Source organism: Schistocerca gregaria, chromosome 2, assembly GCF_023897955.1.
Source record: "Schistocerca gregaria isolate iqSchGreg1 chromosome 2, iqSchGreg1.2, whole genome shotgun sequence".
NCBI lineage: Eukaryota > Metazoa > Arthropoda > Insecta > Orthoptera > Acrididae > Schistocerca > Schistocerca gregaria.
The window spans coordinates 144,487,130-144,775,487 of record NC_064921.1 but is presented as its reverse complement, the minus strand read 5'-3'; the positions used below and the strand labels follow the sequence as shown (position 1 = coordinate 144,775,487).

Genomic DNA, 288,358 nt, shown 5'->3' with positions numbered 1-288,358 from the left:
ATTTTATATTTATTCACCTGACCAGAGGCCTCCTCGTAATGTCACCGAACTTCACTAATCCCCACCATACCCAAATTCAACCCATCCATTTCCCTTTTTAAATTTTCTAACCAACCTGGCCGATTAAGGGATCTAACATTCCACACTCCGCCCCGTAGAATGTCAGTTTTGTTTCTCCAGATGACGAAATCCAGCTGAGTAGACTCCGCCTGTAAATCGGAGAGTGGGACTAATTTAGCTCTAATATTTTATATAAGAGGACTCCATCATCATTTAACCACACAGTAGAGCTGCTTGCCCTAGGGAAAAATTACGGCTGTAGTTTCCCCTTGCTTTCAGCCGTTTGCATTACCAGCACAACAAGGCCATTTTGATTGATGTTATAAAGCCACATGAGTCAATCTTCCAGACTGTTACCGTGCAACTACTGAAAAGGATGGGAATTTTATTTAATTTCTATAATAATGAGTCAGATCACCAGCAAGTGCGATCTTTTTACAGTTGTCAACACCTTTCACCCACACTGAGACAGATTCAGATTCATTTATTTTACGACGATTCCTGGTCCTGAGAACCAAAGGCATAGTCTATATGTAGTACTATGAACCCTTATCTCTGTTGTAAACTCCACAAATGTCCGATAAGCGATGACATTACGTGAATTTAAATTATCTAGCCCATTAATATTTGTTCATATGGGCGAAAATGTCGTTCGAAAGGGTTGTAGCTGGTTGCCTATCTGCCGCGCCAGGCCGTCTTTAGTTTTAACAAGACGGCCACTGCAGTAAAATGAAAACTTCTGGCCAACGGCCTTTCGCTTCTGCTGCCACTGCGCCGCAGTCCGGAAGTTGTGGTTTGATAACTGGCAGCTATGTAAGTAATGAATCTGTACGGTTGCATTTCGGTTGCATCTACGGTATGGGTATCTGTATCGCCGAGGCACGCAAGTCACTCCGCTGACTGCAACATCCATAGTTCATGGGAAGGGGGGGGGGGGGGGGGAGGAAGCATTGGGGGCAGTGTTTGTACATATGTGTGGCAAAGTGGGCACTGCTGTAACAACATTTGATTAGTGACTGCCATTGTCAATTTATATAATCGACAAAAAGTATCACTTTAGGATTGTATTTAACTAGGACGTCTTAGCTCTAAAAATATGACAGCATGTAATGAGTGTTATACACTGCACTGCATTTTAGTAAAGAAAATTTTCGGTCTTGATGTAGGTTTTTTATCCACACCCGTTTTAAATGAACAGATCACGTACCCCCCCCCCCCCCCCCCCCCCTGCCAGACAACGTCAAAGAATAACACAACTTAGTGATCTGTACTACTGTTACACTTTTTCCTTCAATAGTTTTGCTCTTTGTGCTCGTCCATAGCTTTTTAATCATCAGGTTTACCGCCTATGCAGTAAAGTGTTGACTGCATGGATGAACAGCAAACACGACCAAAAATAAAAAAGCACTGAATAAGAAACAAACGCTATATCACAATTTTCCACCATCTACCGTAATTTACAGAAGGCAGTCCGTACGAAAAGTCGGTCACAGTACCTTGCAGGGCGGATTTAGCGAACCGGCGAAAATTGGTTGAGGGCCGTGCAGTAAACAGGTTGGCCAACCCCGCGCGCTAATTGTGCTACAGCAGTAATGAGGCCTAACCGGCCGGAGAAGACTTGGCCGCCGTCGCTACGGCCGTGCGTACCTTACTGGGGCGTTGGATGTGCGGCTGCTTCATTGCTTGCGAACTTCTGATACTCTGCCGGGTCGTCTGGATAGGTTACAAGGCAGTGGATTTTGAGAAGTTCCTCGGTAGAGAACTACAAGTAACAAATAAAAGAAGTGCTTATCTACACAGGGGTTTGAAGGTCACTTTTTTCTAAGCGATGACACAATCCGAGGACACTGCACTCAGCAAAACACAAACACTTTAACTAAAGAAGAGGGTCCGTTTGCTTGTTTGTAATTTATACAAATCCACAGTTTTATTCCGATCTTGATGGAATTTTGTCCATTTTACCTTCAAAACAAGAAGATCACTGTCTACATAATAAAAATGGTTCAAATGGCTCTGAGCACTATGGGACTTAACATCTGAGGTCATCAGACCCCTAGAACTTAGAACTACTTAAACCTAACTAACCTAAGGACATCACACACATCGATGCCCGAGGCAGGATTCGAACCTGCGACCGCAGAGTCGCGTGGTTCCCGACTGTAGCGCCTAGAACCGCTCGGCCACCCCAGTCGGCGTCTACATAATATTTCATAATATAACTTAAAACATATATGTATGTAACATATAAAGATGAAATGTTATTACAAAAAATCTCTAAAAGTTCTTGGCTGGTTTACTTAACATTTCGAAACAATGCAGGATTAATAATAAATTAAGTGCCTAACAAACAAAATATATCGTGGTAAACTAACTGTAATTTCTAAAGCGAGAATAAATTGCAGCACCAATGCCCGTCTTGGAGATAGTCCCATAAGACGTCACTAAATCGCGGGACGAGCGAAATCTCGAGAATTTGACAGAACATGACTGCGAACTCTTATTTATTGATTAGTTACCGTTGTTACACTTGCAATAGAACAAGGCTGGCTATGAAGGTATTCATTCCCCGCATTCCACTGGTACCCAGTTATTTAGATATGCCCTTCGATATAAGCGATTGTAATTTCCCATGCATTTTGAATTCGCTATGTGTAGGCAAGTAACTTTATTTAGCAGATATTAAACATCGTGAAGAATTGCTGCTGGTATTATATCACCTGAACGAAACACCAAATTTTCATTTTCGTACGATCTATGTTTCTGGTTGTAAGCTCATTTTCCAGTACCCAACTGATTCCAAAGAAAGTAAACAAGCAAAGATAAATACTTGTCGCCGGCCGAGGTGACCGATCAGTTCTAGGCACTACAGTCTGGAACCGTGAGACCGCCTCGGGTATGAATGTGTGTGATGTCCTTAGGTTAGTTAGGTTTAAGTAGTTCTAAGTTCTAGGGGACTGATGACCTTAGAAGTTAAGTCCCATAGTGCTCAGAACCATTTGAACCATAAATAATTGTCAGTTCCTTAACCCATCGTACCTTGAATTAAACAGTGACAGTTATCTCTGTTGACAATTTTATTTATGAAACACTTACATCTGAATAAAGCCAGAAGGGTTCCAAAATTGGTAGCAGCACCATTCCCAGGAGGTTAGAGTATTATCTAAAATGAATGACTAACTGAATTGAGGTTGCTCGTTCAGTCGTAAATATGGAAGCATAATCTACTTTTTAATTTCTAGTATTTATTTTGGTCAAAGAAATAAAAAAAAACAGTTGTGTATATCCCCACGTTTAGTAGTGAACCGTCGAAAGATTAAGGAGCTGAAATGTGTTTATGTTCGCTTGGTTGCTAGCTTTGGAATTACAAAAATGGACTTATGGTCCGAAAAGTGGAACGCAAGCAAATAAAGTTTTGTGAAAACAGACAAAGAAGTGTTTCTTTTGTTTTATATAGATTTTTCTTTTTTATTTCCACCTAATGATGTCCCAGAAATATTGAATCGACGAATTATACGGTCGAGTACATATTCTGACATGTCTCGTTCCTAAAAACAATAGATGAAGGGACTATAGATGGAAGGAATCACAGATGCAGACCTAGATACGACTGTATATGTCAGACTGTTGCCGTTGTGTGACATGCCAGTCATGCTGAAATGAAGAGGATATACATGTAAAACTTAGCGATGATGGCTGATATTTTCATCATCTGGTTATTATTTACTCCACTCATGGCTGTCTGAACTCTCAGAATTCGTTCTTTTTCTTCTCTTAATGCCCTAACATATTTCGGCACCTTTGTGCTATCGTAAGGGGGTACTTGTATTCAAGTCGTATTTTCCAGAATGTCGGGTTCTACAGGAATAAGACTCGAATGAGTGTATCTCCTGATAGTGCCTCAATCTCTTAGGTCATTTACGAATAAAAGAAATTGTTTACATAACAGGTGGAGCTGAATTCTCACATTTTAGCCTGAAAACACGGTTGCTGTCGGAGCTTCAAAACCAAACGATGATTATCTGACTGTTTGCTTCAATTTCTGCAGGCATTCTTTTCTTACATATTATTCTCTGTAACCGGAATCTCTCTTCTACTGATAGATAAAAATATGTTTCCCGTAACTTCTTTTTATAGTACAGTGTCAGCTGTCAGAACCATGACGTTAAAACTCCATTACTTGTCATAAACGTATACGCTACACAAGAGTATTGAGGAAGGCATTTCATACTGTTGTTAGCCGCCCTATTACTGTTTTGCAAACATTTCATACAGACAGCAGAAACGCTTTACTGACATGGTGAAATACTTGTACCCAACACCGTGGAGCAAGATGCTACACGTACGTACCCTATTTTTTGGAACAGATTTTCTGATGCTAGTCACTGCAGACTTCACAAGCGTTCAAAAGACGTATCTCTTTCACGTGAAGAAAAAAGAAGTTGTAATTCTACGTCGCGTCAATATCGACATCAACAGGTACGAACTATTAGCTCACATGAAAAGGACAAGGAACGGAATAGTCCGTGGAGTAATTTAAACGACACATTACCCATTAGCTGAAGGAACTCGTAAAACTGAATAAATATTGAAGTACGGGAGATTTGAGCCCTGTTTCTCCTGTATGTGAAACCCATATTGTAACAACGTCAATTCACTCTGTTCTTTATGTAAGACGCTAAGTCAAGTTTCATCTTCAAACCTCTGCACCATTTTTCCAGATATACCATCCCGATATTAGATCTTCACGTTGGAGCATTAACATCCTGTCGAACCAGTCGTCAAAACGTCCTGCCAGCTTAACCCTATCCACCCTGGATGAGCGTTCCTTGATGGATCGTTTCTTTTGGTCACTTTCACAGTGTCATCAGGCATTAGGATTAATGTACGAGTACACTGAGGTGATAAAAGTCATGGGATAGCAATGTGCACATATACAGATGACGGCAGTATCGCGTACACTAGGTATAAAACGGCAGTGCATTGGTGGAATTGTCATTTGTAGTCAGGTGATTCCTGTGATAAAGTTGCCGACGTGATAATGGGCGCACGACGGGAATTAACAGACTTTGAACGCCGAATAATAGTTGGAGCTAGACATATTGAAACGTCCCCTTAGAAGAATTGAAAAATGACAGTGCTGGGAAACCTCTTCCGTTACTTGATTTTCAAACAGCTGAGCAAAACTAAATGTACTCAGACATTTATCTCTTTACTTGTTCTGATCAACACTAAACTCACATACAATATTTTTAGGGCAACGCAATCTGACTTTCAATAATACCCGCAAAAGAATGGCCCTGACTAACAATAACTTATACGTTTCATGAATCACTTACCTCACAAAAATCTTCGTTACTCGAACTACTGCGATACAGCGAGCTAAATAAAAGACTCTAACTACTGAAGGCACTAGCTACGGATAGGCATAATCAGCAAATGACAGATTTTGATAGAGGACAAACCATGTATTTACCTTAGTAAAGTCATCATATATATATATTTATCAATTCATGACATCTATCTTTACAAATTTCCTTTTTCTGGCGGACAGACGCCCAGGTCGTCCCCTTATAGCAGCCTCACAAAACTCTCGCATCTCTCTTTCCACATCCACCACTGTTGGCGACTCATTGCCAACTGCGCAACGCTACGCGCTGTTCCCACCCAACTGCCCAACACTACAATATCGAATATTCCCGAATATTCCAACAATGCCAACCAGCCACAGACTAGACACAGCACAGCAGTGATTTTCATACAGAGCGCTACGTGGCGTTACCAACATAAAATCCTAAACAGAACACTTACAACATGGGATATTCCATTTGGGAAATCGTTGGAGAATTCATTATTCCAAGACGCACAGTGTCAAGAATGTGCCGAGAATACCAAATTTCAGGCACTACGTCTCACCTCGGAAAACGCAGTGGCCGACGGCATTCGCGAAACGACCGAGAGCAGCGGCGTTTGTGTGGAAGTGTCAGTGCTAACAGACAAGCAAGACTGCGCGAAATAAGAGCAGAAAACAATGTGGGACATACGACGACCGTATCGGTTAACACATTGCGGCGAAATTTGGCGTTAATGGGCTGTGGTACCAGTCGACCGATGCGAGAGCCTTTGCTAACAATACGACGACGCCGGCAGCGCCTCTTCTGGGCTAGTGACAGTATCGGTTTGACCCTACACAACTGGAAAACTGTAGCCTGGTCAAATAAGACTCGATTACAGTTGGTAAGAAGTAATGGTAGAGTTCGAGTCTGGTGCAGACCCCATGAAGCCATCGGTCCAAGTTGTCAACAAAGCACTGTGCAAGCTGGTGGTGACTTGAAAAAGCTGTGGGCTGCGTTTACATGGAATGGACTGTTTCCTCTGGTTAAACTGAACCGATCATTGACTGGAAATGGTTATGTTCGGCTACTTCGAGACCATCTGTAGCCATTCATCGACTTCATGTTCCCAGACAGAGATGGAATTTTTGCGGATGACACTACTCTGTGTACCCGGGCCACAATTGTTGGCGACTGGTTTAAAGAACATCATGGACAGTTTTAGCGATTGATTTGGCCACTTGAACATTCCGACATGAATCCCAACAGCATTTATCGGACATAATCTACAGGTCAGTTCGTGCACAAAATCCTGCACCGGGAACGCTTTCCCAATTATGGACAGCTGTAGAAGCAGCGTTGCCCAACATTTCCGCAGGGGGCTTTCAACGATTTGTTGAGTCCATGCCGCGTCGAGCTCTTGCACAACGCCGCGCGAAAGAAGTTCCGACACGTTATTAGGGGCATCCTACGACTTTTGTCACCTCAGTGTATACTGCGCATTGTGTTCCTTGGAGCGTAGCCATTCTTCGTATTTCATATGAACTTTTCAAATTCCCGGAACAAGTACCATTACCTTTCATCCTTTCAGTCTTTTATCGTGATCCGTAGCTTGAATGGCGTGTTCAGGTACAGCTGCCCATGCAGCTTCAACACGATACCACAGTTCATCATGAGTAGTGACTGGCGTATTGTGACGAGTCCGTTGCTCGGCCACCATTGACCAGACGTTTTCAATTGGTAAGAGACCTGGAGAATGTGCTGGCCAGGGCAGCAGTCGATCATTTTCTGTATCCAGAAAGGCCCGTACAGGACCTGCAACATGCGGTCGTGCATTATCCTGCTGAAATGTAGGGTTTCGCAGGGATCGAATGAAGTATAGAGCCACGGGCCGTAACACATCTGAAACGTAATGTCCACTGTTCAAAGTGCCGTCAGTGCGAACAAGAAGTGACTGAGACGTGTAACCAATGGCACCCCATAGCATCACGCCGGGTGATACGCCAGTATGGCGATGACGAATACACGCTTCCAATGTGCGTTCACCGCGATGTCGCCCAACACGGATACGACCATCATGATGCTGTAAACAGAACCTGTATTCATCCGCAAAAATGACGTTTTGCCATTCGTGCACCCAGGTTCGTCGTTGAGTACACCAGCGCAGGCACTCCTGTCTGTGATGCAACATCAAGGGTAACCGCAGCCATTGTCTCCGAGCTGATAGTCCATGCTGCTGCAAACGTCGTCGAACTATTCGTGCAGATGGTTGTTGTCTTGCATACGTCCCCATCTGTTGACTCAGGAATCGAGAGGTGGCTGCATTACAGGCATGCGGATAAGATGCCTGTCATCTCGACTGCTAGTGATACGAGGCCGTTGGGACCATCACGGCGTTCCATATTACCCTACTGAACCCAGTGGTTCCATATTCTGCTAACAGTCATTGGATCTTGACCAACGCGAGCAGCAATGTCGCGATACGATAAACCGCAATCACGATAGGCTGCATTCCGTCGTTTATCAAAGTCTGAAACGTGATGGTACGCATTTCTCCTCCTAACACGAGACATCACAACAACGTTTCACCAGGCAACACCGGTCAACTGCTGTTTGTGTATGAGAAATCGGTTGGAAACTTTCCTCATGTCAGCACGTTGTAGGTGTCGCCACCGGCGCCAACCTTGTGTGAATGCTCTGAGAAGCTAATCATTTGCATATCACAGCATCTTCTGCCTGTCGGTTAAATTTCGCGTCTGTAGCACGTCATCTTCGTGGTGTAGCAATTTTAATGGCTAGTAGTGTACATTTAATCTAGTACATTAGCAAGGAAGCTATTGCTTTTAAGAAAAGCTGCTACTTCCTGACTTTTACTATATATCTGTTGTTTATTTGCTATTTCTAGCTTAATATTTACTTGATGAGAATTGCATTTTCATAATAAAATATATTTCATATCTATAAATATTGAGCCCTGTAAATATTCTTCACGGGACAGATGGCCGTTGGCGTACATGACCCCGCAGAATTGTCGGGTGAGGCCAGGCTCGAGGAGAGAGCGTTATGGTCCTGGGGAACGTTTTCGTGGCGTTCCCTCGTCATTCTGGAAGGCACAAGGGATCTATCCTTGGCAACCATGCCCACCCCTGCCTGCACTTTGGTTTTTCTTTGGCACGATGGTATTTACCAGCACCACAATCCAACGTGTCGCACAGCCCCTATTGTATGTGAGCGTTGCGGAGAGCACCAGGATAAATTTACCCTACACCCCTGGTCACCAACCTCCGCAGATTTCAACTCAATCGGTAATGTGTGGGACCATCTCGATCTTGCTTTAGGCGGCATGGGTCCTCAAACGAGGAACCTAACACAGCAGGCCACGGCACGGGAGTCGGGATGGCTTTACATCCCTGTCAGTACCTTCCAGGATCTTATTGACTATCTTCCTAAGCGTCCACGATGCAGAAGATGGTTATTCGGGCTTTTGATAGGTTGCCATGTTGATGTGACTGGACCGTGTAGCACATTATCACTTGTCGCGTAGGGCCCGGTATTTCAAGAATAGTTTATACTGATAACTTGACAATATTACAAAAACGTGTTAACTGCAAAGCCTAACGCAGCTTCGGGTTCCACACTCAATACGTTTTCCAACTTTTTTTGTTGTACGTCACTGCGAATTTTAAAAAGAGTCAAATCACAGTATGTCTTCTAATGAATTCTACAATGAAGCAAAATGAAGCATACTGGCCTGTTCAAAAAAACGTAGTTGACTGAAAATCTCGGCTGACTTCGGCCACGAATCATTCAGTCAAAATACTTCTCCTTGTGCCTACTACCTGGTGCCGGAAACTTTGACACGATATATCTATGAAATATCAATGGTGGACACATTACATGGAATATCTACCACATAATCAATCTCATCTATCATTTCGTACGTCTACTGTTTCAGTACCTTTGGTGTTTGGACTTTTAATTAGAGAACACCTGACATCATGTATCAACCTTTCATAATTGCTAGACCCTTTTTCAGTTTTCGAGGTGCAATATTGATACTTGCACCTGCTACGACACCAACTGTGCATTGGAGTTTTGACACAGGTCTCTCATCAACAGCTCGTACAGTGCCCGAGACACAGCTGAGAACGCCGCGTCTGCCGTAGCACCTTATCGCCCTCCCGTAAAGCAGCCAGACACGCTAGCGAAACCTACAGACTCACACTTACCGATACGTTACGCAAGGCAGACTTCGCGGCCCGTGCTACCGATCTCAGAAGGATACTGCTGCACAACTGGGCGGCTTTTACCACCTGTCGTGATCGATTCGCAACAACACGGGATGCGACACGCTAACAGTCGGGGCAGGTGTAGGGCCTTCGTTAAATAAGTCAGTTCGCCAGCACTCTCTGTGCTCTGATGTGCAATGTTAGTGGTACTGTGGCATTCGATTGATTACGGCACGAAGGAGTCGTTCTCTGTGTAGTTATCAGCACACAATCTAGGTGGATCAGTAGCATCCATAATAGTTAATAAACAAAGTAAAATACTAACCAATCACTGCTTCTGTTTTTTAATGCTCATAGAAAACTTTTGCACGTGACGCACTGGTGCCAATTCATGTGTGTTGCCTTCAGCTATGTCAGTAAAGTAAGCACACTGATGTAACACCTCTTCGACAGCCTTGTGATTTCTGTATATATAGCCTTAAAGTCAAACAGTGTCTCATATGAAATTGTTAGGAATATAAATCTCAGAACATCTCCATCTACATTGATTACGCACAAGCCACCACTTGATCTTTGCAGCAGCATACATAACGTATCAATTCCATTTTAGGCTTTAACAATTCAGTTCATAAATATTTTGTTAGAAAAAACTAGCGTCAGTAACATTTTGGGGCAGAAGTTCTTTGATTTTAAGTCATGATACTTCTTCTCCACATCATGTATTACATATTTGCCTGCTATGCTGTCAATCTCTTCCTCGAAATACGAAAACACGAACGCTACTGACTTACATTTAATTTTAAACGACAGAAATAAAAACGTAAATTTAAGGCATCAGATGGATTTACGCAATGGTATAAAATAGCCGCAGTGCATACTTTCTCTGCAAAAGATTACAGTCTTCGTGTTTTTGGATGCTAGGGATATTAAATTATAAACGTATACAGGGTTTGAGAGGCGATGGTATGGACCAAACCAAGATAAGATGTCCAGTAAACATGGGCTTGAAAACGCCTACGTCAGGAGCTTGGTACTGTGAAACAAACCGCTTCTACTGAACAAGTACTCGTAGCTCTTTAGGTAGGCACTTTAGAATTTCATTTTTATCAGAGTTTTTTCCTTGCTTTGGTCTATACTCGAAATACGGAAAGCAAAGAGCTAGCAACAGAAGAGATGTTTCACAATAACGGATATGAACAAGTTCTCATAGCTCTTACACTATGCGTTTTAAAGCCCATGTTTACTGGACGTTTTTCTGTTGTTTGGTCTATAGCGCCACCTCTCAAAATATTGAACACCTTTCTTTAACATCCTATGTATTTAATAAGGAAGGAAAGAAAATTGAAATACGGTGAATGGATACCACTTGCCTGAATACAACACCCACTGTTTGCAGGGTAAGACCTAATTAAAAAACAATGGAAAGGAGAACTTCTTTCTTAATAGTTACGAGGACATGGTTAATTTCAGTGTGTAATGTGTCGCACATTTGGCGGAACATCAGGTCTGAAGGATGCAATTGTTACTTTATTGGGCTTGTAGGTACTTGCCATGTCTGTAGTGACCTCTGAGCAGTTCTTTTCTCGCTCCAGACACTTCTTCCTCGTATTTCCAAAACGCAAGTCCTAGATATTTATTGCTGCACCTGCCCTCTAATGTTTACAGCCTACCTTCGAATCAAGAATGTCTTGAGTAATACGACAAACACTAAAATTAATATTCTTGCTGTAGGGAAGCAGCTTAAATCATTTAATAAAAGCAAGTCTTCGGGTCCAGACTGTATACCAATTAGGTTCCTTCCAGAGTATGCTGATATAATAGTCTACAGATAACAATCATATAAAACCGCTCACCCAACGAAATATATGCACATAAAGACTAGAAAGTTACGCAGGTCACATTAATAGTCAAGAAAGGAAACGAATAATCCGCTGAATTAGAGATCCATATCACTGACGTCGATTTGCAGTAGGACTTTGGAATCTATACTGTTTTCATACACAATTTGTTGACGCAAAGCCAAAATGTATTAAGAAAATATCGTTCTTGTGAAACATAAATAGCTCTTTATTCACACGAAGTAATGCGTGCTGTTGACAGGAGATCTCAAATTGATTCCATATTTCCAGAATTCCAGGATGTTTTTGTCACCGTTCCTAACAATCGACATCTAATCAAACTGCGTGCCTATGGAGTTGAGCGACTGGAGCTACTGGATACGTGGTTTTCTGTTGAAAACTACAGTTTGTAGTAACTGAAGGAAAGCCATCGTGTAAAACGGAAGAAATACATCTGACGTTCCCCAAGGAAGTGTTACAGGCTGTCTGCTGTTCGTAAGCTACGTAAATAATTCAGGGCAAAATCTGAGCAGTCCTCTTACATTGTTTGCAGATGGTGCTGTCATTTATCGTGAAGTAAAGTCATCAGGAGATCAAAATTATTTGCAAATCTGTAGGGTACCAAAAGTGGTCACTGATTCTAAATAACGGAAAGTGTGATGACATTCACGTGAGTACTAAAAAGAATCCGTTGGAAAAATGAAATGATCGTGTGGCACTGTTGGCCAGGACGACCCATGCGGGGAAGTTCGGTCGCCGGGTTGCAGGTCCTATTTCAGGTGACTTATGTGTCGATGATGATGATGAAAGGATGAGGAGGACAGCACAACATCCAGTTCACAAGCGGAGGAAATCTCCAACCTGACCCGGAATGGAACTCGGGACTGCTGCATGGTAGGCAAACACGTTACCACTCAGCTAAGCAGGCGGACAAGAAGTCCGTTAAATTTCAGTTACACAATCAATCATACAAATGCAAAGGCTGTTAATTTAACTAAATGTGTAAGGATTACGATTTCCGATGAGTCGCGAAATCGTAAGCACTATGATTATCCAAAATATTTTATTTGCAACAATGAGCTACACCTTCCAGCTACCTCTCTACACTCTCACTGCTCCGACTTAGACATTTGTTGTGACGTTCTACCAACTTTCCAATACCATCGTCATAGAAGGCAGCCACCAGTTCTTTCCGCCGCCAATTCTCTACGTTGCTCTACAGCTCGTTGTCTGTGCCATAATGTTATCCTCATAGTCAACTGTTCATCCGGAGCAGTGATGAAACTCACAGAGAGCCAATTACGGGCTGTATTGTGGATGATCAAACCATTGAAAACGCTGCAGGAGCATCTTCATTGCCCCTAAAGAGTACGGCTGAGAAATGTCACGAAGAAGGAAATGCGTGACAGTTACGTGGGGCTGCATGAAATCAGGCGAAGCCCTCATACCTGGTGGGAGATACTATTTATCTAGGCATGTTAACGAGCTCACTGCACACTGAGAACAAACGATCTACGTGACGCGATATACGGTCATACTAGATGCACTGCCCAACACATCTGTGCAAAGCTTCACTGGACTTTCACTGTGGTTTCCATTTCGCGCCTGATTGGACTTTGCTTTCCGAATAGTCCTCGTACGATCCACTTAAAAAGGGAAGATCACATACACAATTGTGTTGGAAAGAGGAACCAAAGACTGAGTGTAATTGGCGGAACACTTAGAATATGCAGCAGATTTACTACATCCATTATCCACACTACGCTTGGTCGTCCTTTTCTGGAGTAATACTGCGAGTTGTTGGAATCCTCGCCTGATTAGATTGACGGAGGGCATCGAAAGAAGTCAAAGTAGAGCAGATCGTTTTGTATTATAGCGAAACAGGACAGAGAGTGTCACAGATAAGAAACCCAAATTGGCGTGGCAATCATTAAAACAAAGGCATTTTATGTTGCGGCGAGATCTTTCCACGAAATTTCAGTCCCCAACGTTCTTCTCCTAACGCAAAAATGTTTTGTTGACACCAACCTACATATGGAGAACGGTAGAGAAATAGTCTGAAAGTGGTTTAACAAATCCTTTATCAGGGGCAAAGGTGCACTGCAGAGTTATCACGTAGATGTAGACGTACTTTATGATTTCATTAGTTGATTAAAAATTTGGAATCGTTTTTTGTTCAAGCAAAGTATCTTGCGAGTTATCGATGCACATTTATCAATATTTCAATTAATTAATTTGATCAAACAAATTACCTGTACTGACATTATTTGATCTTGTATTTCGACTGAGGACCTCGATAGCTTCAAAACGGTTTTTTAAGAAAATATCAAAAAATAAGCTGTGGCGAGCCATCTTATCACCCTCATTGGGATTATTCCATGGCAGCTGTCTCCCACAAAATCTGTTAAGTCACTGCGAATAAGTGGGTTTCTGACTTCCAATAAATGTTAGTAATATTGGGCATACTTTGTAAATATCAAAGCCCTTAGCGAAAACGTGCATCACAGAAGTAAAAATACTGATACCAAAAGAGATGGATAATTTATTATAACAAAGAGTGTCTGTTACGTTACGTCAGAACCAAATGTTTTTAAGTGAAAATTGAGATTATGATGAATAAAGTACCCTACGTCAGCAGCAATGGATTAGATGTAGATCTAGTGTTTGCAGTCGATCTGCAATTGACAAAAACAGCGTCGAATTCTGCATAATTACAATGCAACGCCACCCTTCTGATTTTCTCTTTCGAATAGCCACCACAGTTTTGTGTTTGCATACGATAAAGGTAAACAGCACACGATCAGACGCAGCACATGCTATCGGAGGGGTAGGCGGAGATGGCGCTTCTATTTGGAATCCCTGAAGGCCAGTTTTAGCTCCTCTTGGTATTCCCCTCTAGGACCACTTGAAATGTCTAGTTATTGATACGCCAACATGAACTCCACCTCAGGACGCTGTGCGCTGTCTCAGCAGTGAGGAAGAATTAATTCCTCGACCTGATTTTGTATCATTTGTATCAAGCAATAGGTACCTCTTCCGCTCATGCATTCTTATTCAAATCATTATACTCTCCGGCTGAACGCCTAAACACTTTCGATGTTTGCTGACAACGAGCCCTATTGCGACACAATATAAATTGAAACAGTCGGTGGATGAAAGTACAGGGTGTTACAAAAAGAATATACATATTACGAAGTATTATATTGTCCAAATTATCGATCGCTGGGCCACGGTTCAGTTATTGAAGCAGTGAACACATTGCCTAGTTGGTATTCGTTGCTGCTATATGTCAGTTGTCTTCTCTTAACTTCGTCTTAGTCACATGTTGCAAAACGGCTCTTCCGCAGCAATAACCATTATGTGTTCTGGCGTTTGCGAGATATAATTCCGTGTTTAGAGTGCAATGACTTTACCGTTGAGATACCAAACTAATCCTCCTAACGGATGGAATATTTGCAGATCGTATAGACATTTGGGAGACGCAGGATGTGTATGTAAAAGAGAGAAACCTGGCCGCTCTTGTGTTTCCGACGAAAATGTCGTACGAATTCAAACCACTTTCCAACGTAGTCCTACGAAATCAACTCGTCGAAGCAGTCAGAGGTTTCAACCGCGTAGAAAAATAATTTGGCTCTTTTTGAGTCTGTCGGTTATGAAACCATCCGAGCCGCAGCTGTTACAGGATCTAAGTCATGACGACGAACGCAAACGTGTGGCGTTTTCTGAGGAGCTTCAAAATGCCCTCGACTATGATAACACTTCCGCACAACGTATCGTGTTCAGTGATGAAGCGACTTTCCACCTACTGGAAGAGCAATGTAACACAGTGCTCGAATTCGGAGCCTACAGAACCCACATGTACACATTGAACATGTAGGAGATTCACTCAGAGTCAATGTGTTTTGTGCGACATCTCACTCATCTGTTTATGGCCCCTTTTCCTTTGATGAAAACGCGGTTAACAGACAGCAGTATGTTACAAAACTGGTTGTTTCCGCGACTGAACGAGAACTACTTCATTTCTTAACAAGATGGGGCGCTCTCTCACTGGAGTCGTAAGTGCGTGAATATCTGAATGAAATTCTACAGAGCCGTTGGATTGGTCGTCAAGGAGCTGGCGACTTAGCATGTCGCAGCTGGGCTCCACGATCACCGGATTTGACGCCCTGTGACTTCTTCCTGTGGGATTAATGTGCCAACACGACCACAGAACCTAAAAGATTGGAGCACCTGATACGTACTGCCATAACGTCAGTGACTATCAGCATGCATGCATGCATGAAAAGAATTCGAGTATCGATGTGATACTGTTCGTTCTGCTAGTGGAGGACATATTGAATATCTCTAATCTAAACTTGAGAGTTTCGTAAATATGTGTCTCAAGTTCCATGGTTGTTTGTCTTACATGCTTTCATATACGTGTGTTATTTTTGAAACATTCTGTACTAGTCCACTATTTCTCCATGAGTAGTGTCATTCCTTTGGCTATTATGTTTTCAATGTGGGTAAGAAGTAGCTACATTAGTACAGCTAGAAGGAACTCTCTTACTGTATGAACTGCTTTGTCTTACTGTACTTGTATTATTATCTTCGAATTTAACCAACATGTAACGTGCAGTAACTTTAAATTATGCTCTCGTCGGTTAGCAGTTTCTTCCGTCAATCCTTTCAATTTCACAGCCACTAAGTTTCGAGGGGTCGCGTTTCAGAATTGCGAAACTCTTGGCAAGAACTTAGCACGTAGTTCCATCTGACACATTAACTAAGGCAAAGATTGCAAACACATGGAATGATGCTGCCCGCCGTGTGTGACGTCACCGACCTTTACGGCGTAATTACTCCCGGGCAAGTATATCCCGCTGACGGATAACACAGGACAACCTTGAAAATGTGTAACATAATGCCAACGGCACGTTATGCTATTTTGACAGAATTAGTTTTGAAGACTGTTGATGAAATTTGTCTGTCACCTGAGGATGTCTTTCTAGAACGAATCTGGCTGTGGCATAATAAACGTACCTGAAATACGTCTCTGGTGTTTTTTTTTTTTTTTTTTAACAGTTACTTTATACAGTCGCGGAACACAAAATAATCAAGATTAATTAATATCACTGTAAATCAAAATACGTTGTCCAGTCACATTAATGTGACCTACGCCTATATTCGACATCAACATACAACAACCATTCACAGAAGGTAGATGGCATTACTAGCAGTGGAGTACATAATACCTGTCGGAGGACACGGAAAACAATGCAGTTCTGGTTGTAACGCGGAAACGTAGTGACTTATTTGACGTCCAAATGGAACGATAATTGGCTTTCGGGCCACGGGTGAAAGCATTTCTGAAACGTCTAAGACTGTAAGCCGTTCACGTTGTAAGTAGACTGTTTAGGTTTTCTTATTGGTAACGCCACGTAGCGCTCTGTATGAAAATCACTGGCTGTGCTGTGTGCAGTCTGTGGCTAGTTTGCATTGTTGTCTGCCATTGTACTGTTGGGCAGCTGGATGTTAACAGCGCGTAGCGTTGCTCAGTTGGAGGTGAGCCGCCAGCAGTGGTGGATGTGGGGAGAGAAATGGCGGAGTTTTGAAATTTGTAAGACTGGATGTCATGAAGTGCTACATATATTATGACTTTTGAACACTAGTGAGATAAATACATTGTTTGTTATCTATCAAAATCTTTCATTTGCTAACTATGCCTATCAGTAGTTAGTGCCTTCAGTAGTTTGAATCTTTTATTTCGCGGGCAGTAGTGGCGCTCGCTGTACTGCAGTAGTTCGAGTAACGAAGATTTTTGGTGAGGTAAGTGATCTGTGAAAGGTAAAGGTTAATGTTAGTCAGGGCCGTTCTTTTGTAGGGATTTTTGAAAGTCAGATTGCGTTGCGCTAAAAAACATTGTGTGTCAGTTTAAGCACACTCTTGTATAAATTTTTCTAAGGAGACGTTTCAACGTGCTGCTGAAGTTAAAGTATACCGTGCATAGTGAATTGGCTCAATCCAAAACTGGCGCTGTAGCAACTGTGGTGTACCACAGGCCGCAGAGCCGCGGTGGCCGTGCGGTTCTAGGCGCTGCAGTCCGGAACCGCGGGGCTGCTACGGTCGCAGGTTCGAATCCTGCCTCGGGCATGGGTGTGTTTGATGTCCTTAGGTTAGTTAGGTTTAAGTAGTTCTAAGTTCTAGGGGACTTATGACCTAAGATGTTGAGTCCCATAGTGCTCAGAGCCATTTGAACTATTTTTGAACAGGCCGCAGATGACAGTGGTGAATGACGGCTACCAAGATGTGTACAGAATATCAGACGTACAACAGGTGAGCCAGTGGTCTACCAACAGTGTTTGCTTAACAATCGTCCACGAACGTTGCTAAGAATATCTCTCCGCAGTAGGAGCCCATTGATGCACTCATGCTGATCATCAACGACGAAGGCTGGAATTGGCACTCCAGTACTGTTACGGTGTAAAGCCAGTGTCGGCACACCAGCCGGGAACGACAGAGAAGAGACGGCTGTGAGAAAAGGTCAACCAATTGCATGCTGACTAACCTCCCTCCAGGACGACAACACAACGGCAGCAGTCCCTAGGTGAAGAGAACATAAGCCCCGTGCACGACTGGTGGTGGCCCAGTTTGATAGCAGCTTCAATGTTAGCCACTTCGTTAGGAGACGCATCTTAGTCTCTATCGTTAGTACTCTCTATGTAGCACAGACTTGTGTTTGTATATTCTGAAGAAGACTAAAAACTACTCTGAGCACTATGGGAATCAACATCTGAGGTTATCAGTCCCCTATAACTTAGAACCACTTAAACCTAACTAACCTAAGGACATCACACATATCCATGCCCGAGGCAGTATTCGAACCTGCGACCATAGAGGTCTCACGGTTACAGACTGAAGCGCCTAGACCCGCTCAGCCACACCGGGCGGCTCTGAAGAAGACTGATTATTTTGTTTGTCACCCATTGACTGCGACACATCTGACAAAAAGTATTTGTAATTGTCTTATTGTAATAAAATTCATTAATACGAGTTGTTTAATTATTTGTCTAGCAAACCGAGTATGCAGGATTCCTAGACACAACAAATATCGCAAATGGACGTCCACTGAGTGGTGACAGGTGGCCTTTCCGGATGAATCACTCTTTATGCTCTATCGGACAGTTGCCCTTTGACGTGTACAGCCCTGGAACAATCACTGGCAGAGTCCAGGCCGGAGGAGGGAGCTTTATGGTCTGGGGCATGTTTTCGTGGAATTCTCTGAGTGATCTCGTCATTCTGAAAGACACAGTGGATCAACACAAGTATGCAGTTATCCCCGAGGACCATGTTCACAGCCGGCTGGGGTGGCGGAGCGGTTTTAGGCGCTACAGTCTGGAACCACGAGGCCGCTACGGTCGCAGGTTCGAATCCTGCCTCGGGCATGGATGTGTGTGATGTCCTTAGGTTAGTGAGGTTTAAGTAGTTCTAAGTTCTAGGGGACTGATGACCTCAGAAGTTAAGTCCCATAGTGCTCAGAGCCATTTGAACCATTTTGAACCATGTTCACCCCTACACACAGTTTGTTTTCTTCAGCACGATGGCATCTACCAGAAAGATAATTCTGCTGGTCACACAGCTTGGATGTACGTGCGTAGTTCAAAGAGCACCAGGATGAGATTACTGTACTCCCCTGGCCATCAAACTTCCTGGATTTAAACCCAATCGACAGTCTGTTGGATCACTTCGATGTGGCTGTTCGCTCCATGGATCCTCAACAGAGAAATCTAACACAGCTGACCACGGCACTGGCGTCGGCTTAGCTACACACCACTGTCCGTACATTCAAGAACCTCACTGACTCCCTTCCTGCGCATCTCGCAGCGGTTCCCGCTGAAGAAGGTGGTTATTCAGACTTTCGACAGGTGTGACAGGACATTGTACTTTGTTCTGTACTTAAAATATGAAATAATTCATTACACTAGAGAGATTTTCAATATACTGGCTTAACTGGTTTCTGAGGGAGTGGTAGTAGTTATTTAACGAACTTTGTTCTCAGTCAATGTTTCCCCACTTCAGATAGCTTAACGTATCTAAGCAGAAATAAAGAACTGCAGAAACTGCACTCGCTCTACTGATCTGAAGACGCCAATTTTTGTAATGTTTTGCCACGCAATATCAGATAGGTTTTCTTATTTCACCCGTTTTCGCAACTGAAAGCAGGGCAAATAATTAGCGTTTTTGATTAACCTTAATCGCAATGGAGGCCAAGCGAATATTTCTGCCGTAATATTGCGCACGATGCAGATAACGAGAACATAAAGCACGCGAGATTGCTCTGCTCCAAGAACAGTTTTCTATCCATGTAATAAAGAAAGCGGTGGTGCCTCCCCAGCCTCTCACCCGCCCCCCACACCATGATGCCCAGAGTTGGTCCAGTATGAAAGATGGAAGATTTGGTTTCAGTGTTCCTTCGGCGGCGAGGTCGTTCGATACGGAGCACTAGGTCTGACTGGGTAAGACTGCAAAACAAAATTGGCTGTTTCGGGAATTTACGAGTTCAGTGTAGGAAAGTAACGGGGAACATAAATCGGGATGGGCGGGCGTTTGAATCTTCGTCCTCCTATATACATTTGGTTATCTGAGATGTCGCAGTCTGGATGCAGTACACGCTTAAACACTCACAAAAATGACGTCACTATTCTGATCCCTGTAATTAGACAGTTTGTACGTACCGTGTGGTTATATTTAAAGTGCAGCCACTCACGGAGATCCAGCGTTGGCTGTAATTATAATCGCCGGCCGCTGTGACCGAGCGGTTCTAGGCGCTTTCGTCCGTAACCGCGCTGCTGCTAGGGTTGCAGGTTCGAATCCTGCCTCGGGCATGGATGTGTGTGAAGTCCTTAGGTTAGTTAGGTTTAAGTAGTTCTAAGATCTAGGGGACTGATGACCTCAGATGTTAAGTCCCATAGTGCTTAAAGCCATTTGAACCATTTTTGTCATTATAATACTGCACCGAAACTTGGCAAATATTCTGAAGCACAACGGATTTACGCTGGAAAATAGTTAGTTCCAATTTTGGTGACCGGGAGCAAATCCGGCACAGTATACTGTTTTTATGACGGTATGACGTCCACACTCTTATCTGACAAGCCATGAAGTGTGTAAACAGTGTGGTTATAAGGAAGAGAGACCGTGCGCTGTTAACGAAACTGTTTTATGTGAACCGTAGCAGTTACAGTGAACCATGGAGAGAGTATCACCGAGTAAAAGGTCTGAGAAGAGGCCTGATGTCATTAAATGGTGTAAAGAAGTTGACAATGAAATTCGAAAACACGGGTGAGTTTGGTTTGGCATCTCAAAGAGGAGTGCTTTCTGTCCCGGAGGAAGTTACTGACGAGGGTGCTCTTGCTGTAACTGACCACGGAGCATGTTCCCTGGGTAGTGTTAGAGCTCGTGCAGTCTCATGAGAACTGTCTATTCCATGGTCAGCATTATGGAAAGTTTTATGGCCTATTTTTCACTGGTACCCATGCAAGATCCGTACAGTGCAGCAACTGAGACCTCTTGATCCGCAACAACGTTTTGAATTTGCCTTCGGTTTCTGAGAAGGATCGAAGTTGATGACATAGGGCCGGGCAGTATTCTGTTGGGTGACATTTTACGTAACAGTGTCAGTGAATTCACAGACTGCCGAATTTGGGATTGTGTTAAATTGCGTGATGGGCGTGAAGAGCCACTTCATTCGTCGGTTTGTGACTACGTGGTGTGGATTCGCAAGCATCTTTATTCTCGGTCCGTTCGTCTTTGAAGAGAATATACCCAGATGTACAGTAACTTGCTCTCTGGAATAGCGCAACTGTATGAGAACCGTTGTTTTCATGCGAGATGGGGCACCACAGCATGTCACTCGCCCACTGAAAGATTTGCATAATGCAGTCACCCACCAATGTGTTATCTTCATAGGTTTTCCAGATGCGGGGCCTGCAAGCTCATCTGATCTGAATGCATGTGACTTTTCGCTCTACCTGATCTGAAGGCCAGTATACAGGAACACGTTGCTCACACTCACCGGAACTGCTGCGGGCAACTGTTGAAGACGTCGATTTATGGATGCTACAGCTCGTCGAAGTGTCCGGTGTTCATAGTGAACGAGGTGTAACCGGCAGCTGGTGATAAAATCAACATCGTGCCTCTCCCACTTGTTTGACTTTTCTACCTACGTCCCATTCCTAATCCATGAAATACGGAAACATTTCTGTATGTCTTCCTTAGATTCACAGTGAAATATTTGCACCTGGTGACCAAAATTGTAACTAATTTTTCCCACTGTAAAACAGTTCCGTATTGACGCAATAGCTTCTCTATCAAGTTTCGTTGCCGTAAGATACTGTCCAACTGGACCTCTCTGACGAGTTGCACTTTATGACCCCTTCTCGCTAGCACAGGCCGAAGGATATTAGATGATGGAAGGAGCAAGGAAATGAAAAGCAGACTAGCACAGGAAGAAAGGGCATTCCTGGCCGAAAGTCTACTAGCATCAAACATAGGCCTTCATTTGAGGAAGAAATTTAAGAACGTATGCTTGGATCACAGCATTATATGGTAATGAAACAGTGATTGTGAGAAAACAGTAACAGATATAAGAATTTATAATCATCTAGTATGAGAGGGTAGACACATTTTCTATTCTCTTTGCCATCACTTGTTAGCATTCGAGGTCCACTACTTTACAAATGATACACTTGTACTTTTCAGCGAGCCCGTGCGCTCTACACTGAAAAATACCCAAATCGCACATTACTATCTGTTGAGCTATACAGCAAACTTTTCCATCTTGTTAGGGACACTCCGCTTCTCTAGCTCCACAAAAGATAAATGGTGGTAAGTCTTTATCCAGCACACAACTGAGAGTCAAGAGCATATCTACATCTACATCCATACTACACAAGCCACCTGGCGGCGTGTGGCGGAGGGTACTTTGAGTACCTCTGTCGGCTCTCCCTTCTATTCCAGTCTCGTATTGTTCGTGGAAAGAAAGATTGTCGGTATGCCTCTGTGTGAGCTCTAATCTCTCTGTTTTTATCCTCATTGTGTCTTCGCGAGATATCCGTAGGAGGGAGCAATATGCTGCTTGACTCCTCGGTGAAGGTATGTTCTCGAAACTTCAACAAAAGCCCGTACCGAGCTACTGAGCGTCTCTCCTGCAGAGTCTTCCACTGGAGTTTATCTATCATCTCGCGATTACTAAATGATCCTGTAACGAAGCGCACTGCTCTCCGTTGGATCTTCTCTATCTCTTCTATCAACCGTATCTGGTACGGATCCCACACTGGTGAGCAATATTCAAGCGGTGGGCGAACAAGTCCACTGTAACCTACTTCCTTTGTTTTCGGACTGCATTTCCTTAGGATTCTTCCAATGAATCTCAGTCTAGCATCTGCTTTACCGACCATTAATTTTATATGGTCATTCCATTTTCAATCACTCCTAATACCTACTCCCAGCTAATTTATGGAATTAAATGCTTCCAGTTGTTCACCTGGTATATTGTAGCTAAATCATAAAGGGTCTTTCTTTCTTTGTATTCGCAGCACATTACACTTGTCTACATTGAGACTCAATTGCCATTCCCTGCACCATGCGTCAATTCGTTGCAGATGCTCCTGCATTTCATTACAATTTTCCATTGATAGAACCTCTCGATACCCCACAGCATCATCCGCAGAAAGCCTCAGTGAACTTCCGATGTTATCCACAAGGTAATTTACAAGGTCATTTATGCATATTGTGAATAGCAGCGGTCCTACGACACTTCCCTGCGGCACACCTGAAATCACTCTTAATTCAGAAGACTTCTCTCCATTGAGAATGACATGCTGCATTCTGTTATCTAGGAACTCTCCAATCCAATCACACAATTGGTCTGATAGTCCATATGCTCTTACTTTGTTCATTAAACGACTGTGGGGAACTGGTGTGCAAAGCTTAAGAATGAAAGTAACTTTCGCATTATGTGTTACTACCAAATAGCTTAGTTCAATTAAAGAACTGTTACATTATAATACCCAAGATGAATGAAAGAAACTGGAAGAAATACGCAGTTGGTCCATGTATTAAGGCATGGAGAGGCACAATGTCGCATCGACGTAATCTTTGAACTCGGTATACTGACTAGTCATTTTTTAAAAATGAAATTGCAGTATCGCAGAGAACAGACACGCGTAGGACCTCGGGGAACGAGAAGATATTCGCTGAGTGGACTGGCCTAATCGTTGCCTCGACTTAAATCCCTCGACCACGTGAGAGTTGCGTTGGGAAGACGTATTGCAGCTCGGCCACATGCACCGTCGACCATCCACCAGATGTTAACCGCGCTGTGTGAGGAATAGAAAGCCATACCACAAGAACTCCTTATCAGCATGGGAGCACGTTGCAGGGGGTGTATTGCTGTCCGGGTGGTCACACAGCCTATTAAGAAAGAACAAAGACCCGCCTTTCTCAATGTCCAGGGGAGCATCATAAATTAACGTCATTTCAGTGTAACTTTTGTCTTTAAATAAATGTAGAGGCTTATATCACTAGGGGTAAGATAGATACTGCCTAGAGTAAAATTAAAGAGACCTATGGAGAAAAGAGAGCCACTTTGCATGAACATCAAAAGCTCATATGGAAACCCAGTTCTAAGCAAAGAAGGGAAAGCAGAAGGGTGGAAGGAGTATATAGAGGATCTATACAAGGGCGATGTTCTTGAGGGCAATATTATGGAAATGGAAGAGGATCTAGATGAGGATGAAATGGGAGACATGATACCGCTTGAAGAGTTTGACAGAGCACTGAAAGACCTAAGTCGAAACAAGGCCCCGGGAGTAGACAATATTCCATTAGAGCTACTGACAGCCTTGGGAGAGCCAGCCCTGACAAAACTCTACCATCTGGTGAGCAAGATGTATGAGACAGGCGAAATACCCTCAGACTTCAAGAAGAATGTAATAATTCCAATCCCAAAGAAAGCAGGTGTTGACAGATGTGAAAATTACTCAACTATCAGTTTAATAAGTCACGGCTGCAAAATACTAACGCGAATTCTTTACAGACGAATGGAAAAACTGGTAGAAGCCGAACTCGGGGTAGATCAATTTGGATTCCGTAGAAAACCTGGAACACGCGAGGCAATACTGACCCTACGACTTACCTTAGAAAATAGATTAAGGAAAGGCAAACCTTTGTTTCTAGCATTTGCAGCCTTAGAAAAAGCTTTTGACAATATTGACTGGAATACTCTCTTTCGAAAAATACAGGGGTAAAATACACGGAGCGAGAGGCTATTTACAGTTTGTACAGAGGCCAGATGGCAGTTGTAAGAGTCGAGGAGCATGAAAGGGAAGCAGTGTTTGGGAAGGGAGTGAGACAGGGTTGTGGCCTGTCCCCGATGTTAATCAATCTGTGTATTGAGCAAGTAGTAAAGGAAACAAAAGAAAAATTCAGAGTAGGAATTAATATCCATGGAGAAGAAATAAAAACTTTGTGGTTCGCCGATGTTAATCAATCTGTGTATTGAGCAAGTAGTAAAGGAAACAAAAGAAAAATTCAGAGTATGAATTAATATCCATAGAGAAGAAATAAAAACTTTGTGGTTGACCGATGACATAATTATATCAGAGACAGCAAAGGATCTGGAAGAGCAGCTGAACGGAATGGACAGTGTCTTGAAAGGAGAGTATAAGATGAACATGAACAAAAGCAAAAGAAGGATAATGGAATGTAGTCGATTTAAATCGGATGATGCTGCGGGAATTAAATTAGGAAATGAGACGCTTAAAGCAGTAAATGAGTTTTGCTATTTGGGGAGCAAAATAAATGATGATGGTCGAAGTAGAGGGGATATAAAATGTAGACTGGCAATGGCAAGGAAAGCGCTTCTGAAGAAGAGAAATTTGTTAACATTGAGTATAGATTTATGTGTCAGGAAGTCGTTTCTGAAAGTATTTGTATGGAGTGTAGCCATGTATGGAAATGAAACGTGGACGATAAATAGTTTACACAAGAAGAGAATTGTAGCTTTCAAAATGTGGTGCTATAGAAGAATGCTGAAGATTAAATGGGTAGATCACATAACTAATGAGGAGGTATTGAATAGAATTGGGAAGAAGAGGAGTTTATGGCACAACTTGACTAGAAGAATGGATCGGGTGGTAGGATATATTCTGAGGCATCAAGGGATCACGAATTTAATATTGGAGGGCAGCGTGGGGGGGGGGGGGGGGAGGTTGTAAAAATCGTAGAGGGAGACCAAGAGGTGAATACACTAAACAGATTCAGAAGGATGTAGGTTGCTGTAAGTACTGGGAGATGAAGAAGCTTGAACAGGATAGAGTAGAATGGAGAGCGGCATCAAACCAGTCTCTGAACTGAAGACCACAAAAACAGCAAATGAAAGTGTCATTTCTGTTAATGCCATTGTGTCTTTCTTTGACTCACCTTGTACACTATACTATACCATACCATTCTGAGGCAGTTCTGTCTATGTATGGTTCAAGTTTCATCGATCTATATTACTTGGCACTGACACACCACACGAATGCTACTTTCGTCCTTAAGTTTTGTACACCAGGAACTCTCGAAGAACGGCGCCCTTGGGAACATCTAAGTAATCAGACTTCCTGCGATCCGTACGTGAATTGCATGCGAGAAAGCCCTAACTACTGGTGCAATGGGAAGTATGCCATTTACGTCACAGTAATTTGCAGAGCATGGGCGGTTCTATGCGGTCGCGCATTTTCATCCATAATAACAAAGTCAGATCTCAATATAGATGATACCTTTATTCAAAGACAATAATTACACTGAAGTTATCGCGATTCATAATGGTTCCCTGGACATTACAAAAGATTCTCAATGGAGTGTGAGGCAGAGAGCAGCGTTTCCCTAAAAGTACTTGGAACTTTGGTAAAAGAGCTTGTGGAACATCCCCGAAGGTACATACAGGCTGGCCAGTGACCCACACCCATAGTTGTTAATTCCATGCAAGTACTCGATCTGCGGCTGCCTCACCTCACTTTCTCGTAATACTCTACTGTGAGAGTTAACCTATAAGAGCTAGTCATACTGGCGTCACGTCTTTCCCAAAAGAATGTTCATATGTATTTACAAAACTTTGTAATTAACGAATGTATGTATGGAGCACCGATAAGAGAATTCTGTGATATGTATATGATAATATCATAATACCAATTTGTAAAACGTTTATGTAGTAAAATTGCAATTGTGAAATTGGCGGTGAGCTTTCCAACTTGTTGAATTGCGATTAATAAAGATATTCCATTCTGTTTTTGATTTGCGATAAGTACGTGAAAATTGTAAGTCAAAAATCGAGATACAATAAATTTTATTGCGTCAACTGACAGCTACAATCTCATCCTGATTCACCACATCTTACATAGGAAACAAAAATTAAAATTTATACCCCTTCTCTATGCCCAACTACTGCCCCTCTCTACAGCTTTCCTACTATGTGAAGAACATAACAGCCCAGACTCTTTTCAACAGCAAGGATAGACCCAGTTAGTAGTCAGGAGTGGGGGTATACAACAAAATTACTTGTTCTGATGGTGATAAATTTTATATTGGTCAGTCAGCCAGAAACATAGCAAGAAGGTTGGCTGAACATGAACATAGCTGGTGGGTGTAGAATTCTCACTCCACATTCGCTTAGCATGTACAGAGTGAGGGTCACAACTATCACCCACAGTCCCATGTTCTTCACTTAGCAAACAAACGCCAAAGACTCAATCCGCTGATAACCCTGTAAATCGATATAGATCTAGCCCACACCCTGATATAATCTTAAATGACAAAACACAGCTTAATATTTTCCGTCTTAACTTCACACAATCCTCTCGGTTTTCCATTACATCCCACACTGTCTGTTCCTTCTTAGTCCTCCACTTCCCTGTCTTTGTTGATTTCCTTTATTGTATTCGGGTTACCTATGTACTCCATATATTCTGTACTTACAAATGTTAATTTTTCTCTTTACTTGGCTTCCCTTTCCATACTTAACACCCCTTTAAGTAGCCTTGTCGAGTACTAATTTTATTTTACTGGGTTTGTTTATCAATGTAAACTGTTATATATAGGCACGGTTTTCCAGTTTAGCACAATTTTTTTTTCGTGTTTGCTCCCTTTATATTTATCTGTTGTTTTGCCTTTTACCTTTGAAATTGCATTACCACAACACTGGCAAACATGTCATTAGTGTGTGTTTGTGCCTCAATCTAGATGTGCAACGTCTTTCCAGTGATTAAAAATATCGTAACTTCTTTGGCGATGTTGCCTAGTTAATGTCTGATGATGGTCTTGCAAGCCGAGAACCGGTTAACGCAATAAATCAGTCCTGTAGAACACAAGCAATATAGTGCTTTTCATTAACCAAAACTCGAGAGTTTCTCTTATTTCCTTCCCACACATGGCTCCCGGGAACAGAAGTCTGTATAAGACGTCTTTACATCTCAGGACTACACATCTGTTTCTGTACATATTGTCTAAAATTATACGCATTTTGTTTTCTTCAGAAAGCGCCTCGGATCAGTCTTAGTTAGCCGGGAGTTATACAACGGCAGTTAAGTGACGGACGTTTCTAATGTGTTAATGAAGCTCCAACAGCGCACTAATTAGCAACGAGAATGTGATAAGCGATGCACAACACGCACTCCCTTCTTTTACAGCTATGTTGTCAGACGATATCAGAATCAGAGTCTCTAACCTAGATAAACAACCCACTTCTATCGGCAGATTGCAGGATCCATTACCGTAATGGACAGTGCGTTCTACCCCAGCTGAAAACGCGTGACAGTGACGAATCGAGAGGGCATGGGTAGTAAATTTTGAATCGTCATCCATCTCTCTTCCGGCTCTCTCTCATGGCGCTCCTTGTCTGATAAGGACTGATAGGATTCTTCAAGAGTTCGTGTTGTTTTCTGCGAAGTTTCTTTCTGCTCTTGTGCACCACTGTTAGATTAGCGATGACACTACCGTACTTCAGTGAAGTAATGAGTGTACGGGAAACAGTTGTGTACACACGACAATGTAAGATTTTTCAGTTCATTTTCATTGCAGCCAATCATATTTTCCTTAAGGACTTGTCTCACAAGGCGATGACAGTGGCAAGACGTACATTCATGTAAAGTGCAGCGTACCTCAGTTTACTACACAGACCGTTACTTCCTAAATAGACCTTAAGTTTCGAATGACGCAGTGCTGAATCCTACACAAGACGAACTGCTTACCTCTTTTCCTAATAGCAAAGTATTTCGCTGTTTGCAGCACCCACGACTTACTTCAATTACGCTCGGATCGGCCCTCGAATGTGAGTGACTTTCTTTCAAGAGCAAGGATCTAAAGAGAAGGAGATAGGTAATAGGCTCTTGAAATAGTGAAGTGGTATTAAAAGGCAGGTAACCCTTTTAGAATCCCCAAGTATTAATCCGTCTTGAAAGCCAACAAGTCAAATTCGAACGGCGTTAGTAGCATACAGCAGTTATATTGAGGCTGTGTCAAACATAAAAATAGAAAGTTATTGATGGTGGGTTGTTCGATTAGGTAACACATTACACTTTAGTGACAGCAGCTTACGAGAGAGGGCTTCTGTGGCAGAACCTCAAATTAATGTTAAAATTTAGCCTCAACCACCTTTTACAATGCAAAACGACTTCACGCCTTACGAAAGAACAAGACCTGTCATCAGAGTTATAAAAGTGATAAAAATAATATCTTTATAAGTAAAATGTAAATTTTAGTTTGTTCACAATTGCGTATGACCGAAAGTTCTTCACCTATTGCTTTGAAGTTTTGGCACAATGTTGCATGCGAATGCGCGCGTGTTTTTATATAGCTATTATTTTAATACATATAATATATAAAGGGGAAAATATTACAAAGAATCTGGAAATGTTCTCCACCTATTTACTTCAAATTTTTAAACAATACTTTTATGAACATTCCGAAGTACGTAAGCTATATATTTTATCATATATATGTAAATATATATGTAATATATATGTAATATATAAATGGGAACATTGTAAAAAAATTTCAAAAAGTACTCGACCGATTTACTTCCGATTTTTACACGTTACTATAATCAACTTTTGGAAACATAAAGGCTAAATATATTTTTAATGTATGTTATAACTGTATGGACAGAGAAATAGAGGGCGGGAGGAGATGGAGAAAGAGGAGGGAGAAGAAGATGAACGAGAGAGAGAGAGAGAGAGAGAGAATAGGAAGAGATGGACAGAGATAGAAGAGAAAAGGAGATTGAAAAAAAGAGGAGTAGGAGGAGGAGATGGATAGAGACAGGAGAAAGAAGGAGAATAAAACGTATATTCAATTTCCATACATATTAAAAATGTGTGCTTTCTCTCTTATTTCTTTTGCACTCAACCAGACTAAGCCACAGCAAACCGTGGTCAGAACAGCTAGTTATAAAATAAATCGGCGTATGCAGTATCATAACAACAGCTATTACTCCAGGAAACACACACCCGGTAACAAACAAACATGTAGCGTATGTAAATAACATTTTGTTATGCGGATATAGTTAAGGATGCCGCTTGCAGTATGTGCCATACTATTCCACTAACAAGGAAGCCACCTTACGTTGCGTTTCAAACGACAGGTACGGCGACCTGGTCTAGAATTCCATGTTACAGTAGTGAAGAAGGTTAGGAGGTTCGCGAAAGCAAAGCAACTGACACAGCCTTGGGCTGTTAAGCTTTACTTCCAGCTATTCCGGTACTTGTTGAGTCTCATTAATCTCAACCTAGAAGCACGGCATCTGTCGCAATGTCTGCAGCTCCTGAAACGGACATACTTTACGCAGCGAATTTAGACCATGATGTGAATCACGGCCTAATGGCGCTCTGATTAGCACTGCGGTCGCAGTGGAGACAAAACACTAACGTGTGCTCTCTGTCGCACCAAAGACACCACAGTTTTGGCCACTATAACTAATGCGGATACAGTCTGTTAAGTAAGATAGTGATTGGCATTACACACATGATGGTAAAAGATATCATCTTAGTTCTTTCACAGTCCCCTAGACGGAAATTTTGTCCTTCGTGCAATGTCCATAAGGCATTAGTTTACTTTGAATTCTTGACTGAATTTTACACGTATTTACTGGTGATTTACACGTATTTACTGAAGATTTAAACGCACAGAAGATGTTAACAATTTATCAAAGATATTTGATACCGACTGCCAAACGGTGGTTCATCGGTAAAAATGAAGTTTGGATACTGCAGGAGGACAATGATCCGAAGCACAGCAGCAGGCTTTACAATGACTAGAAAAAGGAGAAAGGTGTGCAGGTACTGTATTGGTTCTGACAGTCACCTGACGCTAATTCTTTTGAAAAAGTATGGTAAAGTATGGTTTCCAATCAAAACGAAGTTGCAAGGAGAAAAGACTGTCACATTGAAACAGCTATCAATTCAGATGTGACGTATTTGGAGATCTCTTCCACGTGAACATGCGGAAAAGTTGGTTTCATACACGCCTCGGAGGTGCCAAGCAGTTATCGGCGCTGCGGGTGGTAGTACGTATTGTTAATTGTAAAAGAATTTTTATTTTGTTCATGTATGGTGTATGTATATGTTTTAGTTTGTTGTCAAATAAATTTTTCTACTTATTAACCTGACTACGGATCTTACTTAACAGACTGAGTTCTTTCCACTGCGTAATAATTATAATTTGGCGTGGCTCAGTGGCCTTCTGCAAGTCGTCGAATTGCACGCTGTTTCGTGTGCTTGCCTGGCTCTAACCTGCCCAGCTATCCTACCGTGCAAAAGGGCTCTACAGCTAAACGTGGAGTCGGAACGACGTGGAATTTCTGGATAATCTCCACAGACATTGAAAAATGAATGTTAGAGCAACTAAAGACAAAAATGAGTTGTCTGATCGGGACTGAATCCGTGACCTTTGGCTTTGCAGACATGCGTTTCATTGCCAGACCACGAGGTCCAACAGTGAAAACGTCCTTCACCTCGTGTGTTTCACATATTGAGGGAATACATTTGACACAGTAGGTCAAACTCCTACGAAGAACACATTTTTCATTATCTCATTGCACCACACAATCCTTGCGCACCTGCTGTGTTATGAGCTGTTTACCGTAGATAATAGAGCGAACATTAGGCAAAGTCCGACTGAAAGACGGGAACGGAATTCAATAGAAGGCGAATTATAGCTTTGAGTGAAGAGATAGTAAAGGCACCAAAAGTTCAAATAAGTAAAAAAACATAACTAATTGATTTCCTTGGATGACACACGAAATACTGAAGTTAATTGACTAAAGGGGAAAATAAAAATGCAACAATTGAAGCTGGCGAAAAGAACTATAGACGTCTAAAAGCAGAGACTGAAAATACAAAATGGCTAAGCAGGAATGATTCGAGGACGATGTAGCGTTGTAGAAGCATGCATGATTAGGAGAAAAATAGCTGCCACCGATAGGAAAACTAAAAAGAAATTTGGAGGAAAAACAAGCAGCTGTGTGAGTAACAAGAGCTCGAATGGAAAGCCAGTACAAAGCAAAGGCGGGAAAACTGAAAGGTGGAAGGAATGTATAGGGGGGTTTATACAACGGAAATGAAGGCACTGATATAGAAAGGGAGGAGGAAGTAAATGAAGAAGAGGTAGGAAATATGATACTAAGAGAATAATTTGACAGATCACTGAAAGACCTAAGCAGAAGACCCCTGGATCAGGCCACATTCCCACATCCTTGACACAGCTAGATATGTCATCTATTCCACCTGGTGAGCGAAATACAGTTATGAGACAAGTAAAATACAGATATCTAGATGAATATTATAACAATCCAAAAGAACATGGGTGTGAAAACTACTGAACCATCATTTTAGAAAGTAATGGTTGCAAACAATAAGATGAATTATTCACAGAAGAATGAAATAACTGGTAGAAGCCACCCTCCGGGAAGATCAGTCTGGATACCGGAGAAATGCAGAAACACGGCAGGAAATACTGACTATGACATATCTTAGGTTGAAGAAAGAGAAATATATGTTTTTGACATTTGTAAATTTATTGAAAACTTTCTACTACGTTGACTGGACTTAACTCTTTATAGTTTTGAAGGTAGCTGGGATAAAATAGGGGGAGCGAAAGGTCATTTACAACGAGTACAGAAATCACATTGCAGTTATAAGAGTCGAAGGGCTTGCAAGGCAAGCAGTATTTTTCAATCCGTACGTTGAGCAAGTAGCAAAGACAACCGGCAAGAAATTTGGAAAAGGAATTAAAGTTCATGTAGTACTCACAAAAAATTTGAAGTTTGTTGATGACATTGTAATTCTGTTAGAAACACCCAAGGATTTGGAAGAGCAGTTGATCGAAATAGATAGTGTCTTGAAAAGAAATTATCAGATGAACATTAAAAAAAACAAAACAAAGATAAAGGAATGTAGTCGAATTAAATCAGGCAAGGCTGAGAAAACTAGATTAGCAAATGAAACACTACAAGCAGTAGACAAATTCTAAAAAAAATGGAATTTATTATCTAACATAAATTTAGAAAGTCTTTTCTGGAGGCATTTGAAGTGTAGACTTGTACGGAAGTGAAACGTTGATGATAAGCAGTTCGACATGAAGAGAGTAGCAGCTTTTGAAATGTGGAGTGAAGTGCGTTAGTGGCAACATCGGACAGGAATGCGAATGGAGCATTCGATTGAGTTCAGTGATATATGTCAAAATCAATTTTACTACACAAGTAATCAACCATGAACACAAGCCACCAAAGACAACATATGATTCTTCTCATATACGAAATGAGGGGGAGGGATTTCTCTTGATAATCTTAGTAACATTTACTTCACTTTCCGCAAAATATTGATTGGAGCTCCATCGGCCGTTTTATCAACAACTACCTGCAAAAAGTGAGAAAGATAAAGATATCAGGCCACGCGCCTTAGAACAAATATAACATATAAAAAAATTATTAACCATTACGCTACGTCCTGTCCAGTTCAGGGATTTATCATAACAGACAAGATATGATACATAGAAACTATGATCGTCATATATTGACTTTAAATGAACAAACACAATACGTGAGAAACAAATGCCTTCCAGGCACGCGGATGAAGTCGCTATTATCACGGTCCTCGACAGCAGAATCATGTTGGTGGTATGATTTATTATCACTACACACAGCTCCAGGGCTTCGCGTTATACCATATTAATGAAATCTTTAGGACAACAAGCCTTCTTGCCTCCTATTATTCGATCGACATGTCGGCCTATTTTCAAAAAGAATTTTTCTGTAAGACCTTGGATCCAATGAGGCCTCAGAGCAAAATGTCTGGTAATAGAAATAAGCTCTGTTAATACAACAATCTCTGTTAACAAAAAATGTAATGAGCTATTTTCTTAAAATAATTGAATTATATTGTTTAATAGATCACTAATAATATTAAGCAAGAATATAATTTATAGCTCGGGAAAGTAATTTGAGTCATAGGGAATATATCATATTGTAATAAAGTCCACAACACGTTTACCACTGTCCAGCGACAACCACGGCGTCAAGCAAACAATACACAAACGCACAGTTATCGTAACATTTCAGACAGCTGTAGAACTTTTACGTACAAACCTAAACCATTCAATAATTAATTTCACTGGATAATGGAGATAAGAAAGTCTTATATTTAGCATTTGTCCTTGTGCAGCATTATACTATTGCTATTACTGTTACTTTTATTTTTGGTTTCAGGTTCGTCACCAACATTCCGACAGTGCAAGAGGTGGCTCATACATGCAGTCAATCACTGAATGGCGAAGAACGCGATCATGGAATGGCGATATGGTCCAAATAACGGTGAATCAGGTCAATATTAGGGTTTCAGAAAAACAGAAACAATATCGTGAGAATGATAAAGAAACAATAGCTTTTTGGTAGTCCTGAATTGACCATAACGGCCACTGTTGAACACGATGGTACCTGGAACTGTGCTTATTCATTTTACAGAATGAATTGGAAACCAGTTGCTTCTGAAAGTGCTCAGTTTTGAAAATCTCTCAAATGAAGATAAAAAACCGTTCTCCATTACTGACGTATGAAAGCTTACACTGTCTTCTGTCGGGAAAGGCTGTCTATTGAATAATTAAGATATCTGAAGGTGTAGTTTGGCCACATATAGTTTGGCCAGATGAAACCTATCCGAGAACTTACGAAACATCCAGTACTTGTGCCCATATGGATTCCAAAGGGTAAATGAATCACGAGCGGTGATACTGAAACGTCTGCATGATTTATCCCAAAGTCTGTCCCAAGGAAGAGAGAGAGCTGGTAAGAATACTTGGATTATATCTGTATCGTCAGTAGTAACGAACTCCTGGATGCCTGTAACCACAATGTCGATTGAGGGAGACGCAGAACATATATGAAATGCAATGGAAAGCCTATTAGTGCAAGAATCGTGCCTGAGTCTCAGGGAACACCTGATGAAGACGCCGAGTTACGACGTCGAAATATCGTGTTGGGAAGACGCGGACCACCGGCAGTACACCCGATTTTACGAGATGTCAGGAAATTAATTGGTTAATTCAGATTAGAAAGAAGGAAAATATTCTGGCACATAGGTTAAATCTGACGGGGATTGGATTTTGTAAAGAAAGATTTCCTGGACGACAGAGATACGCAGATACCAAATGCTGACAAGGAATAAAAGATGTTTCTGGGTGCAGAATTGTATGTAAATGAAACTTCAGTGGTGAGAAAACGTGAAAGCAGGAACTGGAAGAATTTTGAACGAAGTGCTATGTACATGGATGGAAACAGCACGGAGCTAGGTACAAAATGAAAGACGAGGAATAAGTCTGTTGAAAGTCATTGACAGACGAAAGAACAGGTGAAAGAAACATCTGACAAAACATCCAAATGTACACTCCTGGAAATGGAAAACAGAACACAGTGACACCGGTGTGTCAGACCCAGACCGGACACTGCGAGAGGGCTGTACAAGCAATGATCACACGCACGGCACAGCGGACACACCAGGAACCGCGGTGTTGGCCGTCGAATGGCGCTAGCTGCGCAGCATTTGTGCACCGACGCCGTCAGTGTCAGCCAGTTTGCCGTGGCATACGGAGCTCCATCGCAGTCTTTAACACTGGTAGCATGCCGCGACAGCGTGGACGTGAACCGTATGTGCAGTTGACGGACTTTGAGCGAGGGCGTATAGTGGGCATGCGGGAGGCCGGGTGGACGTACCGCCGAATTGCTCAACACGTGGGGCGTGAGGTCTCCACAGTACATCGATGTTGTCGCCAGTGGTCGGAGGAAGGTGCACGTGCCCGTCGACCTGGGACCGTACCGCAGCGACGCACGGATGCACGCCAAGACCGTAGGATCCTACTCAGTGCCGTAGGGGACCGCACCGCCACTTCCCAGCAAATTAGGGACACTGTTGCACCTGGGGTATCGGCGAGGACCATTCGCAACCGTCTCCATGAAGCTGGGCTACGGTCCCGCACACAGTTAGGCCGTCTTCCGCTCACGCCCCAACATCGTGCAGCCCGCCTCCAGTGGTGTCGCGACAGGCGTGAATGGAGGGACGAATGGAGACGTGTCGTCTTCAGCGATGAGAGTCGCTTCTGCCTTGGTGCCAATGATGGTCGTATGCGTGTTTGGCGCCGTGCAGGTGACCGCCACAATCAGGACTGCATAAGACCGAGGCACACAGGGCCAACACCCGGCGTCATGGTGTGGGGAGCGATCTCCTACACTGGCCGTACACCTCTGGTGATCGTCGAGGGGACACTGAATAGTGCACGGTACATCCAAACCGTCATAGAACCCATCGTTCTACCATTCCTAGACCGGCAAGGGAACTTGCTGTTCCAACAGGACAATGCACGTCCACATGTATCCCGTGCCACCCAACGTGCTCTAGAAGGTGTAAGTCAACTACCCTGGCCAGCAAGATCTCCGGATCTGTCCCCCATTGAGCATGTTTGGGACTGGATGAAGCGTCGTCTCACGCGGTCTGCACGTCCAGCACGAACGCTGGTCCAACTGAGGCGCCAGGTGGAAATGGCATGGCAAACCGTTCCACAGGACTACATCCAGCATCTCTACGATCGTCTCCATGGGAGAATAGCAGCCTGCATTGCTGCGAAAGGTGGATATACACTGTACTAGTGCCGACATTGTGCATGCTCTGTTGCCTGTGTCTATGTGCCTGTGGTTCTGTCAGTGTGATCATGTGATGTATCTGACCCCAGGAATGTGTCAATAAAGTTTCCCCTTCCTGGGACAATGAATTCACGGTGTTCTTATTTCAATTTCCAGGAGTGTAGTTAACTTGAGATTGAAACGAACAGAACAGGGACAAAAATGCTGAAGCACATACAAAGATTTTAATGTAGAAATGAGATTATCATGGATGTTAGATTTACATATACACAGTGACGAAAAGAGCACGACAGAAACAAATGTAAGACGTTATGGAACCAAGAGAAATACTGGCCGATCAAATAAACACTGAAGTGTAGAGTCGATCTAGTGCAGTGGTTCCCAATCTTTCTTAGACCATTACCCTTGAGTGCAATTAGACACTAGCTAATACCCCCACCGACCCCTCCCCCTTTCCCACCCCGCTGCCCTCTGTTCCACTTTATCACCAATTTTAGCACCTAAGTAAACTGTATAATGAAAGACTTTTCTTGGAAAACTTCTGTTTTTAAAGTTATGACAGATGAATGGTAGGTAGTTTGGGGGGACGGGGGGGGGGGGGGCGGAGAGTGTATTAGAATGAATGACAAAAGAATTCGTGATGCATCACTTGATTACTGCACTCCTTACTTCTGAACTATCAGAAATAGGAAGACTTAAGGCTGTTAATGCTTTGTGTCTGACCACTGTCACTAATAACAATAGGAATAATAATAGTAATAATAATAATAATAATAATAATAATGTGTACATTACAATAGCAGTCCTTGTGTAGTTACTGCCGTGTCATACTGTCAATTAATACACTTATCTGTTTCGAACCGAGTAGTGAAACAATTTCTGGACTACTGCAGATGATATCTACAACTTGGAGACGACATTTTCTTGAGATATTTAGCATTTGTTACGTATATGTTTCACTTTTGTCATCAGTGATGTACGGGAAAAATAAAACATATGTGTGTAATGGATGGACTATGTGAGGAGCCTGTAACCTCCATCGGTTTAATGCTACTAATCGAGAAAAAGTACTTTTTGATAACTTAGATAATCAATATCAGAGTACTACAAAACTGTGATGATAGTAATGATCTTTTCAAAATAATTTACTTTCATGACAGAAACAGAATCGAATCGTTTAGTTGTTACCCCTCAGGAAATTTCATTTTACTCCTTCTGCGGTAACCACCCCCAGGTTGGGAACCACTGCTCTAGTGAAACTGTAGAAAATACGACAGGAGAAAAATTGGCTGAGGCGGTTCATCAGTTGCAAGCGTTATTGAATGGACCTTCAGGAAAAAGTGTGATGGAAGATAAGGTACCTGTCTGAGTTAAAAGTGCAACTTATGACTTCGGTTCAAGTGACCATAAACAAAAATGGCAGTGACAGCAGTGATGATTCCTCCGTTAGTACCAATTTCTCGCCTCGGTGACCATACCACGGAGGTCGAAAGTGTGGCTGTGTGACATTCAGCCTCAAAATTTCAGTGCAACGTATTCAACGACCCCATCCTACAAGAAATGGTTACTCGACTCCTGGAGCATGAAACAGTAAGTACTACGTTACTCTTAATTCCATTACATTACTCTTAATTGCATAATGTATCCACTAAAACCACTGACCACATTTGCTCGTCTGCGCCTCCACTGTACACCCACGTGTATACGTACCGCCCACTAGACCGGAAGCTACGTTAGATGTCGGCGTTTGGTTGTCAGTGCAAGTATTTGGCCAGACCGTCACCCTTGGGCGTGGGCGTGCAGGGGCTCGGTGGGAGATGGCCCGCTCGGTGCTAGAAGGTGCTAATAAAACATTAATAACGAACATTTATTGTTCAAAATAAGGGAGGAGCCAGGATACTCTTGAAACTTCCTGGCACATTAAAACTACGTGCCAGACCGAGACTCGAACACGGGAGCTTTGCCTTTCGCGGGCATGTGCTCTAACAACTGAGCTACCCAAGAACGACTCACGCCCCGTCCTCACAGCTTTACTTCTGCCAGTACCTTGTCTCATACCTTCCACACATTACAGAAGCTCTCCTGCGAACCTTGCAGAACTATCACTCCTGAAAGAAAGGATATTGCGGAGACATGGCTTCGGCATAGCCTTGGGGATGTTTCCAGAATGAGATTTTCACTCTGCAACGGAGTGTGCGCTGATATGAAACTTCCTGCCAGATTAAAACTGTGAGTCAGTCCGAGACTCGAACTCGGGACCTTTGCCTTTCGCGGGCAAGTGCTCTACTAACTTAGCTACCGACGCATGACTCACGCTCCGGCCTCACAGTTTTACTTCTGCCAGTACCTCGTCTCCTACCTTCCAAACTTTACAGAAGCTCTCCTGCGAACCTTACAGAAGTAGCCCTCCTAAAAGAAAGGATATTGCGGAGACATGGCTTCGCCACAGCCTGGGGGATGTTCCCAGAATAATATTTTCACTCTGCAGCGGAGTGTGCGCTGCTAAGACACTTCCTGGCAGATTAAAAGTGTGTGCCAGACAGAGACTCGAATTCAGGACCTTTGCCTTTCGCGGGCAAGTGCTCTACCAACTGAGCTGTGAGGACAGGGCGTGAGTCGTTCTTGGGTATCTCAGTTGGTAGAGCACTTGCCCGCGAAAAGCAAAGGTCCCGAGTTCGAGTCTCGGTCTGCCACACAGTTTTAATCTGCCAGGAAGTTTCATATCAGCGCACACTCCGCTGCAGAGTGAAAATCTCATTCAGGATACTCTTGTTGGCATCGTAGACGGCGGCCCAGGAAGTACCCATTAGTTTTAGCACAGAGTGTGCAAAGTCCGGCTGTTTCACATTGCAGCCTCCAACAGTAGTAAGGCCCACAGCACCGAAGTACGCCCACAGGAACGGAAGGCAGGCAGTGGCTACAGCGCGCCCTCCACAGTGTCGATTGTTGACCGCTCCCTCGACCCACCAGAATGCCTGTTGGCTGATGTCATCCCTATACGTATTGACCTGACTGAAAGAACAGCACTGAGGCTTGCAGTGTCCTCCAGGTAGGATGTGCTCGTCCATCAGAGATTGGAGACAGTCTTAATGAGCACAGGACAGACCAACACTCCTCCAGGTTGGAAGGCTGCAGGAGTGATGTTTATATCAGGTTGGCCCTTGTGCTTTACTGCTGTGAAAGGGGCATGATGTCATCTAGAAATAATAACTGGACACGACAAGGCTATTCCTACAACGTAAATCGTGACCAAAACAGACACCACCTGTATGACAACCATTGGCAGAATATTAATAGTTATAGGGAAAGATCACCTCTCCACGGTAATGATTATGACAGAGACAATCAGAGAAACAGACAATGTGAAAACCAAAATAACTATTATTAAAGGAGACAGAATAACTTCAGACGCAACGGTCCATCGCGCAGTTACGACTCATGGAGAAATTCCCCACCACGTGACCGACAAGAAAAAAATTACACCAACTACCGACATGACGACAGACGATTTGACCTTAGCAATAGGCCAGAATTCAGTCAGAACTGGGGGGATTCAATCGGGACAGGGCCCTCTCCACAACGTGAAATTGTAGAAGTTAAGTCTCCTAATCCCAATAACGACGCGCGCCAACAAAGAGACAGTAGACAATGACTAACACGGCTAGCAGCCATAAAACGTACTTACGAAGCTAACGACGTAGCTGCCGTGGCTAGTAATTACGTAAAAATGGAAGACATTATGGATATATTACTCCAGGAACACAACGTAAAACATAACAACATTGCTTATCCTGTAATTCACATTGCAGTAAATGACGTCAAATTTACGGCATTACTTGACTCTGGCAGTCGCATTTCATTAATTAATGAAACAGCTTTTAGCAAATGCAACAAATCGAATGACTGATCCACACTTCCTTTACGTAAGATTAAATTACAACGTGCAGTTTTCGGAAAAAGTGTAGATGTACGCCAATAAACCAACTTAGAATTCTTTTGTCAAAGCCACAGCTTCTCTATGAACTTTCTTGTTGTTGTTGTTGTGGTCTTCAGTCCTGAGACTGGTTTGATGCAGCTCTCCATGCTACTCTATCCTGTGCAAGCTTCTTCATCTCCCAGAACCCACTACAACCCAAACCCTTCTGAATCTGCTTAGTGTAGTCATCTCTTGGTCTCTCTCTACGATTTTTACCCTCTACGCTGCCCTCCAATACTAAATTGGTGATTCTCATGGAACATGTCCTACCAACCGATCCCTTCTTCTGGTCAAGTTGTGCCACAAACTTCTCTTCTCCCCAATCCTATTCAATACTTCCCATTAGTTATGTGATCTACCCATCTAATCTTCAGCATTCTTCTGTAGCACCACATTTCAAAGGTTTCTATTCTCTTCTTGTCCAAACTATTTATCGTCCATATTTCACTTCCATACATGGCTACACTCCATACAAATACTTTCAGAAATTACTTCCTGACACTTAAATCTATACTCGATGTTAACAAATTTCTCTTCTTCAGAAACGCCTTCCTTGCCATTGCCAGTCTACATTTTATATCCTCTCTACTTCGACCATCATCAGTTACTTTGCTCCCCAAATAGCAAAACTCCTTTACTACTTGAAGTGTCTCATTTCCTAATCTAATTCCCTCAGCATCACCCGACTTAATTCAACTACATTCCATTATCTTCGTTTTGCTTTTGTTGATGTTCATCTTATATCCTCCTTTCAAGACACTGTCCATTCCGTTCAACTGCTCTTCCAAGTCCTTTGCTGTCTCTGATAGAATTACAATGTCATCGGCGAACCTTAAAATTTTTATTTCTTCTCCATGGATATTAATACCTACTCCAAATTTTTCTTTTGTTTCCTTTACTGCTTGCTCAATATACAGATTGAATAACATCGGGGAGAGACTACAACCCTTTCTCACTCCCTTCCCAACCACTGCTTCCCCTTCATGTCCCTCGACTCTTATAACTGCCATCTTGTTTCTGTACAAATTGTAAATAGCCTTTCGCTCCCTGTATTTTATCCCTGCCACCTTCAGAATTTGAAAGAGAGTATTCCAGTCAACATTGTCAAAAGCTTTCTCTAAGTCTACAAATGCTAGAAACGTAGGTTTACCCTTCCTTAATCTAGCTTCTAAGATAAGTCGTAGGGTCAGTATTGCCTCACGTGTTCCAACATTTCTACGGAATCCAAATTGATCTTCCCCGAGGTCGGCTTCTACTAGTTTTTCCATTCGTCTGTAAAGAATTCGCGTTAGTATTTTGCAGCTGTGACTTATTAAACTGATAGTTCGGTAATTTTCACATCTGTCAACACCTGCTTTCTTTGGGATTGGAATTATTATATTCTTCTTGAAGTCTGAGGGTATTTCGCCTGTCTCATACATCTTGCTCACCAGGTGGTAGACTTTTGTCAGGACTGGTTCTTCCAAGGCCGTCAGTAGTTCCAATGGAATGTTGTCTACTCCGGGGGCCTTGTTTCGACTCAGGTCTTTCAGTGCTCTGTCAAACTCTACACGCAGTATCGTATCTCCCATTTCATCTTCATCTACATCCTCTTCCATTTCCATAATATTGTCCTCAAGAACAATGCCCTTGTATAGACCCTCTTTATACTCCTTCCACCTTTCTGCTTTCCCTTCTTTGCTTAGAACTGGGTTTCCATCTGAGCTAACCAATAGATTGCGGTCAGAGTCCACATGTGCCAATGGAAATGTCTTACAATTTAAAACCTGGTTCCTAAATCTCTGTCTTACCATTATATAATCTATTTGATACCTTTTAGTACCTCCAGGCTTCTTCCATGTATACAGCCTTCTTTTATGATTCTGGAACCAAGTGTTACCTATGATTAAGTTGTGCTCTGTGCAAAATTCTACCAAGCGGCTTCCTCTTTCATTTCTTTGCCCTAGTCCATAATCACCTACTACGTTTCCTTCTCTCCCTTCTCCTACTACCGAATTCCAGTCACCCATGACTATTAAATTTTCATCTCCCCTCAGTATCTGAATAATTTCTTTTATTTCATCATACATTTCTTCAATTTCTTCGTCATCTGCAGAGCTAGTTGGCATATAAACTTGTACTACTGTAGTAGGTGTGGGCTTCGTATCTACCTTGGCCACAATAATGCGTTCACTATGCTGTTTGTAGTAGCTTACCCGCATTCCTATTTTCCTATTCATTATTAAACCTACTCCTGCATTACCCCTATTTGATTTTGTGTTTATAACCCTGTAGTCACCTGACCAGAAGTCTTGTTCCTCCTGCCACCGAACTTCACTAATTCCCACTATATCTAACTTTAACCTATCCATTTCCCTTTTTAAATTTTCTAACCTAACTGCCCGACTAAGGGATCTGACATTCCACGCTCCGATCCGTAGAACACCAGTTTTCTTTCTCCTGATAACGACATCCTCTTGAATAGTCCCCGCCCGGAGATCCGAATGGGGGACTATTTTACCTCCGGAATATTTTACCCAAGAGAACGCCATCATCATTTAATCATACAGTAAAGCTGCATGCTCTCGGGAAAGATTACGGCCGTAGTTTCCCCTTGCTTTCAGCCGTTCGAAGTACCAGCACAGCAAGGCTGTTTTGGTTAGTGTTACAAGGACGGATCAGTCAATCATCTAGACTGTTGCCCCTGCAACTAATGAAAAGGCTGCTGCCCCTCTTCAGGAACCACACGTTTGTCTGGCCTCTCAACAGATACCCCTCCGTTGTGGTTGCACCTACGGTACGGCTATCTGTATCGCTGAGGCACGCAAGCCTCCCCACCAACGGCAAGTTCCATGGTTCATGAACTTTCTTATTGTTCCATTATTGTCGACGGAAATTATATTGGGAGTAGATTTTTTGAATGAACACAAAGCAATCTTAAACTTTCACGGGGGCTATGTAAGTAGGCTGTTTAGGTTTTTATGTTGGTAACGTCACGTAGCGCTTTGTATGAAAATCACTGGCTGTGCTGTGTGCAGTTTGTGGTTGGTTGGCATTGTTGGAATATTCGCTATTGTAGTGTTGGGCAGTTTGATGGTTCAGCGCGTAGTGTTGCGCAGTTGGAGGTGAGCCGCCAGCAGTGGTGGATATGGGGAGAGAGATGGAAGAATTTTGAGAGTGGACGATCTGGAAGTGTGTCCATCAGAAAGAGTACATTTGAAATACTGGATGTCATGAACTGATATGTTAATATGATGACTTTTGAATATTATTAAGGTAAATACATTGTTTGTTCTCTATCAAAATCTTTCATTTGCTAACTGTACCTATCACTAGTTAGTGCCTTAAGTAGTTAGAATCTTTTATTTAGCTGCAAGTATTAGCGCTCGCTGTATTGCAGTAGTTTGAGTAACGAAGATTTTTGTGAGGTAAGTGATTCATGAAAGGTATAGGTTATTGTTAGTCAGGGCCATTCTATTGTAGGGATTATTGAAAGTCAGATTCCGTTGCGCTGAAAATATTGTGTGTCAGTTTAGTGTTGATCAGAATAAGTAAAGAGCGAAATGTCTGAGTGCGTTCAGTTCTGCTCAGCTGTTTGAAAATCATATAAAGTAAGGGGTTTATCAGCACAGTAATTCATTAATTTTTCTAAGGGGATGTTTCAACTATAATATTATAGTAGACTCGTAAATAATGGCGGGAAATTCATAACAAATAGGAACATTTCTACAGCCATGAATGTATATTAAAAAAGACAGACATAAGACATCACCAAATTATACTGGTATCCTACGTTTAAACAATTTCGCCCACCCAGTTGTGCTGCTAACACCACCACTGGGATATGAGAGGAACAATAACGATATATTTATTATAAACAAGAAAAATTCTGGGAGAGTATCTTCCACGATCTGCTCCGTTCGCGCTATGACACACCTGACCACACACGGCCAGGCCGCTAATACTGCCACTGCTGCTGCTTCTGTCACTGCCTACTGCAGGACACCTGGATAAACAGGTCACCACAGCTAGCAGCAGCAGAAACAAATAGACCTTTCTCTTCGAACTCCGGCACCGTCCATTCCTCTTTTGTTCACCACGCGTGTCACCATCGTGACCAGCCCAAAACAGCTTCTAAAACTAATGTTCATGATCCGAGAATCATATACAACTCTTAACAGATCCACGTCTAATTATAAAATTTACTTGAAAAGTTGTTTCCATCTTAGCAATACACAATCTACATTCCACTTACACTGTGTGATGAAAAGTATCTGCAGACCAACCAGTCGACATTAATATGTGGTGTTCCCACCTCTTGTATCAGAACTTTTTTTTAAATAAAAAACGGATTTACTAGTGGTAGAAGAAAAATTATTGATTAACAAGCATGGTTGGTTAAAGGAGGCAGGGGACAAAACAGCGAGGTCATCGGTCCCATACTCATTACACAATGCAGCGCCAAAGAAACTGGTATAGGCATGCGAATTCAAATATAGAGATATGCAAACAGGCGGAATACGGCGCTGCGGTCCGCAACGCCTGTATAAGACAAGAAGTTACAGAGAAATGAACACCCTTAGCTGCTTACGTCAACGGGGACAGATGAAAATGTGTGCCCCAACGGGGACTCGAACCCGAGATCTCCTGCTAACATGGCAGACGCTCTGTCCATCTGAGCCACAGAGGACACAGAGGATATGGCGACTGCAGGGATTTACCTCTGGCACGCCTCCCTTGAAACCCACATTCTCAGCGTATTGTCCCGCACTACATCCGTAGTGCCCCCGTCCATTATACTCATTACTCGCGGCGCGTTGCCGATTCCCGTAGGAGTTCGGGCACTGTTTGTGCATTCGCACAGAAGAAGAAGATGGTCAAGTGAGCCGTAACTATATACAGAGTGTTACAAAAAGGTACGCTCAAACGTTCAGGAAACATTCCTCACACACAAAGAAAGAAAATATGTTATCTGGACATGTGTCCAGAAACGCTTACTTTCCATGTTAGAGCTCATTTTATTACTTCTCTTCAAATCACATTAATCATGGAATGGAAATACACAGCAACAGAGCGTACCAGCGTGACTTCAAACACTTTGTCACAGGAAATGTTCAAAATGCCCTCCGTTAGCGAGCATACATGCATCCACCCTCCGTCGCATGGAATCCCTGATGCGCTGATGCAGCCCTGGAGAATGGCGTATTGTATCACAGCCGTCCACAATACGAGCACGAAGAGTCTCTACATTTGGTACCGGGGTTGCGTAGACAAGAGCTTTCAAATGCCCCCATAAACGAAAGTCAAGAGGGTTGAGGTCAGCAGAGCGTGGATGCCATGGAATTGGTCCGCCTCTACCAATCCATCGGTCACTGAATATGTTGTTGAGATTGTTGAGAAGAGTGCGAACACTTCGACTGAAATGTACAGGAGCTCCATCGTGCATGAACCACATGTTGTGTCGTACTTGTAAAGGCACATGTTCTAGCAGCACAGGTAGAGTATCCCGTATGAAATCATAACGTGCTCCATTGAGCGTAGGTGGAAGAACATGGGGCCCAATCAAGACATCACCAACAATGCCTGCCCAAACGTTCACACAAAATCTGTGTTGATGTCGTGATTGCACAATTGCGTGCGGATTCTCGTCAGCCCACACGTGTTGATTGTAAAAATGTACAATTTGATCACGTTGGAATGAAACCTCATCCGTAAAGAGAACATTTGCACTGAAATGAGGATTGACAAATTGTTGGATGAACCATTCGCGAAAGTGTACTCGTAGAGGCCAAGCAGCTGCTGATAGTGCCTACACACGCTGTACATGGTACGGAAACAACTGGTTCTCCCGTAGCACTCTCCACACAGTGACGTGGTCAACGTTACCTTGTACAGCAGCAACTTCTCTGACGCTGACATTAGGGTTATCGTCAACTGCACGAAGAATTGCCTCGTCCATTGCAGGTGTACTCGTCATTCTAGGCCTTCCCCAGTCGCGAGTCATAGGTTGGATCGTTCCGTGCTCCATAAGACGCCGATCAGTTTCTTCGAACTTCTTCCTGTCGGGACACCTTCGTTCTGGAAATCTGTCTCGACACAAACTTACCGCGCCACGGCTATTGCCCCGTGCTAATCCATACATCAAATGGGCATCTACCAACTCCACATTTGTAAACACTGCACTGACTGCAAAACCAAGTTCGTGATGAACACTAACCTGTTGATGCTACGTACTGATGTGCTTGATGCTAGTACTGTAGAGCAATAAATCGCATGTCAACACAAGCACCGAAGTCAACATTACCTTCCTTCAATTGGGCCAACTGGCGGTGAATCGAGGAAGTGCAGTACATACTGACGAAACTAAAATGAGCTCTAACATGGGAATTAAGCGTTTCCGGACACATGTCCACATAACATCTTTCCTTTATTTGTGTGTGAGGAATGTTTTCTGAAAGTTTGGCCGTACCTTTTTGTAACACCCTGAAAAAGACAACAAGTGCCTGGCGCAGATGTTGGATTGGTTACTGCTGCTGCAATGGCACGTTATCAAGATTTAAGTGAGTTTGAAAGTAGTGTGTTATAATGGGCGCACGAGCGATGGGACACAGCATCTCCGAGGTAGCGATGAAGTGAGGATTTTCCCCGTACGAACATTTCTCGAGTGTACCGTGAATATCAGGAATCCGGTAAAATATCAAATCTCAGACATCACTGCGGCCGGAAAAACAACCTGCAAGAACGGGACCAACGACGACTAAAGAGAATCGTTCAACGTGAAAGAAGTGCAATCCGTCCGGAAATTACTGCAGATATCAATCCTGGACCATCAACAAGTGTGAGCGTGCCAACCATTCATTGAAATCATCGATATGAGCTTTCGAAGCAGAAGGTCCACTCGTTTACCCTTCATGACTTCACGACACTAAACTGTACGCGTCGCCTGGGCCCGTCAACACCGACATTGGACTGTTGAACACTGGAAACATGTTGCCTGGTCGGACGAGATTCGTTTCAGATTGGATCGAGCGGATGGACGTGTACAGATATGGAGACGACCTCATGAATCCACGGACCCTGCATGTCAGCAGGTGGAGCCTCTGTAATGGTGTGGGTCGTGTGCAGTTGGAGTGAAGTGGACCCCTGATACGTCTAGATACGACCGACAGGTGACGTCATCCTGTCTGATCACCTGCATACATTCTTGTCCGTTGTGCATTCCGACGAACTTGGGCAATTCCAGCAGGACAGTGCGACATCCCACAAGTCTGCTACTCTGTAGCAATTCTGGACATTATTCATGTCTGGGATGCCTTGCAACATGCTGTTCAGAAGAGATCTCCATCCCCTCGTACTCTTAAGGATTTACGGACAGCCATGCGGGATTCATGGTGTCACTTCCCTCCAGCACTACTTCAGACATTAGTCGAGTCCATGCTGCGTCGTCTTGCGGCATTTCTGCATAGTCGCGGCGGCCCTACACGATATTATCAGGTCTACCAGCTTCTTTGGCTCATCAGTGTATATGCACCGCAGGATTTGCAACCATTTGTCTCTTACACACGTCAATCAAATACTTTTTCAAACATATAACGTGCAACACCTGGGCTTATTTTTCATCTCCACAGCAAATGGGATTTTGTGGAAAACAACAACTAGGTCCTTAAGCTAAATGGGTTATTTTATGGAACAAGCCTTTGAGGGAAACTGTGTGATAATCATACTGCTACCATCATAAATATATATTGTGTAGAGGGCATAGGAACAAGATTAGAGAGTTTAGAGTATGTGTATACAACCTCTATTCCATTGCTCAATATGCATACAGGGCAGAAAAATGGCTAAACTCTGTATGAAGCAACACTCTGACGTGTAGAGTGATCTGTGGTATTTGTGTGGGTCTAGATAGGATGAAAAGTGGATTTAATAATTTGAGCTATGCGAGGCTTAACAATATTACACACCAAACAACAAAATACCGTATATTAATATATAGGGGTTTGATGCAGGCATTGTTCATCTCCCATGTCTTATTCAAGTGTGGGATTACATTCATACTGGATTTAGTGTAAGGTAGTATATATTTCATCCCTATATTTTAGAAAGCTAAAAGCAATTTCTTTAATAGGGATCTGCTTAAGACTATTTCTTACATTGCCTCATCTTCTTAATACCTGTGGAGTAACAGAGTTTACGGGAGCAGTAACAGTTTACAGTGATTTTTCTTAAATGCTATAGAATACTACGATGCACAGTGTCCAGTGTCTCACATGCTGATATAAAGTAAACATCCTCTTCGAAGAAAACCCAAATAAATGTTTGTTAGTATTCTTGGCAGCAAATCTATACTAGAAAGTTATATTACTGCTTGTTACTAATTTTTCATATATTCTTACCATTATCAAATGAAACATAAAAACTACAGTCTTCATGATGCATCCCCAATTCCCGTCTTCCTGATATTGATATGCAATTTGCTTATTGTTGTCAACACATTTCTTTCTGTAATTGTTACATTTTAATTTGGAAATCATACAAAATATACTAATCCACAATTGATTCCATAATGGTATATTTCTTCGACAACTGCTGGTATACTCCTTCCACAACTACGAGATTGGCAGGTTCCTAGTACTTCTGCATGACAGCAAAGAACCGCTATATATTATAATCGTTCATTTGCACTCAGTTGTAGACCACATATCACCACCAACGTCAGGGCATTAGACATGGCGATGGTCTTCCCCTCATTAAGTTCCAAAATGCGAACACTATCGTAGCACACAGACATTTATAATCTCATTAATGTATTATGTCACGCAACCTACATGAGTGTTTTGTAGGAACTGAATTGGGATTCCAAGGAAAAAAGCAACACCTTAGAAAGTTCGATGGACTTCCCTCATAAAGTTCCAAAATGCTGACACTGTCGTAGCAATGAATGATTTACAATCTCACTACAGTATCATGACATGTAACCTACATGTGTGTTTTGTAGAAACTTAAATGGGATTCCAAGGAAAAAAGACAACAACTTTCCGAGATGAACCTAGTGCCTATACCGAAAATCAAAGGTGCAACACCCGCATGAAATCTTAAGATGATCATTTTGTAAGACGTACGCGGGAGGAAATACTATACTGCCCAAAACGTACCCCAGTGTATTTTTTGCCAGTTAATCTCTCCGTGATGCACAGCTCCTCTCTTGTAGCGACTGCCACTGTAATCTGCTTAACATCTGCTTTACGAACCAAAACATCAGTCTAGGGACGAAATTTAGAGGTGTATATGAATTAAAGTGTGGCAACTACACTGCATCCTTGTGCAGTAAAGTGATACATACTGCAAACCTCAATGTATTGTCAACATTCTTGATTTCTGCGATCTCATACTTGAATCTTTGACTAACTGGTGAAGTGTCCCCGGACAGTGCCGTCTTAACAAATCGCATGCTTTATGTTCTGGGTCACAGGCCCATATTCGGACTATGTAGCACAGTTCAAAAAAAACATAAACAGTAGAATGCCCTTTCCTTACAATAATCGAAGTAAATTGCACCCACTTTATTATTTACAGAGCACTGCTTCCCTCCCTCTTGCTTACAAAAACAGTTCATGACGTCCTTTCAGTTCTGTTTTTAGCCTATGACCTACTGTTTTGCTGTGAAAGGTCCTACACCCAGGAAATTCAAAATAGTAGCCCTCCCCACCGCCCCACCCATCTTGGCCATACTGGAATAACTTGTTTCAGTTTGCTCACTCTACCCCATCATCCTTGATTGACAGGTTTGAACAAGCTCCAGCTGGTTCACCCTGGACTGATTGGTTTCACCCCACCACTCGAGGCTGACATTGGCTGTCTTGACTGGTAGACATTAACTAGTGTGGGGTGAGTCTGTGTGGCTGTAAATCCTGCAGTTGACCCATCTAGGTACCTATCAAAGCAGTATTACCATTGATAAGTACCTTTTATTTGACTTCTTGGAGGTCAAAATGTATTATTATTATTATTATCGTTAATTCCCCATTGAGGAGAGCGTTAAAACACAATCATTAATCACAATGACAATATGGTACATAAATTGATACATTTCAAATTCATGGCACTTTTTTCTGTCTCTTTCTTTTCTCTTCCCAAAAACCTCTCATAAATTCACTGTGCTTCTTCTTCCTCTCTTCTGTCCACTTCCCTCCTGCTTTCTCCTCTTTTGGTGGTTCATCGAATTTCTGTTTGTTGATTTTTTTCTCTGTATTTTCCTCTGTTTGATATTTCTTCTGTAGAGATGTTAAGATTTTTAAGATTCTTCCATGGTTTCCTTTACCCAGTTAGTTTTCACCTTATTCGTCACCACTATGTTAAAAATCTTCTTGGTCAGCCTATTTTCATTCATCCTATGAATGTGCCCATAGAATTTTGCCCTTCTTTTTCTGATATTGTCTGTAATTGTCTCTGCCTGTTTGTACAATTCCTTTGTTGGTCTCTTTATCCAGATCCCCTGTCTCTGAACTGGCCCATAGATCTTTCTCAGAATTTTCCTCTCTTGCTTTTCCATTTCCTTGATTTTAGTTCTTCCTCTGATTACTGTTGTTTCTGAGGCATACAAGGCCTCAGGTAAGACTACTGTTTTGTAATGTCTTAATTTGGCATTGATGGAAATATTTCTTTTATTGTAATGGTTCCATGTAAGTCTGAATGCTTTTGTAGTTTTGTAGCCCTTTCTTCATTGGCTGTTGAATTCAGTCCTGTTTTCTGTATAATCTCTCCCAGGTATTTGAAACTTTCTACTTGTGTTATTTTTCCGTACTTTGTTATCAATGGGCTTCTGTTTGCAGATTTTGTGTCCACGTACTGTGTTTTTTCATATGATATTTGTAGTCCTGTTCTGGCTGCGATTTCATGCAATATCTCTAGAGCTTCTCTGGCTTCTTTTCTGTCGTTTGTAATGATGGCTATATCGTCGGCAAAGGCCAGACATTTTATGTTGACGGTTCTATTTTTCTCTCTCCCCATTTTTACCCCATTGACTCCTTTGTCCCACGTCCTGAATATTTTCTCTAGAACAGCGTTAAATAAAATGGGTGACAGGCCATCTCCCTGTCTCACTCCTCTCTTGATTTCGAAAGATTCTGAGATCTCACCCATGAACTTCACTTTTGACTTTGTATTTGTTAATGTTTCCTGAATTAGTTTTCTGGTCTTATTGTCTACCGTCATTTCTTCTAGTATATTAAAAAGTGTTTCTCTGTCTATGGAATCGTAAGCCTTCTTGAAATCAACAAATGTTACTGTGGTGTTTCTGGACTTTCTCGTTGTTAATAATGTTCTCAGACACCAGATCTGCTCACTGCATGATCTTCCCTTCCTGAACCCTCCTTGGTATTCTCCGATCTGTGGATCTATCTGAGGTTCTAGGCGATTTAACAGAGCTTTTGATAGAATTTTGTATGCCACCGGCAGTAACGAAATTCCTCTGTAGTTATTAGGGTCTGTTTTGTCTCCTTTCTTGTGGTGGGGGTGTATTAGGGCTGACTTCCATTCTTCTGGTATCTTTTCTGTTTCCCAGATGTTTCTGATTATACTATGAATTTTGGGTGTAATGTTTTCATGGTCTAATTTCCAGATTTCTGCAATCAGTCCATCTTCACCTGGTGCTCTGTTATTTTTCAATGATTTTATTATTTTCACGATTTCTTCATATGTTGGGGGTTCGGAGTCCCGGTTGGGTTCTAGTTTTGTAAACTGTAATCTCTGTTTTGGTTTATCACAGTTAAGTAATGTTTCAAAGTATTTGGCTAATATTTCACAGTTTTTCTTCGGATTTGTCTCCAGTGTTCCATCTTGTCGTTTGAAGCATAAGCTTGGTGGCTAATATCCTGTCATATTTTCTCGGAATACTCTGTAAAAATTTCGTGTGTTGTTTCTGGTGAAGTCTTCTTCTATCTCCTTCAACCTGCTGTTTTCGTAACCTCTTTTTCCTCTTCGTATTATTTTTTAAGTGTTTTTTTGTATCCTGTTGAAGTCCTCCCATTTTTCTTGTGTTTTATGGCTGTTAAATTTCTTCCAGGCTTGTATTCTCTCTTCTATGGCCCTGTCGCATGTCATGTTCCACCATCGGTGTTTCCTTTTTCTCGGTGGCTGCCCCAATTTTATCAGTTCTTTTATTTTTTCTGACAGTTCTGTCCAGTTGTTGCTATTGATTTTCGTAACTTTTTCTATTATTTCTTTCTTGTTTATTTGTAGGTACTCTGGATCCATTGTGAAAGGTCTGTTGGTTCTCTTGATTTGTCTATTGGGTATAAATTTTACTTTAATTTGGAGAAGGTGATGATCAGATTCGAAAACTCCTTTCCTTGTTCTTACGTTCATTATTTCTCTGGTGCTTTTTGTGGATATTGCTACGTAGTCTATCTGAAATTCTCCTAGAGCATGGTTGGGGGATTTCCAACTTGCAAGTTTTCTGTGTGGTTTCTGGAACTGCATTGACATGATTTTCAGATCAAAATTTCTGCAGAAGTTTATCAAGTTCTCTCCATTTTTGTTTGTTCTCATGTGGGCCGTGTGTTTTCCTGTCGTATCTCGGAATTTTCTTTCCTTGCCTAACTGGGCATCACTTTTATGTGATTCTTGGGGATTTTGCTGGTAGTTTCTTCCAGATCTTCCCAGAATTCCTCTATCATCTCTGGGTTCTTCTTGTTATAATTGTTTGTGGGGGCATGTCCATTGATTAATGTATAGGCTTTGTTTCCAGATCTTATCGTGAGTGTCGACATTTTTTCTGATTTTGATGTGAAATCTATTACAGAGTCCAGTATCGATTTATGTACTACAAAACCAGTTCCGAAGAGTTTGAGATTTCTTCCTGGGATGGTTATGGCTGGTTTCCCCTTATATATTCTGTAATTTTCGGAATCAAAGTGGTTCTCATCTGCAAATCGTGTTTCCTGTATTGCCATAACTTTGATGTTGTATTTATCCATGGCGTTTGTTAATTGTTTCAGTTTACCTGGCCTCAGTAGTGTGTTGGTGTTGAGTGTTCCCATGTAAAATACTTTCTTCATCTTGAGGGTTTTTGAGAGGCTCCGATTCTTCTCTTCATGACATGCCTGATCCCCTGGAATCCAATGATCAGGTCTATTACCCAGTCTTACTGACTGGGGCCCAGGGTAGTGGATTCTTTCCCGTTGTTCTGTCATGATTATTGGTTTGTGTTGAAGAATTGGTGGTGAAATCACGAAGGATCTCACATAATTTCGACTGGAGTTTTGAGTTCCAGAAGATTAACTCACAGCCGAGCTCACAGAGCCAACAGACGCTGACCAGAGTACCGGTGGCTGCCACGCAGACGTGTCTGGATTTTGGGGCTTCGCATGTAACCCTATGCAGGGGCCCTCACAGGGTGCTACCATCCGGAGCCAGATGGACCCAGGTTTTTTTTTAACGAGGTGTTACTCCTGTATTATTGTTGGAATAGTGCCAGACTTCGAGTTTGCTGTGTTTGTTGAATGAGAGAGTGCAGAAATGTTCAGTTTGATCAAACAGAGTGGAGGTGCTAGTGTACAAATCTGCCATAAATCAAAAAGTCAACTCACTGCAATACACAGTCCACACTAGGTGGACATCAACACCAGCAGTAGCAGCCTCAATAATGACAGTGTCCGGTGGTACAGCACTGAAACCACTGTATCATGAGGCTACACATAGTGTGTGTTTAAAACAGCAAAATGTTTTACACATACGAAGTCCATTTGAAGCTGTGTATTGTGCCATAGACAGAATATGCCAGTTAAGTGACAATGTAGATAGTGTTCAATAACATGCTGGATTGTGCAATTTGACTTAAGGTTTGTGTGGGCATCAGATTGGGTGATTACATAGCTGCACAAAATTTAACGTGCACAAAAGACAATTATTTGCTGAATATTGCGGTATGCCAAATGATTATGATGAAAGAAGAATAATCATGAATTAATAAGTTTGTACAGTATATATGGCCGTCCCCGTTTGCTGAGTGGTCAGCGCAGCGGGCTCGATTCCCGGCTGGGACAGGAGATTGTCTCCGCTCAGGGTTTGGGTGTTGTGTAGTCCTCAGCATCATTTCATTCCCATCTCCGACGTGCAAGTCGCCAAACGTGGTGTCGAGTGCAATAAGTACTTGCCCTCGGCGGCCGAACTTTCCCTAATGGGGGACTACCGACCCAAAAAGTTACATCATATGTTACATTTTCAATCATGCATGTTACTATACTCCCATGTATTACTTTTAAACATTTATTACAGTGTGAGAGATGCATAAAAGTGCTCTGACTTATAATATGTTTTTATCCATTATAAATAGTTTTCCTGAAAACTTGCCACTGAGAAAACAATGCTACCAGTCACGATTTTCTTTTATTCATGTTTTACACGACGCGTTTCGGGAAATGATTCCCACTGTCAGATGTGTATTTCTTTGTATTATGCTATTTCTTCGTAATGTTTCCTGTGTCTGAAGTTCTGCTTCGTTTTGATGACGTTACAGTTATCTGTATTGCACGTTTTTGACGTCTTCGAAGATACCATTTTCGACTATGTTATGATGATTTGAAAATGGATCTAGGCCCGAAAACAGTCATCGAAATGAATAAAAAGTAAAAATTTGCAACTTTTGACTGGTTTTTCTTTCTACTGATTAACAGACGTTGCTGACTGAAGCTACTCCATTATTCTGGAAGTTCCTATAGAACACTGAAGTTACTAAATTAATGCTACAAGTGTGTTTTATACTCCAAATCTTATTTGCTTTTAATAAATAATGCAGACAGTTTTTAATTTTGGATTCGGCACTGAATTTTTCCATATGCAATTAAAAATCTATAACCGTACTCGCCTATCACAAAAAGAGCACGCATTTTTTTTATGTATAATGCTACTCGGTGGCCTATCTGGAGATCTGCAGAGCGCTTCCAATAGGGAAAACTTTAGCTCTGTGTTTTTCGGGGTTGCATAATTTTGATTCTTGTGAGTGCCGACAAGTAAGACGTTGTTTTACATGATTCGGGCCTCCCGTTCTTACTCATTTACTTTTTAAATTTTATTTCACAGGTCTAGTTTCGTAGGACCAAATTAAGTATCAAGTCTCCAAGGTCATGGTTTTTGTCAGTACATAAAATGACAGCATAAAAGTAACAACAGATAAAATTAAATGTTTATGAACCCAAAAAAAATATGTCATAACTTCATGTAAGCGCAATCAACAATATAACACATAAATCAGCTTAATTTTTCAAGGAACACCACGACTGAATAGAATGAGTTACCCATAAGGAAACTCTTCAGTTTCGATTTGAAAGCGCGTGTATTACTACTAAGATATTTGAACTCTTACGGCAGCTTATTGAAAATGGATGTGGCATTATACTACACACATTTCTGCACAAGAGTCAGGGAAGTGCGATCCAAATGCAGATTATGTTTCTGGCTAGTATTTACAGAGTAAAAGCTGCTAATTCTTGGTAATTAGCTGATATTCTTACTAAGAAACTACAGTAAAGAATGTATGAATTGAGAGCCCAATCTCAGAATACCCAGACTAATGAACAAGTGTTGACAAGAGGTTCGCGAAGTTACACCATTTATTGCCCAAACCGCCCGTTTCTCAGCCAAAAATATCCTTTGAGAATGGCAAAAGTTACCCTTAATACAATACCACGCCTCATAAGCTAATGAAAATAAGCAAAGTAGACTTCTTTTCGTTTCGAAACATCAGTTAGTTTAGATACCGTTCGAACAGTAAAAATGGCAGCATTAAGTCTTTGAACAAAATTCTGAACGTGGGCTTTCCACGACAGTTTCTTATCTATCTGAACACATGAAAATTTGAATCGTTCACTAGTGATATGCCCATTCTGCGAAAGAAGAACGTCGGGTTTTGCTGAAATATGTGTCAGAAACTGTGAAAACTATGTCTTACTATGTTTCAGCGTTACTTTATTTTCTACAATCCGTGAACTTACGTCATGAACTGCACAATTCGAAACATTGTCAATGTTGCACACAACGTCCTTTACAGCCATCAAACAGAAATATTTTAGAATCAACTGTAATACTAGAGGCCATACCATTTATACACATAATGAACAGGAGTGGCCCCAACACTGATCCCTAGGGCACTCCCCATTTTACTGTGCTCCTCTCAGACCCCACATCATAGCCATTCTGAACACTGTGGATAATAACCTTTAGCTATCTGTCGTTGGAGTAAGAAGTGAACCAACTGTGAAATACTCCCCGTATTCCATGATAGTCAAACTTCTGGAGCAAAATTTTGTGATCAACACAATCAAATGTCTTAGTTAAATAAAAGAAGAAGCCAAGAGTTCGAAACCTTTTGTTTAATCTCCACAGTACCTCACAGAGAAAGGAGAATGTAGCACTTTCAGTTGTTAAACCACTTCTAAAATCGAACTCTACATTTGATAGCAAATTATGTGAAATAAAATGATCACCATTATCCTTACATACACAACCTTTTCACTAACTTCAGCAAACACTGATGGCATAGAAATAGCTCTAAAATTGTCTACATTACCCCTTTCTGCCTTTTTAAAAGCGGCTTTACTACTGCGTACTTAAATCGTTCAGGAAAATAACCATTCCTAAAGGATAAATTACAAATATGTCTAAGTACAGAGCTAACATGGGCAGTACAGTACTTTAGTATTCTGCTAGGTAGTCCGTCATATCCATCAGAGTCCTTAGTCTTCAGTAATTTAACTATTGACTCAGTCTCCTCCTTGTCAGTATCACAGAGGAGTATTTCAAGCATCACTCTCGTAAAGGCGTTTTCCAAGAGAGTTATATGATTCCCTGTACAAATTCACCACCAATGATCAGAAAATAATTGTTAAATGCTGTACATATATTTGACTTAACAGTAACAGAAATACTTTTACTACGAACTGACTTTATATCGTCGACCATGTGCTGCTAACCAGACACTTCCCTCACGACTGACCATAGGGTTTTAATTTTATCCTGTGAATTACCTAGTCTATATGCGTACCACATACTGTTTGCCACCCTAATAACATTTTTACGTACCTTACAACACTGTTTGTAACGAGCTACTGTAGCCTGACTGTGACTACTTCCAATATTTTTATATAATTCCCATTTTGTTCTACATTATATCATCATCCCTCTAGTCAGCCACGCAGGCTGCCTTTTACTGCTATTACCCTGTTAAGTTCTAACGGAAATTAATTTTCAAAGAGCATGAGAAATGTGTTAAGGAAAGCATTATATTTGTCAGCTATGTTATCGGTACTATAAACATCCTGCCATTCTTGTTCCTTAACGGAAGTGCTGCAACTCCTCGATTTTATGCACAAACTGAACTCTCGATTAGGTCGCTGGGATTCGTGTCTGATGACCTGAATGGCCAAATCGTTCTTTCGAATTGTCCAGAATGTTCTTCAAATAAATAGCGAACAATTGTGGCCCGGCCCATGACATCGCTGTTTGGGAACGTGATGTCCATGACTGGCAGCAACTCCAAATAGCCGAACGCAACCGTTTCCAGTCAATAATCGGTTCACGTGGACCAGAGGACTCTGTCCATTCCGTATAAACACAGCCCACACCATTATGGAGCCAATATCAGTTTGCACAGTGGCTTGTTGACAACCTGGATTCCTGTCTTCGTAGGGTCTACGCCAAGCTTGAACCCTACCATCAGCTCTTACTAACTCATCTGAGCATGTCATGGTTTTCCAGTCTTGGGTAGAACCGACATGCTAACGAGCCCAGGGGATGTCCTGCATGCGATGTCGTGCTGTTATCAAAGAAACTCGTGTTCGTCATCTGCTGCCACAGCCCATTAACGGCAAATTTCGCCACACTGTTCTAAAATGATACGTTTGTCGTACGTCCCACATTGATTTCTGCTGTTTTTTCATGCACTGTTGCTTGTCTGTTGGCACTGACTACGCAAATTCCGCTGCTCTCTGTCGTTAATTGAAACCCGTCGGCCACTGCGTTGTCTGTGATGAGAGGTAATGTCTGAAATTTGATATTCTCGGCACGCTCTTGACACTGTGGATCTTGGAATATTGAATTCCCTAACGATTTCCGAAACGGTACGCCACATGCGTCTAGCTTCAACTACCACACCACGTTCATAGTTCGTTAAATCCTGTTGTGCGGCCATAATCACGTCGGAAAATTTTTCACATTAATCATCTGAGTACAAACGACAGCTCCGCCAATGCCCTACCCTGTTACACCTTGTGTACGCGATGCTGCCGTCATCTGTATATGTGCATATCGCTATCAAATGCTTCAAATGGCTCTGAGCTCTATGGGACTTAACATCTGAGGTCATCAGTCCCCTAGACGTAGAACTATTTAAACCAAACTAACGTAAGGACATCACATACATCTATGTCCGAGGCAGGATTCGAACCTGCGACCGTAGCAGCCAAATTTCAAACTTGGGCCTTCAAGTGGGTGGGAATTACGGGATTTCGAAAGAGTTATCCTTTAATTCCGTAGTTGTCTTAAGTTTGTCATTAACGCCATTACGCGCGATTTGAAGCGTATGAAAGAGCTTTTAAGTTCATTCATTATAGTTATCAGTAAAATACGGGTAAGAGCATTTTTTTTTCTTGAAAATCTGGAATTTCACACGAATGTAATTTCTGTTTGCATTTGACCATAATAAAGAACGCAATGACTTGACGGTATGGCCGTTTTAGTCTTCTACGTTGGTGTGTAATACTAATGAGGTCTTCTATGTTGTTGTTGTGGTCTTCAGTACTAAATCGGTGATCCCTTGATGCCTCATAATATGTCCTACCAACCGATCCCTTCTTCTGGTCAAGTTGTGCCACAAACTCCTCAGCTTCCCAATCCTATTCAATACTTCCTCATTAGTTACGTGATCTACCCATCTAATCTTCAGCATTCTTCTGTAGCACCACATTTCAAAGGCTTCTATTCTCTTCTTGTCCAAACTATTTATTGTCCATGTTTCACTTCCATACATGGCTACACTCCATAAAAATACTTTCAGGAAAGACGTCCTGACATGTAAATCTATACTCGATGTTAACAAATTTCTCTTCTTCAGAAACGCCTTCCTTGCCATTGCCAGTCTACATTTTATATCCTCTCTACTTCGACCATCATCAGTTACTTTGCTCCCCACATAGCAAAACTCCTTTACTACTTTAAGTGTCTCATTTCCTAATCTAATTCCCTCAGCATCGCCCGATTAAATTCGATTACATTCCATTATCCTCGTTTAGCTTTTGTTGATGTTCATCTTACATCCTCCCTTCAAGACACTGTCCATTCCGTTCAACTGCTCTTCCAAGTCCTTTGCTGTCTCTGACAGAATTACAATGTCATCGGCGATCCTTAAAGTTTTTATTTCTTCTCCATGGATTTTAATACCTACTCCGAATTTTTCTTTTGTTTCCTTTACTGCTTGCTCAATATACAGATTGAATAACGGCGGGGAGAGGCTACCACCCTGTCTCACTCCTTTCGCAAGCACTGCTTCCCTTTCATGTCCCTCGACTCTTATAACTGCCATCTTGTTTCTGTACAAATTGTAAATAGCCTTTAGCTTCCTGTATTTTACCCCTGACACCTTCAGAATTTGAAAGAGATTATTCCAGTCAACATAGTCAAAAGCGTTCTCCAAGTCTACAAATCCTAGAAACGTAGGTTTGCCTTTTCTTAATCTAGCTTCTAAGATAAGTCGTAGGGTCAGTATTGCCTCACGTGTTCCCATATTTCTACGGAATCCAAACTGATCGTCCCCGAGGTCAGCTTCTACCAGTTTTTCCATTCGTCTGTACAGAATTCGCGTTAGTATTTTGCAGCCGTACTTATTAAACTGATAGTTCGGTAATCTTCACATCTGTCAACGCCTGCTTTCTTTGGGATTGGAATTATTATATTCTTCTTGAAGTCTGAGGTATTCCGCCTGTCTCATACATTTTTCTCACCAGATGGTAAAGTTTTGTCAGGACTGGCTCTCCCAAGGCTGTCAGTAGTTCTAATGGAATGTTCTCTACTCCCGGGGCCTTGTTTAGACTTACGTCTTTCAGTGCTCTATCAAATTCTTCACGCAGTATCCTATCTCCCATTTCATCTTCATCTACATCCTCTTCCATTTCCATAATATTGTCCTCAAGTACATCACCCTCGTATAGTCCCTCTATAACTCCTTCCACCTTTCTGCTTTCCCTTCTTTGCTTAGAACTGGGTTTCCATCTGAAACCTTGATATTCATACAAGTGGTTCTCTTTTCTCCAAAGGTCTCTTTAATTTTCCTCTAGGCAGTATCTATCTTACCCGTAGTGAGGTAAGCCTCTACATCCTTACATTTGCCCTCTCGCCATCCCTGCTTAGCCATTTTGCACTTCCTGTCGATCTCATTTTTGAGACGTTTGTATTCCTTTTTACCTGCTTCATTTACTGCATTTTTATATATTCTCATTTCATCAATTAAATTCAGTATTTCTTCTGTCACCCAAGGATTTCTACTAGCCCTCATCTTTTTACCCACTTGATCCTCTGCTGCCTTCACCACTTCATTACTCAAAGCTATCCATTCTTCTTCTACTGTATTTCTTTCCCCCATTCTTGTCAATTGTTCCCTTATGCTCTTCCTGAAACTCTCTACAACCTCTGGTTCTTTCAGTTTATCCAGGTCCCATCTCCTCAAATACGTACCTTTTTGCAGTTTCTTCAGTTTTAATCTACAGTGCATAACCAATAGATTGTGGTCAGAGTCCACATCTGCCCCTGGAAATGTCTTACAATTTAAAACCTGGTTCCTAAATCTCTGTCTTACCATTATATAATCTATCTGATATCTTCTAGTATCTTCAGGTTCTTCCATGTATACAACATGCAGTTTCTTCAGTTTTAATCTACAGTGCATAACCAATAGATTGTGGTCAGAGTCCACATCTGCCTCTGGAAATGTCTTACAATTTAAAACCTGGTTCCTAAATCTCTGTCTTACCATTATATAATCCATCTGATATCTTCTAGTATCTTCAGGTTCTTCCATGTATACAACCTTCTTTCATGATTCTTGAGCCAAGTGTTAGCTATGATTAAGTTATTCTCAGCGCAAAATTCTACCAGGCGGCTTTCTCTTTCATACCACAAAAGAAATCAGACGAAAGAATTGTGGACATGGAACGCATAATTATATAAAGTAATAGCGTACCCGGATAGTCCGATAGCTAAGAAAGGGGTGGTTGAGAATTCAATTCTCGGTCCGGCACGGAATGTGCCATGAAGTTCCAGCTTGTTTAAGTAATGATACCGTCCGTCACCTGTTGTTATTTTGGAAACCACGAAAAACCTGTGTCGGAAGGGCCGAGTGGGTATTGATCCCGGCTCTCCACGAGCACAGCACACTAATACTATGACTGAATCCAAAAACCGCACCGCCTCGCTCGCTTTCGGCTAATTCTCGCAGTTCCACCCTCCGACATTAAAGCGTATCTCTTTGTGTCAGCTTGCTGCTAAATTTATATCATGCAGATATTGAATATCTGCGCAGCCCTTTTTGTATACGGCATGCCACTGTTTGTTCATCATGTAACTCCTCTTACTGGGGATGCAAATATCCAAGCCAGTGAAGCCGTAGAGGGAATTATATCGCTGATTCGTCACGTCTCGTGACGAGATTAATTAAATGAAAATATGGGGCACGATCGGTCACAAATGTACCTTCAGCTACGTCACTGATTCTAGAAATTTTACACAGAAATTAGGGATTACCTGCAAAACTGAGTATCTCCTTCACAGTTCAGCATCGGAACTCGCAATCTATTATAAGTATTTGACTAGAGGCGTATTTGAATTGCTTAGGGGAAAAAGCAAGGCAGCTTTCACAATGCTGGAAAAGCCATAAATCTACCATTTTGGGATACTACTGCCACAAGCGAGCTATCAACAGTATAATACACTACTGGCCATTAAAACTGCTAAACCACGAAGATGACGTGCTACAGACGCGAAATTTAACAGACAGGAAGAAGATGCTGTGATATGAAAATGATAAGCTTTTCAGAGCATTCACACAAGGTTGACACCGGTGGCGACACCTACAATGTGCTGACACGAGGAAAGTTTCCAACCGATTTCTCCTATACAAACAGATTTCTCATACACAAATAGCAGTTGACCGGCGTTGCCTGGTGAAACGCTGTTGCGATGCCTCGTGTAAGGAGGAGAAATGTGCACCATTGCGTTTCCGACTTTGATAAAGGTCGGATTGTAGCCTATCGCGATAGAGGTTTATCGTTTCGCGACATCGCTGCTCGCGTTGGTCTAGATCCAGTGACTGTTAGCAGAATATGGAATCGGTGAGTACAGGAGGGTAATATGGAACGCCGTGCTGGATCACAATGGCCTCGTATACCTAGCAGTTGAGATGACAGGCATATTATCCGCATGGCTGTAACGGATCGTGCAGCCACGTCTCGATCCCTGAGTCAACAGATGGGGACGTTTGCAAGACAACCATCTGCACGAACAGTTCGACGACATTTGTGGACTATTAGCTCGGAGAACATGGCTGCGGTTACCCTTTACGCTGCATCACAGACAGGAGCGCTTGCGATGGTGTACTCAATGACGAACCTGGGTTCACGAATGGCAAAACGTATTTTTTCGAATGGAACCAGGTTCTGTTTACAGCATCATGATGGTCGAATCCGTGTTTGGCGACATCGCGGTGAACGCACGTTGGAAGCGTGTATTCGTCTTCACCATACTGGCATATCACCCGGCGTGATGGTATGGGGTGCCATTGGTTACACGTCTCGGCACCCCTTGTTCGCATTGACGGCACATTGAACAGTGGACTTTACATTTCAGATGTGATACGACCCGTGGCTCGACCCTTCATTCGACCCCTGCGGAACCCTACATTTCAGCAGGATAATGCACGATCGAATGTTGAAGGTCCTGTACGGGCCTTTCTGGATACAGAAAATGTTCTACTGCTGCGCTGGCCAACACATTCTCCAGATCTCCCACCAATTGAAAACGTCTGGTCAATGGTGGCCGAGCAACTGGCTCGTCACAATACGCCAGTCACTACTCTTGATGAACTGTGGTATCGTGTTGGAGCTGCATGGACAGCTGTACCTGTACACGCCATCCAAGCTCTGTTTGACTCAATGCCTAGGCGTATCAAGGCCGTTATTACGGCCAGAGGTGGCTGTTCTGGGTACTGATTTCTCAAGATCTATGCACCCAAATTGCGTGAACAGTGAACATGTAACCACATGTCAGTTCTAGTATAATATATTCGTCCAATGAATACCCGTTTACAATTTGCATTTGTTCTTGGTGTAGCAATTCTTATGGCCAGTAGTGCAATACAAAAATTAAACACGAAAATAACGGTGAGTGGTCGTTCCAGTCTACGGGGAAAATTACTCATTGCATCGAGAGAGAACTAATCAGAAGGAAATAAACAAGCAGTTAATGAGCCACGAGATCAGTAGAAACGGAAAAAGAAGAGGCGGGCAGATGAACGCATTGATTTTCACAGATGCACTTACGAGCACTCGGTGAAAGCTTGTAGAATCGCGACTGCGTCTCGTTACTCCGATCACGGCCATAACGTGCATCTACTTCAGATGTGCCCTGATTCCTAAATTGAGTTTACTCTACTCGTCTGACTTCAAAGCAGTCAAGTCCAGAACATGTTCCAGCTAATATACTGGCTAACTTGCAGGCCCAACTTCCCGAAGTACTAAAAACAACCGACTGCGACTAGAAGGTGCTTCAGACTGGGACTCCGGAAAGAGCGTCTCAGTTTTATTACGTCAGCGGTGGCGTGGCTACCCCTGAAAGAAACCTGACCAAGCGGCAGATCTGACGTGGTGTTTCAGTGACACCACCTTGATGCAAAAGCCTTGCAACTGAGAAAACTCGAAGTTGTGACGTCACTGAGAAGCGTCAAAAAGTCAACAGCTGTCTTGCTTTGCATCAACGAAATGTTGGACATAAAAAAAGCTCATTGTGCTATGTGATAGTTACGAGGCTGGTATTTCAGTAAACAGAAATCATTATGTGTTACTAAGCTGTGTTTCTATGAGTTTAAAGCAACATAATACAAGTTTATTCACTTTCACCTTCATTATGATTATTATGTGCTGCGTACCGAAAGGTAAAGGCAATTACACAGAAGCAAACAAGGTTCATGTGTTCAAATTTCCTGAAGGCGATATAATGAGACAGAGATGGCCCCATTGAATCCCAAGGCAGAATTTGTTACAAATCTTTCACAGGTAAGTTTAACAGGTATCTTTGTTTTGAATGAAATTTACTAATGCATGTTTAATATTATGGTATACAGTTTACCGGAGCACTTGGCTTGGCTACGATATTCCTTTACTTTACGGCTCACTTTTTAGGCGCGTGACAGGCAGTTCAAAGCTAACGTCATTATCTGGGAAGTATCTGCCAGAGACGGAAAAACCATAGCTGCTTCACTTTCATTCCATCTGCTTGATTCAAATGTAGTGTCATGCACTTTTTCTATCTGTCTAGCCTAACAAGCCTGAGCTACAGGACCATCCACAGAGGGACCAAATGAAAAAAGGAGCACGTTGGATGCAGAAGCATTGAGGGAAAGCATCAAGATTGTTGTAGCCAGCCATAACTATTTAAAAAGAACATCACATATCAGCGTCCAGGAAGTCAAAGATAAAGTTAATCTGATATATTTACATAAGAACTGGTTTAAAAAAGTAAAAGAAGAGTATATTATTTTTAATACATCGAGCTGTCTGTGGAGTCCCATTCGTTAGTGTATATTGTGATTCCAGAATGAGATTTTGACTTTGTAACGGATTGTGCGCTGATATCAAACTTCCTGGAAGATTAAAACTGCGTGCCAGAAAGGGACTCAAACTCAGGACCATTGTCTTTCACGTGCAAGTGTTCTACCATCTGAGCTACCCAAACAAGTGCTCTACTAACTTAGCTACCCATGCGTGACTCACGCTCCGGCTTCACAGCGTCAAGTCTGCCAGTACCTCGTCTCCTACCTTCCAAACTTCACAGAAGCTCTTCCGCGAAGCTTGGTAAAGCAGTTGCCCACGAAAGGCAATGGTCCCGAGTACGAGTCTCGGTCTGGCACGCAGTTTTAATCTGCCAGGAAGTTTCATATCAGTGCACACTCCGCTGCGGAGTGAAAATCTCATTCTGGAAACATCCCCCAGGCTGTGGCTAAGCCATGTCTTCGCAATATCCTCTCTTAAAGGAGTGCTAGTTCTGCTACGTTCGCGGAAGAGCTTCTGTGACGTTTGGAAGGTGGGAGACGAGGTACTGGCGGAATTAAAGCTGTGAGGAGGGGTCATGAGTTTTGCTTGGGTAACTCAGATGGTAGAACACTTGCCAGTGGAAGGCAAAGGTCCCGAATTCGAGTCTCGGTGCGGCACACAGTTTTAATCTGCCAGGAAGTTTCATATCAGCGCACACTCGACGGCAAAGCGAAAATTTCTTTCTGGACAGATGAACACTCTGCAAAAGACCACTAAATTCGCATTATCTACCCCATACTGATGCAATTACGATTGTCCACCTATAGATGAGACAGTAGGACGACGACTAAGCTACAATTTGTCGGTGGGAAACTTCGAGTATAATACCAGAAATGACAGAGGCCACATACAGACGAATTTGCCGTTGCAATAACATATTTGCCCTTACAGAAGAAATATAAAATAGACTTGACAGGGATCAACTGAAACAGACCAATTTAATCTAAAGATGCAGAAATTTTATAGGATATGACCATTTCCGAATTTGAAGCAATCCGTAAAATGCAGTTTAAAATAGATAGACAAGAAAAAAGAAACGACTCATCAGACAGGAAGCCCAAAACGTAGATGGTGACATTTAACGAAAGGGAGACGTAACTGATGAATTCAAGGAACAAGCTGAGTCTCTTATAAGGATAAGACGATATAGAAAAAGGCAGAAGATACTTCCGCAAATAACAAAAGCTGCTACATCAAATGGAAAGAAGCAGCTACTACAGAAAATGTATTTCAAGTAAACGATAATAGAGACATGTTAGAACATACAGACTTAGCCAAAACTGTTCGGAAATATCTTCGAGAGGACAGGAGATGATGCAAAGGAAATCTGGTGAAAGAAATCACAGAAGACAATAAGAGAAGGAGGCGAACCGTATTTAAACTAATGTTGCGTAAAAAGCACATCAAAGCCGTTACGAAGACAAATGACACAGTAACCACACTATACAAGCTTTCGAACATTTGTTTTAACATATACACAGTTCAAGAAATGAATGAGAAATACATATAGTTAATAACGAAAATAATTTCATCGCTGAAGGGATACCGGATATCGCATATAAAGCCATTCCGGGTACGAAAAAAGAAAAGACATCACAGAAGAATGCACACACTAAGAAAAAAAGAAAGAAAGAAAGAAGACATGCTCCACAATGGCATTATCCGAATGGGGTGGAAATAGGTAGATGTGATGTACAAGTAAAGACAAAAAAATTATTAGAATTACTGAAAAATTGGATAATTTATTAAAGAGCTTTACAAACGGAGCAAGTGAATAACGTGTGGGGCTGTCTCTGGCACTTTGGCAAGCTGTTATTCGGCTTGGCTTTAATTGACAGAGTACTTGGATGTCCTCCTGAGAAATATCGACCAATTGGAGCATCTAATAGTCAAAATCTAGAGCTGGCTGCAGGGCCCTGCCAATAATGCTCCAAACGTTCTGAGTTGTGGACACATCCGGTGACCATGCTGGCTAAGATACGATTTGGCAGGCGCGAAGGCAAGCAGTGAAACCTCTCTTAGTGAGCGAGTGGCATTAACTTGCTGAAATGCAAGGCCAGGATAGCTTTCCATGAAGGGCAGCCACCGGCCGCTGTGGCCGAGCGGTTCTAGGCGCTTCCGTCCGGAACCACGCTGCTGCTACGGTCGCAGGTTCAAATCCTGCCTCGGGCATGGATGTGTGTGATGTCCTTAGGTTAGTTAGTGGTTAGCATACTGGACTCGCATTCGGGAGGACGAAGGTTCATTCCCGCGTTCGGCCATCCTGATTTAGGTTTTCCGTGATTTCCCTAAACCGCTCCAGGAAAATGCCGGGATGGTTCCTTTGAAAGGGCACGGCCGACTTCCTTCCCCGTCCTTCCCTAATCCGAGGAGACCGATGACCTCGCTGTCTGGTCTCCTTCCCCACAACAACCCAACCCAACCCTCAGGTTAGTTAGCTTTAAGTAGTTCTAAGTCTAGGGGACTGATGACCTCAGATGTTGAGTCCCATAGTGCTTAGAGACATTTGAACCATTTGAAGGGCAACCAAGTGGGGCGCAGAATATTGTCGACGTACCGCTGTGCTGCGAGGGTGCAGCGGATGACAATCACAGGTGTCCTGCTACGAAAAGGAATGGACCGAGCGAAATGCCGCAGTGGTTAGCACACTGGACTCGCATTCGAAAGAACGACGGCTCAAACTCGCGTCCGGCCACATTGATTTAGGTTTTCTGTGATTTTCCTAAATCATTCAAAAGCCGGGATGGTTCTTTTGAAAGGGCATGGCCGATTTCCTTCCCCATCCTTCCCTCATCCGATTGAACCAATTTGAACTCGCTGTTTGGTCCCCTCCCCCACGTCAACCAACCAACCAACCAAAATAAATGGTATTCCAGACTGTCGCTCCTGGTTGTCTGGCCGTATGGAGGGCGCTATTGAGATTGGTATTCCACCGCTGTCCGGGGCGCCTCCAGACACGCCTCCGACCTGGAATTTTATTGTCTGGAGTAGATATGCCTTCAGTGTTGCGTCCCGCTTCCATTTGAGCCCCGCAGACTAGTGAAGATGTGTCCGAAGATGCCCCAGATATCAATGGGATACCATCCAGAGTGACGCCCGGCATATGGACTCACCACCAGGTATGATGGTCTGGGGTGCATTTTCTTTTCATACAGCACCCCTACAACACAGCGGTACGTCGACAACATTCTGCTCCGTGCTTGGTTATCCTTTATGGTAAGCCATTCTGGGCTACATTTCAGCAAGATAATGCCCGCCCGCGCATGGTGAGAATTCCTACTGCTTGTCTTCGTGCTTGCCAATCACTGCGTCGGTCAGCAAGGTCGCCAGATCTCTCCCCAACAGAGCACGTTTGAAGCTCCATGGGCAGGATCCTCAAACCTGCTCGGCGTTTTGACGATCTAACGCACCAGCTGGACCGAATTTGGCACGAAATCCCTCAGTAGGACATCCAACAACTCTGTCAATCAATGCCAACCCGAATAACTGCTTGCATAACGGCCAAAGGTGGGCAAACGCGCCATTGATTTTCTTAATATGTTGAACTCTCCCTCTTGATTAAATTATTCAGTTTTTTCTGAAATTGTAATTATATGTTTTTCCGTACATGTTCAAATGTTTCAAATGGCTCTCAGCTGTATGGGACTTAACATCTGAGGTCATCAGTCCCCTAGAACTTAGAACTACTAACCTAAGGACATCACACACATCCATGCCCGATGCAGGATTCGAGCCTGCGACCGTAGCGGCCACGTGGTTCCAGACTGAAGCGCATAGAACCGCTCCGTCACAGCGGCTGGCTTCCGTATATCTAAATCGCATCAATCGATTTCCGTCCCATTCGGATAATTCCTTCGTGGTGCGTCGTTTCTTTTCCTGTTTTTTTCCTTAGAGTGTATTTCAATATGAATTATGATATCTACAGTGTAAGTCGAAAAGAAAGCTGAGAAATTATTTACAGAATGATGGCGGAAAAAGACAGATCTGCAAAAATTGACACTGGCTGTTATCATTCGAAATCATGGAAAACTTGTGCAAAGTTTTACAAAAGTGAAGTGCAAAAAATGAAAATTTGCCAAGATAAAATTCGAATTCCAAAAAGCATAAAACCTACGAAGGGTTAAAGCACAACCGTGTCGTCTCGGCTACAGCCTCTGCTAGCCTGTCAACTTGATTCATGTAAGAAGGAGTAATAAACACCACTCAACTCTGAACATGCTTTGCAAATGAAAGTAAAGTGTGTCTTATGTAACCCTGTCCTACATTTCTGTTCGCTTGAAACAGAAAAAAATAATGGGTATGTTTCGTTTGTAAAACACATTCTAAACCAAAAGCCGATATTATATTTACGATTTTGTCTGTTCGTCAGCCTCAAGAACTGCAGGTGCTATGCAGGAAGCCCAGAATGTTCGGCTCACTGAACAGAATTTGGCATAAAATTACGATCTGCAGAACGACTATGATCAACAGAATTTTTATTCGTCTTGATCGCACAAATTTTTGAACAGAATTACCGGTTCCTGTTATGCAATAGGCATCTTCATATTGTACAATAGAAGTAAAGGCAGTACATTGCTAAGTAACAAGAAACTAAAAAACAAATGACAGAAGTTATAAAAAAATGTACCTCCCATTATACTGCACTGCAACAAGTCACAACACGTAAAAAAACACGAGTCAAAACTGCCATTCATGCATCAACCAGTTACATGTAGGATGCAACGCAATCCTAGAGATGGTTGATACATACATGACGTTCATTTAAAATTACACGTCTTTATTCGCAGCTGATTATAAGAAGGCAGTTATTTTAATGTAAAAAATGTTTGTTCATATAAAATGTATCCGCCTTCTGACAGATTAAACTGGTCAGAATATAACAAAGTGTTAAAAAAGAACTGATTACAGATATCATTCTAAAATTGAATACATTGTATAGGCTCTAAAATAAGACCAAGAAAGAAAGAAGACGGAATTAACTTCGACAAATACATATTCTCCTGTTTCTCATATTCCAGTTTATATTTACATTAGGATAGTGTGTAATAAAAATAAGTATAAAACGGGAATAGGCGTAAAGTAACCAAAAAATATACGACAGAGTTGAAATAAAATAAAATATCACTATTTATAATAAGACGAGTGGTAGACGGATCAACTCCTACGTGCTTGTCCGCTCCTCTGTTGCACTTCAGAAAGGTATGACTCAAAAACTGGCTCGTAGTAAAGCGTTACGCACTCAGTGAAGTGCGGTAGTAGGTCAAAGTTTGCGTGCCGAACGTTTAGGGCACTTGCCAATGGGCTGCGCTCGTTCGTACGTCGTTCCCCCGCAGCCGAGTGGCGGGCACACTCACAGAGATATTATTTGTGTCGGGGGGTCCAGCGACCTTGGTGCACAGCCCGCGGCTAGACGCCGGCGCCGCACCGATCGCTCCGCTCTGCGAGTCCAGCATCCGCGACTCGGTGACGTCACTGAGGGGCCGCGTCACGTGACCCTCTATGCTGTCACAGCGGAGGGGGAGTAGGGGGCGCTGCGAGGGGGACGGGGGTAGCGGAGGTGCGCGCGCAACCCAGTTGGGTCTGCAGTCAGGCAACGGGCGGCTCGGTGGATCCTGCAGGACACGGCACGCGGGTTCTGGTCGATAGATACATCAAGGCGCAAGATGGTGACGGCAGGGTCGACAGTCGCTTTGGCGGGATTCTTGGTCCTCTGCACGCTTGTCGCAGGTGAGCCGACGTCTCTATCATGAATGGAACACTGTAGTACGATGTGTGCTTCCGCAAGAATGAATGAGTATGTGTGTGTCATAGGAAATGGCAGTTAGCAATGGAACACCTGTCGACAACAATTTTCTGTGAAGTATTACGCTTGTTCGTACTCAGAAGTCTCTTGTTTCTGACATAATATTTCAGCAACCACTTTATACGACACAAATTTGTACTGTCTGTACAAAAGTACATATTAAAAGGATTACCGGAAGTGGGTGCTTCACATTTCAGATCTGCGTTAAATTGTGCGTCCCGTGAAACAAAATACGTAGGTCTAATTCAGCTTCCCGACAAATTAAATCATTGTGCTAGATCATTCACTGTGGAATGTCCTTACATTTACGTCTGTAATCAGCCCGCCTTTGTAGGACTGCAGAAGATCTTCAACTGAAAAAAGAATCACAAAGAAGACAATATGTGCAATAAGTCATTGCTTTCTAGAGAACGTAATGTGAGAAGTTTAACAACGGACGTCCTTCAGATTGGCACATTTAGGTCAGTTAAAATTCCAACAACGTACTTTGTTGTATAAATACAAAATCGAGAATGCGTTTACTGGACGACTACTATGTGAAACATGCACTTGTTAGAAATGCACGTCGCACATTAAATTGTGTTTTTCTTGCTATGGCATTTACGCTACTTTCCTGTCATGAAGATGGGTTCATGGTGTCGCACAACAGTCGTTTCTATTATTGACTGCATGAGTCCTTATTCGAACATTACTTTACTCTAATCTATCTCAGTAAGTTTGTACTATAATAGCTTTAGAAAAGTTAAGTTCTATGTTTGATGTTACTGCAAGACAGGGTATTGGTGACAGTGCTGGAGCGGGAAGCTGCCATTTGATATTCCTATAGAGAACAAAATTTCTTCTTGTATTTCGACTTCAGTAGAAACTTAAATGGCATTTTTCAGTGTTGCATTCCAGGATTCCTCTCCAGCGATGCAGCTACTTAGGCAGGGAAATCGTTAATTTGAGAATATTGCTGGGAGATTAAAAATTTCAACCATTTGTTCGGATCCTGGCAGTGTTTCTTTGAAACAGGCACTCTCATTCACAATGACTCGTACAATCGGTCTTCCCCGCGCAGTACTGCAGGAGAATGAATCGTTAGCGCTTCAGCCCAATTCCGATCGATATGATGAGTTGTTTGAGAGTGTCAACGGCAGATGTAGTTTACGATTACAAACGAAACAGGCGGTTATCACGCCATTCCCTACAGAATTCTTAACTTTGTAAAACACAGCAACATCTCAAGACAACGTTTGTCGTCTTCGACACACGACATAAAACTTCATGTAACTGATTCGTTGTAATCACTGTGCAAGTATGTTTGTAGACATCCCCATTGAAAATTTATTCATCAGATTGGTCTGACAATGATTTGTCTTCCTGTTGTACAACACAGTGCGATCACACGCTGTTCTGAAAGCCCCCCCAGGAGGAAACTGGTTAAGGCCTCGATTGCTTTCCAGTTTAAGGGTTTCCGTGATTACCCTAAATCGCTTACGGTAAATACAGGGATTTTTTTTTGGGGGGGGGGGGGGGGGAGGGCGGCACGGTCGATTTTCTTCTCCAGTCCGAGATTGTATTCTGGTCTCTGAAGACCTAGTTGTCTGCGGGAGTGCACAGCCGTAAACTTTTTTTCCTTTGAAAGACCATTCAAAGAGTACGAGTCATTAAACGAAAATATTCACGGTTTCTTCCAGACCAGTCTTTGCGATCAAATGTTGACGAACTACTTTCCTGGTGCGAAGAGATTGACAGTAAAATGTAGACGGAGAGAAATGTAAAGTTGTGCACTTTGACTACACAGTCAAAAATTAAGGACTACATGTCACATCAAAGTTTGGGAGTAACAGTGCTTAAAGGTTTGAACGGTCGCGTACGCTCAGTTGTAGGTACAGTTAGTGGCATATATCGACTATTTGTTAACATACTAAGAAGACGAAGTCTATAGGGAGAAAAAGGAAGATATGGATTAACGTCAAGTGGATTATGATGTCATTAGAGACGAAGCACAAGCTAGGATTGCGTAGAGAAACCGGCCGTTTCCTTTTCAAAGAAACCATCCCGGCATTTGCCCTCAGTTGTTTATGTAAACCACAGAAAATCTAAATCAGGATAGCCGGTCAGGGATTCGAACCCCCGTCCTCCCAAATGCGCGTCCCGTGTCTCACCACAGCGCAATCTCTCACTGTCTGAAGTTTGTCTTCGCAAGATTCACCGTCTGAAGTTTGTCTTCGCAAGATATTGTTTATAAATCACCTGTACGACCTGTATGCACTAACAGATTATCGATACTGCCATAAATCGAAATAATTAAAAATTACGATTTTAGCTTGACAAACCTTCCACATCACTTAAAATCACCCCGTGTAAAAGTCTCCAAATGCGCGATGTGGATAGTCCTCTACAATGCAGTCCACATTCTTCCACTTCCTTTAGTGGGATAATGTTCAAATGTGTGTGAAATCTTATTGGATTTAACCGCTAAGGTCATCAGTCCCTAAGCTTACACACTACTTAACCTAAATTATCCTAAGGACAAACACACACACACCCATGCCCGAGGGAGGACTCGAACCTCCGCCGGGACCAGCCGCACAGTCCATGACTGCAGCGCCTGAGACCGCTCGGTTAATCCCGCGCGCCTTTAGTGGCATCTGCGTCGATATTGAGATTGGACATGGAATGTGCACAACGAAAAGAAACGTGATTAGTAACAGGTTATGTCATTGAGGGGGAATTTAAATAATCAGGCACTTGAAGAAAGACGTCTATAATCTCACAAAAATCTACTAGGAATAGTCCCGGAACGGATTTTCTCCCTCAAAATCTGTTAACACTATTTACCTCCATACATATCCATTCAGGCATCACGAAGAAACACTAGTAAGAGGTCACACATGGTCCCATAAGCAATCATTCTTCTTGGGGTCTGTCCATCAATGATACAGTAAGAAATCGTAATATACAAGGTGTTAGTGCACATATTTTTATTGGGGGTTGAGGACAGTGTGCTGAACAACATTACATCATTATTTACTTCATCTGCAGACTAATAATTATAGCTATTGGGAGTAGTATGTTTTTAGGTTGTTTAGTACCTACAAGTGCATGTGGCAAGAGCAACCCATTAATGCTTATGTTTTCCTAGGCAACATGTCAGGTGTTGTGTTGTTGAAGTGTGGATGCGAGGATGCGAAACAGTTAGTTTATAGTGACAGATGTAGCCCACTTAGAGATGCAGTTCCGACCGTGTAGAAAACATCAAGTAATAAATTATGTGACGTGTTTGCGGGAAGACTTAAATGCACAGAAAAAAAACAACTAACACAAGTGGATACAATTAAGGTACCAATGATCACGGTATCTGCTGTTTTACCCCTAACTCCCTGTATAAATGTATGGCTATCAGTCTCGATTTGAAGCCACTTCGGTGAGTGGTGTGTCAATTTGGCAAATTATTTAATCAAATGGCTTCCCATCTGGATCGAGTGGGTCTCATTTCAATCTTTGCCACCAGCAAAACTAGGTAAGTGATCACCACGCTTTCTTCTTCCGCATCTAGCGACGTTAGTCAGCGGACGACGAAGGTGGGTAAAGTATTGTCTGCCACGCACATATTACTGATCTGCAGAGTAAGGTAAAGCTGTCAGTTGGAGGGTTCGTTTGATTACCTCATTGCCTGACTAGGTATGGTCCTACTTGGAGTGGTGTCCCCTTGTCTTCTCCGACTTTTAATACACAAATTATTGCCAGAGAAAGATTCGGTAACAGAAAAAAAATCCTAGGATCAGGTGAGAATTCAGAGTCAGACCTTTGGACTCGTAGTCAGACTGTAATCACTATAATTTATCTCGGTACACGGCCCAACATTTTCAGGGCTCTACAATCATGTCTCGATATTCGAGAGTTCGAGGACAAAAAATGAAAAATGAACACGTTCGCAACATTACCTTTAAATTGTAAACTATAAATTCCTATGACAGCTATTATTTAATTTTAACGTTATTTGCGTCACCGCATTTCAGCAGTCTGAAGTCTCTGCCATTACTGTTTGCCCATTGTCTGGGTCTCGCTTACCTACAGTTTTGCTGAGACCAAAATATGCAATTTCAGACACTATGTTCTCGATTGCAGGCGGTCGTGCGGTAGCGTTCTCACTTCCCACGCCCGGATTCCCGGGTTCGATTCCCGGCGGGGTTAGGGATTTTCTCTGCCTCGTGATGACTGGGTGTTGTGTGCTGTCGTTAGGTTAGTTAGGTTTAAGTAGTTCTAAGTTCTAGGGGACTGATGACCATATATGTTAAGTCCCATAGTGCTCAGAGCCAGTTGAACCAGTTCCATTGCAGGCCTGTGTTAGACACCAGGAAATTCCGTTTGATGAAGGCACCTTCTCTTCAACTTTGATAGCCTTCTAGTTAAAACCTTCGTTGCTTCGCCCATCTTGTATAACCTTACTTTCCAAATAGCGAGAGTCTCCAGTTTATTCATTGCATCAGTTCACCCGCCATTATTCTTTAGGTTTTCCTTAAAACAGCTTTTGGCTACTGACATAAATTCATCAATTTACACTGCTCCTTTCACTAATTTCGTCCGCTAAGGGCAGAGTTATTTCATAGACGCTTGTCATAGTGCCATGCACAGACAGTAAGATTTTTTGTGATTGGATTTTTTTGCAAGCCTAAGCAATACAGTCACCTACAAGCAAAACTAATTTTCAGTCACCAACTTTTCCATGTAACATAACTTGCGGAAGACAAAAACCGACTATCAGAAACCGTGTTTCGCCTTCATGTTTAGCCCGATCATATACCTGTTTTCCAAGGAGCGTTTGTTTCACGGGAACTGTGTTTAGGGCTCAGCTGTTTCGACTTTGTAAGTTTTCTCAAGTGAGGTTATTAGTAGCTTCGTAATGTTTTAAAAGACAGAGAACACGGTTTACTCATTGATGATATTGAGATCGTAGGGAGGCGAGAAGATTGTTTAAGAAAAGATGTGAAAATCTTACCCAAGCCACTTAATACATGTACAAATTAAAAAAATATATAAATAAATAAATAACTTTCATTATAGCCATCTAGATCACGAGCTATGTGGAAAAATGTGCAAAGTGGTCAGTGGTGGAAAACATTGTTGTATTCCAACAATGTGGCGACTCTGGATGGCTTGGAAAACTTCCAAACGCGAGACACAGACAGACGTATTCCCGTGCACCGTATCACCAACAATTTTATCATCATCCACTGTCTGTGTGAGCCTTTGGTACAAAAAGAGAGAATGGGGAAAGAAGTTTACAAATTAGCCATCTGTCCGACACGGAGGGTCGTCAACAATTCGATTTCGCCAATTTAGGAAATTTGACACAATATCTATGTCTGTACAAAATTGGCTGGCCGGAGTGGCCGAGCGGTTCTAGGCGCTACAGTCTGGAACCGCGAGACCGCTACGGTCGCAGGTTGGAATCCTGCCTCTGGCATGGATGTGTGTGATGTCCTTAAGTTAGCTACGTTTAAGTAGTTCTAAGCTCTACGGGACTGATGACCTAAGAAGTTAGGTCCCATAGTGCTCAGAAACATTTGAACCATTTGTACAAAATTGTTTTCTCTATACTAACCAACGTTTGAATAAGAACCTAGCAACCTGACAACCCAGTCACAATTCAAATGCGTTATAGCGTTTACATAGAGAGAACCCACAATTCCCTAATCGTTTTGTGGCCGGCCGGAGTGGCCGTGCGGTTCTAGTCGCTACAGTCTGGAACCGCGAGACCGCTACGGTCGCAGGTTCGAATCCTACCTTGGGCATGGATGTGTGTGATGTCCTTAGGTTAGTTAGGTTTAAGTAGTTCTAAGTTCTAGGGGACTGATGACCTCAGAAGTTGAGTCCCATAGTGCTCAGAGCCATTTGAACCATCTTTGAACCTAACCGTTAGTGGAGTGTTTACGTGACGAACCCTGGAACTTGCTCAACAAGAGAGAAAAGCTAGAAATCGTTAACATGTAACCTCAAAACCACATGTGTGTCAACTTCCAACTCAGTCATCTCTGATCATCAACGGTGACTTTAAAGGTTCTTGTTGACGTAGTTAAATATAAAATAAAAACTAAGTTGTACATAAGTAATTTTTTTCAGATCACAGTACTTGATTAGTCAGACATTTGTATGGGATTATTACAGAGAGCATGCTATCACACGACTCATTTCGATATTATTCAGACTCAGTAGAGTCTTTATGTTTGTTGGCAGAGGACTCGGCATTTTCCACAATTGATTTTCGTACAGAACATAATTAGTGCATCCCATTATAACTGTTAACGACGATCCGAACGTGCTAAACAGCTCCTCAGATGTGTGAGCACTTGAAGACAATAGAAAGTTGTCCTGGACGACGAGTGTTCATTGCAGAAAAGGTCAGAAAAGGTTATCGTCAGGAGTGTCTCAGGGAGTTTTAATAAGGCTGCTCTTTTGTGCACTGTATACACACACGATTTGATGGATTGGTTGGGCAGCAGATGCGGCCGTTTGCTGACGATGCTGTAGTTTACGGGGAATTGTCGTCGTTCGGTGGCTGTAGGAGGGTGCATAATGACTTACTAAGAATTATTACTTGATCTCGTTAATGACAGCTTTCTCTAAATGTGGAAAAATGTAATGCCGAAAAGTAGGAAAAATAGTCCTCTATTGTTTGAATACGATTATTAGTGGTGTACTGTATGTCAGAGTCACTTCGATTAAATATCTTGGCGTAACATTGCAAAGCGACATGAAATGGAACGAGCACATAAAGTCGGTTGTAGGGAAGGAGAATGGTCGACGTCGGTTTATTGAGAGAATTCTAGTAAAGTGTAGCTCGACTATAAAGAAGACCGCGTATAGAATACTTGTGCGACCAATTCTTTAGCACTATTCGAGTGTTTGGAATCTCACCAGGTCGCATTAAAGGCAGACGTCGAAGCAATTCATGAGGCGGACTCCTAGATTTGTTACCAGTAGGTCCGATCAACACGCGAGTGTTAAGAAAACGCTTTTGCGCTAGACTGCAGATGCGAATATTAAGGAAATACTCCATGAAGTCAAAGGGAATCCCTGCAGAGAAGGAGACATTCCTTTAACGAAACGCTGTTGAGAAAGCTGTGATAAACGGAATTTGTGGCTGACTGAAGAACGGTCGGACTCCCAAAAACATTACTTCTCGCGGAAGGACCACGAAAACTAGATATGAGGACTCAGGGTTCGTACGGAAGTATACAGATAGTCGTTTTTTCCTCGCTCCATTTGCGTGTGGAAAGGGAAGGTACCCTCCGCTACGCAGCTTATGGTGCCTTGCGGAGTATGTATGTAGGATGTAGACCATAATCCAAATCTCTGTCTTCTCCTGGGTGTTCAGTGCATCTGATAGAACCCACTGTTCTGATCCTAGATGCCGCGCGTGCAGTTTATACTCATCGCATCAGTGGAAGCGCTGCTGACCTTCGCTCTCCCAACTGTCGTTTCCGCGTGCAGAATGTGTTTTGCTTGTTGTGGAACAAAGCAGTGCCTTATCCGCGGCTACGCGTACTGCGAAGCAACTAAACCGGTTCCGATACGCCAAGAGAAAACAGTCGGTAGTCACTGATAAGGAAACACTGCTCACGAGACAGCAACTCTTTAACTGTACTTCGCAGCTGCTAATACGTCATTTGCTCGAACTGGCATTAAGTGTCGAAATTGTAGGTCAGACAGGCTGTTATACTGTATTCACTGCTGCAAAAAGTAGTAATAATGGATTTATGATCTGTTGAAAGAAGGGGGATCCAGTCGTAGAAAGCATTAATTTTGATTGTTTCGTTCTGTCCCACCTTTGCAGGATTTGTCTCTGTCTATGAGTTTTATTTCTTTTTCCACTTTTTATAGTACTACAGATATGCCTCTTCATTCGTTGACTGTACAAACTCTATTCTGTGTGCCTTAGCACTTTAATTGTTTGTAATATACTTGGGGCAGAATGGGCGCAGAAAACCGACCTGAATTCGCTCCATGGTTGACAGACGCACTATGTCAATCGTCAATACGGATGTGTCTCGGTCAGTACTCAGCACAATTAACTGAGGATTTATGTGTTCTGCTTTACCGGCTACTAAAATTTCCGTAGTGGTGCCAGTGTACGACAAGAAAGAAGAACGAAGATTAGGGTATAACGTATGGTCAACAACAACTTCGTTAATGACGAGGACAAAATGGTTCAAATGGCTCTGAGCACTATGGGACTTAACAACTGCGGTCATCAGTCCTCTAGAACTTAGAACTATATAAACCTAACAAACCTAAGGACATCATACACATCCATGCCCGAGGCAGGATTCGAACCTACGACCGTAGCAGTCGCGCGGTTCCGGACTGAAGCGCCTAGAAGCGCTGGGCCACCGCGGCTGGCACACGAGGACAAACTCGGTTTGAGGGCAGGATGGGAAACTAATCGGCCATGCTCTTTTCAAAAGAACCATCTCATCATTTGTCTTACCAATTACGGAAATCACAGAAAACCTTAAGCTGAATGGTTAAATGTGTGACCTAATCGCCGCCCTTTTGAATGAGCGCCTAGTGCACTAACCGTCGCTGCATATTCCTCTGTAAGAGAATATGGTGAAACGTTTCAGGACGACGGTCGTTAATTATTTCCTCCGTAAAAAATCCGTTCCAGTATTCCCTGGAAATAAATAAGACAAAACATAAAAGCAAACAAAACTGGAACTGAATGCAGTTCTACTTTACATGAGCGACGGATTGGGGCAGTCAGGGAAAACACACAGTGATTGATTGCTTCTAGAACGATTGTGATGCTGTCTCTAGGAGTATTTCTATTGTAGAAGTATTATTACATCGTCTGCGCAATAACGAATCGTCTGACGTAGTCAGTAACAAGCAAGGAGTTAGGTTCCTTCTGCCAGAAAGGCGTAAGGAAGCGAGAAGATATACCTTTTTCATACGTAATGAGTCTCACAGACTACAGTTGTGGAATAGATGATGTTCCGAAAAAATGCCCAAAATCCCTGACCGAGTATCGTCTCCGGTTTTGTGCACGTTGATGAAATGCCTTATCTGTACGCAAAAGTTTAAACAACAGCTTCATTCAGAACTTGCTGCTGAACGATCCATTTACGTAGGCCACTATAAGGACTTCCAATTTAGTCAACCGACAGTTTTTCTCTAGACAGGTTCTGCAAATAGGACCTCACTATCTAGCTAGATTTTGAAGGGACAACACGCGCTTTCACATTCTGTATAGCCTGTGAGGAATACTTACGCGTCCATTGTTTAGGGGCCGTTTTGACAGAATTATTTGCTGAATGCTGAAGCGTCACAATAATAGATAAACCAACGCAAGTCTTGTTACCTTCGAGTTGCGATACCATGTCTGCAAATTTAACTATGACATTTGTAATGTTGTACACCTAGCGAATGATTACCGTTACGTCGTCGTGATTAATGAATGTATTCGCATTATATGTTGCCCGTGTACTGCTACGTGCACACTACCATTTTTCTGGATATGCACTTCTCTTTTGTCTGAATGTCTTTATTCATTAATAGTTTGCAGGTTTGTCTCCTTTGAGACAGATTAGGGCGAGAAAGAAAACTTCCAGAAAATCGGAGTAAAATATCTTTCATTCACATTCAGTTGTAGGGCCAAATGATAGGTCCAGGTCTGTTCTATGAAGTTTACTATGCCGATGGAGGAGAAACAGTGCTGCACCCGTAGTCATTTTTTAGATATCCCAGTTACTTCTACGCAGTGGGGGTCGCGAGTGTAAATTCTGGGTGTTCGCAAGTTTTAGATTCAGAAAAATTTGAGAGTGTGAAATTAATAGCATCTGCTGTGTAACACTTGCGCTTATCAACAAGTTTATACAAGTACAACCACTGCCAATAGTAATAACAACTCTATTAATAATAAGACGCATAACTTATCTGACGAAAGAATTGTTTTCTGGAATTTTGTTGTTTTGTACATATTAAGTACAGTTTAGGGCAATAACGAAATAATGTGTAAGCTTTCGCAACTTTCCATTTCGCATTTTTGTGTAAGTGAGAGTTTTCATGATTTTCCAGTTTTTCGGACAAATGTACAAGATCCCTAACAGATATATTAGTTCACGAATTTACTTCCGGGCTGAAAATCAAATCTTCTTACGCTGCACCCACACATCAACTTTGTGCTAACTGTAAACTTCCTTCTTAAATGTGAAATTAGTCGCGCTTGTTTCATTTCGTCACTCAAAGGATCTGTTCTCGGAGGCTCTAGTTCCTTTGAGGCTAACTTTTCCTGACAATTTTATTTTCTGTTCCGAGAATGAGATTTTCATTCTGCAGCGGAGCGTGCGCTGATGTGAAACTTCCTGGCAGATTAAAGCTGCGTGCCGGACCGAGACTCGAACTCGCAACTTTTGCCTTTCGCGGGCAAGTGCTCTACCGACTGGGCTACCCAGCCACGACTGACCCGTCCTCACAGCATTACTTTTCTGTTAACTTTTGAAATAGATACAACGTAGTTCATGTTTACACTGCACACGAAAGCCGATTCCCGCACAGTCAACTATCAACTCCAAACACAATGTGCTGTTTATGGAAATGATTAAACTCAAGTAGTAATGTCTACCTACTGGTCACTTGACTAGAATACTAATGAGGCGCTGAAATCCATAAGGGCCTAAAGCACATAGAGAAACCAGTGATACAGCTTTTCGTGAATTTTTTATATACAATGTGAGCCTACAGCACAGATAAATCTAACTCATTATAAGCTCAACAGATTTCAGAAGCATGAATAAATGCTACAGTCTCACAATCGACAGAGATGTGATTAAAGTCCTTATGATTCTCAGCGCCTCTAATGGATTACTGTACGATAACATTCATAACGTAATATTCAATAACTTTTTCAGAAATGCACAAAATAGATTTACTGTCACTACAACTTTAAAGTATACTGACGTCCGAACTAATTTTACTGCAATGTACAGTGAGTAAATTAGCATATCTGAGAAGTGTGCTCTCATCTATATATCAGGATTTATGCCGAGCGAACGGGGATAAAAGTCTGCCGCAGTGTGCTACCACCTGGCGACACTGACGTAAATTTCTAGTGGAGTGGCAAGGACTAGCTGTGCACATCCTGAACTGTGCACATTGTTTATCAGATCTGTATGTATTTGGCCCGTAAGGCAATTACGCCACGCATGTTGCGCATGTGCAAATGCTCCTTCAAACGTGCACAACTGAAGATGTGCTTGCGATAGTGAAGCCAAGTTTCACGGAGTCTAGCGGAGTAGTAGCGCAGTAGATTTAAGTGCTGTTACTTTCAAATCATAGCATCTACGTTGCGTTTAACAGCATTCACAGAAAAATAAACAAAAAATCCGCAGGTGTCGAAAGGGGGGTGTTCACATGCTCTTGTGCTATTACGCAGCAGCCACCACTACCTCTACAGAAAAATAACACTTATTAAAAATTGTTGTAATATTATATTCCGCCTTGTGATAAAAATGCAGCATCCCTTCGAACTATAAAACACTCATTCCAGTATTTCAGCACAAAAAGATGACCACACAGCAAAATATTCATATCTGCGAGTTGTATCAGCTGTCGGAAACTGTGTTTCAGTAACGTTTATCTAGTATTAATTGTGTGCACAGTAAGACTCTGGCAACCAGCCAGTACTAGCATAAACAACGCCGAAAGAAAATATTGAGCACTATGTACCGGAAAGCGTAGTGTTTAAAATGCTCATCCATGCCCAAGTGGGATTCGAATCTGTAACATTCAGTTAGACCAGTGGTTCCTGACCTGTGGCTAATAACACAGCAGTAACTACATAATAGCTACTATACTGCTGTACAGAGTATTATTATTATTATTATTATTATTAGAATCACTAGACACAAAGCATTAACATCCTGAAGCCTTCCAATTTCTGCCAGTTCAGAAGTAAGGAGTGCAGCAGTCAAGTGATTTATAAACAGTAAAAATAGTGCACACTAACTTCGTTGATTTTAAATGGGGTTGCAGTGTGTAGGTCAAGCAAGTGCCAGAATGGAGAGAAGTAATGCAAGGCAGGTATGTTTTGTAACGAGTGTCTACGCTCACTGTGGATAGTTAGCTTTCTTTTCTGAGAAAGAATTGTAGGTATCGTTTGTGAAGCACCACGAATTCCCTTGGCAGGCGAGAGATGGAAAAGAAGTGAAGAGGAATATACGTGATGACGATGATACTTGGTTTGTGGGGTGCTCAACTACGTGATGATCAGCGCCCGTACAAATTCTGAATCTTTTTACTGTCCAGTCTCGCTCTTTCCTAAATGATGAAATGATGAGGAACTCCTTCCCCCTCCACACACGCACACACAAAAACTAAGTATCATTCATCTTTCATCATTTTAAAAATGGAGGTATTCCAAGAAATGTTTTCATTCTGCAGTTTAGTTAGGTGATAAAGTTGGTTATAATATGGGGGGGGGGAGGGGAGGTGGGATACAAACGGCAGTGGAGGAGGAGGCGAGGGTAGTACAGCTAAAGCCTGACTGCACTCAGAGGTAATGATCTAAGAAAGGTTGGGAAACTCTGCGTTTGCGTATCGCCAAATAGAACAAAGGCAAAAAGAACTAGTAATTTCTTCAGAAAGATGTAACTTACTCGAGTTCCACACAAACAAATGTGGCTAAGATGACAAAGAGACTGATGAGTCTCTCCGAAGGCGAGAGAGAGAGAGAGAGAGAGAGAGGGTGCGAGAGAGAAAGAGACCGCACATGAATGATTACCGCGATAGCAAACTTTTCAAGTAAGAGAAGCAGTGCGGGGATGATAATGGGTGTAGTTTCTGCTGACGCTGGGCACTAATGCACCCTGTTGGCACCACATTGTTTCGTAACAGCAGCGGAGGGTGCATTGCTCCCCAGAGAAGGAAGAAAGTGGGGCCGCCTCTCGCCAGTGCGGCATCGCAGCTATTGATTTTCGGTCGCGTAGAGACGCAGACGCTTTTCGGCCTTGACCCACATTTCACCAGTTTCCAGTTTCCGCCCGGTCCATTGTGGGGAGTATGAGCGAATAGTAAATTTTTTTTGGTGGGGGGGGGGGGGGGGAATTAGGGGAGTGAATTTGGCAGCTGAGAGGGGGAAAAATTAAGGGGAATATGCATGATGACTATGATAATGACGATGATATTTGGTTTGTGGAGCGCTCAGCTACATGGTTATCAGAACCCGTATAAATTCCCAATCTTTTCGCTGTCCAGCCTCGCCACTTTCCCACTTGATGTCGAAATGATGAGGACGACACAAACACCCAGTCCCAGGACGGAGATAATCTCCGACTCGACCGGGTATCGAACCAGGGACCCTGTGAGAATATACAGTTGACATTCGTATTCGTTTACTGCGTAGTTGTAGCAAAAAAAAAAAAAAAGAAAAAAAAGAAAAAAAAAGGAAAAGGAAAAGAAACTCGGAAAGTGGTAATTGGATAGCCATTACAAATACACTACTGGCCATTAAAATTGCTACACCAAGAAGAAATGCAGATGATAAACGGGTTTTCATTGGACAAATATATTACACTAGAACTGACATGTGGTAACATTTTCACGCAATTTTGGTGCATAGAGAAATCAGTATCCAGAACAACCACCTATGCCCGTAATAAAGGCCTTGATACGCCTGGGCATTGAGCCAAACAGAGCTTGGATGGCGTGTACAGGTATAACTGCCCATGCAGCTTCAACACGATACCACAGTCCATCAAGAGTAGTGACTGGCGTATTGTGACGAGCCAGTTGCTCGGCCGCCATTGACCAGACGTTTTCAATTGGTGAGAGGTCTGGAGAATGTGCTGGCCAGGGCAGCAGTCGAACATTTTCTGTATCCAGAAAGGCCCGTACAGGACCTGCAACATGCGGTCGTGCATTATCCTGCTGAAATGTAGGGTTTCGCAGGTATCGAATGAAGGGTAAAGCCACGGGTCGTAACACATCGGAAATGTAACGTCCACTGTTCAAAGTGCCGTCAATGCGAACAAGAGGTGACGGAGACGTGTAACCAATGGCACCCCAACTATCACGCCGGGTGATACGACAGTAAGGCGATGACGATTACACGCTTCCAACGTGCGTTCACTGCGATGTCGCCAAATACGGATGCGACCATCATGATGCTGTAAACAGAACCTGGATTCATCCGAAAAAATGACGTTTTGCCATTCTTGCACACAGGTTCGTCATTGAGTAAACCATCGCAGGCGCTCCTGTCTGTGATGGAGCGTCAAGGGTAACCGCAGCCATGGTCTCCGAGCTGATAATCCATGCTGCTGCATACGTCGTCGAACTGTTCGTGCAGATGGTTGTCTTGCAAACGTCCCCATCTGTTGGCTCAGGGATCGAGACGTGGCTTCACGATCCGCTACAGCCATGCGGATAAGATGCCTGTCGTCTCGACTGTTAGTGATACGAGGCAGTTGGGATCCAGCACGGCGTTCCGTATTACCCTCCTGAACCCACCGATTCCATATTCTGCTAAGACTCATTGGGTCTCGACCAACGCGAGCAGCAATGTCGTGATACGATAAACCGCAATCGCGATAGGCCACAATCCGACCTTTATCAAAGTCGGAAACGTGATGGTACGCATTTCTCCTCCTTACACGAGGCACCACAACAACGTTTCACCAGGCAACGCCGGTCAACTGCTGTTTGGGTATGAGAAATCGGTTGGAAACTTTCCTCATGTCAGCACGTTGTACGTGTCGCTACCGGCGCCAACCTTGTGTGAATGCTCTAAAAAGCTAATCATTTGCATATCACAGCATCTTCTTCCTGTCTGTTAAATTTCGCGTCTGTTGCACGTCATCTTCGTGGTGTAGCCATTTTAATGGCCAGTAGTGTACTTCGTTCTATCGTGTTCTATTTGGGCGTGCTGAAAAGTAATGCCTCCGAATTTTTATGTGAAAACCCTTAAAGCGTTTTAAGTAAAATAAACGTTGTTAACATTCTACATCTTTATTCTACATGTTTATTTCTCAACATTATCACACTGGCGGCAAACACGTTTCTGTAAACGAAAGATCAGTTTGTTGATACCATCACTGTAGAATGTTTGCATTGACGGAGCCACAGCCTCACCTATGCTTACACCGCTTCGTCACTATCAAAGTTTAGTTCTCGACGGTGCTCTTTAAGTTTTGGAAATAAATGAAAATCCGATGGTGCCGAGATGGGACTTTATGGAGGATGCTAGATGACAGTGAACCCAAGACCTAGGGTTGTTGCCGATGTCGCTATGCTCGTGTGTGGTCTGGCATTTTCACGCTGCAGAAGAGGGTGCTCCATGAGCGGACGAATTCTTCGAATTCGAAAATCGATTACAGCACTCTCTTTCACGTACGCCTGAATAGCTTCGTTACACACCGCTATGTTATACGCTACAGTTCCGTGTCCTCCAGCGGTAGAGGGCTGCAAATACGCAGACATGCAGGATAACGATGTAGAATGTTAATAACGTTTATTTTATTTTGAAAGTTTTAAGAGTTTTCGCATTTACTGCATCTGTACCCGAGCCATGCTACACTGAGGTGACAAAAGTCACGGAACAGCAATATCACATGTACAGATGGAGAAAGTAGCCCGTACACAATGTATAAAATGGTAATGCATTGACGTAGCTGTCTTTTGTACTCAGGTGATTGATATGAAAAGGTTTCCAAAGTGATTATGGCCGCACGACCTGAAGTCACAGACTTTGAACCTGGAATGGTAGTTGGAGCTAGATGCATGGAACATTCCATTTCGGTAATCGTTAGGTAATTCAATATTCCAAGATGCGCAGGGTCAAGAATGTGCTGAGAATGCCAAATTTCAGGCATCATATCTCAGTAGTGACAGCTCAGTGGCTGAAGGCATCCACTTAACGACCGAGAGCAGCGGCGTTTGTGTAGAGCTGTCAGTGCTAACAGACAAGCAAAACTGCGTGAAATAACCACAGACATCAACGTGGGACGTACGACGAACGTATCCGTTAGGACAGCGTGGCGAAATGTGGCGTTAATTGGCTGTGGCCGGAGACGATAGAGACGACAGCACGACATCACCTGCAGTACTTCTGTCGGGCTCGTAACCATATCGGTTGGACCCAAGACCACTGGATACCGTGGCACGGTCAGATGAGTCCCGATGTCAGTTCAATAAAGCTGATGTTAGGGTTCGAGTGAGGTACAGATCCCACGAAGCCATGGACTCAAGTTGTCAAGAAGGCATTATGCAAGCTGGTGGTGGCTCCATAACGGTGTCGGCTGTATCCACATGGAATGGACTGGGTTCTCTGGTCCAAATGAACTGATCATTGACTGTATGGTTATGTAGCGCCATTTGTATCAATTCATGGACTTCATGTACCCAAACAACGATGAGATTTTCATACAACACAATGCGCCCTGTCAGCGGGTAACAGTTGTTCGCGACTGATTTGAAGATCATTCTCGACAATTTTAGCGAATGTTTTGGCCACCCAGACCACCCGATATTAACCTATCGAACATTTTTGGAACATAATCGAGAGGTCAGTTTGTGCAGAAATCCTACACTAGCAACACTTTCGCATTTAAGGACAGCTTACTGGACAGCATGGCTCAAGATTTCTGCAGAGTGCTTCCAACGACTTGTTGAGTCCATGCCACGTTGAGCTACTGCACTAAGCCGGGCTAAAGGAAGCCCGACACGACATTAGGAGGTCTCCCATGACTTTCAGATACCTCAGTGTATAACGTGTTAATCAGCATTACACAGACAGTTGTGGGCATGTCAGCATAGGCAAACAATACGTAGAATTACAAGGGACAAAAATTAATTGCATTGACATTTTATCAGTTACAACATAAATGTTACTACAAGGGACAATATTGCAAATAAAAGTTGGTAAGACTTTTCCATACTCACACTTATTTCGTGTATTTTGCAACAGTACATCACTATCCCACAACGCGCTTATGATGTTGCCCAAAGGGAACTGTCTTTCAGATGAAGTTTCTGATCAGCTCTCGCCGCCAAAATTTCTTTCAGTATTAGGTCTTCCAAATCTCTTCCTTGAGTACACGTACTTCGTCCGCACCTTCTTAGAGTTAATTCATCTGGCTGCGTTGCCGAGCTGACGAAGTGCCATTCTAAGCCTTAGGTGGCTGTTAGGATATCAAGAGTCACTCTGGTAGATGACGATGATGTTTGGTTTGTGGGGCGCTCAACTGCGTTGTTATCAGCCCCCGTACAAATTCCCAACCTTCGCTCAGTACAGTCTCGCCACATTCAGGAATGGTGACGAAATGATGGCAGGTGAAAATCCCTGATCCCGCCGGGAATCGAACCCGGGAATCAATGCTCGTTGAGCGAAAACGCGACCGCGAGACCACGAGATGCGGACACACCCTGGTTTGAGATGATACAGTTCACATTTGGTGAGCACCAGAATGTACACCAGTATCCTCTTTTTATTCACGGTTTTTCAAATCTCTGCGTTATTCTAAGGAGTAACAGTGCAGATTACTATGAAAGTATCATGCCACTTGCTTCCATGTTGGATAAACTCAGGTGGCTTGTACTTGCACGCCGAATAATCACCAGTTCGAAATCTGATGTTGGAAGGAATTTTCTCTGCATAAGAACCACTCCTAAATAGAAGAAATATTCGATATTCAATTTGTAATGACCAGATTACCCGCCAAATATCTGGGGTAAATACCAGATTTGTCCTTCATGTCTTTTGGGTAAAAGCTTAAGACACTTCAGTAATGCCCAGTCCTAAAGAGCCATTGGGCATAGATGTTCTTTCGATTTTTTGCAAGATTACTATTGTCAATCAACAAAGATACCAAAGTGACTATGTACTCAACTGTTTTATAATTACGTAATCCTACTTAGGACATATTAGTTCTATCTATATGTTTACGTACGACTATAGAGTTTAGAACTTAGGCTTGGCGGCTTAGTGAACATTTTCAACTGGAATAGACTGTATACTAGAGCCATTTTATCCTGATCACTACCATTTACGTCTGATTAACCCGTGTCCATTATGAAAAAATTAAGTCTCCAACATTACCAATGCACGTGCCGCTCTTAGGTGAATATTTTCTGTATATTCCATCAAACTACCGTCGTGAGGATCCCACAGAGATGGGCAGTACTCAGGAGTCGGCTGCATAAGTGTATTGACACTTCTTTTATGGATGATTTACTTTTCTTCAGATTCTTCCAATGAACAGCCTGGCACCTCTTTTTCCAACAGTTTGTTGTATGTGGTCATTTGGCTTTAAATCGCTGTAGCTGGTTAGTTCTGGTAATTACTGTTTCAGCAGTTTTCGGCCAATAGTGTAATTGCTCAATAGTGGATTTCTTCGCTTACGTAAGGCACTATGTCACATTTATTTATGGTCAGGGTCAACTGCCAATCCCTCCACCCTGTCATCGACCATCTGCAGGTCATCCTGCATTTCGCTACTGCCTCCTGGCGTTGCTGTCTTCTTATAGAGAACTGCATCCCTATTATCCACTAGACCATTTATAAAACGAGCGTACATAAAGTTTGCATTCTAAGGCCGTACAGTCCAAAATCGGCATGCCATTCGAGCAGAATCGCATTGAACAATGAGGCAGTCATGACACCAGGTGGAAGACACCTGTTGGGAAAAATACGAGTACCGTGTCCTGCTGCTTGAAGGAAGTCCCAAACTGCCTGCTGTACATCCTCATCCGACAGAAATTGTTGACCCTTTAAGGCACGTTTTCAAGCGATCGGAGGTGTGATAATCACATGGGGATAGATGGGGACTACAGGGGGGAGCTCGAGGTAGCGTTAAGTTCTGCGCTAAGACATTTGCGATATGTGGGCGTGCGTTATCATGAACCATTCCACGACCGAGGTTTTCAACAGGCATGTTGCCTCATACGCATTCTTCCATCTCCTGTCATGTCTACGGGTGAAGAGCACGTTCGCCACGTTTGGGCGCATTTGATAATAACGTCGCCATAGCTGCATATACTGCAGGTACGTCGAAAAGACATGCCTACATGTCGGCGATTATACACCGAAGACCAAAGAAACTGGTACACCTGTCTAATATCGTGTTGGGCCCCCGCAATCACGCAGAAGTGCCGCAGCACGAAGTGGCATGGACTGGAGTAGTGTTTGTAATAGTGCTGGAGGGAATTGACGCCATGAATCCTGCAGGGCTGTCCATAAATTCGTAAGAATACGAGGGGGACGATATCTCTTCTGAACAGTACGTTGCAAGGCATCCCAGATATGCTCAGTAATGTTCATGTGCCCTTGCATTCATGAGGTTTGACGCCATATCCGTAGACGTCCATCTGCTCGATACAATTTGAAACGAAACTCGTCTGACCACACATGTTTCCAGCCATCAATAGTCCAATGTCGGTGTTGACGGGCCCGAGATGTAAAGTCGTTCGAGAAAATCCCCACTTTATCGCGACCTCGGAGATGCTGTGTCCCATCGCTCGTGTGCCGATTATAAGACCACGTTCACATTCACTTGGTAACCTGCTATTGTAGCAGCAGTAACCGACCTAACAACTGCGCCAGCCACTTGTCTTACATAGGCGTTGCCGACCGCAGAGCCGTATTCTGCTTGGTCATATATCTCTGTATTTGAATAAGTATACCTATACCAGTTGCTTTGGCGCTTCGGTGCATAACCACATCGGAGTTGCGCTACGTTGATTGTACGCTGCAGCAGTGATCTCAAACGGAAGCCTTTTCCATTGCCCCTTATATGCACTGTAAACAGTATCGATCCTGTCACATTCCTTTGAAATTATCGACACACTTTGTTTCGTTAGAAGCAATGTGTTGAGTCGTATCTACAGGGAAGTCCCGTATCTAGTCAAAAATCCCGTCATATACTCGGTAAGCTGCAGGACGCGGTGGCCGAGTGCTTCTAGGCGCTTCAGTCCGGAGCCGTACTACTGCTACGGTCGCAGGTTCGAATCCTGCCTCGGGCATGGATGTGTGTGATGTCCTTAGGTTAGTTAGGTTTAAGTAGTTCTAAGTCTAGGGGACTGATGACCTCAGATGTTAAGCCTCATACTGCTTAGAGCCATTTGAACCATTTTGAACTCGGTAACTTCATACCTTGTTAACTGAATGACATTGCGGAGCTGTACGACATACCTTGCTGAAGTGAAGGAACATGTCATCAACCTGAACGCTGATGTCCATGGTGCTATGTGTCTCGTGGACGAACAGAGCGAGCTGAGTTGCGGAAGAACTCTGTTTGCGGAATCTATTTTTATAGAGGAGGTTCTTCAAAAAATGGTTCAAATGGCTCTGAGCACTATTGGACTTAACTTCTGAGGTCATCAGTCCCTTAGAACTTAGAACTACTTAAACCTAACTACCCTAAGGGCATCACACACATCCATGACCGAGGCAGGATTCGAACCTGCGACCGTAGCAGTCGCGCGGTTCCAGGCTGTAGCGCCTAGAACCGTTCGGCCACTCCGGCCGGCAGAGGAGGTTCTCATTTTGCAAAAACTGTCATAGTACGTGAGCATGAAACGTATTCCACACTTCTACAACAGACTGACTTCAGCGATATAAGCCTGAAATTGTGTGCATCTGCCCCAGGATTCTTCTTGAATGCGGAAATGGCTTGCTCTGTTTTTCCATTCGCTAAGTACCCTTCGTTGGTGCAGCGATCTACGAAATACCACTGCTACGAAGTGAGCAAGTAGTCTCTACACAATCTCACATGTATACAGATGCCGTTTACTAATCCTAGCTCACCTCCGACCCTAGACGATTAAGTTACGCCTAAATGCGGGCTCCATAGTGGACGATGCTTTAGTGAAAACTTTGTGTGATATCTTCAACCGTTTATAATTATTGGTGACCTGGTAACCTAGGACAATTAGCGTTAATCTGTTCTGAATTACACTTTTGGCACAGCGTGCCCCGTTGAGAGAGATGCAGCTATTCCTAGAGACCACGCCTAAAATGACACTGTGCGATGTCTTCGCCGCGCCCTAGTCCCAGATAAGAAGACGCAGCTCGACCTTATCGGTGAAATCCTCCGCGTCTGAGCCAGCCAGGTTCCCCCTGGTGCGCCAGCTTCGGTCGCGAACATTCTCCAGAAAGAGCAACCCCGCCCTCCCCCCTACCTCTCCTTGTCGCCTACGTGCTTCTGCATGCTGCTCCCCTCATTAACTGCTGCTGTGGCCAGCAGTCTGCCGGTGCTTGGACTTAACGATCACTGCCATCCCTGCTCTCCTTCTTGTAAGGCACACCGTAAAACATAAGAGAGGCGTTATGGGACTCCGTCGTGTTGACCCGTTTCTGATGACATGATGAGACCTGCGCCCTTCCTGAGTACATTGCTACCCAGCTAATTACATTGTTGTTAATATGCCTTGAAAAAGCAATCTGCCTTCGGATAGAATAATTTTCGTTTTCATCCAGGGATTATTTTTTAACCACACTTTATTGCAGCGCGAAATAATACACTGTTTAGTTACCATCAAATATATTAGCGGTTACCCTCACATCACCGAAGTCAAGCGTTGTCGGAGTTGACTAGCTCTTGGATGGGTGACCGCCCGGTCTGCCTAGCGCTGTTAGCAAGCGGGAATGGACTCAGCCCTTGTGAGACCACCTGAGGAGCTACTTGATAGGGAAGTAACGGCCTCGATCACGAAAACACAACTGCCGGGAGAGCGGTGTGCTTATCTCATGGTCCTCCCTTTCCGTATCCAGTGACGTCTAACGTCTGAGGATGACACGGCGGCCGGTCGGTTCCGTTGGGCCTTTAGTTTACTGGAAGGGCATCTACAGCCAAACTTCTGCATGCTGAATAAAAACCGCTGCAGCTGTTGTAAATCCTTTGTTAGGGGCACGATTGTTTTCGTAATTTTAAATTACATCATCAGGTGAAAATCTGAGTAACAAGAAGAAAGAGACCGTTAATAGCATTACGCAAAGATCACACGACAGTGACAAAAAGTGTCTACAAAACCGAATATATAAGATATGTTGGGGGTGTTACTTTCACAGTCCGATCCCAGCCCTTTGTCTAAAATTTGGGAAATTTCACAAAAAGCGATAGTTATCGATTAAAAAACGCGGCATGAAGCTGGAACCTTTGAACAAATGGATGACAGGGAAGATTATAAAACAATTCAGAAAGAAAGGGGGGAGGGGGTACAAAGTGTATTGTAAACAGTACCCCACCTGGAGCTGCGCCGGGACGTAACGCTGCGCCTGCCATACATGGGGTGATGATCATGTTGATTTTGGTTTGTAGAGTTGTCAACGACATGATTACCAACGCCCGTTAAAATTTCCAATCTTTTCACTGTCCATCCTCGCCACTTCCCCGAATGTTGATGAAATGAAGAGGACAACACAAACACCCCGTCAACGGGCGGAGAAAATCCCCAACCCCGACTGGGAATCGAACCCGGGATCCCATGGTCCAGAAGCAACAACGTTAGCTAATAGACGATGAGCTGCGTACGTATACATGGAGTGTCTGGTTCTTGAAGGAGATGGTTGGAAACCTGGCGTTCAAAAATAAACGCACCAATAAAAATAGCAACTCTCAAGTGAATAACTTATAAAAATAAAACGCTAAAACTTGTTGTTGGCCATTTACAATCATAACATATAGAATTACAAAGATCTTAAAAATTATTACAATTTCTTTAAAATTTCTTCTTTTTATTCAGATGTGCACCTGATGGCGTAATTTAAAATTACGAAACCGATCATACCTTTAGGAAAGGATTTGCAACAGTTGCAGCGGTTTATATTCAACATAAAAATATTGTCATGTAATAATATTAATTTGTTTACGTCAATAGCTGTGCATTGCCGTAGCAGAACGTTTAAGACGTAATTCATAAAATCATAAAAGTATAAATCCGAAAATTGGAGTAGTTCGTGTGTCACGCAGTTTATTTAAGTCTATAACAGCAACATTCAGTGTCTCACAATTTTGGGAAACGTCGTAGTTGGAGAAGTCGGCGGAAGACGGACTAACACTCTACTTACGAAGGATTACAATGTTCTCATTATCTGTTGCGTTTTCGAGTGCATCATTTGTTGGTATCAATAGTTCCACATGTGACACTAGAATGCACTGTGTAATAGTTCAGCAAAATCAAAAAGTGATTTCAGATCAGTCCACCTACTAGCTGAGCAAGAAAAATGGCAATATGTTTTCCATGTCTCCGTAAAGAATACCACAAGCATGCATATAGCAGTTATGTGCCACATGAGCATTAAAATTAGCTTTTAATATTCCATTATCATCATTTTTCACTATTAGCAAAGTTCGCATTGGCGTTATCTGTTGAATATGAAACCAGACTTATAGAAGACAGCCTAGATGACTAAGCGAGTTTTTTTAGAGTTTCATAAGCACTGGACACTAATTCGTCAGCCTCTTCAATTACATTCAAAACCTACAAGGAAATCAAGGTTGAAAATTATATAGCCAGTTAACCCAATCAAGAAACGCCTACTAATAACAATAAATTGTTTCCACCGTATTCCTACGCAGGGCATATGGAACGGAAATTTTTTTGTTTCCTTTTCTTGGAAGCATCAGTGAAAGGAAATTTTTTAACTGTGTGCGTTCGAGGAGGTCCTTCAATATGTCCACGCAAACGACGTTTAAACGCCACAACTGAGGTCTGTTCACGAAACCGTTTTGTGCAGAGATAGTTACCGCTTCCCCTCCCGTCAGCGACAGATAAATTACAACTAATATATTTCGCCGTAAACGAATTGTTATTGACGCCTGATAGCCATGGATATTTCTTTTCCACTCTGTTTAAAACACACAGCTATTTAACTCACTTAATAGGTGAGTTAGACATTATTCGATGTTAATCGTATTCGTGCAACAAACTACTGATGTCGACTGTTTATGATTGATGTCTATTGTCTAGCGGTCCGCCTGCTTAGCTGGGTGGTAACGTGCTATGAAGTGGGCCCCGGTTCGATTCCCGGGCGGGTCGGAGGTTTTCTCCGCCCGTGGACTGGGTGTTGTGTTGTCCTCATCATCGGCCTCAAGTCGCCCAATGTGGCGCCGAATGAAATGTGACTTGCACATGGCGGCCGAACCTGAATGGGACATCCCGGCCAACAATGCCACACACTCTTTCATTTCATTTATTGTCTAGCGTAATTTCCTTTGGTTCGGAGCCGCAGTTAGTATTATCTGATTTAAATAAAGCAACGTTCATTGTTGTTGCAACCTTTCCAACCATAAAAAGTAATTTTTAATACAGTAAAAACTCGATTAACCGTCACTGTTTAAACCGTCAGTTTCTATTAACCGTCACTGCTGTAACAGCATAATAATACTGTAATAACAGAATGCTCTAAGGTGCAGTGACGCGTTCGCTTTGTTTATTTACTCTGTTTTAGTGGGAAGTGAATGTACCCGCCTGCCGTAGAATGGTACATAAAATATGACCTTCAGTTGACGTGCTAACACATCTCCCCCTTTTCTTGTATTTGTCTCACTTGTGAGTCAACAATTATCTAATGAATCAACATCTGTAAAGCAGTTTTGGAGGTCTTACAGTATTAAAGATACCATTTTCAATGTTGCCAGTGCATGGAGTGATTTGTCAGTGTCAAATCTCAAGAACGGTTGGAATATACTTTGGCCGCAACCTAGAGGTGAAGAATCGGAGGAACCTGAGTGTGTGACAGTTGGCGAAATGGTCAATTTGTGCAATAATTTACAAATCAGCACTAATTTGACGCCAGAAGAAGTATCAGAGTGGTTAGAGTGTGGCAAAGTGTACGGGGGTTTTCAAATTTTGAGTGATGAAGAAATTGTTGCCAGCGTAAGTGCCACCAAAGAAGAAGAAGGGGCTGATGAAGACTAGGGTTCAAACCATGAAGTAAAACAAACTATTAGCCATTCAGAGGCCGAAACAATGCTGTCCAAGTGTATAGAAAGGTTTGAAAGTCAAGAAGAGGCTAATGCAACGCAGGCACTACTGCTCCGAAAAATACGAAATATTGCCATGGTGAAAGCTCGAACATCAAAAAGGCAGAAGAAATTGACTATTTCCAAGCTAGATAAACTATTTCACCTGTAAGTTTATAGTACAGTATAGTACTGTACATTACGTATTTTGCAGCTTTTGTAGCTACTGTACGGATGTTTTTATCATGTAATAAATTACAATCGTGTTTAATTTGTTTTGCCTCCGAAATATTATTATATTACTGTGAGAGTGATATGTGTCTATACATAAAATAATTGACTGAGGTTATGTTTTGGAGGAATACAGTGTTTCTGTTATCCGTCTATTCGCTAAACCCTCACGACCACGGTTCCGAAGATGACGGTTAGTCGAGTTTCCACTGTAATACATAAGCCATATTATTTAAATTTTCAATAAATGTATACAGCCAATAGGTTACATCAAGCTCATGAGAATAATTCGATTGACTGCCTATATCTATCCTCTGCCATGCACTTCACGGTGGTTTGCAGAGTATAGATGTAGATGTTGAAGTGGATCTAGATCATTTATTGAACGTCTATTTACAGTTGCTGCTGTCGCCAATGTTTAAGACTGTTCATATTATTTAAGTTATTCTGACAATTGACTTCGGCTACAATTTAAATAAGGTAAATTCAAACTGAATTGCACTGTCCGATAATAAATAAGTAAGTTGATGATGTAACGTACCGTGCTAGCGATAAAGGCGTTATACAACGAATTCACACTTCCATACCTTGACCAGCGACATATAGTTGTGACATTCAAGTAAATTCGAAAAATGAATTACACGAATGAGATAAATTAACGAAAAAATATCAAATACGAGTTGAATTTTTTATTCCTCAAATACGGAAAATCCCGTACAATACGGGACGCCTGGCAGATCAGAATATCTCACTTCGTTCCTCGCTAAAAGCTGTAGCTGAAGTTACTTTATAAGACATATATTTGTTTCCTTTAAGAGACAGCTGTCGTCGCCACTTGGTTAATGAATAAATCGTGCCAACGCTGCGACGTATCTCTTCTGCTTTTTCGCCATTGTCTTGTCGTCCATCGCATACGACTAGCCATCTGCACCATGTGTCATTTCTGGCCGCTCAGAATTAGCGACAGCTGGTGGCGCCCGTTTCCCCTTATATCTCGTGGGTATTTTTAACACTGCAGCAGCTCCGGCACTGCACATGTTGTCTCTCAACGTGATCGGAAGGACTCTACGGTTGGTAACATGTAATTTATACCTGTCAATCAGATGCAATGCGCCTGTCACATTTCAGCGGTAAAATTTGAACTTTAACCTCTTTTAGTCTCAGCGAGAGTGAAGCGCTTCACGGTAACAACGAGCGTTGCTAACAGTAGGAAAGGTCAGAGTCTGCAATGGAATTCAGATGCGGGCCGGCTGGGGTGGCCGAGCGGTTCTAGGCGCTACAGTCTGGAACCGCACGACCGCTACGGTCACAGGTTTGAATCCTGCCTCGGGCACTGATGTGTGTGATGTTCTTAGGTTAGTTAGGTTTAAGTAGTTCGAAGTTCTAGGGAGCTGATGACCACAGCAGTTAAGTCCCATAGTGCTCAGAGCCATTTGAACCGTTTTTTGCAAAACTCACTGCAGAGCTGAATGTTGCAGTCGCGAACCCTATAGTAGCAAAACAACAAGAAGGTGTTCCAGAAACAGGGAATTGTAGGACGAGCTGGAATTACAAACCCATCAGTGATGAAAATGCTCTTAACTGGAAACGGCAGTGCAGAAGCTATAAAAACTGGGTTTCGGAGCAACTGAAGAATGTCATTTGATCGGATAAATTTTGTTGCACACTATTCCTAACTTCTGGTCGAGTTCACGTTCCAAGAGTGAAACGTGAGTGGGGTTCGGTGATAATTTGGGCAGCCGTATCGTGGTATTCTATGGGCCTCGTAGCTGGTCTGCAATTTCTCATTAGTGCCAAAAATTATGCAACTATTTTGGCTGCCAGGTCCACCCCATGGTACAAATTTCGTTCTCCAGTGGGGATGCTGTATTCCAAGAGGACAGTCCCCTGTTCACACAGCGCGCATCGCGCAGCACTGATTTTGTGAGCACGAAGATGAATTGGCGCAACCTCCCTCGCCCCCACAGTTACCAGACATCAATATTTTTGAACCTTTGTGGACTACTTTGGAGAGAAGAGTGCCTGATTACTATCCACGCCCGCCATCTTTACCTGAGAGGGGGACTATTTTGCAAGAAGAATAGTATAAGAGTCCATTGAAAACCATATAGGACCTGCATTTGCCCATTCCGAGCAGACTGGAATCAGTTTTGAATGGTACGGCATTTCTACACCTTGTTATCATGGTCATGTGTTTGTTTTACCAATCCCTTGTTCTGGTATCGCTTCTCCATAGATGTCTTTTCTCGCCTATTCTTATTGCTTGTTCATTTTAGACTTTATTTTTAGCATCCGTCTATAATCGCTACTATTTCTCAAGTGCTTCCTTCCCCGCAATTTACAAAACATTCTCAGCCACGGAAATACATTGAAATTTACTTTAATATTTCGTTCGGAAAGAAAGGTTATTGTTTAATATGCCGTCGACTAAGTGGTTCAAAATGGTTCAAATGGCTCTGAGCACTATGGGACTTAACTGCTGAGTTCATCAGTCCCCTGGAACTTAGAACTACTTAAACCTAACTAACCTAAGGACATCACACACATCCATGCCCAAGGCAGGATTCGAACCTGCGACCGTTGCGGTCACGCGGTTCCAGATTGGAGCACCTAGAACCGCTCGATCACCCCGGCCGGCCGACTAAGTGGTCATTGGAGATGGAGCACAAGCTCCAATTAGGGAAGGTAGGGAAATAAAATTAGCTGTGCTCTTTCAATGGAATCATTTCGTAATTTGGCTTCTGCGATTTAGGAAAATCGCGGAAAATCTGAATTTGTACAGCCGGACTGGGATTGGAACAGGCGCTTTACGATACGCTTTGAGTATTGCAGCTAGTTTAGAGCACAGAAGAATAGAAGTTTTAATTAGAGTGCAGCAAGAGTTTCAATCTCGTCGATGTCGAGAGCCTTAGACAACGTATGTTAACACAGTCGAAGCAGGGATTAAGGAAGGAGGAAATTGTTTGTGTCCACGGGCCTGCAGTTGTTTACGGAAACCACGGAACACGTAAATCAACGAGGCCGAACGCAGAACGCTGCTCCTCCGAAAATCATTGCCCCGTGACTCTCAGTATGAGAAGGTTAATGTAGTAGCGGCGGGTCGGCTTTAAACAGTTTTTCTACACAGGGCATTGTGAAATCGTCGACCCTGAACTAGTCGCCTTGTGCAAGCCGTGTGTATCCAACCGGACTGTTCAATACGCTTTGGAAGTGTTTGTTCTTCCCGTCACTGTTTCTTCTTTGCGCGACTAGTGGAGGGGAGTGGAAATGGGCTGGAGACAGAGGAAGGGCAAGCTAGGCTAAAAATACTTCCACGAGCTCCTAAGCGTCACAGACCTACTATGCCTCAGATGGCGCAATGGATGGTCAGTCATAGGTCGCTATAGCGAGTATACAACTGATATTTCTCGCTCTCCAATATTATTATTTGACCAGAAGGTAGATAACAGACTGCCGAACAACAACAAAAAAGAAGAAACGATCCGGAGATCGTGCTGGCTAAGGAAGTACCACTGCATCACGTAGACAACTCACAGAGGCACGCGCCATATGTGAACGAGCGTTGTCCTGTTGAAAAATGGCACCACGATACTGTCGCAAGAGAAGAGGTATGATACCCGTTAGTTACAATTATGCAGTCAGTTTCCTCAGTCACTAGCAGCTGGAATCTGAAATTGGATACACCATGACACTAGAAGTAACACTACTGTAAGAATTTCACCGCCTTTAGAAGCCGATGACGATAATCAGTGGAGGTGTAGAACCGAGATACATCGCTGAACACAGTGCGACGCCATTCTCTGGCATCCTATGCCTCCCGGTTACAGCAACACTCAAAACACAGCCGTTTGTGTTGTGGTAATAACGGCAGACTACGCATGGGACGGTAATTAACCTTTCCGGCTACTGCTAGTCTCAGGCCGATGGCGCGATTTAACACAGAATGTTAAAAGGAGTCCATTACTTCTGGGATAGCAGGCCCAGATGTGACACCACATCGTCGGCACTCCACTGTTGGCACTACACGCATCAGGTAATGATCTCCAGGAATTAGCCAAACCGAAATACTTCCATCGGATTGCTACACGGTATAACCTGCAATATGGCCAGTGCTAGTTTCCTTCCTGATCCTTGTCCAATTGAGATAGTGTCTCTGACGAGCCTGATATCTACGAGGCGTTAAGCTCTAACCTTCCTTCTTACTTGGTATCTTATCGGGAAACGGTAAGTAGCATAACAACATTTTATCGCTGATATTTAATGCTCAAGACAGAAATTCACGACTTCTGGGGCATGCGGCATCTCCGTGTACACAAGCACCAACACAATTTAATTTATTTATTTGTATAAAAAGCAGTACACGCTTGTGAAGTGGATCTCGCTGTTGATTATGCCCAGTCTTCATGCTTGCTTGCGGAAATCGTAATATTTTTCTTGGAATTACACGCTGAAATTTGCAATGAAATTTTAAAATGTGTGCATTTCTCTGTGGCATTCGTCTAGAAATTATACAAGGGATTTCCTCAGATTACAACGTGCGTCGTGTACGTAATCTAAATCTTTAGATTAAGTGTATATAAGCCTCACCACACATGTAACGGGGAGAGGGTGGGGGAGGGGAGAAATGACCACCTCGAGGTAAAAATCAGCCCCTCCTCCCTCCCAGAAATCAAAAAATTGTTATAGCGCCCCACTCCCCGCAGGAACAAATGCACCCCACAAATTTTATCCCCCCCCCAGAAAAAAAAATTTTAGCTATTACATTCATGCTCTTTTGTTTCGTTTACTATGGCTGGCAGTTGCGCCAACACCTCGAAGCTGAAAGAGCTCACTGCGCTGGGGAAGTAGGGTTAACTCTAAAAATTCTCAAATATGTCAAGGTGTTTTAATTCAAATATCTTTGAAACTGCCAGATAAATCGAAAAGATAGTTCCCTTCTTTTACATCTGTAACACTGCCCAACACATATTTTTATGCTACGATAGGGGCATTTCTCTACCATAATTTTGACATTAGAACGCCACAGCTTGGCAACTGATGTAGATTGTTGTTGACTCAGACGACGACTGAGCCGGTATAGTTTCTTCTACTGTGTTCCGAGCCGTGTTGCTTGTATGGTAGAAATGGATAAGGCTTTCGCAAAACAACAGGACGACCATTAATGACGTGTATTTAGATCTGTTCCCACAAGTTCGAAACATTGAAGCAGCGCGCGTAAAAAAAGCTCACAAAACATGTATTTTTTGCACACAAAATTGGAATGAAAGGAGCTTTTTGAAAGCGTGTTTTCAATTTCATCGTAAGAACGTATTTTTTATTTATTTTATTCACTTTAAACCGTTTCCGCTCATTCACTTCACGTAAGAACGAATTTTTACGTGCCACATTTGCTCTACATTTAGCTTGACTTTACACCATCGCATCTCAATAACGGATAAACATTATTGGATAAAACGATTTGTTTTAACTTTGTTCATATGTCTACCATCTTAGAAAGTTTGAACAGATTCTCACAGGTTTGTAACAGAGAAGAGGCTCGAGTAAAAACCTCCCAGAAAAACTTGTTTTTTTGCGCGCAGCGACGTTTTTTCAAACGGTTACGACTGACCTTGGACGACGGTCCAAAACACTGGTGGACAAAATTTGAACGATTAGACCCGCTCCAGTCCAGAGTTATTTAAGGGTGACTGTTTTTGCACGTAAAATCCGAACGAGAGCCAGTTTTGCACAGACCCCATTTTCCTAGTTCAAACAGGAGCCCCACCCCCTAAACGGCGATTATACGCGCAACATATGCACAGACTTCGCTCTGTAACCAAAGGCAATAGACGTATATATGAGCGACGATGCTGTAACTCATAATACACTACTCGCATTAAAATTGCTACACCACTAATATGACGTGCTACGGACGCGAAATTTAACCGACAGGAAGAAGATGCTGTGATATGCAAACGATTAGCTTTTCAGAGCACTCACACGAGGTTGGCGCCGGTGGGGACACCTACAACGTGCTGACATGAGGAAAGTTTCCAACCGATTTCTCATACACAAACAGCAGTTGACCGGCGTTGCCTGGTGAAACGTTTTTATGATGCCTCGTGTAAGGAGGAGAAATGCGTACCATCACGTTTCCGACTTTGATAAAGGTCGGATTGTAGCCTATCGCGATTGCGGTTTATCGTATCGCGACATTGCTGCTCGTGTTGGTCGAAATCCAATCACTGTTAGCAGAATATGCAATCGGTGAGTTCTGGAGGGTAATACGGAACGCCGTGCTGGACCACAACGGCCTCGTATCACTAGCAGTCGTGATAACAGTCATCTTAACATGGCTGTCACGGATCGTGCAGCCACGGCTCGATCCATGAGTCAACAGATGGGGACGTTTGCAAGACAACCATCTGCACGAACAGTTCGACGACGTTTGCAGCAGCATGGACTATCAGCTCGGACTCTTGATGCCCGAATGGCAAAACGTCATTTTTTCGGATGACTCCAGGTTCTGTTTACAGCATCATGAAGGTCGCATCCGTGTTTGGCGACATTGCGGTGAACGCACATTGGAAGCGTGTATTCATCGGCATACTGGCGTATCACCCTGAGTGATGGTATGGGGTGCCATTAGTTACACATCTTGGTCACCTCTTGTTCGCATTGACGGCACTTTGAACAGTGGACGCTACATTTCAGATGTGTTACGACCCGTGGCTCTACCCTTCATTCGACCCCTACGAAACCCTACATTTCAGCAGTGTAATGCACGACCGAGTGTTGCAGGTCCTGTACGGGCCTTTCTGGATACAGAAAATGTTCGTCTGCTGCCCTTGCCAGCACGTTCTCCAGATCTCTCACCAATTGAAAACGTCTACTCAATGGTGGTCGAGCAACTGGCTCGTCGCAATACGCCAGTCACTACTCTTGATGAACTGTGGTACTGTGTTGAAGCTGCATGGGCAGCTGTACCTGTACACGCCATCCAAACTCTGACTCATTGCCCACGCATATGAAGGCCGTTATTACGGCCAGAGGTGGTTGTTGTGGGTACCGATTTCTCAGGATCTGTGCACCCAAACTGCTTGGAAATGTAATCACATGTCAGTTCTAGTATAATATATTTGTCCAATGGATACCCGTTTATCATCTGCATTTCTTCTTGGTGTAGCAATTTTGATGGCCAGTAATGTAATTGCGAGACACCGAGGAAGCTTCCGCTAATCTGATGTGTCCGTCACTCGAACCATTCTGGATATCGATAATTAAATACACATTACAGAAGCTTTTGTTGGTTTTGCGATGCCGTTTTTAATCAGTTGAACTATGATGCTTCATTACGTACACCAAAGACAGATGACAAATAAAAATACGATCCTCGTGTTATTGACGCTGCGATACAGCTGAAAGACTGCCACAGTACGAAGCGGTTGGCGTTCCCTCTTCTTTTGCGAGTCCAACAGACTGTTCGGCTATGTAGTTTGCCCATTGGCTGGTCGTAAAGCGCCGCCCGGGTTTTATCGCGCTGTTACTTGGCTGCAGTCGCTTTGTGGCTAGCCGCGAGCTGCAGGCGCTCATTGTGGGAGCGATGTGTTTACAAAGGATACGCGCAGTTCTGCGCCTGCCCGAATATTTGGTGTTTGTGTGTGTGCGTGTGTGAGGGGAAAAAACAATCGAATTCTGAGAGACTCTCGGCAGGCTTGAACCGGTCAATGACGGAAAGAAGTGTTCTGAATCATTTTGTTACAAACCACTCAGAGATTCTGCGCCAGAAACTATCGACTGAAGTCGTATAAGGAAAGGTGGGCTGCTGCACTGAATTGCTGTACTGTTCGTTTCTCAGTTACTCCCAAGGAACTCGACGAACTCTACTGCGTTATTGTCGATGGGCCTTGGGCTCAAGATCCGTTTCACATCGCCTGATATACTTTGTGACGCAGTGTAACGCGCGTGACAGCCTGTTACGTAGCTATGAATTCATCATTTGCACGAAAGCATTGGTGTGTTTTTCACTGTCACAGAAAATACAAATACGGACCCATACACGAACACGCATGTTTTGAACATCAGCTTTGAAAACTGAGGCTTCCGTTTCTTCTTTTAAACACTTCAGTGAAAACTAGTACTTTGTCAACATTTCTCGCAGCGACATGCTTCGAGGTAACAACGGTATTAGTGTGAAAAGCATTTAGTTTCGAACATGGTGCGTCATTGCTAACAAAGTCGTTTGATATTATATTGTAATACCAAAATTTCGCGTGTTAGCGAGTGTTTATAGTAGAATTGAGGTTATCGCACAATGATACACATGGCACGGAAAAGTGACGAAAGACGCTACGAAGGTATCTTCAGAGGCGCCAGGAGTCTCAAACTCTATAGTATTATTGATAAAACTGTAATTCTTAGCTGAACTTGACGGAAAAGTGACGAAAGACGCTACGAAGGTATCTTCAGAGGCGCCAGGAGCCTGAAACTCTATAGTATTATTGATAAAACTGTAATTCTTAGCTGAACTTGGAGTGATCAGTAACAAGTGACATGTTGAAACTTCTTTATTTAAATGAGTGTGTCTGTACTTAAACTGCTGAATGACTGAGACCCACAATATCCTGGCGCAATGCAATCCGGCTGCTCAAAAAAAAAAAAAAAAAAAAGATAACCTCACCTCAAATCATTAATACAAAACAATGGCCCTGACTAAAAAGAAATTCTAACAATAACCTGTACATTTCATTAAGCACTTACTTAAAAGTCTTCATACGTGAACTACAGCAATACAGCGAGCGTCAATACTGCCAGCTAAATAAAAGATTCTAATTACTGAAGCCCCTAACTACTAATAGGCATGTGGTTATCAAAGGAAAGATTTTGTTGCAAATCGAATAATGTATTTTTTTTTACCTTAATAATGTGACATCCCGTTCAGACACGAAAATAAATCGTCATTGTCATCTAGTACAAAGGTATACATATAATCATGAATAATATTCAATCTCCAAGTCGAACATGTACAGGTCATTAGCCTATGCTAATGCTTCAGACCTCTACCCTCCATCAATGCTAACTTCTCACATCTAACATCCATCACTGCTGGCTGTTCATCTCCAACTGTACTTCCATCGCTGCTGACGACTAACTTCCAACAACGACCAGCCACAGAGTCTCTTACAAAGAAAACGCAGTCAGAGATCCAATGCAAAGCGCTACACAGCGCTGCCAACACAGAAGCAGCCCACTTACAATGTTAACTCAAACACTTAATTTGCGGCCGTAAAAACTAGTAGGGGACCGAGCTGTTCCTAGGGAATTTCTGGAACACAGGGTTTTTTGGTTGGTACTCCATCTAGTGACTGATTCTTAGAATTACATGAAGGAATGCGCATTAGAAACTCCCATTTTCCACAGTATTTGATGTTGTTAGACACGAAGTGTGTTTTGTGCAGCATTTGCATATAATTCGCGTTCTACACTTTTACGTCCGTTATAATACAGGGTGAGTCACTAACTATTGCCACCTGGACTAACTCTGAAAGTATGATAGTGAGCTGAAAAGTATGTGGGGCAAATGTTGCATGGGACAACGGGGACCATAACACGACGTTGGTTTTTTGTTGTAGGTGGGTTCGCGTCAGAGTTATGAAGGTCAACTTTGTTTTTTTTTACTTTTTTTAGTAGGATGCTATAGTTCGGTACTTGTTTTTTGATAGCTCCTCTCGAAACTAATCCAATGATGTGTAACAGAAAGTTCTTTGAAGGTCAAAAAGGTGGCTTGAACGTCCATTTGCAGAAGATGTTCGAAGTGATGACCATTTGTATCAATGCAGTGCTGCAATCTTCTTATCATGCATTGACTGGTATTCCTTATCACTTCGGCACTTATCGAAGCACATGCTCTGTCACTCCTCTCTCGTATATCATGCAAGTAGCAAATATTCGCCGAATACAGCGTATCCATCTGAGAACGTTTTGCTGACCGTGTTAGGTCGGACTAACAAACGACGTTTATAAAGACATGCAGTGCGATTGGTTACAGAATTGTTCGTCTGGAAATGCTGTCCTCTGTCAAATGTAAAGGTGCGTTTACACTATGCGGGACCTGCCTCGCAAAACAGTTGCTCGAGTCTCTTTCGTGAGATACCTGTTTCGCGTCCTTATCTACAGAGAACGAAACGTTGCACGAAACAGCCACGAAAGTGGTAGACCAAATACCACAAAAGGATAGCAGAATGGTTCTCGCCCGCTGCCGTTTCTCCTTATCATCACCGAGACAGTGGTTTACCTCGAATAACTTCGTATATAATTGACGTTAAACTGCTACAGTTATCTTCAGTTATAGCGACGTGCCGACATTGTAGGAAATAAAATATACATTATCGATCATTCATAAGAATGGCATGATGGCTTAGTTGATTGAATGCAGGTACAGTGCCTTAGTTTACCGATCAAAGCGACGAAGTTTGTACCAACCAAACCATTTGCCCTTCATGCCAGCATTAAGGTTGATGATTGTTTTCTTTCTTTCTTTCTTTGATATTAATAGCATTCATCTCACGCAATCATACATATGAAGATAGTATTCGAGCATACTTCCTCATTTACACATTGTCATCTACTCATTAAGGATTAGAACTGCTTACTGAACAGATATTTGCTCATGGCATTTGAAAACTGTCATACCATCTTATGTGTGCATCCAGCCTTTGTAGCCAGTTGATACGCCCACTCACAGGTGGGCAACTGGCTATAAACATCAGTCTCACGGAAGCTACAGTTTTGACTTGAAGCGCTATGAGCGGTGCTTTCTCGTGTAGAGACGTCCAGCGAGTTTAAATACGTGAATTAGGCCTGTTGCTCACCAAAGGTTGCTCATTCCTGGCGTGACTGAAAGACGAAGCTCGAGATGCTAGGTTGATGCTGTTATGAACACGCGCCGTTTGGAAAATTTACAGCAACTACAAAAATTTACTGATAACCTGGGAATGCAGGATTTCAGTCAGCATTACAACAAACAGCAAAATTAGAAAACAGCTTCATAAGTATTTTGCAATCAGCGTACTGAATAATTCCCCCTTATTAACAGAGGAAGTTCTGCTTGTAAAGGGTGCTGAGTATATATTTATTTTAATTAACAGAAAAGCACTAAAGCAACTCTCTCCAGTTAATGTATCTCCTTCAAATGGTTCAAATGGCTCTGAGCACTATGGGACTTAACTGCTAAGGTCATCAGTCCCCTAGAACTTAGAACTACTTAAACCTAACTAACCTAAGGACATCACACACATCCATGCCCGAGGCAGGATTCGAACCTGCGACCGTAGCGGTCGCGCGTTCCAGACTGTAGCGCCTAGAACCGCTGGGCCACTCCGGCCGGCTGTATCTCCTTGGCACAATAATGTATCTTTTTCTGTCTTTACATGTTTAAAGTTTAAGTTACTTTTGTGCCACCAGGTATGAGTTGGTACGATGTTAAGTAATGGAAGTATTCAACAATTCCTTTCCAGTGGACCCACGGCTTAAAAAAAATGGAAGTATCTTTGAGAAGAAACTTAAAAAATGCTACAAGGTGGGACGAATATGGCATACAGGTCATATGGAGCGCTGTTGACAGACTACAGCTCGTAAGAAAATTCAAATGAAGGGTAACGTCTCCATGAATAAGGTTTTCTTCAGGTTTCGCGAGGTCTGTGGCATGTCGTATGTGGGGCAGTAGAGTTGAGTAGAGATAGAGTGTATACCAGTGGAACATTTGACTTGAGCAGGTAAGCAACACATTGTTCGAGTCCACTGAGTACCGTTTTCTGGATGGTGCCGCGACCAGTCTTCCAGCTCCTCAGTTAAGGAGTCAGTGGAAATAAGAGTATCGAGAAACCTGATGAATAGAGATGGAAGCTTCGATTTTGATAAGGCCAGGAATTGGACACCTGAATTACTAAGATCTGCCGCGCCAGATTGAGATAATGCTAAGTGAACAAACGGATTACTGAAGGCAGCTGCCGACGCCGGAAGCAAACGTGCACATTTAACGACGGTGGCGTGACCGACGCTGTTAATCGAATCTGAGTATAAATAGCGGCTGGAGTGCAATCAATGCATCACAGTCAGGTTAGAGTCGAGGCACTGAGTACGTCTAAAAGTTTCCCTGTCTTAACACCTGTGGGACACTCATTAGATTCACTTGCCCTAGACGAAGTATTGTACTTTTCGTCGAAGTATTTGTAGAAGAAACGAATCGTAACCAGCTAGATAACTAATACTTCTTCTACCTACATCTATTCTCCCCAAGCAGTCTTACGGTGTGTGGCGGAGAGTAATTCAAGTAGCACTATCGTCTCCCCCTCCCTCTTCCCCCCCCCTTTTTTATTTTCCATTGGTTCGAATCTGCCTCGGGCATGGATGTGTGTGATGTCCTTAGGTTAGTTAGGTTTAAGTAGTTCTAGGGGACTGATGACCTGAGAAGTTAAATCCCATAGTGCTCAGAGCCATTTGAACCATTTTTATTTTCCATTCTCGAATGCCGCGTGCGAAAAATAAACTTCCGCATGAGCACACAGTTTCTCTGACGTTCTCGTTGTGATTACGCTAGACGTATGTAGTAAAAAGTAATGTTGTCTGCCTCTTCCCGGGATGTAGTTTCTCTGAATTTCAGCAGGAGACTTCCCCGTGATGCACCGTGCCTCTCTTGTCGAGCATCTCCCCAACGCTTTTGCTTCGACTATCTGATCCCGCGACGAAACGCTCCAATCTTCGTTGGATTTACTCCATGTCTTCCATTTATACAACCTGTATCTGGTCGTATACCGATGAGCAGTACTTAAGTATGAGACGAACAAGTGTTTTAAAAGCCACTTGTTTCATGAATACATCATATTTCTCAAGAGTTTCATAATGAATGTCAGTTTGGCTTCTGCCTTTTCTATAATTTGCTTTATGTGGCCATTCCTTCTCTTAGATACTGTATGGTAGTTGCAGTTTCAGTAATTTATTCACTGATTTTTCAGGAATTCTTCTACATGATTTTTGTAATACCTCACAGGCATCTCATCCGGTCCATATACTTTTCTTTCATTCCGGGATAGAATCACAAAAAGCTCCTTATGTGATCTCTTTGTCTTTGTTTTTCCCCGTGAGTTGAACTAATGTTTTACATTTTTAATGTTGCTATCTGTCAATCCTCAGTTTTTATTAATACTGTATTAATGACTTTTTGGTCTTGTAAAACTAATATTGCCTTTCTTCAGTTGCAAAAAGAGGAGCCTAACCTAAAAATCATTAATATCATAATGTTCTCGGTTTTCCAAGAGGGTGTATTAATCGAAACAGTGAGGCGTTTAGGTGCGTGTCACATCATATTCTGGAAAAATATCGAAGCTTTGTCTGTGTCCTTCTTTATAAATACAGATGACGGGAGAGACACTATTCGAAACGTCGCGAAATTTCGACAAACTGATTGGAAACCAGAGAGCATTATACCCCAAAAGATTTTGCTCGAGCTATTCGCAGTTCATAGTAACTGAAGACAGTAAGTATATTCAAAGACAGGCTGCTCTATACTCCATCCACTTTTTATTTCATGAAGATGTATTGCGGGGATCCTTGACAGATTCAAGGGAGGGAGACAGCATAAAAGACGTCTCACTTCCATAACAGAAGATTTGCGAGTTGAGGAATTGAAGAATGCGCCAAGTTATACATGGTGTCCCAGGAAAAATGGTCGATATTCAGGGATGTGACAGAAACGATCATTCGAAGCAAAAACGGGTGCTAATGTGCACAACAACTAATATGCATACCTCAAGAGCTACGAGCAATTATTCAGTAGAAGAGATAAGTTTCACAATAAGGAAGATGAACAAGTGCTCATAGGTCTTAATGTATGCTCTTTAGAATCCATGTTTACTGGACTTATTTTCTTGTTTTGGTCCATACTACCAACTGCCAAAATGTGGAAAGCAAAGAGCTTGCAGTTCAAGTGATTTGTTTTGCAGTATCAAGATAAAGAAGTTCTCATAGCTCTTCAGGTATGCATTTTAGAAGCCCTGTTTCCTAGACTTTTTTGTTTCGAATGACTGGTCCTGTAATAATCCTAAATACTGACCACTCCACCTGGGACACCGTGTATATCGCGCTGACATGCGGGTTTTCTGTTAAAAACACTACATCTTTATTTGCAAAGATATTAATTGTCTCTTAATGAGAACTGCTACCTTCGTTACACCATTGCTGGTAAATAAGAGTGATAAATTTTTATAGACGTAGCCAAGCATGCTCTATAGTTTACAACATTGTCCTAGGAATACTACAGACTTGTCAGCATCGCTTCGATCAGGAGAGCTTACGACCAAGGGGACGCTGTTCCGAATATAGTCACGAAAAGTTTGTCAGAAATTACCCGTTGCATAAGCAATAACGAGTAGGATCGATGTGCTTGAATAATCCCTGAGTACTCACAGTGGCTGCGTGCCCCAAATACTGTTCCAGGGTTTGGTAATACGTCTGTAAGGCACATCATGTTCGTCCATCAGCCAAAATAAAGTGTGGAGTTTACAAATGGTTACACACCTTGTGACAATATGCTTGTCGAGTCTTAACTGCTGGACGTCCCGAAACCACGCTCTGCAGCAACTTACGACGCACGCGATTCCTCAACACGACATAACTACAGCTCTGTCGAAGAAAAAACAGTTTATGAACGGACCCGCATCTTTTCTCTACACTACTGTATTAATGAAAAGCTTGAAATTATACCACCACCACCACAAATGTTGCATAGGAAAGCTTTAAACTTTCACAACCGCCTGCATTCATCCAACATAATCTGATAACAAATGCCTAAAACCTTGTAGAGTGCTGTGGTACATATCAGTTTCAACAACACGTAGCTCTACGTAACTGACGGAAGGGGACCGAGAGAACGACACTGCTTGCGTGTAACGTATTTTACAATTCTTCAAAACTGATTTCTTAAACAAATTTTAAAAAAGATAATTAAAATTTATGCCGTCCAGCGTTATCTCTAAAGAGAAAATTCAACATTTACCAAATCAGAATATGTAATCCTGAGAAACGTTAATCAAATTTAACAATAATGCACTGTGCGACTCTAAAATCATTTTGAAAACCAAAATCAACTTTGCAGCATTTATATAATACAGAACTACATCACTGCCTTAAAGATGAGAATTTGTCTTTAATGATAGCCACTTTATAAGAAATATTAATGAAATGCGTCATCCGAAAATTAAAGCAAAGAGCTGACACATGAAATGCGCGTGTGTAGGCGCTTTGGCCAACCGACCGACGAAACGTTTTTATCGGACGTTCGGTTGGTTAGGACATGGGCCCGTCAGCGAACCCCCTCCTCCCCACCCCCACCCACCACCCCTCTCCACCAAGCGCAGCACACTTCACTCAACGAAATTTGCCGTGCGTTGCCCGACAAAAATTCGTCTTTTGCCACTGCACGCAGGATTAAATGCTGTTCTAATGAGGCGGATGAAATTTTGATGACAAAGTTTCTGATGTTTGTGCGACACGTCGTGCGAGTATAGCAATAGAGATGCATGAAATGAAGCTCTTGTTTAATTTTTTAACGAATAAAATAAATAAATAATTTTTTAACGCATAATTATCACGTGGCACACAGAGACAGTAAAAGATTATAGTTTCATGAGTGAAAGTCCCCCGATCTTCTGTGTTTCCGGTGGCCGCGCGCTTCTAGGCACTTCAGTCCGGAACCGCGTGACCGCTACGGTCGCAGGTTCGAATCCTGCGTCGGGCATGGATGTGTGTGATGTCCTTAGGTTAGTTAGGTTTAAGTAGTTCTAAGTTCTAGAGGACTGATGACCTCAGATGTTGAGTCCCATAGTGCTCAGAGCCATTTGAAGTATTTTTTTCTTCTGTGTTTCGAGTCTTACGTGTTATTTCCAGAACCGGTACTTAACGGAAATAAAATATAAAAGCCGAAACAGAGACAGATTACATATTAGATTTATCGGAAGTGAAATACAGACAGATTACATTTCAGATTTCACTTCTCTTACGAATCGGCAAGGAAACCTAAAAACTGAAATCTAGGCAGTCGAGAGATTTTTATTCATAAAATATGTACTTCTTCTTGTAGCAAGTGTTAAAAAAATTCAAGCCTACCGCCAAGCCTTTTGTTACGAAGAACAAAGGGTAGAAAACTTTAAAAAAAGTTCTAGCATCTACATCTACATGGCTACTCTTATATTCACAATAAAGTGCCTGGCAGAGGGTTCAATGAACCACCTTCAAGCTGTCTATGTACCGTTGCACTCTCGAACAACACGTGGGAAAAACGAGCACTTAATTTTTTCTGTGCGAGCCCTGAGTTCTCTTATTTTCTCGCGATTATCATTTCTCCCTATGTCGGTGGGTGCCAACAGATTGTTTTCGAAATCGGTGGAGAAAATTGGTGATTGAAATTTTATGAGAAAATCCTGTCGCAACGACAAACGCCTTTGTTTTAATGACTGCCACTCCAATTCACGTATCATGTCTGTGACACTATCTCCCCTATTTCGCTATATTACAAAACGAGCTACCCTTCTTTGAACTTTCTGGATGTCCGTCAGTCCCACCCGATTCGGATCCCACACCGCACAGCAGTACTCCAGAATAAAGCGGACAAGCGTGGTGTGAAGCAGTCTCTTTAGTAGACCTGCTGCATCACCTAAGTGTTCTGCCAATGAATCGCAGTCTTTGGTCTGCCCTACCCACAACATTATCTATGTGATCGTTCCAATCTAGGTTATTTGTAATTGTTACCTCTAAGTATTTAGTTGAATTTACAGCATTCATTTCTTTTGTATCTGTTGCCTTATTTATTGTATGATGTGTGCCACGACCATTTGTAGTCTTTCTTCTTCTAGTCTGAAGTAAGTTTCTTAATACTACATAAGTAAATAAATCAGTGAAGTTTGCACAGCGTTTGTCTTGTTTATTTAGCTTTACCATGATGTACTTTTCAGGCAGCTATAAACCACAATTAAGGTCTCAGGAATAATTTTAAATAATAATTGTGGGGATGTAACTGGAGGGAATGAAGTGCTTGTAATTTCTGATAGTGGTAGGAACCGAATTATAGGTAAGAGCCTCTCCTCACAGCTTACAGGTTATTTAATGAGTGTACTTATTTTCGTCAAATATGATTTGACGACATTCAGCAGCTCCGAAAAGCAAATTTCGAGAATGTTCGGTTCCCAGCTCATTGCGTAACAGAGCGTGCGTGAATTTCTTCCGTTGCATTAAGTATTTCTTTGCCCAAAACTTTCTTTCGGGTTTTTTGGCCTTATTAGTTGCAAAACAGCCAAGGCAAATCCCAGTTTTTATGTCTGTGTAATACCAACCTCAACAAACAGAAGATAACAATCCACAAACAGCAGCAGGAACAAGGCGACGCTGTAATCGCCGAGCGAAGTCGGTCGGGACGTGTGTAGGCTGCAATGAAATTGGTCGGGCGGTCGGTTGGCCGATAAATTGGTGCGTGTACAGCGCCCTTGCGGCTGGTCTCTTAACTGGTGACTGTACTGACAACCGAAATGACCTAATAGATTACTTAGGACAACAATCGAACCGACGTAAACAACAACATACAATGACCGCATCGCCAACTCATTGAAGACCGCAGTTTGAATTCGGTCAGTGCCCCTCCCACCAATCCAGCCACGCTCGGTTGGCGGCCTACTTGCTGGTTGGCTCAAATGGCTCTGAGCACTATGGGACAACTGCTGTGGTCATCAGTCCCCTAGAACTTAGAACTACTTAAACCTCACTAACCTAAGGACATCACACACATCCATGCCCGAGGCATGGTCGCGCGGTTCCAGACTGTAGCGCCTTTAACCGCTCGGTCACTGCGGCCGGCACTTGCTGGTTGCTGTCTTCTCGCGTAACCGTCCATCTCGGGCAAGACGTGGACAACAGCGCCCTCCAGTGTCCTCGCTCGGCAGTGACACCGGAACATTCAAGCTGAACGGTGCAGTTCCGAGCACGGAGTAAATTAAAAGGTGCCGTGCCCGTCACGGCACAGTAGTAACTTTACATGGTGCTGAACCGTTTTGACAAGTGTCAATGCACTCCACTAGGTCTGACGCACTTGTCAACAGTTGACGTTCGAGTAACATTGTTGTGAGTATTTAAGCATTTTCCAACCAGCCAAGGTGGGTGTTCGCACGTACCTTAAAGTATCAACAGCAACTTCATCTCGAGTCTCGAAAAATGCTTAAAAGTATTGTGAATAATCGTCGTCAGCCGCGTTATGACGCGCGAGGTGCAATTCAAATGACAGAAGTCAAAGTCAAATGACACGTGTCTGATGCAACTGACTGCCGCCCAGAAAGGAAGGAAGAGTAGGGATAAGCGTCTCGTCGACGACCCGATATTTACTTTAGGCTCATGGGAAGCTTTAGGGAAAAACTAAATCTTTTTCAGTCTATGGAGAACAGCGCCCTAATGCTATATTTAAGTTAAAATGAACAGTCGAGTTCGCAAAAATATTTTATTGACCTGCTTCAGCTTATGTAAAACCCACCTTCAGAATTTTTTGGCCCACTATGGCTGGTACTCGTGGCTCCCGGTATCACGAGAAAACCTACGAGCCGCCAACATCAGCCATAGGGGGCCAAAAATTCTGAAGATAAAACCGGCCGGAAGAGAATTCGAACCGCCTTTCTCCCGAATAGCACCGCATAGTCTCCATATTGCGATATCTCTTTCCGTTTCATGTCCCAGGAATACACCGTCTGCACTCAAATTCCAAAATCCGAGCAATGGAATTCAAATATACATCGCTACCAGTCTCTTTCTAAACTCCTACTGGCTGCTTGCAACAAAGAGTAAGCAACAAAATAGCTGTTGAAAGATTTGAAGGCCAGAAATTGTCACTCTAAAGTCACTGCAATAAGTGCTGAAACTACATAGCTTATTTTACTCTAATAAATCTCATAAAGTCCGTTTCTTATACTAGTACATCCTCCAGCTATCAGCTCTCCGATCTAGTATAGGACTATCGCTCAACAACGACGCCCACTTAGGCTAAATCACGGAATGCAAAGCTAGAAACGGTGAATCACCTGCCATTATACTAGAGACGCCACGGTAAAATCACACTCGCCTTTGCTAATAACGCAACATTCGCCTACGTAACTCGTAGCAGCCTCCGTGGGACCATGACCGACTCCAAAGTTCCTCTAGTATTATATAGAAAGACGCTCGAAATTGGTAAAACATTTGAGGCCTTTTACTAAATCAACGCTGAGGCTGTTGAATGATTGGCTTGTCACTCGTCCGTGGGCACTCTCAATGGTTTCACTGCCCTCTTCAGCTAAAATCAACTTCATTCGGTGCTACCTCCTGGCAGAAGAAGTTATGACGATAAGAGTTTGCGTGACGTCACGGAAATCCCTTGCTACCCTTGTCAATTCTAGGCTAGGCCCTGAAGTTTCAGCAAATCATTGAAAGCTCTCCTGAATATCATAGCACGCTCGGTTCAGAACAACTTTCGAAAACACTGCCAATGTTCACATTAGTTTCAAGTTCTATGGGGTTTCTCGCATCGCAATTATAGTAAGGAAGGCCGCTCCTTTGCTAGAATAATTACCCTTTCATCAAACAGGCCTTACCGACGTAGAAAAGATACATTACAGCTCTTAGCAGAATAGCCCTCCCGTCTTCGTGATAGAGTACGAGACATGGCCCTGTGCAACCATTTCACCAGAGAGAAATGCTTGCGTGGTCTCTAGAAGCAAAGGTACCGAGCTGATATTTTAGCCACTCCATATGCCCACTACTATTCAGTTATGTGAAAGAATTCAACACTGCAGCAGAGAAAATATTAGTGCATTGCACAACGAGAATTGCCAACCATGATGAACGAATAACAACTGTCTCATATCATACGATTAGGAAGTCGTGAACGGACATGATCACGTCATCAGAAGGGCAAAGAACCAATAATAAATCAAAAAGCTGAAGTATATATGATTGATGCCTAATCTGCTCGCCTGACAGCTTTCTTTCAGAATATGCTACTCTCGACATACTTATCAAGGCTTACATGTTATGAAATCAGTAAAGATACAAGAAGCTGACGACTAGAACATGCTTGTCTCTACCGTTCTGTGTTGGTCCTTCAGCAACAATGTAGTCGCTTGTTCGTAACATCTACTTCTTCACTGCTGCTGCATAACCGGTTCTAGAAGGCATCAAAATAAAGCCACAATGTTCCCTGATCCTTTACTTGCACCAGATCTAAATTATTAAGTCAATGGGATATTCACTGCGTCTAACAATACTGCTGTCAACGTTCACATTTCCTGTTATCACATTTATAGACTGGGATATTAGCGATCCCACAACGTATATTTTCGCAGTATACATGCAGCCCTCTTATTGATGAATATTTTTAAAAAGTTTTTATAGATTATCAGTTTACCTCATCTGTTGCCTATTTCCGTGAAAGTAGGGTGGGCATCTATGTTCTAACCAATTACCAAAATTAATATTACCAAAACTACAAACGTTACTTGTATTATTGTTGTACCCATTGCAGATGCTTTCGCATGTTGGTACCACAATTGCTGTGCCCATACACTTTCTTGGAATCCAACAATAGCAGTAACGATGGCAATATGATACAGCTTCATTCTTGGAAATGGTAGACTTAAGTGACAGCTCCAACTGGAGCTAGCTTGCCAGTGATTTTGCAGCCTCTCTCGGCGACTCTACTGAGATGACACGAAAAATTTATTTTTTCATCTATGTAAAATCGTAAATATGAAACACTAAAAGTGCAATGAAATTACTGAAAAGTTGTACTGTCTATTTGGAAGTTGGAAACAGTTATCCAAGTCTTTCGTCAATAATTGGTAGCTCTTGGTTGCATCACAGCGAAAGAAACTGTTTAAGTGCAAAGATTGCCGCCCCGTTCTCCACTTGGGCAACGTGATGAATCATCGATCTGTGATACTTTTTTGATTAGTGAAGCTATTAAACGTGTGGAATTGCAACGTTGGGTAAAAGTACACAGCCGGCCGGGGTGGCCGAGCGGTTCTAGGCGCTACAGTCTGGAGCCGCGCGACCGCTACAGTCGCAGGTTCGAATCCTGTCTCGGGCATGGAGGTGTGATGTCCTTAGGTTAGTTAGGTTTAAATAGTTCTAAGTTCTAGGGAACTGATGACCTTAGAAATTAAGTCCCATAGTGCTCAGAGCCATTTGAAGCTTTTTTTTTAGGTACAGAACGGCGATTCGTCTGTATTCCTGCAGCAAGTGTACAGATAGTTTAAGAAAGCCCTGACTTTTGTGGAAGACTATGCGCTCGGGCCAGTATTACTGTAAACGAAACAGCCACTGTTTTGGATATTAGTCTTGGTTCAGTACAAAAAATTATACATGATGTGCTACGATTCAATCAAACGTCTGCAGGATGAGTGCCACGTCAGTTTTCTATCGAATCCAGAAATCTTTGCGTCGATGCCTGTGAGGAACTTGCGCAGCGTTTCTGGGTCGAAGATAATGGACTTCTGGGCAGATTTGTTACAAGAGATGAGACCCTGGACGCACTATCACCAACCTGAAACGAAAATATCGAACAACGAATGGCGTCACAGCTTTTTTCTCAAAACTAAAAAAAATCTACATGTAACCATCGGGGCAGGAAGAGTAGTACTCACTCTTTTAGGTTCCGAGGTGATTATTAATCTCCTTTGCTTTGCAATTACATAGAAGTAAACTACGGGGAATCCTCATAGTAGTGTTCTGTTACAACACGACAATGCTCGGTCTCACGTTACCCATTCAATCGTAGCTACATTAGAGAATATGGAACTTGAGTGTCTCGAACATCTCCCTTACTCGAAGTTCTCACCCCGAGTGACTTTCATGTGTTCGGACGGCATAAAGAAGTGGTGAGAGGCAAGCATTTCAAAGGTGACAAAGATGTGAAAACCGCTGTGCACGATTGCCTACATTCACAACTGAAATAGTCCGTCTACCGAGGTGTCCATGCACTTCCGAAACGGTGGAATGCGTGCATTACACGTCGTGGGGACTACGTCGAAAGTGTATTTGCAGTCTTCTGCATTACTCCATTTGCATAATAATGAATTATTAAGGTTTTCTTTTGAATCTCTCAAGCACAAACACATGTTGTTGTTGTTGTGGTCTTCAGTCCAGAAACTGGTTTGATGCAGCTCTCCATGCTACTCTATCCTGTGCAAGCCTCTTCATCTCCAGTACCTACTGCAACCTACAGCCTTCTGAATCTGCTTAGTGTATTCATTTCTTGGTCTCCCTCTACGATTTTTACCCTCCACGCTGCCCTCCAATACTAAATTGGTTCGAGTCCTCCCTCGGTCATGGGTGGGTGTATTTGTCTTTAGGATAATTTACGTAAAGTAGTGTGTAAGCTTAGGGACTGATGACCTTAGCAGTTAAGTCCCATAAGATTTCACATACATTTGAACTAAATTGGTGATCCCTTGATGCCTCAGAACATGTCCTACCAACCGATCCATTCTTCCACTCAAGGTGTGCCACAAATTTCTCCTCTCCCCAATTCTATTCAATACCTCCTCATTAGTTATGTGATCTACCCATCTAATCTTCAGCATTCTTCTGTAGCACCACATTTCATATGCGAAAGGAAATTCCTACAGAGGTTAGATTTCTTGTTAGGTAAAATCTACCCTTCATCAGACTGGCATTGACGAGTTCCGCTCCAATTTAAAAATGACCAGGAGTGGTGGTGTAACTGGGAAGAACGGTGCAGCCCATCACAGGCAGCTTTGTAGCGGCAGTTGGTTGGATAGGCCAAGGGCACACGGTCACAAGTGGGCGCTCCACCCAAGTGACGCAAGGCACGCAACAGCGACATCACCGCCCGTGTTTATGACGCTCTGTCTGTACAAGGAGTGACTCCGTAAAGCACAGTCACATGTGTGAAAGAGCCATGTGTAGCTTTGTCCTTGCCTGAGAGACATCTGTCTTGTCCATCTGCCCAAGGAGTCGTGAAAAGTACGCCCTAATCTTTCTGTGACCTGTCAGAAGCCTTTGATTGTGTGAATTACAGCATTGTCTTAAGTAAATTAGAATATTATGGTGTCATCGGCAGTGCTGCGAAATGGTTGGATCTTACATAACAGGAAACAAATGGCGTCATTGCGAAATACCTCTGGAGTACGCAAACAGTCTTCATCTGACTGGGAGCAAATTTCATGTCTTGTTCCTCGAGGTTCCATCTTGGGTCCATTGCTGTTTCTTGTGCCCATTAACGACCTCTCGTCTGTTACATTGCCAGATGCTAACTTTGTTTTGTTTGCAGATGATACAAAAATTGCAATTAATAGCAAGTCAAGTACACATTTAGAAATCTCAAATTTTCACAGACATTAATAAATATTTTGAATCTAATTCACCGTCATTCAACTTTGTAAAGACCCACTATGTGGAGTTCAGAACCTGTAAGATATTTCTTTCCATCATGTCCACAATAAACGAGGACGTGCAGATAGAAGAGAATGAAAGCGTCAAATTTCTGGGATTATAATTCGATAAAAAATTCAGTTAGGAAGGTCATACCACAGAATTACTAAAGCGCCTAAACAAGTCTCTATTTGCAGTGCTAATGATGTCAGATGTAGGGGATATAAATATAAAAAAACTTGCACACTTTGTTTACTTTCATTATATTATGCCACATGGTGTCATATTTTGGGGTAACTCATCAAACCAAGAGAATGTCAACTTCAAGAATATTGTGTAGAAACCTGTTCAAGGAAATGGATATTCTCACCACTGCTTCTCAGTATATTTTTATTCCTTAATGACATTTGTTGCGAGTAATATGTCTCTGTTTCCAGCCAATAGCGCAGAACATAATATCAATACTAGGAATAAGAACAATCTACCTTGGTCCAAAAAAGGGTCCACTATTCAGGAACACACATTTTCAGTAAATTGCCAGCAAACTTGGTTTCAGGTAAAGCATAGTTTAAACAGAGTTTGAAACACTTTTTGATAGGCAAGTCCTTCTATTTTATGGATGAATATCCTAACACCTTACGTAAAAATGTCTGTTAGATTTCAATTTTGACAGCACATGGTCATAACAGTCAAGATTAGGTATTTTGTGTGCGATAAATTTATTAAAAGTGAATAACTATGTTTCATTGTGACAGTGCATTAATTCTGTACATATTAGCAATTTCAGTTTACTGTAATGTATTCACATAATTTGATAATCTCCTGACAAATGATTTATTTTTTATGTTATACTTTCGGATTTGTTCCACATCCACGAGAATCATCTCATTTTTGGGTCTGTGGGGCGAAAACTGAATCTAATCTCTAATCTAATCTTTCGGGTCGCTGCGTTAAGCACTGTCAGATTTGAGGATGATGCATGTTGGATAATGCTAGACATCACCAAATGATGCCAGTGAAATCTTGAGCCTGTGCTACACGCCAGTTTCGTCCAATTTTATGTGTGCACTCTCTGAAAGGTAACATTTACAAGTCACGAGAACCAAGTGTGATACAGTGATCATGGCTAAAGTGACCGGGATAAGCGACAATGCACCGGCTACAAAATTTTTTTCTTTGTTATTATTTCATCCCCGTGCCCATATGGCCGGCTACAACAATGAGTACGAGATACATAATTCCCCGTAAATGAATTTACATATAGTGACTATAATATCATCAAGAGAAAGTGGCTTGTCGCATTCTTCGGCATCGTTTATAGTAGCGCCATAATGCAAACCGAACTACGAAGGCGTGCTGAGAAGAAATGCCTCTGAAATTTTCATTCCGTTCTCAATATTGACTAAAGTATTACTTGTCATGCGTAGTAGTCGGCCGACTTTCCCTCTTCGCTGCAGAAAGTTGCAATCCTCTGCCGTAGATGACCTCGGCGTAGCTTGGCTGTGCGTAAAGTAAATATGTTGGTATGTGAGAAACAGAGTGCTGTAATCGAGTTTGTAACCGCAGAAGATTTCGTCCACAATCTGAGCACCCTCTCCTATATGACAATGCCAGACCACATGCAAGCACTGCGACATGGGCAACAATCTGACGCCTTGGGTTCATTGTCAGTCCCGATTTGCCCCCCCCCCCCCCCCCCCCCGGTTTTCAGCTGTTTCCAAAACTTAAAGAACACCTTCGAGGGTTTCACTCTGATAGTGATTAAGCGGTGCAAACAGATGTAAGGTCGTGGCTCCGTCAACCGAGTCTAACTATGTATAGTGACGGTGTCAAGAAAATTGGTCTCTCATCGTCGCCAGGTAACTATGTTGAGAAATAAATACTTAGGCATGAAGAAGAAAGATATAGAATGTTAATAAAGTTGTTTTATTTAAAAAGCTTTAAGATTTTCACACAAAAAAATCTGAGGCGTTATTTTTCAGCACGCCCTCGTTTGTTTTCTCTAGATGCTGCTGATAATGTTTAAACATTGACCTTCAGAGCTGTCCTACATCCAACAAATTTGTCATCCAGGGGTAAAAGAAAGGATGTGACCGCTTACCATCATTTTGACGTGGAAGTAATTAGCAACAGACCAAAAATCATCTGGATGAACCAGGATACCCTCCGCTTTTGTGAAGAATTGCTACGGCTTTAGCCCGAAGCAATGTAGAGAAGCTGTGAAAATCTGTACCACGGTAGCCAAATGCGTATTTGAATCCAGTAATCGCGAATATGAGTACAGCGTCTTTCCACAACTCTATCCTCCCTCGGTTCATCCAGTGCTTACTCTGTAGTTGGGCGAAGCATTGTTCTGGTGAGAGAGGAAAACAGCAGTGTACTTCTGGGAATCGTTGGTATAGTGGTCTCCTGCTTGCTAGGATGGTATTGATGATCGCGTGATTAGGTGCAACCAGTTCAAAGTAATGTGCGTTGTTACCTCGCACTTCAAGCCTGGAAAGTGAGTGCGTAAAAAGAAAAAAATGGTTCAAAAAGCTGTGAGCACTATGGGACTTAACATCTTATGTCATCAGTCCCCTAGAACTACTTAAACCTAACTAACCTAAGGACATCACACACATCCATGCCCGAGGCAGGATTCGAACCTCCGACCGTAGCAGTCGCGGCGTAAAAAGAAGTTTCGCAAACAGGCACATCGGTTTGCTAATGACGATGAAAACGATGAAGTGTGACAGTGTACAAGGTAAAGATGTAAGCAAAATGTTAAAGTAAAGTCGATCGTGTGCAAGTTACGAAAAGTATCTATTTCCAGTAACAAGAAGCAAAGTGCACACAAAAAGTGTCCCACTGACGACATGGATAAATGTGTTTGTTTTTAGGCAACAGTCTCGGCGATGTTATGAAGAACACAAAGAAGCACCAGTTGCGAAAGCTTCACTACTTTGGTGCACGTTTCAGGTAGGCGAGGCTATCAACAAAATTCGAAGAAAAAGAAATTTGATTTTGAGAGGTGCCGGAATAAACAACGGGCGAGACGATTAGACAGAAAAAAAAAATGCTAAGAAGTTTTGGTCTATCGAATCATCGAAGTGATCTGTGATTATAATGGCACTGAAACGCAGGATTGCATAGAAAAAGCCGAAAGACTAAATGTCTTTTTCCAAAACTGTTTCACACGGGAAGATCGCACTGTAGTACCTCCTTTAAATCATCATACGAACTACAGAAATAAGTGATCGTGGAATAGAAAAATACTTGAAACCGCTCAGCAAAGGAAAGGGCAACCAACACGATTCTACATAGACTGTGCTGAAGAACTAGCTTGTTTTCTAGCAACACTGTTTCGCATGTCGTGGAGGAGCGATGCTTTCCTAGTGACTGAAAAAAAGACACAAGTCATTCCCGTTTTCAATAAGAGTCATCGAACAGACTCACAAAACTATAGGCCTGCCGGCAAAGGTGACCGATCGGTTCTAGGCGCTACAGTCTGGAACCGAGCGACCGCTACGGTCGCAGGTTCGAATCCTGCCTCGGGCATGGATGTGTGTGATGTCCTTAGGTTAGTTAGGTTTAAGTAGTTCTAAGTTCTAGGGGACTGATGACCTAAGATGTTAAGTCCCATAGTGCTCAGAGCCAACAATAGGCCTACGTCTGTTGTAGAAGTTTGGAACATGTTTTATGCTTGCGTGGTACGACGTTTCTGAAGACAAAAATGTATCTCCATAGAAATCAACATTGGTTACGAAACAATCTTGTGAAATCCAGTTCGCTCTCTTTCTCCATGACAACGGAAAGCAATACATACAGGCGCCCAGGTAGATGCCCTGTTCCCTGACTTCCGGAACGCATTCGATACAGTCCCGCAATGCCCGCCTAATGTAAAAGTTCGATATTATGATATACCAGACCAAACTGTGTCACAGGACTGAAGTGTTTCTAGCAAATAGAGCACAGCATGTCATTCTAAACGGAGAGTGATCGTAAGACATGAAAGTAGCTTCGGTCTTACACCAAGGAAGTGTTCTAGGGCCCTAACTTTCACAATATGTAATGACCTACCACAGAACGTCCGCAGTTCCGTGAGACTTTTCGCGTGTAATGCTGTTACATACACAGACTTTACAAAGCTAGGAAATTGTTGAGAACAGCAGGTAGGCCTGTAGAGGATCGACGCTTGGTGCAGCGAGTGGCAAATGATCCTCAGTATAAACAAATGTAACATATTGCGTATACGAAGACAGAAAGATCCATTACTGTCTGATTACACGATTCCAGAACAACCATTGAAAGCACTTACTTCAATAATCATCTAGGAGAATTCGAACGGAGCAGTGTTATTTTTTACAACACATGGGGGAGAGTCATCGGGAAACTGGAAGACGAAAGAAGTGTGACGAGTGTAGCCCAGGAGTTTGGTATTGCCCACATTGTTTCACGTGCTGCTACCCAAAGGAGGTGATGTGGTCTACCAGGATCAACAACATCAATAGATAGCCGCTACATTGAGCACAACAGGTGTAAGTAGGTTGTTTAGGTTTTTATATTGGTAACGCCACGTAGCGCTCTGTATGAAAATCACTGGCTGTGCTGTGAGCAGTCTGTGGCTGGTTGGCACTGTTGTAATATTCGCTATTGTAGTGTTGGGCAGTTGGCTGTTAACAGCGCATAGCGTTACGCAGTTGGAAGTGAGCCGCCAGCAGTGGTGGATGTGGGGGGAGAAATGGCGGAGTTTTGAGAGCGGATGATCTGGACGTGTGTCTATCAGGAACAGTAAATTTGTAAGACTGGATGTCATGAACTGCTATATATATTATGACTTTTGAACACCATTAAGGTAAATACATTGTTTGTTCTCTATCAAAATCTTTCATTTGCTAACTATGCCTACCAGTAGTTAGTGCCTTCAGTAGCTAGAACCTTTTATTCGGCTGGCTGTATTGCGGCTCGCTATATTGGAGTAGCTCGAGTAACGAAGAACATGGTTGTTTTGGTGGTCCATGTGTTACGATGTGGGGAGGCATAGTGTTACGTGGGTTTACTGGCCTCCAGATCTTTGAACACAGGACACTCACTTGTCAACGTTATTGTGACACTGTACTCCTTCCCCTTGTGAGTCTTTTCAGGGCTACATTCGGCCTGGCTTCATTTTTGTGGATGAAATGAGCAACTGCATCGAGCAGCGCAGATGGGGGAGCTCTTGTAACGAGCTTTCCCATTCCTCCTCTTAAATGCCCTCGAAGAGGTGTGGAATGCTTTGGGGAAACGTATTACAGCACATCCACATGCGCTAACGGCCATCCACTGCGCTGATGGAGGAATGTAACGCCCTACCACAACAATAGTTGCCAACCTTGTGACCAACATTGGAGCACGTTGCAGACCATGCACTGCCGTCTGTGGTGTCACACACCCTGTTAAGAACCATGTTCAAAAATGGATCAAATGGCTCTGAGCACTGTGGGACTTAACATCTGAGGTCATCAGTCCCCTAGAACTTAGAACTACTTAAACCTAACTAACCTAAGGACAACACACACATCCATGCCCGAGACAGGATTCGAACCTGCGACTGTAGCGGTCACGCGGTTCCAGACTGAAGCGCCTAGAACCGCACGGCCACACGGGTCGGCATGAACCATGTCCCGTCTTTTGTAATACCCAGGCGATCATCATAAATCGACGTGAATTATTGTGTTTGAATATAAGTGTCATTTTTGTTTACCTCATCGCGTATCGCTTTTTGTTACCTTCCCTACTGTACTGTACTATAATCAGCAGTTATTTTACGTGTGGTCCGAGTTTCATTGAGCTATATTACTTTGCAGTAACACGCCTTACGAAAGTTACTTTCATCCTTACGTTTTGCACACCGATGTATATCGAAAGAGGAAATAAAACTCTGGAAATATTTACCTCATGAACGTGGTTGTTGAATAGAAATAAATTTTTAGTTTCCGTGCTATTTATTGCAGTTATATGGGACGGAGGATTTTTTATTCGACAGTTCGTCTAGTAAAAACAATTTTCCACCCAGATTAAATGTGTTAAACTTGATTCACCTAGTACGTTTTTCAAACGCTGTGAACTTACATCCTCCAAACGATTACACACAGTGTCATAACGTAGCCTCCTTTTTTAAACTGGCAACGCTGTAGCGTAAAGTAGTCGGTTTTGCCCATCCCCTCTAGAAACACCAGAACAAACACTGTTATAAACAATTGCTTAGAGGGCATCAAATAGCTTTAATAAATCTCCCAGGAAGTTTCATGTCAGCGCACACTCCGCTGTAGGGTGAAAATTAATTCTGGAAACAAACCCCCAGAGGTTGTGGCTAAGCAATGTTTCCGCAAGTTTCTCAGGAGAACTTTCGTGAAGTTGGATGGTAGGAAATAAGATGCTGCAGGAAGTAAAGCTGTGACGAGAGGTCGTGAGTAGTGCTTAGGTAGCTCAATTGGTAGAGTATTTGCCCGGACTGGCACAGTTTTAATCTGCCAGGAAGTTCCAATTTATTAAACGTTATGAACTGCATCGTGGAATACACAGCTGTAGGCTTAATTATTTTTATCTAAAAATCGATTTCGGTCGCGATCTGATCATCCTGGAGTCATAAAATACGAATTTAACTGTACATTTCATAACTGCAAAAATTAATCACTCTTGAAATGCTCCATTGTTGTTTAAAATTGGGCAGTTGTAACAACAGACAGGGCACTATGGTTCCTCCAAGAGTATTGATAGTTTACATCGACAGACAGAGGTAATGATTATCTGTATCAAAAGTTATACGAAGATGCAGCATTTGAAGATTTTGATTAATTACTTCAGTTGAGAAATGCACAGTTAAATACGTCTTTTATGGCTCGACGATGATCAGCCTATGGCCAAAATCGATTTGCAAAATAAAAATAAGCCCATTTCTTTTAACACATTACGGCGTTGCGAACGTTATTTTGATCGTCCCCTCTGCTAATTTCTTTTATTGACTATGTAAATTCGGTTACATTTTAATCAGACATGATTCAGATCATTTATTCCCGGAGTTTTTGGCGTGGTTATTACGGTCATTGACGTAGTTATGCTCTGAATGATCTTTTTTTCTGAATACGGTGTATAGTACATGATACTTCTCTAACAATTCACTCTAATTTCATTGCTTAGAATTCCACTTCCAATTCATACGATATCGTCTGCGGCCTGAAGGTGATTGATACAACGTTGCCTGATCTGCTGTACAGTTAGCCAATACAACTAGTGAGCAACGTCCAAAAGAATTTTGTGCTGTTCTTAATACGGTTAGTATCGACAGCAGTGATGAAAATGAAAGGAAATGTATGTGGATTCTCAGATGTAAACAGACGACAGCTATTCAAATTGTTTCGAGTCTGATTTAAGCCGGATCTTGTGATGTTACGAACAAAACGGAGAGGTGTTTGTCAATTTCCTAGCTGAGCAGCTTAATTTGAATCTTCCGTGGAGTTCTTGAATAATTTCAGGCGAACTCCAGGAGAGATTTTTAAGTACGCTTGTGTGATTTCTTTTCCCATTCATATCGAACAGCGCCAGAGCACTGACTGTAAAGACCTTGACGTTGACGGGGAGTTGTATCCTAACTATGCTTCTTCCCAAGTTTTCTGTCGAGAATACCGTTCTGCTAAGAAAGGGGCATGGATGTTATAGAAAGCCCACTATTGAAAATTCAGCGCTTACCAGTATCTCAAAACATCATTTCTTAATGTACTGTAAAGTTTCTAAGTTCTCAGATAAGGAACCATTTGCGCACTTGCCCGAAAATCATCGGAAATAAGAAAAAGTGAAATCATTGTAGCCGTGCAGTGATTATAAATCGACTCATTGGGGTAGCAGTGGTATTATTCAGTAGTTCGTAGATATCTGCATAATTCGGCAGAACTCGGCATTTTCTGACGGGGGAATGTGTAAACATTGTCGCGTCATTACAAATTATGGCGCAGAGGGAAGCTTTTCACATTTTTGAAAGATATCATCTTCACAAACACCTTATAGCTGCATCAATATTATATTCATTAATTTGTGTACATGTTTCAGGATAAACGTATTACCAAAAGCCCTGTATGAAAACGTGCAGAGTTAACAGTGTTTACATACAGATGTCACCCAAATACTTACTTTGTCGTCTTGTTTTTAGTGTACGACAGTTAAGAAGTAGTTGTAACATAAGGTGTTAATAAACATAAAATTTCATTAGCTAATGGTGTTTGTGAAGATGCTGTTATTGAAAAAATATTCTTTGACTAAAATACATGGTTTACATTCCAATATTTCAGATCCCATAAACGCAGATACAACACTGTAGACGTGGTAAATACGATAACAGTTTCGCTTATGGGTAGTTAATTATGAAGTAGTCCTTTTCTGTTGGATACTGTTAGCGAGGCAAAAGAAGATGATAATGTACGCCGTCACATTGCTAAAATACTGTGTGCGGTTTAATATGATCAGTATTCTTTTTCGAGTCCCAAACAGGACGACACATATCTGCATTCAGTTCTATCGACCGCTACGTATGCTAATGTCCTGGACAAATGACGGTGTCCCTCCAGTAGTTCATGGAGAGCCCACAGTTGGTGATTCGCCTGTCGGATGGCGCTGTTAAGCTGGACGGCTCCCCAGGTGCTACTTGCGAGGAGTGGATTGAGTAAGGACTCAGCAGTCATTTTGCTCCCTTCTGCCTCGTTATCCTTAGCATCAACATAAGCCTCTAACCACATGTCCACTGCGAACAATGATAGTTACACTTTTTATATGTTCAAAAAAATGTTCAAATGTGTGTGAAGTCTTATGGGACTTAACTGCTAAGTTCATCAGTCCCTAAGCTTACACACTACTTAATTTAAATTATCCTAAGGACAAACACACACACCCATACCCGAGGGAGGACTCGAACCTCCGCCGGTACCAGCCGCACAGTCCATGACTGCAGCGCCCAAGGCCGCTCGGCTAATCCCGCGTGGCTTTAATTTGTATTTGTATAATCAACATAATTATTACTATCATCATTATTATTAATATTATTATTTCTGTTATTACACTCAGACATAACTTTGTAATCAGTCGAAAAACATAACAGCCTATTATAGAAATAGAACAGAATAAATAGCTCTAAAGGAAGTAATAAAAGAAATGTCAGTTAAAGGGTTGTCGATTAGCTGGCTGATGGTGCGAAAAGTGGCAGTTGACTTCAAATAATTAATGTGAGGTCAAGAATAGATTTAAAGGTTGCCGATAAACTAAATATCTAGGGATTATAATTACGAACACGTTAAACTGGAAGCATCACACTGAAAATGTTGTGGCATTACACTTAGGTACAACAAATCTACTACAGAGACTGCCTGCAGTACGCTTGTCCGTCCACTTCTGAAGCCTGCCTCTCGGTACGGAAGCCTTACCAGTCATGAGTGACGGAGGGCATAGAAAATGTCCGAACAAAGGCAGCTCGTTTCGTATTATCGGTAAATACCAAAAAACAAGTCACAGATATGATATGCAAGTTGGGGCGAGATCTTCTCATAAAATTTCAAACTTTCTCCTCCGGATTCCAAAATATTTTATTGACTCCCAGCTGGCCGGCCGGTGTGGCCGACCGGTTCTAGGAGCTTCAGTCTGGAACCACGTGACCAATACGGTCGCAGGTTCGAATCCTGCCTCGGGCATGGATGTGTGTGATGTCCTTAGGTTAGTTAGGTTTAAGAAGTTGGGGACTGATGACCTCAGATGTTAAGTCCCATAGTGCTCAGAGCCATTTGAACCATTTGACTCCCGGCTGCATAGGAGAAAGTGACCATTATATTAAAACAATAGAAATCAGAGTTCGCACCGACAGATATAGGTTTTCACGTTTCCGACGTGCTATTGGAGAGTGGAACGACCGAGACATAGTCTGAAAGTGTACCATAAACGTCAGTCAGGCTCGTAAGCGTTAACTGCGGAGTAGTGTTGCAGATGTAGGAGAGGTGTTCAACATGCCAGTGTCGGTTGAAAAAATGCGGAACTTGTTCTGCGACATCGCGAAATATTCCCGCTTCAGCACCTATACTTTCATGAAGTTCCGTTAGGTGGCGGCACTATACGTAGCCTTCAAAATGGCGTCTGTAACGAACTTGCGTTCCAAGCAGAGATCTGTCACTGAGTTTCTTTTGCCGGAAAAGCAGAAGATTGCAGATATTCATAGGTGGTCACAGGATGTACATGGAGATCTGGCAGTGAACTAAAAGCACGGTGAGTCGTTGGGCGAGACGTCTGTCTTCATCGCAACAAGGTTGTGCGACCTCTGCGATCGCTCGAGTGCAGGCCAGCCGCACAAGCTGTGATTCCTACAGTGTTGGAACGAGAAGACACTCTCATTCGAGGTGATCGAGGGATCACAATCAAACACCTCACTGCTCAACTGGACGTCTCTGTCGGCAGTACTTTATTTATTTATTGTTCCGTGGGACCAAATTAAGGAGAAGTCTCCATGGTCATGGAACGAGTCAATACATGAATTTATAACACGATAGTAGAAACAGATAAAATCAAATATAAGAAACATATTCAGGCAACAATTCGTAAGTTTAAATAAACAAAATCAACAATGTAACACGGGAATTCGCTTAATTTTTCAGCTCTTCCAGGAACTCCTCGACAGAATAGGAGTGAACATGGGGAAACTCTTCATTTTAGACTTAAAAGTATTTGGGCTACTGCTAAGATTTTTGAGTTCTTGTGATAGCTTATTGAAAATGGATGCAGCAGAATACTGCACTCCTTTCTGCACAAGAGTCAAGGAAGTGCATTCCACATGCAGATTTGATTTCTGCCTAGTATTATCTGAGTGAAAGCTGCTAACTCTTGGGAATAGGCTAATATTGCTAACAACAAACGACATTAAAGAAAATATATACTGTGAGCGCAATGTCAGAATTCCCAGACTATTGAATAGGGGTCGACAAGAGGTTCTCGAACTTACACCACATATAGCTCATACAGCCCGTTTTTGAGCCAAAACTACCCTTTTTGAATCAGAAGAATTACCCCACAAAAGTAATACCATACGACATAAACGTATGGAAATATACGAAGCAGACTACTTTTCGTATTGAAGTGTCACTTATTTCAGATACTGGTCTAAAGGTAAATAAAGCAGTATTTAGTTTCTGAACAAGATCCTGGACATGGGCTTTCCACAACAGCTTACTATCTATCCGAACGCCTAGGAACTTGAACTGTTCCGTCTCGCTTATTATATGCCCATTCTGTCTGATCAAACTATCGGTTCTTGTTGAATTGTGAGTTAGAAACTGTAAAAACTGAGTCTCACTGTGGTTTAGCATCAAATTCTTTTCCACATTCATCCACCAGTTGGGGTACTCTAAGGTGCGTACCCGCTGGCTTGCCCACCGACTAACAGAACACCATAAACAGCAACGAAGCGCCGTCTGTGTCGGAATTGCTTGAGCGTTACGATGCTGATCGCGACAATGTTTTGTCGAACATCGTCGTAGGCTATAAAACAGGGGAGCATCACTTCGAATCGGAAACAATTCGGCAATCCATGGAGTGGCGGCACTGTTTCTCCGAAGAATAAAGCTCAGAGCCGCACCCTTAGACGGTAGAGTCATGGTGACGGTCTTCTGAGACTCTGAGGGGTTATTCTGTTCGATATCTTCCCTCATGATGCAGCGACCTGTTATGAAGTGTATTGTACTACCGTCAAGAAACTGAAGTGAAGACTTCAGCGATTTCGCGCCACAAAAATGCATATTCCTTCTCCATCACAACGCAAGGCCTCATACATTAATACTCACCCGAGAGGAGCTCAAAAAACTTCGTAGGCCTGTTCGTGCTCATGATGCAGCAAGACGTTGGTTACGCGACGGCCGGTGGAGTGCTACCTTGCGAGCTCACAAACTCTGCTAGTAAGGTGGCGTAAGGCTGTCGAAAAATAGGGTTTTGTAGCCAGAAGGATGTGGAATAATGTGATGTATTGGAATCCTGAATAAAACCCGCCAGGGTAGACGAGAGCGCTAACGCGATGCTTCCTGGGCTCGGGTAGGCGCGCCGGCCCCGGATCGAATCCGCCACAGCGGATTAACGACGACGGCCGGTGTGCCAGCCGGCGTGGGTGTGGTTTTTAGGCGGTTTTCCACATCCTACTAGGTGAATACCGGGCTGGTACCCACGTTCCTCCTCAGTTACACGACTTGCAGTCATTTGAAACACGTTCACACTCTTTCTCGATTTACACTAGACACAGACAGCTGGGGTACACTAATCCCATCCCAGGGGGTATAGGGTGGCGGCAGGAAGGGCATTCGGCCACCCCTTCAACTTAACCATGCTAAATCTGTACTTAACCCTGCTGGCCCTGGGCATAATGCGGGACAAAGGCACTAGCAAAAGAAAGAAAGAAAAGAAAGAATTGGAGTCCTGAATAAAAGCATAATGTCTCCAGAAAATCTGTGTTCCATTGCTTATTGAACGTCTCTCTTTGAGAAAAAGGAAGATTAGTGTTTAATGCCCTGTAGACAACGAGGTCATTACAGACGGTGCACACATTCGGATTGGGAAAGAAAATCGGCTGTATCCTTTCAAAGGAATCGTCGCGGAAAACCTAAATCTGGATGGCGAGACGCGGGTTTGAATCGTCGTTTCCCCGAGTGCAATATGTTAACCATTGCGCCACTTCGCTCGGCATGTAGATATAGATTAGCCCTCTCGCAAAATATCTCACAGCTTATACTGTATTAAATGATTCTCTTGTGGTGACAGAAGCAAACATAAGCAACTGCAAACAGATACAACTCGTCCCGTGGGTTGGGTGGTGTGGGGTGAACACTCTCTGGCCCTGAAAGGAAGCTGAGTTTAGGAGGTGGCGCGTCTAAACTGTGGCAGCAAAACCCTGCCGCTAGCTCAGTAATAATTCAGACGGCGTGCCGGCGGCGACCACAAAGGCAAAGCCCCCGTCGCCCGCCGCACAGCGGCCAGACCACTAGCTGTTCTAGCCCTTCTGCAGGGCTGTGTAGTCAGCAGCTTTCAAACGTTGAAAAAACTGTATGCACGTTGCGTCACTACAAAGGAAAGCTCTTGACATTTATTATTTTGCTTGTCACACTTTCATTGACTTCATAGTCTACAGTGCCCCTCCTTATTTATGTACACATTGCAACGACCCCTTAGAAATTACGCCTATATTCGATGGGGTGGCAACATTGGCCTCAGCGAGGAGTGCAGGAAGAGATGTGGCAGAAAAAGTGACTAGGGAAAAAAATCCGGTAAATGCGAGTAGGAGTCGCGCACTGAGAGTTCCTGTACCAACGTAATTGTGTACGGGGGATATTCGGAAAATAAGGTAGGATCGGGCGCGAAATGCAAACCGTAGTGAAAATCCGATGAAGCTCTGAACAGATGTGTTTGGCAGCGTCTCTAGCACACCTGTCGTCTCCGTCAGGTCGTTCTTGTCAGTTCTGAGCGCACAGTGAGCACGTGAAGATAACTAGAATAACAGTGGCTCCCGCCAAGTAAGGGGCCTGCTGAGAGATTTCGTCTGATTTCATGCAGCCCGCATAGCATAACTGCCATGCGTTACCTTCTTCAGCTCTCGGCCACGTTCTGCAGGAGCAATGAAAATACTCCTGCAGCGTTTCCGAGGGGAAGCCTTTGATCACCCACAACACAGCCCGTAACTGCCTTGTCCTGAGTTTCATCTCTGCTCACATGAACCGCTGGCTTTGAAGACAATATTTTCGCACATACAGCGAACTGTAGACCAGCGTAGACAATTGGCGGAAAGCGCAGGCGGCTCCCATCTATGACGAGGATATTAAAAAGCTGGCACAGCGCTACTACAGATGTTTAAGTCGGAGTGGCGACTGTGTGGAGAAGTAGCTGGAAGGTGTAGCTAACTGTCACAAATAAAACATTTTTGATTTTCACAGTGGTTTCCATTTCGCGACCGATCAGACCTTACTTTCTGAATAGCCTTCGTATGTGGACACTTTTGTTTTGATACGTATTATTCGTAAATTACAAAAAAGTTCACTTCTCGCTTTTTATGTAAATAAATGATGACTTACGTTTCTTTATATTTTTAGTTGGCATCGGTGTTTCCTCTCATATGGTCACACGGAGGTCTCACTACACTACTGTTCTACTTACGAAAAATAAGCATGTTTTGTGTTTCGAAAATTTTTCGAAAAGTGGGAAGGAAGGATCGAGCAGCCTCGTCTATGCTTTGAGAATAACTGACACTAACTGACTATCTCGTAGTCCGATTTAATGCTCACGTAACCGCCTGATTGATTAACGTCAGTGCTAATTAACTCCGAAAAAATATTTCTCAGAACAGGCTACCCTGGAACACCCTTACAAGCTTTTCAGACTACTTCTGACTTCCTTATATGTTGATAAGTCGAAGCCATAAAACTTGTTATGCGAATATTTCACTATAATAAACTTGACGTTTCAGGAATACGGCTCCATGTAGTGATCTGACAGTTGCTAACCTTCGTTTAAGATTCAGGTTTGCAATTGCTGTATGCGTTAATGGATGCGAGATATTCATGTAATAATATTCATTTGTACTTGCTAGGAAAGTAGTGACTGTTTATGACAGAAATTACGACAATAATACCTTGCTTGAGAGCAACATCGTAATAGAATTTTAGTCGATAAACAAGATCGCAGTCATTATAACAAAAATATCTTGAACTATTCTGGAGCAACTCAACAGAACTATTTGTATCAAAACTGAGTATCACTAGAAGACTACTGTGGAAGCGTAATTAATGCAGAGAGAGGGTAGCTTGCAAGATGTTCATTCGACCTATTATTGAGTATTGCTCGTTAGTTTCGGACCCTCAGCAAGTAAGATGGAGGTAAAGAAGTGCAGTGCTTTTCGAAACGGTTTCGTCTGATAAACCATGGCAGCGTGATGAAGATGCTCATCCGAATCCAGTGGCAGGCGCTATAAAGAGAGGCGTTGGGGCGTCACGGGCCAAGAAGAGTCCAGCAATATATAACGTCCTCCCAAATACACTTCGGAAAGGGATCATGATGGTAACATCAGAGAACATACGGAGGCCTCTTCCCTAGAACCATTTGCTCGAATGGAACATAAATGTGAGGTCATGATAGTGATATCCAAAGTATGATGGCCTGCAGTGTCTAGATGTGAATTTAGAAATAAAGAGTGATACGATATTGTGACTATGTACGGGGTGAGATGAAATTTCTTTTGAGACACAGAATATTATTCGGCGATGTGTGCTGAGTGTTAAGAAATATGAGTTTTCAAACTGTTAAGTTCGTTTAGTTTTAAACGAACTTTAAAAGAAGTTATTAGTGAGTTATTCTTTACATAAGAAAATAGCTAACGTGTGAAACACCAACTGTGAATAAGGAACCAAATCGGGAAACGTTAATTCTCTGGTGTTGCAGACAGAACAGATTAATACGCTGAAGTAACAGAACGAAGGCGTTCAGATAACGACAGGAATTTTTGAAACTATCATCGAATATTGTCTTATCGACAACGAGAATCGACATTTAGAGTACTAATTACTGTACAGTTAGAGCAGTGGTGTCATCTGTACACCTGTAATTACAGTAGCGTGTTGTTATATGCCATAAATAAAATGATATCGTACCTCCCATGGAAGGACGCAGCACACAGCACAGTCACAGAGCTGTGAGTAGATAACTCAGTGGGTTATCTCTAGGTGACCTCTGCATGGGCTTTATTTGCAGTTACTTAGTTCTCTAACTCGTGACAGTACCGCAACCCAGACAAGTAAAACATTTACAAAACATTTACTGTGAAGATTCTGAAACAATGAACGATCAATAAAAATCAAATGCCAGTAGAATTCGAAAATGTTGAATGAATACAATTATCAGCGCTCTGGTACCATTTTTTTTCCTTGTGAGCCGGAACTAAGAGCAGTACAGAAGAAAGAAAACTGGTGTTATCTCTGCTTTCGACGTTTCTTGAACACTCAGCTATAAATACTTAACTTAAGAAGTGAGCAAAGTACTCTAGCTTGAGGCTCACCCCATGTCGTAATGCCCCTGGTAAATCGAAGATAATTAAGTGTGTCATGACAGAGTAGGATGGCTTCTTGCTTTCTCGTGCACGAATAGCAGGTCTCCTAATGTACCATTTTTCCCTCCATGCTTGTTATTTCAGTTTAACCCTGAAGAGTCTCAGGTGCGGGCTCACAGAGCACTACTGTTTATTGTTGCTCTGTTGTTAAAGCACAGTAGTGGGGTAGGAGATTACAGCATTGTCTAGTTGTTCTTTCCCGAAGATTCCGTCGCTTCCTTTCTCACTAGCCACTTGAATGTGACGTGGACCTATACCATTACCGCCCCTTTCATGCCAGCGCTCTCTCAGACCGCACCTGGGACTTTGTGTCACGGGTTCAGTAGCCAGGTCTTCTTCTACTATTCATGTTACGGACCCTGACTTTGAGAATACTGTTCTAAAATGGTCTGAGGACCGTTTGGGAAATGTTGTATCCCAGACAGTGACAACGAAATTTAAAGTCAACGTAATTCAGAACAGAAACAGTGCAAAAGCGAAGAAGAGCTTGTTCTGCCACCTGTGAAGTCCTTAAACGAAACAAGTGATCGTTGAGATGAAGACAGATGAGCAGAGACTGAATGTTTAGCGAAAGGTTCTGCTATAAATAAATTTGGTCGAAACAAATATGGGGTGGCCGAGCGGTTCTAGGCGCTACAGTCCAACTGAAGGATGCACTCCGCTAGAAGCAGTACGTGGATGATGGGAAAGTTATTGATGCAGCAGGAAGTTGGTTCCGACATCGACCAGTACAGTGTTATCTTGCGGGTATGAAGACTCTACAAGTAAGGTGGCGTAACACCGCCACATTAAACGTAGAGGTGCGAGATCCGGTCTGTAGGGTTGATGAGGAAGGAAAGTCCAATGACTTGTTATGTATTTCACCGTTATTGTCTGTGCTTCAGAAAACACTTGATAATGGCACTATGAAGCCGAAATCATGATCGTGTAAGTGTAAATGTAACACTGCAAATAAACAACAGTCTAATGGCCGTGCTGACTTTAAAGAAAGTTCAATGAAGTTTTGTGAGATCCTCTCGGGTGCGCAGACTTCTGTGAGGTCTTGCGTTGTCAAGGAGAAGTTCGTTTACATTTTTGTGACGACGAATACGCTGACGTTGTTGTTCCAGTTTCCTGAGGGTAGCACGGTGAAAATCAGAGTGATCGTTCCACCATGGTGGAGGACAAAAAACAGAATAATGCCCTTAAGAGTACCAGAAGAGGGTCGCCGTGACTTTACAGGCTGGGGTCGCAACCTTGTACGTTTTCTTCCGAGGAGAAGTGGTGTGACATCACTCTATGGATGGCCATTTTGTTTCCAGTTCGAGGTGATGAACCCATGTGTCATCGCCGTTGACGATGTTCGGCAAAATATTGGCAGGATGAGCCTCACAACGCGCAAGCAATTCTGAATAGTTGATCCATCGTTACTCTTTATGGACGTCTGTTAGGTGGCGAGAAACCCAGTGTGCAAACCGCTTTCGAGCACCTCAACTGGTGGAGTAGTGTGTCAACACTGCCAACAGAGACGTCGAGATGAGCACCGAGATGTTTGACTGAGATCCGTCGATAACATCTGTTGAGAGTATCTGCGTGTTCCAACTATGCAGGAGTCACACAGCTGTGTGCGGGCGGCCAGCACGCGGGACATAGGACAGGTTTGCACTACCTTGTTGCGATGGCGACAGACGACTCGCCCAAAGACACACCTTGCATGTGTTCACTGCCAGGTCTTGGAAGACATTCTGCAAACCCCTACGAATATCGGCTCTCTGTTTGTAAAGCACCGGCGTTGCAGACGCAAACTTGAAGGTTACGTATAGCGCCGCCACCTATCGAAACTTCATGAAACCATAGATAGTGAAGCGGGGGAATATTCCATGACGTGGCACAACAAACTCCGCATTTCTTCAACCGAAATTGGGTGACAAAAAAGTGTTGCTTCACTTCTGAGGATGACACGGCGGTCGGATGGTCCCGGTAGGCCACTCGTGGCCTGAAGACGGAGTGCTTTTTTTTCACTTATTGAACGCTCCTCGTACTTGTCACGTACATGTCCAAGTGTCCTCAAATTTTTAACTGTCAACAACGCTCACATAATTGTGGAGTACCCAGTATGTTGTAACTATGTCAAAAAATTCAACAATCACATTTATCAGGCAGTGCAAAATTCGTCATTTACTTGCTAAAAACAAACGCTCAACAAAACGCCTAATTCTTAATAATTGTAGTGGAGTTTATTTATTAATTTATTTTTTAAAGCGTCAAGTCTTCTGGGAAACATTTTAAGAAGTTTTCGCATAGATTGACTGCTTCATCAGCCACAAATACAAAAGGAAGAGGCGTACTAAACTGGTTTCGCTAGGACAAATTTAATGTCGGTGCGTAATTATTTTCTCTATAGATCAGCTGCTTTGAATTTCCTTCATAACTGTAGTCTGCCACATCTATGTATCTGAACAGTAATTGCTATCTGCCACAGCTACAACGACTAGGTGGCCAAAAGAACAATCCCTGATCACAATATCTGTTTTCAGAAATGCCAGTGTTCACAATAGATAAACCGTTTTCGAGTCAAGAAACTGACATCCACAATATCCAAAAAATATACAGGGCTATCGATTCAGTTCCTATCGCAGGAGGATTAAATCTCCCTTTGTTTACTTGTCACTTAGTATGGGATAGAAATGTCTTATGGTAAAAATTTCACTGCCATTAATAAATGGTTTAAAACTAATTCCCTGTTATTAAACTTTGGAAAGATCCACTATATGCAAGAGATTTCCTTCCAACGTCATCAGTACAACAACTCTTGTCAGACTACTACCACTTCTTTGAGCACACGGACAAAATACAGTGAAGAGAATGCAGTGTGGTGTTCACCGGAAACGAAGCGACCAGCTGATAACGTAGACGTAGAGCTGTTGAGAAGGTGACTTGGCTGACCGCACAGACCTGCGCGCCGCAGATAGCGTTATCTGACCTCAGCCAGGACACAGCACGACCGTTCCGAACAGCTCATCAACCTGGCATCGCGTCTCTACACAACTTGTGGCTGACGTCATCAAAACTTAGCAGTACATACTTCACTCATTAATGCTGAAAGTTGCTTGTTTAAATTTACTCTACTGGCAATTAAAATTGCTACACCACGAAGATGACGTGCTACAGACGCGAAATTTAACCGACAGGAAGAAGATGCTGTGATATGCAAATGATTAGCTTTTCAGAGCATTCACACAAGGTTGGCGCCGGTGGCGACACCTAGAACGTGCTGGCATGAGGAAAGTTTCCAACCGATTTCTCACACAAATAACAGTTGACCGGCGTTGCCTGGTGAAACTTCGTTGTGATGCCTCGTGTAAGGAGGAGAAATGCGTACCATCACGTTTCCGACTTTGATAAAGGTCGGATTGCAGCCTATCGCGATTGCAGTTTATCGTATCGCGACATTGCTGCTCACGATGATCGAGATCCAATGACTGTTAGCAAAATATGGAATCGGTGGGTTCAGGAGGGTAATACGGAACGTCGTGCAGGATCCCAACGGCCTCGAATCACTAGCAGTGAGATGGCAGGCACCTTATCCGCATGTCTGTAACGGATCGTGCAGCCACGTCTCGATCACTGAGTCAACAGATGGGGAAGTTTGCAAGACAACAACCATCTGCATGAACGGTTCGAAGACGTTTGCAGGAGCATGTGCTATCAGCGGCTGCGGTTACCCTTACGCTGCATCACAGACAGGAGCGCCTGCGATGGTTTACTCAACGACGAACCTGTGTGCAAGAGTGGCAAAACGTCATTTTTTCGGATGAATCCAGGTTCCGTTTACTGCATCATGATGGTCGCATTCGTGTTTGGCGACATCGCGGTGAACGCACATTGGAAGCCTGTATTTGTCATCGTCATACTGGCGTATCACCCGACGTGATGGTATGGGGTGCAATTGGTTACACGTCTCGGTCACCTCTTGTCCGCATTGACGGCTTGACGGCACTTTGAACAGTGGACGTTACATTCCAGATGTGTTACGACCCGCGGCTCTACCCTTCTTTCGACCCCTGCGAAACCCTACATTTCAGCAGGATAATGCACGACCGCATGTTGCAGGTCTTGTACGGGCCTTTCTGGACACAGAAAATGTTCGACTGCTGCCCTGGCCAGCACAGTCTCCAGGTCTCTCACCAACTGCAAACGTCTGGTCAATGGTGGCCGAGCAACTGGCTCGTCACAATACGCCAGTCGCTTCTCTTGATGAACTGTAGTATCGTGTTAAATCTGCATGGGCATCTGTACCTGTACACGCCATCCAAGCTCTATTTGACTCAATGTCCAGGCGTACTGCCTGAGGTGGTTGTTCTGGGTACTGATTTCTGAGGATCTATGCACCCAAATTGCGTGAAAATGTAATCATATGTCAGTTCTGGCTCTGAGCAGTATGGGACTTAACATCTATGGTCATCAGTCCCCTAAAACTTAGAACTGCTTAAACCTATCCAACCTAAGGACATCACACACATCCATGGCCGAGACTGGATTCGAACCTGCGACCGTAGCAGTCGCTCGGCTCCGGACTAAGCTCCTAGAGCCACTAGACCACTATGTCAGTTCTAGTATAATATATTTATCCAATGAATACCCGATTATCATCTGCATTTCTTCTTGGTGTAGCAATTCTAATGGCCAGTAGTGTAAGTGTAACTCTTCAAAATAAAAGTGTCTTTTGATGACTAGTTTGTACATCGAAGTTAGCGTATGGTTAATTTCGACCATAACATCCTCCGTGTATGGACCTAAACTGAGAATTCTACGCAGTGGATGCACATACAACAACATCTGTATAAAACAGATAATGAAGTGAAGTCTTTGTAGCCTGCATACAACGGTCATGGCTTACGTGACAGCGACACATTCGATGTGACTTGGCCCGCCCAACGGCACCAGTGGCGTGACTCACATGAAATTCCCAGCAGACGTTGTTGTAGATGTCGATCGATATCCCAATTCCATTACGTCGTACTGTGACCTCAATCAGCTGAGCATCCACAGTTTTACGACATGAATCAAAATCCTGTTTCAAAACTATGTTCGTCGGATACAGAGCAAAATAGCGGACGAAACTACAACCAGTCGCTTTACAATCTTTAGACAGCTTTTACTACCCATTATCTAGTTTTCGAGCCAATGCAGGTTCACCGTGATGTGCTGCGGTATTTGTAGGAATTTTAAGTTGGCTGCTTGGTCGCAAGTTGTTCTTGTGATCTCATACAGCCGGCCGCGGTGGCCGAGAGGTTCTAGGTCCTTCAGTCCGGTACCGCGCGACTGCTACGGTCACAAGTTCGAATCCTACCTCGGGCATGGATGTGTGTGATACCCTTAGGTTAGTAAGGTTTAAGTAGATCTAAGTTCTAGGAGAATGATAACCTGACATGTTAAGTCCCATAGTGCTCAGAGCCATTTTTTGTGATCTCATACAGCAGCATGTTGTGACCTTGGCGCTTAAGAAGGATCTTTTAGATACCACCATCGAAACACCGCATTTGGATGTACCTGCTTTAACGAATATAGCGTATGAATGCTTTGTGTCCGTTTTGGTATATAATGACCTTTTTTTTAGTGCCATACCTATAACCTGCTGTACATTACGATGCCTCCACTGTCGCAACGCCTAATTGCACATCGTATACAACATGCATTAAGATGAGCCTAAAGTCGCTCGAAAACTAGCGAATGGCAAAGTAAACGACTTAAAAACATTATAAAGCAACTGATTGCAATTTCAATTGTTCAAATGTGTGTGAATTCCTAAAGGACCAAACTTCTGTGGTCATCGATCCCTAGACTTACACACTACTTAAACTAATTTATGCTAAGAACAACACACACACCCATGCCCGAGGGAGGACTCGAACCTTTTGTGGGAGGGGCCGCGCAGTCCGTTACATGGCGCCTCAAACCACGCGGCCTCTCCCCGCAGCTGTTGCATTATCCACGCAAATTAACTGCTATATAATCACAGTTGCAGTATTCAGTTTCCGTGCTGCAGAAAATAAATTTACACAGTAGAAGTCTTCACGGTGTTACCTATCTTTGAGATGTTTTGCTGTTTCTCGCAATAACGCCACAGCATGCGATATTTAGAAAGCACTGAAGAAAACACGTTTTTATCACGCTGATTGTTTTACGTACCACCTCAAAGGCTACACGAAAGTAGGTCAGTCTGCTATCGCAAATATGATCTCAATCTCTTAGCTGTTTCGCCAAAGAGATGAGGACAGTCTGCTGCTATCGGCAGTCAGTATCCTTGACATCCAAGGTGCTTCGCAAAGACAGTAGAACTCTCAGTCTTGTGGACTGCCGAGCTGCCGGCCTATTGATGCGCCGAAAACATCCACCTCGTAACTACTGCACTGCTTGCATCGCAGCTGTGGATTTACTGAGTTTTCGAACATAAGCCTACCGGATAAAAAATTATTCACTCCCAGGAGTCAGCACTGTAATACTGTGTAATGGTCTCCGTTCAGCAAGGAAGGGAGTCCGTAAGTTTCTTCACTTGCTTGTCATCGCTGGCACATGCAGCTGAAGCCATCCACTGATGATTAGATCCCACAGAGTTACCAAACTGCAGAAGTGTTGATTTAAGATCAATAGGTGTAGTGGTCCAGTCGAGGTCCGATGAGGTGCGTAAGTAGGGCTTACCTCAGCCCATCAGCTGTACACTTTTGTGATTATTCTGTACCGTTTCCGGTTGTCGCTCGTCGTTGGTGCTCATTCCGAAGCGGGACTCACCACTGAAGACAGTGCCGTGCCAGTCAATGAGATTATAGGCCGAAGATGTTTCTGCAGAAGGCACGGGAAGCAGTGAGATACCAATCTGACTTTCGTCCTCCGTACTACCCGACAACTACTGGTGATGGTCTGGGATGCCATGTCATTTCACAGCAGGACCCCTCCGCTTGTCCTCCGTGGCGCCCATACAGCGGAGAGGTGAGTCGACGATATTCTACGCCCCGTTTTGTTGCCCTTCATAAAAGCAAGTCTTCTGGTCCAGACTGTATACCAATTAGGTTCCTTTCGGAGTATGCTGATGCATTAGCTCCACTCTCAACAATTATATACAACCATTCGCTCGACGAAAGATCCGTACTCAAAGACTGGACAGTTGGGGTTGGGTTGTTTGGGGGAAGAGACCAAACTGCGAGGTCATCGGTCTCATCGGATTAGGGAAGGACGAGAAAGGAAGCCGGCCGTGCCCTTTCAAAGGAACCATCCCAGCATTTGCTTGGAGCGATTTTAGGGAAATCACGGAAACCCTAAATCAGGATTGCCGGACGCGGGAATGAACCGTCGTCCTCCCGAATGCGGGTCCAGTGTGCTAGGCTGGACAGTTGGACAGGTCACACCAATATTCAAGAAAGGTAGTAGGAGTAATCCACTAACAGGCCCATATCGTTAACGTCGATATGCAGCAGGATGTTAGAACATATATTGTGTTCGAACATTATGAATTACCTCGAAGAAAACGGTCTATTGATACACAGTCAGCATGGGTTTAGAAAACATCGTTCCTGTGAAACACAACTAGCTCTTTATTCACGTGAAGTGTTGAGTGCTATTGACAAGGGATTTCAGATCGATTCGGTATTTCTGGATTTCCGGAAGGCTTTTGACACAGTACCACACAAGCGGCTCGTAGTGAAATTGGGTGCTCATGGAATATCGTCTCAGTTACGTGACTGGATTTGTGATTTCCTGTCAGAGAGGTCGCAGTTCGTAGTAACTGACGGAAAGTCATCTAGTAAAAAGAAGTGATTTCTGACGTTCCCCAAAGTAGTGTTATAGGCCCTTGCTGTTCCTACTCTATACAAACGATTTTGGAGATAACGTGAGCAGCCGTCTTCGGTTGTTTGCGGATGACGCTGTCGTTTATCGACTAATAAAGTCACCAGAAGACCAAAACAAACTGCAAAACGATTTAGAAAAGATATCTGAATGGTGCGATCACCACGATAAAATAAGGGAAATCAGAGCTCGTGCGGAAAGATATAGGTGTTCATTCTTTCCACGCGCTATATGAGATTGGAGTAATAGGGAATTGTGAAGGTGGTTCGATGAACCTCTGCCGGGGACTTAAATGTGATTTGCAGAGTATCCATGTAGATGTAGATGTAGATGTAGATGGGGAGCCATCCTGGGCTTGCACTTCAGCAAGATAATGCCAGCCCGCACACAGCGAAAGTTTATACAACTTGCCTTCGTGCTTGTCAAATCCTACCTTGCTCACCAATGTCGCCGGACCTCTTCCCAGTGGACAAAATATGGACCATTATGGCCAAGGCCCTCCAACCAGTTCGGGATTTTGAAGATATAAGACTACAATTGGAAAGAATTTGGAATGGTATCCCTCCGGAGGTCATCCAATAATACTGTCCATAAATTTCAAGACGAATAACTGTCTGCTTAATGGCCAGAGGTTGATTAGCACGTTACTGACTTGGTCAGTTTCTGAAGCGCTTCCTCTTGGATAGATCATCCAATTTTTCTGAAATTGTAGTGATTTGTTTGCAGTGCATGTACGTCACATCTACCCAGTTCCTAGTCCTTCTAATAATTCTTTCCTGCTGAGTCTTTTCTCTTAGAATGTATTATCAGCAAACACTTACGTTACATACTTCACTTCGTGAATGTTATGTGACATAATAAAATAGCGCGGAGGTTTTAATCTTTTCTTACAAGTGGACTTGTGCAGTTGTGTTGTATGCCTGCGTTAGCCCGGCAGTCGAAAACAATTTTCCTTACAAACGTGAACATGTTCACAGCGATGGTTTCACTTACTGTCGTTTCTCAGTTGTAGTGTGTTGTCGCAAGTTCCTGAAACACTATCGCTAAGAAAGACGCATTACACCTTTGTTTTACAGGATTGTGGAGGCTCAAACAAATTTCATATTTCTTTTATTACTCGTAATTAGCGTCTTCAGCCCCTCTTGTACATTTAACCTGGCGCCTTAGAGATTCAGTTTGCTGATACTATTTCGTCGCGCCTAATAAATGAGTTGCACATAATGATAATAATAGTGATGATGATAATGAAAACAGCTATTGGAATAAGCACAATTATTACAACAGTATCAGTCGGTTATAATTACATTCCTCATAAGGTAACGTTCCTCTCAACATGGAATAATGGTAAACAAAAATAAAACAAAAAAACATACCAAAGGTTTATGAGCAACACGGAAAGAATAAAATCTTAAGTAGATGTTAATTGGTCTACGGAAGAGCAAGAAATTAATGGGAAAAGTAAGCAGAACATAGTGAGAGGAAAAGTTATCGTGACCCAAGATAAAGAGAGAAAGCAAACAAGGAAGAGGGAAGATGGGATAACATTCACGATATGATAGAGGTACTGATTTTCTGACTGACAGGAGGAAGAGAATGGGATGTAACGATAGGGAAGATGTCTGCTTCCAGAGATTAGTTGTTGCAAAATACAAGCTATTGAACTATCTTCCGTCAGTTTAGTCTTGCTAAAGTGCTGTACACATAGTAAATTTGCGCGGAAAGCAGCATCTTGAACAAACAGAGAATGCCGTTCAAATGTTCAAATAAACGACACCAATTTGAGTAACGTAAAAGTTCAGAGCTAAATACTCTATCTTTATCTAACGATCTAGCTATTTTGAGTATCCAGTATAAGTATCCTCGAGATTCGGAAGTACTTATTGCCTCACTGGTAGTAAGTGTTCAGTTAGCAGAATATTTCAGAAAAAAATCTTGCTTGCATAATAACATCCGATAATTCCAAGATACATGTTGAAACCTTACGGAAATTATATTTTTGTTGGCAGTGGAATGAAATGTTAAAATGTCATAATAACCCGCGTGCTTGTATAGTTCCTTGTTGCTACCTTCTCAGTGGATGGCCTTTAGACGAGTCCGAGACGGATTGCGTGTGATCCCAGTGGCTGGCTGCTTCATTGCTGTCTTCCGTTAATTTAAATGCCGCGGCCTCGTAACTGGGATCTGTAATGGCCCGCCACAGTCATCCGCAGCTGCCTTTCGCACTCTTTTCCTTACCAGACACGAGCGCTGCCGAACAATAAGCGCCGTCGCCGGGGTTCTGCTTCTGTGCAAGCTCTTCTCTAAATCAGCAACTTCTCTGCTTTCAAAGAGAGGGAGCCCAGACTCTCAAACAATGCAGACGTCTTCGCACTGAAAAGCCTTTTCAAAAGACGTCGTTTTCTTTCCGTTCGTCAAAGAGGCTGGCTGGAAGATGACGCACAAGGTTAACGCACGAGACAACTTCGAAAACAGCTGATCACATCCACTCAATGAAGTCCCTCATTTCTGTTATTTTATTCCCTTCGGTTGTTCAGACTCATTAGTCTTCCGACTTGGTCTTTCATCTCCTATTCCTTGCCAACGTCTTCGGGTCTGTGTAATCGAGTGTTTTCATTTTAGAATATTTGTTACAGTCTACAGTTTCCTTCTACTACTGCCTCCACTACCAAATTAATTAGTGGTTTACTTGCATGTCTTTTCACATATTGGTACAAGGGTCACCCGAAAGAAATACACTTTATTTTCAAGCATCCGGTTTTCACTGAGATGGTACATCTCCTGATATCATGCAGGGCCTCCGTTTACCCAGCGTAGTCCAGCATCTCGACGTGGCATCTCAACGCTGGAAGTCTGCTGCAGATATATTGAGCCACGCTGCCTCTATAATAGTAGTAGTAGAAGTAGTAGCTTTTCTGCCTTACGACAGGTCTTGTCATGGGTTAGCCTCTTCCACTTTTGTTTGTCCATAGCCAGTCTTTTCATTTCTGAATATTTGTCTCCTTGGATATTGTCCAGCATTTGATATCTTCTTTTTCCTTTTCCCCCTTTTTTCCTCCACCATTCCTTCCACGCTTTCCTACAATAAACAGTCCCTCTTCAAAGAATGTCCAGTCGAGTTCCGTTTTCTCTTTCTAATGACTTTGAGCATATTTCTATCTTCTCCAACTCTTCTTAATACTTCTTCATTCCTTACTCGGTCTTCCCATTTTACTTTTTCCATTCTTCTCCATATCCACAACTCTAGTGCCTCCAATCTTCTTTCATCTTCCTTCCTCATTGTCCTGGTCTCCGCACCAAACAGTGCAACGCTCGAGATGCAAGAATTGGCAATTCTTTTCCCCAGATCTTCGTTCAGTGGTCCGCAAAGTAATTTCTGTTTCCTCTTGAATCCTTCTTTTGCCATTGTAAATCTTTTCCCAATTTCTGTTGAGCAATACATATCATCCATTATTACACTTTCCAAGTAATTGAAGTTATTCACTTGTTCTATTTCCTCTCCCCCTATTTTCATATGGCATTTTCTCCCCTTTCCTCCAATTACCATGCTTTTCGTTTTCTTCTTGTAAAATTTCATTCCATATTCTTCTAATTTAGTTCAAAAATGGTTCAAATGGCTCTGAGCACTATCGGACTCAACTGCTGTGGTCATCAGTCCCCTAGAACTTAGAACTACTTAAACCTAACTAACCTAAGGACATCACACACATCCATGCCCGAGGCAGGATTCGCACCTGCGACCGTAGCAGTCGCACGGTTCCGGACTGCGCTCCTAGAACCGCGAGACCACCGCGGCCGGCTCTAATTTAGTGCTTAGATCATCTAACATTTGTTCCATCTGCCTCTATAGCCATAGATAATTCCCAAAGTTTTGCTGTTGCAGGTGTTTGTGTACGCATTCACCTCTCCCTTAGCTCCCATAAATGTTTGAAGCGATTCACGTCGGGTGATATGGGTGGCCAAATCATTCGCTCGAACTGTCCAGAATGTTCTTCAAAGCAGTCGTGAACAATTGTGGCCCGGAGACGTAGCACATAAACCTTCCATTACTGTTTGCATGAAGTCCGTGAATTGCTGCAAATGGTCTCCACGTAGCTGAACACTACCATTTCAAGTCAATGATCGGTTCATTTGGACCAGACGAGCCAATCCATTCCATGTTATCACAAACCACTACATTATAGAGCCACAACCAGCGTGCACTAAGTCTTGTTGACAACTTGGGTTCATGGCTTCGTGGGGACTGCGCCACACTCGAAACCTACCATCAGCTCTTGCCAGCTCATATTGGGACTCATCTGGCTAGGCCACGGTTTTCCAGTCGTCTAGCGTCCCATCTGCAAATGGTCTCCACGTAGCTGAACACTACCATTTCAAGTCAATGATCGGTTCATTTGGACCAGACGAGCCAATCCACTCCGTGTTATCACAAACCACTACATTATAGAGCCACAACCAGCGTGCACTAAGTCTTGTTGACAACTTGGGTTCATGGCTTCGTGGGGACTGCGCCACACTCGAAACCTACCATCAGCTCTTGCCAGCTCATATCGGGACTCATCTGGCCAGGCCACGGTTTTCCAGTCGTCTAGCATCCCACCAACATGGTCACGAGCCCAGGAGAGGAGCTGCAGGCGATATCGTGCTGTTGGCAGTCACTTGCTTCGGTCGTCTGCTGCCACAGCCCACTAGCCCATTAACGCCAAATTTCGCCACACTGTCGTAACGGATACGTTCATCATACATCCTACTCTGACTTCTGCGGTCATTTCAAGCAGTGTTGCTTGTCTGTTATCACTGACGACTCTGCGCAAACGACGCTACTCTCGGTGGTTAAGTGAAGACCGTCGGCTACTGCGTTGTCAGTGGCGAGAGGTAATTACTGAAATTTGGTATTCTCGGAACCCTCTTGGCGCTGTGGATATCGGACTACTGAATTCCCTAATGGCTTTCTAAATTGGATGTCCCATTCGTCTAGCACCATTCCGCGTTCAAAGGCTGTTGGAAACCTTTTCACGTGATTCACCTGAGTGCAAATAACAGCTCCGCCAGTGCACCGCCCTCTTATACCTTGTGTATGCGATACTGCCGCCATCTGTATGTAAGCATATCGCTCACCTCAATGTAATTTCTGGTATACTCCAGTGCCTTTTGCACATATTGGTACGTGGATGACTCGAAAAACATCCTGTTTATTTTCCATATCTTTGACATTTTTGTGGTATGTTGATACATTCTTGAGAGACGAAATGAACTTTCTCTAGATAATTTCCGTCCCTTTCAACTGCCTCACTCCACAATGGATTTGATGCCTATATACCTGCACGGTAACACACAAGACCAAAACGTTTGGGCCACTGGTTATCAACCTTCACAAGGGAGTCGCCACATCCAAATCTCGTTCTGCGAAGAAGTTCCTTTAGTCCTTCTGAATCAAAAAATACAATAGCCATGACTGCGTAGTATGGCTCTTTTTCTTCCTCGGCAAGTTTGCATGACGGCATTTCATAAATTGCCAACTTATAGTAATGTGAGTACTGTAATCTCAAAAACTGGTAAATATGATTTTTCTTTGCACATTGTTCAACAGATAATAAATGAAACCCACTGGAGATGAGAAACTTCGTCGAAACATGTATGGGTAGTAAAACAAGAAATATTACATTTGCTCAAGGCAGAACCAGACCTTCTTGTTACATATTAGGAAGCAAACGCGGATCACGGTTTTTTTTTTTTTTTTCAGTCTTCGTTTAAGCCTAGCCTTCACCTACCAAAGATATGAGGAGTCGCCCGAGGTAACACGTGTTTCGGATTCCACGTTAAGCAGCATCCAATAGAAAGAGTTGCTCCTTGTCTGTCAGCCACAAGGAATTATTATTATTGTTATTAACTGTGTACCTAATTAAGTTTGGAAGTAACTCTCAGAGTGCGAGCCCCACTCGCCGGTGTCAAGATGCGACCCACAACGATCCTTTGGTGCGTCAATATCTTACTCTCATAGCAGAATTTTCATCCAGTCTCTTCAATTATTTGTTCGATATATTGCAGTCTCTGTCTCGCTGCACTGCTTTAAACCTCTACAGCTTCATTATTATGCAAGTGTTGCCCTACTGTCTTTAACAGACGTTCTTGTTGGTGTTCCCCACATGTTGGTTTCCTCATTTGCTATCTTGCCAGTAAACAATAGATTCTTTGAAGCATCGAACTTCGGTGAATAAAACAACTGCAGTGTGAATACTTCACAAATAAATAAACGCATTAAATATTTGATGTTAAGCATGTAAGCGAGAACAATATAAAAGGTTTGAAATTACGTATAAAATTTGTTGGAAGTCATGAAGTGCTCCCATTATCAAATTGTGGATGCGGATAATCTGTGTAAATCGCACTCCGTATTAAGCAAAACTAATTTTTGACGCATCACAATGTTTGTGACTCGATATCTCCTGAATTACGTGTCGTATAATGATAAAATTTTGTAGGTACATTCAGTGGTATATGTAGAAACTGTTTGCAAAACGTGTTGCAAATAGACTTTAGTAGTAAATAAGTAATAAATTAAAACCTCATTCCTGATACGGCAGTTTTACTGCAATAACTGGTAAGTGTCCTAAGCGATGTACTTCTTGTTGTATACGACTTAGTACACAGTGGTAAGGAGCGGTGGGCTACATAGCGATGTGGCAGCTGACATCGTACAAAAACTGGAAGCAGCAGAAATGCTTAGTGAGCCAGTTAACATCTCAATCAGGAGATTTACTTAACTTGTATTTCTCCAAGTGTACGAACATTCGTTACAAGTAATGCGACAATAAAAAAAGTCCAACTATCACCATGTCTACAAGGAAAAGGCCGTCTTTACTAAAGCACGAACGATCAAGACGCAGCCAGGCTCCGAAAGCAAGAGGGCTGGGTCGCTGCCCCCACCCATCCTATGTTGCAGCGGCAGAGGCCGCTTGTGTTACGCACCCACTGTAGGTTTGGCTCATTGGGCACGCACTAAGGGGTATGAGCAGGAAAAAGTATCTAAAAGGTTTGAAATTAAGTGTAAAATTTGTTGCAAGTTACTAAGTGTTCCCTTTCTCAAATACTGGATAAATATATTCTTCTTATTTGCGGCTGGTGAGTTATGCTGCCTCAAAACATATACACAGTTTAAACGTTTTCAGGATGTGTTACACGTTTAATATAAAATTATACCTCTTACTGAGTAGATTACGACAGCATTTCCGATTTTTAAATTCGTTAATAATTGTATGAAGTACTTACTGAAAGTGAAATTTTTGGTGCCTCTGGAAGCCGTTACGTAGGCAACCTGCAACTGAGAATATGTACCATGAGCCATGAACCATGAACTTTGTCAACTGTTCAGTAATATAGATCAACCCACCCAATTCCCAATATCCTTCTATGACACACGTCTCAAACGCTTCGATTCTCTTCTTCTCCGTTTTTCTGTCAGTCCATAATTGACTTCAAATAAGTAATGTACTCAAAATGTAAGAACATTCTCAGAAATCTTTTCCTGAAATTAACGACGATGTTTGATACTAATACCAGTGCTGGTCTGCCTTTTATGCTGCTTCTAGCTTCGTGTGTCATCTGTTACTTTGCTTTAGTGATAGTACAATTCCTTAACTTCGCCTGCTTCTTGGTCACCAACTTTGATGGTGAATTTATCGTTAATCAATTTCTATTATTCCTCGTAATTTTCGTCTTTCTTCGGTTAACTCTCAGTCTATATTCTGTGCTCAGTAAACATGTGGTGTCAAACTGGCATTGTAGGGCGGAACCTGGGGTAGCATGTGTACAGATTTTGTTATTAATTGATAACATACACACATTTATGTGTTGTGAGCTGTAGATTAGCTCCAGTGAGGACGCGGTAAGTTAGCAGCCAGCCTCGAGTACTAATCGTTGAAAGTTGTATGAAACGTCTCCTTAGAAAAATTAATAAATGACTGTGCTGGCAAACCTCTTACATTATTTGATTTTCAAACAGCTGAACAGAACTGAACGTACTCGAACATTTCGCTCTTTACCTATTCTGATCAACACTAAACTGACACACAATATTTTTTGGCGCAACGCAATCTGACTTACAATAATACCTACAAGAGAATGGCCCTGACTAAATTAACCTATACGTTTCACAAATCACTCACTTCACAAAAATCTTCGTTACTGCTGCAATACAGCGAGCGCCAATACTGCCAGCTAAATAAAAGATTCTAACTACTGAAGGCACTAACTACTGATTTACATAGTCAGCAAAAGAAAGATTTTGATAGAGAACAAACAATGTATTTACCTTAATAGTGATCAAAACCCATAATATATATATATATCAGTCCATGATATCCAATATTACAGATTTACTCTTTCTGATGGACACACGTCCAGATCGTCCGCTCTCAAAATTCCGCCATCTCTCTCCCCACATCCATCACTGCTGGCGGCTCACCTCCAACTGCGCAACGCTACGCGCCAACTGCCCAACGCTACAATAGCGATTATTGCAACAATGCCGACCAGCCTCAGACTGCCCACGGCACAGTCAGTGATTTTCGTGTAGAGCGCTGCGTGAAGGTGGCGTTGCCAATATAAGAACCTAAACAGCCTACTTACTGTTGGTACCATTCGGTAAACTTCGTGTCGACTGTTCACTGTTTCAGACTGCGGCTACTATCGCTGCCACCATCAGCGATCCCAAAGTTGTTTTGTTTTTCTTTATTGGATTTCGATTCCCCCCGCCCCAGAGGGGGGCCGGGCAGGCAGCAGCACAATACGCCGCTCTGCAGCCTACAGAAAAGTTAAAAAATAGAATCAGGAGATATGAATAACAAACAAACGCAGGCGATAAAACGGTGACTGTTAAAAACTGAAACATGGAGATAAAGATACGGAGAAAATGTAAAAACAAAACGGTCGGCGATGCTGATTAAAACACATAGTAAATAGACAGGCAGCCCGCCCGGTTGGCCGTGCGGTCTAACGCACGGCTTTCCGGGCGGGAAGGAGCGCCGGTCCCCGGCACGAATCCGCCCGGCGGATTTGTGTCGAGGTCCGGTGAACTGGATAGTCTGTGGATGGTTTTTAGGCGGTTTTCCATCTGCCTCGGCAAATGCGGGCTGGTTCCCCATATTCCGCCTCAGCTACAATATGCCGGCGATTGCTGCGCAAACAAGTTCTCCACGTACGCGTACACCACCATTACTCAACCACGCAAACATAGGGGTTACACTGGTCTGGTGTGAGGCGTTCCCAGGCGGGGAGTCTACCGGGGGCCGAACCGCACAATAACCCTGGGTTCGGTGTGGGGCGGCGGAGGGGAGAAGAGAACTGCGGTAGTCGTCGTGGGGTTGCAGACCACTGCGGCTACGGCAGGGACGGAGCCTCTCCGTCGTTTCTAGGTCTCCGGTTAACGTAACATAAATAGACAGGCACAATTTAAGAAAACACGGCGTCATTGTGGTGTCTGTTCGCACGAGATAAAAAAAACACAACTAGCGACAGTATGGTGGCTGTTCGCAACACTGCAAAAGTTGTGACACTCACAACGTTTGAATGCGACACAACTTCCGAAAGACGAAAACCAAATTTCAAAAACCGTTTTTCTCTGACATGGTTACATGTTAAGGTTTGAAGCGGATTTGCTAGCCCAGTTAAATATGGCTCCTGGAAAACAGCTGTTCCAGTTTCTGATTTAGTCGGCACAGTCACTATTTCTCTTCAATTAGACGAAGTGTAAACAGATTCAGTCTAATATTTCCACTTATCTTTCGCTGTGCAAAAAGCCACTCCGTCGATATTAGCCAACAGTTTTTAAAAACAAGGCGAATGGTGAGAGCCCAAGCGCGTTCCAAAACCTGTTGCGTTTACATGGGAGCGAAAATTAATTGCGGGGTTGGAAAACCGGCAACTAGAAGCGGATTTCCAGACTCCATTTTGGAGTGTTTACATGGCCATCCAGAACCTGTCTTGGGAAACTAAATCCGATTCTGGGAGCGAGGTAACTGTAATTGCCTCATGAGTTGTTGTTTTTTGTTGTGTTTTCTGTGTGAGCGAATGATTACCTCATTACATTTAAACTCATTCTGCAGTATGAGACACGATCACAAATGTTTGCTAAATGTTTGCTAAATGCGGATTTCCAGACTCCATTTTGGAGTGTTTACATGGCCATCCAGAACCTGTCTTGGGAAACTAAATCCGATTCTGGGAGCGAGGTAACTGTAATTGCCTCATGAGTTGTTGTTTTTTTTGTGTTTTCTGTGTGAGCGAATGATTACCTCATTACATTTAAACTCATTCTGCAGTATGAGACACGATCACAAATGTTTGCTAAATGTATTCGTGTCATTTTTAATTTCATATTGCTTGCTACATATACGTACGGCACTTGAAGATGACCAACTCTATAACGTGATATCACGAATCTATCTTAGGTCCGTGTTAAAATTTATAATATAGCTTCTGATTAGTACGAATCGCGCACGCCCATTTGTCAACATTGGTAGACATATACACTACTGGCCATTAAAATTGCTACACCGCGAAGATGACGTGCTACAGACGCGAAATTTAACCGACAGGAAGAAGATGCTGTGTTACGCAAATGATTATCTTTTCAGAGCATTCAGACAAGAAGGCTGGCGGTGGTGGCGACACCTACAACGTGCTGACAATCGATTTCTCATACACAAACAGCAGTTGACCGGCGTTGCCTGGTGAAACGTTGTTGTGATGCCTCGGGTAAGGAGGAGAAATGCGTACCATCACGTTTCCGACTTTGATAAAGGTCGGATTGAAGCCTATCGCGATTGCGGTCTCCGTGCTGATAGTCCATGTTGCTGCAAACGTCGTCGAACTGTTCGTGCAGATGGTTGTTGTGTTGCAAACGTCCCCAAGTGTTGACTCACGGATCGAGACATGGCTGCACGATCCGTTACAGCCATGCGTATAAGATGCCTGTCATCTCGACTGCTAGTGATACGAGGCCGTTGGGACCCAGCACGGCGTTCCGTATTACCCTCCTGAATCCACCGATTCCATATTCTGGTAACAGTCATTGATCTCGACCAACGCGAGCAGCAATGTCGCGAATAAGATAAACCGTAATCGCGATAGGCAACAATCCGACCTTTATCCAAATCGGAAACGTGATGGTACGCATTTCTCCTCCTTACACGAGGCATCACAACGACGTTTCAGCAGGCAACGCCGGTCAACTGCTGTTTGTATGTAAGAAACGGTTTGAAACTTTCCTCGTGTCAGCACGTTGTAGGTATCGCCACCGGCGCCAACCATGTGTGAATGCTCTGAAAAGCTAATCATTTGCGTATCACAGCATCTTCTTGCTGTCAGTTAAATTTCGCGTCTGTAGCACGTCATCTTCGTGGTAATTTTAATGGCCAGTAGTGTATATCCATCATTGTGTCTTCGATATACAGATTGAACAGTTTATTGCTGCTTGTTTGGTACGGATTTTGTCACTGCGTCAATTCGCTTTATGACGAGAAGGATGATTCTTCCCGGTAACCTCGTGGGCATCCTGGTAAGTGTTTCGATTAGCGACGCCAGCGGCGTTAAAACCGAGCAGCGTGTCGCTGAGACCTCCACCCGTACTCGGTGTATAGCCTGTTGACAGCGCCGGCGAGGCCGCTTCAGAAAGGCTGCTGCATCGACCGCCGGCTTGGTAAACAGGCTCTCGTCACCAGAGTTCCGTGAGGCGCCTGGAGACTCGCGCCATTATTGCTCGCTGTTTGTCGCGGCTTCTGCAGACGCAGCTGGCGAGCGCTAGCACTCCTGCTCACGAGTTGCGTCACTATGACGCTGCCAACAGCCGTCGCACATCCCAACACAGGCAGCGGGCGTCTTCCTGCTACACGCCGGCTCGTCTTTCCTGGAAACTGTTACGTTGCGCCGCTGGAACAAGCATCTACATCTATGCAGGGTCGTGCACGATTGCTATTAGAGACTTCTTGCGGTTACAAAAAAAGTATTGATGTAGTCCATGTATTTTAGTTACATATTATTCATATGTACACTCAGTTCTTAGCTATGGAATTCTTTTTGGGGAACAAATACACAAAATACGAATACAATTTTCAAACTCCAGAAAAGAGCCATAAGAATAATAACCAAAATTACTAGTCGAGCTCATTGTAAAGATCTGTTCAGAACACTGGGGATTTTAACTGCTCCATGTGAATACATTTACCAGTCAGTTGTACACATAAAAAATAACATTGGTAATTACTACATAAACAGCTCTGTCCATGACCATGCAGTAAGAGATAGACTCAACTTACAATTACTAAGAAAAAATAAACAATAAACTCAAAACAGCATTTTCTACCAAGGAATAAAACTGTACAATAAATTACCAAAAGAGAGTAAAGAAATTGCCAAAATCCACTTATTTAAAAAAGGCGGCTAAAAAGTATCTGTTATGCAATACATTTTATACATTCAAGGATTACTGAGCTAAAACAGAGTAGGGGTTTGATAAAAAATGTTATACAAAAAAAATCGCTCTGAGCACTATGGGACGCAAATGCTGAGGTCATTAGTCCCCTAGAACTTAGAACTAGTTAAATCTAACTAACCTAAGGCCATCACACACATCCATACTCGAGGCAGGATTCGAACCTGCGACCGTAGCGGTCTCGCGGTTCCAGACTGCAGTGCCTAGAACCCCTTGGCCACTTTGGCCGGCAAATGTTATACAAATAAATAATAATAATAATGATTATAAAATATCCAACATTCCACAGGGGTAACACGTTCACTTTATGTTTTTTTTTTTCCTTTCTAGACTACTTACCCCCAAGCTATGCATAACACAATGCTAAAATCTCTTCTTGTTTCTGAGCTCAACATCTCACTCATTATGGAGGGATGCTGACTCAGTTTTTCAGGATAGCAGATGGTAAGTTGCGGTACAGAAAATGGCCCAGAGATTCCCAGTATGTGTGTGTGTGTGTATGTGTGTCTGTGTGTGTGTGTGTGTGTGTGTGTGTGTGTGTGTGTGTGTGTGTGTGTGTGTGTGTGTGTGTAGTGGGTGAAGTGATATGAAACAATGTGTGTATTGTGTGGAGTGACTGATAGTGAGATATTAGTGAACAATGTGGCATTACATTATTTAATAAGTAAATCTAAGGAGTAAATGTAATGATTGTCTCTAACTAGTAGTCTGTTTATACATGTGTGTACGAATTAGCTTATTTTAAACTGATCTAAATTTGTAAATACTTTTACATGTCCTGTAGCCTTGTAAAAAGAGATCTACGGATGAATAAAGCTACTACTACTGCTACTAAATGTTCCTTTTCAATATACAATAAGTTTGAAGATGATATCACTTTGAAATCTCCCGCTTCACGGTACGCTCACAAAATGAGAACAGGACCGGCCCTGTCGCGTATGTCACAGCACGTGATACTACAGTTTGTAAGACATCTGAGGGTAAAAACACCTAAATACACTGATAAGCCAAAACATTGTGACCACCTGCTTAATAGCTTGATTGTTCGTCTTAGGAAGGAAATACATCAATGATTCTGCGTATCAGGGATCTGACAGCTTGTTAGTTGGTTTGTGGAGGTATGTGGCATTAGATGTCTACGCAAAAGTCATGTAATTCGTGTAAATAACCAGCCGCTGATTTGCGTACGCGTTGATGGCGCCCGTTAGCGACCCAAAGGGGCTCCATAGAATTTACATCAGGAAAAATTGGTAGCCGAAACATCAACGTTATTTCACTATGATGTTCCTCAAGCCACTGTACCACGGTTTCGGCTCAAAGACACACAGCTGTGTGGCTGTATTAAAGAGTTTTTAGCAAACAGAACACAGCATGTTGTTCTCAATGGAGAGATGTCTACAGACGTTAATGTAACCTCTGGGCGTGTCACAGGGGAGTGTTATGGGACCATTGCTTTTCACAATATATATAAATGACCTAGTAGATAGTGTCGGAAGTTCCATGCGGCTTCTCGGATGATGCTGTAGTATACCGAGAAGTTGCAGCATTAGAAAATTGCAGCGAAATGCAGGAAGATCTGCAGCGGATAGGCACTTGGTGCAGGGAGTGACAATTGACCCTTAACATAGACAAATGTAATGTATTGCGAATACATAGAAAGAAGGATCCTTTATTGTATGATAGCGGAACAAACACTGGTAGCAGTTACTTATCTAAAATATCCGGGAGTATGCGTACGGAATGATTTGAAGTGGAATGATGGTATAAAATTAATTTTTGGTAAGGCGGGTACCAGGTTGAGATTTATTGGGAGAGTCCTTAGAAAATATAGTCCATCAACAAAGGAGGTGGCTTACAAAACACTCGTTCCACCTATACTTGAGTATTGCTCATCAGTGTGGGATCCGTACCAGCTCGGGTTGACAGAGGAGGTAGAGAAGATCCAAAGACGAGCGGCGCGTTTCGTCGCAGGCTTACTTAGTAAGCGTGATAGCGTTACGGGTATGTTTAGCAAACTCAAGTGGCACACTCTGCAAGAGAGGTGCTCTGCATCGCTGTGTAGCTTGCTGTCTAGGTTTCGAGAGGGTGCGTTTCTGGATGAGGTATCGAATATATTGCTTCCCCCTACTTATACCTCCCGAGGAGATCACGAATGTAAAATTAGAGAGATTCGAGCGCGCACAGAAGCTTTCCGGCAGTCGTTCTTCCCGCGAAACATACGCGACTGGAACAGAAAAGGGAAGTAATGACAGAGGCACGTAAAGTGCCCTCCGCCACACACCGTTGGGTGGCTTGTGTAGTATAAATGTAGATGTAGATGTAGATATTATACTGCTGAAAGATTACATCCCCGTCGGGGAAGACATTAAGCATGAAGGAACGCATGCGGGTTCGTAGCTGTCAGCGTGTCTTCGAGTACTACCACAGGTTCCATGCAAGTGCAGCAGGATGTCTCCCATTGCATAATACTGCTCCCACCAGCCTGCGCCCGTGGCGCGCTACACGTTTCGAGCAGTCGTTCACATCGATGACGGCGTTTGTGGAGACATCGCGCAGCAAAAATCTGATTTACCCAAAAAGAACCGACACGTTTCCATTGATCGACGGTCGAATCCCGATGGTCCCGTGCCCACTGCAATCGTAACTGGCGGTGTCGTTGGGTCAACTTGTGAACGCGTCTGCTGCGGAGCGCCATGTTCAACAATGTATGTTAAAGGGGGTCCTCCGAAGCACCGGTGCGTGCGGCAACCTTGTGCTCTTTCAGCAGAGATGCCACAGATCACCATCTATCTTACTTTACAGAACAGACAGGCCTCCGAAGCCCGCATTATGCGAACAGTCATGGGCGTCCAACCATTTAGCGCCTAGTCGTAGTTTCACTGTCCTCCTACATCTTTCTGTAGATGTTCACGACAACAGCGCATCGACATTCGGCCAGCTTCACCGTTTTCGAGATATTCGCTCACACACTCTGCCTAATGATAATCTGCCCTTTTTCAAAGTCACTTATCTCAGTGGATTTCCCCACTTGCAGCACATGTCTTCGCTGGGGTGGTCTCCCGTCCTCGTCTGCTTGGTTTACATACTTTCGTTACCGCGCCACACGCCCGCATCGCCAACAGTCGGCATCCATCGTCACGGTGGTGAGTGGTCATAAAGTTTTGGATGATCAGTGTTTACTGGTACTTCTAGCACACGGCACAAGTCACATGAAACACAGGGACAAGGGTTGGATGTTTACCACGCACTTAAACCCTACGTACCTGGTTTCGTCCGTATTTTTACTCCATCCACTGCTAGCTAAAGATTTGGTCCTATAATGGTAATTAGTTGTGGCAGGTTGGGGAGACACACACTGGTGTACAGGTTTAACTGGCAAGGTCCAAATATATTCTGATTATCAAACATTTTTTGTTTTGGGCTGAACTCTTCAAAACGAATACATCAAACAATCGATGTAATAATTCATTAGCATATCTACCACATAGTCCGTTGTATGTCTATTGTCGAAAAATTATCACTGGGTACAGCACACGAAGTCCACTTTTCAACATGCTTTTATAAGCTTAGATGAATGACTCACTTCTTGCAACTGGCATTCATCCGTTAGAGTGACGAAATTAGTTCCAGAATGAGATTTTCACTCTATAGCGGAGTGTGCGCTGATATGAAACTTCCTGGCAGATTAAAATAGTGTGCCGGATCGAGACTCGAACTCAGGACGTTTGCCTTTCGTCGTTATGGTACTGGCAGAAGTAAAGCTGTGAGGACGGGGCGTGAGTCGTGGTTGGGTAGCTCAGATGGTAGAGCACTTGCCCGCGAAAGGCAAAGGTCCCGAGCTCGAGTCTCGATCCGGCACACAGTTTTAATCTGCCAGGGAGTTTCGACGAAATTAGTTGTTCTCACCAACATACGCACGACTGATCGGTACGCGGCTCTATGATGATGTGGCTGTACGATATCCGGACGATGAGTACTTACGCGGAGTATTCGGACAAAAGGTTTCAGCCGATCACGAACTGCTAACCACAGTGAAAATCCGATGAAGCTTTGCACGTATGTGTTGGGCAGTGTCTCTAGTATGCCCGTCGATCGCGTCATGTCGCTCTTTTCAGTTCTGAGCGCACAGTGACCACGTAAAGATGCCTGGAACAATAGTGTCTCCCGCGAAGTGTGAGGGCCTGAAGAGAGATTTCGCCTGATGACATGCAGCCCACATAACGTAACTGTCATACTGTTCCTTCTTCGAGACAATTCTCGGCTGCACTCTGCAGGGGCAATAAAGCTGTTCCTGCAGTGTTTTCGATAGGACGTGTTCGACCGCCCACAATACAGTCCGTAACTGGCTCCCGCTGAGTTTCATCTCTGTTCACATGAACTGCTGACTATGAAGACAACGTTTTGGCACAGACAACCATCTGTATGTAGGTCAGCGTAGAGAATTTGCGGAAAGCACAGGCGGCTGCTTTCTATGACGAGGGAATTACACTCCTGGAAATGGAAAAAAGAACACATTGACACCGGTGTGTCAGACCCACCATACTTGCTCCGGACACTGCGAGAGGGCTGTACAAGCAATGATCACACGCACGGCACAGTGGACACACCAGGAACCGCCGTGTTGGCCGTCGAATGGCGCTAGCTGCGCAGCATTTGTGCACCGCCGCCGTCAGTGTCAGCCAGTTTGCCGTGGCATACGGAGCTCCATCGCAGTCTTTACACTGGTAGCATGCCGCGACAGTGTGGACGTGAACCGTATGTGCAGTTGACGGACTTTGAGCGAGGGCGTATAGTGGGCATGCGGGAGGCTGGGTGGACGTACCGCCGAATTGCTCAACACGTGGGGCGTGAGGTCTCCACAGTACATCGATGTTGTCGCCAGTGGTCGGCGGAAGGTGCACGTGCCCGTCGACCTGGGACCGGACCGCAGCGACGCACGGATGCACGCCAAGACCGTAGGATCCTACGCAGTGCCGTAGGGGACCGCACCGCCACTTCCCAGCAAATTAGGGACACTGTTGCTCCTGGTGTTTCGGCGAGGACCATTCGCAACCGTCTCCATGAAGCTGGGCTACGGTCCCTCACACCGTTAGGCCGTCTTCCGCTCATGCCCCAACATCGTGCAGCCCGCCTCCAGTGGTGTCGCGACAGGCGTGAATGGAGGGACGAATGGAGACGTGTCGTCTTCAGCGATGAGAGTAGCTTCTGCCTTGGTGCCAATGATGGTCGTATGCGTGTTTGGCACCGTGCAGGTGAGCGCCACAATCAGGACTGCATACGACCGAGGCACACAGGGCCAACACCCGGCATCATGGTGTGGGGAGCGATCTCCTACACTGGCCGTACACCTCTGGTGATCGTTAAGGGGACACTGAATAGTGCACGGTACACCCAAACCGTCATCGAACCCATCGTTCTACCATTCCTAGACCGGCAAGGGAACTTGCTGTTCCAACAGGACAATGCATGTCCGTATGTATCCCGTGCCACCCAACGTGCTCTAGAAGGTGTAAGTCAACTACCCTGGCCAGCAAGATCTCCGGATCTGTGCCCCATTGAGCATGTTTGGGACTGGATGAAGCGGTGTCTCACGCGGTCTGCACGTCCAGCACGAACGCTGGTCCAACTGAGGCGCCAGGTGGAAATGGCATGGCAAGCCGTTCCACAGGACTACATCCAGCATCTCTACGATCGTCTCCATGGGAGAATAGCAGCGTGCATTGCTGCGAAAGGTGGATATACACTGTACTAGTGCCGACATTGTGCATGCTCTGTTGCCTGTGTCTAAGTGCCTGTGGTTCTGTCAGTGTGATCATGTGATGTATCTGACCCCAGGAATGTGTCAATAAAGTTTCCCCTTCCTGGAACAATGAATTCACGGTGTTCTTATTTCAATTTCCAGGAGTGTAGAAAGTGGGTACAACGCTACGACAGATGTCTATGTCGAAGCGGTAATTAGGTAGGGAAGTGGCTGGAAGGTGTGGCTAACTGTTGCAAATAAAACGTTTTTGAGTTTCACAATGTTTTCTATTTCGCGACCGATCGGAACTTAACTTTCCGGGTAGCCCTCGTATTTATCTCTCCGTTTCACCTGGATAACTGTTCTGTATACGTTACTTGCTCATAATCCTTCGGAAGTAACTGGACTGTTGTTTTCCTGGCACGACACACGATTTCGGAATCATCATTCTCAAGTAAGCCACAAATTCGAACCATCCACACTCATACGAAATATACAAGACGCTTGGTATGAATAATAATTAATTCGTCAACGAACTGTAAAAAGCGTTCTGCAGCCGCGACACCAACACTGTATGATGCACACACCACGGAAGCTTAGCCACGATACTACAATTGGGCTCCGTACTTTGCCAGAGAGGTGACTACTGATATCCGCAAGTGGGACAGGCAGAGATATTACAGTACACTTACACAGTCATACGAGTGCCAGCGACTGTCTCTGGCGGGAAGCCTGTTTCTATTTCACACCAATTTAATACTTCATAATCAGTTTAACACTTCGTAGCTGCGCCTTTAAACACAGTGAAGCTCTCGATAACACATGGCAAAGTTAAGGGCTTATAGTAGGTGCGTTTTCTTTCAAAGATTTCCCGCAAGACCTCGGACGTAGCCGGGCTTTCGCCATATATGTCGCGGAAGGCAACTAGTGTGACGTCACAAGTTCGCTGCTGGTCCCGAATTTCTCGCGGGCCCCATAGAAGAGGGCGACCTTGTCCTTCCCTGTTCTAACATCGACATCACAGACAGTTTTTTTCGATTCCAGTAACGGCTGTGAATAACTAGTTCGTTCGCAGTTAGGATGGTTGACTGTTGTGCGCCGGTCTCTCGACGTTGAAGACGGCGACGTGTGCATGAAATATTGCCCATGCTATGGGCTCCGGCAGAGCACACAGATGAGAGCCCCAATTCTCCGATACGTCCGTACCGTAAAGCGGGACATTCGATAGAGATCCAACTTGCAACCTTATTTTACATCTAAACGCTACATTTCCGGACATTTCCTTATCAAAACTTCATCTAATATGTCCCCTCTACAATATTCAGAAGTCAGAATAGGAATTGTGTAAATTGGAGTGGAGAGAAAGTAAAGGGAAGGGAAGAAACTAATGATATCAGTTGCATCGGGACTTTATGAGGAAACAGTGACGGTGAGTGATATTATGTGCCGGACTGGGACTCGAACCCGGCACCTCCTGCTTACTCAGCAGCTGCGTTAGCCAGTGTGCAACCCGCGCATAGTGTTTATCATTAATGCTGGGACTACTTTGGCAGGTTCTCCAGCTGATCCATACTCCCACGTAGTGCCACCTATCCGCAGTCCCCATGCATGTCCTTCATACTCGCTAATTTTAGAAGGAAGAACAGACACCACGCACTCATATAACCGAGTTGCCTCGTTGGACAATTAACCTACAGCCTTCACTGCAGATGCACATTTACATTCGATCTCCAGCGGGAATCTACAATTAGCGAGCGTGGAGGACACGGACGGGTATTGCGGATTGAATCCCCTAGGTGGGAATGTGGGTCAGCCGGGGAACGAACAGAGATAGTACGCGCATTTACAAAAAAAAAAATTGTCTCCGGCTGACGCAGTGGTTGACGCAACTGGCTAGTAACCATGAGATCCTGGGCTCAAGTCCTGGTTCACCACAAATTTTCACTCGTCGCCGCTGATTCCGCATAAACGTTCAGGATGAGTTTACCATAATCCTCTGGCTACCCAATTTCTTACGTGTAACCGGATCCTTCTGTGTTGCGGTGATTGCACATTACAAACTTTTTCAATGCTGTGAAAATATTTTTTTTTTACAGAAAAACAGGTAAATGTAAATGTCTTGTGACTAGGGCCTCCCGTCAGGCAGATCGTTCGCCAGGTGCAAGTCTTTCGATTTGGTGCCACTTCGGCGACTTGGGCGTCGATGAGGATGAAATAATGATGATTAGGACAGCACAACACCCAGTCCCTGAGCAGAGAAAATCTCCGACCCAGCCGGGAAGCGAACCCGGGGCCTTAGGATTGACATTCTGTCGCACTGACCACTCAGCTACTGGGGTGGATAGACAAAAAGGTAACTGAGGTAACAAAATGAATAAATCATAATTCCGTTAGCACACTGTAACGACCCAAGTGCCCCTTATATCAAAGTACGCGAGTTCGGGTTCACTCTGTGCGTGTCTCGGAACGAAATAATATATTTTCGGAAACGCTTTTGAGAAAGTGTAGAAAACATGACTTTGTAATGCACTGCACAACAATTCTACTGCCTCCAGCTTTCACTTTCTGTGGACCATGAAAGGACGAATTGAGGGGGACTTGGAACACGTACAGAGTAGGCAGATAAACCGGCTACATCTGTTGTCTATCACCGCAGTACGAGCATTTGTTGACTACCTCGAATACCCTGTAGCCACGTTTTACATAACGACGGCAATGAAATCTCTTTTTCCAGAGTAAAATTTTCACTCTGCATTGGAGTCTGTGCTAATAGGAAACTTCCTGGCTGATTAAATGTGTGTGCCGGACCGAGACTCGAACTCGGTATCTTTGTCACTAGTCTTCGAAAGGCAAAGGTCCCGAATTCTAGTCTCGATCCTGGCACACAATTTTAATCTGCCAATAGGTTTACTATCAGCGCACACACCGCTGCATAGTGAAAATTTCATTCTGGAGGCGTTCCCCAGGTTGTGGCTAAGCAATGTCTCCGCAATACTCTTTCTTCCAACAGTGCTAGTCCAGCAAGTTTCGCAGAAGGCTTCTGCGAAGTTTGGAAAGTAGGAGACGAAAAACTGGCGGAAGTAAAGCTGTGAGGACGGGTCGTGCTTGGGTAGTTCACTTGAGAGCGCTTGCCTGCGAAAAGGGGAGGACCCGAGTTCGAGTCTCGGTTCGACACGCAGTTTTAATCTGCCAGGAAGTTTCAAATCTGTGTTGTAGCCAGCCTTTAATTGCAGTGCAGTTTACAATATTTGTTAAAATATTACCTTAAACTGTCTTCGGCTACGAAGCACAGTGCTCTGTGCTCACGTATTATGTGGCGAAAGAAATTAAATAATTAATTTATTCATCCTTTAATTGCACAATATGTTCAAAGTACCTACCCTGTACTTTACGGCATTAATTATGCAATTACAATAATAACTGTCAGACTCGTTCAAAGTAGCACGTCTCTGCTTAATTTCTCTAGTCATAGCTGATACACGGACAAGCATTTCCTTGCTTTTCTCTTTAGTGTTCGCATACTTGAACTTTCCACGAGAACAGTGCCTTGTGAGTCATGAGTCACGAGGCAAGAGGTAAGGTGTAGGTTTTCCTGCAACGATGATACTACTTAAGTATGCTGTTTTATCACAAGATGCTATGGCTAGAACTTCGGAATCGCCAATAAAAGTTTGGTTAGACATGACTATCAATGAAGACTCCTTTACATTTATGATCTCACAACGCATTTAAGCACATTTAAACTTCCATCATCAAATGAATGCGTAGGTCATTGAATGAAAACGGCAATTTGCAATTTCTTACACGATTTTGCGCAGTAGCTGAGGTCACCAGTGCTCATAGGTTGCTCCCACAAAGCCATCGTAAGCACATGCATCAGCTAAAAAGCTATGCACAGAAATAACTGTCACAATATATTCAAGCTGGTTTGGAAGTTCAGTATTTTTAAGACGATTGACAACCTTATGAAATGCATAGCATGCAGCTGTCTGTATGTCCTGTATTACCTCTACCGCGTTCCGTTCATAACCATCACTGCAGTATAAAACTTCATATGCTATTTACGTAGTATCATTGCCATTTTCATGTGACATCACAGGATACGTAAATAGTACTGAACTTTTATACGGTGATGATAGTTATTAACTTAAAACCGTAACGCTAATGAATGATTTAGAAACAGCTAAATGTTATGCGTTTCATAAAAAGGTTTGCATGAGTGAATGCACCGAAACGAATTGTGAAGTTTTGGATTTAAACTGAGTTATTGCAGAGAGTCTTTGGTGTTTAAAATTTTTACGTATTGTTTATTTTTCAGTCAAAGATTCATATTTTTATAGTACGAATAGTTTCGATGTCGCCGGTTCATCTTCATATATTACGTAGTTGCATCAGCAACCTATCGTGTCTGTGTCGGAGCTACACATCAAAATACAGTATTCCGATATGTAGTTCCGATACAGATGCGACAGACTGTGACGCAAGTACGTAGATCTGCAGATGAAGCAGAAGGGTAGAAACGAGCCACATTGTAAAAATATGCATCTGAGACTGCAAAATAAACGCTGAATAAAATTTTTAAATGTCTGTACAGTTGCTGACTTCTCTTGCCTCCAATATATCGGCTAAGCGAGTGTTACGTGTTTCCAACGGCGGAAAATTTTCGCAATCTTTGCAGATTTTCGCCGTACAACAGGTTAATGACGTTTTGCTTCTCGTTTGTGTGACGTCACTAGTGCAGTGCACCATCTTTAACGAAGCTACGGGACGTTAAGCCCTGACATTCCTTCAAGCATAAACTAGCGATAAAGTCAGTTTTCGAAAAGATGAGCTGAAATTACCTCATGAACGGAGTCGAAAGTGTTCTGATTCAGAAAATTATCGTAATGGAACGGTGGAAACCCATCAAACTATGTCAGGCTGCATATCCAGAATTTTCCCTTCTCTCTATCCAGGTCGGTGGGGCACTTTTTATCGTAGCATCTGGTTTGACTGCTGTCAAGCTCACTTAAGTGACACAAAACACAGGCAAAAGAAGTCCCCTCTATTAATCTGATATGAAACTGCCCTCCTGTTTCGTAACTGTTTCATAGTTTGGAACATGCGACATTCTGAAGGTTACTGCTTGACATTGTGTCTTTGTTACACGTGGCACATACAATACTTAGCGTTCCTCTCGGTAGAGAATAATCCTAGATAACTTCACGAGTGTGTGCAAACAACTAACCAGTTTGATGCAGAGTTACAACGCAAATAATTCACGGGCTTCGGCGCGCAACAGAGTGCTTATATCTCTCTGTTCACAGCGCACTAACGCGGGGAAACATTCATTCCGTTATAAATAGAGTGACATTTTACCAATGACATTGTCCAACACAGAACTACAATGGGAACCTACGCAACTGTATGAAGGGCGTATCTGCATATTGTCACTGCAAGCGTTGGTGGAGTCGTACAAACGTTTTTGCACAAGGTAACTGCCTCCCAGAATAAGGCACAACATACAGTTGACTTGCTGCGTGCGCACTGCAATCTGCTGCGCCGTACATGTACTGCATATTAGCCATTTCAGGCATGCATACGTTGTTATGATGGAAGTTAAGTCAGCATTACACGATACACCAATCGTATCCTGCGCCCCGAGCGTACAGCTCTGAAACTGCCAGCTTATTCATTAGCCCTATTATATGAGGGCGTTACGTATATACGATTTACATAACATGTTAGTCTGCAACCAAAACCCTAAGGGTACATGTTCGGAACAACAGGCTTGTTTACGTCGTTGAGAGTGAAAGCCAATATTTTTTTTATAGCTGTAATTTTTTCATATTGAAATTGCTGACAGGTCTAGATTAGTATTTATTAAACAGTTATTGTTATCTTGTGCAGCTTGTATGAAATCATGTCATGATTGTAAAGGATTATGGATTTATGTCATGGTGGTACAAAGAGAGGATTAGCTATGTTTACCTTTCGCAGTACTGTAGACACGGAGGGCGCAATTATCCATGCAGCATTTGCCGTGACAGTGTCCGCCCTAGTCGTTAGGAGAAGGGCAGAACGACGACATAATGCCAGGACGTCTACCCCCTGTTAATGACAGAGTTGACTCCCGAAGATCCACAAGAACTTAGGAACTTTGTCAAAATGCATATGCCTAATCGATCGTACATGGTGGGATTCGCGTAACTGACACAGTCGTGAGGGAAGCTATTTCACATTAGTGCTTCCGCAAAGATGCAGAACGGTTTTGCAGTCCTCATTGGTGGCGTCCGGCACAACTGCTCTGACTCTTTGGGTATTCTCTAAACACTGTCCTTCCTAGCAGACCGAAATAACACAAAATATGCAATCAAATGAAACCCGTGCGATACTTTCACCAATGAAGGTGATTATCGAAAGTACAATTACCTACAGATTAACGTAAAACATATGAACTCTGTATGAAACATTTGTAGACATTCCTTACTATGTTACAAAGTGTCTAGAGGATCATATAGACACCTTCACGTGTTGTATGCCTCAGTAAGCTCGCGTGTACTTTCTTTGTTTCATTCCATTCCTACAATAAGAAGCTTTCATTAGATACATAGCTTTTCTTGACAACGAAACAAAAAAGAAAAGTTTGATTTGATTTATTACAGTATTTATAAAAAATTACTCACTGAAAAATGTGTAGAAAACCTCGTCCAATGGCCAAAACAGTCCTCAAAAGTTCACGTATTTCTCGTTTGCTGACCAGAAATGAAAAACAATAACAAGCAATGGGCAGTAACATTTCTAGTATCGTGGAAGATATATTTCTCAATCATCTGAAAAGTAAGTTCTTTAAAGACAACAATAGATTCAAAAGTAAAGAGATACGTTGATGATACACTGCTGCTATTTGCTAGAGCAAAAGAGGAGATTGAAGGACTACTAACATTATTAAGTTCTTTCCACAAAAACGCAAAATTCACAACAGAGGAAAACCATAAATTTCCTGGATCTCAAAATTACCAACCACTAACAAAAACATAAATTCAGCATACACAGAAAACACACATAAACAGACATAATACTGGACAACTCACCATGCTATTCCCACCACATACAAATATGCTGCATTTAGCTCCATGTTACAAAGAGTACACTCTCTTGACTTAGAAGAAAACAGCCTCAGGAATGAGCTAGATACAATAAAAACCAATGCCATAAATAACGGCTACACAGCTAAAACTATTGGCAATTTAGACAAATACACAAAAGTCAGACAGCAAATGGCCACAGTGCGAAAGAAGAAACGACCATAAAATAAAAACAAAAATTGAGCAGCAGTGGAGTGTACATAGTATCATGCCCCAGTTGTCCTGCCTTTTATATAGAGAAAACGGGCAAAAACTTCAAAACACGTTTTCAAGAACACACAAACGCGGTCAGGCTCAGCCATTTAGAAAAATCAGTTATTGCAGAACATACGTTGGAAAGTAAACATATTATCGTCTACAAATGAAACCAATGGCAAGACCCTAAATCTGTTAGAACAGCTGGAGGTATACATCCATAAAATCATAAAACCAGGATCTATGTTAAATGAACAGACAGATTTTTCCAGCAACAGCTATTTCAGTAATTTTAAAGACCTATCCCAAAGTTATTCCCTGCATATGTCAATTGTTTAATAATAAGATCTCTGGCGCTACGAATAAATTCAACTTTGATCACGCCATGTACAACAACTGTGAAGTGTTTACAAAAATATGTGTGCAAATTTGCCTCTTGAGTGAAATGATATGCATGAACAGGCTGGAAGAACCAATGTACGTTGGCGTTAAAAAGTTAAAATTGCTTTTCTTGGATTGCGTGGTAAGTTTACACTATTCATTTTTTTCGTTGTTTCGCACCTATTTTCCGCATATGACTTACGATATTCATAACCTGCCATCAGAGCTTTTCATGACAGGAACATGCATTTCACCTCATTCAAAGACCAGAATGATTCCTATTTTTCCCTTACAGAAAAACCGTCTGCTAAAATTGCAGCTTCAACAATTGTGTCGCTAGATGGCTGGCCAGCCACACTTGATTTGTACACGTTAGGTGTATCATGTAATACCGGCTTTACCCTGAATCAGCAAATAACAATCAGACCAAAAGGAATAAAATTTCATGACCTCCTATGAACAGGAAAATGAGTACAAATGATCTTAATTATACAACCCGTAGTCACTATAGAAAATTTCTTTCATACCCCCCTAACGAGGGATTTTCGGACCAATGTTCATATGAAATTTTGTCATGTCTTGATGTCGAGAATATATTTCTAAAGTTTCTGACACATACTTTTCTACACTCTGTGTATGCGCGCTTCATAGGACTCGAAAAAATGGCTTATTGGAGCACCGAGTGCCATAGCTACGTCGTCAGACAGTTCTATCTTCTACCTCAGCCCAGACTATGAATACAGATGAATACGCTGATAACCTCGACGTCCAGAGTCTACTGAAACATAACACAACCTCAAACCACGTAATAATTTATTTGATATGGGTCATAAGGTAAATAATAAATGAATGTAGCCCGAGAGCTATGAATTCAAACGCTGCAGATGAAATAAGTTGTGATACTGAGGACAGAATGCCGCCTTTCACTAGAAATGAAAACAGCGTCGGATATTGTACTTAGGACAACAAACACTTCGTTTCATTATTGCATTTAATTCCACTCATCTCATGTACAATTCGAATTGTTTATTTTTTTAGTATTGTCTGATCCTGAAAAACCTTCCTCCATTGCCAAATTGACGGTTCCTTGGAGCCACAGGTTGTGTCCTAACAACAGATCCTTTATTTTACTCAAGTTTTGTCTTAAAATTCATGCCTCTCCAGTTCTATTCACAACTCGTCATTAGGTGCCCGATCTACCCATCTAATCTTCAGCATTCTTCTGTGGCGACACATTTCACAAGCTTGTATTCTCCTTTTGTCTGCACCATTCATTGTTCACATTTCAGTTCAATACAAGGCTACGCTCCAGCCATAAACGTTCAGGAAGGACTTCCTAAAGTTTAAATTTATATTCGATGCTAACAAAATTTCCTTTTTGAGAAACGTATTTTTTTCTATTGCCGGTCTGCATTTTTTCCCCTTTTTACTTATCCATCCTCAATTATTTCGCTGCCTAAATAGCAAAAATCATCTACAAATTTTAGTGTCTCAGTTCTCAATGTAGTTCCCTCAGTATCGCTTGACCTGATTCGAATCTATTCATTACTCTTGTTTTACTTTTGTTGACGTTCTTCATGCAACCTCTTTACAAGATACCACCCATTCCGTTCTACTGAAATGCCGTCTATCACCGAATTGCTATGTCATGGGCACACCTTATAGTTTTTATTTCTTCCTCCCTGAAATTTAATTCTCTTTCAACATTTTTCGCTTGTTTTCTTTACTGTTTGTCCACAGTACAGACAGAATAACATCGAGGTAGGCTACAGTCCTGTCTCACCCTCTTCTCAATTGTAGGCCGGTACAAGTTGCAGATGATCTGTCTCCCCGCTACTTTCAAAATTTCAAAGAGTGTATTCCAGTGAAAATTATCTTAAGTTTTCTCTAAATCCACAAATGCTATGAATGTATATTTTTGCCTTTCTTCAGTCTATCTTCTGAACCGTCGGGTCAGTATTACCTCGAGGGTATCTACATTTCTCCAAAATCCAAGTTAGTCTTCACCGAGATCGGATTCTACCAATTTTTCCATTCTTCTGTAAATAACTCATGACATTATTTTGCAAAATTGGCTTATGAAACTGATTGTTCAATAATATTCAAACCTGCAGTCTTTAGAATTAGAATTGTTGCATTCTTCTTGAATCCTGTGGGTATTTTGCTTATCTCATATATCTTGCATGTATACCAGATGGAACAGTTTTCTTATTACTATCTCTCCCAAGGATTACAGTAATTCAGGAAAAAATATTGTCCACTCCATCCTCCATGTTTCCATGTAGTTCTTCAGTGTCTTCTCAAATTCTTTTTGCAGTATCGTATCTCCCATACCATCTTCATCTGCTTCCTCTTCATTTTGCATTTTTTTTTCTATTTCGTTTCTTTTGTACAGCCCTTCTATACATTGCTTACACCTTCATTTGTCCCTTCTTAGTTTAGTACTGGATTGCCATCTGAGCTATTAATATCCATATAGTTGCTTCTCCTTCCTCCAAAGGTGTCTTTTAGTTTTCCTATAGGCATTATCCATCTTTCCCTTAGTTATACATCCTTCTACAGCTTTTTATTTCTCCTCTAGCCATTCCTGCTTTCTGTTTTTCACTTCTCGTCAATCTCATTTTTTAGACGTCTGTATTCACTCTTGCCTGCTTGACTTGATACGTTTTTATATTTTTTCCTTTCTCCAATTAAAACACAATAGAGCATTATAACCAATATTCCTGTTGTTTCGTGCTTTACTTCACTTTACAAGGCAATAATTCACAAATATTGCCGTTATTGGTTTAAATGGCTCTGAGCACCATGGGACCTAACTTCTGAGGTCATCAGTCCCCTAGAACTTAGAACTACTTAAACCTAACTAGCCTAAGGACATCACACACATCCATGCCCGAGGCAGGATTCGAACCTGCGACCGTAGTGGTCGCGCGGTTCCGGACTGAAGCGCCTAGAACCGCTCGGCCACCGTGGCCGGCTTGCCGTTATTACCGAGATTTGTGCCCATCCCTGATTGTGGTTTTCATTCTTACGTTAGTAATAATTTATTAATCTTTTCCAAATATCACTTTATTTCGACTGATATCATTTTCTGTGTTACTGGTGGCGTAGCAAGTTTTTCACTAAGAAAATGAGGTTCCAGTTTTTCGCTCGTCGATAAGCCTTAGGCAATAGCTTAGGAAGTATCAAAAATAACTACCAAGAAGTCTTGAAACAATGCCGTCAGACCGGATGAAGGAAAATACAATCTGTAAAAATTCAGTTCTTGACGTACCACAGAAAAATCATTTTATATGATGCTATAGAGTTAAGTAGACCTGCTGATAAATTCCTCAATATCTTCTACAGAAAGTGCTCCAAGCAGCAACAAGAATTATGATCACATTGTGTTAAGATACCTTGGCCGATGTCTATTGCGATAAATGGGCAGGTGGAAGAATAGTTTCAAGCTCTGCAAGTTCACTCGATCCCGTTTCTCTTCTTTTTACATTTTTATTCGTGTGGGCGCCTAAAACAGTTAGCTTGTACAACGGACATTCAAATGAGTGGACGCTTTTTCAACGTGTCATGGAAACTAGCAAGACCAGTAAACACCCTCTGGTGGTCGTTTAAAAGGCGCCAAGCCAATGGTCCTGAATAAACAGAAACTAGAAGTGATTTTTAGTATTTTCAACAAGTTGATAACATTATAACAATTTTTATGACTTGAAAATTTCAACCATATCGTCTAATGTACAAACAGATCCGCTAATGTGCAATTCTAGATTTTTCTACATTAATCTCGTAACGTCACTTTGCAGGCAGTTTATGTTTTTCTTGTTATGTTGTGAGAAAAGTCTGTCTGTAATTCCTTGACATATCATACATGTATCTGCACTCTGAAGCTGTCTCAGGAAAAATTTCTCACCTATCACTGAAGGAAGCCAGCCTTTCTTAGAATCTGCTTAGCCATCCTTGATTTCAAACAAACTTCACGCTGGCAGAAAGAAATATGTCACTGATGCAGGTGTGAGCTTCCACTGGAATTCTTACATTTTATTACTTGACTATTTGGATTTCTTCGCAGCTCAGTGTTCGTTCAGCTACGCGAAAATCAATGCCAATTCACTGCGAAGTCTGACGTCATAATATGGAAACACCAGAACGTTTCACTTGTGTTGCACATGCTTCTAAGTCTTCCACGTTCTATTTAAATTATAAAAGCTATTTTCCAGGGACTTTAGCCGGTCTGTTTACAGGACCTCCTCAAGGCAGAAGGACGTCGATAAGTGGAGTCTTCCTGTCCGCGAAGCGACTATAAGTGGCCCCTTCCTGTGCTAGAGGGCAGTTCTGAAGATTTTTAGCATTCGCGTCAGTAGTTATGGGTTTCATATGAAAGAATTTCAGCCTATCTCTCCGACACAGGGAAACAAGTGGACACGAAATTCAACTGCAGTTACTCCTTGTATCCTTTCATGCAACATGTTTCAAAACCGAAAATGTCATTTTAAACACTTATGCTAGTAACTGAGACAAGATAAATATGTAGCATTGATGGCAAGCAGATGCGTCAGAGCTGTTGAGCACTGAAAACACGTTTCTTCTTTACAAGTTTTCTAAGTTTCATTCGTCACGTTTTATACACTACTGGCCATTAAAACTGCTGCACCACGAAGATGACGTGCTACAGATACGGAAATTTAACCGACGGGAAGAAGATGCCGTGATACGCAAATGATTAGCTTTTAAGAGCATTCACACAAGATTGGCGCCGGTGGCGACACCTAAAAGTTTCCAATCAATTTCTCATACACAAACAGCAGTTGACCGGCGTTGCCTGGTGAAACGTGTAACGGAACCTCTTAAAGCTTTACTTTACCGAAATATGCGATACCCTCCAAATTCAGCCAGTTTAACGAGTATTTATAGAAAAGTTATTGCGTATGTTAAAATGATTTCATAACATGTCTCCATAAACAGTCAACCCATTAAATTATACTGAATAACTGACCCACACAAAAGTTAATATCACTTGATCATTGATACAGCAAATGTCATCCTACAAAAACACTAAGTTCATCTTAAATAATTAATATGAAGTACGAAAAATAGTGGCCAATATACGTATTTTGGATCTCCTTAAACAAAAATCACCCAGTGAAACCTATTTGTTCACTAAGACCTTTTTCACTCAGTATTCACGTATACACTCCTATTTTAGACGAAAACCATTTTAATTCTTAATAATTCATGTTATTTACTTATTTATGCAAATTACAGAAGTCAAATGACAAACTTCTAAAAAAGAGCCTTTTTGTAATGAAGAATTATTCTGTCAAGTCAACAAATCTGTCATTTTAATAACCTGTTAAATTATGTCACTCGATATAAATTAATAACTTTTCTGCACAAATTATGATAACAGACTAACATGTGACTTATAAACTATATCTCTTCTTAGTCGTTCTTTGACAAGGTTATAAATACAAGCAGCAAGAAGGACCGGGGGCGCAGTCTGAATGTCACTTTAGTAAAGCTAAAGTATTTTGTTATTGTTCGAGGTGGATAAACATTGCAAAGAACATGTAAAAGAAGTGCTACTTTGTGTTGTGTCGTTGTCTTTGGTGGACCGTGGAATTAAGATGGCCACCAGAGTAATAAATATTTGTAGTTTAAATACTTGTTAGTTTCGCTCATTATTTATCATCAAAAGCACATCAAAGACACGGGATCTCATCTTTTTACCCCTAGACAACCAGTTTAGAGCCAGCATTAGCATCGACACACAGCAGCGATCCAGCAACAAGCAGCAATTACCACAATGCATTTTAATGGCGCCAACCTAACATCAAGTGCTAACAAGCTCCGTAAATGGGAGTGAAATAGTGAGGATATAGCAATATCTACGACTAGGCGACCATTATAAACGTTGTTGTGATGCCTCGTGTAAGGAGAAGAAATGCGTACCATCACGTTTTCGACTTTGATAAAGGGAGGATTGCAGCCTATCGCGATTGCGGTTCATCGTATCGCGACATTGCTGCTCGCGTTGGTCGAGATCCAATGACTGTTAGCAGAATATGGAATCTGTGGGTTCAGGAGGGTAATACGGAACGCCGTACTGGATCCCAATGGCCTCGGTTTACTAGCAGTCGAGATGACAGGCATCTTATCCGCATGGCTATAACGGATCGTGCAGCCACGTCTCGATCCATGAGTCAACAGATGCGGACGTTTGCAAGACAACAACCATCTGCACGAACAGTTCGACGACGTTTGCAGCAGCATGGACTATGAGCTCGGAGACCAAGGCTTCGGTTACCCTTGACGCTGCAATACAGACAGGAGCGCCTGCGATGGTGTACTCGACGACGAACCTGGGTGCACGAATGGCAAAACGTCATTTTTTCGGATGAATCCAGGTTCTGTTTACAGCATCATGATGGTCGCATCCGTGTTTGGCGACATTGCGGTGAACGCACATTGGAAACGTGTATTTGTCATCGCCATAATGGCGTATCATCTCGGCGTGATATTATGGGGTAGCATTGGTTACACGTCTCGGTCACCTCTTCTTCGCATTGACAGTACTTTGAATAGTGGACGTTACGTTTCAGATGTGTTACGACCCGTGGCTCTACCCTTCATTCGATCCCTGCGAAACCCTACATTTCAGCAGGATAATGCACGACCGCATGTTGCAGATCCTGTATGGGCATTTCTGGATACAGAAAATGTCCGACTGCAGCCCTGGCCATCACATTCTCCACATCTCTCACCAACTGAAAACGTGCGGTCAATGGTGTCCGAGCAACTGGCAATGAACAGCTGTACCTGTACACGCCATCCAAGCTCTGTTTGACTCAATGCCCAGGCGTATCAAGGCCGTTATTACGGCCAGAGGTGTTTGTTCTGGGTACTGATTTCTCAGGATCTATGCAACCAAATTGAGCGAAAATGTAATCACATGTCAGTTCTAGCATAATACATTTGTCCAATGAATACTCGTTTATCATCTGCATTTCTTCTTGGTGTAGCAATTTTAATGGCCAGTAGTGTACATAAAAACATCGAGTTTGCACTTATGTTGATGATATTATCGTAGAGAAATGATTCGACGACTGTTCTCAACTCATGATTTCACGATTAAAATTAATAACCTTCCTGTAGTACTTATGACTAGGCATTTAATTTGTGTTTTCGGTCTTTGTTATAAGATAGCTGAAAAATCAGAAACTGAATTTTTTTGGTAGAATGTTTGACCGGAGCGAAAACAAGACTCCGAGCAAACTACACAATGGGTTTTTGTCTGAATTTTCATATCCAAAAAAAGAGCGAGGGAAGCACAAACGGAATATCAAACTGACCAGGGTGGGGTATAGTTTTGCAAAAAAACATTGATTGAAGCTAATCAGCGCAATTAAGCAAAACTCAGTTATTTGAGGGAAAATTCAAATATTTTACGAGCAGCGGCTACGTAAATGAAGCATCAAACAGTTCATCTCTTAAAAGCATAGCTATTTTGCATGTAAACGGTTACTGATTCCTATGATATTTAATTGTCGAAAGAGCTTCCTTCGAATCAAGTACTGATTTTAAGATATTTCGATGACATAGGATACTAGAAAGGGAAATGAAATGCAAAAAAGTTTATCTCTTCAAGTCCAAACTGTTTCGCTCGTAAAAAGGTGCGTGGTTGTGACTTTTAACTTTGATGTGCGGTTGCATCTGTTTGGAGCCGTCAGATGCGTCCCCGAGTGGAAAAGTGTGTTGACCCGAGGGCAACCATTCACAGCCGTCACTGGGTCGATGTCTGCGATAGTTGGATCCTGTGGCTGTTTTTATTGAGGCATTTATCAGCGCGTCGCAACCAAGTCAGCTGGCTCACACTCGAGCAGTTTGCGTCGTAGTAGTCTTCGTAACAGTAAACACAACAGAAGTCTGATGAAAAGTGCAGTACATCATAGAAAATGCGTGATTACATAATCTGTTTTGAGATAAATACACACATGGTGGTAGGGACACTTACTGTCCTTGCTTTTACAGTGCAGCTGAGGTGAAGACATCAGTTTGGGATGATATGCATGAGCAAGGTGAAAAGTGTTCGGTCTGTAAGTGAAAAACTACCGTTTATTGAGAATTTCCTGATCGCTGGGCGCTCTACTTCTCTACTGGTAGGAGTCATTAGTAATTTGAACATTTTGGGGCATTAGTATTTCATGTTCTGCAACTGCCAATGCTGCAAATCTATCAACAGTACTGTTACATTGCTGCAACTCTTTTGTGTCGTTTTACGTTCAGCGAAATTTGGTGTTGTCAAACTATTGTGTCAGTTACCTACGCTTCCTCAGATAAAATGTGTTCGAAAATATGTCATATCAGGAAATAACTAATGATGTCACCAAGTACTGACTGAGACGTGTTGTACGTGCACTGCTTGAGGTAGGCAGAACCTGATTAGTCCTCACTGCACCCCACCCTTCCCCCCTCCCTCCACCACCTCTTAGCAATCTGTCTGCTGGGCAGAACTTCCTTTCTCCTCTACCTACCCCTCACAAGAGAAGTGATATAAATAAACTTTTTATGTCAGAAATCCATTTATTTACCTGTTTTAGCTCATTGCAGCTTGTCTTCAAATTTCTTAGTTTTCACTTTCGTCAAGGAACCTGTGAAGGCTGGTGCATCATTTAATATTCTTCTTTTGCAAGCAGGCATATTCCCACATTTTTTCATCCATGTGGTCCAGAAGAGTTATATAATGTCTTATTTAGATTCGTAATCGAAATAAGGCATTTCACACACACACACGTTTATCGAAATATTGCAACTCTTTTGTGACCTCGTTTTGGAGTTGTGGAAATTATACCTGAGGCAAACAATGTAGACGTCTTGGACAGTTTTAACGTCAAAGGATTCGCCTTTAAACTGGGAATTACACTGCAGAGCAATCAGCTACATCTGTACAAGTACAGGGGCGCTTTCAACTGAAACGGCAAACAGTCTTGAAAGAGCTCGTAAAAAGATGTATGATTGGCAGTATCTTCAAATAACTGGCAACTCGCATCAGTTAACATTAGGCAGGAATCAAAATGGTTCAAATGGCTCTGAGCACTATGGGACTTAACTGCTGAGGTCATCAGTCCCCTGGAACTTAGAACTACTTAACCTAACCAACCTAAGGACATCACACAAATCCATGCCCGAGGCAGGATTTGAACCTGCGACCGTAGCGGTCGCGCGGTTCCAGACTGTAGCGTCTAGAACCGCTCGGCCACTCCGGCCGGCAGGAAGGAATCCAATTTCCATTTGGTTCGCACCTTCTTGACCTTTGTGCAGAAAGGCGTGCAGTAGTCTGCTGCATCCATTTTCAATAAGCTGCCACAAGAATTCAAAAATTTTAGCAGTAATCAAGGCGGTTTTAAATCTAAACTGAAGAGTTTCCTCATGAGTCACGCACCTGAAAATTTGAGCTAAATCCTGTGTTACATTGTTCACTGCGTTTATATAAACTTATAGCTTTCTGTCTTTTTAGAGTTCGTAAACATTTCATTTTATCTATTACTTTTTTGTTGAAATTTTATATGCTGACACGTTCCATGACCAAGAAGATTTGCTCCTCACTTTGGTCCTACGGAGTTAGACGTGTAAAATAAAAAAAAAGGAATCATCACTTCGCCAGCTCGTTACCGTGTCATAACTTTGGAGTTGCTGAGGTTGCAGGCATCTGAAACAGAACAGTCGAAACGAAACGTTCCAAATGGTGCCGACTTCTAACGATCAATACTTGGTGATCATTGGGCAACTTATCACGCCCTTACTAGAGCTAGTGTACTGGGCACTCGTAACATACCAATTAATAATACGATCAGTCTTATGCGGCCCATGGTGCCGTCCCACAATAACAGTATTGGCTCTTGAAGAAAAAAAGTTTCACAACTACTGTTCTAGGTGGTATTTCTCTCTGCTGTGTTTATTTATCCGTGGTCAGACATCAGATGACGTGAAATCGTAGTACGGACCTCAGTAAAACGATGGCTCCGAGCACTGTATTAAAATAACTGCTAGCAACAGATGAGCAATTGTTACAGTAACTGCTTCTTCTCAGTAACCGGTTATTTGTATAACATACGTTACTTTTTGCCACCTCTGACATGTTGATCTTCGAGCCCCAGGGTCTCCACGTCAATTGCTTCGCGTTTCTTCGCGGAAAGATGGTCTGTCACTTCGTTTTCATCGTTCAGACTTGTATCGCCGCACTGGAAGCGTCTGCGCTACCTTTCCACTATGTCATGTGTTGATGCCCTGTTTCCCACACTTCTTTCAACTCAGAATCGTCTGTTGCAGCGTTGATCTCCTTGAAATGCAGAAAACGAGTAACTTGATTAGCGGGCCGCGCTGCTGTGGTGTGATCCGGTACTTTGTCACAGGGATTTGCAATGTGTTAGGAGGTATGCGAGAAAAGTAATGACATTGATTTTCTGTCTAACAAAGCTTTTTTTTTATCAAACATCAATACTGCCCGCTTCAATGTGGTTCCCTTCTCCAGCTGTGCACCGGTGGAGTTGTTGCTCCCAACCTTGGTAACCGCGTTGAAAGGCTTCAGTTGGTAGGGCCTACAACATTTCGGTCACATTCTTTTGAGTATTTTCCAGAGTCCTAAAATAACGCCTTTTTAAGACTTTTCCAATTTCGGGGAAAGAAGAAAGATACAAGGGCTCACTGCAGGAATGCCTTTTGAGTTCAAAATTTTCTTGATGAAAGTGGCGGAGTGACATGGGGCGTTATGATAATACAGTGTCAACTTGTCTGCCATGTCTGGTCTCAATCGATTCACCCTTCTGCTGTACGTTTCAAGGACGTCTTTATAAATCACTTGGTTAGCAGTTTGTCCTAGACGCACAGGTTCCTTATGCACGATACCTCTACCGTCAAAAAAGCAAATCAGCTTTGTTTTGATATTTGATTTGCTTCTTAGAGCTTTTTCTGTCGAGAAGATGTCTAAGGGTGCCACTCCTTACTTTGCCGCTTGGCCCTAGGATCGTATTCGACGTACGCGTTTCCTTGGCTGACTTTCTGCTTTATTGTGAAGTTTTTCGACACCATTTCGGCACAAATCTTTTGCATGTGCAAAACTTTGGTCAAAATTTGATTTACGGTGATGGCGTTTAACAGGTCACCTATCATCCTTATGGTTAAAACGAAGGTCTGGTCCCACAAGAGCAGGCACATAGACACTTTCGTCTGTTTTTTAAATCGAAAACCTTCCTGAGCGAGGTTATTAGTTTTCCAAAAACGATTCGTGCCAGCGAAATACTTGTACCCTTGATAAGGAAGGCTCCCCACACGCCAGTTCAACTTTTCAAAGGTCACACTCCCGGAATCACCTATCTCAACACAAAACTTGGTTTCATAACGTTGCTCTAAATTCCGCTGTCCTATTTTCGTAACACACAACAAAGACACAGCTTCTGTGATGGCGCTCTCAAAAGTCCCGTGATGGCTGTACGAAACCGAAAATCGGACTTAGCATCTGGAAGGGATGAACACACTTGGTCTACACGAGCAGAACAACACGGCTTTGCCAGATCGCTCGCAGTGTTGTCAGTCTCCTTACTTTTCTCACACACCTCGTACCTGCAAACAAACAAAAATTAATTACCAACGAACTAAAACGGATGTCTTACGACGTCCGCCCCGAGCATATGCAACGAACATAAGCGAAGAAAAAGAAGAAGAAGAATAAAAAAGCGTGTTCGGTCAGAGCGTTAGCTACCCTTTCTAATAAAAAAAACTGAGCGAACAGATGAACCAACAAACTGAACGGGTGTCATCGGACGTCCGTCCTGAACAAATTCAGCGAACAATAAAGAACAACTTTTTTTAAAGACGCTATTAAAATACACTCGATACTTCTTGATGCGTGGAAGGAAATAATGAAAAGGTATGGATTAAAAAATAAATAAAGATAAGAGTGAAGTAATGGTATTTGGAAGAGAGGAAGGAATCATCAGAAATGTTACCTTGAATGGAGAACACCTCAAAGTAGTAGGAAGTTCTACTTATTTCGGGAGTGAATTGTCTAGGGATGGAAGAATAAGGAACGAAATTAATAGGTTACAGAAGGGAGGCAATTTCTACCAAACAATAATACACCTGATTTGGAATAATGAAGTTTCAGAAAGAGCAAAACTCCTTATGTATAAGAATTATTACATCTCTGTTGTCACCTGTGGTGGTGAAACATGGACAATAACAGAAATGGACTGGAGCAGACTGCAAGCAGGGGTAATGAAATTTCTCCGAGCAGTTAAGGGGAAAACAAGAATGGACAGAGTAAGGAATGTAGAGATTAGAAAGCACCTGAAACAAGGAAGTATGGGAGAAGAAATTGAAAGAAAGAGATTAAGATGGTATGGGCATGTTAAGAGGATGCATGGGCAGAGACTGCCCAGAATTATGGAAGAACTAAGGATGGATGGGAAAAGACCTAGAGGGCGCCCAAGAACACGATGGAAAATGGGAGTGAGAATATCTGTAGAAAGGTGAAGTGTGACCTGGCAACAAGTGGAGGAAGAAAAGTGGTGGGAGGACCGAGCCAAGTGGAGAGGACTCATCAGCACCCAGACCCGGCAGTATATTGAGCGGGATTCGGGTATAGATAGATAGATAGATAGATAGATAGACTGCATAACCAATTAGCAGCGCCGATTTTTAAGGAAATACTGCTTCCAAACTATCGTCTGAAAGGGAGCCTTTTCAAAATGTTAACTAGGTTTGTTTTCCACAGAAAACGTCAAAAGACCTTGCGTATGCCGAAACATAGCATTTATTCAATGGAGTTGGTGCCGTTTAACTTCATGTTTTCCATGCTTTTACGAAAAATACCATCCTGCAACTTGTGCTCGTAGTGTCGAAAGCGACGATTAACTGTGCATCTTTCGAAAGCCGTCTGTGCCGGTCAAAACTTGTAGGTAACAAGTCGTTTCGGGCTCCTTCCAGCTATAAAGGATTTCTCAAATCACGGACAAGCATACATTTTCAGTATGACTTTATGCATTCGGTCGTGTACTAGTCGATAGTTATGAATGTTACATTATTTGTGATAATAAAAATTGGTAGACTGCCAAATAACATTGTAAATTTAATAAAATATCATCCGATTACTCGTACCTTCCCCATTATATCAGCTGTAATATAAATAATAAAGAAAATGGCTGTGTTGAAAATAAAAAAAAAAACTGACGAACACAGCTCGATCCAGCGATCCAGCGGCTTGAACGCCAAACACTTTTTTTTAATAAAACATTTTGTTCTATATTGTTCGTTGAATTTTGTTCAGGGCGGACATCCAATTACACCCATTTGTCGATGATCCGTTCGCTCAGGTTTTTTATTATAAAGAGTAGCTAACGCTCTAACCGAACATGCTGAGCTACCGTGCCGGCACCACTCGACTGCGGCCGCTTAATGGTTAAATGACCACGCACAGATATATATATTCGACGACCGAAATTATCTTGAGATTTTCTCAATAATGCTTGGGAAGTAGGCTACTGCTTACACATTTTGTTGTCCTCATGGAGTAGTACGATTGTACGAAGTTGGCAGTAAATCGGCTTTCGAAACGCCGTGGCCTCTCCTTGTAAGGCAGCTGCTGTGTGGAGCTCAGCTCCAGCCTCCGGCCTCCGGCCTCGCGTGGTCCTGCGGCGGGCGGTGGCCGCGTATTGATCGGCTGAGCGCGGCGCGGCGCTGGCCGAGTTCCCAGCACTGACCTCAGCTTCACACCCGCACCTTCCGATAGCTCCCTCCTCACGCGCCGGCAGCATTCCCTCTGCAAACCACCAGCGCAAGGAGTGTTTCTGGTCGGGGAAGAGACCGTTTCCCGAAACTCACCTTACCTGGCGTACAGAATCAGGTCCCCGTCTAGCTGTGCAATGCGGCAGACATTCTGTTAACGTACGTCTCTGGCGTTTATAGTATTCAGTAACTTCTGTTTCCATATACACCGATCAGCCAAAACATTATGTCCACTGCTCAGCGCGACGTTGGATGCCGCCTGGTGGCATTGCGAGCACGCGACGAGTAACGAAAGTACGAAAGCCGAGAAGACACGAGCGGGGGATCATCCTAGTGAAGATTTGGCCTGCAAATAGCGAAATCCGTTGAGATAAGCGACTTTGACAAAAGGCAGATTCATATTACACAGGGCCTGTGAACGAATCTCTCGAAAACGGCGAAACTGGCCGAATGTTCGCGTGCTACTGTCGTGAGCATCTGCGGAAAGCGGTAGAAGAGCAGTGAAACTACACTACTGGCCATTAAAATTGCTACACCACGAAGATGACGTGCTACACACGCGAAATTTAACCGACAGGAAGAAGATGCTGTGATACGCAAATGATTAGCTTTTCAGAGAATTCACACAAGGTTGGTGCCGGTGGCGACACCTACAACGTGCTGACATGAGGAAAATTTCCAACCGATTTCTCATACACAAACACCAGTTGACCGGCGTTGCCTGGTGAAACGTTGTCGTGATGCCTCGTGTAAGGAGCAGCAATGCGTACCATCACATTTCCGACTTTGATAAAGGTCGGAATGTAGTCAATGGCGATTGCGGTTTATCGTATCGCGACACTGCTTCTCGCGTTGGTCGAGATCCAATGGCTGTTAGCAGAATATGGAATCGGTGGGTTCAGGAGGGCAATGCGGAACACCGTGCTGGATCCCAACGGCCTCGTATCACTAGCAGTCGAGATGACAGGCACCTTATCCTCATGGCTGTAACGCATCTTGCAGCTACGTCTCGATCCTTGAGTCAACAGATATGGACGTTTGCAAGGCAACAACAATCTGTGCGAACAGCTCGACGGCGTATGCAGCAGCATGGACTATCAGCTCGGAGATCATGGCTGCGGTTACCCTTGACGCTGCATCACAGACAGGACCGCCTGCGATGGTGTACTCAACGACGAACCTGGGTGCACGAATGGCAAAACGCCATTTTTTCGGATGAATCCAGGTTCCGTTTACAGCATCATGATGGTCGCATCCGTGTTCGGAGAAATCGCGGTGAACGCACATTGGAAGCGTGTATTCGTCATCACCATACTGGCGTATCACCCGGGGTGATGGTATGGGGTGCCATTGGTTACACATCTCGGTCACCTCTTGTTCGCATTGACGGCACTCTGAACAGTGGACGTTACATTTCAGATGTGTTACGACCTGTGGCTCTACCCTTCATTCGATCCCTACGAAACCCTACATTTCAGCAGGACAATGCACGATCGCATGTTGCAGATCCTGTACGGGCCTTTCTGGATACAGAGAATGTTCGACTGCTGCCCTGGCCAGCACATTCTCCAGATCTCTCACCAACTGGAAACTTCTTGTCAATGGTGGCCGAGCAACTGGCTCGACACAATACGCCAGTCGCTACTCTTGATGAAGTGTGGTATCGTCTTGAAGCTGCATGGTCATCTGTACCTGTACACGCCATCCAAGCTCCGTTCGACGCAATGGCCTGGCGTATCAAGGCCGTTATTACGGCCATAGGTGGTTGTTCTGGGTACTGATTTCTCAGGATCTATGCAGCGAAATTGCGTGAAAATGTAATCACATGTCTGTTCTAGTATAATATATTTGTCCAATGAATACCAATTTATCATCTGCATTTCTTCTTCGTGTAGTAATTTTAATGGCCAGTAGTGCACCACTAGGCAGTAAATGGTTGGACGTCCACAACTCTTCGCAGCACGTGGGGTTCTGAGACCTGTCTACTGTGTGAAGTAGAATAGATGGTGATCTGTGGCATTTCTGCCGAAAAAGCACGATACTGGTGCACGCATAAATGTTTCAGAGCAAGCCGTTCATCGTACATTGTCGAACATTGAGCTCTGCAGTAGACCCCCTCGCCCTCCCCTCCCCCCTACGTGTTCAAATGTTGACGCAACGACATCGTCAGCTATGACTGCAATGGGCACGGGAACAAAGGGATTCGACCGTCGATCAGTGGAAACGTAGCGGGTCTTATGTCAATCCTACCGCAATCACATTAAATCAGTAACAGCTCTATGAAAACTCTATGTTTCTATAATAATTTTCTCTTCCTTTCTACACATACAAACTAATGTCCCGTGGAGCGCTTTACGTTTGTACACTCCTGGAAATGGAAAAAAGAACACATTGACACCGGTGTGTCAGACCCACCATACTTGCTCCGGACACTGCGAGAGGGCTGTACAAGCAATGATGACACGCGCAGCACAGCGGACACACCAGGAACCGCGGTGTTGGTCGTCGAATGGCGCTAGCTGCACAGCATTTGTGCACCGCCGCCGTCAGTGTCAGCCAGTTTGCCGTGGCATACGGAGCTCCATCGCAGTCTTTAACACTGGTAGCATGCCGCGACAGCGTGGACGTGAACCGTATGTGCAGTTGACGGACTTTGAGCGAGGGCGTATAGTGGGCATGCGGGAGGCCGGGTGGACGTACCGCCGAATTGCTCAACACGTGGGGCGTGAGGTCTCCACAGTACATCGATGTTGTCGCCAGTGGTCGGCGGAAGGTGCACGTGCCCGTCGACCTGGGACCGGACCGCAGCGACGCACGGATGCACGCCAAGACCGTAGGATCCTACGCAGTGCCTTAGGGGACCGCACCGCCACTTCCCAGCAAATTAGGGACACTGTTGCTCCTGGGGTATCGGCGAAGACCATACGCAACCGTCTCCATGAAGCTGGGCTACGGTCCCGCACACCGTTAGGCCGTCTTCCGCTCACGCCCCAACATCGTGCAGCCCGCCTCCAGTGGTGTCGCGACAGGCGTGAATGGAGAGACGAATGGAGACGTGTCGTCTTCAGCGATGAGAGTCGCTTCTGCCTTGGTGCCAATGATGGTCGTATGCGTGTTTGGCGCCGTGCAGGTGAGCGCCACAATCAGGACTGCATACGACCGAGGCACACAGGGCCAACACCCGGCATCATGGTGTGGGGAGCGATCTCCTACACTGGCCGTACACCTCTGGTGATCGTCGAGGGGACACTGAATAGTGCACGGTACATCCAAACCGTCATCGAACCCATCGTTCTACCATTCCTAGACCGGCAAGGGAACTTGCTGTTCCAACAGGACAATGCACGTCCGCATGTATCCCGTGCCACCCAACGTGCTCTAGAAGGTGTAAGTCAACTACCCTGGCCAGCAACATCTCCGGATCTGTCCCCCATTGAGCATGTTTGGGACTGGATGAAGCGTCGTCTCATGCGGTCTGCACCACCAGCACGAACGCTGGTCCAACTGAGGCGCCAGGTGGAAATGGCATGGCAAGCCGTTTCGCAGGACTACATCCAGCATCTCTACGATCGTCTCCATGGGAGAATAGCAGCCTCCATTGCTGCGAAAGGTGGATATACACTGTACTAGTGCCGACATTGTGCATGCTCTGTTGCCTGTGTCTATGTGCCTGTTGTTCTGTCAGTGTGATCATGTGATGTATCTGACCCCAGGAATGTGTCAATAAAGTTTCCCCTTCCTGGGACAATGAATTCACGGTGTTCTTATTTCAATTTCCAGGAGTGTATGTTCGAGGTAATCTCAGGAACTATTGTGTAGTTCTTCAGTTCATCTGTTGAGTTGGAGAAGAAAAAGAAGAAGATAATTACGTAAGCGTACAACAGAGATTTTATTTTATCGTTATTTGTATCTCCACACCCTCTCATGAAATAAGGGTGGTGACTCGTTCGTCAAATGACGACATTAAGCTCGTCCAAACCCTCGGCGCATTTGAAGAGAAGTTCTTGACTAAATACCAGGCTTCACCTTCTCATGCTTCTCGAGAACATTAAGATACTCGACTTGAAATCGGTAAGAGTCGAAGTTAAATCTGTGCCTGACGATGCAGATCTAGGTTTCCCTGAATTGATTAATTCCCAGATGTATCCTTTGAAAAATAGGGTCGTACTCTACCATTGTGCCATTCTAATCAATGTCTGACCTGCTGCTCCTTCCTTTAACGACTTCAGGGACGACGGCTTGCTGAAATGTAATCTTACTTACTTCTTTGAATAGCTGCACCTCACACTAATCTCAAGTATCTCACTTCTGCACAACCCAGATACATTTACGACACATCATACTGTCTTCGAGAAGCGAGTTGCAAATGTGCATGGGGGGGGGGGGGGGGGGGGAAGCCGAATTACGCCGCTGAACAGCCTCTCAATGTTTTCCACCCAGTGATGCCATGGAACTCTGTCTTTTTTGACTGTGTGATAATTATCAGCAGATGGTAGTCCCGAACATAACAAGTCAGTGAGAGTTTTGTCGGGAAGACAATGAAGTAAAGCGGTACCAAAAGATCTGGTAAATTGTGATATTGGACGTCGCCTTAAAAAAAAAGAGAGAGAGAGAGAGAGAGAGAGAGAGAGAGAGAAAGAAAGAAAGACACTGTGGGCACTAAAAGCCAACAAGATGCTAGAACATGCGCACAGAAAGTGGCTGTCCAGCAGTTAATATGTGTGCAGTGTAGGGAATGGAGGATGGTCAGTCGCACCTAGTAAATTACAACGCAACACACACGCGTGAAGTCGTGTCCTGCGAGAGCACTACCGTTGGGGATTGAAACCAGTGGATGGGAGGGATGAGGAGAGAGGCACAGAACAAAAGATACGCTATAGCGATTAATATTCAGTACCTCACAGTACAGCGTCACAAAATACTGCCGAAGAACTAACAACTCGACGCATCGACCCCTCAAAACTTATGGCCACATTACACCACAAGTCCAAATCCTTGCCAGTATTAAACTACTTGCGTTTTTGTCAACATAGTACTATAGCTGAAACAGTATCCTTCCCATAAACTGCTGAAACTAAGACCGGTGCATCAGTAGAGAAATTTCAAAGTTGTGTTCGTGCACAATTTAACGTCTACGTCTTTGTTACGTAAATCGTTGTCCGATTTGTAGCAGAGAGTGCAAAGTGTACCAAAATATTCCCACCCTGTTGTGCTTCATTGTTTTATGGTGCTTGAGAAGAGCGGCTACCGGTACGTCCACACACAATCCCGAAACTGTCAAAGTCATTACTATTTTGGAGAGGTACTTGCAGCCCAACAAAACAGAAACTATTTCATATCAGTTTGTCGTCCATCTACCAGGAGCACTGGAACCAATTTTACACTAATATTAATTGCAGTGGTTTAGAAGACTGGCCACCACAAGAAACTTGTTTACTCTGACAGTTTAGTGTGTGGACGGGCTGAGCGTTTAATTAAACGCAGCAGCAGTTTTGTCTCCACAAACTATCCAGAGAGCAAGTTATCTGAATTATGTTACACAAGGCTCTTTTTAATAAAACTGTCTGAATTCGTTTGTAAGCTTCTCATTGATCTCCTTTCATATGACATATACCTGTCATGTGAATTACGGTGGTAAGTACTCGTGCGTGTTTTCTTTTTGTTGTTACGACTGGTTATACAAATGAGAGCAGCGTACAGAATAAAACTACCAACAGATTTCACGGTTTAACTGCTACCGTCGACCAAGAGCTGGTGATTAGACACTGACGTTGCTATTAACCTCTCTTTGCCGGCCAAATTCAGATGACGAAAACGTCTTCCAACTTAAAGATTCGAAAACGCTAAATCCGAGGCGAGATCCAGTGTAACAGCGTATGCTAGCGAAGCCGTAAACGAAGACGAGAAGTAGTATTGATACACTCTAACAAAAAGTAACGCAGCTCGAAGGAATTATCCGAATGGGAAGGAAATCGGGAGATTCGATGTACATGTACAGACAAACAAATAATTACAATTACAGAAAATTGAATTATTTGTTCTGTAAACAGAGCTTCACTAATTGAGCATGTCAATAACGCGTTGGACGATCTCTGGCATTTATGCCATCAGTTATTCGGCTTGGTATTGATTGACAGAGTTGTTGGATGTCCTCCTGAGGGACATCGTGCCAAATTCTGTCCAATTGGCGCGTTAGATCGTCAAAATCCCGAGCTTGTTGAAGAGTGCTGCCCATAATGCTCCGAACCTTCTCAGTTGGAGAGAGATCCGGCGTAATTTCTGGCCAAGATACCTTTTGGCAAGCACGAAAATGATGAAATGTAAGCCCAAGATTGTTTACGACGAAGCGCAACAAAACAGGACATAGATTATCGTCGACGTACCGCTGTGCTGTATGGGTGCCGCGGATGGCAACCAATGGGTGTGTGTGAAATCTTGTGGGACTTAACTGCTAAGGTCATCAGTCCCTAAGCTTACACACTACTTAACCTAAATTATCCTAAGGACAAACACACACACACACACACCCGTGCCCAAGGAAGGAATCGGACCTCCGCCGGGACCAGCCGCACAGTCTTTGACTGCAGCGTCCCAGACCGCTCGGCTAATCCCGCGCGACGACAACCGACGGGGTCCTATTATGAAAAGACAAGGCACTCAAGACCACGTCTCCTGGTTGTGGGGCCGTATGGCGGGCGACAGTCAGGTTGGTATCTCACCACTATCTGGGATGAGTCCAAACACGTCTTCGCAGGCCACTGGGGCTCAAGGAGAGGTGGAGATTTGATTTTTAAAAAATGTGTGTGAAATCTTATGCGACTTAACTGCTAAGGTCATCAGTCCCTAATCTTACACACTACTTAACCTGAACTATGCTAAGGACAAACACACAGACCCATGCCCAAGGGAGGACGCGAACCTCAGCCGGGGACCAGCCGCACAGTCCATGACTGCAGCGCCTCAGACCGCTCCGCTAATCCCGCGCGGCGAGATTTGATAAGATGGTAGAGGTCCATGTTGGGGAAGATAAACGGATACAGAAAGTTAGATGGAGTGTATGTCGTCCGAGGGCTTAGAGGGGATGGGTATCCATGCAATATTTTGCATAGCAGAGAATTGGTCGAATCAGGATTTTGTGGGTGTGGAGAATAGTGGAGAGATGCAAACACCATGTTCGCCCTATTAATAGTTTCAGTCTACTGTGCAATAGTTTCGCTATATTGCTGACTGTTTTGTGTCACTAAGGAACCTCATCCGAGAAGGAACTACGTTTCTCTGAATTCTTTATGTTTTCATTGTTATTCTTCATCTTTCATGTTCGGTACTTCAATGCATTACATAGAACGTTTTCTGTTTGCAGTGGAGTCCCTGGAATGTTACGAGTGCAACAGCCACACGGACAGCAATTGCGCGAAGGACGTGCCTCCTGACACTCTGAAGAAGGACTGCTCCACGCACATAGAAGGCGCCAAGTACAAGCTCTGCCGCAAGATCGTTCAGTACATTGACTTCGAAGTGAACGGCAGTAAGTTTATTCAGATGTGCTCGATTATAACTATTATTTATTGGCTATCTCATTTCAAATTACACTGATAATTATAATGGTTTAAACAACTAGGAAACGGTATGTTAACTACAAGGATAAGTAAATATCAGCACTTTCGTGCTAATCACCTTAAGGTTGGCAATATGCATTCCACCCGCTCGATGGCAACGTTTTCTTCGCTTGTGGCAGGTTACAGCCTTATTATATCAGTTCCCTTTGCGCACCTGCAAACTAAACAGGTCTGCGCTATTCTCCATTTGTACCAAAGAAGAACAGAGTTCTGTATTCAGTTTTCTGTGGTCTGAAGGGGTACCAGAAGCTAAATCCATAAAGACTTTCAGTACAATACGCGACATTGCCTTACCATAGTGAAGTACACTATGTGATCAAAAGTATCCGGACACCTGGCTGAAAATGACTTACAACTTTGTGGCATCCTCCATCGGTAATGCTGGAATTCAACATGGTGTTCAAAATGGTTCAAATGGCTCCGAGCACTATGGGACTTAACTTCTGCGGTCATCAGTCCCCTAGAACTTAGAACAACTTAAACCTAGCGGTCGCGCGGTTCCAGACTGTAGCGCCTAGAACCGCTCGGCCACTCCGGCCGGCTCAACATGGTGTTGGCCCACCCTTAGCCTTGATGACCGCTTCCACTGTCGCAGCCATACGCTCAATCAGGTGCTGGAAGGTTTCTTGGGGAATGACAGCCCATTCTTCACGGAGTACTGAGGAGAGGTATCGATGTCGGTCGGTGAGGCCTGGCACGAAGTCGGTATTCCAAAACATTCAGGTCAGGACTCTGTGCGGGTCAGTCCATTACAGGGATGTTACTGTCATCTATCCACCCCGCCACAGGCCGTGCTTTATGAACATATGATCGAACGTGTTGAAAGATGCAATCGCCATCCCCGAATTGCTCTTCAACAGTGGGAAGCAAGAAGGTGCTGTGACAGTGCCATGCAAAACAACAAGGAGTGCAAGCCCCATCAATGAAAAACACGACCACACCATAACACCACCGCCTCCGAATTTTACTGTTGCCACTGCACACGCTGGCAGATGACGTTCACCGGGCATTCACCATACCCACACCTTCTCACCTCCCGCCTAACTGTCATAGTACTTGCAGTGGATCCTGTTGCAGTTTGGAATTCTTGTGTTCCTGTGTTCAATTCTCGCACCTGTCAGCTCTTGCAGTCTTCGGAATTGTGTTGATGATATTCTTCCGAAAGTTAGATGGTATGTCGCCAGCCTCATGCATTTTACACACCAGTGTGAATGGTCGTTTTGTTGCCACTTTCCCCAATGATCTTAGAAATTCTGATGGAATGCTATATATTCCTTTTGCCTTATATGATTTTAAGTCCTCCGAAGCTCCCTTAAATCCTGATTCTAATACTGGATCCGCCACCTCTTCTAAATTGACTCCTTTTTCTTCTTCTATCACATCAGGATGCCCTAACGCTTCAAAATGTATATTCTAAGGAGTCTGAATAGTGTGGGCAGCAATATGTGAATTTATATCGACAACAGCGTTTGTTTCTAATTGCAGGCTTCTACCCGTTTTAAGACATATCAGTGGAACGTTGACTGTTGATCAGTCTCCGTGGCAATGTTCCAGAATTTGCCCTTGTGCTTCCCAAAAAACTGTGAGCTTCACTTTTCCTGCAGAGGTTTGATTCTTGAATTCCTAATGGCTGGAGATCCATTCCATTGCTCCCTCTGCCGTTTGATCTCTGGTTCAAAATGATGGACTCAAGTTTCAGCTCCAGTGAGGATTCGCTCAAAAAACTTTTCATCTTCAGTAGCATCGCAGTTCAGTGGCTGTTGAAGATACTTACACAATGACACTTGCATTCACCATTTTGTTGATTTAGAACCCATTTTTGCACGGGCTCTGCGAAAGATGAGCCTGTTATGAATATTGTCACATGCAATAGCGTGACTAACATGTCACCTCAAAAAATGGTTCAAATGGCTCTGAGCACTATGGGACTTAACAGCTGTGGTCATCAGTCCCCTAGAACTTAGAACTACTTAAACCTAACTAACCTAAGGACATCACACACATCCATGCCCGAGGCAGGATTCGAACCTGCGACCGTAGCAGTCGCGCGGTTCCAGACTGCGCGCCTAGAACCGCGAGACCACCGCGGCCGGCCATGTCACTTCATCAACAGACTCTCTTCAGTTGTTTAAAATTTGCAAACCTCACAATAAGGCATCAGTAGGGGATGTGACCGGACGTCCTATTATTTCCTTGTCCTCCATGTCTGTTGGGTCACTTTTGAATTGTTCAGTTCACTGGTAAATACACTATGTTATCAAAAGTACCTGGAAACCCCCAAAAACATATGTTTTTCATATTAGGTGCATTGTGCTGCCACCTACTGCTACGTACTCTATATAAGCGACCTCAGTAATCACTAGACATCGTGAGAGAGCAGAGTGGGGCACTCCGCGGAACTCACGGATTTTTAACGAGGTCAGGTGATTGAGTGTCATTTGTGTCATACGTCTTTACGCTAGATTTCCACACTCCTAAACATCCCTTGGTCCACTGTTTCCGATGTGATAGTGTAATGGAAACGTGGACACGTACAACACAAAAGCGTACAGGCCGACTTCGTCTGCTGACTGACAGAGACCGCCAACTGTTGAAGACGGTCGTAATGTGTAATGGGCAGACATCTATCCAAACACAGTCAGCGTAATAGCTCATGCATCCAAGTGGATGGCAAGAGTAATATACAGAAGGCTAGGAAACAAAACTGATGAAGCATTAGATTACAATCAGTTTGGCTTTAGGAAAGGCAATTCTGACGATGCGGTTGATAATGGAGGCAAGACTAAAGAAATATGAAGACACTTTCATAGGATTTCTCGGCCTGCAAAAAGCGTTCGACAACGTAAAATAGTGCAAGATGTTCAAAATTCTGAGGAAAAATAGCATGAACTATAGGGAGGAACGGGTAATATACAGTACATACGAACCAAGAGGGAATAATAAGAGCAGACGACCAAGGACGAAGTGCTCGGATTAAAAAGGGTGTAAGACAGGAATGTAGTCTTTCGCCCCTGCTGTTAAATATTTATACCGGAGAAGCAATAATGGAAATAAGAGAGCAATTAGGTGAAAGAATACCAATGATACGACTCGCTGACAACATTGCTATCCTGAGTGAAAGTGAAGAAGAATTACATGATATGCTGAATGGTATGAAGAATCTAATGAGTACAGAATATGGATTAAGAGCAAATCGAAGAAAGACGAAAGTAATAAGAAGTAGCAGAAATGAGAACAGCGAAGAACTTAACATGGGGATTGATAGTCACGAAGTACACTCCTGGAAATTGAAATAAGAACACCGTGAATTCATTGTCCCAGGAAGGGGAAACTTTATTGACACATTCCCGGGGTCAGATACATCACATGATCACACTGACAGAACCACAGGCACATAGACACAGGCAACAGAGCATGCACAATGTCGGCACTAGTACAGTGTATATCCACCTTTCGCAGCAATGCACGCTGCTATTCTCCCATGGAGACGATCGTAGAGATGCTGGATGTAGTCCTGTGGAACGGCTTGCCATGCCATTTCCACCTGGCGCCTCAGTTGGACCAGCGTTCGTGCTGGACGTGCAGGCCGCATGAGACGACGCTTCATCCAGCCCCAAACATGCTCAATGGGGGACACATCCGGAGATCTTGCTGGCCAGGGTAGTTGAATTACACCTTCTAGAGAACGTTGGGTGGCACGGGATACATGCGGACGTGCATTTTCCTGTTGGAACAGAAAGTTCCCTTGCCGGTCTAGGAATGGTAGAACGATGGGTTCGATGACGGTTTGGATGTACCGTGCACTATTCAGTGTCCCCTCGACGATCACCAGAGGTGTACGGCCAGTGTAGGAGATCGCTCCCCACACCATGATGCGGGGTGTTGGCCCTGTGTGCCTCGGTCGTATGCAGTCCTGATTGTGGCGCTCACCTGCACAGGGCCAAACACGCATACGACCATCATTGGCACCAAGGCAGAAGCGACTCTCATCGCTGAAGACGACACGTCTCCATTCGTCCCTCCATTCGCGCCTGTCGCGACACCACTGGAGGCGGGCTGCACGATGTTGGGGCGTGAGCGGAAGACGGCCTAACGGTGTGCGGGACCGTAGCCCAGCTTCATGGAGACGGTTGCGAATGGTCCTCGCCGATACCCCAGGAGTAACAGTGTCCCTACTTTGCTGGGAAGTGGCGGTGCGCTCCCCTACGGCACTGCGTAGGATCCTACGGTCTTGGCGTGCATCCGTGCGTCGCTGCGGTCCGGTCCCAGGTCGACGGGCACGTGCACCTTCCGCCGACCACTGGCGACAACATCGATGTACTGTGGAGACCTCACGCCCCACGTGTTGAGCAATTCGGCGGTACGTCCACCCGGCCTCCCGCATGCCCACTATGCGCCCTCGCTCAAAGTCCGTCAACTGCACATATGGTTCACGTCCACGCTGTCGCGGCATGCTACCAGTGTTAAAGACTGCGATGGAGCTCCGTATGCCACGGCAAACTGTCTGACACTGACGGCGGCGGTGCACAAATGCTGCGCAGCTAGCGCCATTCGACGGCCAACACCGCGGTTCCTGGTGTGTCCGCTGTGCCGTGCGTGTGATCATTGCTTGTACAGCCCTCTCGCAGTGTTCGGAGCAAGTATGGTGGGTCTGACACACCGGTGTCAATGTGTTCTTTTTTCCATTTCCAGGACTGTAAATGAAGTTAAGTAATTCTACTGTCTAGGCAGTAAAATAGCCAATGACGAACGGAGAAACGAGGTCATCAAAAGTAGACAAGCACTGGAAAAAAGGGCATTCCTGGCCAAGAGAAGTCTACTAGTATCAAACATAGACCTCAATTTGAGGAAGAAGTTTCTGAGAATGTATGTCTGGAGCACAGAGTTGTATGGTAGTGAAACATGGACTATGGGGAAACAGGAACAGAAGAGAATCGGAGCATTTGAGATGTGGTGCTACAAATGAATGTTGAGAATTAGGTAGACTGATGAGGTAACGAATGAGGAGGTGCTGCACAGTATCGGAATATGTGGAATCACTAACAAGGAGAAAGGACAGGATGATAGGACATCTGTTAAGACATGAGGGCAACAACTGTAGACGAAGACGGAGACTGGGATACATCCAGAAAATTATTGAGGTCATAGGTTGCAAGTGCTGTTCTGAAATGAAGAGGTTGACACGGGAGAGGAGTTCATGGCGGTCTGCAGCAGACCAGACTGATGACTCAAAAAGAACTGTCGTATTTTCATTTGTTGGGTCCTCTTACAGGTGGCTTAAGGGGGCGAGGACATCGTACTGACCGCCTTAGAGCAGGAGAGGCACCACAAGACATTTTAATTTCCACTGTCTGTACTCTTACAACTTTTACAAATAAATTCATAAAACTTTGTCACCATGACCAGGAAGGATTCAGGATTCACATTCATAGCAGTGGAAGTTCAAAAACATAACGAAATCAATTTTTTACATGTCTAATTTCATCATTTTTTCACTTACTATTGGCTACATTTTTTGCTATAGGTACACTTTTCTTCATACGTAAGAGAGATTCTTCGATTAATATTGCACAGCATACAAACCATAATTGCAGGTGTATAAAACTCTAGAATTTATTTAATTTATGAAAAAATGAATGAGCTATTACATTTTAAACTTCATATTTAGAAAAAACTCAAATTTTATAGTTAATTATCTCAGTTTTTACCACAGTTTTAATAGATTTGGAAAATTCTATAGTTTCGCATTAAGTATTTAGTGTTTGATAAGCATACCAAGTTTGAAAGTAAAGGGATATTTATTTTCGATGTTACGTATACCTAAATACAGAAATTTATATTTTGCGGAAAATGGCCGTTAAAGTTTCATGTTGTGTTTGTTACTATTACAGTGCCATCTATCACAAAGCGAAAAAAGTGGTCCAACTAAAACATTCATATTTCTTTACGTACTACACGAATATGTAATTTAAATGGGGGTTCTTATTAAAAAAAACGCAGTTGATATCCGTTGGACCTATGGCAGTGCCATCTAGCGGGCCAACCATAGCGCCATCCGGTTTCCCCCTTCAAGCTTGGCAAGTTTCGTTCTCTGTAGTTTTATCGTTTGACCCTTATTTCGTGAGATATTTGGCCCGGTCACGATCAATGGACCACCATGTATATGTAGATGTAGGTAAACGGTGACTTACTGCTCAACGGATTTTTTTTTAGTTTTATTTCTAGTGATATTGGAAAGCTTGTGCATCGGAAGGCAGCGTGCTAGATAAAAAATTATATCATTCCAAATGTTGTAATAAAACGGAAACGTTGGCAGACACTTTGTGAGCTGCCTTCATATGTCCTCCGATGAAGGAGGAGGAGGGAGGAGGACATTAGTGTTTGGCGTCCCGTCGACAACGAGGTCATTAGAGACGGAGCACAAGCTCGGATTAGGGAAGGATGTGGGAGGAAACCTGCCGAGTCCTTTCAAAGGAACCATCCCGGCTTTTACCTGAAACGATTTAGGAAATCACGGAAAACCTAAATCAGGTTGGGCGGAGACGGGTTTGAGCCGTCGTCCTCCCCGATGCCAGTCCAGTGTGCTAACCACTGCGCCACCTCGCTCTTCTACAATAACTTGACGAACAGTTATGTAAGAGTCGCAGCTTCGCCTTCAGCATGTGCCAGCAGGGCGAAGGACGCATTTGTGCGTCCCGTAGGTTCCACGCAGCCTGCTTATACTCCCACTGGAAGTATGAGCAGAAACTTTTATTTCTGATTGTCTTTTACTTCCGCCATACGCCAGTTATGGTCATCCGCTCGTTTCGGACGGTTGGCAGATTGTGTGTCTTGGTTATAGTCATGCTTATGCAGTGGCGAATACAGAAGTAACCTCAAGCAGGGGCGCTAAAGATATCTCAAGCTACCTTTACTTTTACCGTAATAAAAAATTATCAATTCACTTGCAAAGTTTAAGAAAGTTATATTTAAAGTGATTATACACATATAAAAGACAATGTCATCTTATGATATAAAGAAGTTGCAATTGTGGTTCTCTTCCTTAACTGATGAATTCCATGCGCCTATTCTTCCTGGCAAATTGGTTAATTACGTCGTCAACAGGACAATCACTGTCACGGTGAGTGTTCAACAGAGCTAAGCCGTCAAGTCGATCCTCCTCCATTGTCGACCTCAGCCATGTCCTTGTACACCGCAATGTTGAAAAACTTCTTTCTACTGTAGCAATAGACGCAGGTAGTCAAGCAAATATTTTGTACAGCGTGTGCAAAGTCGGATAGTGAGATCAAGTACAAACAGACAACGCTTGCGTAACATGATCGCGATCATTAAGGGCGTTTATGCTCGTTTGCTTGTATTGAATAATCTCTCCCATTAGTCTCTTTTTCATCACAAAAAGGGATTCTTATTCATAGAACGGTAGTTCAGTTAAGCACCGATTCAATTTATGTGCCAGATCATTACTGTCATGTTTCAGTAGTTGTAAGGGAAGAGTATGTTGAATTTTAAATGATAATTATTTCCTTCAGCAAAATGTTCTCTCGTGTCAGTCGCAACGTGGTCCAGTGTTGGAATAAAAACAGTTTTTTTTTCCAATATGCCATGATGACGTCATCTGGCAATTTATTTGTGTGGAACTTTTATTATCGATTTTGTTTCTTTCTAGGGCATTCGGTAGAGGGCCTACATAGTAACAATGCGTTTTCAGGAATCTTCTCAAAAGTCACTATTACCGTAGATATACGCATCAATAGTTCGGTATGGGAAACTATTGTCACATTATTATGAGTCTCATAACAATATTTTTACTGAAAACTTACTATTAATTACTATTATTAATACTTCACAATCAACTGATCACCCTCACTCTTGTCTAATCTTCACACTTGCACTTGCTACAACTAGGAGTTTTTACTTATTCTTTCTTGAGTCTTAATATTTGTGCTTCTGAATGTAAACTAGCTTTCTGTTGGCGAATAGTCCGTATTTATAACGCTACGTATCGAAGATTCCCTGCCGGCCGGAGTGGCCGAGCTGTTCTAGGCGCTACAGTTTGGAGCCGCTCGACCGCTACGGTCGCAGGTTCGAATCCTGCCTCGGACATGGATGTGTGTGATGTCCTTAGGTTAGTTAGGCTTAAGTAGTTCTAAGTTCTAGGGGACTGATGACCTCAGCAGTTGAGTCCCATAGTGCTCAGAGCCATTTGAACCATTTTTGAAGGTTCTCTGTACAACAAAGCAGTAGAGTATTCATGAATTTTCTTGAACAAATGCCAGACAGAATAACATATCAGTAGAATGGCTGTGACTTTTCAAAAATGGTTCAAATGGCTCCGAGCACTATGGGACTTAACTTATGAGGTCATCAGTTCCCTATAACTTAGAACTACTTAAACCTAACTAACCTAAGGACATCACACACATTCATGCCAGAGGCAGAATTCGAACCTGAGGCCGTAGCGGTCGCGCGGTTCCGGACTGTAGCGCCTAGAACCGCTCGGCCTCCCCTGCCGGCGCCGCGACTTTTCTCGTAGGTATGTGTTAGCTTTCTATGTGCCAGACAGAAACGTATAAAATATGATGACGCGGACGCGCGTGTTACATAGGAAAGTGCAACCACTCGATAACTCGATTCAGTCGAGAGGACTGACGAAAGAAACGAACGAATAACGGGAGAGCTGACTACCGGGCCGGAGCGGGTGGATGCGGCTGGCCCCGCCAAGAGGGAGAGGGGGGGGGGGGGGGGGGCGCTGATTGCATACAACTGTTTCATCAGGTGTTATATCCCGTTTGTAGTCAATTATGAATTTGTCTTCAGGCTTGAGCAATCGCTCCTCGCTCCACAACATGGGGAAAGATAGGCACCTGCACATGCGATTATATTCCGATAAATTCTTCAGTGTAGCAACTTCATGCGACTGATCTTCGATTTATTCACAGCTACTCTATTCGTTTATTCAATGGCTTGTACATGAGCCAGCTGTGAATACATCTATCTGGTAAACGTTTAGAAGAGATTAGAAAGTTGTGTAGATTCTGTAAGGGACGATCAGAAAGTTTCTGTTTGAAGGCGTTGCTGCAACGTATATGCAGCATAGCGCGACTCCGACATGTAGGCAAGGGGCCAGTGCAGCACTGATGTCTTCCCGACGTGCGCTGTAAACGCGGAAACGTGCAGTATGCCGACGTTAATACCAAATGCGTCTAAACAGGACCTACGTTTTTCTCTTCTTGGCTGCCGAGGGGCAAACATGGCTAGCAATCCTTCGGAGAATGAAGAATATGTATGGGGCAGCATGTCTGTCGAAAACCACCGCTGTGGGCAAGGAGTGCTGCTGCTTCATCGTAACGCACGTCCCCACACCGCATAATTTGTAACGCAGAAGTTGTGCCAACTCAAGTGGGAGACACTCGAACACGCGCCCTATAGTTCTGATCCCTCCCCATGCGATTACCACGCCTTCGGTCGCTTCAAAAAGACCTTGAAGGATCGACGAGTCCTGTCGGACGAGAATTTGCAGCAAGTAGTTACGGACTTCTTCACGCTGCAGAACACGGTGTTCTACCAAACGGATATCTATAATGTGGTGCCTCGGTAGGTTGATTACCTCAGTGCTTATGGTGATTTTGCCTAATTGGCATCCCGATTCTGAACTGTACGGCCTTCGAAAGGGAACTTTCTCATCGCCACTTACGCTTCTCGCTGACTTTTTGGTTCAGATGGTTCAAATGGCTCTGAGCACTATGTGACATAACATCTGAAGACTTAGAACTACTTAAACCTAATTAACCTAAGGACACCACACACATCAATTCCCGAGGCAAGATTCGAACCTGCGACCGTAGCAGCAGCGCGGTTCCAGACTGAAGCGCCTAGAACCGCTCGGTCACATCGGCCGGCTGACTTTTTGTAGTGGCATATGCAATACAGATGATGAACTGCGTTAGCTGTATCCATGTTTCAGTTTTTGCATTGCTTTGATTAATTTATCCATGTTAATGGTGGTTGAACTCTCTGGCTGCGGATTGAATTACTTCAAGAAACACAGCGTCTGGCCACTTGTTAGACAGCTTCATTTATGTCAAGATGCGTTTCAGGCTTTCATCCATATTCAGTTAGCTAATTACAGTTATATCTCCATAAATACAACGTTTTTGTCGACTGAAGTCTGTATTTATGAAGTTATAAATAAATTTCGACGCACGCGGAAGCTGGTAGGCGTGTTCCTGCATCTGAAAGATAATGTCTGTTCAAATTACGTGCTAGTCGCTAAAGAGAGGCGCTAATAGCACCACTACGACGATGAAAATCGGGTTTGCTTTAAACACGCACTGTAACGGTCATAAGCGTAGTTACCTTTAAGATTGGACGAAGTGAGTTAATTTTAGTCAAGAATGCCTTTAAGGCGACAAAGACGCCATTATCAACACCCCACTGAGTTTGAACGAGATCGAGTAATAGGGCTGGAGCACCAATTCTTTTCTCCCAGTAACTCACCGAAAAATCTTAACACAAGCTATAAATAAAAATTTAATTCTAGCACCACTGAGGATGAGGAACCGGGGAATATGAATCACCGACAGGCTTGACTTTAAATTTGCATTAATTGCAACACAACCAGTTAAAACACTAACAATTACGTATTGCAATTGATTAGGTAGGTCACAGCAATAATTTACAGAAAACAGATTAAGGCTTGCAAGGTTAGAAAATTTAAATTCTATGAAAATGAGGGAATAAACAGTTAAACCGGACAACAACTTGGTTCAGATTTGAGTGGTATACATTACAGCACGGGAACACTTTTCGACGAGACAAATCGTAGATCACGGAGAATTAAACAAATTCACTTGTTACGGGAAGCCGGATCAGTTAATTTAATTTCAGAGTGATATTTCAATGGGCTTACTTAAACACTAAAAATCTAGCACCCAACAAAAGGGGCATCATGGAATGGATAACACAACTCTGTTTCACCCTGAACAACTCATCATATAAAAGGGGTTACAAATTGCTTTTAAAAACCATCACTTTGGGATCACATTGGTGATGTAAAACCCACTTAATAAACTCGACTACAATAAGTTACTCTCTTAGGCTAAGCAATATAAAACTGTATATTAGATCAAAGGGAACCTAATGGACCAGTACTGGCCTAAAGCTAGCTTGAGAAATTAAACCCCTCCCTAAAGCTGAGGCAGGTAAAGAAAGGATAAGATTGACCTCTACAAAGTACTAAACTCATTAATTGACCAGAAGCTCCCCCCCCTCTTCCCACCCCCACCCCCCAAAAAAATCGCATGTCAAAACCCCATTTCGCGGGCGTGACAAGTTTTACATAATTCAAAGTATAAAATAGTTATTTAACCAATTAACTAATATCTCACAGAAAACGCGATAAACAAATCACACAAATGCAAATTTAAGTCACATTTATCTTGGTTGCTTGAAGTGCGTCGTGAGTGGTATGGGACGTTCTGGTTATCGATTCAAACAAACCCAGGACTCAACCACAAGACAACAAGAACTCATTTCTAATACATTGGGCTGAGTATTAACACTGAAATGAACCCAACAGCACACAGCGGAAGAAACGGAAGAGGATACTAAAGCATCTGATAGGAACAGTCAACAATAGTCAAGATGAATAACTTCGGCAATATTACTGGATCACCGTTTCAGCGGAAGGTGAATATCAACCATCGCTGAAGAAAGGTGTATGATAGGTCTTACTTTGATTGTTGCACACTCTGACGAATAGCTACCGGTACCGAGACACAGTCTTGCTTCTACACCGGCAAAATAGGGGAAACAGAACTGATAGAATTTCCATGACGTCTTGAATCAGACTCCTCTGTTCAGACCCTAAGCCAGTAACCTTATGGACGCCACGTCCACACTAGACATAGCGTCGACAACCGTTGCACCACCCGCGACCAGTCGCCACCCCGGCCTTCCCGCCCATCCGCAGCTGCCTTGGGATCACTAGTCAAAAAAAGATGGCGCGTGGCAGGAATTGGAATTAACGCTGCAAGCGACATTAAGAGGCAGAGGAATCGAACTGTGAAGAAGACACAGTTCAAGTGCTAAGAAGAGCTGGATGTTCCTCCTGCGACATTGCAAAAATACTTGGCAGGAATGTAGTGGGCCGGCCGCAGTGGCCGAGAGATTCTAGGCGCTACAGTCTGGAACCGCGCGACCACTGCGGTCGCAGGTTCGAATCCTGCCTCGGGCATAGATGTCTGTGATGTCCGTAGGTTTGTTAGGTTTGAGTAGTTCTAAGTTCTAGTGGACTGATGACCTCAGAAGGTAAGTCCCATAGTGCCCAGAGCCATCTGAACCATTTTGAATGTAGTGGCTGTACATGGCTGCTGGCAACGGTTGTTACGGGAATGTACGGTCGTAAGAAGAGCGGGCTCCGGAGGGCCACGTGGCAATACCGAGAGGGAAGACTGTCGTGTTCGGAGTATGGCATCATACTGCATCTGCAGTAGCAATTTGAGCAGTAGCTGGTACAAAAGTGACACAACAGACTATTACAAATCGGTTACTTCAAGGTTAACTCCGAGCCACACGCTCTGCAGCGTACGTTCCACTGACTCCTAACCACCACCGTTTGCGACTTCAGTGGTGTTAAGCGGGAACTCATTGGATGGTACGGTGAAGGTCTGCTGTTTTTTCAGGTGAAAGCTGATTCTGCCTTGGTGCCGTTGATGGCCTGTTATGGTCTGAACTGCGAGTTCATATGAAAGCAGGAGCACTCTCTTACTTACCCCACACTCTGACTGCAAAATCGTACGTCAGTCGGTCGTTCGACCTGTTGTGCTGCCATTCATTAACAGCATTCCAGGGGGTGTCTACCGACAGGTAGGTCGCCCACACATTGCTGTTGTAATGCAGCATGCTCTACAGAGTGTCGACGTGTTGCCTTTGCCTGCCCGATCACAAGATGTGTCTCCAGTCGAGCACATATGGGACATCATCGGACGATAACCCCAGCGTCATCCACAAACATCATTAATCGTACCCGTACTGGCTGATAAAGTTCTAAGGCGCTGCAGTCATGGACTGCGCGGCTGGTCCCGGCGGAGGTTCGAGTCCTTCCTCGGGCATGGATGTGTGTGTTTGTTCTTAGGATAATTTAGGTTACGTAGTGTATAAGCTTAGGGACTGATGACCTTACAGTTAATTCCCATAAGATTTTACACACATTTGAACTCTTTGACTCATAAAGTGTAACAGGCATGGAACTCCACCCCGCAAACTGTAATCTGGCAAGGGTATTCGTTCGTATTTTTACATTCAACATACTGGCGGTTACACCGGTTGTTGATGTCCGCCCCTGGTAGCTGAGTGGTCAGCGTGACGGAATGTCATACCTCACGGCCCGGGTTCGATTCCCGGCTAGGTTGGAGACTTTCTCCACTCAGGGACTGGATGTTGCGTTGTCCTTATCATCATTTCATCCCCTTAGTGACGCAAGTCGCCGACGTGGCGTCAACTCGAAAGACTTGTACAAGGCGAACGGTCTGCCCGACGAGAGGCCCTAGCCACACGGAATTTCCATTACTGGTTATTAACGTACCAGCATTTTACATTTATAATGCCTTATCTATCTCGCGCTTATATTTAGCTGTGATCTTGCAATGTTAATCGCTTAAATACTTGACCTAGACAAATGTATTCCCAAAATTTCATTACTCTACGTTAATTATTTTTTGGTGCTACGATTTTTTTTGTGCCAGAGTATAATGAGGGAATTTGAATACCATCAGAGGTGATCAGTTTAGTTAAAATGTGAATAGACGTAACTTTATGTTGTACAAAGACATGTGCAGTACAAGCTGAAATTCTTAAGGTGCACGCTGACTGAGAAAAGAGAAGGCCATTTTGCCTGTTTTACTTGACATCATCTTAGAGAAGATCAGTAATAATCCACGAGGTATCCAACAGCAGAAGGTGAACATTACTAGACTTGCTAACGCATATGATGTACCATTAATAAGTAGTTCCAAGACAGAATTAATCAGAATGCTACAAAATTATTACAAATTCGCTGAGAAGATAGGGTTACGTATTAATGAAGAAAAGAATGATTATCTGCCCATAAGAAAGAAAATCCAAAGTCATGCATCTTTGGCTGTAGATTGTTTCACTTTCAAGAAAGTTGACCGCTCCAAGTACTTGGATAAGCTTTCTAGCAACAACAACAGAATGGATGTAGAAGCAGATACCCTTCTAGCAATAGCGAGCAAAACGCTTTTTAGTTTTATCAAAATCTTAAGGAAAAGATCACTTAGCACTAATTTCAAAATTCGTTTGTGTCAATCGCATGTTGCACAGGTAACATTACGGGAATTTGAAGTTATAGTAAGTTATTTGGAAATAAAGATGAAGAAATACGGTTAAGATTCGGAAGAAAAATACTAATCAAAACAACATGGAATCGAAAATGAGAAAAAATGAAGAATTACGAGAGCTGTATAAATATATAATACTGTCGAAAAACTAAAGAAGAGAAGGCTGAACTTGGCTGGTCATGTAGCAAAAATGACGGAGAACATATTACATATTATGGCATTCTGCCGGACAATAGATGGAACTAAAAGAAGGGGAAGATTCAGAATAAGAAGACGAAATATCATCAAAGAGGACACAGCTAGAATGAGCATCAGCGCCAAATAGTCAAACAGTGCACTCGATAGAAAGAAATGGAAGAGGCTCGTAAAGCAGGCGTGTGGTCGACAGGGCTCATGCCCCGTGCAAAGTATAAGGGGAATTCAAATGAAATGACGGAGATGGAAAAAAGTAAATAAACTGTTTATCTCAAAAGTAATCGCCATAGCTGTTAATGTATTTATGCAACTGTAAGATAAGACGGTCTGTGCCTTCATGGAAAAATATTTGCGGTTGCCTACATCTACTCGTCCGAAGCAAATCGGCAGCTACGAATGTCTTTCCTATCCCCTATTGTCGCGGTAGATAGACTATGATGGCATCATTTTGAGCCGGAGAGTGAACGTCAAAGCCAGTAGTGGGAGCAAATGGAGTCACCCCAACGATCAGTCTGGAACCGCGCGACCGCTACGGTCGCAGGTTCGAATCCTGCCTCGGGCATGGATGTGTGTGATGTCCTTAGGTTAGTTAGGTTTAAGTAGTTCTAAGTTCTAGGGGACTGATGACCTCAGATGTTAAGTGCCATAGTGCTCAGTCATTTGAACCACCCCGACGAAAATATTCAAAGCCATGCACACCAGCTCAGGGAAAATCAAGATGATCCTTTTCTTTGACTGAGGGGCGCGCTACTCATTGACTTTCTGGAACACGGCGCCACATTTAACGCACAGCGGTACGCGGACACTTCTCAAAAACTGAAGCGTGCTATCAAGTCCAGACTCCCAGGAATGTTGAGAGAGAGCATCATTCTGTTACAGGATAATGCCAGCTCACATGTTGCCAAGGTTGTTTCGACTACGCTGCAGAAGTTTCGGTGGGAAGCCCCTGCACATCCTGCATTCTGTCCCGATCTCTCCCCGTGTGATTTTTTTGGAGCCCTAAAGAAAGACATTCGTGGCCGTCGGTTTGCTTCGGACGAAGAGGTGCTCGCCTCAGTACAATAATACGGGGTATTCAAAAAGTCTCTCCGCACTGTCGTAGGATTGTTAGCAGCGCTTACCGTATGCCGCAATGGTTATACTGAAATGAAACTGTAGTATAGTTGTGCGTTTATTGTTTCGTTGAAAAAATGGGACCCACAATCCGACGTCTAGAAATTGCAATCCAAACTCCTATTTTCACAGACTGAAGTGGTTCCTCATGAATACACAATGGATTTGCAGTGCTCCACATTCGCGAGTTTTGCCATTTCATGTACCCACATAAATGAAACCACGACTCATCAGTGAAAAACATTTCATTAAGAATATCCCTTCCATTTTGTTGAACGAAATTTTTGAACCATTGACAATAATGCAGTTTCTTGCCATGGTCAGTAGTTTTCAGTTCTTGCACGACTATCACTTTGTACGGGAAAAGTTCTAATTTTTTCATTACAGCTGTGTGGGCCGTTCCGACTCTATCATCGATTTCCTGGGCGACTTTTCGTACTGACTTGTTCGGACTCACGAACATTTTATTGAAAATATCGAGTAGTTTATCCTCAGACAAAACGCTAGGACGACCACTCCTCGGTGCATCTGTCACTGAACCCGTACTTCGAAATTTAAGGAAATCTCGCTTAGTATCGCGATGTGGCAGTGTTGTCTCCTGGGAAACTGAATTAAACGTTTGACGAACTGAAACTGTGTATTTAGCGCCAGCTTTGAACACTTGTTCGACTAAAAACACACGTTCTCCAGTGGTTAGTATTTTAACAGTGACAAAAACGAACAAAGGAACTAAATGTCAACGTTCACGTAACCACGTAAGGACACACACCAACAATACCACTGACGCTGGCTGAGATAAACGAAACAGTGGGATGTTGGGAGTCCACTTGAAGGGAAGTAACCCAGGCAGGCGAACAATTGTACTGCACGCGCGGCTAACAATCATACGGCACTGCGGAGAGACTCCTTGAACACCCCGTAGTTCCGTAGGAAAACTCCTGTCGCCTTTGGCACAGTAGTAACAGTTACGGCGATTGCTTTTAAAATAATAAACAGTTTACTTACTTTTTATCCGTCCGTCTCGTTTCCATTTGACTGCCCCTTATAAGTAAAAGCGTCGTGACGCAAATAAAGCTATATAAAAAGTGGCTGGGTGAAGTATTTGTCCGTATATAGACACTGCGCACATTTCATTTCTACTATCACCATCAACCGATACTTTTCGGCAAATATTGGGAGTAAGAATGTCAGCCAGTCTGTAGATGTTTTCCATAAATGTCGGTTTAAGCAACCTGGAAATAGTATTACAGTTCTTTGATGGTTATGTCTGCTTAAGTTGCTTGAACAGACTTGTACCGTCAAGAGAACGTATACGCGACAGCGGAGGAATGAATAGCGTCTGTCGGGCGCGATAACTGAGCACAATAAACAGTACGAGTAAAATCTTCTTGTGGCGATATGCAGGTTTAGACTTACTCATTTACCCATGTATAAACTTTTCCAAGTAAACAATGTTATAATTTCAAATACACATCACGTATGCGTCATCATTGTCATCATCATCATCGTCATCATCATCATCATAATCAGCCAGTTCGATCACCTGATGATGTCGCCTCTTTGAGTCGGCGTGCAAAATAGAATCCCTACAGCTCCTTCTATTTCCACTTGTCGTAAGCTCCCTATTGCCAGTTCAGACCCGCTGTCTTTCTTAAGTCTCTGTTCCAAATGTCCGGTGGTCTTCCCCTTGGTCTTTTATGGTAAATCGGGCTCCAGTTTAGTACTTGATTTGACCATCTGCCATCTTTTCTTCGAGTGACACGACCAGCCCATTGCCATTTCAAGCTATTCACTCTTTCCATTATACCCCTGATCTTTGTTGTCTATCTGATATCAACTGCTTTCTTCCTGCCTTTCTTTTTCTGTAGCCCAACATTGATCTTCCCATTCCTGTTTGGGTTACTCTTAGGTTTATAACAATGAATTTATTTAATGTTCATGTCTCACAGCCATAAGTTATTACTGATAGTATACCTAGTCAAAAATTGTTCTCTCAGCTGATACCTTACTCTTCAAAACCAAAGAATATCTTCAATAAGCTTGCCAACAGGCTTTATTACGTCGAAATATCTCTGGTTTTCGGTCTCCATTCATATTTCCAAGTTGACCCAGATTGACATATTCTGTAAACCTTTGCAGACATCCAGAATGAGTTTTTCACTCTGCAGCGGAGTGTGCGCTGATATGAAACTTCCTGGCAGATTAAAACTGTGTGCCCGATCGAGACTCGAACTCGGGACCTTTCCCTTTTGCAGACATGTACTTCCAACAGATATATTTCCCTCCGGTACCCATTCACTCGTCACGATCATGGGATTATCACAGTTCATTTTTCGGCCAGCTTCAGAGAAGACAAACAAATGTTCGTTAGCCACAATCTGAAGCTGTTCTACACGATTTGCAAATAGAACAGTATCATCAGCGAACCTCAGGTTATTTAATTTCTTTTCCAGAATTTGGATTTCCTTTGTTTTCCAATCCAATCTAGACAGCCCTTTTTCTGTGACTGCTGAAACTAGTTTTCGAGATACAGAGCATGTATGCATAGTGAGACATAGGTTAATAACACAGGGGTGTTCATAATGTCCCACTATAACTTCGAAAACGTCCTTAAAGTCCGTCTATAATTTGCAAAAAATTGTAACTGCTTCAGATATAGAGCTCTGGTTTGTTGTAAAACGTTTAGTGGCTCTGATTTTTTCATTCTATGTCATAATTTCAATGCGTACTCCATTTGTCGACTGTAGGACATCAAAGTGATATTCGAATTCTGCCTATATTGGGGTCAGAGTTGCAGTATCAGCAGTTCTGATTACTTCAGTGATACATGCATGAACGGTAGCAATGTCATAGACTGGTGTTGTGTACACACAATTCTTGGCTTAGTCCCGCAAAAAGAAGTCCAATGGCGTGACCCTGGGAAGGCATGCAGGGTATGCGATTGGACCATCACAGCCCATCCACCTCTCAGGAAAGCTGGACAGTTGATCTTGGTTCCTGCAGTTCGGATGAAGCACGACTAATTGACTTCTGCGGGCTGCGTTGAAATACACCTTGCACTCTGTCAACACGTGATTGAGACACAGGGTGATGTCCACTTCCAGAAAAGTCTTCGACACATCCTGTTCTTTAAAGTTTTTTAACTGCTTCATTCTGTTTGTTTTTATCAGTGGTGACCTCCCCTACTGGCTTCGATAATTCTGCACTACTTTGACGCAGATTTGTGTTCTGCATACCAGATAACACACGGCACCTTCTCCTGGACTGCCGCTATTTTACTGCACTCCAAATCAAATCTGCAACAAAGGGCAAAGGCGAAAACAGCCTTTGAGAGCTGCCAAACGGTTTGCAACAACAACAAAATTTTTGCATTCCCTCGGCTCCGAGAGCTCCGGAACCTGTACAGAATATTGGAATAGAGATCAACATAAACATCAGTTCCGTCCTTTTTATTGCTCATGAAAAACACACATTGCATGTGGTACCACCATACAGCGAGACCTCCAGAGGTGGTGGTCCAGTCTGCTGTACCCACAGGTACATCTAATGCCCAGTAGCACGTCCTCTTGCACTGATGCATGCCTGTATTCGTCGTGGCATACTACCCACAAGTTCATCAAGGCACTGTGGGTCCAGATTGTCCCACTCCTCAACGACGATTCGGCTTAGATCCCTCAGAGTTGCTGGTCGGTCACGTCGTCGATTAACATCCCTTTTCCAGCTATCCCAGGCCTGTTCGAAAGGGTTCATGTCTGCAGAACATGCTGGCCACTCTAGTCGAGTGATGTCGTTATCCTGAATGAAGTCTTTCACAAGATGTGAACGATGGGGGCGCGAATTGTCGTCCATGAAGACGAACGCCTCGCCTATATGCTGCCGATATGGTTGCACGATCGATCGGAGGATGGCATTCACGTATCCTACAGCCGTTACGACGCCTTCCATGACCACCAGCAGCGTACATCGGCCCCACATAATGCCACCCCAAAACAGCAGGCAACCTCCACCTTGCTGCACTCGCTGGACAGTGTGTCTAAGGCGTTAAGCCTGACCGAGTTGCCTCCAAACAGGTCTCCGACGATTGTCTGCTTGAAGGCATAGGCGACACTCATCGGTGAAGAGAACGTGATGCCATTCCTGAGCGGTCCATTCGGCATGTTGTTGGACCCTTCTGTACCGCGCTGACTGGTGTCGTGGTTGCAAAGATTGACCTCGCCATAGACGTCGAGAGTGAAGTTGCACATAATGCAGCCTATTGTGCACAGTTTGTCGTAACACGACCTCCTGTGACTGCAGGAAAAGCAATAATTGTGACATTGCTGTCAGGATTTCTCCGAGCCTTAATCCGTAGATAGGGGTCATCCACTGCAGTAGTAGCCCTTGGACTGCCTGAGCGAGGCATGTCATCGACAGTTCCTGTCTCTCTCCATATCCTCCATGTCCTAACAACATTGCTTTATGGTTCAAATGGCTCTGAGCACTATGCGACTTAACTTCTGAGGTCATCAGTCACCTAGAACATAGAACTACTTAAACCTAACTAACCTAAGGACATCACACACATCCATGCCCGAGGCAGGATTCGAACCTGCGACCGTAGCGGTCGCGCGGTTCCAGACTGTAGCGCTTAGAACCGCTCGGCCACTCCGACCGGCCAGTATTGCTTTAGTTCACTCCGAGACACCTGGACACTTCCCTTATTGAGAGCCCTTCCTGGCACAAAGTAACAATGTGGACGCGATCGAACCGCGTTATTGACCGTCTAGGCATGGTTGAACTACAGCCAACATGAGCTGTGTACCTCCTTCCTAGTGGAATGACTGGAACTGAACGACTGTCGGACCCAGTGTTATAAGTGTGTGTGTGTGTGTGTGTGTGTGTGTGTGTGTGTGTTTGTGCTTGTGGTTGTGGTTGTGGTTGTAACTATTTTGTGTCTTGCTAAATCTGATAGCAGAGATGTCAGTTGTTTGATAAATGTCGTACTCATGTACAGACCATTACAGTTTAAAATTCTGCTGGTTTTCTTGGTATGCACTTCTTTAATGTGTCCTATAATATTCATGTTTATTATTTTGTAGATGCGTCTGACTTTCCTTTTCACTAACTATTTTTTCGGTCAGGAGGAAATGCCACATACTGCATACATAACTAGATGAGGAAAAGAAGAATCACAAAAGTTTTCTTATATCTGCAGTGCTAGTTTCAGTGCTGTGTATACAATATAAATAAAAAGTTTCTCTGAAGTCTATCAGGAAATTCATTATCGTTTTTTATTAACTCATTGTGCACCCTCTTAAGTAGCACATTGTTTAAAGTCTATTAATCTGCTATGGGTGGCTGCTGACGCAATGAAAACCTTCATTTGTGTACTAGCAGCTACTACTCCGTATTACATTCTATCCAGTAACTGAATGATTGTCCCTTACGCAAATTTTTGGAAGCATATCCTTTAGGAAAAATAAAATGCAGACTGACTTTGATAATTCCTACCAAACTTCACGTGACTTTTATGTAAAATAATGATACAAATAGGGAACACTATTTAACTTTATGTAGTCGTTTGATTCACTTACAATTGCACAATATCTCACGCTACTCAACTGTTCAGTTATTGTACACTCTGTTCCCTTTTTTTGCAGATAAGCCAGAGAAGCGCATCATTCGAACTTGCGGATGGGATGACTCAAACTACCAAAATGCTTGCTATCACCGTTCTGGGTTTGGTGGTCGACAGGAAGTGTGTTCATGTGACAAGCCTCTTTGCAACTCCGCTCCATTATCTTTCACTAGTGCAAGTACTATGGCTGTACTTGTGTTCAATATTGCCAGATTTTTATTCTGAACTTAGTGCTATTGACTACAGAACAGCAAATAATCATTATACCCACAACAACAATATGGTTCTTTCACCACATGTGGGACATTCTGTTTGTAAGCAAAATATGCTTCTTCATCTTTGATGAAAATTTTGTTTGTGAAAAGCATGTTTCCCTCTTTACTGCCTTCATCTTACAAACTGTGCATATTTATTGTTACAAATTTATTATCTTCATGGGAACATGTTTGCACAAAACCATTATTTTCATTTCCAATAGTGATGCACAAACCTATTTTTAAACCCAAAAATAAAAAAAAGCAACAGTGCATTATTTTTATATTGGTTTTTTGCAGTTGGTTACATTTTGAACTTATGCTTTTCTGATGCATTTATTCAACAGAAGGTAACTGTAATTTTACGACACACCATTTCATGTCATTTTGTGACCTTTTTACTAGAATATTCTTGCTCTGTAATTTTGTATATGACCTCGGCCCACACAGGATTATACTTTACAGCCACATGAAAAATACCTTAGTGAATAAACTGTACTCAGATATTACACATTATCTCCAAGATATCATACAATTTTGCTGCTTCACTGAATTTATAAAGAAAATGAAATACCACATCACAGCTAGCATTGATATTATAGAGAAATCTTCACGAATATGTTCTGTTTTATATATAATGCAAAAATGACTTTTTACAATAAATTTCCAATCTGCAAATTTCATTTTAATACAAACTTTTATTTTAGTCAACTGCACTACTAAAGATTACTAAGTGCAGGAAAAAATAATTCAAAGCCAGCTTGGCATTATAGCAATTAGAAAAAGTGACTTAATGCAGGGAATCTGCAGACTGAATTTTGGTCATTACACCAATTCTTCTGTGTTCAAAAATAACCTGCCTTGTCCAGTAGATTATATGTGTTGTGAGTGAGTGGCATTCATTGTTAATAGGACAATAACATTATTCACCAATGTAATAAAACAGATCAATAAAGTTGAAATTTATGTCAAAATAATGGATTGTAAATGTTATGAAACAATTTATCTATAGGGGAATATGTTATTAGTGACTACATTCTGTAATGTTGGTAAAGCTGATTCATATCCTGCTTTACAAAGGAATTACAGATATCTTAGATTTGTTGATGTTATGAAATGCTTGAAACAATTTTATCGAAACAAAAATGCTCACTTTGTTGCTACTTGTGTAACACTAATCATATACATCTGCAGTGAGTTGTTTTTATTGTTTATTTTGTTTGACATATTAATATTTAGGTGATGTACAATCAACTCTCATTACAAAGAAAAGAGTTAATTGCAGGACAGCTGTACACTGAAATAATACTTGTTTCATGAAATTCATACTGTGTCATAGAGTGCCCTTGACCTCTTATTGCAGATGAAATCTCTGCATCAGTAAGTTACACATAACTGTTTTATGTGAAACGATTTAACTATAGGTAAGAAATCTTCGCTTAGTGGTGTAGATTAATAAAGTGTAATGATAAAACACCTGCTAAAACTAAAATGACAAAATTTTAAATCTGAGATGTTCAGTAATGATTATTTTGATGGTGTTCAGTCATATTATATATTATATTTAAATTGAATAATAGCTATGTGCCAATTATTGTCTATTTCTCATGTTTTGTATCATTGTCTTATTACAAATAATGTATAACAGACAAAGGTATAAGGATGGAGTTTGTCTTAAACTAAGGCTCAGTCACCAAGACATTCTCCAACATTTTGGATTTTCATATGTGGCATTCCTTTTCGTCCATGAAATTCAACCTTTCCTCTGCACTTCACCAGGAGACAGACCATTCAATCATCCATAATATATTGTAAATTAAGCAGAATCTTTGAATAGTTTTATCATCATATCACAGTGGTTTCTGTTGATGCTCTAGAAGTGAACAGTACAAAAAGGATGAGAATTCAAACCTACATCTATGAATTAATTTATGTTGTCTGTTGACTAACATGCATGATATAGAAAGAAGTTAAACTATATTGTAAGAACTGTTTTATCTGCCATCATGCCCCTAATTTTTTTTAATGAAAAATGATGCAAACATTTGACCTTGTAATGAAAATTTGACTACAAACTCGTTTACTTACAAGGGAAAACAGACAAACTAGAAATGAAATAAGATATTTATTGTATAACACCAACTGTCAATGAAATAACAAAGAATGTATAGTTCACATTTCAGTGAATTTTCTACAGCGAATAATATAAAATGTTTTACAACTGTATTGTTTTAAAAATATTACATGCAAAACCGTGAAAAATCCAAGGTGCAAGAGGACTGTAGGACAAAAATAATGAATTGTCATTAATTGTGGACAAATAATCTGCAGAGAAAATCATGAAATATCTGTAAAACTTTCCTCAGAACATAATACACAAAGCATTTAGTTTTATTGAATATTTTCATCTGCTGCTAACCATCAACTGTTGCAAACATCATAAGAATTTAAGCACTGGTATTTCATAGCTCTCATTACTGAAAAACCATGTGAAATAGATTTACAACTTCATCTGGATCTGTCTATCAATTTAACAGTCATTAAAGTGACTAGATTTTAAACTTCAATATGGAAGGGATAGGTTGCTGCTCCCCACATAGAGGAGGTGTTGAGTCACAGACTGGCAGAATATTGAAGTTTCCGGACAAATTTCTTCTCTCACAATAGAAAACACAAACACCTTCACACAAGCACAACTCACTCACACATGGCTACTGTCTCTGGGCCCAATGCTCAGAGACTGTGGTTATTTTTGTGTGATTTGTGCTTGTGTGAATGTGTGTGTGCTTTCTGTTTTGAAGGAAGGACTTTGTTGGAAAGCTCTAATGATTTAACCTGTCTGTGGCTCAGAACCTTCTCTAAGTAGTGAGTAGCAATCTATCCTTCCAATATTGTTATTCCATCCTGGATTTTCCATTGTTAGATTATAAACTTATTATTTTCAATGAAATATTTGCCACATAGTACTACAATTCTCAGTAATGCACAGATTTATTTCAGTTCTTAGTGTGAATGAAAATCTTTTCTTACTTGTACAATAGTTAGGAAACTAAAATTAAAATTCTGACAATTTGGGATCTCAGAGCTGTGAAAATTTCTTCCAAACAGAAATTTTTGACAGATCTCCAGTGTCAGCCATACGTCTTACGAAATAATCTGAAAACATTATATAAGTGTCATCTTGACTTCTGTTCAACAAAATATTTAGCTTATGTTATATTGTAGTTGTTGTATAGATAACAATAATAATAGTGGGCCCAGATATTCTGGATTGTAAGAAATATAATATATAGAGAGTGATAAATTTTTGTGATAATAAAAAACTTCCCTCGATCTTTTCATTTCACCAAACAGATAAAACGCCTGATTTCTGTATATCACTCTTTGGTTGAGTGAAAAACAGTTACATTTTGCATGTTATTAGAAGAAGAGGTGACCCAAAACACATAAGGTAGGTGTATTGTAACATGAGGGGAAAACAGAAATAATCCTAGTTCCCAGAGAAAAGAAGGAGTTCAGATATGTGCAAACTGGTGCACATGTAACCAGGTCGATACTCTAACATGATTAAAGGTAATCACTTTTAAGGTACAACTTATCCTACTGTAACAAAAGTCTTCTGCTTTTGAATTTATGCTATTATTTAATCATAAATTGATATCTTTCTCACATCCAAGAAGAGCTGCTAATTTTAGACTGAGAGTTATTTTGCTTTCATATAACCCAGCTGCAGCTTATCCACTGTTATGGACCTTTGTTATTTATAGGAGAAATTTTGGCGTAGTGCTCCACTATTAGCAGTGTAACTCTGCTGGCTCCTTTTGACACCAGGTAAATACTTACTCTAACACTAAGCAGTGCCCTCAGTTTGTGATTCTTGAAACTAGGAGAAAACTGAAGTACATTTGTCTAAGAATATTGGTGCAAAACTTGTTAACGGTTTATGAAACTGTTTTAATAACATTTTTTGAATATTTATGCGCAAAACAAATGGGGACATGTCCCAATTTATTTAAAATAGTGTAATCTATTATAGCACATCTTTCAACAACCAATATATCTCTGCGGGATAGGACCATACCCTGACGAACATGATTTTCTTTTTCCTATAACTTTTCTGATGATCCAGATGCAGAAGAGCAAAACACATCAATAAAAGTATTGTTTTACCTGCAACCAAGACTGTTTTCCTTATGAAATAGTATAGAACACTTCTGGAGTAGTCGAAGCTGCCGTAGAGTAACAGAATATATGCTCCTCAACTATACCTGATAATTCCCCATCTTGATCTCGCTCCATGTTCGAAATTTCCGTCAACTTAAATAACTCCCTAGCTTGTCTCGTCTGACTCTTAGTCCACATTCAAACACATATTCAAAACACCTCACATGCAGGCACATAAAATATTACTAAACCCATCCATAATAATTTCGACTCTGCATAAAGGCTGATAGAGCCACAGGATGTGGAGCAAAATCCACATGAACCAGAGAAAGCTGATACATCACATACATGGGTTATTTAAACCGCGACATCAGAAGTTCTATGACTAATGTGGATTTGTGTCTCTAGAATTTTTATTACAAAACAGCCTAATTTTAATTTTCGAAAATTTACTTCTCTGTTTGCTCTATGAGCATTACGTTAGGCAAATGTTTTAAAAATAGTCATAAAAATTTAAAAGTGTAAGACTTATTCCTGACTACATAACAAAGTCTCCAATCACTGTCGTGATCCTGGCATGGGTATGCCAGAAATGTACCACCCAACTGCCTACGCCTTTAGCTAAGTAACCTGTCCCAGTTTGTAGGTGTCCAATGAAGACTTTAAACTATCATTTGTTCAGCAACGATTTCTTTAACAGGCTAAATTATGACCGTACAGACTTCAAAAGAATAGTGGCAGAGCAGATGAGATAATCATGTGATCAAAAGTATCCAGACATCTGGCTGAAAATGACTTATAAGTTCGTGGCGTGCTCCATCGGTAGTGCTAGAATTCAATACGGTGTTGACCCACCCTTAGCCTTGATGAGAGCATCCACTCTCGCAGGCATACGTTCAATCTGGTTCTGGGAGGTTTCTTGGGGAATGGCAGCCCATTCTTCACACAGTGCTGCAGTGAGGAGAGTAATCGATGTCGGTGGTTGAGGCCTGGCATTAAGTCGGCGTTCCAAAACATCTCAAAGGTGTTCTATAGGATTTAGGCTAGGACTCTGTGCAGGCCAGTCCATTACAGGGTTGTTAACTGTCGTGTAACCACTCCACCACAAACCGTGCATTATGAACAGGTTCTCGATCGCGTTGAAAGATGCAGTCGCCGTCCCCGAATTGCTTTTCAACAGTGGGAAACAAGAAGTAGCTCAAAACGTCGATATAGGCCTGTGCTGCGATAGTGCCACGCAAAACAACAAGGGGTGCAAGTCCCCTCCATGAAAAACGCAACCACACCATAAGGCCGTGTCCTACGTGAGCGACATCTGTGTCACTGCCTGTCTCCTGCTGCAACTGGCGACGTTGGAATTCAAACGTGTTTGAATCTTGTCGCTGCAGCATGCATGACAGAGAGCGACAGCCTTGTGTCTTCTCGGCAAAGCAGGGGAGCGGACGCGACGGCAGCTATGAATTACTTAACATCCGATTTTAAGAAAACTATTCGGTGAAAAAATTTGATTCTTTCGCAACCTATAGCTTGATATCTTTAAACGATAACGGTCTGAATTTATTTTCGTTATTCTTCATAGTTACTGTGCCGCATGAAATTGAGTACATGGCTGCACGAAATTTTTAAGAATTTGCAGGGGTAAAATCACACTGTGTAGACTTTCCGTGTAGCTCATTTAAGGCCATACATTATTGCATAGGAAATTTTACCAATATGTCTAAATGTATTTAAAGTTGAGACTGGAATTATATCTCTTTTCATTCTTGAGAAATTGGTTGTTATATCCGCGGACGAGTCGCTCCCGGCGCGTCCGAACCTTTCCTGCGCTTCGGGAATCAAGTGGTCGTAAAAAACGTCGTATCTCATGAACAGTTCAAGATATCGAAACGACGAATTTCGGAAATAACAACGCTCAGAAAGCACTATTTTATCATATGAATAACACTCGATACGTTTTTGTAAACGCATGGGCAGAGCGAAAACAAAGACTCCCTATAACTTACACCATGAGGTTTTGTCCAAATTTTCATACCCAAACAAAGGGAGAGAAACAGTTAAACTGGGTATCAAAGTGACCAGCATGATGTCTAGTTTGGCGTGAAAATATTTAACTGCTTTGAAGTAATCAGGGTAATTAACGAAAACTTAATTAATAAGCTGAGGAAAAAGTGAAATATTTCACGGAAAGCTGCTGTAAATGCTGTGCCAAAAATTTCATCTGTTCAAGACCTAGCTATTTTGCACATGAAAAGATACATTGGTGCGGTACTTAAATGTCAAAAAGGTTTCCTTCGAAACAAGTACGTTAGGAAAGGCAAACAAGGAGTCAGTAAGAACATGCTTTCTGAATAAAACTTGAAATTAAATCAGTCAAACATTTTATGAAATGATATGTGTAAAAGAAATAAGTAGATCAGAGAAACATTCTACGTGCCTTTGAATGCTGCTCGAAATCATGAACAGAAGATAAGGTGCACCAAACGTTTCACTAATGTTTTTTATTTCATACTTTTAGATAAATCACTACACAAAACATTTGCTTTCTTTTAAAAAAAATTGTAAGCTTTACAGATTATTTAGAGTAACTGAAACGCTTGGCCTTAACATCGACTGCTGATGAATTACTTTCGCAACATCAAATATCTGTAAAATTTCATGGTTCATTGTAATTTATTAGGAATTAAATGTGTGTGATATACTGGGACAGGTATGAAGATCAGGTTCTTTGGCAAGACCTCAAAAATATACTCAGCGAAGCACTGTGAAAAGTATACATAAAACTTAGTATACAGAATTGTAACTGAGTCAGTAAAAATGTAAAAACAGGCCAGAATCGAACCCAGGACATTTTCCTATCACATAACCATAAACTGCATATGCTACCCATACGCCACAACTAGCTTTAGTTCACTGGTATCAATCTGTATACTTATTTTTGATTTAGTGTAGTTATTCATGTTGTAGTCATTCCTGTGCATTTATTGGCTGTTAAAAGTTCTTGATCATGTAAAAAAAAAAAAACATTCGTGTTTAATTTATTAATGAGACAGTCGTATGCTCCTCTTCTCATTCGATGAATTTGTCTGGTGATCTTTGTAGTTGATGATATTTAAGAAATTCGCTGTGGAGATTGTAAATTTCATATACAGCATTCCTTTTCGCTTTATTTTCTTAGTAAACCTAATTCTGTAGCCTTGCTCTCCAGCTACAGTATTCTACAGGTTAGGGACGCCATTTTATAGAAACAGCTGGTTGGCTCTAAGCAGCCATCTTGTAGCGCGACATGGTCGCTCGCACGCAGGACATCCAAGCTTTTCGCTTGATGCTCCTGCTTGTCGCTGGAGTGTCACGTATCCAGAAGTCGCTCGCTGTCACTCGCTTCTGATGCTCACGTAGAACACGGCCCTCTCACGATGTCTAATGACTACTGAGGTCGCTAATGTGGAGTACGTGGCAGTAGGTGGCAGCACAATGCATCTAATATGAAAAACGTACGTTTTTGGGGGTGTCCAGATACTTTTTATCACATAGTCTATGTAAAAGCTATCATAAGGTCTATTGTTTATTATAAATCCTCACTCAAAACGAGCGTAGTCGTTGCACTGGAGCATGACATTAACATGTTTAATAATATCCTATTCACTGACAGATTATCACTAGAACAAGAAGCAGTTACGAGTAACTAAGATGGCGGGGGTCAAGGCAAGGACAGAGAGGCAGGTAACTATATTATTAGCACACTGATCCATTTCTGCGGTCTTACGACAGTGACTCCCAAAAATTTAGTTCTTAAAATTATGCATGCCAGGATTGCTTCTTCCGCCTGTTCATTAACACTTTAACGTTTACTGAGTACATTGCGATCTACACACACCGAAGCCGAGCGCAGATCTTACCATTTTTTAACAGCGTCTTTTTGTTGTCTGTCAGTGTTGCTGTTGGCGGCCACTGTGTCAAACGATGGCTGTGAATCCCTTAAAGTTACCTATCGCAAACTATCCATCATTCTCCAGTTGGAGCTGCAAAGTGAAATGACTACTACTCGCACCGAATTGTGAGAGCATAATTCGAAGTGATTCTCCATTGGCAGCGCATGAAGAGTCTTCTTATTTCCTCCTATCTTCCCTCGTAACATGCGCTCCTTTTTCGAAAGCCAATCCTAGTCTCTTATGAGAAATCATCAATGAAAAGTGTCCATTCCCTTAAACCGTCCTCCCACTCCTCAATAATTTTCCAAAACTACTACGTCAGATCAGGCTGACCAATGAAATTCCCGTATTTTCGCGCCCAGATACCTACGGCTAAGGAAAGGAATGTGTTTCGTCCCTGTACTGTCGGTGTCTCAAAGGAGTGCATTAAGATGTTGTTTCCTACGACCCTCCTAAGATCTGTTTCATATATACATATATGAAGGGCCAGCTACAGGTATTTTTGGTATAATAAAGTAGCAGTCTCACACTTCTAGAATCGTCACACCTCAAATACCTTGTTCCGCCGAGAGTATAGAACTATAAATACCTCTAGCTTTCGCAGAGCCACCACAGAATCCACCGGTATATTCCTCTCCTATCGGCAGACTGGAGCCGTCTTTACTGCATTATGCGCCCAAGGCTCATTGCTGCCCACTTTCCGGGACCTTTACTGTACTTAACAACGCGCTCAGCGCAGAAGAACACGTTAGGAACATGGGAGCGGCTGTCATCCCGTGCAGAATTCTGACGGCGTTACCTGCTGTCTGCATTGTGTCGGCTCGCACGGGCGTCCCCTCACCGTAATCAGTACTCACAACAGCCTTCGCCGAAAGCTGTCCTACCTGGCGTCGGCATCACCTTTCACAGCCTGCGTTAAATTACTGGTATCCTTCGCCTCGCTTTGCTCTGCCATCTGTCTGCGAAATTGCCAGCCCAACCAAATGTAATTCTCAAGAAATAAAAGTACTTCGCTATCGGATCATCTTTCATAAAAAAAAGGGTATTTTCAAATCAAATTAATTCGATCTACGTATCACTTTATATAATTTTCATCACAGATATCGATAATATGAAAGTCGACGAAACCGTCAGTTTCGCAGTCTTTCGCCCTGTTCAATATGTCGGAGGTATGTAACATTGCGAACAGGGTTTCCAGTTAGCAGTTATGAAATTCCGTCGTGCCCTACCTCGCAGGACGGAGCGGGATCCAGATTTTGCGCACTCATTTCTGTTCCTCCGATTACAGCGCCATCTGTGGCGAAACAAAGGAAATGCTTCAGATACAACGTATGTAGATTTTGCCATAGAATCCAGTCTGCAAATTGGAGATTTCAAAGTTGCCCCCACGATCCACGCACCAGGTGGTCTCATTGGATGCCCCCTCCAGGACAAAGAAACTGGAATTATAACTTTTTTTGATCCAACGTGTAATTTTCGAGATATTTCAATGTCTTTAGCTAAAATGAACACCATATATATATATATATATATATATATATATATATATATATATATATATATATATATATATATATATTGCTGTTTGTACTTGTTACCATATGTAAAAGTACTTTCAGGACAATTTCACACTAGCCGGCCGATGTGGCCGAGCGGCTCTAGGGGCTTCAGGTCGCAGGTTCGAATCCTGCCTGAGGCATAGATGTGTGTGATGTCCTTAGGTTAGTTAGGTTTCAGTAGTTCTAAGTCTAGGGGACTGACGACCTGAGATCTTACGTCCCATAGTGCTTAGAGTTATTGAACCATACACAGGATGTTTCCGCATAGTGGTTACAAACTTTCAGGAAATGATTTCCTGGCAAGGTAGTGATACTCGAGTGAGTTGGCGCTGTGGTTAGCACACTGGACTCGCATTCGGGAGGACGACAGTTCAACGCATCGTCAGCCATCCTGATTGAGGTTTCCTGTGATTTCCGTAAATCTCTTCAGGCAAATGTTGGGATGGTTCCTTTGTCAGGGAACGGCCGACTTCCTTTCCTATCCTTCCATAACCCGATTAGACCGACAACCTTGCTGTTTCGTCTCTTCCCCCAAATCAACCCAACACCAATCGCAGTGATAACACAAAACACAAGAAATGAAGGACATGAGCATGGTGAGAAAACATGGTCATTAAGCTTAGTGCAGTAGAAACCATGAAGTAAGAACGGAAACAGACAACGATTATTATCAAAGAAGGTGTTCCAGTTACGACTCTGGACAGTGAAGCAGGCCTCACATCCCCAGAGCATTGAAGGTCTGACGTGCTCCACAATCTGGATGTGTGGCTTAACCAAGAAACAGATGAATATATTATTGTTTCCTCCATTTTCATGGAGCTCAGTTTCACTTATAGATATGTCATTTTCGTAAATTCCAGAAATTAGGATGTTATATGCTTGTTTGAGTGCTTGCAATTTAGATATGATAACTGCAGGTCATATAACAATACAAATTAGCTCAATGATATTATGCCTTCATATAATAATGTGTAAGTACTGCATACTAATGTAACTACTCTCCAACATTTGTTGTACTTAACCATAAATTGTTGTTGCGTGTGCAGCAAAAACAGCAAATGTGGAAGCAGGCAGGTTTCAATGTTGGCTTCGACTAAGTCAACCCTATGAATGAGGCACAATCCAAAGCCAACGTTGAACCCTGCATGATTTACTGTACTTCTCAATCTCACTGTGATCCATTTCCACTGCTCCCAAGTGACCCCTGTTAACTTTTCAGACTTTCCTAACCTTAAACCTCGCATCATCATAATTACCCACATACCTCTACCTGGAAACCAACTTTACATCCACAGAAAGAACCTTAATCCACCACCTAAAGACTGACCCTAACCTTATAATCGTGCCTGCTGACGAAAGGGATTATCTGCTGCAGGAACTATACCAGCTGTCAGATTCATCGACATGCTAATCCTGTCGCAGTCACCTCACTCCAGATATATAGCAGGATATACAGTCCCTCTTCAGATCCTTAAGTCCATCTTGGAACCTCTTCCCAAGTCTATCTCTCTCCTCTCCCCAACCACTCCCTCTCTCAAGGACAAACTCCTACAGTCTGTTATCTGTAACCTACCTTCTATATAAAAGACAGCAACCATTTTCTTCATTGATTCTCCACAGTTCCTGTTCCTTGACGACCAGGTGTCCTCAACACTGTTAATGCATAACTCTACATTAATGTCCCCAATGTCCATGGCCTTCCCCCCAGCTGAACACTATCTTTCCCAATGCCCAACTAACTTCAAACATGTACCTCTTTCCTAGTCACCAGGATTAACTATATCCTCATGCACACTTATTTTACATTTCCAGGAATCACCTACAAACATGTCTGTGATACAGCAATGGGCACCCACGTAGTTCCATCCATTACCCCATCCATTACCCCAAACTCTGCACCTTGTTTAGATGCACTGATGACATCTTTATGTTATGGAATGAGGGTGAAGACATCCTATGCACAATACTCCAGAACATGAATACCTTCTGCCCCATTCAATTCACACCATCCTCCTCAACCCACCAAGCCACCTTCTTCAGTGTTGACTTCCACCTCAGGGACGGCTACATCTGTATGTCTAGCCATATCAGACTTACAAACCACTAGGACTTCCTCCACTACAACAGCTGTCATTCAGTCCATACCAAGAACTCCTTTCCATATAGCCTTGCCATCTGTACTCATCACATCTGTAGCGAAGAGCAGTCCCTCTCCAAAGATGCCATGAGTCTCATGGAGGCCTTCACTGACAGAAATTACACTAATTATTTTTTCCAGAAAGAGATGTCCCATGCCTTGCCTCACCAGTTACACCACCCACATACCCACTTTTCAGCCACAAAGAAGCACAGAATAATAGAACATTGCTAAAGAGGATATCAACTAACACATGTAGCTCTAAAGTCATGTTATCTAGCATGCCATTATAGTAGAATCACTATCAGAGATGGTAGATCATGCATATATGTAAAGGAAGGGATTATGTACGAAGTTGGAAAGTTATTTCATCAAGTAAGGAAAATAATGTAGATATAGCAGCTATACAGATAAGAAAGCCACATATATTCCAAAGACTAACTATGCTATGTATTTAACATTCTCCCATTGGTGACATAGGTACTTTCGCAGCAAAATTAACCCAAGTATCAAACATGATTTTTAATTTTAAGGGCAAAATTCTCATTTGTAGAGATTTAAACATAAACACATTGAGCCTGAATAGGATGTGCAACACACTCTTGAATATTATGTGCAGCCATAGAATATTACCATTGATTAACACCTCCATGAGGGTAAACAAAGCAAACAGCATCAGTCATTGATCATATATTAACCAAGTGGAGACACAAAGTTGTGATGCTGTAGATAACCTAGGCCTTTCACATCATTCCACTCAGTTCTTACAATTAACAATAGCTGTAGAAAACAAAACCAAAAAATATACAGAAGAATTTTCTCTAAGCCAAAAATAGTCGAATTTGCTACACAGGTGAAGAATGAAATATGGGAAGCATTCTACATAGAGACTAGTAAGGATGAGAACTTCTCAAATTTTCTATCAATATTTATATTCAGATTAGGGGAAGTGTTTCCAAAAGTATGAAGTGTCATTACATCACAAAACAAAAGCAACTAGGTGACCACCAGGATAAGAAAATTTTCCATACCCCTCAAGCACCTCAGCAGCATAAAAAACAGCTAAAATTATCATGCCTTTTAAAAAAATACCAAACATACAAGAACATGTATAAAATTTTGCTAACAGCAAAAAGTCTCAAAATGATAAATTTATAAAAATGGCAGTAAACAAGATAAAAGTAGCCTTGAATGTCACCAAACAGGAGATAAATAGAAAAAAGACAAAACAAGTGAACATACTATTTCAGTACACTGATACCACAATACATGATCACGAAAAAAAAACAGCTAACTTTGCAGATTATTACTTCAGCAACATAGCTAACAAGCTAGCTACAACACAAATTTCATAAAATACTGTACAGTCATTGAACTATGTTCCAAACACAATGATGCTATGACCCACCAATGCAGAAGAACTAAACAAAAAATCTAAGAAATAAAACGTCAGCAGGTGTAGATGAAATGCCTATGTACTTACAGAAGGATTGTATCGACAATATCAAACACATTTTAATGCAGATCATAAGTCAATCATTTCACCACAGATTGTTTCTCAGAGACACTAAAGCATGCATAGATCCTGCCTCTACATAAGAAAGGCGTCACTGAAAATATAGAAAATTATAGGCCCATTTCTTTACTGTCATCATTTTCAAAAGTAGTTGAAACGACAACGAAAATTAGACTCACGGAGTTCCTAACAAAGAACAATCTCCTGTGTAATGAACAGTTAGGTTTCAAGCCTAATAAAAGCATACTAACAATAACTCAATGTACAACTGTTGTCATGGAAGCACTAGACAAATGAGACCATATAACTTGATTTTACCAAAGCCTTTGATACAATAGACCACACAATTCCATTTAATAATAAGTAGCAAATAAATGGTTTCGTTCATATCTGAAAAACTGACTGCAATGGGTAGAGATCTCTCAAACCAACTTCGCTCATACCATAAAACACCTTTTTAACCTAGTATACGTTAATATTGTAGCCCCCAAGGAAATGAGCTTAGGCTAATACTGTACTTCATATATGTCAATGACTTTGTCTAGGGTGTCAAGACAGTGAAACAGTACTGTTTGGTAATGACAGTAACATACTCTCAGTGATGCATACTAAATGACAAAGTTGAAGAAAGTATCATGAACATACGCAGGTGGGTTGAGAGCAGCAAATTAACCTTAAATGAAAAAATAAACAGTATTAGTTTCCATACAAGCAGAAAAAGAAATCTTTAAAAGTGAAAGATCAGATCATAGAATGCATATCAAAAACAAAATTTCTAGGAATGGATGTTGATGCACAATTAAAGTGAACTGAGCATATTACTGCTTATGTGAAGCAAACAGCTTCAAAATGCTTTCTTCTTAGAATAATAAATTCGTTTTGTAATAGCTCATGCACAATAACAACATATTTTCCATGTGTTAAGTCTCTAATTAGTTATCAGATAATTTTCTTGGGAACAAATGAGCAAAGTTTGCAAACAGTCTTTAATCTACAACAAATGGCTATAAGAATTATTACAAAAAGTATCAAGAGGACTCATTGCAAAGAGTTATTTAAATCTTTGGGAGTCTTGACCATTCAATGTTAACACATTTTGCAAATAGTGATCTTCGGTATATAAAGAAAAACATTGATTGGTACCCAATTAACAGGTCTCTACATGAAGATTGAAGCAGATCCACCCACCACTTACATCTCAGTAGAATAAAGCAAATGACAGCTAAACAAATCCAAGATAGTATGCTATATAATGGAACTAAACTATACAAAACGCTTCCACGACAGATCAGAGACAAAAGTGAAATACATGTCCTCAGGAATATCCTAAACAATTATCTGTCAGAAAAGTGTTTTTATGCTGCTGATAATCGTGCTAATTAGTAATTATTATAATTAAAAGCCATTTTATGTTCAATAGAATACTGAAATATGATCTAGAAACATGTAACAGAGTAAGGCAAATGATGTAAGTATCTGTTTACATGTTTTATTAGTATACAGTTATGTATCTTTGTGTTTGTATTGTGTATACTTATGTGTTAACAACATTCATATAATTTATATTGACTATGGATGCATAAATAAATAAATAAACATAAATACCTGGTAGAAATTGTTTGTTTGTCAAAGAACACTGTGCAACGAGGCCAACCAAATAATCCACTGTAGCTGTTAAGACAGTAACCTCGTGTTCAGGAGGATGGAGTTTTCTCTGTGCTACCATCCTGATTTAGGTATTTCTAGATCATTTCAGGCAAAAACCAGGATGATTCCTTAATCAAATCCAAGATCAACGACCTGTCCTGTGCTTCTGTCCCCATAAAAGAGTATTTATGTATTCTCTGTATTATGTATATTTTTGAGCTATTTATTTTCATTTTATTATGTTGTCGAGTATATATTGCTGTAAACTGATCCGTGGCCGAGTAAATAAATCAATAAATTGACATCCCTGGTCTTTTGTTCAATTTACTTTTTCAGGCATCAGCTGTCATAAGTCTACCTCTGAAAGTTCACTGCCAACGTTTCTTCAGTTTGTCTGCGAAAATGTGAATCATAATAGCTGGACACTTGGCAGGAACTACGCTTTTCATCCGATGAGAAGCAATGCAAATATTACCCCAACAAGTGTCCTCATCATGTAAAAGACGTAACAGCAGCTCAGTTCATGTGAAGTTACAGTTGTTCAGCTAAAACGTACAGAGCTGTGTAATGATCTACATCTATATCTACATGGCTACTCTGTAAATCACACTTAAGTGACTGGCAGAGGGCTCATCGAACCACCTTCACAATAATTCTCTCTTATACCACTCTAGAAGATGGCTCGGTAAAAACGAAAGCCTATTCTTTCCGTGCAGGATCTGATTTCCCTTATCGTACGATGATCGTTTCTCCCTACGTGGGTAGACATCAACAAAATATTTTCACATTCGGAGAGAAAAGTTGCTGATTGAAATTTCGTGAGAAGATCCTGCCGCAACGAGAAACGCCTTTGTTTTAATGATGTTCATCCCAAATACTGTGTCATGCCCGTGACACTTTCTCTCCTGTTTCTCGAGCTCCGCTAATCCTGTTTGGTAAGGATCCCACACCGCACAGCAGCACTCTGAAAGAGAACAGACAATCGTAGTGTCGGCAGTCTCTTTGGTAGATCCGTTGCGCCTTCTAAGTGCTCTGCCAATGAAACGCAATCTTTGGTTCGCCTTCGACACAAAATTTTCTATTTGTTTTTCCAGTTTGTTTGTAATTGTTATTCCTAGGTATTTAGTTGAATTTACGATGTTTAGATTTCATCGATTTCTCGGGTAATCGAAGTTTAACGGATTCCTTTTAGCACTCATGAAGATGATCTTACTCTTTCCTCTATTGAGTGGCCCTAATTTGCAACTTTTCACACCATACGGATATGTTACGGTACGTAAATCGTTTTGCAGTTGGTTTTGGTATTCTGATAACTTTACTGGACGATAAACGACAGCATCATCTGTAAACAACCTGACGGCTGCTCAAATTGTCTCCTAAATCGTTTATACAGATAAGGAACAACAGAAGGCCTATAACACTTTCCTTTTACCCGATGACTGTCGTTCAATTACTACGAACTGTGACGTCTCTGGCAGGAAATCACGAATCCGGTAGCGTAACTGAGACAATATTCCATAAGCATGCAATTTTATTACAAGCTTCTTGTGAGGTACAGTGTCAAATGCCTTCTGGAGATCTAGAAATACAGAATCAATTTGAAATCCTTGGTCAGTAGCACTCAACACTTCACATAAATAAAGAGCTGGTTGTGTTTCACGAGAAACATATTTTGTAAATCCTTGTTGACTGTGTGTCAACAGACCGTTCTCTTCAAGCTAATTCGTGATGTTCGAACACAATATATGTTCCATAATGATGCTGCATATCGAAGTTAATGATGTGTGTGTGTAATTTGGAGGCATACTTCTATTGCTCTTCTTGAATATTGATGATGTCCTGTGCAGCTTTCCAGTTTTTGGGCACGGATCTTTCGTCGGGCGAGTAGTTCTATATTATTGTTAATTACTGAGCTATTGCATCAACACACCCTGAAAGAAACTTAATTGGTATACAATCCGGACCGGAAGACTTGCCGTTACTCAGTGATATAAGTTGCTTCACTACACCGAGGATATCTACTTCTAAGTTACTCATGTTGGCAACTGTTTTTGATTCGAATTCTGGAATATTTACTTCGCCTTCTTTCGGAAGGTTGTGTATAGTAACTCTGCTTTAGTAGCACTGTCATCGATAATATTTTCATAGCTGCCGCTCAGGAATGTCATTGATTGTCTTGCCGCTAGCATACTTTACATACAGTCTCTTTTGATTTTCTGCCAGGTTTCAAGACAAAGTTTCGTTGTAGAAACTATTATAAGCTTTTCGGATAGAAGTTCACACTAAATTTCGAGCTTCTGTAAAAAAAAAAAAACTGCCAATCTTGGGGTTTTGCATTCGTTTAAATTTGGCATCCTTTAATCGTTGCTTGTGCAACTGTTATGGCCTTATTTTGTGTACCATGGGGGATCAGCACCGTCATTTGTTCATTTATTTGGTATAAATCTCTCAATTACTGTCGATACTATTTCTTTGAATTCAAGTCACATCTGTTCTACACTTACATTGTTAATTTGGAAGGAGTGGAGACTCTCAAGAAGGCGTCAAGCTAATTTTTATCTCTTTTTTTAATAGATATGTATTTTTCGTTTATTTTTGGTCGATTTGGAGGTTACGGTATTCAGTCTCTCTACGACAATCCTGTGTTCACTGATCCCTACACCCGTTTTGATGCTCGTTGTTAGCTCAGGATTATTTGTTGCTAGGAGACCAAGTGTGTTTTCACAACTGTTTACTATTCGATTGGGTTCAGGAACTAAGTTCTCGAAATACTTTTACGAAAATGAGTTTAGCACAATTTCGGATGACGTTTTATGTGCACTTCCGAATTCAAACATGTATTTTCACCAATATGTCGAGGGTAAATTGAAGTCACCACCAATTGTAATTGTATCAATTAGACATGTGTTTGAAATTAGACTCAAGTTTCTTTGAATCTTTCAGCAATTGTATCGTCTGAGTTGCGAGGTCGGTAAAAGGTTCAAATTTTTATTTTAATCCTGTTACCAAGAATAATTTCTACCCGTACTAACTCAAAGGAACTATGTATTTAAGTTTCGCTACAAGATGAACTACAGCAAAACACCCCAGCGCCAATTGTATTTAGCCTGTCCTTTCTTCAGTTCCTATAACGATTTGAGCATCAGTGCTTTCTATTAGTGCTTGGAGCTCTGACATTTTCCCAACACAACCATGACAATTTACAGTTGTTCTACCGACGGTTACTAGATCGAAGTTCTTCCTGTGTTCGACCTGCACCTGACAAAAAAAACGCCAAGCCCAAGCTACACCCATGTAGCCGCCTCCTGCGTATAATGGACTCCTGGCCAATATTGCGGAATGTCAAACTCCCTAAACTCCCTACCCTAACGCGCAAGTCGAGGAATCTGCAACCTACACGTTGGTAGAACCGTCTGAGCCTCTAATTCAGACACTCAAGTCGACTCTGTACCAGGGATCCGCAACCGGTTGTGTCCGACTATGCCGCAAATGGTGAGCTCTCCTTTCATCTCACAAGCAAGACTGGCGGCCGTTACCACTTCTGATAGCCGCTCGAAACCAGAGAGAATCCCTTCCAGTCCAAAGCGACACACATCATCGGTACCGACGTGAGCCACCCTGCAGCTGGTTGCACCATGTGCTCTTCATGCCATCCAGAAGGACCCGTTCCACATCTAGAATGACTCCACTTGGTATACACACGAAGTGCACATTGGCTTTCCTCCCCTCCTTGGCAGCCATGTCTCTAAGGGGTCCTCTAATGCGCGTAACATTAGAGCTCCCAACCACCAACTCACCGTCTGTGACTGCCCTGTTCTTGCAAGCTGAGAGGTTTCCTCAAACAGGACAAGCGACTGCATCTGGCTCAGTGACGTTGTCATCCACGGATATAGGATTTGCTGCGAAAAACAAAACAAAACATTAGTAATATTTATCCATCTTCAGAAGCTCTTATCTTTATATGTATAATTTCTTCTAGTTTTACTCTATTGGACATTCCAGGTGAAACGGATTCGTTCAGAAAGTCATCCAAGATGTCCAACACGAAAAAATTTTTGTAAGCTATCAGTTGTCCATAAATACTCTTTGAAGTGACTATGACACATCTTCACAGCTTTTTTGCATGAGGTAGAAAAGATTGAAGAATTGTATCATAATGTATGTGTGGTAACACTTGATCAGCTATTGTATCTGAAGGAGCAAGATAAACTTACTAATGTTATCATAAAACTTGGTGGACTCCATTTCTTAATGTCTTTCATGGGAGTAGAAGGTTTGATTAGAGAGATCTGAAGTAACACTTTAGCAGCGTTAATGCCTTTTGCAGGCGAAAAGAATGTTAAAGAAGAGGATCCCAAGCTGCCCAGGTTGTTCAGAATAAAATTGTGGAAACTACTGTAAGACTGGACTGCAGTAATATTATCCATGTTCTACACAAAATTAATAATGTTACTGCTATATTCTTTTGCGTACTTCATCTAACTTCCGCCGATTTCTTACTACCTTTCAGCACTATAGTAGAAGTAGAACTAGCTTTATTCATCCATAGATCTCTTTTTACAAGGATACAGGACATATCAAAGAATTTACAAATTTAGATCAATTTAAAATAAGCTGATTCGTATACACATATATTTACAGACTTCTAGTTAGAGACAATCATTTGAGATGTTGATCTCAGAAATAGGAAGAGGTGTTAGTATTGTGCTATGCATAGCTTGGGGGTAAGTATTTCTAGGAAGGAAAAATATAAAGAGAAGGTGTTATGTGGAAAGTTGGATATTTTATAATCATTCTATTATTATTATTTGTATAACATTTTTTATCAAATCCCTATTTTGTTTTACATAAGTAATCCTTTAGTGTATAACATGTATTGCATAACAGGTACTTTTTACCAGTCTTTTTAAATAAGTGTATTTTTGCAGTTTCTGTAATATCTTTTGGTAATTTATTGTACAGTTTTATACTTTGGTAGAAAACGAAGTTTTGATTTTTATGTTTATTTTTTCTTGGTAAATGTAAGTTGAGTCTAACTCTTGTTGCATGGTCATGGACAGAGCTGTTTGTGCAGTAATTACTAATGCTATTTTCGATGTATACAACTGACTGGTAAATGTATTCACATCGAGCAGTTATAATCTCCAGTGTTCTGAACACATCTTTACAATGAGCTCAACTAGTATTTTTGGTTATTACTCTTATGACTCTTTTCTGGAGTTTGAAAATTATGTTCATATATTCTCCATTTGTTCCCCAAAAAGAATGCCATAGCTAAGAATTGAATGTACATATGAATAATATGTAACTAAAAGACACTGCATGCTACACACTGATGATAGGATTCTATGGGCATAACATGCTGATTACATTCTGTTTGCAAGTACCTTTGTGTGTTCATACCACTTAAACTAAGAATCAATATTCATTCCTAGAAATTTTGCATTTGTTACACAGTCTATAGAGGTGCCACCTACATTTAATTTAACACTGTCATTTTTCCTCTTCAAACTTAAGTTCTTGGCATTAGTTTTCTTTATGTTCAATGTCACTTTATTACTTATTGACCAATCATAAACTTCCTTGAGAATTTCATTTGCTTTCTTGGCACGGAGTTCTCTCGTTTTCTCAGTGACTATATTATTGCTGTCATCTATGAAGAGGATTTTTTCACCATGAGTAACACTACTGGAAAGTCACTGATGTAAATAAGGAAGCCGGCTGGAGTGGCCGAGCGGTTCTAGGTTCTTCAGCCTGGAACCGCGCGACTGCTACGGTTGTAGGTTCAAATCCTGCCTCGGACATGGGTGTGTGTGATGTTCTTAGGTTGGTTAGGTTTAAGTATTTCTAAGTTCTAGGGGACTGATGACCTCAGATGTTAAGTCCCATAGTGCTCAGAGCCATTTAGCCCCATATCAGGAACAGTACTGGTCCTAATATGCTACCTTGTGCAACCCTTATATTAATGTATTTTGGTCTGATAAGTGTTTCACTAAATGTTTAAATCTACACTCCTGGAAATGGAAAAAAGAACATATTGACACCGGTGTGTCAGACCCACCATACTTGCTCCGGACACTGCGAGAGGGCTGTACAAGCAATGATCACACGCACGGCACAGCGGACACACCAGGAACCGCCGTGTTGGCCGTCGAATGGCGCTAGCTGCGCAGCATTTGTGCACCGCCGCCGTCAGTGTCAGCCAGTTTGCCGTGGCATACGGAGCTCCATCGCAGTCTTTAACACTGGTAGCATGCCGCGACAGCGTGGACGTGAACCGTATGTGCAGTTGACGGACTTTGAGCGAGGGCGTATACTGGGCATGCGGGAGGCCGGGTGGACGTACCGTCGAATTGCTCAACACGTGGGGCGTGAGGTCTCCACAGTACATCGATGTTGTCGCCAGTGGTCGGCGGAAGGTGCACGTGCCCGTCGACCTGGGACCGGACCGCAGCGACGCACGGATGCACGCCAAGACCGTAGGATCCTACGCAGTGCCGTAGGGGACCGCACCGCCACTTCCCAGCAAATTAGGGACACTGTTGCTCCTGGGGTATCGACGAGGACCATTCGCAACCGTCTCCATGAAGCTGGGCTACGGTCCCACACACCGTTAGGCCGTCTTCCGCTCACGCCCCAACATCGTGCAGCCCGCCTCCAGTGGTGTCGCGACAGGCGTGAATGGAGGGACGAATGGAGACGTGTCGTCTTCAGCGATGAGGGTCGCTTCTGCCTTGGTGCCAATGATGGTCGTATGCGTGTTTGCCGCCGTGCAGGTGAGCGCCACAATCAGAACTGCATACGACCGAGGCACACAGGGCCAACACCCGGCATCATGGTGTGGGGAGCGATCTCTTACACTGGCCGTACACCTCTGGTGATCGTCGAGGGGACACTGAATAGTGCATGGTACATCCAAACCGTCATCGAACCCATCGTTCTACCATTCCTAGACCGGCAAGGGAACTTGCTGTTCCAACAGGACAATGCACGTCCGCATGTATCCCGTGCCACCCAACGTGCTCTAGAAGGTGTAAGTCAACTACCCTGGCCAGCAAGATCTCCGGATCTGTCCCCCATTGAGCATGTTTGGGACTGGATGAAGCGTCGTCTCACGCGGTCTGCACGTCCAGCACGAACGGTGGTCCAACTGAGGCGCCAGGTGGAAATGGCATGGCAAGCCGTTCCATAGGACTACATCCAGCATCTCTACGATCGTCTCCATGGGAGAATAGCAGCCTGCATTGCTGCGAAAGGTGGATATACACTGTAGTAGTGCCGATATTGTGCATGCTCTGTTGCCTGTGTCTATGTGCCTGTGGTTCTGTCAGTGTGATCATGTGATGTATCTGACCCCAGTAATGTGTCAATAAAGTTTCCCCTTCCTGGGACAATGAATTCACGGTGTTCTTATTTCAATTTCCAGGAGTGTATTTGAAGTATGTGTTATCTCTACTCTTTTTACCATATCTGTTAGGTGTGATTGAAACCAGTCATTAGCTACTCCTCTTATTCATAATGCTTCTAATTTATTTAATAGAATCTTGTCGTCGACTGTATCAAACGCCTTAGAAAGATCCAAAAATATGCCTGTGACACACTCATCTTTATCAAGAGCATCAAGTACAACTTTTGTGAATTCTACTACGGCTGACTCTGTATTTTTGCCACTTCAGAAACAGAATTGTTTCAAATGGCTCTGAGCACTATGTTGTTCTGCATTTGTTTGCCTCTCCCTGTTTCCTTTTTCATAACATCCCAGACTGCTTTGCTTTTATTCTCTCTGTTATGTATTACTTTGACATTAAATGACTTTTTTGCAGCAATCAGCACCTTCCTATAGATCTTTTTGCATGTATGATAGAAATTTAAGAATTCTGGATCATTGTGAATCTTTCGTGGAACTGAGGTGTTTAAGTGTTTGGGAGAACTTCTTGATGCCTGCTATTATCCATTTGTTTTTGTTAGATGTTGACACAGAAATGCATACTTTTGGAAATGCCTTTTCAAAGTTCAGTTTAAACAACGTGGAGAATTAAGAGAATTTCATATTCATCTTGGTTTCCTTATACACTTCATCCCAGCTTTGTTTTTCTAGTTCTTTTGAAAAATCTTTTATTTTGGTTTCTGATAGATGTCATTTGAAGGCTTGTAGTTTAGGGAATGATTCGATGCCTGGCTTTACTGTTGTTATTTGACAGAGATGGTCTGATAGTCTGAGATCTTTTACAGCTACATCACAGTTTTCCCTGTCCATATTTGTGGCCACATGGTCAGTTACTGATAAAGTCGTTGTGGTAACCCTTGTTGCACTATTGACCAATAGGGACATGCCAAAACTTTGAAGGATGTTTATTAAGGTGCTGCTGGATTCATTTAGGATGTTAGTACTGATGTTAATGTCCCCACACAGAATTATGTTGACCTTTGTGCTTGAGACTTTATCTAGAACTTCTGTTATCTTAATGAAAAAAGTGTCCACACTACCACTGGGAGATCTATACACACACAAAATGATTAATTTTTTTTATTGATATCAAGCCCTGTTAATTCAATAGCTGATATTTTAAAGTGTTTCTCTTCACTTACAGTACTAAAACCATGTCTTGATTTGCACTGTGTTCCTTTTCTGATATAAATGCACGATCCTCCAGCCCTTGAAGCAGTTTTGCAGTAAGAGTTTGCTTTTTCATACAATGATAATACTACATGTTGGATTTCTGTGTCTCTATACTAGTGCTCAGTAATACAAGCTACTGTGCAGTTCAAAGATTGGAGCTCAACTTCTGACTGTTGTATTTTATTTTTTATTTATTGCATGTTTTGATGGAACATTGTTAAGTCTGTGAAATGCTCCATGTTACTTTTTCCAGTGGTTTGTTTTTCTTTGTGACATCTTGTATATGTGATATTTGAGGTGTTAAAAATCTGTCTTGTGAGTGATTGTTTCAGTATTTTCCAAAGTGTTGGAGATACTCTTTAGGCAGGGGAACGTGTTGTCTGGATTTATCCTAAAAAAGACCTACTTTTCCTACCTATAACAACAGGAGTTTGACCATGTGTGGCCCGAGATTCACTCCCTATACTTTCATGAATTAGGTGTACCAGTCTTCCCTTCCCAGTCCTGTTTAGGTGCAGGCCATGCCTAGTGAAACCCAATCTGTCGATAGTCCCAACAGGCACCAGAGAAACATGAGCAAAGTAGGCTTTGCTCAGAGCCATCCCTAACCCCACATTGATTCGCCTCACAGCTCCATCAAGGTGTGGTCGATCATGACGTCGGAACAGCTCAATATGTACATTGGTGCCATGAGTCATGGAAGCTATCTTGCCCAGGTCACCACCTATGTCATATGCCCCATCCCTGTCCAAACTGTTTCCCACCCCACCCACTATCACTACATGGTCCTCTTTTGCAAAGTCCTTACATAAAGACCCTAAGTCCTCTATCACATGACTTAGCCATGCAATTGGCTTGACGATACTGGTAGCCTGGTACGCTGCCCCTACATTTTCCTGTAACTGATGGCCTACATTTCGCCTGTGGCTACTACCTAGCAGCAGTACTTTCTTCTTCCTAGGCTTCTCGGCCTCAGTTGAAGTGTGCTGCACATTTCCTGCACCTCATTCTACCTGAGACTCTTTTCTACTTTACTTTGCCAATGGTAGATACCTGTTTTTGGTGTTGATGATAAAACTGTCAGATAGCGTTCTCTTTCTCCCTATCCTCCTACCAGCTGACAGTTCCCAACCACCCTCCTCCCCCTATCTCCCTTGATCCTTATGAGTTCCTTCCTTGCTTCCTTCAACAGTGCCTGAAGAGCACAGATTTTCCTCTCCTGTTCCCCAATCAAAATGTTCCGACTGCATACTCTGCAGTTCCAGGAGATAGCCTCTTCTGTTTTTCCAACGTTCTCCCCACGGCATCCTTCCAACCCCCACCCCCCCCTCCCAGCTCCCACATTTCTCACTCATGGTCAGTTTCGAAAGAATAATTAAGTTTAAAGATTATTTTAAATTTGTCAAGGGCACGAGATTGGCTGTGTTTAAACAAAAAACGACATAAAAATCTTATGTGCAGTGGTTGTTTTTTTGTGCTGATTTAGAGATATAATGACAGAAGAATGAATTTGCAATTAATTTGCTTTTAGAGAATTTTCGTTATCAGACGTGTTTGGTCACATATTTAAAGGTTTATAAGTCGGAATACTTAGGCCTAGGTCGTGTCTATCTAACTAGTAAACAATATGAAATGTGTTAGTTAAATACGATTTAGAAACGTTAAATTACACTTTTATTGCGACAATGGACACTGACGAAACTAGTAGAAGTCTTTTTTAAACGAATTTTACACTATCAAGAAAACTTGAATAGAATTTTTTGTGTTAATGTCACGGAAAATTTCGGGTTATGTCGCGATTATCGGGACTTCAGCTAAAGAACAAGTTTTTTCAGGAACCAATGCTGCTGGGACGCTAATATTCAGTTGTATGACAAGATCGGACACTGTAGTAAGTATACAAAACAAAGAAAATTTAAATTTGACACTATTTCTTCTTAAATAAGTTCTTTTAGAGGACGAAGAAAATACCTGTGATCTCACTCGGCGGCCATCCTGCAAATGTTTTGCAACAGTGAATGGGGAAATCAATAAACCACTAAAGGATGAAGCAGTTAAATAAGGAATATCCCTTAATGCCAAAATAACGGAAGTGATAAAGATTAGTAATGCCAAGTAAAGAAACAGAGAGTACCACTATTTGCACTAGTGAATGCCACAAAATGGTGCAATGGACATAAAAGTCATTGTGATAAAAACTGAAAGAATTTAGTCTTTAAAATCTTCTTTAGGTTGTGTTCCTTAGCTTTGGTGAAAAATACACTCTAAGACAGAAACACGACGCACCACGAAGGAGAAATTCAAATTGGTCACAAATCAATATTCATACAGATATCGATGAAAATGCAAAATTTTAAACTTCGATGGCTGGCGGACGAAAGTGTGACGTTGCAGCCCAATTTCACCCTGCAGCTGCAAAGACAGTAAACAGGGGACATGTTGATACCAAGAGCTAACGTCTTTACGAACTTCGTTCCGTGTACACAGTTGGTCAATAACTATGCCTCGCAGACAGGGACGTGAAGAATACATGCAGATGACATTTGACGGGGAATGTTTAGCTGGGTTCAAAGAAGCCGGCTGGAGTAATTGGCAAATCGCTGGACAATCGACGATATTGGCAGGAATGTATGAACCATGGCCGAACACAGCGTCGAGAAGGGAACGGTGGACCTCGAGAGACGACAGAAAATAACGACCGAACAATCGTCAGAGAGGCACTCAGAGACCGAGACCATTAATAGGTGGCTCACAGAAAGGGAGTTGAGCGCATGACGCCCTTGCGGCGACTACTATTAACCTCTGTACGCCAAGGCCAAGTCAATGAGTCCAACACTTCCACAAATTCAGACAAAGCAATATCCTCTGCAAAAGATGATTCGCCGTCCTCTGTTTTAGGCAAGACAATCGTAAAGTCTGCTAGGCTCAAGATGTCTGCTTTTTGTTCCCTTTCCAATGTAATCCTTCTGGAGCTCCTCTCTTCTATTGCTTTGCGAGCTTCACGGTAGTGGGAACCACTGTACTGTTCCCTTTTTTGGAACCACAATATCAGATTTCTGATCGTCAAAACAGCGTGATGCCTCGCGACTGTAGTTCAAGACTTCGTTCTGATGATTCTTGAAGTGTATCACATATTAGAGAGAAGTCGAGGATGAAATCAGCTTAAGTGATACACTTCAATAAACCTTCCTACATACCTTCGTCAGTTGACTCCTGCATTGACCATCTTTTGCAGTTCTGAAGAGAGCAACCAAAGCTTTAAAGTTTTTGCACACTGCTGACACGTTTCTGGTGCCGATTATCCTATCTATTTTCAAAATTTCAATTTTAATTAGCTTTACATGGTGCTTTAACTCTCGAGCATTCTTCGGTGACTGGTGGGGCACTGCTGGCAGCTTATCTAAGAAAGCCCTGAAGTTTTTCACGTAGGATAGGAAGTCTTTTTATTACATCACCAACTGACAATTCAGGTCCACGGTTAGCTCAGTGCCAAACCAAAATCTGTGGGAAATCCTGTTACATTAATGTAATAGCTCCTTTTTTCTTCCCATCATCACTGTTGCTCCATCTGTTGCAAATGAAAGAAAATTTTCTTTCAGGAACTAATTATAAAATCCCGTGGATTCCATACATTTTAGCAAATTGTTACAAATATCTGCAGCAGTAGCATTATTTAGCTCAACTATATCAATGAAAATGTTTGTGGGCTGTCTCATGTCGGGAAGCTTGGTTATTTAAGATGATAATTGGCTAGTTGTTGGGCTCTCATCGAAAACTAATGATATTTTTGCTCTTGTTTCCATAATTGTTTTAAGCAAGGTGGTTTTCACTTCTTCTGCACTGCGATTAATAATGTTAGTACATGCATTTCCACAACGTAAATGCTTCCCTTATTCAACTTCATTAAGATCTTGCAGGTCAATGTCGATCTCAAAATCACTGAAAGGTTGATTCTTTTGCGTGACTTTAAAAACAGTCCGAAATATATTTTCTGCCACCTCCTGCTCATACGACGAAAAACAGATGTGCGCTATAGGTAGTCAGCAAGGCCAACAATAGATTTAAACTATCAGTACATTCATAGCACTATCGGCTATCGCCTAACCCTGTGTTAACCAAGACCAGTTGCTGGCCTTGTTTCAACTCAGTTGTTTTGTTAACCAGTTCAGTTCTTCCTCGGAGTTGAATTTAATGTAAGTGTTACTGTTGATTTTGTGCTGTGTGCTGCTGTGATAGTTTCAAAGGTGGATACATCTGTAACAGGAAAGAAGAGGAAACCCGGTTCTGATTCTCACATAAAGGTTATGGTAAGCTAAAAATATGTACATACTACTACAATAGCCTAATTACCTCTCCCAACAATTTAATTTTAGCACAGGAGACGTTATTTGGAGGTTGGTAGAATTTTGGGGTCGCAATATTTCATAAGGCAACGCAGTGGTAAATATCATTACAAATAACATTGAATTAAAATCAGTGTTTAAAAATATACTTGGATTTTCTGATCCGCCCAAAAATCGCGTTGCTCAACAAAAATATCACCCAAATGGCGATTGTTGGATTTCCTTAAAAAAAATTTGCTCGATATTCTATCATTAGTAGGCCAAATGGCAAAATATCGCCCAATATGGTCATCTGGGAGGTACTCAGATATGAAAACCAATCCAATGCGAAACGATGAACTGGGGTTTTTGTGTAGAGTGAAGGGACATGTGAAGACAACGCATTCTATACTTCGTTTCTAAAAGGTTTTTTTTCGCGGGCTGTTTGAATTCATCCGAGCCGACTGCGCCCTGCAACCCCCCGCCCCCCTCACTCCGTTTCGAAAAAAATAGTTCAATTGGCTCTGAGCACTATAGGACTTAACATCCGTGGGCATGAGCCCGCTAGAACTTAGAAATACTTAAACCTAACTAACCTAAGGACATCACACACATCCATGCCCGAGGCAGAATTCGAACCTGCGACCGTAGCGGTCACGCGGTTCGAGACTGAAGCGCCTAGAACCGTTCGTCCACACCGGCCGGCCCTCCGTTTCGACCAACTTCTATTCACACCCTTGTAATAATGAAGCCAGCAGTTCTTTGCACAACTAAATCTTAAAATGCATTCATGTACTATCAAATGACTAAACATTCACAATTACAGGGAAAAAAAGCATTGTCAGAATTCAGTCTTTTATTGCGATGCATTTTGTTTTATTTTAAAACAATGTACAGAAACCAGTTTTTTTGCGAGTTCTCCACGGACGTGGGGTAGTTCTGCGTGTTGAGCTACTGAGATAAGAAACTGGTCCCTAACCATAGGCCACGGCCAATTCCTTATGAATACCTCTCTTTCCTGACAGATTGCATTTCCCTTAAAGATGCAGACCTTCTAATTAAATGGAAACAGTTGCACCGAAGGTGAGCGGAGTATCTCTTCGGTGACTCCCTGGACTAAAGGCCATAAGATAAATAAATAATAATCCAAATTCTCCTCTTTTAGGCTCATACGTTTCTAATGCTGAGTCATTCTTTAATGCAGAAAATGTTCTTTCTTTCACTGCAAGAAGTAGTAGATTCATACTGAAATGAGGAATTTTGGGGGAAGAGTAAGGTTGAATAATTCCAGATTCTTTGCATTTTTGCCACCAAAACTTGTTCTCGCTCCTATGTCGAACAGAGATCTTATTCCAAAGCACTGTCGGTACCCATCACTGAGTTCCAAAAAAAATTGCGCTTGTTCATTCCTGATAACTTCTTCAGCTCAAATGCAGATTGAAAAAAGAAGAGTGTAAAACGACCTTGGAGGGTGAAGGGAGATTTGGACATAACGCTTCTTAGTGGTCTGCGAAAATCAGTGTCGAACAAAATGGTTTATCGTTCTTTATGGAAATTTTCAAAATAAACGCAAAATATGAGTCTTGGCCTCGTCCTTGAACACTACTGGCCATTAAAATTGCTACACCACCAATATGACGTGTTACAGACGCGAAATTTAACTGACAGAAAGAAGATGCTGTGATATACAAATGATCAGCTTTTCAGAGCATTCGCACATGGTTGGCGCCGGTGGCAACACCTACAACGTGCTGACATGAGGAAAGTTTCCAACCGATTTCTCATACACAAACAGCAGTTGACCGGCGTTGCCTGGTGAAACATTGTTGTGATGCCTCGTGTAAGAAGGAGAAGTACGTACCATCACGTTTCCGACTTTGATAAAGGTCGGATTGTAGCCCATCGCGACTGCCGTTTATCGTATCGCGACATTGCTGCTCTCATTGGTCGAGATCCAATGACTGTCAGCAGAATATGGAATCGGTGGGTTCAGGAGGGTAATACGGAAGGCCGTGCTGGATCCCAACGGCCTCGTATCACTAGCAGTCGAGATGACAGGCATCTCACCCGCATGGCTGTAACGGATCGTGCAGCCACGTCTCGATCCCTGAGTCAGCAGATGTGGACGTTTGCAAGACATCGACCATCTGCACGTACAGTTCGACGACGTTTGCAGCAGCATGCACTACCAGCTCGGAGAACATAGCTGCGGTTACCCTTGACGCTGCATCACAGACAGGAGCGCCTGCGATGATGTACTTAACGACGAACCTGGGTGCACGAATGGGACAACGTCATTTTTTCGGATGAATCCAGGTTCTGTTTACAGCATCATGATGATCGCATCCGTGTTTGACGACATCATGGTGAACGCACATTGGAAGCGTGGATTCGTCATCGTCTTACTGGCTTATCACCCGGCGTGATGGTATGGGGTCCCATTGGTTACACGTCTCGGTCACCTCTTGTTCGCATTGACGGCACTTTGAACAGTGGACGTTACACTTCAGATGTGTTACGACCCGTGGGTCTACCCTTCATTCGATCCCTGCGAAACCCTACATTTCAGCAGGATAACGCACGACCGCATGTTGTAGGTCATGTACGGGCCTTTCTGGATACAGAAAATGTTCGCCTGCTGCCATGGCCTGCACATTCTCCAGATCTCTCACCAACTGAAAACGTCTGGTCAATGGTGGGAGAGCAACTGGATCGTCACAATAAGCCAGTAACTACTCTTGATGAACTGTGGTATCGTGTTGAAGCTGCATGGGCAGCTGTTCCTGTACACGCCATCCAAGCTCTGTTTGACTCAATGCCCAAGCGTATCAAGGCCGTTATTACTGCCAGAGGTGGTTGTTCTGGGTATTGATTTCTCAGGATCTATGCACCCAAATTGCTTGAAAATGTAATTACATGTCAGTTCTAGTATAATATATTTGCCCAATGAATACTCGTTTATCTTCTGCATTTCTTCTTGCTGTAGCAATTTTAATGGCCAGTAGTGTAGCAGAGCCGCTGCCGTTCGGTAGTAGCACCACCCATGTCAGCTGAAGCGCTGCTATCGAACCACTGAACAGCTCTGCCAAGAGGCCCTGTGAGAAGCCATCATTACAAGGGAATAGTCCACTGTGACAAGCCGAAACCTACCCTGAAATTTTTCTCACAGGAGTACACCGAAAGAAATTCACTGCTAAGGGGCACTGCAAGTATTTTTTTTTTAATGTTGTAAGGTACTCATTTTTGCCGCACGAGTAACCGCTTACAACAGCGGTATTTGCAGCCCTGCACGCTTTGCACACGAGTCAGCGAATAATCAGACGCAGCTGTGACAAGAGGACGTGGCGGAGCGTAGCACCAAGTCGAAAGAGCACACACGCGAATTTTAAGCACTCGAACTACAGAAAAAAAGTCTCAGATCAATATTTTTTTGAATAGTTTGCAGTCCATATCGACAGCTAAGCTGCTGCGGCTGTAATTGTAATACAAGTGACTAGAAAATCAAGGCAGTGTATGATGTTACATTACAGACGACTTCGAAATAAAATATAGAGTTTAATTTGTTGGCATCGAACATTTCATAACAATTCTTGTAGTGCAGTTCTTATGATAATTTTTAATAATGTTTATTCTACTAACATTGAAACGGTTCCGTTCTTGTTTCCTGCAGTCACAAAAAAAAAAAAAAAAAAAAAAAAAAATGCGAAGAGTCTATTGGATGGCGAAAACATACATTTTCCTAACATCAATCACATCTGATAAGAGAAACATTAATGCATTCAGGCACTTCATTGTGATTATTAATTTTATTTAGAAAGAATTGGTTGTGGGTGATCTGCATATAGTACTGTGTACCAGGCATACTTGATTAAACTCGTGAAATGTAGTGATGCAAACTGGCAGTGCACAAATAACTGACGTTTAACGATATAACATTTGTCTCATAATTTTCTAAAAATGCGCTTTATATTGTGGAAACATTTCTTTATTGAGAGGACGTATCACGCAATCAGTTTCGGGTGAAATCCGAATTATATTAACAATCTTTTTGTCATCCTCCGAAATTCAGAGGTGTCGTTACGTCCAGGTCAAGAGTCCAACAAAAGCAATGAATTAATTTCTGCAAGAATTAAGAAGACGCTTCAGCTGTAACACTGAAAATTATTCTCTCTTGTTTTTCCAGATTTTGCTACATCGATTACAAGAATTCTGCAACCAAACATTTCTTTTTCTTTAATTCTTGGTACTCATTTGCCTTGAGGTTCGTGAAGAGAAGTCTAGAGCTGCGGAAACATTAATCCATTGATACCCTTCACTGGCGTTGTTGTATACGAATGTGTCATAACTTCATCGACTGCAGAAGTGATTCTTGTCTTTTATCACTCAAAATCCTAAAATGCGGTCTGCAAATAGAGCTTGCACGTAACCTGCATATTAAGGGCTAACAAGTAGCTTCAACTTTATGTTAGCTACGAATATCTCTATGGTATTACTTATTAATGACATCTCTACACGTTTACCTTAAGTAAACTTCGTTACTTTGCGACTTCCTTCTTCCACATAATTGCCTGAAGCTGTGTAACCATAGGGCAAAGTCTTGCAGATGTACGCTGGTTACGTTGCATTGACTGTCACCAGCAGTTCTAAATCTTTCGAATAGCTTTCCTTTAAGAATTTTGCGAGTTTTAATTTTGGTGTATAGTTCGTATTTCGAGTAAATCTTTCTTCCATTTACACAATTTAGGTCAGATTTTACGAAACAAAGCCGGCTTTGAACACTGCTTATGTACAAGCGTCGTCTCCCTCCATCGTTTAACTAAAAAATTTACTACATTTTCTTTGTCATTGAAAGCTATTATAGTACATGTTTTTTTAGGCTCGGATGGTATCGTATTTTTGTTCTGGACTTTATTACAATAGTCACCGATCACGGAATCATCGGAGTAGTTTCCTGTTTCTTCTAAGGTTTATCAGAATTTCTATCGAAATGTAGACATCATTAGAAAGAATAATTTCCAAGAAATTGACTAGTAAATAACAAATATGCAGGTCTTCAGTAGAGGTACGTGATTTCGATTGCATACCACATTCTTCATATTTCATCTTTGCTAGGCTTAAAACTTTACTGGAACCTGCACCCTGTAGATGCCATTAAGTAGCGTACACGAAGAAAACACAAAGAAAAGCAAATACATCTCCACTGCTAACGCTTAGCGATACCCCAGAGGGATCTCCTGATTATTGTGGATAATAAATGAGTTGCGAATTCTAGTGAATAGTAACTGTGAGCAATTATCACAGAGAAACTATCAACGAATACTGAAATGTGCTATACAAATTACGATCACGTCTCGCCGAATTATGAGTTTACCTACGTGGTGACAGCGGATTGCCAACCGCAGGACCCGGGTTAGATTCCCCGCCGAGTGGGCGATTTTCTCGGAGACTTGAGTGTTGTGTTGTCCCCACGTTCATATCGTCATAATTGATATTTCACTATTGAGATGGCTGTATGAGCACGTCCATAGAGCCAATAGAAATAATTCCGACAAACCAGGATGTGCATTTGCCGTATTGAGCATGCACTAACTGCTGTAACTACGGTAGGAGCGACGAATTTAGCAATTCCAGCATTTTTTAAGAATACTTGCAATGTGTCTTAGTAGCGAAAATTTTGGCTGTGTTTCTTTCAGTGTATTCTACCTGCACAAAAAAAAAAAAAACACCTGAAGCATGCATGAGCGACGCCGTTGCTAAAGTGTGCAGAAGCCACTGAAAACTACCTGCGAGTTGCACAGCTGTCTTCATTCTAAAAAATAATAGAAGCAATGAGAAACCACGACTGATAAGATACATGAGTAAATACAACCTCTTTAATGAAGCACTGTTTGGTTTCAGAAGTGGAAGAAGTACAACATTGGCCGTTGCAGATTTCATAAAAAGTGGTGCTTGAATTTCTTGATAGGGATGATTGTGTTAAAGGCATTTTGTTAGACCTGTCCAAGGCTTTTGACACTGTAGACCATGCAATGCTATTCAGCAAGCTAGAAGTGCTAGGTATAAAGGAAATAGCAAATGAATGGTTTCAGAATTACTGTGAAAACACGGTGCAGAAGGTGGATTTTTGTTTATACGTCTGCTGATGATAAAGTTTTAGTGAAACATTTGTCAGACAAGAAATATATAAACATAGGTATTCATCAGGGTAGTGCATTGGCTCCAGTTCTGTTCTTAACATATATAAATTATCTTTCAAGCAGTGTAAAACACCGAAAAAAGGTTTCTCTTTGCCGATGACAGCGACATCATAGTCACTGATAAGACATCGGAACTTCTATTAGAGAAAGCAAATGACACCCTCAAGGATGTTTACAGCTGGGAAGTATGTAATAAATTAACGTTGAACATTTCAGGGTAAAGAGAGGAAAAAATGTATAGATTGTGTAGCAAATACAAAGTTTTTAGGGATGAGCATTGATTGTCGTCTAACATGGAGTGAACATACAAAGATACTGGTAAAAAGAATGTCATTAGCATGTTACGCTCGTACGGCATCAGCTTGTAACAGCCAGTGTCTTGTGGTGACATACTCGTACTTTGCCTACATACACTCAGTTCTTAGCTATGGAATTCTTTTCTGGATATCAAAGGCACAAAACATTGACATGGTTTTTAAACTGCATAAAAGGGCCATAGTCATAGTAAGTGGTAGTAGTAGTCAGGCTTATTGCAAAGAGTTATGTTTTTTTAATAGACATCTTACTGCACCAGGTGAGTACCGATACTAATCTGCGATGCACTGGAAAATGTTACTGATCTGCACTAACAGTTCTACTCATAATCGTGGAACAAGATCTAGTTTTGAGCTACATTTACGCAGGAAAAAACAAACAAAAATCTCGAAATAGCATTTTGTACCAGAGGGTAAAATAGTATAATAAATTGCTACAAATATTATTAAAACACATTTGTCTAAAAAGGCAGCTGAGACGTTCCTCAGAAGTAATGCATACTAGACAATTAAAGAATACTTAGAGGACTCAAGGAGTGTTGGATAGTAATAAAAGGAGATGACTACAGCAAATGTTCACTTTTCGATACATGGTTATTGTTTACTGCTTTCGCAAGGATCATTTATCAGGGTGTGTAATGTATGTGACTATGTAGACTTTCCCGGCGTATTAGTATATCAAATTCTTGATAAATGAAAAACTTGATATGGAAATGACGAGGCTCTGCCGTCATGTTCTGACGTCCACCTATTTTTTATTCTATGACAAATATTACCACAGGAGCTGCAACAACTTAAGGACGTGTTCAATGATAACAGTTATACGGACCGACAAATTCGACGTGCTTTTGAGTTTGGACCTCTACCTGAACCTTCTGAAGACACCTTTAGGACTGTGGCTTTTCTTCCGTGTGCTGGAAATGTTCGGCCAAGATAGATAGACTTTCGAATAAATATGAGATCAGGTGTGTTTTTCGTCGGCCAGCTAAGATTCGAGCACTTATTGGCTCTGTCAAAGATTATTTAGGTTTGAGGAAGTCTAGCGTTTACAAAACACCGCGCGAGTGCGGGAAAATTTACATTGGTCAAACAATTCATACCGTCAACGACATGTGTACTGAACATCAGCGCCATACGCGATTGTTACAACCAGATAAATCTGCGGTGGATGAGCATTGCCTTACAGAATGTTACAGGATGTTATACAATGAGACGCAAGTAGTAGCAAATGCTTCTCGGTACTGGGATTGTGTTTTCAAAGAATGTGTTGAAATCAGACTACAGGATAATATCAATAATCGTGATAATGGATACCCACTAAGTAGAACGTGGAATCCTGTTTTGAAGAAACAACGGCATCTGAATCGGCCGGCTATGGATAATCATTTGTAACGATATATCGTTTCCAACAGTATTCACCACCGGAGGCGCCGCAACTCTCTTTGCGCCAGGAGGCAGCAGGAATGATTGACCGCGTGCGCACTGAATCTAGCGCATGCCCTGTTGTACTTCCGTTGCATATAAAGGTGCAGTCATTTGCGAGTGGAATCAGTTATCGGCAAGAGCACCGTAACTTTTCTCAACCTGATGATGGCGGCCAATTGGACCGCTGAAGAATTGTGCTTAGATGACGGTTTGATCCGGCTGGAAACCCGACAAGAATGTGAGATGTGTAATGTATGGCTTAGTTTTTCAGGTTGACAATTGAGTGCTGAGTCCAGAATTGAGACAAGCGTCACAGCAGCATCTTCTCAGTCCAGGAGTCAGTGAGTCTTCTAGAGCGAGTGGCAGTAAACTATGTTTTATAATGCAAGTGTCCGGAAACAGTCTAAGTAGTCATCAGCGAATGCCCTTAGCGTGTGGTCAGTGAAGATGGAAACTAAATTTCATATTGCAAGTTACCTGAGAGACAGTGCAGCTTTTAGGACGCTGATCTCATATTCTGGAGGACGGAGCTGTTCTGTCCAGCCAACCTGATTTGGGGTTTCGTGGTTTTCCTGGACCTCTAAGGCAAATGCGATGATGCTTCCTTAATCTAGGCCACGGCCGAAAAACTGTCGTATCTCCATAGGCTTCCTGTCGTATCCTCCTAAAACATCTTATGTATACTGTGTGTCATATTCAGGCCCACCTATAGGCACTGTATTATCTTGACAAATTCTATATCACTGTGAGATTATCCTTCGAAGAATAAAGATAGATAAATAATGAACCTCTCTTCCGTCACGTGATATCAATGATCGATAGAAACTATCAGTATGTTGATCGAGACGTGGAAGATTTCGTTACTGAAAAGCTGTATGCTAAAGAGAGAAGCAGTGCCGAGAAGCTTGAGAATCGATAGCTTCAAATCTTCCTTACTCCCTTTCCTAAAGGGATAATAGACACTGGAAGAATTTGTCAAACTTCACATCTTTGTCAAATTATTTGGCAGTGTTTGACTTGTCTGTGAAAAATTTTGAGTTACGGATGATTTGACAAATAAGTCTGAATTGCCCTTGCGTTTGTCAAGCAAACACCAATTGCGTGCCAGACGTTGAGTATGACGGGCCTTCTGAATTTTGATGCTTCGTCAAGCATTTTGAGCGAAAGTGATTTTTTATTGCAATTTGTCTCTTTGTGTCCCATGTTTCGACGATTGTGGAAACTAAGATCAAAGGATTATATGAAAAAAAGATTGCAGGCCATTAATAATTATTGCACAGGAACAGATTGAGAAAAAAATCAGTATTCTACGCACTACGTACAAACGGGAGCGCAACAAAATAATATTTTCCCTTAATACTAATTTATTGCTTCACATGTTTCCATAATAATGTTACCCAGTGTACGAGGTGCAATGCAGGATACAAATTTTAAATCTTAGACATCTTCTCCCGTCCCCAGATATCTTAAGTGTAGCTATAGATATTTTCGCGTAAACCTCTTTTTAAATACTGGGACGCAGTAATTCTACAAGTTATTAAAAGTTTGATTGCTCATTTGGAGACAGTTGTAGGTTCTAAGTTTAATACGGGGTGTTCAAAAAGTCTCTCCGCAGTGCCGTATGATTGTTAGCTGCGCTCGCCTACGATTGTTCGCCTGCCTGTGTTACTTCCATTCAAGTGGACTCTCCCGACATTCCACTGTTTCGTTTATCTCACAATCACCCAAGGTCAGTAGTATCGTTGGTGTGTGTCGTTACGTGTTGACGTGAACGTCTAAGTTTAGTTCCTTTGTTCGTTTTTATCACTGTTAAAATGCTAACCATTGAAGAACGTGTGTTTTTAGTCGAACAAGTGTTCAAGGCTGGTGGTAAATACAGATGTGTTTCAGTTCGTCAAACATTTAATTCAGTTTCCCCGGAGACAACACTCCCACATCGCAATACTGTGCGAGATTTGATAACAAATTTCGAAGTACGAGTTCAGTAACAGATGCACCGAGAAGTGGTCGTCCTAGCGTTTTGTCTGAGGATAACCTACTCGATATTTCCGATAAAATGGCCATGAGTCCGAACAACTCCGCTAGAAAACTCGTCCAGGAAATCGATGTTAGTGTCGGAATGGCCCACACAGTTATAAGGACAAAATTAGAACTTCTCCCATACAAAGTGACAGTCGTGCAAGAACTGGAAAATACTGATCATGGCAAGAGACTGCATTATTGTCAATGGTTCAAAAATTTCGTTCAACAAAATGAAAGAGATATTCTTAATGAAACATGTTTTACTGATGAGGCGTGGCTTCATTTATGTGGATATATGAACTCGCAAAATTCTCGTATGTGGAGTACTAAAAATCCATTGTGTATTTCTGAGGAACCACTTCATTCTGTGAAAATAGGAGTTTGGATTGCAATTTCTAAACGTCGGATTGTGGGTCCCATATTTTTCAACTAAACAATAAACGCAAAACGATACTGCAGTGATATTCTGTACCCATTCATAGGAGAACTTGTGTTAAGTGAAATACAGAACTGTTATTTTCAATGTCACTGTTCGCTGATGTTTTTGGTGATCGCATAATTTCACAAGGACTTGGGCCTCTACGATCGCCTGAATCTAACACCACCCGACTTTTTCTTCTGGGACGCAGCGAAAGCAACTGTCTATAAAAACCGTGCAAAATCCATCGATGAATTGAAAACTGCAATATCCACTTCCACTGCTTCTGTCACAGAAGAAATGTTACAGCTTGTATTTGGAAACATGATTAGACGAAATGAATTGTGTATTCAACAACATGGGGGACACTTTCAACATTTAATGCGAAAATTTGTAAGTAAAAAGGAATATTCAACAACTTCTATTTCACTGAGTTTCATTTCGGTATGTTCGCTGCGGCATACGGCAAGGGCGGCTAGCAATCATATGACACTGCGTAGAGGCTTTTTGAACACCCCGTATTTCCTTTATCAGATTTTCATGGGTATTTTTATGTCTCAGTTTCAACCATTAACTGAACCAGCCTCTTATTTTCCTTTTCTTCTTTAAACACAGTGCTAAAGTCAGAGCGGAAATGTTTTGCCTTTTTACAAGAGTCAAAATACTCCGTGACGTAACATGTGAGTCGTGAGAGCTGGCTCAAATGTGAGGCTTAGTTTGACCAAGACAGCAGGTGGCTGGTACGCCTACATCTAATTTACACCCACACTCTGCAAACCAGTATTAAATGCATCTCAGAGGGTACGTACCGTTGTATCAGTTATTAGGGCCTTTCCCCGTTCCACGCACGTATGGAGCGCAGAACGAATGGCTGTTTAAATGCCCCTGTGCGTGATGTAATTAATCTTGTCCTCAAGATCCCTACGGGAGCACATCTAGGGGGATGCAGTATATTCCTTGATTTATCATTTAAAGCCAATTCTTGGAACTTTGTAAGCAGGCTTTCTCCGAATAGCTTGCGTCTATTTTGAGGAGTCTGCCAGATCAATTCTTTTAGTCCCTCTCTTACACTTTCCCGCAGGTCAAACAAACCTGTAATCATTCGTGCTGCCGTTCTCTATATATGTTCAATATCTCCTGATGTTCCCCTTTGGTCTGGGTCCCACACACGTGATTCATGGTCCTCCCATTGCATGTAATTACAAAGTGTTACATTCAGGTATTCATGTAAACTGACGACTTCAACCGTGACTCAATGATATAGTCGTAGGACACAAAGCTGTTTCGTCTTGTGAAGTGCACAATTTTATATTTCTGAACATTTAAAATAAGTTGCCTATCTTTGTACCACTTCCAAATCTTAAGATCTGACCGAATATCTGTGCAGCTTCTTTCAGATTATACTTATTGCAGATAACTGTATCATCCGCAAAAGTTTGAGTTTACTATTGATATTGCCTGCAAGGCCATTAACGCACAATACTAACCGAACAGCAAGAGGCCCAACACGTTTTCTTGGCGCACATGTGAAGTCACTTCCACAGAACACCAATATGGGTCGCTTCTACACTGATTTTAAAATATCGATAAGTTATCCAAATATATCGATATATATCGACAGAACATGTAACCGCGGTTTATCGGTTTCGAAATGGCAATATTGTGTGCCGATATTTTTATTTTATATTGTTTTATTTTATTTTATTCGCAATTTTCGGTAAATATTTGAAACTGTTCTTTAGAAATTGTAATAGAACATAAATTTACTCTCACTGTGTGAAGATGTCTTGCTACTTTTTGAGCTTTCATCACGTCCAGTTTTCCTCTTCGACTGTCTGAAGCAATTACAGGTGGCACGAAAGAAGTCGTCTTGCACTGCAGTTAGAGGTGTGAACGGAATAGCAAGCGTTCCAATGTGAAGAAATAGCATATCAGTTGCGTTGAAAAACAATTTTTAAGGCAACTAGTGTGCTATTACAGTACTTCCCATCGCCATTCTTCAAAAACAGTTGCTGAAAATGATGAACAAAATTCGAAATGACAGGACTGGTCTTTGCCGTTGGCGAAGACGAGTGAGGGGAAATGCTGACGCAATCCGCACGCGGCGCTACCAACAGAAACTGTGAAATTTTAACTTCACCACGCAATTTTGACATTACAACTGCTAGGTCGCTGGCGTTTGCAGAAACGAAAAAGCGGGAAAGTCGACATTCAGTGTTCAGGACAAATCCACAGTGTGACGAAACCGAAAGACGGACCTATCAGACACCTTTTATTGTGCAACTTAACATGCAAAGTGGTTATCGCGAGGCGTGACCGTGTCGTTATCTTTTCAATTCTTGCTCTACACGGGATAAGCAGGCTGCAGCTTGTTGATTTACTGAGTACCTAATAATAAATCAGTACATATATATGCAGCTCTAGAATCGGCAGTACATTTTCAATGTGCAGCCGATACTTTTATAGGCCGGAACGTCGATACGTTTTCCTTCGATATATCGATATTATTTCACGATGTACCGCGGGTCGATAATGATATTTTTTAAACACCGATATATCGGATTCCCGGTATGGTTAACAGCCCTATTCTGCACCTGTGGATGACACTTAATCCAAAATAACTTGCTGCGTTTTTTCCTACCAAAAGAATTCTCAACCCAATCACAAATATCGCTTGATAATAATATTGATAATACGCGTAAACGTGATACTGGGAACAAATGCTTTTCGGAAATCAAGAAATATTGCATCTACCTGACCCATGGCTTTCTGCATATCACGCGATAAAAGCGCGAATTGTGGCCACATGATCGATGTTTTCGGAATCTGTGGTGGTTGGCATGGAGAAGGTTATTATGTTCGAAATACCTCATTACGTTTGAGCTAATAATATATTGTAAGAGTCTACAACGATGCTCACCCATACCCAGGGGCAAGGGGAGCAGGCAGGACGCCCCCACCCCTAGTTCTCAGGGAAGGGAAAAAAATAGTAGTCAGGTGTTTTCTTTCAAGAAAATTCTTTAAAAGTCGATATTGAGCAGCTTTTTAACAGGGTCGAAACTGGAACTTTTTTACGACTGCTTACTATTCACCATTCGTCTTCCAGTCTATTAAAAATACTCCATACGCCCGGCTCTAGCCCCCACCCCTCCCCTGTACAAACCGTCGAATGGCCGTCCTTGTCTATAAAAAATGGATGTCAAGGGTATTGTACGGTGGTGCTGTTGGTCACTTCTGTTGCCCTTCTTGTAGACCGTAGTGGTGTGTGGTTTCTTCCGACTATTGGACGAGGATTCTTGTTCGATGGATGTACGACAGATTTTAATTAACAGAGAGGCTAATTCGTCCGTAAATTGATTATAGAATTTTATACGTATTCCATCGGGCCCTGAGGCTTTGTTCTATTACATCCATTTTAGGTGTTTCTCAACGGCGCTGACACCAACACTGTCATTCATTTTTCACTAGAACGAGAATTAAATTTGGGCAGTTCTACTGGACTTTTCCTTTGAAAAGAAACATTTGGAAGCAGAGTGCGGCATTTATGCTTTTGCTCTGCTACTCTCAGTTTCGGTTGTTATCTCGTCCGTGAGTGGCTAGACACTAAGTTTGGTACCACTAACAGCGTTTACATACGGTCAGAATTTCTTCGTGGCCTGTGAAAGATCTTTCGACAATATTCTGCTACGATAGTCATTGAAGGTTTCGTCTGCGTCTGCGCGCTTGTTTGAGAAACTCGTGGAAAGCAAACCGCTAATTTGACAAATAAATTTGATTATTTTATAGGGCCTCAAGCTACTTATCAATAATCAGCACATTAATTAAAGATATATATATTGAGATGTGCAGGTAATCACGTTAACGTCAAAAGGCATACTTACAGCGAACACAATACCATTGCGACAACATGACGCAAAATAAAACAAATTCACAAACGAAATCTCAATGTTCTCGTTCCCGCTGTATTTTGAAGCAAGCTATCATTTACTCCAATAACGATAGTTTTGTGCATAAAGTTTCAACTTGTACAGAGCTGATGGCTATGCAAACTGTTCCTCTGTGCATTCCTCCTTTCCAGAGGTAACATATCTAGAGTTAAATACAGAACTTCAAATTCTTTGCGAATCCAGAAACAGTATATGGTTTTGCAAGGAATAAATCTGTTGACAAACTACTCCATTATCATTAGCCTAGTAAATTTTTGAATGACTATGGGATTTACATCAAGCTAAAATTTCAGGTAAATTATATGATGTTGCTGTTGTTTTGTATTAAAGAACAATGACAAACTGTGTTTCTGTTTCCTGGGCGTAATGTTCCATAAATCGTGTGAGTATGTCACGACGACATTTTCCCATCTTTAATTTGTTACAGGTACTAAAGTCGTATAAAATGGTAACTAACATGTAGGTCATTAAACATAGGTTTTTCATAAACTGTCAATGAGAAAAAGCTGCAACCAGTCACCATTTCTTCCAATGAACTAGTAATTAACCTGTAGCTAATTTCAAACGTAATTTCTCATATATAAATCGTTAATTCGAGGAAATTGTGGCGGTTCGCAGTGATCCTTCATACAACAGAGTCCTGAAGTCTTCATAGATAAAGTAGTTTCCCATAAGACCAATCGATATTAGCTGCCGCTGGTAAAATTTAAGGTGGTTTTACTTAGAGTGAGGGAAAATATTCGAAAGGCCACAGATCAGGACTTGTGCTTTGACTAATGCAGTGTGGTTCCTGGATTTATTCCTTCTGATCGCTTGCCGTAGCGTGATTGTTGGATTTAATCTACGCCACGTCGTTTATAACTTATTGTTCAGTTCAGATGAAAACAGACAATTTAAAACTATAAAGTCACCTATTTGAAATTAAAGTGCCGTAAATAGCTAGGATGCATGATGAAGACAGTTCCTTTGCGTATTGTAATTTAATTGATGTCCCGTTGCTGCGTGCAACCTAAAAGATGGGAACATACAAACGATTTTTCGTTGGTCATGTTGGAATATATGTACTATAATTTTACCCTTGCATCACTCCTCTTATGGTACAAAAAGTGGCGTGCCTGCTTTGTTGACTGACTCTAACAGAAAAGATAACGCAGCGGTACCGAGAAAATACACATTGTTCAGGAAAGCTTGTACCGAGAACAATGTCCACTTACAAATTTCTTTCCGCGTCACCTTTACTAGTATACAGTGCAAGGTTCTGGCGACTGGTGATTACATATGGCTAGTGAAAGAATCAGTTGGTGACTTTAACGGCTCTTTTCTTTTTTTTAGCACAAATAATATGTACTGAGAACGTTCTCGTAGTTGATTTTGCATTATTTCATAAGGCAACAAAACCTGACACTCTACAAGCAAAACAAAGGTTCTTCCTTCTTAATTGCACTGGTCTTGCATTCTTTCATGATGTACCAGTTAACCCAGTTCTCGCTGTCGTCACCTATCGTTACTGAGCTGATCCAACAGTTAACAGTTGTTATGTAGAGAAGGAATTGTGTGAGTGCGGGTTATGTTTAGTGCGTTTTCAGATCCTTGCAACATGACCCTTAGCAATGATCGTTGAGAATGCGAAGCAGAGGACTGGGCGAAATTCTACCATTACGGTCCGAGATTACTAATTAGAGTTAAACTAAACGGTTATGCTAATAAACATTAATTTCGGCTATGATATATATTGTTGTGTCGTAGGCTGGCTCACCGACAGTTCAAAGGATGCCAATAGCTTCGAAGAAATCTATCGCAGAGTCTGTAGGAAATATCGGCGTGCACGTAAGACTGATCTGCAGAGGCATGCAAAAAGGATATCTCATAACTTAAAACGAAAGAATAGTCGGTAGCTTCAAAAAATAGCTGCAGGGATTAAATAATTTTGTGCAGGTCGTTAATGACACCGGGAAAGAGAAAGAGCCGTTGGTTAGTGCATTTGTCATTAAATCGACATTGCTGCTTCATAGGCTTCTGGAGTACTTTCTGCAAACTTAGATTTCGTGTGCAGGGAAAGTCACAACAGGATTCAAGTCAGTTGCAGAAACTAGAATACCAAAGGTTACTTAAAATGCACAATAATAAAGAGAAAACATTTCACAGTTTTGTACAGCTAAGTGCAACCAATGGCTATGTAGGTTTAATGTAAAGGGTCATTCCATGTAAACGAGGAACCATCAAAAAATTAACTTTTCTGTTACTTGTTTAGGTTGGGCATTGAATTTTGTTGGCAAGATTGATTGTCCCCTCCAAAACCTATTGTTTACTTGTGGTAGCCACTGTTTTGAAGACTATATTGTTGAGTTTTTTCATGCAGAAGATTTCATCAATTTCAAGATAAGAAAAAAATCATGAAATTTATAATAATTCTTTATGGTTTTTATATTGCTTTAAAATACATAACTTCTTCTTTTTGGTATATTTTTAGAAGCAAGCAATTTAAGCATGTTAAATAGAAAAACATTTATATAACCTCACTCAAAATGTGTAACATGAGTTAGCAAATTACAATTTTTTTAAGATTTTCACAAAATACATTAAAGTATAGAAACTTATATGCTATGCGGTGCTTCACATAAGTGTGCCTGATAATTTGGCGTCTCAAATAAATTTCCTCCTGGAAGCCTTCTCCTGGCATTGGATATTTAATTCACTTGAGTTACCTTTATTTATGTAATGTGAGATACCATAATTTTTGTAGGATTAGTTAGAATTTTAGGAGTCAGATTGGTTCTAAATTACATACAACACAACTAACAATATATTTCAACATATTCAATGTATATTTATCTCCATATGCCACATAAAATCCCATAGGGAATAGCTATTTCTACTTTACAACAATTTGCAATTTTTGCAGAATGCCTTTCAGTGCAGCTGAAAAGACGAGAAGAAGAAGGCAGAAATTGAAAGATGAAGGCAGATATGAGGAGTATAAAATCAAACTCAAGGAAACTACGAAAAAATTCAGGAAAAAAGAGCAGGAACAGGAAAATTATTTGAGTTAAATTGAACTAGAAAGGATTGCTCCAGACAGGAAATTGAATGTTAGAGAAAGAGTTGCCAAGTACAGGAATCGGCTAAAGGAAGCATCTTCAGCTACACCAAGTAGTTCTGCCTCTTCACCACATAAAAATAGGTCTTCATTGAGAACAGCCATTTCAAAAGTGAAACGTGTACTTCCAGCATCACCCAGAAACAGAAATGTGTTATTAGAAGGTTGTATCATACATTTGTTGAACCTTTTGAAGTAGAAAGAATCTCTAAACAAAGCAGCTTGCAGCTGATTGTTGGTTGGGAAAGTGCATGAAATGTAAAGATTTATTGGCAGTTAAACTTCTTAATTTAGATACTGTTGTACAAGAGTATGGTGTGAAATGGTATGTGTGGCAGGAGAGTGATGGTAGAATTTTGAAAGGAGAGGAAGAATTACAGAATCTTATTTGATCATATTCGGGACCTATATTTTTAGAGTACTACTACTTTAATAGAGAACAATCAAAGATGTTTCAGAGTGATAAGGAATCACTGCCTTCTGCGATGCTAAACTGCCATGACGCAAATCGATTTTTCTGAAAATTTTACATGTCCAAGTCGAGATGAAATTCAAAGTGCACATTGACAGCTGAATCAAATTAGTATTTTTACTGCCATGATTTAGCATTCAGGTACTTCTCACCCCTATGTGTATCTGATAATCTGGACCACACAAAAAACACTGTCATTCCCTATGTTGATAGACTTCTTGAAGAACTATCAAAAAGTATTAGAGAAGTTACAATCTGGTCAGATGATCCTGCTTCCCAGTTAAAAAAAAAATGCAGAGGCTATAAAAGTTCTAAGTAACAGTCATGCCGAAAGAATTACATGGAAGTACTTTGCAACTTCTCACGGGAAGGTGCCAGTGGATGGAATTGGTGTGGCTGTCAAACACCAAGTTTGGTCTCGCGTGAAAAGCAGGAAATACGTTGTAAAGATTGCAACAGATAGTGTAAAAGCATTGTTGAATTCATCTTCTAATGTGACAGCAGTTCTTCTGGTTGAAGAAGACTTCAGCCAAAGAAGCAAAAAACCAATCTCTCTGCCTTAATAAATTCATATTTGCCTGGTAATGTTACTAAAATTGAAAATGATGAGTTTAAAGTTAATGTTATGATGAAAAATGGGAAGTTTTGGAAGTGACCTGAAATTAAAGATGAGATATACTACACTAAAGACAAGCTTGTCAGAAAAGTGAACGCTCCCATGGTTATTTCCAGTTTGACTGTGATCTGTGACAATGTAATGTGAGTTTCCATTTGTTGTAATGCAAGTTACCTGTTCATTATTTTTTAATATTTATTTTATTGGAAATTAAATGTTTGGAACTTTGTTAAAATACTTATAAAATCTTCTGGTATTGTGTGTAAGACTTATAAAGAAATGTATTTTCTGTATCGTATGCACAAGCCATTTCTTTGGTTTATAAAGATATTAATGTAACAGTTATTGTGGTATAGGTTTATAGAGCTTTCTGTATAAAGTATGTTTTGAGATACAAAAAATATTTAATAGACACATTTCCTTCTGTTAATTGTCCAAAATGTGTAATATAAACATCACTTTGTAAGTGAGTTACCATGGAATGACCCTAAACATAATTTTAGAACACTATGGAGATCTAAAAGTTGTAGACAAAAAAATGCTATAGGAACAGTATGCTAAACGAGATGGTTCAAGATGATGTCAACTATGTATATTTAATAGTTCTGAAACCTAGTCATTTTGAGATAAATAAAGTCAAAATAATTTTTCAGTACACAAATGTCGAAACTGGAAAGGCTGAAGATGATGTTAAAATGTTTATCATGCTACTAGCTAGAATGGTATTCAAACATGTTTTTGTGCAAAACAGTTTGCAGTAAATAATTGATTCTGTTGATAACAATGTAGAGTATCTAAATAATACAGATATTGATAGGTTCAGAGTGTTATTGTGTGTTGTCAAAATTTTGGGAAATTCAGTAACTCAGTGTATTCAATAGCTGTAAACAACAGTATCAAAGAAGATGGAAGTGATGGTTTGGTAATTGAAGTTATGCGGGCAAATATCCCTTCTATAAGTTTGGTATAATGATACATGAACAATGCCATGTTCTGGTGTTACAAGTATTCAAATTGATAAATATCAGATTCTCACTACTGTGTTTACTGTATGACTATATTTTGACTGGCTTCATAGTTCAGTTGGTGGGGTGCTTGGTTTCAATTTCCAGTTGGGCTTGAGAAATGTTTCTTTGAAGAAAAAGGGTTTCTTGGTATCTTTAGTCTGCCATATGTGGATGTGTATCTGTGTTGGAGTGATTGTTACCAGTCATTCAGTAACCAACCAGCTCATCGAACTTATTTCAGGATTGTCGCTATTCAGTCAGATGACAATTTAGTCCATAAACAGCACAACTAAGCTAACTGATTAAAATGCAATATTTTGGCTGTTTGTATTGATAAAAAGATTGTGATGTTTTGGCTATTTTTGTTCATAGTTGGCTACAGATGAATGGAAAAACCTGGCAACCCTGCTGGAACACAGTTTTATGTACCGCAACTATGCACACACACGCACTTGCATGTTATGACTGCTGATTAGTTGCACTTGACCATTATTTCTCTAGAGAACTTTAGTCTAACAGTAGCTTTTCTTCCAAGACAAAGTGACCAAAACATACACACTTCCACAAACTACAGATTTATTTATTAACTGTAATTACTTCATCTTTTTACAAACTCCACTCATTTATCTGGCCCTCAAGAATCATATAAAACTGCATGTTTATGTATGCATTGAAACAGGCAGATTTTCTTAAACCACCAGGACAAGGGATCATTATTTCTTTTACATTTGATTCTGTGTAGAATATAAAAATACCATGTACTCCGGAGTTACCCTGGAATATACGACAATATAGATCACACCGTCATCAGCCATTTGCTGTCCACTGCTGGCAGAAGGCCACCTGCAAACTTCTTCATAGATTATGGCCAATCACATTTGCTCCTGAGAAACAGAATTCAAAATAACTATAGTCACAGTAGGCCTAAATATGTCTGCTTGTGTCTGTGTATGTGCGGATGGATATGTGTGCGTGTGTGTGTGTGCGTGAGTGTACACCTGTCCTTTTTTTTCCCCCTAAGGGAAGTCTTTCCGCTCCCAGGATTGGAATGACTCCTTACCCTCTCCCTTAAAACCCACATGCCTTCGTCTTTCCCTCTCCTTCCTGAAGAAGCAACCATTGGTTGCGAAAGCTAGTAATTCTTTGTGTGTGTTTGTGTGTTTTGTTCATTGTGCCTGTCTGCTGGCACTTTCCCGCTTGGTAAGTCTTGGAATCTTTGTTTTTAATATATTTTTCCCATGTGGAAGTTTCTTTCTATTTTATTTAAATGCTTACTTGGTTACACTATTCAGGAGAATCTACAGGATTATAGTAAGAAGTTTGCCTCGGAGATGCATTAGATGATAATTCTTTCCTAAAAATACTCCTACAACACTATGAATTTGGTTTTCCCTTACAACAGGCCAGTAAGAATTACATAGTGAAGACTGAGAGGAAGGGTGGGATTGGAGCATATTGTACAAGAAGAGAGAGAACTGTATTTAATGCAGACAATTAGTTCTAATTAAGGTTGGAAAGGGTACTACAAGCAGCATTGACAAATTAAAATCACTGGTCACTATATTCAATGAATTCTCTGTAACACAGGGAAAAATGTCTTCCATTGAAAGCACATCCTTTAGATCTAATTAGACAAAGTGTGCATGCTTCGCTACAAGACATCAGTTGTAAAAGAGATAAAACGAAAAGGAAGGACGTTGAAAAGCAGTAGATCTTTTGGCTGTGATGACATTTGAACCAAACTACTAAATTCTTGTGTTGACTTGGTAGTACCTTCATGAGCTACATTTGAAACCTGTTGATGACTGAAGATGTATTTCCCATAAAACTGAAGAAAGTAATATTAACATCCATTTATAAAAGTGTAGATAAGCAAGTAAACTGTAATTATAGATCCATCCACCTCCTTCTCATGTTCTCAAAAATTTTGAGACATTATCTTACAACAGGTATAGAATATTGAAAGATTATATGGGAATAACCTTTTAACAACTCAGTTTGATTTTTATAATGCCTCTGCACTGATAAAACAGTAGAAAATCCTAGGAACTCAGTTCTGGAAAAACTAAACAAGAAAAATTACCCTGTTGGCATTTTGTGTGAGCTTTCCAGGGTCTGCTTTGAGGATTATAAAATTCTACTTTAGAAACAAGGAGATGAAATAGCTTACATGTGTTGGAATAGCATGGACAGCTGCATCATACCAGTCTTCACATCAAAGATCACAATAACAACAATATTTTTTAATGCAATATTCTGTTTCCTACTGTTAATGTGTGATTCCATACATGTTTAAATACTGTATTATTTTCATTTATGTCTTTAATCTATTTTCTAAGGTAAGTTATAGGCTCAGTACTGCCTTGCAAGTACCTACATTCCTCTGGGACACAAATAAATTTCCTCCTGGAAGCCTTCTCCTGGCATTGGATATTTAATTCACTTGAGTTACCTTTATTTATGTAATGTGAGATACCATAATTTTTGTAGGATTAGTTAGAATTTTAGGAGTCAGATTGGTTCTAAATTACATACAACACAACTAACAATATATTTCAACATATTCAATGTATATTTATCTCCATATGCCACATAAAATCCCATAGGGAATAGCTATTTCTACTTTACAACAATTTGCAATTTTTGCAGAATGCCTTTCAGTGCAGCTGAAAAGACGAGAAGAAGAAGGCAGAAATTGAAAGATGAAGGCAGATATGAGGAGTATAAAATCAAACTCAAGGAAACTACGAAAAAATTCAGGAAAAAAGAGCAGGAACAGGAAAATTATTTGAGTTAAATTGAACTAGAAAGGATTGCTCCAGACAGGAAATTGAATGTTAGAGAAAGAGTTGCCAAGTACAGGAATCGGCTAAAGGAAGCATCTTCAGCTACACCAAGTAGTTCTGCCTCTTCACCACATAAAAATAGGTCTTCATTGAGAACAGCCATTTCAAAAGTGAAACGTGTACTTCCAGCATCACCCAGAAACAGAAATGTGTTATTAGAAGGTTGTATCATACATTTGTTGAACCTTTTGAAGTAGAAAGAATCTCTAAACAAAGCAGCTTGCAGCTGATTGTTGGTTGGGAAAGTGCATGAAATGTAAAGATTTATTGGCAGTTAAACTTCTTAATTTAGATACTGTTGTACAAGAGTATGGTGTGAAATGGTATGTGTGGCAGGAGAGTGATGGTAGAATTTTGAAAGGAGAGGAAGAATTACAGAATCTTATTTGATCATATTCGGGACCTATATTTTTAGAGTACTACTACTTTAATAGAGAACAATCAAAGATGTTTCAGAGTGATAAGGAATCACTGCCTTCTGCGATGCTAAACTGCCATGACGCAAATCGATTTTTCTGAAAATTTTACATGTCCAAGTCGAGATGAAATTCAAAGTGCACATTGACAGCTGAATCAAATTAGTATTTTTACTGCCATGATTTAGCATTCAGGTACTTCTCACCCCTATGTGTATCTGATAATCTGGACCACACAAAAAACACTGTCATTCCCTATGTTGATAGACTTCTTGAAGAACTATCAAAAAGTATTAGAGAAGTTACAATCTGGTCAGATGATCCTGCTTCCCAGTTAAAAAAAAAATGCAGAGGCTATAAAAGTTCTAAGTAACAGTCATGCCGAAAGAATTACATGGAAGTACTTTGCAACTTCTCACGGGAAGGTGCCAGTGGATGGAATTGGTGTGGCTGTCAAACACCAAGTTTGGTCTCGCGTGAAAAGCAGGAAATACGTTGTAAAGATTGCAACAGATAGTGTAAAAGCATTGTTGAATTCATCTTCTAATGTGACAGCAGTTCTTCTGGTTGAAGAAGACTTCAGCCAAAGAAGCAAAAAACCAATCTCTCTGCCTTAATAAATTCATATTTGCCTGGTAATGTTACTAAAATTGAAAATGATGAGTTTAAAGTTAATGTTATGATGAAAAATGGGAAGTTTTGGAAGTGACCTGAAATTAAAGATGAGATATACTACACTAAAGACAAGCTTGTCAGAAAAGTGAACGCTCCCATGGTTATTTCCAGTTTGACTGTGATCTGTGACAATGTAATGTGAGTTTCCATTTGTTGTAATGCAAGTTACCTGTTCATTATTTTTTAATATTTATTTTATTGGAAATTAAATGTTTGGAACTTTGTTAAAATACTTATAAAATCTTCTGGTATTGTGTGTAAGACTTATAAAGAAATGTATTTTCTGTATCGTATGCACAAGCCATTTCTTTGGTTTATAAAGATATTAATGTAACAGTTATTGTGGTATAGGTTTATAGAGCTTTCTGTATAAAGTATGTTTTGAGATACAAAAAATATTTAATAGACACATTTCCTTCTGTTAATTGTCCAAAATGTGTAATATAAACATCACTTTGTAAGTGAGTTACCATGGAATGACCCTAAACATAATTTTAGAACACTATGGAGATCTAAAAGTTGTAGACAAAAAAATGCTATAGGAACAGTATGCTAAACGAGATGGTTCAAGATGATGTCAACTATGTATATTTAATAGTTCTGAAACCTAGTCATTTTGAGATAAATAAAGTCAAAATAATTTTTCAGTACACAAATGTCGAAACTGGAAAGGCTGAAGATGATGTTAAAATGTTTATCATGCTACTAGCTAGAATGGTATTCAAACATGTTTTTGTGCAAAACAGTTTGCAGTAAATAATTGATTCTGTTGATAACAATGTAGAGTATCTAAATAATACAGATATTGATAGGTTCAGAGTGTTATTGTGTGTTGTCAAAATTTTGGGAAATTCAGTAACTCAGTGTATTCAATAGCTGTAAACAACAGTATCAAAGAAGATGGAAGTGATGGTTTGGTAATTGAAGTTATGCGGGCAAATATCCCTTCTATAAGTTTGGTATAATGATACATGAACAATGCCATGTTCTGGTGTTACAAGTATTCAAATTGATAAATATCAGATTCTCACTACTGTGTTTACTGTATGACTATATTTTGACTGGCTTCATAGTTCAGTTGGTGGGGTGCTTGGTTTCAATTTCCAGTTGGGCTTGAGAAATGTTTCTTTGAAGAAAAAGGGTTTCTTGGTATCTTTAGTCTGCCATATGTGGATGTGTATCTGTGTTGGAGTGATTGTTACCAGTCATTCAGTAACCAACCAGCTCATCGAACTTATTTCAGGATTGTCGCTATTCAGTCAGATGACAATTTAGTCCATAAACAGCACAACTAAGCTAACTGATTAAAATGCAATATTTTGGCTGTTTGTATTGATAAAAAGATTGTGATGTTTTGGCTATTTTTGTTCATAGTTGGCTACAGATGAATGGAAAAACCTGGCAACCCTGCTGGAACACAGTTTTATGTACCGCAACTATGCACACACACGCACTTGCATGTTATGACTGCTGATTAGTTGCACTTGACCATTATTTCTCTAGAGAACTTTAGTCTAACAGTAGCTTTTCTTCCAAGACAAAGTGACCAAAACATACACACTTCCACAAACTACAGATTTATTTATTAACTGTAATTACTTCATCTTTTTACAAACTCCACTCATTTATCTGGCCCTCAAGAATCATATAAAACTGCATGTTTATGTATGCATTGAAACAGGCAGATTTTCTTAAACCACCAGGACAAGGGATCATTATTTCTTTTACATTTGATTCTGTGTAGAATATAAAAATACCATGTACTCCGGAGTTACCCTGGAATATACGACAATATAGATCACACCGTCATCAGCCATTTGCTGTCCACTGCTGGCAGAAGGCCACCTGCAAACTTCTTCATAGATTATGGCCAATCACATTTGCTCCTGAGAAACAGAATTCAAAATAACTATAGTCACAGTAGGCCTAAATATGTCTGCTTGTGTCTGTGTATGTGCGGATGGATATGTGTGCGTGTGTGTGTGTGCGTGAGTGTACACCTGTCCTTTTTTTTCCCCCTAAGGGAAGTCTTTCCGCTCCCAGGATTGGAATGACTCCTTACCCTCTCCCTTAAAACCCACATGCCTTCGTCTTTCCCTCTCCTTCCTGAAGAAGCAACCATTGGTTGCGAAAGCTAGTAATTCTTTGTGTGTGTTTGTGTGTTTTGTTCATTGTGCCTGTCTGCTGGCACTTTCCCGCTTGGTAAGTCTTGGAATCTTTGTTTTTAATATATTTTTCCCATGTGGAAGTTTCTTTCTATTTTATTTAAATGCTTACTTGGTTACACTATTCAGGAGAATCTACAGGATTATAGTAAGAAGTTTGCCTCGGAGATGCATTAGATGATAATTCTTTCCTAAAAATACTCCTACAACACTATGAATTTGGTTTTCCCTTACAACAGGCCAGTAAGAATTACATAGTGAAGACTGAGAGGAAGGGTGGGATTGGAGCATATTGTACAAGAAGAGAGAGAACTGTATTTAATGCAGACAATTAGTTCTAATTAAGGTTGGAAAGGGTACTACAAGCAGCATTGACAAATTAAAATCACTGGTCACTATATTCAATGAATTCTCTGTAACACAGGGAAAAATGTCTTCCATTGAAAGCACATCCTTTAGATCTAATTAGACAAAGTGTGCATGCTTCGCTACAAGACATCAGTTGTAAAAGAGATAAAACGAAAAGGAAGGACGTTGAAAAGCAGTAGATCTTTTGGCTGTGATGACATTTGAACCAAACTACTAAATTCTTGTGTTGACTTGGTAGTACCTTCATGAGCTACATTTGAAACCTGTTGATGACTGAAGATGTATTTCCCATAAAACTGAAGAAAGTAATATTAACATCCATTTATAAAAGTGTAGATAAGCAAGTAAACTGTAATTATAGATCCATCCACCTCCTTCTCATGTTCTCAAAAATTTTGAGACATTATCTTACAACAGGTATAGAATATTGAAAGATTATATGGGAATAACCTTTTAACAACTCAGTTTGATTTTTATAATGCCTCTGCACTGATAAAACAGTAGAAAATCCTAGGAACTCAGTTCTGGAAAAACTAAACAAGAAAAATTACCCTGTTGGCATTTTGTGTGAGCTTTCCAGGGTCTGCTTTGAGGATTATAAAATTCTACTTTAGAAACAAGGAGATGAAATAGCTTACATGTGTTGGAATAGCATGGACAGCTGCATCATACCAGTCTTCACATCAAAGATCACAATAACAACAATATTTTTTAATGCAATATTCTGTTTCCTACTGTTAATGTGTGATTCCATACATGTTTAAATACTGTATTATTTTCATTTATGTCTTTAATCTATTTTCTAAGGTAAGTTATAGGCTCAGTACTGCCTTGCAAGTACCTACATTCCTCTGGGACACAAATTAATCTTCCCCGAAGTCAGTTTCTGCCAGTTTTTTCATTCTTCTGTAACCAATTCGTGTCAGTACTTTGCAAGCATGACTTATAAAAATAATATTTCAGTAATAATAACACCTGTCAGCACCTGCTTTCTTTGGGATTGGAATTATCACTTCCATCTTGAAGTCTGGGGATGTGTTCCTTGTCTCATACATCTTCGACAACTGGTGGAACAGTTTTGTCATGGCTGACTTCTACATTTACATCTACATATTTCACTAGCTACCAAGTGTTGTGTGGCAGAGGACACTATTCGCACCAAAGTCCTATTCCCCCCCCTCTGTTCCACTCGCGGATTGCGAGGGAAAAACAACTGTATGAATGCCTCAGTATGAACTCTAATTTCCCTTATCTTTGAGTGGTGATTATTGCACTATATGAAAGTTGGTGGTAGTAAAATATGCTCTACATCCTCGCAAATATCAGATTTTGGAATTTAGTGAGCACCCCCTTCCATTTAGTGTGTCGTCTACCTGCAACTGTGCCCTACTTCAAACTTTCTATGAGATTTGTAATGCTCTCGTGATGGCTAAATGTACCAGTCATGAATCTTGCCCCTCTTCTTTGGACCTTGTCAATCTCTTGAATCAGATCCAACTGGTAAGGGTCCCATACAGATGAACAATACTCTAAGATTGGACGAACTAAAGTATTGTAAGCAATTTTCTTTGTTGAAGGACTGCATTACGTCAGGATTCTCCCAATAAACTGCAATATAGAGTTCACCTACCCGATGCGTGTGTAATCTGATCATTTCATTTGAGATAATTTCAAATAGTCACACCCATATACTTGACGGATGTTACCGCTCCCAAAGATTGGGCATTTATTTTGTACTTGTACTTTAATGGGGATTTTTGCTTTGTTATACACAGCAGGTTACACTTACCAATATTTAGAGGTAACTGCCAGTCATTACACCATGCATTTATTTTCTGAAAATCCTCATTGATTTGTTCACAACTACAGCATCATTGGCAAACATTCTAATGCCACTGTCAATACCATCAACCAGATCATTTATGTAAATCATAAAAAGCAGTGGAGCTATTATGCTGTATTGTGGCATACCTGATTTTATGCTTGTTTCTGTTGAAGTCTCCCCATTCAGGATGACGTACTGCCCTCTGCCTGTTAGAAAACTTTCTGTCCAACTGCATATGTCATTGCATAGATCGTAAGCAATGCCTTTCGAAAGTCTAGGAATATGGCATCAACCTGGGAGCCGGTATCTAAAGCCTGTTGTATATCATGTACAAAGAGGGCCAGCTGTGTCTCACATGACCGCTGTTTCCTAAAACCATGCTGGTTTCTGCAGATGAGCTTCTCAGAGTCTAGAAAGGTCATTATGTCTGAACACAAAATATGTTCAATGATTCTACAACAAATCAATGTCAGTGAACTTGGCCGGTAATTATGTGCATCCGATTTTCTACCCTTTATATAGATTGCTATGAACTGGGCCTTCTTCCAGTTCCATGGAACTTTTCACTGTTCCAATGATCTCTGATACATGATGGATAAGAATGGTGTTATATTTGTAGCATAGTCAACATAAAATCTTACTGGGATATCGTCTGGTCCAGATGCCTTCCTGGTATCTAAGGATCTAAACTGTTTTACAATCCCAGATACACTAAACACTATGTCAGCCATCCTTGCATTTGTTTGATAATTGAAAGGCAGAATGGTGTGGTAGTCCTCTACCATAAATGAGTTTTTGAAAGCCAGGTTTAGAATTTCGGCCTTCTGTTTATTATCATCCTCAATAGGAAAGGGAAGGGAAAACTGTCTGGCTTGATTGCAGAAAACTTAAGGGGGGACACTGTCACAAGTGGTAAAATACCAGTGGTCACAGGTGTCAGAGGGATGCCTTTTTTAGGATAGGGAAGGGGATAGAAAACGAGTTTTAAGAGAGATTGGCAGACAGACTCAGTTTGAGAAAATAGATGAACAGGAGTCAGATTTTAGCATACAGCCTCCATTTAAACAATGTTTAACAGAAAGTAATCAGAAACTGCCAGTTCATCTTCACCAAAGCAGTTATAATCACAATAATATGCAGTATCAGTTATCTTTATTACACCAGAACATTCCGGGACTCAGAAATAAAGTTGATGAACTAATCATTTGTATTGATGAAATGAATTCATCTAACAAAATTGACATAATCTGCCTCTCTGAACATCAAGTGACCACTAGTATAGATATGTTAGACATTTCAGGATTTAAGCTAGCTTCCTACTTCTGCAGAGTAGATATGGAGGGAGGAGGAGTTGCCACATTTATTAAAAACTGCCATAAATTCAAGAACATTGACATTAATAAATTCTGTTTAGAGCAGCACCTAGAAGCATGTGCAACAGAAGTAGAGTTCCATAACAGATCCTATATAATAGTAACTATTTACCGAGCACCTGCAGGAAATTATAATCTATTCATAAATCATCTAGAAGCTTTTTTGGGTTATTTAACAGTAAGAAACAAAGAAATTTTGATTGCTGGTGACTTTAATACAGTCTTTCTAATTCAATCTTCCAGTAAAGATTTACTGCAGTTAGTAATGTTATCTTTCAATCTAACTCCACACTGTAAACTTTCCAACTAGGATCACAAAATCCCCAAGGACCGCCATTGATAACATTTTTATAGACAAATCAAAGGAACAAAATCATATCATAAAACATGTAATAAATGGACTATCAGATCATGACATGCAGCTCCTTGTTTTAGATGTAAATTCTAAGCAGATTATCAAGACTGCTAAATCTGAGTATAGGAGAGTATTCAATCAACCAAAAATTGAGTGTTTTAGAAAACTGCTCAAAGATATGAACTGGAAAGGTGTTTATAGTGCTCATGACATGAATGAAAAATACAACACAGTCATGAACAATGTCAGTACCATGTTTGAAAACTGTTTTCCTCTAAAAGTTACTCAAATTAAACAGAAGTCTATAATAAAACCATGGATCACCCAAGGAATAAAGATTTCCTGTAAGACAGAAAGGAAAATGTGTCTGTCGACCGAGAATAGCTCCAATGCTGATGATTTAGCTAAATACAAGGAATACTGTAAAATATTAAAAAAAAGTAATTCAGGCATCTAAACAAATACACTACGAGAAGAAGATAGCAATGTCAGGGAACAAAATAAAAACAATATGGGATATAGTGAAAAAGGAGACTGGTAGAACCAGAAAGGGACAGGAGCAAATAGCACTAATGGTAGATGACACATTAGTAACCGATGGGCATAGTGTGGCAAATCTATTTAACAAGTACTTTATATCCGTTACTGATAGAATGGGATTGTCAGGATCAGTAAATAATGCCCTTGAATATCTGAAACTAGCCTTTACAAATAGCTTCAGGTACCTGAATATGTCACTCACATCACCAAAAGAAATAACTTCCATAATAAAATCTTTAAAAACAAAGCATTCTAGTGGTTACGATGAAATATCAACAAAGTTAATTAAGGAATGTTCTTGTGAGTTTAGTACAATTCTAAGTTACTTGTGTAACCAGTCAATTATAACTGGGACATTTCCTGACTGGCTGAAATATGCAGATGTTAAGCCTCTATTCAAGAAAGGGGATAAAGAGATGCCATCAAACTACAGACCGATTTCACTTTTGCCAGCATTCTCAAAAATTTTAGAAAAAGTAATCTACAGGCAGGCAGCTTCTCAACCATCTGACCACAAATAACATATTATCAAGAACAGAGTTTGGATTTCTGAAGGGTTCTGATATCGAAAAGGCTATTTACATCTACAGTGAAAATGTACTTAATTCATTAAATAACAAGTTACAAGCTGCAGGTATTTTCTGTGATTTGTCAAAGGCATTCGATTGTGTAAAACACAACATCCTTTTAAATAAATTGGAATTCTATGGTGTCACGGGCAGTGCTGCAAAATGGTTCAAGTCATACCTCGCTAACAGGAAACAAAGGGTGTCAGTGCAAGGGACTCGTGAATTAAGTCATCAGTCATCATCAGAATGGGAAGAAATTATATGTGGTGTCCCACAAGGATCCATCTTAGGGCCATTGCCTTTTCTTGTGTACATTAATGATCTCTCATCAGTTACACTGTCAGAAGCAAAGTTCGTTTTGTTTGCAGATGACACAAGTATTGCAATAAATAGTATGTCGAGTGTAGTTCTAGAAAGATCTGCTAATGATATTTTCATGGATATTAATAAATGGTTTACAGCCAACTCACTGACATTAAACTTCGAAAAGACTCACTATATGCAATTCAGAACCTGTAAGAGCTTTCCACCCAGCATATGCATAAAGTACGAAGAAGAGCAGTTAGAAGAGGTTAACAGTTTCAAATTCCTGGGATTACAACTTAATAATAAATTCAGTTGGGAGGAGCACTCCACAGAACTGCAGAAACGCCTTAACAAATTTATATTTGCAATTCGAGTGTTAGCAGACATAGGCGACATAAAAATGAAAAAGCTTGCATATTTTACCTACTTTCATTCCATAATGTCATATGGTATAATATTTTGGGGTAACTCTTCAAGTCAAACAAAAGTTTTCAGAGTCCAAAAGCGTGTAATACGTATTATTTGTGGAGTAAACTCACGGACGTCTTGTAGAAACCTCTTCAAAGAACTGGGTATACTAACTACTGCCTCTCAGTATATTTACTCCTTAACGAAATTTGTCCTAAATAATATATCTCTTTTTCCAACAAACAGCTCAGTTCATACATACAATACCAGGAACAAAAATGATCTGCACAAGGACTTAAAAGCACTTACTTTAGTTCAAAAAGGGGTCCACTACTCAGGAACACTCATCTTCAATAATTTGCCAGCAAACATAAAAAAGTTAGTTACAAATAGAGATCAGTTTAGAAGGAGCCTGAAAGACTTACTAGTGGCCAACTCCTTCTACTCCATTGACGAATTTTTTAATAGAAACAAATGATGTGTTGTATATATTTATACTATTAGTATTGTTATTTCAGCTTCAAAAAAAAATTAAAAATTAAAAAAAAGGTGACATGGTCCACATCCACGAGGATCTCCTCAACACGGATCTACGGAACGAAAAACTAATCTAATCTAATCTAATCTAATCTAATCCATTACATTACTCTTACTGTCAGCAAGAGAAGGTATTGAATTATTTGTAGCATTTATAGATTTTACATATGACCAAAATTTTTTGGGGTTATTTTTAGAATCTGCAGATAAAATATTGCTTTCAAATTCACTAAAAGAATCTCTCATTGACCTTTTGTCAGCTGCTCTCATTTTGCATAATTTCTGTTTGTCAGTGGGGCAGTGACTACGTTTAAAATGACTGTCCAAAATTCTCTGCTTTCTCAGCAACTTCCCAATATATTTGTCGAACCAGGGAGGATCCTTTCTCTCCCCTTCATTTTTGCTAGGCACATATTTCTCTAGCACGTGGTGGGCAATACCTTTAAATTCCAACCAAAGATGCTCAATATCTTTGTATCCCGCGGTGGATGCTTGGAGCTGACTAAGAAGATATTCATTAATGATACTTTTATTTGCTTTCCTGAACAAGAAAACTCTACACTGTTTCTTTGGATTTTTTTAAACTTACACTGACATAGAAGCCACAACCTCATTATGGTTGCTAATACCTTCTTCTAGATTAACTTCCTCAAAGAGATAAGGTCTGCTTGTCGCCAAGAAACCTAATTTGTTCCCATCTCAAGGTGGTTTACTAATTGCTCAAGGTTGTATGTTGAGAGCGCTCCTAGAATAACGTCACACAAGTCTTTGCTTCTGCCCCCTGTGATAAACATGTAATTTTCCCCGTCAATGGACACAAGATTCAAGCATCCAGCCATAACTAATGGACAATTTGGATGTTTATTTGCTATTTACCCAATACTTTCCCTGAAATGTACTGTGACGTTTGTTGCAGGTGTTGGTGATCTATAAAAACATCCTAATACAATGGTCACTTCTTGTCTGATCGACAGCTTTATCCAGGCTATCCAACCAAGTATCGATCTCAACCGTGTTTAAACAGCTTTTAACTACAATGAGCACACCACTTCCCATATGATCAGTTCTATCCTTCCTAAACATTTTCCAATCTGAGTTCAAAATTTCATTGCTATTTATGTCTGGTTTCAACCAGCTTTCACTAGCTAATACAATATTGGCATTACTACTGTTTATTTCGGAGAGTAAGTCAGGAATCTTGCTACAGGCACTTCGACAATTTACTAACAAGAGATTTCGAAAATTTAAATCCTTTGGAATGACCTGTTTAGGCAAACTAACAATTTTTACTGTTGGCACACCCACATTAGTGTCATGAACTGCTAATTTTTCAGGCCAATGGTTTGTTTCCCATGGGGAGGAACCTAATCTAAAAAAAAAACCATGTAACTGCTTCCTGTGTGTAGTGCACCCCTGATCTATCGAGGAGCATCCTACAACCTTCCACCCCATAGTATAGGTCGAGAAATCTGCAACCATTTTTGTCACAGAGTTGACGTAGCCTCTGGTTTAGATTCTCCGCTCGACTCCAAACCAGAGGACCCTGGTCTACCCTAGGTACAATGCTGCAAATTGGCAGTTTGGCTTCCACTCCTCAAGAGATGGAGACTGCCTTTGCCAATTTTGCCAGCTATCGAAAGGACCCAAGGATTTCCTCGGAACCCCAATGACTGGCATCATTGGTGTCGACACGTGCAACAGTCTGCAGTTGACTGCACCCCACCCTCTTGATAGCCTCCAGAAGAGCCTCTTCCATGTCCCAGACAAGGCCTCCCAGCAAGCACACAGAGTGAAAACATAGGACTTCTTCCCCACCCTAACCTCTGTGTTCCTGAGGGGCTCCATGACCCACCTAACATTGGAGCTCCCAATAACTAGCAAACCCCCACATGCCTGTCCAGACCTTGCTGAAGGAACAGCCACTATCCTTGCAGCAAGGTGCATTCTGATCCGACTCAGCCCCCCCCCCCCCCCCCCCCCGCCCCCAGCTTCAGATAGCACACTGAATCTATTAGCAAAGTTCATGGGATTTGGCAGGAGCCTACGTCCCACATGCAGCCTTCACCTTGAGGCTCGAGACCTTGACACAGACTGCCACCCATACCGAGGTGAGAGTGGGGCTGCCAGCTCAGTCATACCTGAGGTCGGCTCAGTGACAGAGAGGATATCAATGTTTTTGGTGGAATGTCATTTATTTCAGAGGTCCTGTTTCAACTTTGATCTTCCAGTGCTCTGTCAAATTCTTCTCACAGTATCATATCTCCCATCTCATCTTCATCTCCTTCTTCGTCCCTTTCTATAATACTGCCTTCAGGTTGATTTCCCTTATATATAGCCCCTCAGTATATTAATTCCATGATTTGGCTTTGCCATCCATGGTACTGGTTTTCCATCTGAGCTGTTCATATTCTTACAGCTGCTTCTCTTTACTCCGAAAGCATCTTTAATTTTCCTAGAGGTGCCATCTGTATTTCCCTTGTTGCACATGCTTCTGTAGACTTGCCTTTGTCCTCTAGCCAATCGTGTTGAACCCTTTTGAAATTTCTATCAATCTCATTTTTTAGATGTCATCCAGCTTCATTCATTGCATACTTATATTTTTTCCTTTCATAAATTAAATTCAATATCTCCTGTGATTCAGAGACTATCACTAGGCCTTGTCTTTTTATTTACGAGGGTTGTACCAAAAGTAAGGTTCTCATATGTTTTACAAATAGAAAACATTGTTTACTGTTATTAATTTATACATCATTGAAAAGCTTACACTTTTGTCTGTTTTTCAACATATTCTCCATTTCTTTCAACACACTTTTGAAGATGGTGCTCCAGCTTCAGTACTGCTAAGTCAAAGAAATCTCCTGCCAACCCGTTGAGGAAGCGTGTGACCTCTGATCAGACTTCATTGTCACTCTTTGAAGTGTCTGCCACCTAAGTGTTCCTTTAGCTTGGGGAAGAGGTGATAATTGCCGGGAGCTAAGTGTGGTCTATATGGGGGATGGAGCGTAGCAGTTCACCCAAATTTCTTCAGAAGCTCCCGTGTTTTAGGAGCAACATGGGGTTGAGCATTGTCATGAAGAAGCACTACTCCCTCCTTCAGTCGTTCTCTCCAGTGATTCTAGATTGCTCGCCAGAGTTTGGATAATGTTTTACAATATCTGTCTGAGTTTATTGTTGTCCCAGGTTGCATGAAATCAGTGAGGAGTCTCCCCTTCCAACCCTAAAGCACAGCCACCATAACCTTTCCTGCTGACTATGTTTGTTTGAATTTCTTTGGTGGTGGTGAACCAGAGTGATGCCACTGACGAGATTGTTGTTTTGTTTCGGGGGTATAATGAAACACCCACGTTCCATCTCCCATGATAATAGAGTCCAGCAACTTCTTGTTGCCTCCCCCCTACATTGTTGAAGCAAATTGCAAGCACAGTCAAGGCATTGCTCCTTGTGTCCGTCAGTCAGCATCTGGGGAACCCAGCACACACCTTGTGATAACCCAATGTTTCTATTAAAATTCTTTCAGTTTTGCTTCAGGAATGCATTCAACAAGTTCACGGATCTCTGATCTTTGAGCAGGTCACTGTTGATCTTCTGGACAATCGCATCTGAAACCAGTGGTCTTCCACTCCGTTCTTCATTGTGAACTTCCGTGCAACCCTCAGCAAAAGCCCTGCACCATTTGTGGACATACTGAATGTACATGCACTCTTCACCATAAACCTCAGTCAGTTGCCAATGAATCTCCATGGGTGGTAATTTGTTTGTGTGAAGAAATCAGATTACTGCTTGAAACTTGCATTTGGTGGGAGCGGCGATCAACACTTCCATCTCTGACGGCTGCCAAGCCAACACTGAGCGACATAGCGAATCGCGGACAGGTTGGCTCAAGAGTGGAAGAACCACTGCACATGGCACCATTGTAGGATTTAGCCTAGCATCTTCCCTCGAGGCTGTAGCTCATTGGGAACATTACTTTTGGTACAACCCTCATATTAGATCCTCTGCTGCCTTCCCTATTTCATCCCTCAAAGCTATCCATTCATCTTCTACTATATTCCTTTCCCCTGTTTCAGTCACTCATTACTAAATACTCACTTTGAAACACTCAACAACCACATGTTCTTTTAATTTATCCATGTCCTATCTCCTACCTTTTTATATTTTCTTAATTTTTAGTCTATAGTTTGTGACAAATAAATTACATTCAGTGTTCACATCTGCTCCCGGAAATGTCTTACAATTTAAAATCTGGCTCCAAAATCTCTTGCTAACCAGTATGCAATCAATCTGGACCCTCCGTGTCTCCAGATTTCTTCCACACACATAACCTTTTTTCATGATTCTTAAACCATATGTTAGTGGTGATAAAACTGCACTCTGTGCAAAATTCTACCCAGCTGTTTCTTCTTTCTCTTTCCTCCAGTCCATATTCACCTAATGTTTTTCCTTCTCTTCCTTTTCCTGCTATTGAATTACAGTCCTCCATCACAGTAAAATTTTCCTATTCCTTAACAATCTGAATAATTTCCTTTATCTCATCATACATGCTTCCAATCTGTTCATTTTCTGTGGAGGTATTTGGCATAGAAATTGTGTTACTGTGGTAAATGTTGGCTTTGTGTCTATCTTATCTATGATAATGCATTCACTATGTTGCTCATAGTAGCTTACCTGTATTCCTATTTTATTATTTATATAGATCTACTCCTGCACTACATATATTTGATTTTGATTCTGACCCTGTACTCCAAATGACCAGAAGCTCTACCACTGAACTTCACTAATTCCCACTATATTGAACTTCAAACTGTCTATTTTTCTTTTAAAATATTCTAACCTATCTACCTAATTATGGGATCTAACATTCAATGCTTTGACTTGTTGTATGCTGTTTTCGTTTTTCCTTATGATAACATCCTCCTGAATAGTCTCCACCACAGATCTGAATGGAAGACCATTTTACCTCCGGAATATTTTACCCAAGTGTGTGTCGTCATTTAACTATACAGTACAGCTGCATGCCCTTGGAGAAAATAATGACTGTAGTTTCCCCTTACTTTCAGCGATTCACGGTATTAACCCAGCAAGACAAGTTGGCAGTTTGTTACAAGGCCAAGTCAGTCAGTAATTCAGACTGTTGCCCCTGCAACTCCTGAAAATGCTGCTGCCCCTCTTCAGGAACTGCAACTTTTTCTGGGCTCTCCACAGATGCTTGTCCATTACAGTTGCTACTATGGTGCAGCTATCTTATCATTGAGTCACACTAGACGCCCCAACTTGCCTGAGTCCATGGAAGGATTTGTTACTAACAAATAACACATAAGAAATGCAGGAGGGGAAACTTTAGACATGGTGACCCAGAAGCTTCCCTACTTTACTTGGTACTGTTCTTGAACTACGTAAAGGATTTATTCATTATGTAAGGCATAGGACTCTTCAAGAATTATGACATTTGCTGATAACACCAGTATATGGATAAAGAGCTGAAACACATTATTAGCAAAATAATGGAGCTGAATAACTGGTTGCAGCATACTGCTTTCTCCATAGTTTTACAGAGACTCATATTACACAGTTCCAAACAAATAAAAATGACTTACAGGAACCAGAAGTAAAGAACAACTGGATAAGACTGCATGTGTTGATTTTCTAGGCATCCAGGTGGGAAAAAACTGACTGGAGAAGTTAACCAAAGCTTCCAGTTTTGTTTGTTTCACTCTGAGAAACCTCTTTTTGTTGATATGCAGTTGGATTTGCTAGCATATTTTCATTCAGTACTAACATATGTCATAATTTTGTAAGGCAACACAATTCAGGTAGAAAAAGTGTTTATTTTTCAGAATTGTTCTGTAAAAGTATTGTATAAGGCTTGTAATGAGAAAGCTTGCAAAAATCTTGTCAGAGTACTGGGGATTCTTGCATTTACATGATTGCCTAGTGGTATTTTAAGATTGCAATAAAAGTGAATTGAGGATGAACTGTGTAGCTCACAACCACAGTGCTAGAAATACAAATAATTTCCATATAGAATTTGCATCCTTATCTATGGTTTCCAGTAAACACCAGACAGAATCCTCAGATATTCAAAAACAAGTTAAAAGAATGGCTTTTATCCATTTCTTCAACTGTTAATCAGAACTTTTGGCTTCAGAGATGTACTTTCTGTGTAACTCCAATGTTTCTATTAAACAGATGTTGATTTTGCCAATATATAGACAGCTGATAGCATTTTGTGTAAAATTACATAAATATTTTGTTTGAAATATCAGAGAAATTGAATGTAAATGATTGGACTTGTAACTCCCTGTGATATGTAGAGCAGCTACGAGGGTATGTTAGTGTTCTTCATGTTTAGAGCTGTTACCAGGCCTCTTGAGCAGTGTGAACAGCATGAGATGTTCTCTCAAAGACACTGAGATGATACGCACTCCAGTGACACTATCAGCAATCAGCACCTGACAGAGATTGAAAGGGACTTCATCATGGCTCTCCATTTGCCAGGCTGGTCAAATCATGTAATATCTAGACTTGTGGGGAATTCAGATGCAACAGCGGCCCAATGTTGAATTACATGGGAATGTGTGGGCTGGCATACTCGACATCTAGTTTGCTGTTGGCCACATCTGATCACCACATGGAATGATCTCTGTATTGTGCACAAGCACATTGTAACCCCTTCACATCTGTGCCTGCCATCCAATAATAAGTAAAGGACTCCCTGCAAAATTCTGTGTCATCCTACACCATTGGTTGGATACTAGCAGCAGCTGGGCTAGGGAATTACCATCGTGCATGTGGATTGCCATTGATGCCACAATGCAAATGACTGAATTGGAGAGGTTCCAGGACTAGAAAGCATAAACTGTTGATGAATGTTGTTGCATTGTGTTCAGTGATGAATCACAGTTCTGCACCAAACTGGATGACTATTTTAAGCAAGTATGGTGGCAACCTGGGGAGATGTGCCATTCTTCCATTGTATTGGAGAGACACAGCAGTGTTACTGCTAGTGTCATGGTATGGGGAACCATTGGCTATGACTTTATGTCACAGCTGGTAGTGTTTGAGGAAACTCTAATACCACAGTGGTACTTCATGGACATCCTGCTTCCTCATGTGCTACTTCTCATGTGACAGTATCTTGGTTCCAGTTTTCAACAGAACTGTGCCTGTCCACACAACATGTGTCTCTATGAACTGTCGGCAAGATGTTGCAGAAACCCTGTTGCCAACAAAATCACCAGGTTTATTCACAATAGAACATGTGGGATCAGCTTAGGCATCAGCTCCATCCCAGTATCAGTATCCAGAATTTCAAGGAAGCAAAATGTAACACAGGAAGTTGTAACTGTATAACAGTTGTGTGCCTCAATGGCTTTATGGCACCTTCCCAGCTGAACAGTTCATATTATGTAATTGAAGATGGGTGTGTGTGTGGGGGGGCGGGGGTTACGAAAGAGAAAAAACAAATGATATCTGCTGTATTGGAACTTTATGCAGAATCTGCAGTGACAATTGAATATTTGTGCTGGACCATGACACGAACCCAGAATCTCCCACCTATTAGGCAGTTGTATTAAGCACCTGGACTCAGTTTTTATCGCAATTGCGCAGACTGTCTCGGTGTGTCTCTCGGTCAACCCACACTCCCACCTTGTTGTTCTTTCGGACATGTTGGAAAGAGCAGACACCACACAGAATTTGCAGCTGTGATTCATTTTGCTTAAAGTCCTGATGCAGCTAATATCACTAGTTCCTTCCCTTTCTCCCCCCCCCCCCCCCCCAACCCTTAATTACATAATATGTATCACATCTGTGTGGTGTCTGCTCTCTTTTGGATGTGTCTGAAAGAACAGAACCCACATACTGATATGAATCAGTTCATGTATCCAGGGCAGAGGGGCTGTATGATACTGGTAAGTGGACCCTTACTGCCAAGTTCTTTGCAAATTTGACTCAATTTTGTAATTGCAGAAATAGCTTCACTTATCCTATCAACCCATGAAGTTTCATTTTGTTTCCTCCTCCCCTTTTGAATGTTTCACTTCTTTTATCAGCCAGTGGATATATAAGCTAACCTAGAAGTAATTCCTATAATTATCAGTGTGAGTAGTTTAGAACTAGTCATTGTTGTCAGTATACATTAAAGAAGTAGATATTTTTGTCTGATAGTATATAACTTGATTCACTCCACATTCCTGAAAACTTTCCTTCGTGATGAAGTTTAAGATCCTAATTGTGAATGAATAAATAAGCACCTATGTTGCTCCTGCGTGTTTTCTTATTTCGTCTCCCCATCTCCAGTTAGGTCATCGCCTAGGACTTTTCTTATTTCTTGAAATCCTGCCATTACTTTCTTCATTGATCTTATATTTATTCCTTTATTGGTCCTGAGAATCTGAGACTGTACAGTGTACAAAGACATTGGACCATCCCTTAACTGCTATACGCACTTCTTAAAATTTTTTACACATTGCCATAAATCAAAACTGATAATATACATTGATTGACAGCTTCCAATTTGAGACACACCAGGACTGAAGACCATAACAACAACAACAACATTATTTTTGTTTCGTGAAGTGCAGTTTTACAATTCTGAATATTCAAAGCAAGTTGCCAACCTCTGCACCATTTTGAAATCGTATCAATATCTGACTGAATATTTCTGCAGCTTCAGTCTCTCCATTGTGCCTGTCTGCAACTCAGTGTCTCCTCTCTATAGTGGGTAGTAACCTACCTTTTTCATGATACTGTTGTTATTCCATACTGGAATTCCCATTAAGTGTTGTTCATAGCACACAATTTCTGCAGTTCCTCTTCCATGATTATCAGCTTATATAAGACATCTTAGGCATTTACTCATAGCTTTTCAGAACTTTTTGGACTGTCCTTCTGTGTTTCATGTGGTTTCCTGTATATTCTTTGTGTTCATGATTTGTAATTTGGTGGGATGCCTTGAATGACTCTTTGTTTTATTACTTAATCCAGTCACTGTATTTTCACTATTTGTCACATCGTCATAAGGAAAACAGTGGTAAACTGCATGAAGTTCATCTAAGGAGTTCATACAAAAATGTACTGAAACATTTGGGTGTCCTCACTATGCGATCTCAGTACATTCTTCCTTTTATGTACTTTTTCCCTATAATTTTATGCTGTATGGAATGAACTCTACAATACTAAAAATACGTATGATGTTCATAGACAGCAAAAATGGTTCAGATTAGCCCTGAATGGAGTTCACTATTCCAGTGCAAAGATATGTATTGATTCCCTGCTAATATCAAATCTATTGAATTGATAGTTCTGTAATATTCACACCTGCCTTTTTTTAAAAATTGGAATTACATTATTCTTTAAGTCTGAGTACCTCACTTGTCTTATTGCCTTCACACCAGGTGTGCATGCTTGATTCTTCCAAGGATCTCAATAATTCTCAGGGAATGATGCTTACTCCAGCAAATTCGATGCCTCATGCGTCATCTGAGGATTTTTATTAGGTCTTGTCTTTTTGCCTAATTGATCTTCTCGTTTTCACAATTCCATCTCTCAAAGCTATCCATTTATCTTCTATTGTAATTCTTGTCCTGTTTCAGTCTGTACTTGCTCAGTGCTCTCTTTGAAACTCTCGGTAACCTCTGCTTCCTCTAAATCCCACCTGCAATTTCTTCAGTTTTAATCTGCAGTTCATAGCTAACAAATTATGCTCAGAGATCACATCCATCACTGGAAATGTTCTGCTGTTTAGAATATGGTTTTGAAATCTGTGTCTTATTATACATAGTCTATTGGAGTGTACCAGTGCCTTTATGTCTCTTTCATATATATAGTCATTTTCCATGATTCTTTAAATGGGAAAATTATTATTCTGAGCGGAAAATCATGTCTCAGTGTGTCTCACAGCCCATAACAAGGAATAGGAGTGGACTCAAAACTGAAACTTGAGACTCTCTTTGTGATTTTTCCCTTGTCACTAAATTTTTTGGCCCTCCAGCACTGTTTGAATTACTCAGCACGATTTTTTGCAATCTGTTTGTTAGTTATGATTCGAATCATCAGTGTTTCTCATGATTAATGCTACTATGCAGAGAAGTAGAAAATGAAGCCTAAAGTGAAAATAAAACATTTCCAGACATAAGCCCTTTTTTCTGTAGCACTTGCAACCTACATCCTCAATTACTTGGATGTATTCCAATCTCTGTCATCCTCTACATTTTTTGCCCTCTACATCTCCCTGTAGTACAAGAAAGTTATTCCTTGATGATGATATCCTGTCCCTTCTCCTGGTCAGTGTTTTCCACATATTCCTTTCCTCTCTGATTCTGGCAGAACATCTTCATTTGTTACCTTATGAGTCCACCTAATTTTCAACATTCATCTGTTCTGGTTTTCCAACAGTCCATGCTTCACATCCATAAAATGCTGTGGTGCAAACATACATTTCAGAAATTTCTTCCTCAAATCAAGGCCTGTTTGATGCTAGTAGATTTTCCTTGGCCAGGAATGCTCTTTTTTCGGTGCTAGTCTGCTTTTGATGTCCTCCTTTCTCCACCTGTCACTGGTTATTTTGCTGCCTAGGAAACAGAATTTCTTAACTTCATCTAATTTGTGACCATCACTCCTGGAGTTCAGTTTCTTGTTGTTCTCATTTCTGCTACTTCTCATTACTTTCATCTTTCTTTGATTTACTCTTAATCCATATTCTCAACTCAGTAGACTGTTCATTCCACTCTGCACATCCTGTAATTCTTCTTCACTTTCACCCAGGATAGCAATGTCATTGGCACATCATATCATTGACATCCTCTCACCTTGAATTTTGATTCCACTCAGGAACCTTTCTTTTATTTCCAGCATTGCTTCTTCGATGTCCAGATTGAACAGTAGAGGTGAAAGACTACATCCCTGTCTTACACCCTTTTTAATTCGAGCACTTCGTTCTTAGTCGTCCACTCTTATTATTCCTCTTGGCTCTTGTACATATTGTATATTAGCCATCTTTCCCTGAAGCGTACCCCTATTTTTCATAATTTCAAACACCTTACGCATTTTAATGGTCGAATGCTTTTTCTGTGTCAACAAATCCTATGAACATGTCTTAATTTTTTTTAGTCTTGTTTCAGTTATCAACTGCAATGACAGAATTGGTTTTATCATGTCTTTACCTTTTCTAAAGCCAAATTGATTGTCATCTAGCTCATCCTCAGTTTTGTTTTTCAATTTTCTGTATATTATTCTTGTGAGCAACTTGGATGTGTGAACTGTTAAGCTGATTATGTGATAATTCTTGCACTTCGGAATTGTGTGGATGATGTTTTTCTGAAAGTCAGATGGTATGTTGCCATCCTCATACATTCTACACAAAAACGTGAATAGTCATTTTTTTGCCACTTCCCCCAATGATTTTAAAATTGTGATGGAATGTTGTCTCTCCCTTCTGCCTTATTTGATCTTAAGTCCTCCAAAACTCAGTTAAATTCTGATTCTGATACTGGAATTCATATCTCTTCTAAATGAACTCCTTTTTCTCCATCTATCACATCAGACAAACCTTCCCCCTGATAGAGGCCTTCAATGTACTCTTTTCACCTATCCACTCTCTCCTCTGCATTTAACACTGGAATTCCTATTGAACTCTTAATGTTATCACCCTTGCTTTTAATTTCACTGAAAGTTATTTTGACTTTCCTATATTTTAATTCAGTCCTTCTGACAGTCATTTCTTTTTCCATGTATTCACATTTTTCATGCAGCCATTTCATCTTTGCTTCCCTGCACTTCCTATTTATTTCATTTCGCAGTGGCTTATATTTCTTTAGTCTTGAATTTCCCTGGACATTTTTGTACTTCCTTCTTTCATCTATCAGCTGAAGGATTTCTTCTGTTATCTATGATTTCTTTGCAGTTACCTTCTTTGTACCTATGTTTTTCTTTCCAGCTTTTGTGATTATCCTTTCTAGAGATGTCCATTCCTCTTCAACTGTAGTACCTACCAAGCTATTCCTTATTGATATAACCTTACAGAACTTCAAGTCTATCTTGCTATTCCTTAGTACTTTCACATCCCACTTCTTTGTATACTGATCCTTCCTGACTAATTGGTTAAACTTCAGCATACTCTCCATCACTACTACATTGTGATCTGAGTCTATATCTGCTCCTGGGTACACCTTGCAATTGAGTATATAATTTCAGAATCTCTGTATGACCATAATGTAATCAAACAGAATCTTCCTTTATCACCCAGCCTTTTCTGAGTATACCTCCTCTTGTGATTCTTGAACAGAGTATTACTAGCTGAAATCCACTACAGAACTCAATTAGTCTTTCTCCTCTCTCATTCCTTGTTCCAAGCTCATATTCTCCTCCTACAACAGCATTCCAATTCCCTATGACTATTAGACTTTCATCACTCTTTATGTACTGTATTATCCTTTCAATATACTCATATACTTTCTCTATCTCTTCATCTTCTGCTTATAATGTCAGCATGTATACCTGTATATCATAGTCGGTGTAGTTTGCTATTGATTCTGATAAAAACAACTCTTATCACTGAACTGTTTACAGTAATGCACTCTCTGTCCTACCTGCCTATTCATAATGAATCCTACTCCCATTACACCATTTTCTGCTGTTGTAGATATTACCCAGTACTCATCTGACCAGAAATCCTTGTTTTCTTTCCGTTTCACCTCATTGACTCCTACTATATCTATATTGAGCCTTTGCATTTCCCTTTTCAGATTTCCTAGCTTTCCTACCATGTTTAAGCTTCTGACATTCCATACCCCAACTCATAGAATGTTATCCTTTCATCGGTTATTCAATTTTTTTCTCAGTCCCTTCCTGGAGATCAGAATGAGGGACTATTCCAGAATCTTTTGCTAAGGGAGATATCATCATGACCTTTCCTTTTTTTTCAATTACAGGCCACCTATTCTGTGGATACACACTATGTGCCTTTAATGCAGCGATTTTCACTGCCTTCTGCATCCTCATGTCATTTATCATTGCTGAGTCTTCCACCTTTAAGAGCAGTTTCCCACCCCAAGGATAACACGGTGCCCTTAACCTCTGTCTGCTCTTCTGCACTCTTTGGCAAGGCTGTTGGCAGAATGAGGGTGACTTCTTATACTGGAAGTCTTTGGCCGCTAATGCTGATTATTGTTGTTGTTTTTGTTGTTGTTGTTGTGGTCTTCAGTCCTGAGACTGGTTTGATGCAGCTCTCCATGCTACTCTAACCTGTACAAGCCTATTCATCTCCCAGTACCTACCACAACCTACATCCTTCTGAATCTGCTTAGTGTATTCATCTCTTGGTGTCCCTCTACAATTTTTACCCTCCACGCTGCCCTCCAATACTAAACTGGTCATCCCTTGATGCCTCAGAACATGTCCTACCAACCAATCCCTTCTTCTAGTCAAGTTGTGCCACAAACTCCTCTTCTCCCAAATCGTATTCAATACCTCCCCATTAGTTATACGATCTACCCATGTAATCTTCAGCATTCTTCTGTAGCATCACATTTCAAAAGCTTCTATTCTCTTCCTGTCCAAACTATTTATCATCCATGTTTCACTTCCATACATGGCTACACTCCATACAAATACTTTCAGAAATGACTTCCTAACGCTTAAATCTATACTCAATGTTAACAAATTTCTCTTCTTCAGAAACGTTTTCCTTGCCATTGCCAGTCTACATTTTATATCCTCTCTACTTCGACCATCATCAGTTATTTTACTTCCTAAATAGCAAAACTCCTTTACTACTTTAAGTGTCTCATTTCCTAATCTAATTCCCTCAGCGTCACCTGACTTAATTCGACAACATTCCATTATCCTCGTTTTGCTTTTGTTAATGTTCATCTTATATCCTCCTTTCAAGACACTATCCATTCTGTTCAACTGCTCTTCCAAGTCCTTTGCTGTCTCTGATACAATTACAATGTCATTGGCGAACCTCAAAGTTTTTATTTCTTCTCCATGGATTTTAATACCTACTCCGAATTTTTCTTTTGTTTCCTTCACTGCTTGCTCAATATACAGATTGAATAACATCAGGGATAGGGTACAACCCTGTCTCACTCCCTTCCCAACCACTGCTTCCCTTTCATGTCCCTCAACTCTTATAACTGCCATCTGGTTTCTGTACAAATTGTAAATAGCCTTTCGCTCCCTGTATTTTACCCCTGCCACCTTCAGAATTTGAAAAAGTGTATTCCAGTCAACATTGTCAAAAGCTTTCTCTAAGTCTACAAATGCTAGAAACGTGGGTTTGGCCTTCCTTAATCTAGCTTCTAAGACAAGTCGTAGAGTCAGTATTGCCTCACGTGTTCCAACATTTCTACGGAATCCAAACTGATCATCCCCAAGGTCTACTAGTTTTTCCATTCTTCTGTAAAGAATTCGTGTTATTATTTTGCAGCTGTGACTTATTAAACTGATAGTTCAGTAATTTTCACATCTGTCAACACCTGCTTTCTTTGGAATTGAAATTATTATATTCTTCTTGAAGTCTGAGGGTATTTCGCTTGTTTCATACATCTTGCTCACCAGATGGTAGAGTTTTGTCAGGACTGGCTCTCCCAAGGCTGTCAGTAGTTCCAATGGAATGTTGTCAACTCCGGGGGCCTTGTTTCGACTCAGGACTTTCAGTGCTCTGTCAAACTCTTCACGCAGTATCGTACCTCCCATTTCATCTTCGTCTACATCCTCTTCCATTTCCATACTATTGTCCTCAAGTACATTGCCCTTGTATATACCTTCTATATACTCCTTCCACCTGTCTGCTTTCCCTTCTTTGCTTAGAACTGGGTTTCCATCTGATGGAATGCTGATTATTAACCAATTCAAGCAGTGGCGGGTTTCAAGCCCCGGGCCAACAATGTTTTGATTTTTTATCCCTGTGTATCTCAGGAATGTTTTGTGATGTTTGTCCATTCCTTTTTGTTACACCCTCTATAACAATATTTAAATTGTACTGTTCATGTCTATTCGACACTTTAATAAGAGTATTTTGTGTTTTGATTAAATCTTTAAAACATCATGTATGAATTAATTTAAATACTTGTCACATTACAAATAGTTGCAATTTAGTTCATTTGTAGATCTATAGAATGAGAAAGTAATAAATAAGTGAAACCATAAGTTCGGTAAAATTTGGGTATACTTGATAATTCTTGCCCTTCTCTGGGGAGTAATAGTATATCTGCTTTTTATTACACTGCTCTTTCTTTGTGAAATATTCCAAATTCTCTTCCTACTTTGAAGTCATTTGCACCACTTGTTGAGAATAGCTTGGGTTCTCCTGCTTGTCTTTTTCAATTTTATCTTTTAGCTTCCTTTTTGTAGTACAAGCTATGACCTCCTCACCAAGTTGTGAAGTCTCAAGGTATATCTACTGGCCACCATGTCATTCTCTGAAATGCAGTGTCATACGGATGCAGTATGGAGAGCCATGTCGTCAGTGCACTGCTCTCCCAGCTGCTGTGCAGACATTCCAGATCATGGAGCCACTACTACTTGATCAAATAGCGTCCTCAGTTGGCATCACAGGGTTAAGTGAACCCTATACCACTCCTTCCATTAAAAAAATTCTTGGTATTACCAGAAACTGAATCCAGCTCCTCCGCATGGTAGTCATCTATGCTGACCACTCAGCTTAGAGGTGGACCACTTTGAATGGTACCGTTACTCACTTGTTTGTTCAGTTATTTTGGTATCATTCTCATCTTCGTTTCCATTTTGCTGATAGGTTAGTGAATTGTGCCGCGTATTTGATCTCCCCTGTATCTTTTAAATGACATCCAGTAACACACATGAGGAAGAGAGCAAGAATTCAGCTCAGAAGTACACTTTGTAATACAAATTCATTAG

The 288,358-nt window shown here is 41.9% G+C and overlaps 1 protein-coding gene across 1 annotated transcript; it reads left to right on the top strand.

The window, feature by feature from the left end:
• Nucleotides 1-70,852: 70,852 nt before the first annotated feature.
• LOC126336557 (uncharacterized) lies at nucleotides 70,853-216,019 on the top strand. The gene is made up of 3 exons (XM_050000405.1): nucleotides 70,853-71,188; nucleotides 190,892-191,056; nucleotides 212,455-216,019. Exons 1-3 carry the CDS (start codon nucleotides 71,125-71,127, stop codon nucleotides 212,655-212,657), a joined length of 432 nt encoding a protein of 143 aa, XP_049856362.1. The 5' UTR covers nucleotides 70,853-71,124; the 3' UTR covers nucleotides 212,658-216,019.
• The last annotated feature ends 72,339 nt before the right edge of the window (nucleotides 216,020-288,358 follow it).

Bases quoted from the DNA above. Each gene is read 5' to 3' on its own strand.
- LOC126336557 (XM_050000405.1), top strand. From the start codon at position 71,125: ATGGTGACGGCAGGGTCGACAGTCGCTTTGGCGGGATTCTTGGTCCTC. The intron at 71,189-190,891 runs GTGAGCCGACGT...TTCTGTTTGCAG, and splicing joins CCTCTGCACGCTTGTCGCAG to TGGAGTCCCTGGAATGTTAC. The intron at 191,057-212,454 runs GTAAGTTTATTC...CTTTTTTTGCAG, and splicing joins TGACTTCGAAGTGAACGGCA to ATAAGCCAGAGAAGCGCATC.